This window comes from Eumetopias jubatus, unplaced genomic scaffold (assembly GCF_037043125.1).
Source record: "Eumetopias jubatus isolate StellerSeaLion01/CBP00866 unplaced genomic scaffold, mEumJub1_p1.0 scaffold_11, whole genome shotgun sequence".
Lineage (NCBI taxonomy): Eukaryota > Metazoa > Chordata > Mammalia > Carnivora > Otariidae > Eumetopias > Eumetopias jubatus.
In genome coordinates this window covers 125,728,046-126,016,403 of record NW_028274817.1, presented here as the reverse complement: position 1 = coordinate 126,016,403, position 288,358 = coordinate 125,728,046, and the positions used below count along the sequence as shown (strand labels likewise).

At 47.9% G+C, this 288,358-nt stretch overlaps 2 protein-coding genes and 1 long non-coding RNA gene across 8 annotated transcripts; all 3 read right to left on the bottom strand.

Annotated features, from left to right (window-relative positions):
* Positions 1–63,839: 63,839 nt before the first annotated feature.
* Positions 63,840–216,666, bottom strand: DHRSX (dehydrogenase/reductase X-linked). 3 transcript variants are annotated; one of them, XM_028114960.2, is made up of 8 exons: positions 216,500–216,666; positions 187,302–187,409; positions 181,110–181,178; positions 104,564–104,665; positions 93,658–93,865; positions 83,112–83,319; positions 66,633–66,880; positions 63,840–64,064 (listed from the first exon to the last, which is right to left on the bottom strand). In XM_028114960.2, exons 1-7 carry the CDS (start codon positions 216,606–216,608, stop codon positions 66,677–66,679), a joined length of 1,008 nt encoding a protein of 335 aa, XP_027970761.1. In that variant the 5' UTR covers positions 216,609–216,666; the 3' UTR covers positions 63,840–64,064; positions 66,633–66,676. The 3 variants fall into 3 exon arrangements, with proteins under 3 accessions (XP_027970761.1, XP_027970760.1, XP_027970762.1); XM_028114959.2 differs by lacking the exon at positions 63,840–64,064 and adding an exon at positions 64,271–64,422; XM_028114961.2 differs by lacking the exons at positions 63,840–64,064; positions 216,500–216,666 and adding exons at positions 214,179–214,235; positions 215,929–215,945 and having other exon boundaries at positions 66,420–66,880.
* On the bottom strand, positions 207,135–216,590 carry ZBED1 (zinc finger BED-type containing 1). 4 transcript variants are annotated; one of them, XM_028114954.2, is made up of 2 exons: positions 216,500–216,590; positions 207,135–210,528 (listed from the first exon to the last, which is right to left on the bottom strand). In XM_028114954.2, the coding sequence occupies exon 2, from the start codon at positions 210,473–210,475 to the stop codon at positions 208,385–208,387; it is 2,091 nt and encodes a 696-aa protein (XP_027970755.1). In that variant the 5' UTR covers positions 210,476–210,528; positions 216,500–216,590; the 3' UTR covers positions 207,135–208,384. The 4 variants fall into 4 exon arrangements, with proteins under 4 accessions (XP_027970755.1, XP_027970757.1, XP_027970756.1 ...); XM_028114956.2 differs by lacking the exon at positions 216,500–216,590 and adding an exon at positions 215,929–215,993; XM_028114955.2 differs by lacking the exon at positions 216,500–216,590 and adding an exon at positions 214,179–214,203.
* Positions 216,667–256,235: 39,569 nt separating the features above from the next.
* Positions 256,236–269,132, bottom strand: LOC114218115 (uncharacterized). The gene is made up of 2 exons (XR_003611122.2): positions 269,053–269,132; positions 256,236–257,475 (listed from the first exon to the last, which is right to left on the bottom strand). It is a non-coding gene; the product is annotated as an uncharacterized LOC114218115 (long non-coding RNA).
* Positions 269,133–288,358: the final 19,226 nt, after the last annotated feature.

Genomic DNA, 288,358 nt, shown 5'->3' with positions numbered 1-288,358 from the left:
ATTTCTGGGATGTCCAGATCTACGAACTGGGGTTCCCTCCCTGCTCTATAAAGGGATTTGATGGGCCCAAGGCTCAAGCAAGATTGCAGAAGTTAATTGCATTTTCATGCAATTGGATCTCTCTACTTTTTAAAAGGCACACATTAGCCTTGTTTGCAAGAGGAAGAGTTCTCAAAATATCCCCTAAAATATTGCACAAATACACATGAGGCTTAAGAAAGCACATTCCTTCCTCTGCCCCTGTCTGAGCCATCCCAGACATTTCTTGTAATCTCTGTTCATGACCATCTGCCCATCTGGCCCCTTTGTCCAGAACATTCTCTTCCAAATGAGGCCACTTATCCTTAGTTTTCCCAAGCTAAAAGAACGATAATCAATTCACTTGTCTGATGGACACATCACAAGCCTCAATTTAGCCACCACGGCTTTGCGCACTGTATGTGACTGAGTGTCTGGTGGCCATGTGACCTTGTCTCCAGCCCCTCAGCCAGACTCACAGGGGCTGGGACAGAACACGGGGTCCACTCAGGGATGCACTGTCTACGGAGGGACTGGGTTTCTACCTTCCAAGGACTAAGTGGTAAAAGAAAAACAGCCTTAGATAGTTGTATTGGGCCTCTCCGATTCCTTGTAACTGAATTAAGACATTTATAACAAAAAATTAGCCATTTTAATCATGTGGCAATATGCTGTTAGGGGCATGAAGCACGTTCACTGTTGTGCAACCATCCCCACCATCATGCCCAGAACTTTCCATCTCCCCAAACTGAAGCTCTGTCCCCATCAAACAGTAAGTCCTCAGCCCCCTTCCCGCAGCCCTTGGTCCCACCACCTACTCTCCCTCTCTGTGGATGGGACTCCTCTAGGGACCCCGTATAGGTGGAATCACACAGGATGTGTCCTTCTGTGTCTGGTTTATGTCATGCAGCACCATGTCCTTGAGGTCCATCCACATCATAGCAGGTGCAGAACATCCTTCCTTTTCAAGGCTGAGTCATATTCCACCATGCGCATGGACCCACATTTTGCTCATCCACTCATCTGTTGATAGACACTTGGGTTGCTTCCACATTCCCGTTATTGTGAATAATGCTGCTATGAACATGGGTGTGCAAATGTCTCTCCAAGACATTTGCTTTCAATTATTTCCAGTATACACCCAGAAGTGGAATTGCTGGATCACGGGATGGTTTTATTTTTAATTCTTGAGGCACCGCCATACTGTTTTCCATAGCAGTTGCGCCCTTTTACATCCCCACCGACAATGCGCAAGGGTTCCCATCTCTCTATATCCCTGATAACACTTGTTATACCCTGTTCTTTGTTGTTTGTTTGCTGTGATGGCCGCCAACCTCACGGGGGTGCCTAATTCCAGCCATCGTCCAAACCGCCTGGAATCCGCGCTGATCAAGGATCTAGATTGATACCTTCCTTGGTATCTTCACATCTACCTGACATCTACCATTGCGCCCTGTATAGCTGTTGGCCTGAAATTCCTATAGAACATCTGGACATCTCCCAGGATGAGGATAGAATTAGTATTTACGAGCTTTGTTTTGGTGTTTGGCTGCAGTCAGGGGATCTGATTTCTGAGGGTTTGGGGCAGAGACTGGTGCCCATTGACAGCTCGATCTGTTCCCCACACTTCCCAGCATGCCTCGCAGGGAAACACCACGTTGAGCTGTCCTGCCTGGTGCAATGTCGGTGTGTGTGAACACGCAGGGTGTGTGGCCCACACGTGACTCCCCGGTGTCTTTCTCAGCTCATGTTAACTAAGGAAGGTGGTGTTTTACATAGTGAAGACTTGGATCCCTGTCAGCATGTAGGGAACATGCATGTCCTGGGGACACATACACTTTTGTTGGACTAAGATCCTGGGGTTGCTATTTGAACCCTGGGATCACGACCCGAGCCAAAGGCAGACGCCCAACGACAGCCACCCAGGCACCGCCCCCCGCCCCCCCGGGGTTGCTATTAAAACTGGCCTCCCCCGACCGATTTAGGGGAAGAACACTGAGCCCTAGTTGATTTGTGCTGTGTTTTGACCCCTTTGAGGGCTAGCAAATGGTGTGTTAGCCTAATCCAACCCAGCGATGGGAGGACAATGCCTGTGGGTTCACGTTGAAATTCTCCCAAATCGAGCTCAGCCAACGTGATCTTCTCTAGCTACCGATCAAGAGTTGGAAGACCTGTTGCCTGATTTTTCAGAGGAGATTATTTTCATGCTCTTTAGAAAGCAGAATAAATTAGTGAATTCTGAGAACCAGTGGGGTAGATGGTCCTTGGAATTGTCCATTTCTGTGGCACATGCAGGTGGTCCACTTTATGCTTGTGTTTTGCCCACTATTTGTGTTCTTATTTATTTAATTCTTTAATTCTACCTAAAATGGAATATACCATTGGCATTGAAATTAGGTTGGGGTTGGCTCACTGGAGAACAGTTACAGACCCAGGATGGGATCACGGGAAATGAGAAAACCCACCCACTTCTTGCATCGGGTCCTTCCACCACCCAGGGCGGCACACCAAGTCTGAACTACTAAGATATCCTGAATAGACTCGCATTTAGGATTCTCCCAGGAACACACAGTTCATGGCATGTTTCAAGCTTTTCTACTGAGTTACAAAATCTGCTGGAGAAGTACGAAAGATCTCACAGAATTAATTCCATTTATGTCAACATCAAATCTTTAATACAGTGTGCCTGCTTTTCGTGGTGGAAACTGATTCTTTCATCTGCTGTTGTTTGTATCTTAAAAATGTATAAATTGACTTATCTTTATATACATTTCCCTACTTGTCATTGGTCCTATTTTGAGGTCCAAAAGGAGGCCAAAAATAATTGGTTTGAGAAGGGGATGACTGTAGGAAAATGCCTGACCTGACATCCGTGTCTCTCATCAAAAGGAGGCAGCATCACCAGCCTGATTTTTCCATTTGAAAATCAGAAATTGTAATGTTTCTAAGCAAACTGGAATGGATGAGCTGGGCTCTGTAGGTCAAGAACATAAAAAGTCAAAGCATTTGTTAAAGCTTGAACACAGAGTCATAATTCTGAGCATGCCTCTTCTGAGTTCAATGCACAATTTCCAATCTTTAAGCTCAATTTTTTTTTGGAAGAGTGGCCTTCTCTTTCCCAAACAATATACTACCAGTTGCACATTCATAGACTTGGCAGGAAATGCCAGGCTAGTTTGATTAATGCTAGCAACCAAAATGGAGTCTCCATTATGTATGGGAATTTTGTGCATGCATTTAATCATCTGGACATATGCTCAATCCCTGTTGTCTCTCTGTGGTGCCCAGACGGGAACGTCGGAAGAAGAGGGAGCCTTCGTCCTGCTGTGGAACCGGCGGGGTGTAGGTTTGTGTTGATGGCTGTCCAGTTTTGTTCTGGCTCTGTGCAAAGCTACAGCTGTTTGCTGCATCACCCCAGAAAAGTAAACTTTGAGTCTACCACCCTCATTTACAACCAAAACGATGCATGGGATTCCCTCCTGGACGATCTCCAAGTGTGAACTTGGTGCAGGAAGATACACGTGTTTGGAGAATTTTCAGATATTCGACGAAAAGCAAAAGAACCACTGAGAGCCCACAGATGGTTCTCAGAAACACAGAATCAGATTTGCGAGGCTCGGGGAGCCACTCGGAGAAGCTGGGAGGTTTGTGTCAAGAGTGCTGAGCATTATGCAGCCGACAAAGGATGGATGGACTTACCCATCAGGAGCACAAATGTGAAGGGTCCTCCAGAGAATCAATGAAATGCCACCAACCACCTGGAAAATCAAGAGAGTCTTCTTTATTCCCCAGGGAGACTAGAAACCACATAATACAGTAACAGTAACACGGAGTGAATCTGTTTGCATCCTTAAGACAAATTGGTGGATTTTTACAGATAAATCAGAATTAAGAACTCTTACCATAAAGCAAATACTCACAATCTATTTTGGGTAGTGGCCGGGTTTTTTTTTTTTGTTTGTTTTTTTGTTTTAAGGTGGTCTACCATATGCCCCAAATACAAGCTCTGTAGGATCAGATACGTGATTTGCAAATATTTCCTCCCGTTCTAAAGATCGTGTCTCCCTCCTGGTGATCACTCCCTTTGCTGTGTAACATTTTTCTTCAAGGCAACCGTCCTTGTCTGTTTTTGCTTTTGTTGCCTGTGCTTTCGGTGTCCCATCTGAGAAATCATTACTGAAACAAGCATCAAAAAGCCTTTCCCCTGTGTGTTCCTGAGTTTAAAGGTTTCGCATTGCAGGTTTGAGTCTTTAATGCATCCTGAGCTAATTTGTGTGTGTGTGTGGCGGGGGCGGGGGGAGGGTGGTCAGACAAGGGTCCAATTTCATTATTTCGCACGTGAATATCCAGTTTGCCCAATAGTGTGTGTTGAAGGGAACCACGCATTCCCCACTGTGCATTCATGGCTCCCTTGTTGAAAACCAGAGGACCGCATGGCACGGGATCCAAGATGGGGCGATTGCCAGATCATTCTCTGGTGGCCCAAACACATCCAGGCAAGGGAACGCCCAGATCCGCACGGTCCTGGAACCTACATCCATAACTGGAACTCATTAAGTTCTGTCCCCACACCCTCTTCCCCACCTTTCCGGGTCTGGCCCTGGGCAATTCCAGGCTAATGGTTGACTTTGAGTTAACTCCCTGCTCTTTCGAAACCCACACTCACTCATTCCCACAGTCCTGGTTTTATCTCCTTAACACCATTCTTGTCTTTCCACTGACGCTGTGCACTCCCCTAATGCAGGCTTTCCAGAGCCTATGAGTGGTCTCCCACCTAACCCCCTTTCTGCAGGACCGCCAGAGCAGTCTGCCCAGAACGCGCCCCACCCCAACTCAAGAGAGTCCCTCTCCTCGAAAAAACACACAACAACCAAAACCTATTTTTTTGAGCAATAAAACAATATTTTTAAAGCAATAAGACAAAACAAAAAATGCCCAATCTCCCTAGTGAGGGGCGCCTGGCTGGCTCAGTCCGTGGAGTATGAAACTCTTGATCTTACCGTTGTGAGTTCGAGCCCCATGTTGGGTATAGAGATTACTTAAAAACAGAACTTTAAAAAAAAAAAAAGCCTTCCCCCACCAAAGAAAACCTTTCTAGTTAGTCCAGCTTCTAAAATTGTTTGTACAATTTCCTTCATTCCATATGGATGGCTAAAGAATCAACTTTTAAATTGTGCATCAAGAGTGATGGTTTCCCTTAAAATCTTTGTGAAATGTGACGGGGATGTCACTACAAATAGACACGGAAGACATTGAGTCCCCATATCAGGAGGTCGGACCTGGATGTCCAAACCCTGAGTGCCTGCACGTTGCTGTTAATTACAGATGAAGGACTCATGCATGCAGAGCTGCAAACACTGGAGAGCCAGTGAGCAGAGCAGTGGATGGTAGAGGTGCCCGAGCCCAGAGCAGGGAGGCTGAGCCCACTGGGGTTCACGTCTCCCAGGCATCCGTGGACAGACCCAGAGGCTCAGAACCGAGGGAGTCATCCTCTGTCATCCCCCCGAAATCTACAGCCTCCTTTTTCTCTTGCACATTGATCTTGCCTGAAATATACCCCAGCCTCTCAGACCTCCTCCTCCTTCAAAACCAGGCATGGATCTGTGCGTCAGGGGACGATTATCCCCTTGGTAATGCCGTCCTCCGGGTCCCTTCCCTCAATGTTTCAAAGGTCTTTCTATTTCGGAGCGCCATGCTCCTTTGCAAAGCTAGCCAATCGGTCCAGCACTACTGACCTGAAATGAAGAAGGAATCCGGCCATTCCGTGGGGCACTCTACAGCCCAGAAATGGCCTCACCACAGTCTGTGTCTTTTGCACAGCACCTCTTGACTGAGGGGGAAGCTTCGCATGACGGTGTGTGCGTGTGCGTGTGTGTGTGTGTGCGGGATGAGAACTCTGTGTGTGGAAAGCGCAGAACAGGGGCATGCCTTTCAATCCCCAGGGTTGCAGGACCTGAGGAGAACCTAGCTCTGGTGGCCCAAAGCCACAAGACCCTCACCAGACACAGGAATCTCTAGAAACCTGACATCCGTGCTGGTCTGATGAGCTAGGAAGTCTTCCCACGGTCTTCGGTCTGTTCTGGTATTTGCTTCTGTGTTTCTCCACGTGTGCCATTAAGACAAAGAAAAGCCACCAAGAGCTTCGTGGGGGATGATCCTCAGAAGGGATTTTGGGAATGACAAGGTACGCTGGGTGACCCAGGAATAACCATGTGACCTAGAGATGAGCAGGTGTCCTGGGTGACCTGGGGAAAAGGAGGTGCCCTGGGTGACCTGGGGATGAGCACGTGCACCAGGTGACCTAGAGATGAGCAGGTGCTGGGTGACCTGGGAACCAGCAGGTGTGCTGGGTGACCTGGGGATGAGCAGGTGCACTGGGTGACCTGGGAACCAGCAGGTGTGCTAGGTGACCTGGGGATGAGCAGGTGCACTGGGTGACCTGGGGACCAGCAGGTGTGCTGGGTGACCTGGGGTTGAGCAGGTGCTGGGTGACCTGGGGACCAGAAGGTGTCCTGGGTGACCTGGAGATGAGCAGGTGGTGGGTGACCTGGGAATGAGAATGACCGTGTGTGCTGGGTGACATTACAAATCCACCAGGTTTCCTGCTCCAGGCTTCTCTCTTTCCACAAGCTAGCGGACTGTTGAGGGGGAGAGAGGCAGGAACTTAAAGATTTGGTGATGTCCTTAGCAAGCTCTTGGCAAGGGACCATGTCTCAATCACCTGTATTTTCTTAGGGCTTTTACTTTCTTATCTTATTGTGGAGAAACCATAATCCTCTTTCTAACTTATACTAAGTGTGTTCCCCTCCATTTCTCTCTGTTTCTTCTTTCTTCTACACACACACAGTGATGCACACAGACCATTGTATTTTACTGATTCCTGTTTCTTGTTTGTTTGTTTTTTTTTTTCTTCAGCCTTACATCCTTATTACCTAGAGCCTGGTATATACAAAAGGTGCTGAATAAATACCCATAGCATGGAAGGATCAGTGAATGAATGAGTAGTTGCGGTCCCGAACTTGGATTAGAATTCTTTCTCCACCATTCCCTGTGCTCGTGACCTCAAGAAAAGGGCTGGAACATCCCATGTGTCTGTTTCTTCACCTACCAAACAGTGACAATGTTACCCCATGGGACCCTTGTGCAGTACAGACAGAGAATGGAGCCTGCCCCCTCGAAAACACACCGCAGCAGGCAAACATGCCTTCTGTGGGTTCGGACGAATGTATAATGATGTGTATTCAGGATTATGGGATTGTACAGAATAGTAGGGCAGGGAAAACACTGTGTGATACAATGATGGGTACCTATCATTATATAAGTGTCTACACCTACAGAACATACACCACCAGCAGTGACCCTAAGATCAAGTATGGACATTGGTTAGTAACCATGCATCACCATTGGCTCATCCTTTGTAACAGGTGCACCAAATATCCCAAATGCACAAAATGTAAAGAGTAGAGGAAAATTGTGTGGGGGAGTAGCTGGGAAGCCTCGGTACTACATGCTCAGTTTTTCCATAAATCTAAACCTTGACTCAAGAGAAAAAGCCGGCTAATTATGAAAAAGAGTAATTAGTGAATTCTGTGAGTGCCATGAAGGGTAGGAATGGGGACCTGCTCTGAGCTGGGGTCCTGGGTGGGGGGACACGATGTGTGAAGATACAAACAGGTGTTCCCAAGGCTGGAGGTCACAGATCAATTCTCCACCATGCCCTGGGACCTGCAGAATTGAATAAAACTCAGAATAAATAGCACGAATTGCCCACCCAGGCCACCCTGGGAGCTCCACAGATAGGAAATGACAGGTGTGTGACTGTACCAGTGGGACAGAGGGAGGCTTGCGGACGGAGAAGACATTGCCTTGCCCCCAGTGGAAAATGTGCATAAAGGGGATTTGGACTTTCAGCAAAGCCGCACAGGGGAGCTCTGGCACGGGGGAAGGATCCCCTGGTCATGCAGATGTAATTACAGTGGTGGCGGCCAGATGCCAGTGCCCCGTTGCACATGATCATTCCCATTTGCCAGAATCTGGGTTCCGGTGCTGGCCCCAAAACGCTGGCGTGTGGAGAGCCCGGAGGTGGGGAATTCACAGCAATAGCTATCACCTAAGGCACACATCCCGCCCCCCTCCACGGCTCTGGGCCTCGTCATTTCTAATCTTTGAGACCCCGCCGCGAGGAGGAAATTAATACCGTTCCCTCGCCAAGACCCTGGAAGCCGGAGGATGTGCCCGGGTCCCACAGCTGGGTTCTGTCCTTCGTTGCCATCGTGAGTCTCTTAAACCCGCCCAAATTCTGTACCCAAATATTCGGCACATATTGAGAGAGCATGTGGTTTTCTCCTCCATGTTGAGAACTCTTTCCCAATTGTTGAAAGCGCTTGCCCAACTTTGCCTTCCTGGCATCAACCGAACTCGTGAGGGATGTTTAACGTTCTGTGTGCGTTCCGCGTGTTAAATTTTTATACGCTTTATAGGCAGGGGCAAATAGAAATTTGGGGGAGATATTCTGAGTCTGTGCAAACATCCTGTTTCTTCTGGCTCATCTTGACTTTCACAGGCGGGTCTGTGCCTTCACCTGCCTGGTGATTTTGTTTCTTTGTGGCGTCTTGCTTCTTTTGCAGTGATTTGTTTTCTGGGTATTTGTTTTTCCGACGAGATGCTTGACGTCTTTCTCGGTTCGGCGGTGGGCATTCTTCATGCTGGGATGAAGCCAATCCCACACTTGCCTGGGGAGGGTCTCCTATGAGCTGCCTGCATTGACATTGAGATCAGGAAACACTGATGCCCACCTTTGGCTGGTTCTCCAATGCCCTCAGGGCAACATCTAGAGACCATGTTCTTAAAACCCTTATGGGTTTTGTTTTGACTCTTCCTTGGTTTCCAGCCAACTCGGTGCTTTAGGGCAATGTCTTTACCTCTCAAGAAACCAGCCAATGACCAATGACCACCATTACTGAGGAATGCCGCCAGTTAGCCCTGAACAATCCCACAACCACGCTGGAGCTAGTCCATGAAGGCTGGCACGTTTGCAACAAGGTGGGTGGATCTCTCCTTTGTATTTACCCAAATGAGCTAACAACATCCATCTACACCATAACCTGCACACTGATGTGTATAGCAGGTTTATTGTGTCCAACGCAGGGCACACACAATGCCAACCAACCCATTGTTAGCTAGAGTCACCATGCTGGATGCTAAACCTTTGGAACTTACCATATCATTGAACGTTTGCACCTTTCGACCAGCATCTCCCCATTTCCCCCCTGCTCCCCCCAGTCCCTGGCAACAACTATTCTAGCCTCTGGTTCCATGAGTCTGGTTATTTCGGATTCCAAGTGCAAGTGATACTGTGCAATTATTTGTTCTCTGTCTGACTTATGTCACTTCACCTAACACCCTCCAGGTCCAGCCATGTTGTTGCAAATGGCGGGATTTCCTTCTTTCTCAAGAGACTGAATAATATTCCATCGTGTATACATACAGATTGGGGGTTTTGACGGACATTCGAGAGTTTAGAAGATCCCACTGGACTGAGGTCTGAGCTATAATCAAATACACACTATTTATATACAAATATACAGTATTTGTATACCAATGAGCATAAAGTCCCATTCTCTGACAAATGCTTTGTGGAATCCCATTTCATCCTGTACTTCCTATACTATTTGCCCCCAACACTTTTCAAAATTCAAACTACATCCTTAAGAAAAATGTGAAATGCACAGATGTATCATCAGGACCACGAATTTCTGGAGAAACAGGTAGAAAGTGTGGACAGAGCCACCGTATCTGCTGGCCTCCTGGTGGAGAGAACACAGCAGTATGGAAAGTGTGGCTGACAGGAACCACACACAAACCCACGTGGCTGCCTCCCCCTACCACCCCCCCCCCACACACACACACCGGCCTCAGCAACAATCCAGGGACCTGCAGTGACTTAGATTCGGAATCTGATACGGTGCCATGTTTCGTCCACTGGCAAGTGACAAATAACATCTTCTGGAAATGGGAGGGGTGATGAGTGGGTGTTTCCGATGAGGGTGTCTACGTGCCAGGGATGATGCTGGAATCATCCTCCCATCGAATGGCAAATGAAATGTGCAATAGCTCGGTCATTATCGCAGGATGAGATGGGGCCTGCTGGGCGAATGAGGCAGGGGAGGGCCTGGGGGCACAGCCAGGACAGCACAGGTCATGACAAAAGCCTGTGGTTATGATTACAGCCCTGCCATGCCAGCCCCATCCACCCTATTCTTGCATCTGTCTGCCATGTTTTCTGGCACCAGTCATCTCCACTAGGTTTCCAACACCACGTGGGTGTTTGGGGCAAATAATCCACAGTCTCTGCCCTCAAAGAATTGAAGGCTTTGGGGGATAGCAAAGGACAAGGAGACCAGGAATATGTGTATCTTCCTGCGAATGAGACAAAGTAAGATTTCAGAGCAAAAACAACTACATTTCACAAAGAAAGCACTTTGATCCTTACCCAAGATCCCTCTCTAAAACTTGACTTTGCTGAATGAATGAGTGAATGAACGAATGAATGAATGAGTCCGGATAGATGGAGCAAGGGTTTAAATAAAAGTGGTTTGCCAAGATCTGGGAAGAAAATGATACGCGAAATTTGCCATCACCAAAGCAGAACAACATGGCACCCCTGTGTGTGTAACAAGTCAGAATGGAGAGCACTGGGTGATGGATGGAAGTGTTCAATCACTAGATTGCACCCCTGAACCTAATATCACACGGGATGTTAACTATAGTGCAATTAAAATGAAAAACTTGATAAAAAAAAAAAACACATTCTAAATGGGAAAAAAAAAAAGTCAGAAAGGAAATTCAGATGAGAAATCCACATCCTGACTGGAGAGAAGAGAATATGTGTAGACAGTGCTTTGAATGTGCACGCTGAAGCTGGGAGTAAAGCGGGAGCTAACTGGGTCAGGGTGCTTATTGAAGATAAAGTGGAATTGTGTGTTGGTGTTTGAACTTCCCCTTAGAAGGATGAGCACATCTACCTGTGGTGTGAGTGGACACCTGCCGGATGTCCTTTTGAGCTGTATAAATAGCGCGCACCTGTTCATACACACATATTGAAGACATATCCTATACTACACGTTGTTCTAGGGTCTAGAGGCAGGTGTGTGAATAAAGATGATCATATCAGCCACGTCGTCAGGGAGGCCAACCTGGGAACATGCAATTTGAATGTGTTTTTAGAAAGATGCCCCTGAATGGCCTCTCAGCTGGAGGCTTAGAGGACACAGGACCAAGGAACCACCTTGGAAGGTACTGGAATGGTCCAAAGCATTGGTGGCACAGATAAAAAGGTACTCGCTGAGACAGCAGCACCCTGATGACATGCCGAAAGAGGAATGTCGACTTGAGATGCCTTTAGGATGCAGAATCTATAGTTCATGAGAAGAAATTAGTGATGCAAGGGAGACCTCCACAACCCTACATGAGGCACTTAGGGGGGCAGTAGGTTCCATTGGCTAAGATCGGAACACAAGAGGGGAACTAGATTTGGAAGGTGAGGCAGATGACCATCTCAAGGCAAACTGTAGAAATAAGCACGTATGATGTTTCCTCTGGGGCCAGGAGAAGACCCAAAAGGGTCAGTTGGTTTTGCGTGCAGTGAGTTCCAGGGATAACGTGGGCACACGGGGTTTGGGACGTAATGGCAACCACGGATGTGAGCATGTGGGCAATGAAAAGGTAACAGGACCAGACCCAGGAGCCAGGGACCAGAGTGCCAGGCGTGGAAAAATGATCAAGACAGAGCTTGCCAGCGCCGAAAACATGAAAACATAGAGTCACCTTATGACCCACCCATTCCACTCGTGAATATATACCCGCCCCCAAAACGGAATAGGTGTAGGAAATAAAACTCCCACACCCGTGTTCATAGCAGGATTATTCACGACAGCCAAAAGGTGGAGACAACTCAAATGCCCACGGATGAATGAACAGAGAAACAGAACGTGGTCTAGCCGTACCGCGGAATATTACTCAGGCGTGAAAAGGAATGACACCCTAGCCCATGCTACAGTGTGGACGGACCTTGAAAGCCTTAAGTGAAAGAAGCCAGACACAGAAGACCACACATTGCATGGCTGCATTTATACGCAAGACCTAGAATAAGGAAATCCACAGAGAGGAAAACAGTACTGGTGTCCAGGGGTCGGAGGGAGGCGGGTGGGGAAGGGTACTTGACGGGTGCAGCATTTCCGTTTGGGGTCATGCTCTGGCACAACAGGTGGTCCTTGCACAACATGGTGCACGTGCTCAACTGAACACTTTGATTTTTTTTTTTTTTTATGTTATGCACATTTCACACCAAGATAGAAAAAGAGAAGGAACAGAATGGCTGGAGTGGGTGGATGGGGATCGGCAACCATAAGAGTGACTAAGCTTTAAAGTAAGAATCACCAACATGGGGGCCCCTGGGTGGCTCAGTCAGCTGAGCCTCTGGCTCTTGGTTTTGGCTCAGGTCATGATCTCAAGGTCGTGAGATGGAGCCCCGCATCAGGCTCTGCGCTCAGCATGGAGTCGGCTTGAGGTTCCTTTTCCCTCTCCCTCTGCGCCTCCCCACCTCCCCCACAACTCACGCTCTTTCTCTAAACAAATATATAAATAAAATCTTAAAAAAAGAAAGTACCACCAACGCCACAAGGGGGTTAAGAAGATGCAGACCGGTGCTCTTTGTATTTAGGGATGGCGACATGGTTCACCTGGGTGCATGCCATGCCCTGTGGAGGCAGGAGCCGGTGTAAGAGGCACGCATGGGACAGGAGGAGCAAGGACAGTGATGGCAGGGAAAGGATGGGCTACAGGGGTGACGCGTTCATTTCAGAAAGCGCAGAACTAGACCATGTGTACAGTTAAGGAAGAGTCCTTTGGGTGACGCACCATCCAACTCTGCAGTCACTGGCCCCAGGGATGGGCATCTAGGGCCCCTCCGGGAAGATCAATGAGTACGCATCTCCACCCCACACTGCCATGATCCACCCCCAGGGAGATTTTCAGGTTTGAGTCCGTTGCTCGTACAAGTGACTTGGCTCCAGGGAACTATGATCTGAATATTGCAGGAACACACAGGAAGACACGGCCAATTGCACCAGCCATGTCAAAGAAGGCTTCATGGAGCGGTGGCATCTCTGTCGGGACATTTAGTGACTTCCCCGTGGCTGCTTGCCATCACAGGGTGCCACAGATCAGAGGGCGTAAGACAAGAGACGTGTCCTGTCCTGGTTCTGGAGGCCGGAGATGGGCCGTCCTGGTGTGGGCGGGGGTGGTTCCTCCTAGAGGCTCACGGAGGGTGTTCTATGTGTGTCTTTAGCAAGCATCTAGTGTTTGCCAGCCGTTGCTGGTGGTCCTCGGCTTGGGGACACCACACCCCATCTGTGCTTCCAGGTCCACATCACATCCCCTGTGCACCTGTGTGTTCACTCGGACTTCTCTCTGTTGGTCTCTATCTTGGTCCCTTCTCTCCATCTTATAAGGACATCAGTCATATTGGACTCGAGCCCACCCTCGTGATGTCACCTTGACGCGATCATATGCAAAGACCCTATTTCTAAATAGGGTCACATTCGCGGAGCCTGGGGTTTAGGACTTCAGGATTATTTTGGAAAGAGACAGGGACTCAATTCAACCCACAGCAGGGTGGAAGGCGTACGAAGAATCTGGACAGTAGACAAGTGGAGGAAAGGCATTTCTCCACCAAGGAACAAAGTCAGTTTGTTGTGCCAGGGGAAGAGATGCAGCGCAGCATCGGATACCTGAGGGAGAGGGACAGGAGCAAGCGAGTGCCGGACGAGTGATGTGGGAGCCATGAGAAATCTGCAGACCCCAACCTGGCTTCTTGTTTACTACTGTATGAGGAGTCCCTCCCATGGTGTAAAAGCCTGGCTCCTTCTCTACCCTGTTGCTCCCATGGATTTATTGTGGTTTTCAGCCGGCTTGCTTAACGGCCTCTGACCATCTGGTAGTGATCAACCCGCAAGGATGGAGTCGTTATTAAAGCCGGCAGGACTATTATGTGCGGCGTTGTCTTTTGAGCTCTGCTTTGTTTATAGGTGTGGGGCCCCGTAAGGGTCATACCCTGACAATCCAGAAAAGAAAATCTGGGAAATAGTCAGGTGAGCCATGGGGGGCAGAGGAGGCGTGAAGCAAACAAAGTCACGGAGGCATAGGCAGGCCCAGGCAGTGCGCTGAGGGATGCAGAGCTCACCTCTGTGTTGCCATACCTTCCCGGGTGATGAGGTGGATCTTTTCCCTCTTTCCCCTTCCTGGTCCCTGGTATATGCCAGGTTCTCAGTAGCCGGGGACTCATTGGAGGAACACTATTAGAATGGAAAGTTTCCAAGAATGAAAGTGAAGATCAGGCTTCAAGAATGCCGGTAAACACAACACTAATAGATACATCGCGAAGACCATTCACAATAACTATGGACATATCAGCTGATTAAAAGGAAAAAAATTACTGATCATCAGGGAAATAGAAATCAAAACCACAATGAGATATCTCATACCCGTCAGAATGGCTAAAATCAACCACACACGAAACAACAGGTGATGGCAAGGATGCGGAGAAAGGGGAGCCCTCCTACACTGTTGGTGGGAATGCAAGCTGGTGCAGCCACTCTGGAAAACAGCATGGAGGCTCCTCAGAAAGTTAAAAATAGATCTACCCTACAACCCAGCAATTGCACTAGTAGGCATTTACCCAAAGGATACAAACACAGTGATTTGAAGGGGTACGTGCACCCCAATGTTCATAGCAGCAATGTCCACAATAGCCAAAGTGTGGAAGGAGCCCAGATGCCCTTCCACAGAAGAATGGATCAAGAAGATGTGGTCCATAGATACAGTGGAAGATTACTCAGCCGTCAGAAAGGATGAATACCCACCATTTGCATCGACATGGATGGGACTGGAGGGGATTATGCTGGGTGAAATAAGTCAATCAGAGAAAGTCAGATACCATACGATCTCACTCATATGTGGAATTTAAAAAACAAAACAAATGAGCAAAGAGAAAAAAGAGACATACCAAGAAACGGACTCTTGACTCTGGAGAACACACTGATGGTTGCCAGAGGGGAGGTGGGTGGGGGTGATGGGGATTAAGGAGGGCACTTACCATGATGAGCATTGAGTAATATATAGAATTGTTGAACCACTATATTGTACATCTGAAACTAATACTACACTGTTGTTAACTATCTGGAATTTAAATAAAAACTTAAAAAAAAAAGAATAAAAAATATTACCTTCATCTCCTGGGTAGCCCAGAAGTCACCACCCTAACTTGTCTGATGGCTGAATTTCCATTATTGTGCAAAGAAACAGTGGGCTCGGAGGACTCTATCCACCGACAGATTTACCTAGGAGAGAGTAACGTTGGAACGGATCTTTTCACAAGCCAGAATACATCACTCTAAGATAGGGTTTATCATGTATGCAAATGTGAATTGACAGTTTTAATGTTGAGTAGAATTCTTTGCTTAAAAAAAAAGTCTCCTTTTCATAAAAGGGATTGACGATGCATTTCACAGGTGTTGACCCTCACCTGCTGACAGAGAAGGGGATGTGGCTCTATGCAGGCACATGGGCCCCGGGGGTCGGCGCAGTAACCAAGGGCGGGGGTGTTTGTAAGTGGGGCTTCCTATTCCTCATCTGGAAGTCAGAGGGCTCTGCAAATGGTCTCCAAAGCCTCCCCCATTCTTATATTTCAGGTTTCCATGAATTCTCCATGTTTTTGTGAGTTGGTGCCACCGCCCAAAGCCCAGAGTGAGTCCTCCTGGCCACCAGATGGGGCTCTGCAGACAGGATTTTCTCTCTCTCAGGCTAATTTGGGCTTATTTCCCATGTTATTCATAAATCTTTTCTTAATACCTCTAATTCATCTTTGTCTTTCCATTTTGAGTGACTGGTTCTGCTGTTCCTTCAAAGGGGTGCACCGTGGGGGTTTCGTTTTTCTTCTTTTCTCGTCCAAAAAGCCCCTCTACTCCCCAAAACATCAGCTTTCACAGGGTCTAATGGGTGCTCCAAAACATTTCCTGCACGGATTCCTTGTCTCTCTCTAACTGTTCTAGGATGTTTCTGTTAGGTGTCTTAACTTTCTCAAAATTTCATCATCCCCCAAATCAGGGTTGATATCTGTATGTGTGCCCTGGCCCCGGGGCAGCTTTAATCAAGTACCCCAAACTTGGCGCTTAAACTACGGAAGTGTATCCCCTCTGCAAGCTGTGGAGGCCAGAAGTTTGAGATCCAGGCGGGGCAGGGCTGCTGAGATCCGGGCGGGGATCCAGGCCATGCTCTTTCCTGAGGGTCCAGGGGAGGGTCCTTCCCGCCTCTTCAGTTTCTGGGGCTCCAGGTGTCCCTGGGCTTGTGGCCACTTCCCGCCCATCTCTGCCTCCATCCTCACATGGCTCCTTCTCTGTGTCTGTCCCTTACAAGGACACCTGTCATTGGCCACCCTCATCCAGGACAACCTCTTCTCAGATCTTTCACTTAATCCCATCTTCAAAGACCATATTCCTAAATAAGACCCTGTTCTCAGGTTCCTGAAGGTCAGGAGGTGGATCTGTCTTTCTGGGGGGCCACTATTCACCCCACTACAACATTAAACATATGTTGCCACTTCTTGGACATGGGCACTGGGCCCTCAGAGCGGGGTCTAGCCCTATTGCCGGAGGTAGTCTTCTGGTTTTTGGGTCTTTGTCTTTTCCTCCATTCCCTGTACCCTGTCCTCACCCTTTCTATGGGCTCACCTGTGCTGGTCCCCACTGCTCGAAGCCAGAACCGTGCCTCAGTTTCCTACCTGCTCTGTGGGACTCCTAAGACCCTCCCCTCCGAGGTTCTTTTCCTACCTGACTGACTGGGTTTTCCACTGCTTTCTAACACTTCTATTTTTGTAAACTAAGTGGTTTTGTTTTTTGTTTGTTTGTTTGTTTTTAATACGTGTGCCTTGATAAATTGCACAATGCCACCACCACCTCCTACCTCCTGCAGAGTTCCGAATCTCGGTCAATAGACAGCAATGTGAACAAAATAGAGGGATAAAAGAAGTGTTTCACTTCAGGGTCTCAAAAGCCTGCAGTGACATTTATATTCAGCAGTGGGGATAATGCAGGTCAGCCGAGGCACGGGCAGGTGATCCTATTGTCACTGTGTGAGCCAGTCTAGACTGAAGCATTGTCTGAGTAGATAAAGGTCACTCACCCCGGCCACAGAAGTGCTCGGCCTCAGTGTCAGAGTTCATTGAGAACAAAACAAAACAAAAGAGCAAAAAACAAACAATCCCCCACCTGCTATTCTGTATATTCAGATAAACGTGGTTCCTATCAGGTCATTGAGAACAAAACAAAAGAGCAAAAAAAGAAACAAACAAACACCTGGTGTTTGTATATTCAGATACCCTGGTTCCCATCAGGTCTAACCCTAAAATTTTCTTAGGGGCCAAATCGGAAAACTATATAAAAACCCAATACTTTAAAAAAAAAAAACCTTCATTGACTCCTACAACTGGGAAGAAAACACCACAGTCTGTTCATGAACTTCATCATCAGTCAGTTGTTTAACAAAAACGTATTTATCCCCTTGCACTTGACGGATATTACAAGAGACCGACAAAGATAGAAATTCTATCCCTGGTTAAAGAGGTTCACAGTCATGACAGGATCATGCAATTCCTTCTTCCATTTCAAATCAATGCGATTGAAATCGTTTAAGGTCTTTGGTTCAGATAGCTGTTCACATTCCAAGGAAGTTTGTCAACCTGTGAATTCATTACGGTCTTATTTCGCAGCGTTACACAAATACGAAATAAATACCCTCACGTGCTTTCACTTTTTGACAGTGGAATGCAATCATAATTACAAATGCAGAATAACACCAGTGACTTTTTTCCTGGCAACTGCACGTATAATGATTTGGGACCTATTAAAGGAACAATGTAGTATAGTGAGAAAAATCCTACGTCAAGGCGAAATCACATAGCACTTCTTTATATATTATGGGAAAGACTCAGAGGACTGGCAATATTCTTATACTTGATGAGATGAGAGCCTAAGCTCAAAACCGGGGTTCTGTGTTCGTTTCTACAGGGAAGGATATTTCTTCGATCCGCCGTGCTCTTAAATTGTCACTGTGGATCACTGTCTTTCCAGAATTTCTGGGTGCGGAGCATACAGCAGAGCAGAAGTCAAGCCGTATTAGCAAACATGCTCATTTTCCAGAGGGACTTTCCTGTGGGCAGATAGGGGTGAGGTGCCCTTCTCCTTATTGTGCCTGCTCATATTATTTCATTCCCGATTTTGATGCCCCCATTTGACGGTGCACGGCGGCAGGACTGACATGTCAGGCTCTACCTCACCATTAATGCTCAGCATCTGTGCTGTAGCTACCCTACAGATGTTTTCCTGATGTCTTTCCTGCCGAGAAAATACCCATGCAGCTTTGCTCCTCCAAAGGGAATTGAGAAGCAAGGGGTTGAGGCGGGCAATGCCCGAGGACTTGTCCCTTTTAAAAAAGTTGTACCTGCCCCTCCCCGCCTCCTATCTTCATGCTATGCTCATTTCCATCAAAAGCAAGCCAAGTGGAAAATGCCTTCCCCTCTGTACAGTTCACAGAGACGTGTCAAGACCTGCAACTGACTTTTCCAGCTTTACTCAAGGTTGTGAGGGAGAAAGGAACGGATGAGTCACTCCTTCCGAGGACAGCAAGCAAGCTATCAACTGGGGATCTGACCCTTTGAGACAAAGGAAGTAGGCGTTGGGCGAAACCCGCAAGATCCGATCTGAGCAAATCCAGTCCTTGTCTGAAACACGGCCAAGTGGACAGCCGCCATTAAAATAAAGCAAAAGATGATCTTGACAAGATGAACCCAGGAAACCACAGTTTATGGGATCGCCGCAGATAAGGAGAGAGGGTTAAGGTTTCTCGGAGGCATGACTTTTGTACCAAGTTGGGAAACCACAGAGCCCCACGGGGGACCACTCCTTGCAAGTCTGTCACTGAGGTGCAGAAAAGAGCTCACACTCAGATACCTTAAGTCTCTAAATTTGCATGAACGATGAGATTAAACTTGCAGGCTTTCTAACTGTGGGGAGGCGATGCTGACAGCTCAAAGTATGGGTTTTCACAGCCCCGGTGTTGTGCCTTATTTTTGCTTCTCGGGAACAAGAAATAGGCGTGCATAAATTAACCCGAAGAGATATTGCAGCCAATAATTAGCCACACTTGCAGTGAAAAGTATGGGGTTGGTAGCGTGAGTCACAGAATATACAATTTTCTCTTGATCTGGAGCAGAAAATACACTGCATTCAGATTGCTCCTGTGCCAATCATAGCAAGAACCAAATCTACCCAAAAAAAAATTTTTTTTAATGAGAAAACCCCCTCAAAAAAAAACAAAAACAAACTCAGAACCAAAACAACAGGCACCGTGTGTTGATTAGAAATCCAGATGCGTGTATGTCTTCATGGCCACCAGGGTTTGGGGTCTCTGGGTAACTAGCAATGAGACCCCTCACTTCCTGTCAGACCCTTCACTTCCTGTCTCTCTATTCATATAAATGACCCACAGTGTGCGTTTGAAATTCCTTAAATTAACCTCACTTTTTCAGGTGCACTATTCTTGTGATGTAGTGACTGATGCTATTTGCTTCACCAGTGTTCATATTCTTTTTTTTTTTTTCAGAAAAAAAATTTTTTTTAAGTAGGCTCCACATGGGGGCTTGGACTCATGACCCTGACATCAAGACCAGAGCTGAAATCAAGGGTCAGACGCTCAACCGACTGGGCCACCAAAGCACCCCTCAATGTTCATATTCTTTGCAGTGATATTTCTGTAAGTTGGAAGAACTCTTTTCCCGTGATATTTAAATAGAATTTTAAATGATTCTTTTGAAGCTCTCACAAATCATTTGGAGGCATTTCTCCTTGCCCCAAGCTCTGAATAATATCAATACCTTGAGGGATCCTTGAAGGTTTCAGAGAACTTAATTAAGCATTCTATGAGCTGGAGCATTTTTATGCAGAGGTAGATCTTTCCAAATTTCATCATTGAAACTGATTTAGGGACATTTACTTTGCTTTGCTAAATTTTGGTAGTGCGTGCTTTTCCTGGAATTGTTCCTTTAATTCTGGTTTCCAGAGGCATTTGCATAGACCATCGCAAATCAACTTGATTTTCATGATTAGTGCACCATTTCCAAGTCTGTTTTGGGTACGTGCACTTTGTCCTTCTTTTCAAATTGCTTTCCAGGGTTTATGTGAATTTTTTGTTTCCAGAAAACTAAGTCTCTGCTATATTGCACACACTTCTTTTTTTTTTTAAGACTTTATTTATTTATTTGGAGCACAGAGAGAGAGAGAGAGAGAGAGAGAGAGCACAGAGGGAGAGGGAGAAGCAGATTCCCCGCCGAGCAGGGAGCCCGATGCGGGGCTTGATCCCAGGACCCTGAGAAGGCAGATGCTTAACCAACTGAGCCACTCAGGCACCCCTACTGCACACTTCTTAAAAAATATTTATTGGGCCTCTCTTTTAGACCACACAGTGTTCTAGAAGGTGGACATAAAGCAATGGACACAATAGCATCCACTTAGTGGATACTGATAGTGATACAGATGGTGAAATGTATCGGTGGGCAAGTACCGAAAATAAACACGTGTCTGTGCATGTGTAGGAAATGCATAACATGTCCCGATGTGCACTACCAAATCTTGGTTAAACAGGTTGAAGAATTAACAGTGATAAAGAGTACATGACAAGGTAACATTTGAATGCAGGTGAGAGAGGGCAGAAGTAGCCAGTGATGCTCATCTCTGGGCATCATAAATTCTAGGGGGGAGGGGGGCCTCCAGTGCAAAGGCCCTGAGGCAGACTGCAATCCCTGCACAGCAAGGAGGTCCAAGTGTCTGAAATGGAGGGGACAAACACCTAGCTTTTGTCCATGTCACTCAGACCCCTGTAAGGCTTTGGGAACAAGTTTAGATTTTATATTCCCAGTAAATGATCTATCATTTCTGCTCTTTATCTACATACTCATGTAGTAAATTCCTCCTTTACTAATTAAAAAAATCATTTTCTTGCTTTCTTGAAACTTAGGTTTCTCTTTAAAAATTCCTCAATCTGGTGCTCCATTCATTAGATAAAAACTAAATTCATTCCAAAACAGTCAACCCCCCTTGGCGCCCAGTGAGAGTAATTTTTGCCATATCCCCCAAATTTCTGAAATGGTATTCATTTCCATTTTTTTCCCTTACCCAAAGCCCTTTAAAAGAGAGTTTTAAAATGCCAGTCCCACAGTAGCTTCGTTTGTTAATTTCTTGTGATTAAACTCTAACTTCATGACATTATGGCCAAAAATATGGTTAATCATGTTTACACTGTTTGGATTAATGATGTTTTGATTTTGAGCTAATATATGGTTTAAAAAAAACATAATGTGTATTTTAGGGATATGGATTTGATTATACAGCCATTAGATTTTCCTTCTGCTCTATAATTTAAATCCTTAATGTCTTTATTTTCTCCTTTGTCTTCTGCAATCTGTCATGCGTAAGTGTCTTAATATGAGTGAGTTTTATTTCTGGTCACAGGGAAGATGAGGTTATTTGACCCAACATGCCTACTGAAACAAATTGAATGTGCTGGATGAGCCTATCTTATTAAAAGCATCGCAGCACTGGTGGGATGGCACCGAATCATCCGCCACGGTCTCGAGGGAGGCAGGGATGCAGAGAAGTAATGGGAGCCTCGGAGCCACCTTTTCCCAGAGGGTAGTCAGCGACCTGGTCAAAATTAAACCTCATTTTTAATGTCTCCTCACATCTCCAGAAAGAGAAGACAAAGGCTTTATGTCCTTGTCAGGGTGGGAAGTCTAACGGGGGGGATTTTCCTGCCCTGAGTCACAATTCTGAGGTTCTACCCCAGCGATTCTCAAAGTGTGGTACAGGGAACCCTGGGGGGGGGTTCCTTGAGTCAAAACTATTTTCATAGTAACTTGGAGATGACATTTATCTTTTTCATTCTCTTCCAAGTGTCCAGTGGACTTTTTGGGAGAAATGTGATGGGGATAGAAAGCAGAAGCATCTATGAGTGTGCAAAGGGATTGGCAAAAGTGTAAAACAAAGCTATTTTTATCACTAATATTATCACATTACTGAGACTGTAATACACAGAACATCTATATCCTATAGTGTAAGAATACAATAGATTCATCATATAATAAGACTATATGTTTTTCATACAGTGAGAATATAATATGCTTACCATAAAGCATGCATTACTTGTGTTAACAAGTAATGGTTTTATTATCACTACTTTTATTTTTTTAAGACTTTTTTTTTATTTATTTATGAGAAAATAGAGGGAAGAGCAGAGGGAGAGGGGCAAGCAGACTCTATGCCCAGCATGGAGCCCGACGCGGGGCTCAATCTCAGGACACTGAGGTCACAACCTGAGCCGAAATCAAGAGTCAGATGCTCAACTGACTGCGCCACCAGGTGCCCCATCATTACCTTTAAATATACCAATCAACAGATGGGTAAAAATCTTCTCAATTTTTTTAAGATTTTATTTTTAAGTATCTATACACCAAATGTGGGGCTTGAACTCAACCCCGAGGTCAGGAGTCACATGCTCTACCAACTGAGCCAGTGAGGGACCCCCCAAATCTTCTCAGTTTTAATTGCTAATGCAGTAAATATGAATTGATATAAATTACACAGACAAATTTGGGGTCGTCAATCATTGAGACTGTAAAGAGGTTCTAACACTAAGGGGTTGGAGAGACACTGACTATACTCTCAATATAAGAGTGGACAAGATGCAAACTTGGGCTCCATGCTAATCTGCAGAAGAGAAACATTGGCACTAAGCTAATTAGGCAAAGGGAAGTTCCTGAGAATTTTTAAACAACCATGTACCCTCTTGCAGAGTATTAGGAGAAATTCACACCACTTAGCTAGCACTCCTCCCCCCAAAATCCCAAACTCTAAATTTAGTTTAAAATGTTCCTGAATTGATACTGTCCTATGGCACAGTGATGAAATTTGAAATATCAAAGATACAACAACTTCTACAGCAAAGGGACCTAACTATTCAGGATGAATAACATCATTAGATCATGCATTCAGGCTGAGTTTCAACCCCATAGAGACACCCAGAAGAACCAAACACATATCTTCTCTGGAGGAATGTCCCTTTCTTCTGGGCACAAGGAAAATGAGTCGTTCAAATGTAAAGCTCACTAAACCCATAAGGACTCAAGTCACTGTGAGCCAATTCCAGTGGGCATGACACAGGAACAGAGCAACAAGGATTTCAGAGGTCTGAATTATTGGCTACAAATGGTAGTGTGACCAACTCGAAGAAAGCAAAGCAAGCTTGATTTGAAAACTCACTTTTTCAAATTAAGCTCCAAGAAATGAAAAATACTAACAGTGACATTTGAAACTCACTGGATGGGGTTTAAAAGTAGATCAGACATAACCGAAGAGAGAATTAGTGAACTGGAGGGCTCAATGATCCAGAAGCCAGCACAGAGGGACATAGAAATTAAACACGTGAAAGAGATGTGAAGAATTGCTGAAGGTACAAGAAGAAGAGTTAATGAATGTCAGAAAGACAGAGAGAGAGTTGGATTCCTAAGCCAACAGGAATATTTGAAGAGATGATGGTTGAGAATCAACCAGAATTGAAAAGGCAGCAACCCACGTGAACAGGAAATAACATCAGTCTCAGGAAGACTAAAAATAAATGCACACATACACATCATATGAAACTTCAGAATACCAAAGACAAAAAAAATAGTCTATTAAAAGCAGCCAGAGAAGAACAAAAAATAACAAATTACAAAGGCTGGATGGTAAGGCTTACAACTGACGTCTACCAAGCAGTGAAAGCCAGAAATACAAGAAGACAGAAAAATAAAATAATTTAAGGGTTGAAAGAAATAGACCCCAGAGAAAATATTTCCCCCAAAATGGGGGCTGAAATCAACACAGTTGCAAAAACAATACCCTGAGAACATTTTTACGAGTGGACCATCACAGAAGGAAAGTGTAAAGACTGTGCATTAAGAAAATTGAAACTAACCCGAGTTGGAACCTGTGAGAATACAAGGGGTGAAGAAATCAGAAACACTGAATGCATAACACAGTATTACTCATGTCTTGTGAAGGTGGAACATCTGGTCATAAAATGAGGAGCCGCATCTGAAATTAGTGCTTACCAAAGAAAACTTTCCATGGAAAAAGATTAAAAGTAATTTTCAGGGTGTACAAACCTTACACAAGTGATGTCATACTTGATATTATCATTGTGTTAAGGGTTGATAAAATCGATATATCCTACCCTAGGGGTCATATAAATAGTGATCTTCTAGGACCACATAGCTCCATCTTGGTGCAGGCTCTGCTGGGATGCTTGGGAATGAAATGTGGAGGGTGTCTTAATGGATATCATCTACACTGAAACAGAAATGCCAGGAGGAGTCTTGCAGCAAGTGGGCATCCCTCAGAGCCCTGCTCAGCAGCCTTTCTGCTGCACCTGGCACGCGCGCGCGCACACACACACACACACACACACACACACACACGCAGCCTGTAGGCAGAATGTTCCACTTATTGTTGACCTAGCGATTGACTTGTTAAACCCAGCATATTTCATTTCCTTTCAGATCGGCAGCAGGCTGCCAGTCAATGCTGAAAGCCACCTGGTGGAAAGGTGATGGGGAGATGGACACAAAGGTGTATATGATAAAGCACAAATATTGGTTGCAAAGAATGGGGCTTTGGAAGTGAAGCATGGCATTCTACCTGTCACATCAGACAATTCTACACGATAGCTTCCTTCTGTTCATCTTTCTTTGTGGGAGGAAATATTCTATTCTGAGTATTCCCTCTGTTGGCTCACTCGTTGGTTTGTTTATTAAAAGAATGAATAGCAATGAGAGACCAATGTCATTGATCTGCCCTTATATATGACATGCTTATAGCTCAGTTACTTTAAAAAAAAAAAAAACTACAACGCTTTTTTTTTTTTTTTTAACTTGGGCAATACAGCCTGAAGGTCTAACCTCACTTCACAATGTCAGCTTTATTCAACTCACACTACCATCTGTACAAGGAGCACAAGAATCCCCATGTCACAACAGCAGGTGCTCAGACACATGGAACCCAGCCCCAAGTCTCAACACTTACAAGGTTCAATTTATGGGAGTTAATTTTGTACATTCCTTGAATCACTTCTGATCACCCAGGATAATCGTATCTGAAAAGATGCAAAATGTTCAACTTCCTTCTTTGAAAACCTAATTTTAAAGGACATTCAACAACTGCTGTTGAACAAAGCGTTTCTCAGCAGAAGTATCTTTCCATGGTGATTTTCACATCAATTTATACAGTCTCATTTCATACAGATGAATATCTTCCTGGTTAAATCTTTGGGGGAAAGATATGAACTGATGGAGTAATACATAAAAGTGGATGACTCCTGAATTTGATTGGCTTTCACTTCTTTGGAAAATCATAGTTAAGTCATCACCACTTTATATATTCAACCAATATTTACGGGATACTGATGCCATGTCAGCCAAGAAGAGCAGAGACAAGTAATACCTCTCTCTCTCTCACGCCCTGCCACACACATTCAATAATAGTGTTCAGTTATTGGTCTGTGGTCATCAAGGGATGCCCAGTGGCACTCAAAAAAATGTTAGCTTTTGAAACACAATTCCATTCCTCACAAAATCCATAGCCCAAACTCTGGGAGAAGCATTTCGATATTTGCCTTAAACTGTGTTTATTCAGACCAAAAGAGATCTTACATGAAAACTTAAAGCTGAAGTGTGCATGATCTATTTTTTTGATATGTGCCTCATAGCTTAGCATAAAGTGTCCTCACCACCACCACCACCACCATCATCACCATCACATGATCATCACCATCATCATTGCCATCATTATCATCACTACCATTACCAGCTGCCATTTTGGGCTTCTGGAAGAACAACCTGACCCCAAAGGACCTTCTCCCTCTCTACTTTATCCCAGGAAGAGAGTGGTCTGACTGATTTTTTCCTTCGAGCTGTGGAGCTTCCTTGGTGGCCTAGAAACAGCTCAAAGTGATGATCGAACTTCCTTGTGAGACACCGTCTAAGTGGCCTGTTGACAAATCGGTCTGGTCTGAGCATCCTAAATGATTTCCAGTGTAGTTTCTGTTCTTGTACACTCATTTGTTGCCCTGTCACTTCCCATAGTTCCTTGGGAATAAATTAATGAAAACTGAACTGAATGTTGTCTTTTTCTCTCCTTTAACTTCCCTGCAACAAGTATTTTTTTTTTCTCTGTGGGAACTCACTGTCCTGAACAAGTGTAGGCACAGAAATCCTCATTTTGTTACTTCGCCCTTCTGGGAAAAATAGCCGGAGTAAGGATGAGCCATCTCTGGTTATGGCCATCTGGATACTAAAATACTCACTTGGCTCCATCACCTAATTTTGAAACAGTGGCTTGAGATGTATGGTGTGCATCTGTGAGAGTAAACTTAGATATGTCAGAGAAGGGATCCAAAAAACCTATGCTTGGAAAATACACTAGGAAAGAATTGGAGGAGAAAAATTAAAACAATGGTATTTATTTAGATCAGATGTGGTTGTATCTGACCAGACCAAAGGCACAAGTCTTCTTATGGCCACAGCTCATGCCACACCTGAGTCCCATGGAGGAGCCACAGAAAATGAAGGGTGCCAAATTAGCTGTTTACATCTGAGCTTCTGTGGCTGACAGTTGCATTTTGGCCCCATTTAGTGAGACCTGGTAGTGTACTCTTAGCAAAGTTAGGGCTGGAGATCCAAACCTTAGTATATCTGGGAGGACAGTCCACCTAGTGCTGTGCATCAACCAGGCTTGCCTGCAACCCCACAGTTTCAAATAATTGTTCAAGCAGATGAATGGCATCAGGCTGCCAAGATGAAGTGACAAAGCATCCAGGGGGATGGAGCCTGGTGAGGGAAAGGCAGGCAGGAAAACTCTGGAAATTGAGGCAGGGAGACTTTTGTCATTGGATGAGCCATCAATCTATCCATCTACCCATCCATCCACTCATCTCTCCAATCATCCACCCAACCATCTACCCACCCATCCATCCATCTATCTATCCAGTCATCCACCTATCCAACTCTCTACCCATTTACACATCCACGTATTCATCCAGCCACCCAGCATCCAACCAGCCATCCATCCATCAATCCATCATCTGTTTCCTCATGCTTGCATTCATGCATTCATGCATCCATTTAACATGCATGCATGATATGTGAAGAACTTCTCCAGCCTTGGGGACACAAAGAAGGCATAAAGATATGGTCCAGTTAACAGAACTCCAGATTCCCAGTCAGGGTTGAGGCTCCAGGAAGAAAGAACATGGACACAGGAGGAAGGGCTCAGTATTTGGGCTCAGTAATTCGGAGGCAGCAATCTCTTACTTTAGAAGACCGATTGACTACAAAGGGCATGGTGGACGATGACGTAGGGTCCAAGTCAGCATCTAGAGATCAGCACCAAAGTGCTCCCTAATCAGGCAGCCTACTGAGAAAAGGAACATAATTCTACCCTCTCCATGAAGGTGCTGCTACAAGAAGGGCTTTCTCTGTGGTCTGCTTTAAAGCTCCCTTGCTCAGGTCCAGATTGATCTGGGAACTGACATGGAAATGAGCCTCTTAGTTGAGATACTGGGAGGGGGCAGTGAAGGACTCCCTGGATGAAGTTAGAGGCTGGAATGAGGAAAACGAAACCCATGAGAAAAAGTTAAAGAGAAGGGGCAGAGGTGAAAAGAATCTGGAGCAGCGGTTGGAAAAGAGGTAGCATTTGCCCCGGTGAAGGGCAGAAAAGAATGTCCAAGACAAGGGCACTTGGGTGGCTTAGTCAGTTAAGCATCCAACTCTTGATTTTGGCTCAGGTCATGATCTCAGGGTCCTGGATCGAGCCCCAGGTTGGGCTGTGTGCTCAATGGGGAGTCTGCTTGAGGATTCTCTCTGTCTTCCTCTACCCCTCCCTGCACTCACTCACGCATACTCTCTCTCTGTCTCAAATAAATAAATAAATCTTAAAAAAAAAAAGAATATCCAAGGCAGAGGGAATTCTGGAAGCCAGGGTGACTGTTATTTACGAGGGTCCTGTTTGCAGAACAACATGGAATCCAGGCCAGCTGCAGGACACATGGTGTGTCATGGAAGATGCATGGCTGGGGAAACTTGAGGAAGAGATGGACAGGTGGCCAAGGACTTTGGATTGTAGGCAATGAGACCCCGGTGGAGGCATGGGAAGTAGAAGGTCACTCTTCTGCATCCCCCGATTCCAGTGGGGCGAGAGTAGAAGTGGGGAAACCATTTAGGAGACCATTATAATTGGAAAGAACAGCTCACAGTAGGAGAGTGACAACAGAAAAACAAAGATGCCAAAGAGATTTTGGAAAAGTGAGCTAGGTACAGGAATGTGAAGTGCATGGAAGTTTCAAAAATCGCTCCCTCTGAAGGAGTAGTGGTGGGTGCTTATCATTTTTGTTCTCAGAAGAAACCACTGTGTTCCTAAAATAGGATAAACGGAAGATGTTTATTATGAAGATGTTTATCTTTTTGTAGAAGACGTGGGCAACGGGGGTGTGTGTCAATGGTATAATTAAAAGTACTGTGTGAACAAGAGAGGGAAGTTTTACTGAGAACATCAGGCATCCATAAAGATGCGCTCGTGGGAAATTCAGACTTTTAAAGGAAAGTGGCCCCCTCACAATTCAACTTTACAGCCTGTAATAAAATCCTGGGGTTTGGCTACAGAAAGCAGTCAACTGTTTTCGACTAGATTAGTTTTAATTTAGTTAAGGCAAATATATTTTTTGAGAGAGAGAGAGACAGACAGACAGACAGACAGAGGGGGAAAGGTAGGAGAGGGAGAGGATCTGAAGCAGACCCTGCGCTGAGAATGGAGCCTGACCGTGGGGCTCGATCCCAGGACCCTGAGATCATGACCCGAACTGAAAAAAATCAAGAGTCTGACGGTCAACTGACTTTGCCACCCAGGCGCCCCACAAATATATAATATTTTTTTTAAAGTATCTCTTTAATATAATGTCCAAAAGCGTGAGGCAAACTCAACCAGCAGACGAAGCAAGGTGTGCAAAGTAATGGAGTTAACATGCAGGGACTTCAGCACACACATAGGTTCTGACTTCTACTGGAGGAAAAGACAACTTAAATTGGGATTTCCTCTGTTAGCATGGAATCTCCATGATGGAGCACCTTCTGAATCAACAGGGTAACCAATGACAACTGTCAGCCTTGACTACCATCAGAATCAGAGTGCTGGGGACAAGGTGCCCGGCTTTCTTTGCCCATAAATCGTTAATTGGAAGGGAACGAGGAAGGCAAGTGGGTTCCTACAGATTGGTGACACTCTGGATAGGCTGAAAGAAGGAGAGAAATAGCCCCTGCAGTCTGTTCAGGATCATGTTTCAGATGGGGGCATCCGTGTGGCATCTTCCCGCTAAGAACTTGATGGTACCAGAAATAAGTCTGCCCGAGATTTAAGACTGATAAATCCACACTCACATCTTGCCAAATGGATGCGGCCAGCCATCTGTTGAATGCAAACCAAGAGCCTGTCTATAACTGTTTAACTGAAGAGTTGGGGAACACCCAACATTCCAATTAAGATGACCTGGCTCTGATCTCCTGGAGGCAGGCAGAAACGTGACTGGGATTTAATACGTGGGAATCCAGTTAATCATGTTATTCTGGGTATACAGAAAGGCTGTGTTAATTAGAAGAGAAACAATCAGCTTCCATCACGATTGCCCAGAATGTTCAGGGGAACAATGAAACTTTCATAGGATGGATGTGAATAAACTGTATATATATGACTCAATATCCTCAGAGTCTCAAGTTAGTACATATATAATATGAAATGTATTATGATAGAAAAGTACACCAGTGTAAGAATCAAATATATATATATATACATATATATATATATATATATATATATATATATATAATTTGTACCTGTATGTAGGATATATTTCTATGGCTGAGTAGGCTAAGCATATTAATGCATGGGGTTAAACAGTCAACAGGTGTCTATACTGAGGGGCATCTCACAGCTCTAATATAGTAAATGTCCACTATGAACTCCTAAGGAGAGGAAGTCCAACAAGAAATGTCTCTTCAACATTTATGGGTGGAGTCTTGTGATATCTGCTGACCTTCTCTCTGATTTAGTGTTCTGTGGAATGTATTTTGGGACCTTCTAGCATAAGACATAGAAAGATGACACCCAAGGGCTGTCCCTTGGCAGTGTTCATCCGTCCCTGACTGTGGGGTGTATATGTGGGCCAAAGGATGCCCAACTTTGTAGCAGAGCCTGTCCTGATGCCCACCTAAGTCCCTTTCCCCTCCCCTCACTGTAATGGGAGTTTTAGGTAGACACACTATTCCTAAGTCCCTTTCCCCTCCCCTCACTGTAATGGGAGTTTTAGGTAGACACACTATTCATGTGGCCAAGAAGAGGGAGAAGAACCCAAGTCTGGAGGAATCCTGGCATCTGGGAATAGAAAAGAGGAAGAACAGGAGGGAGAAATCAAGAGAACATGAGGCGGAGAAGAAGAAGGTGGTCCCAACACTGAGCAGAATCATGGAAGCCCAGAGTGGGAGCTGACAGAGGATGGGGAAGCCAATGGATAGAATGCCCAACAGAGAGGGGGCAGATACCACGAGGAAGCACATCCCGTGAGCGTTTGGACTTGCAAGCCTGTGAGTAGAAGCCATCCAGGGAAAGCTGTAAGAAATTGAGTTGAGGTTGGTGGTGACTATGAGGTTGACAAAGAAGAGGGCACTGTCTTCACTAGACAGCAGCCCTCAACTATACCTGTGGTTTGGATCTAGAGATTAAGAAGAAATTCTGACTCGTTAGAATGAACTCTGTCTCATAGCATGAATTTCCAAGGGAAGTCTTAAGTTTCATTTTCTGAGTGTTGTGTTGTTTTGAAAAAGTTAGACACTTTCTTCCAGCTGTGTCTTGAGTTTAATCCTGTGATGGAGCCACAGACTTTACCAAGAAGGCCCACGCACAGGAGCTTTTGCAAAAAAAAAAAAAAAAAAAAAAAAGAATGGCAGGTGAAATTGCTTTGAGCTGCCAAAAACCTAACAAACAGCTCATTGTCAATTACTTGTCATGGGCTACTCGGTGCTTTGCAAAGGCTTATTTTAGCTTTTGGGAAAATCTACTTATCCCAAAATAAACGCCTGCAGTGGGTTGCTGTAGGAGAAATAGAGCCATGTCGTTCAATGGAAGACTGTGCAGGGGAATGATGCTGGTGTAAGTACACCTTCTAAATTACTTTAGAAAATACCAAAGGAGCTAAGCTACTGTGACCCTTCACAATGAAGACGAGCATACAGCACTCTTGCTCTTAGAAACTGCAAAAGGAATTAGGTTCATAAACGGTGTCAGGCACAACCAAATTGGAGGGTCCTCCTTGAGTATTAGGAATTGTGCTGGACTGACAGCATATAGCCATAGATTTGTTACTCCGGCAACAGAGAGTTGCATGCAACTCTGTATGAGACATCTGTTCTTATTGTCTTTTAGTTTATTTCTTTTTTTTTTTAAAGATTTTATTTATTCATTTGAGATACAGAGAGAGAGAGCACACGTAGTAGGAGAGGCAGGGGGAGAGTTTATTTTATTTTAGTTTATTTCTTTAGTTTATTTAGTTTAGTTTATTTCTTAGAATGGCCTGTGCCATCCAGCAGAAAATGGAATCGGTGAGGTGAAAGTTTGTGACCATTGAACCTTTCCTGTTTTGGTCCAGGTTTGAGATTTTTAAGATGTAGATACAAACACTCAAATGACACCCTTGGATGTAGACATTTCATGAGATCATGTCCCAGCTAGAAATGCATATTTTATGCCAGCCGTGCCGCTAGTGATACTATTTTAAATCATTTTGGAAAAACGTCTCAAACTCTACAGTCTAATTCCCAAACTGATACATGGCCAAAAAGATCCATAGAGACCCAATGATGTGACAGATTTTTCTTCCTCATCCCATAGAATCATATAGCTGTCTACCCTTTTGGGGTGCTCTATTACATAAACATTTCTTTTCTTTTCCTGAGCATGTTGTAACTGGTTTTTCCAAGTCCTGAGGCCCCCATGAAAATGTTTATCTTTCTTCTTTCCAACTGTAAACTCTGAATCTCGTGGACACATTCCTAAAGGTGTATATCACTCCATCTCGACCAAGTTTTGTCATCGTGTCAGAAATAGATGATGAATGGCACCTGGGTGGCTCAGTCATTAAGCGTCTGCCTTCGGCTCAGGTCATGGTCCCGGGGTCCTGGGATCGAGCCCCACGTTGGGCTCCCTGCTGGGAGGGGAGTCTGCTTCTCCCTCTCCCTCTGCCCCTTCCCTGCTTGTGCTCTCTCTCTCTATCAAATAAATGAATAAAATCTTTAAAAAAAGAAGAAAAAGAAAGAAAAAAGAAATAGATGATGATACACCTGCTGGGTTCTCATTAGTCACTTGGGGAAAGAGTAATCCCATGGTGTAAGCCGATAATCTCCAAAAGCCAGCCTGGCCCATCTCTTCATTGATTTTGGTAGACTTTCAATGACTCATTCAGAGTCCAGCAAAGCAAATAAGTATGGGTGAGGACATTTCATATTCTATTTTCCAGCATCCTGACAACAGAAAAACTACAGAACATTTCTGTGGACATATGGTTGCCTCCTCTTCTCCAACACCCAAGGTATTTCTCAAGAAACAGAGAATTTAGAATGTTCTATAGTGTTCTAAATGGACACCCCAACCTGAGCCATCTGAGAGAGTCTTATAAGCTTCCTATCTAAATATAAATAGGGAGGTTTGGTGATTCATCTCTCAAATTCTGTTTTGTGTGTTTAGGTGTCTCTTCTCTCCCCCATCACTGGGTGGCAGAGCAATGCCTTCCTAGCTGGATGGAATGAAGGCTTCCCATGGCAACCAGAAAACATCGGACTCACTCACCATCATCCAATAACCTCATGAGAAGGTGATCAATATCCGTCAGCCACAGAGTTCAGCTGCTGGGGCTGTTTAAGCGACCGAAGATGTCAGTCTCCACACAGCCAAGTCCTATCAGGAACCAGGGTGGAATGCGAAGTAGGTAAACATAACCCAATCTGACAGGAAACCATTGAGGAGGTTCAAAATTAAACTTGGACCATGCACAGAAAGAATTCATTCCTGGAGACCACTCGGCTGCCATCAGTAGCAGAAATTCATCACTAGGTGGGACACATCCTGCTCTGAGCATCTGCCAATTCATTGCCTCTGTGGACATTGGGTTTATTTAGCATTTTCCAAATGTGAGGAAGGTTACGTAAAAAGTACTAAGACCTCATCCTCCTTCTCCAGGAGCTGACATGTGTGAGCGAATAATAAAGTATCTATGGAAACAGAACACATGTATGGAGCCCACAACAGAAGTGTAAGAAAGGGGGGTGGCATTTCAAGTGGCGGAGTGATTCGTGGGGGGCTCAGGAGAGTCCTTGAATGGGAAAAAGAATTGCGCTGTGAAGTTTGTCTTAGTTTTCTGAAAATCTTAAGACAAATGTCTACAAACTGGGTGCCTTCAAGCAACAGAAATGTATTCTTTCTCAGTGTGGGGGACAGAACTCCAAAATCAAGGTGTTGGCAGCATTGGTTCCTTCTGAGGGTTGGAGGGGAGAATCTGTCCCATGTTTCTCTCTCCCTGTTTCAGTGGCTGCTGGCCATCCTTGGCATTTCTGGGCTTGTAGATGCATCATTCCAATTTCCGCCTGTCTTCAGATGGACTTGTTCTCTACGTTTCTCTTCTCCTCCGTCTGCTATGGGGACATGAGTCATTGGATTTGAGTCTACCCTATTTTGGGATTCTTACATTAATAGCATCTGCAAAGACCCTTTTCTGAATTAAGGCCATTATCCCCAGGTACCAAGGGTTGGGATGCAGGACATATCTTTCGGGGGAACAATTCAACCCATTATAGACCTTGAGCAGTGTAGTGGTGTAGGAAAAGAAAAAAAGTAGCATGGAAATCCATAAAATCATGACCCCTTTTATTTGCCCAGGAAGGATTGCCCCATGACATCTCAACCATCCATAAGCTATGTGGAAGGTCAGTTTGTCAACAAGTTCACAGATTCTCATAATGGGAATTATGTCCAAGGGTTTTGAGTATGTTCATTTTTGGAGTAGAACCAAAATTTTAAAACCTGGGCCAGTTGGTGTTGACAGTATCCCCATGTGAAATGATTCATTAGAGAGGCCAGGAATGTGAGTCTTTTAGGACTATGGAAGAAAAGATTACCTAGGAAGTGCTTAGGAAAACTCGCTTCGAGGTACAGTTGAAAGATTCCAGCAAAGAGTTGGTGGGCTTTTGGACTCTTGAGTTTTTATCTGCCTGGTTTACTTTTCTCTCCTCAACTCCTCCTATGGGTCCTTCCCTGTCCTGTTTTTCTAGTTCTTTCTTCTCATTTCTGTGTACATCGGTCATAACAACTGCCTAATTAAGTGCTTAAGGATCCTTAATCCACCTTTCTCCCTTGGCTCAGAGCTTCTTGAGTGTCTCACAAAGTGGCCTGATATTATTTTTTGCTTCTCAGCTCTCAGTGAAAGCATCCCATACCTGGAAGGGGAATCTAACCATGATCGAGTAGACCCCCCATTCACAGCACACATGCAGTAATAAATGCCTGTCACGAAATTATCTCCACTTGGAGGAAATAATGTTGATCTTGAAAATGAAAGTTCTATTGAAGAGTTTCAGGCGGGAGAATATGATGGAGGTGTGAATGAGCAGGACTTGGCGGCTGCCCTGGGTGCGGACAAGTGGGAGCTCAGAGACGCCAACCTCAGAGGTGATGAATTACTTCCATCATCCTGTGGAATTTTCTGACTTCCCAAATCCAATTACCCAACACTGGGCAATCTCACTCTCTCTGTTGGCTTTGTCCCCGAGAATGAGCTGTGCTGGGTGGAGAAGCACATAGCAATGCAGGATGTTCTTGTTCCTACCTTTTCTCTCTCTGAGTTTTGGGTATTTCTTTGTTTCAGCTTGCCCGCTGGCTTCACTCCCTTCTCCTACTGCCTCCACAGTATGGTCCTTTAGGAGAAGATGGTAGACACATCTTGACGATATGTCTCGATGATCGAAGCTTGACGAAATCAGCTTTTTATGTACTCAACCAACACCTAGAGCATGAAGTCCACCCCCTTCCCTTAGTTATTGGACTGGCTCTTAACTTTTGTCCTGGAGCAAGTCAACCATGGTCATGGCCATGAAGCCACGGGGTGGGTGATCTGTGGGTGGGACATCACCACAAAATCTGCAAACTCTGCCCACGGAGGTGGTTGATGCATCTCTAGGCAAGATCCCTCATGAGTAGGGTGAGGCCCTTTTTGAGACCATCAGCTGGGAGTGGAAAAGCCTAAGCCATGCTGTTGACAAGAGTTTATATCTTACCTGCTAGCCAGAGAGAGATGATTTAAAAAAACAAAACAAAACATTGATTTACTTATAGTTTGGAGGTGATTTCTAAACAATGGGGCCACATTCCCTTCTGAGGCTCCAGGGGAGGATCCTTCCTGCCTCTTCCAGCTTCTGGGGGCTTCAGGTGTCCCTGGGCTTATGGCTGCATCCCTCCCATCTCTGCCTCCATCTTCACGTGGCTTCTCCTCTGTGTCTGTGTCTCCTCTTCTGTCTCTTCTAAGAACACTGGTCATTCACTTTAGGGCCACCATGATCCAGGATGGTCTCATCTCAGATCCTTCACTTAAGTACATCTGGAAAGTCCCTGTTCCCATTTAGGGTCACATTCATGCGTTCTAAGGATGGGAGCCTGATATTTGGAGGGCCATTATTTGGCCCACCACACCTGGTAGAGAAGGTCTCCTTGGGGCAGAACCACTCATTCCTGCCATGCAACACTGGGCAGGCTCCAGAATCTGAGCTCTGTTTCCTCTGTTGCACAGAGTCACATGCTACATAAAGGACATCATCCTTAACAACCAGAAAGCTTCACTGGAACTCTCTTTCCTAGAGAGTTCTGAGTGGAAAGGAAGCATTTCTGGGAATAAACACAGTAGAAGGGAAACTTCCATTGCTGTGCACATTTTGTGGATCTAGTCATCTTTCTCGATAGCCAGAAAGCAAGGCATGCGGGGTTGCACTTGATGCCAAGATTTACAGAAGGGAAAGGTTTCCAAAAGGCTACTTTAAAAGGTGAACACTAAATTAGGAAAGATGCCTCCCCCCACCCCCCAACCCAGAGAGTGTCAAAGACTTGGTAAGGAAACTTCCAATGTAATTTGAGGTTTTGAAAGTATTGTAAATAGGAACAAGAAGGTTGGAAATGTATCTGGTCACAATCAGGGAACGATGCAGCCAACTGTCAAGATATGCCATTTTTATGCTTTCCAGTAATTAAAAACAGGTGCTTCTACTGCACAAGTAAAGCCATATGTATACGGTGGGCTGTTTCCAAAAAGGTTGGGTGAGGCAACAGAGCTTCTCTTTCAAAGCAAAGCACAAGTCCATGTGCTTCTGGAAGACAGCAAGTTTCCACACCATGATATTTCGAGATCCCCTTCCCCTAGCTCCAAGCATCTCCTTGAATGAAAGTAGTAGGGATTGTGTAAGTGTCCTTTAACATGGGAAGGTTCCCACAATAACCAATTTCCTGGTTTCTGTATTTATGATATGTTCACATCATGGTGTTTTGCTGACCCTAAAAGGACTGGCCCCTCCCAGGGCTAGCCACTTCCTAGAGACAGCAAACAACACGCAGGGGGAAGATGCCTTTCGAATGCAAACGAATGCCTTTCGAATGCGAACGAATGCAAACGAACCAGAGCCCACGCTCCCCACCGCCTCCTTTATGGGACTCTCATATTCTGGGACACCTGCCCAAATCTCCCCAGGACCAGGTGCCACACAACTGAGACAGCCCCAGTGCCCTGGAACCTGCTGAAACTATTCACAGTGGCCAGTGGTAAGCCTGCTCACCCTTCCTTTCCCACAAAAACCACAATAAAGTTTCTTGTCCATGTTTCCCCCATTCCTTCTGCCTCCTGACCAATCCAGCTGCTGCTTCCCCACATGGCTGTGCATGGCATGGTGTGCCCCCTCCCTTGGGGACTGCCAACTGTCTCTACTCCTCCATCTCTATTGAGATAAAATTGACAAATAAAAGTTGTATATATTTAAGGTGTACATTTGACGTTTTGATATACGTATATATTGTGAAATTGCCACAAGGCAGCTGATGAACAAATATCTATCATCCCCAAGAATTACCAATTTCTTTGTTTCACAGAAAATTTCAAGTATGCAATACAGTTTTGTTCAGTATAATCACACTGCTGTAAATCTCATGTACAAACCACCTTCTTAATGGCAGCCACCTTTGGATTTGCTGCCCATCCTATACCTGAATGATAATAAAGTCTATATTTTAGAACAGTTTCCTGTCCTAAAATTTCTGGTCTGAGTGTTGTGTAGTTGTGTCTGAAGCAGACGTTATTCTGCTTATCACGGCTCCTGTCATTTGCCATCAAGATTCATCTTGGGAGCCATCTGCTCCAAGCAGCGGCAGACATCACTCATCGTCAACCATATGGAGCAACAGAACTCCTTTTGGATATATCAAAAACTTCATATAGCCCCACATGATTGCAATCTACCACAGCGTTCTTAGAATGGGGATGTACAATGTGCCAAAATAGGTACTACTCATTTTGTTGTAATTTGTGATGTATTTGTGTTTTATCTGAAAAAAAAATGTGTGTTCATAGTTGGCACATATTATTTATGAGTATTATCTGTTTATGGGCAGCTCTTGGTGTGGATATGGATCGACAATCCCATGTACTGATACATTACCCTCGGCCCTGTTCACTTCCCCTCCCTATAGATCTACAACCTTCCCACTGAGGACCCTTCCTTTGCATGTTGTTCCCCCCCCCACCTCCTCCAACTACACTAGGAATGCTATTGGCTATACCAGGTGCAGGTTTTAAAATCTGATAGCCTCAACTTTGAATGTTAGCACTGGAATACTCAGGAAACCCGTCCACGGAGGGCTGGTCTGGAAATCTGCCCTCTGTTACTGAAGGGGGCCATCGGTCCAAAGAGCTCATGAGCACCTTCCTGTGTCTACTAATTACCACCTGGCCTAGGCATTCATTTAGGTCTGTGGTCCCCCCCCCCACCCCCATGCCTTGTACGAAGGTGGGTGTTGAAATGCCTCACCAGCTACAATTCTCAGCTGGGTGCTAAAATGCCTCACCGAGTACATTCATTGAGCAACAACACATGTTTATGAGATGCCAATTAAATGCAGGATGCCGAGGGGCAAGTGAAAGAAATAAGATGTGCCTGGAAGAGTCTGGTCTCCTTGGACAGCGTCACCAAGTATCATGGGCTGAATTATGTCCCCTACAATTCCTATGTTGAAGCCCTACTCCCCAGTGCCTCAGAATGGGACTATATTCGGAGGTGGGGTCTTTAAAGAGAGGATTAAGGTAAAATGAGGTCACTAGGGTAGGCCCTGATCCAATAGGCTTGGTGTTGTTACAAGAGGAGTAGATGAGGACACACACGCACAGAGGGATGACCATGTGAGGACACAGGGACAAGACAGTGTCTACACACCAAGGAGAGAGCTCTCACAAGAAACCAGCCTCAGCCCCGCCTGGATCTCAGACTCCCAGCCTCAGTCCCGCCTGGATCCCAGACTCCCAGCTTCCAGGACTGTGAGGAATAAATGTTGTTGAAGCTGCCCCATCTGTGGTAATTTGTTGTGGCAGCTCAAGCAGACTCATACAGAAGTCAAGGACTACAAAACAAGAAGCACCATGTACCCTGGCCAAGCGGAGGCAGAAGGTGTCAGATGTGTGTCCAGGCAGAGGGAATGTCATTTGCACCATGATTAGAAACTTCCATAGTGTGGAAGCCTTAAGCCCTCCCTTCCTTATTTGCAAAAAACGGGGCTTCCAGTAGGAGCCCTAGGGCATGTCCATCCTCTGCTCCTTTGCATTTCTACAGACCCCTCCCGAGAGGGATCCCACAGTTGATTGTAATGTCAAGGATGATACATTCATTGACTGCATGGTGTGTGGTTGGGCCAGGGTCTCTTGTCCCTCTCCCTCTTGTTTGTTTGGCCTCCAGGTGGCCAGCACCCTGAGAGGGACCGCTGGGCTCCAGTCTGGGTCAGGGAGGAAGATGGTCCCTGGTGGTTTTCTGATTCAGAGAGAATTGGCAACAGAAGGGGGCCTCCCTTTGGCTCCAGGTCCCATCCAGGCCAGGCTCCCGTGTAGATCATCACAGTAGCCATCCATAGATCATTCAAACACAAAAAAGCAAAAGCCAGTGGCAGGTTGGGGACGAGGGGGAATGGGGAGTAGTCATTTAATGGGTCCTGAGTTTCAGTTTTGCAAGATGAAAATAATTTTGGAGACGGAGAGTGGGGATGGCTGCACTGCCATGTGAATGTACTTAATACCACAGAACTGTACACTTAAAAATGGTTAGGGTGGTAAATTTTGTGTTATGTTATTTTACCACAATTAAAAAAAATAATAAAAGGAACAATTAAAAAAAAAAAGTCATCGAAAGATTTGAAATCAGAATGGCCAGAGTAAGGCATTGACGGTGTCTCCAGGGCTGTCTGGAGAAACACCTGCTTTCGCCTTAGGGCTGGTATTGTTTCTTGAATCTACTGAGTATGTGTCCAGATGTCACAGAGCCAAGACAAACCATTGACACATATAGGAAACTGTGTAGAGCAAAGGTATATTATGCAAATTCCCAGTACTGGTTTCCATTGGGCGCCATATTGTAGTGTGTCTTTCCAGGGATGTATTTCACCCAGTTAATGATGAAGCCACTAGAGGACTGAGAGAATAACATGCCTGCTTGTGTTTTCTGGGTAGAAAGGCAGAGCTCATGCATACAGAATGTCTCGAAGGCTGCCTTCATTTTACATGAATTAACAGCCTTTTCCAAAGAATCCCTGCGTAGAAGTGTTGTGCTGTGCGTGGCATGCCTTTTTCTCTTTGACTTTCACTGAGGCACGATGAGGTATGTACGATCATCTCCATTTTATGTACGGCTGAGCTCCTATTCAAACTGAGGAATGTTGTTCAACTGCTCGGAAGAGCTCTGTGGCTGGGCGACAGGGACAATTAAATTGGACTTCGAGTCTAGACAATGAATGAAGGGTACATGTTCTCTGCTGCTTTCCTCAAAGTGTCTATCACCTGAGGGCTGCTTGGTGGCCTTAGGAAATGAGCTTTTGATGCACCTGTAAAGGATAGAATGCACCCTGTGGGAGGGCAGGGTAGTGTTGGGCAGAGTCTGCCCTGCTGTCCCAGTCCCTACCTCATGAATGCAGGTGTTAGACAGCACAAGCCCCAGGCAGCGGATCGAGCAGGCGCACACCTAATGTGCTGCTGTGTGCATGGAATTTCTGGACACTTTCTGGGTTTTCAGCTGCTGCCTCAGATTAAAGGCAGCACTGCTGGATGCATGAGTTTTGAATATAGAACAGGATAAAATAGTCTTACCCGATGCTTTATAGCTCATGTAGTACTGTAGCTGTTTCTACTGGGATTTTTTTCTTCTTGGGTATACCCTCCATGATGCTGAAGATCTGAGCTGGCCATGGGTAGCTTAAGATGGTAATGAGGGGGGTGACAACGATGGCTACCAATAGATTTGGATCCCTTACTACATGTCTGATTCTCACAAACCAGACTTCTGCATCCTTTACTTCATATAACTTTACCTTTCCAATAAGACTGAGCTTGGCCATCTATTTAATTATGCAAATGATACCTTACTCTAGGATGCATGATCTTTCCACTCTGATCTGTTTTTTTTTTCCTAGAATCTGATCACTTTCTCTATTTATTATTATTATGTAATAATATGTAATTATGATGCTTACTGGTCACTATCCACTCCTAGTCATAAGCAAAATGAGGGTGAGGATCTTTGGTTGTTTTGTTTCCAAGCAGCACATAATAGACGCTCAACAAACCCTTAATGACTTGAATCTTCAAGAAACTCCCATAAGGTGGTGAAATTATAGCTCCCATTTACCAGATAAGGAAATAAAAACAATAAAAAGTGGCCACAGTGAAACGTAATGTAAGAACTGGAACCCAAGCCTTCCATTATCCATGCGCTCTTGACAGTATTTTTCCCTGAAGCTTGTTGAGTATGAATCAGTGGGTATGATTACTTGGGGATGAATGCACTTTTCACGCACACATCAGGGTTACCTACATTCCAGAAGCCCCAACACTACACAGCATTCTCTAGACTCTTAAAACAGGAATGAGTGCCGACGATGACTTAGGGCAGCTCATCGGATGTGCTCCCATGGGATTTGGACACAATGGAGACCACTGCAATGTTTCTCCTGCAACCATGGAGGTGTTCTACTTTCCAGGCCAAAAAAAAAAAAAAAAAAAAGCCAGTAAGCATTCGAAAAAGTGTTCGACATCTTTAGTCATCAGGGAAACGTAGGTAAAACCCACAATGAGTCACCAGTTCACACTACAGCAGCATGGGTTTGATTAAAAAGACATATAACCACATGTATGGGTGAGGACACAAAGAAATGGGAATCTTCATATGTTGCTGGTACAAAGGTAAAACAATACAGCTACATCGGGGGGGGAAAAAAGTGTGGGAGTTTCTCCAAAAGTTAAGCATCGAATTACCATATGACTTGGCAATTCCACTCCAGGGCATATACCCCAAAGTATTGGAAACTGAAGCTGATAGTTTTCAACCAAAACCTGTACACAGATGTTTATGGCAGGACTAGATATATACTCACAATAACCAAATGGTAGAAATGGTCCAAATGTCCATCAATGGGTGAAGAGATAAACAAATATGCTATATTCACACAACAGAATATTCACATAATGTGGATGAATCTTAAAAATATTATGCTGATTGGTGGGGTGCCTGGCTGGCTCCGTTGGTGGAGGATATAACTCTTGATCTTGGGGTTGTGAGTTTGAGCCCCAAGTTGGGTATAGAGATTACTTAAAAATAAAATCTTAAAAAAATATGTTGGTTGGACATTACACTAATTGAAAAATATTATGCTAATTGGACATGATGCTAACTGAAAATATTATAAATCACATGCTAATGGCTAATCGTGATAAAAATATATATCCCATAGTAAATTTCTTCCACCTTATTCTAGCTCAAATGGACTCAGTCCTAACTTAGTGCTGGCCTGTGCACTTTTTTAATTTCTCTGTAATGTGCAGCCACAAAGGTTCAGGATTTGGACAAAATAATATCCTCAGAAAGTCTCAAACCCTATGACCAAATTTCCCTGTGAAGCCCACATTTAAAGGACATTGAACTAAGTAAATGGGAAAACATCTTACACTGTTATAAGGCTATCGATTTCATTTTTGAAATGTAAACCTATGAGTCATGCTTTATGCCGTGTTGCAAATAAAATGACAATTTCCCCCAAAGAAGATGAAATTTATTTATCTAAGGAAACCAAGAGTGGAGATAGACAATTTCAGTAAATTTTAGGGCCCTGTGAAGAGACAGAAGCAGACTACATTTCTGTTCGGAGATATCCAGTTATTTTGTTTCATCGCAGAAATGAAACCCTCTCCTTGGAAACAGTAAGACAGGCAGAAAAGTCCTCAGAGGAACCCAGAGTTGTCAGCATATATAAAACATCTCTGCTGTTCTCCCCAAAAGCAGTTTTGTTCAATGCTTTCCCAAAAGTTTCTAAACGTCTACTGGCAAAATTAGATGCTAGCTGTCTTTAAAGAGAATGTCATATGATTTTCTTGAAAATAGGTAATATTGGGTAACAATGAAAATGTAAACACAAGCAAGAAGCAAGCCTTTATTTGGAGACAGGGATGGCTTCAGGAACTGTCCTTCTAATGACAACAGTGAGCAGAAAGAGAGGTGTGTGTGTTTAAAGCAAACAAAATACCCAGTCACGCGAAACCCAAGCCCCTGAGGATATTAGGTATGTCTGGTGTCTGGTTGGAGAACATTCTTCAGTCCTGACAGCGGAAAACAAAAAAGCGTTACCAGGGCACTGCTCTGTGTTGGGATCAAGGGCAATTTAAGAAAACAGTGGCTATGAGACAAAAGTAAAGGTGAAGCAAAGGTAGATTGGAGCAGCAGGGACCATGAAGTGGGGATGATCCGAACATCTGGATGCACAGAGCTCTCTTCCGAAAGTTGCAAGATCGGGAACACAAATACCATTTCTCAAGTGTGTGAGAAGTCTGTTGAAATGAGTAAAGAGATCACCACTTTAGACATTTTACTCAACAGAGTGGCTTTGGTCGTCCCTAAGTAGCTTTGTGAACATAACATTTTTGAGTCTCCACACCTGAAAATGCCGGAATTGATGAGTATATGCCAAAGTGAATGTACCATTTTAGAAAACCATTGACCATCACCTGTTGACATCAATGACCCTTCCTTCCTTCTCTGACAGAAAGGGATAGGGGCCAAAGAGGAAAAAGCAAGATGTGTTTTCTTTTTTTTTTTTTTTTAAGATTTTATTTATTTATTTGATAGAAAGAATGAGAGAGAGCACATGAGAGGGGGGAGGGTCAGAGGGAGAAGCAGACTCCCCGCCGAGCAGGGAGCCCGATGCGGGACTCGATCCCGGGACTCCAGGATCATGACCTGAGCCGAAGGCAGTCGCCTAACTGACTGAGCCACCCAGGCGCCCGCAAGATGTGTTTTCTGAAACACGGATTTGATCCTGTCGTTCCCTTCTTTGAAAACATGTTGGTTACTTATGCTTCAGTAAAAAAAAAAATAAAAATAATAAAATATGGAAGAAAAAAATGTGTCGGTTTCTCTCCATTATCCGCAGGACGGTTTCAATTTCTTGGTCCAGTATCTAATCTGACACCCCTTCGACCTCTTCCAGTTGAACTCATTGTGGTCCTCGAAATGAATCTTTACTTCATTCAACCCTGTTAGGACCCTAGACATAGGTATTTTCCACTTTCCCGAGGGGCAACTTCCTCACGTCCACTGGGCTGGTCAATGGCAGAGCTGGGGACGCAAATCTGGGTCTGTGGGTTCCTAACCACACCAGAAGCCTCTCTTCTCCTGGAAATGCCCCACCATGAGTTACTTAAAATACTGCCTTACCCAATGTAACACACACACACAACCTACCTAATGTATATGTTACCAATGGTGGCCATAAGAAATTACCACAAACTGGGGACTCATAATCATAGGAATTACCTTCCCAGCTCTGCAGACCAGAAGACTGAGATCCAGGCGGGGCAGGGCCACTGAGATCCAGGCGGGGCAGGGCCACTGAGATCCAGGCGGGGAAGGGCGTTCCCTCCAGAGGCTCCAGGGGAGGGTCCTCCCTGTCTCTTCCAGCTTCTGGGAGCTCTAGGCATATTCCCGGGCTTATGGCTCCCATCTCTGCCTCTGTCTTCTGTGGCTTCTCCTCTATGTCTGTCTCTCCTCTTCTGTCTCTTGAAAGGAGACTTGTCCTTGGACACCTTAGGGCCCACCCTAGTACAATGGACTTCATCTCAATCCTTAACTAATTATATCTACGAAGACCCTATTTCAAAATAAGGTCATATTTACTGGTACCAGCAGTTGTAAAATGGACTTATTTTGGGGGGTATACAATTTAAATCATATATACATGACTTATGTATACCTGTGTATATGTACATATTTATGTCTATGTATATATATACACACAGTAACACATATTTACATGTGTGGATGTGTGTGACTGTTGTAAATGGAATAATAATTAGTTGCAGTGAACATACTTCAACATTTTATAGAAATTTAAGCAAATGCTTGCTAATTTGAGTTTTGCAATTTCATGTTCATATTTTGGAGGAAATAAGGTTTTTTCAAGTCTGAAGTCCCAAGCAGTCTGCAATGCAGTGCAATATTTCTTTTACCCCAGGGCACACATAGAGAGTGTGATGGTGAATTTTATGTGTCAAACTGGCTAGGTTGTGCCACCAAGATTTTTTTTAATTTTTATTTTTTGATCTAACCCTAGTCTAGATGTGGCTGTAAAGATGTTTTTTACAGGAGGTTAACATTTAAATCAGTAGACTTTCAGTAAAGCAGATGATTTTCCGTAATGTAGGTGGGCCTCCAGTTGGTGGCCTTGAGAGGAAAAGACTAAGGCCCCCAGGGAAGAAAGAATTCTGCCAGCAGATGGACTTAACTTAAGTCAAATTATAGCATCATTTCTTCCCTGGGTCTCCAGATGGCTGGTCTACCTTGCATATCTTGGATTTGCCAATTTTCACAATCATGAACCAATTCTTTAAAATAAATCTCTCTGTGTCTCTCTCAGTATCTATCTATCTATCTATCTATCTATCTATCTATATCTATCTATCTATCTATCCATCTATCATCTATCTATCTATCTATCTTTCCTATTGGTTCTGTTTCTTTGGAGACCCTAACTGATGCAGAAAGTAGTAGTAAGACACACTGGGGTAGGTAGACAAAGCTGCATCCAGCCAGAGACCATGAACTCTGGGATTCTGCCTCACCCCAGCCCAGCCCACTGACCAAGGGCTCAGAGCACCCAAATCCCAATTTCACTAGAGCCCTTGGGAGCCATGGTGGAGCCTTTGTTGAATGTATGGGTTGCAGTTTCCATGGTTCACCATGAATGACAGGAGGTGGTGATTAGTGAGGTCAGTAAGTGAGGTCTGCTTCTCTTGTTCTGCCCTTCAAACCTGCTTAAGAGAAGGCCTTCCCTGCTTCCTTCCCTCCCCTGCTTGGGGGACGGAGTGGGTAAGGGGCAGCAAGGGGATGAGCCTAACAGGGAAGCAGAACTGGGAGCAGGGACTCAGCTCACAGATTAGTACAAGGATGTCACAATCTGCTGGATGTGCCCTGGGGCCAGACCGCCTTGTAGTGAAGATCAATGGAGCAAAATCCATCTTCATTGACCTCAAATGAGCTCAGGGCCCTGGGGAGCAACACTGGCCTGGCCCATTGCCCTGACATTGCTCACCCCCTGCCTCTCATGGGCCTCCAAGCTTCCGGGGAAAATGCATTATCACTTTAAAACTTTAACCTCGCTAACAAATGGGAGAATACAAAGTCCCTATCTTGTGGTCTAGAAATAGGGAAAAAAAAAAAACAAGTTGGTAAAATCCAAAGGCAAATGCATTTTTCTCTGTGGTAGGACTTCCCTCTGAGTAGAGACTGGAAGCTCTGGGTATCTTGGTAGGATAGGGCACGGTAGTAGGGCTGCTGGGCTGGGAGCAGGGAGCCAGGCATGGCGCCAGTGAGGGGAAGCAGGCTTCCCCCACCCCACAGGAGGGGTGAGACCTCCCTTGAGGCAGATCCCTCAGGCCCGGGGAAGCTCCTGGTTTGGGGACGTTCAGCTTGGAGTCTGCAGTGGTCAGTGCTCCCAGTGGGTCAGAGAGTAAGCATTTCTATCCTATAGCAAGAGGATGGGAATTTGTGTGATGTAGTGCCACACCCACCAAAGTGGGCATCTGCAAACTGTGGTGCCTGGCCTTTTGTAAATAAAGTTTTATTGGCACACAGTCAGGCGCATAGATTGACACATTGTCCACGGCTACTTCCCTGAAAGAGTAGCACTGGTGAGTTGCAACAAAGACTTTCTCGCCTGGAAAACCCCAAATATCTCCTGTCTGGTCCTCTACACAAAGAGGTTGCTAATGTCTGACCTTTATTATCTTTAAAATCCTTCCAAAGTTATCTTTTAAGGTAAACACAAAACCCTTTGCTTCGTAATACGCCATCCGTGCTCTGTGTTTTTAAAGACTAATAAAGAAAAAAAGAAACATTTTAAGTGATAAATCATTGCATCCAAAAAAAGTCAGGCATTTTTTTGTGTGGTTGTTTTGGGGAAAAAAAAAAGCTGAAAGCTTCAACTTCACAATATGCTCAGCCCTGACTTACCATGGATGTCATCAAGTGGTGACAGAGCGATGACGCTGGGGTTCGGGACCTGTTGCAATCATGCCTGTGGGAAATGGGCTTGTGTGTTTTATGTGACATGTTGCAGCCAACACAGTGGATGGATGTAAGAACCAAACAGAAATGGCAAGCAAGACACTCAACCCTGACAGCAGTCTTGATTCATCACCACCCACCCGGAATGAACCTAGTGGCTTTCAACTCCCGGGCTGTCTACAAGCTGTATTTTAGAAAGCTGGAGAGAGGCTCCTTTTGGGGTTCCTATGTTCTGTGCAATTGTGCATTCACACTGCCTTCCTGTGCCTTCCTGCAGCTCTGTTTTCTCAATACCTACTCACACCCAGGCACACCTACTCACACACATCTGAACATAAATGCATACAGGCAGTGCACACGTGCACAAGGCACTCATATAAATGCATACATGGGGCACACGCCTGCACACACGTACATTTACTCATCTAGACATCACATGCATGCACACATGTGCATAGAAATGCATGCATGTGTTTCTCACACACACATCCACTTAATCATGCACACATTTGTGCACTCATTCATACACCCCCACACACGTGCATGCACATATATGCATATAAATGCACACATGCAGCACACACCTACACAGATACATTTACTCATCACACATATTCATGCATGCTTGTACACATGTGCATATAAATGCATGCGTGTATCATTGGCACACATACATTTAATCATGCACAGCCATTCACACACTTGTGCACACATTCATATGTGCATGTGCACATACACACTCGTGCACGCACCCATGTGAACATAAATGCACAAAGCATTTACACATGTGCAAGGCATCCGCACAGCCATGCACATTTTCACACATGCATGCATACATACAAACCCTGAAACACCTTGCGACATTTACAACATAAAACAAAGTCCAAGTGTTTACGTTTGGATGGCCCCTGCAAATGCAGTGAATCCACTACAAAATCCATCTTCTTTTTGCAAACCAGTCCCTCCCTTCCAACTTCTGCTGTCAGGGGTTACCTCTGTTTTCCTAGGGTGCCATCTGAGGCAAAGAGCCTTCTTTCAGGCTCACAGGCAGCCTTGGGATGTACTGACCCACGGCCTGCCCTGCGGGAGGCACTGACGTACGACCTGCTCTCTGGTTCTATGACTCTGCTGTCTCCGTTCCCTGTCCTGTCCCGCTAAGGAGAAAAGGCTCCACCGCAATGTGACAATGATAGTCACCGTAGTAAGCACCTGTTCCCATCATTTCTCATTACTCTGGGGCTTTAATGGTTTCTGCTTTACAGACCGAGGCACCAAGGCTCAGCCTGATTACACATCTCTCCTGGGGTTGTGGGCATAGAGGCAGGCAGTGGCGATGCCATGATGAAGTCGTGCCATTTATACGACATGCTGCTAACCATCTCTCTACCTTCATGGCTCCTGGGCCTCCTTCCAGCTCAGAAACACAAGCCTCTGGACCCACCCTCATCTCTGTGGCTTTTCCCACTGGTCACCACGAGACAGTCTTCCGAGTCAGAGCTCACTTCTGAGCCATTATGTGCATCTGCCCAGAGCTCTGCTGGGCCACCTGCTTGGGCTCCTCTGTGCAGCCCCCTCATCTTCCCGTCTGTGCTGGTCTCCCTGGAGCCCTCGGTGATGATCAGACATCCTTGCTGGGAAGACGCTGGAAGTCATCCTCCAGGTGGATGCCATGACAGGAACCCCACTGAGCCCCAAACGTGGCTTTTCGTGTCACCATCTGTCCCTGGAATCCAGACCCCCAGCAGCCATTCTCCACCAGCTTTTGCATCAAGTGCCTCTGTGTGCAAGGCACGCCCAAGAGCTTGGAGGAGTCCAGGAGGTGCCCACATGTGATCCTGGATGGCCCCATCACCACCCAATGCCCAGAGGCTCCAGCCAAGAACTGTGGCCCTGGGGAGGTTTGAAGGTGCGCTCCGCTTGTTCACTGATGGATGTGTCCATGTTCAGAACCTGCCTCCCAACCTTCCCTGCTCTCATCAGCTCAGCTCCAACCACTTCCCCACCTTTCTTCCCTTCTCCTGCGAATACCCCCTTGTCGCCCTCAATTTCCTCATGTGGGGCTACTGGAGAGAGAAATCTTTCCAACCTGAGTCATATCATTCTCCTGGACTTGCTCTCCCCACACCCCAGTGACATGAGTCTGCTTTGCTCCTGGAATCCCGAAACCATTAACCCCTGCCTCAGGGCCTTTGTGCCTCCTCATGGAGCGCTCTGCCATCCCAGATATACGTACGACCCATGCCCTCCCATCAAGGAGTTCTTTGCTGAAATATCACCCCTTCTCTGACCCTCTATCAACTCTCTCCACCTGCTTCTATGCCTTACCTGGCTTCATATTTCTCCTTGGTGTTCATTATTCTTTGTGTTCACGTGTATATCCAGATCCAGATCCATTTCTATATGTGCTTATATCTATGTATCTATCTACCCTTCCATCCATCCTTCCATCCATCCATCCATCCATCCATCCATCCACCCATCCATCCATCCATCCATCCATCCACCCTTCCATCCATCCTTCCATCCATCCATCCACCCATCCATCCATGCATCCACCCATCCATCCATCCATCCATCCATCCACCCTTCCATCCATCCTTCCATCCATCCATCCATCATCCATCCATCCACCCATCCATCCATCCATCCATCCATCCATCCATCCATCCATGCATTCATCATCCATGCATCCATCCATCCATCCATCCATCCATCCATCCATCCATCCTTCCATCCACCCATCCACCCATCCATCCACCCATCCATCCATCCATCCATCCATCCATCCATGCATCCATCATCCATCCATGCATCCATCCATCCATCCATCCATCCATGCATCCATCCATCCATGCATCCATCCATCCATCATCCATCCATGCATCCATCCATCCATCCATCCATCCATGCATCCATCCATCCATGCATCCATGCATCCATCATCCATCCATCCATCCATCCACCCATCCATCCATCCATCCATCCATCCATCCATGCATCCATCCATCCATGCATCCATGCATCCATCATCCATCCATGCATCCATCCATCCATCCATCCATCCTTCCATCCAACCAACCATCCATCCATGCATTCATCATCCATCCATCCATGCATCCATCATCCATCATCCATCCATCCATCCATCCATCCACCCATCCATCCATCCATCCATCCATCCATGCATCCATGCATCCATCATCCATCCATGCATCCATCCATCCATCCATCCTTCCATCCAACCAACCATCCATCCATGCATTCATCATCCATCCATCCATGCATCCATCATCCATCATCCATCCATCCATCCATCCACCCATCCATCCACCCATCCATCCATCCATCCATCCATCCTTCCATCCAACCAACCATCCATCCATGCATCCATCATCCATCCATCCATGCATCCATCATCCATCATCCATCCATCCATCCATCCATCCATCCATCCATCCATCCATCCTTCCATCCAACCAACCATCCATCCATCCATCCATCATCCATCCATCCATCCATCTTATCTATCCATCCACACACCCACATGCCTATCCATCTACCCATCTATCCAGCTGGCCACCCACCCACTCTTCTATCCTGTAATCTATCATCTATCTATCTATCTATCTATCTATCATCTATGATGGTGGTTAAAAACTGGGGAAGATCGTACCCCCAAGGGACACTATGCAATGCCTAGAGGTACTGTTGGTTGTCACAATGGGACAGGGGAGTGGTACTGGCATTTGTTGGTTGCAGACCAGAGATGCTGCTCAGCACCCTACAGTGCAGAGGATGCCCCGCATCTGAGAGTCATCCCGCCAGATGTCAGTAGTCCCCAGGCAAAGAAGCCCTGGTCTAGCAGATGAAGCCATCTTAAGAGACTGAATCTTTGCTGCCAAAACAGCAGGCTGGGAACACCCCCCAAAAAGCACACACTCTGGTGCAGAGTAGTCCCTGAATCAGCCTGTGTGTCTGAAAAGCTGCAGTTAGAATCACCATGTTCTCACAGTCGCTCGGGCTTCAGGGAAGGTGTTGTTCCCGGGCAAGCACGGCCATATTGCGGCATCTGATTCAGTGGCATTTCTCGCAGGACCTGACCTTTTACAGAAATCCAATATTTGAAAATTCATTTTGCAGACAGCTTCAGGATCTAAGATGTCTCTGCTCCCTGGCTTTGAGAGAGGAAGGTCAGAGAGAGATGGTTTGAGGCTCCCCCATCCCACCCAGGTTGTGCTTATATGAGAACCTCTATGCAGAATGTCAGGTGATGCACAGGGGGCGGTGGACAGGTGCTATCGATCCACAGGTGAACACCTTTATGGACAGCCGCTGCATCTAAATTGTACCATTGTATTTCATCTTTAAGGGAAGGCATTTCTTTTTTCTTGTTCTTCTTCTTTTCCTGACAGCTTACTGTCCCTGTTGGCCAATGCACAGACCCAGAGTGACTTGCAGAATTTCCGAGGGACAGAGCCCGAGTCTCTGTGTGGTCTGCAGCACAGCCGCGGGGCCCCAACTCTGACTGCATGCTCAGCGTCTGTGCCCTTGGCCGGGGACTAAGCCCCAGCGGAGCTGGGCACTTGGATGTCAGAAATGGTGTCTCTCTGTGAAAACAGCTCAGTTAACGCCCAAGGGACTGGCAGAAGTCACAGTGTGGTGAGTTTCAGACGGACGGGAGTGAGACTTGGAGAAACGCAGGGGGGGATGGAGCACGTACCGTGTGGAGAAGAGAGCACTCTATAGCAAGGGAGACAGGCGGAGAAAGGTGGGTGCCGAGACCCATTCTCGGAGACATCCCACTCTGCAAGCCCCCGTGCCACAAAAGACGCTCTGAGTGTCTCCGTTGTGACTGATTTCAATTCCTGTCCTGTGAAAGAACAGCAAAACCTCCCAGGATTGCAAAGAATGCCCAGCATCTGGAAAGGTTTGCATTCTCTGCATGCACGTGAGTGATGAGCATGCATGAGTCCCTGGAAGATGGATCAGTCCCCTGTCACTAATGACCCCAAACTCAGGGACTCAAACCAACACACAGGTGTGGTCCTGCCATTCTGGAGGCCAGAAGTCTGAAAAAATGGCTCTCACAGGGCTAAAATCAAGGCATGGCTGGGTCCTCCCAGAGGCTCCAGGAGACAATCATTTTCCCCACCTACGTGCAGCTTCTAGAGCTGCATTCTTCATATTCCTTGCTCCCTGGTTCCTTCCTGTAAAACCAGCAGGCTAGTGCCATTAAAACTCTGCTTTTGACATCATGTTGCCTTCTCTCTATCTGACCTTCCCACCTCCCTCTTAATGAGGACCATTATTCAGCTAACCATAGGCAGGAAAAAACATGTGCAGAGCAAGTGGTGTTCGGTGGATTCTGGAATAAAATGGGGGTGGTCGGATGTCCCCCCAGGACACACACACTGGCTCCCTGTCCAGTCCTTGTATGGTTTAGGTCATTAACGTATGATTTTCAGCAACTTGAAGGCACGATTCTCCTACAAACATACCATGAGCTGCACCAAGGATTTTTTTTTTTTTTTTAAGTGAGGGAGCTTCGCAAGCATTAAGACATTGATAGAGGCTCTACGGAGGCTGGAGGCGTTGGTAGATACATGGTCAGGACACTAGAATGAGATGCAAAAAAGCAGGTACAAAGCAAATAAATGTCATACAGGCAACCCCCCCCCCCCGTAACTTTAGGGTCATCTCTTCTCTCCAGCAGGCATAACAATAAACTACCCATCATCTGCAAGTTCCCACGTCAGTTGATAAGAGTTGAGCCCTAACCTATAACCAATAGTAATTCATACAAGGTTTCAATCGCTGAGGGTCCGGTTCCCCCAGATGGTTTCGTTCAACAAATGTTCATGCAGGACATGAAAAAGGGGAAAGGTATTTTTCTCTTGCCCATTTCCACAGGCTGCATGATTCTTATTGCCTCTGAGTGTCCCGTGTGCCATCTGGTTGTAGGAAAGAAGTAACAGATGCTGCGAGTAGGTCCGTATGGTTTCTGCATTGAAATGGTGCAAATGACCTTTTTGAGTGTTGGACTGCAGTGGATAAGCCCTTCTCTCGTAGACACGGGGGCCTTGGATACAGGCTATGGTGCATCTCCTGTTCAGTCCTTAAAGTCAGGTGCACACAAACACCAGTCAAGAGTCTTCGAAGGGAAAGTAAGACACGTTCCAGGTGGGTGTGGGACACGGGGGCTTCCCATGAGACGGGAAAGGTTTCCCAAACATGGGGTGTCCAGATGCTGGTTGACCTGACTGCACGCATGCGCTCATCTACACACCACCAGGTACCCCGTTCAGGATTTCACCATCCTCATGTGATTTTATTACCAAGTAGGAAAAAAAAAATCTGGTAATTGTATCCAGGTAATGTTTCATTCACAACAGGCTTCTTTCTTTTCTTTGTATCAGGTGAGAGAGAGAAAAATAGTTACTCCCACTGATATATATATATATATTTTTTTTCACATCCCATAAAAGCAACCATTTTAAAGTAAACAATTTAGTTGGATTTAAGTACATTGATCACATTGTGCAACCAGTACATGTATCTGGTTCCAGAATGTTCTCACTCCCTCAAAAGGAGAGCCCGTTCCCGTAAGCAGTCACACCCCATCCCCCTGACAACCAACGGATCCACTTTCTGTTTCTATGGATTCGCCTATTCTGGATGTTTCTTATATAAATGGAATCATATGCTATGTGCTATTTTATGTGTGGCTTCTGTCACTTACCATAATGTTGGTTTAGAATCTATATTTAAAAAAAAAACCACTGAAGAATACTCATGATAAGCCTCTAGATTCCATGAAAAGATGCACGTGAGAAGCACAAGGAGGTACCATGACACAGGTAACAGAATAGCTAAACTAAAAGTACTCATCACACCCAGGGCTGGTGAGGATGTGCTGCAGCTGGAACGCTCACACGTGGTTGGCAGGGATGCAAAACGGCAGCACGTCTCTGGGAAACGGGTTGGCGGTTTCTTATGGAGTTAAGTGTACACTTCACGTGGGATCCAGCAATCCCATTGCTAGGTATTTATCCACGAGCGGTCACAACGCACGTTCACTGAAAACCTGGATGTGAATGCTGAGAGCAGCCTTCTGCCTGACTTGCCCCAGAGGGGAAACAACCTAGAGTGGGGAATGGACGAAGCACAGTGGTGTGTGCATACAATGGGACACCACTCAGCCACAAAAGGGGAGGGACCATTGTTGAGTGCACAACCCTGTTGAGTGTCAAATGCGTATGGCTGAGTAGAGGACGATAATTTCAAAGGGCCAACGAGTGCCTGGGGTCATTTATGCCATATTATGGAAAAGGAGAGAAAACAGAGCAGTGGTTATCCATGATTCTTGCTGGACAAAATGCCAGACTGTGTTTTCAGGGGCTGGGGGAAGAGGGAATTGTCCAGGATGATGGACAAGTCCTGAATCCCACTGGGGTGCTTACATGAATCTGTACATGTGTTAAAGCTTACAGGACTGTACTCCAAGATATGGTGAATGTTGTACTGCTTGTAAAATGTTTAGAAAACCTGCAGGTGTTCAAAAAATTGAAAAGAGAATGACCGTATGATCCAGCAATTCCATGACTTGGGTATTTACCCGAAAGAAGTGAAAGCAGGGACTTACAGATTTTTTAATACCTGTGTTCACAGCAGCATGACCTACAGCGGCCAAGCGGAAGCAATCCAAGCGTCCATGGATGGAGGGATGGATGGGCAAATGGACCATGCATAGAACGGAATATGACTCAGCCTCAGAGGAAGGACATTCTGCACCTGCTGTGACGGGGATGGACCTTCAGGATGTGGTGCTCAGTGACATGAGCCAGACACAGAAGGACAAATCCTGTGTGATTCCACGTATACGGGGTCCCTAGAGGAGTCCCAACCACAGAGACAGAGAGTAGATGGTGGAGTCAGGGGCTGGGGATGGGGAGTCTCAGCATTTCATGGGGATAGAGCTTCAGTTTGGGAAGATGGAAAGTTCTGGAAATGGATGGTGGGGATGGTTGCACAACAGCGTGAATGTGCTCGATGCCACTGAGCTCTGCACTTAAAAACGGTTAAGATGGCAAATTGTATGCTGTGTGTATCTTACCACAATTTAAAATTAAAAACAATTTTTCTTTGGTTTGAAAACCCCTAGTTGAAAAAATGTCCTGCTCTAGACAGAGCATGCAAAAACACTCAGAGGGTTAGGACTGTGTGAGTTGCATATATTTTCATGCCATCCCTTTAAATTGTTTATTTGCAGTGGAATACATAACGGGTCGGTATGATGTATTCGTCCACAGACGTGCCCTGGGGCACGGGTGAAACGCTCTGCCTGCCGGGTGTGGCATTTGCCCCGAGAGCCTGCAGGAGGGACAAACACCCAGCGTCCCTCCCCAGGTCGGGCCCAGAGCTCATAACTGGGCTGAAAGCAATTCTGGGAAAGTGGCAAAGGAGGAAGGGCAAGGGTGCAGTTGTCAGTTGGCGCCACAGACACTCCTGCCTTGATCTGCTTACATTCCTAATCACGGTTCTTGGGTGGATGTCAGCCCTGCACAGATGTGGAAGCTGCCTTAGAGAGGGGCACCTGGTCAGAGAACGCATGCTCTCAGGTGCGGCTGGGATACACCCCCACTAGCCTCTCCCCAGCATCCCAGACCCTCAGCAGTCCAAGAATGTCACCCCAGGACACCTCTCCTTTGAAAAGTAAGCGGAAGTGCTCATGGGCTTCTGCGGATCTCAGGGGCTGTTTTAAAAATTTATTTCTTCATTTTTGGTCTGGAAAGAAGTCATAGCTCACTTGGAATGTTAATGGGGACTTCAGCTCTGCAATTGTAAAATCTAGTGCACACAGCTTGAAATGCTTGGACCTGCACTGTATTTGGGATGGCTCTGTGGTTCCTCAAAGGGAGCAGTTCGACTCCCCCAGGGGACACCTGCAGATGGTCACAATGGGGGCTGGCACTGGCACGTGGTAGGGTGCAGACCAGGGACGCTGCTCCACACCTCACAGTGCCCAGGATGCCCCACATCAGAGAGTCATTCAGCCCCAGATGTTAAGAGTGCTAAGGAAGAGACACCTGTCTCAGCATAACAGATTCTGAATGTCTATCTGTCCATATGTCTGTCTATCTATCTATCTATCATCTATCTATCTATCTCTCTATCTATCTATCTATCTATCTATCATCTATCCGTTCATCAGGTATGGCAGTGGTTTGCAACCAGAGACAAGTTTTTACTCCCTGGAGGATACTTGCTGATGTCTGGGGACATTTTTGATTGTCACAGTTGGGGGGCTGCTTCTGGCACCTGGTGGGTAGAGACCAACCCCCTACAGTGCCCAGGATGCCCCACCCCAGAGAAGAGACCAACTCAAAACACCCATGTTGTCCAGGTGGAGAATACCTGGTATACCTGGGGGTACCCGATAATACCCTCCCATACAAACTATGCCTATATGTGTGTGTCTGTGTATAAGTCACAAATTTGTCTCATGCATACATAATAGCTACACATATATATGCATTTGCATGTGAATATATGAATCAAATTTGTGAAAAACCCAAGGTCTGCCCATATGGTTGTGTTTCCTGTCTCTGTCCGGATCTCAGGCTGGTGATTTATAAACTGCTGTTCCTACCCAGTTTCTGCTTGGGCTCATCCATGTCTCACCAGCTATTTCTACTGGCTGGTGATGCTTTCGGTTGTTTTCGTCAGGGAATTATTTTGTGTATATAACTTCACCATGAGCCGTTTTCCCTAACACCCAAGGCATGTCCCGAAAGTAAATCCTGTGCTTTCTGACAGCATCTTGAGTTGCTTTCTCATCTGGGACTGTTTTATAACCCCTTGCAGCCATGGGATGGGCTGCATTTGGGTGGCACCTCTCAGCGTCCTCGATCCCTAGGGAACTGACCGTCATATTTCACTCCACGTTGGCGCTCGTAAAAACTGCCATGGAAAGAATTTCAAAGTTGTGCAGAAAATGATGAAACCAAACTGGACCCGTTCGTTCCCATTTTGAAGGTTGCCGGAACTCTTCAGTTCATCTGCTCCCCCTTTTCCTCCAGAGGTACGGAGCCAGCGTGTTCCAATGAAGCAGGAGTTTTGCTAGCCTTTGCCAATGATGCCCCGAGGGAAGGTCAAAGAGAAAAAAGTAAAGCTGCCTGCAGCCATTTATATTCAGACCGGGGAGGAGAGGCCAACCCAGGGGTTGAAGAAGGAGGGTCGGCTTTCAACCCTCGGCGGTTCTGAGACTAGACTGCCCAGATATTACATTTTCTAAATATGCAAGGATGGAAAACAGCATGAGAATAAGGTAGAAATGTCTTTGAAGAGAGGAGGCGTACTTTTCTTCCTGGGACCTTGATTCTACATGCAAATGGATGATTTGACACATTGCAGGATTTTATGTTTGAAAAGCAAGATGTGCCATCGCCGAGGGTATCTTGAGAGCCATATTCAAAGCACCTGGTGTCCCAACGTAGAAAGAGCACCCGTAATGGTCTGGTGGACAGAGGCTGGGGGTGGGTGGGGCGCTGCAGAACATCTTTGCCCTCTGGGTTTTTTTTTAATTTTTATTGTTATGTTAATCACCATACATTACATCATTGATTCTTGATGTAGTGTTCCATGATTCATTGTTTGTGCATAACACCCACTGCTCCACGCAGAGTGTGCCCTCTTTAATACCCATCACCAGGCTAACCCATCCCCCCACCCTCCTCCCCTCTAGAACCCTCAGTTTGTTTTTCAGAGTCCATCGTCTCTCATGGTTCGTCTCCCCCTCCGACTTACTCCCCTTCATCCTTCCCCTCCTGCTATCTTCTTCTTTTTTTTTCTTAACATATATTGCATTATTTGTTTCAGAAGTACAGATCTGTGATTCATCAGTCTTGCACAATTCACAGCGCTCACCATAGCACATACCCTCCCCAATGTCTGTCACCCAGCCACCCCATCCCTCCCACCCCCCACCACTCCAGCAACCCTCAGTTTGTTTCCTGAGATTAAGAATTCCTCATATCAGTGAGGTCATAGGATACATGTCTTTCTCTGATTGACTTATTTCACTCAGCATAACACCCTCCAGTTCCATCCACGTCGTTGCAAATGGCAAGATCTCATTCCTTTTGATGGCTGCATAATATTCCATTGTGTATATATACCACTTCTTCTTTATCCATTCATCTGTCGATGGACATCTTGGCTCTTTCCACAGTTTGGCTATTGCGGACATTGCTGCTATAAACATTGGGGTGCACGTACCCCTTCGGGTCCCTATATTTGTATCTTTGTGGTAAAAACCCAGTAGTGCAATTGCTGGATCGTATGGTAGCTCTATTTTCAACTGTTTGAGGAACCTCCATACTGTTTTCCAGAGTGGTTGCACCAGCTTGCATTCCCACCAACAGTGTAGGAGGGTTCCCCTTTCTCCGCATCCCCACCAACATCTGTCGTTTCCTGACGTGTTAATTTTAGCCATGCTGATGGGTGTGAGGTGGTATCTCACTGAGGTTTTGATTTGGATTTCCCTGATGCCGAGCGATGTGGAGCATTTTTTCATGTGTCTGTTGGCCATTTTGCCCTCTGTTTTTATCCACATTAATGTGAGGTTGGGATCACCTCATTTGCAGGTGTCACAGAGGGTAAAGGAGGTGATGCTGGAAATCTCCTGCCATGACATGTTGGCTTCCCAGCTAGAAACGACACCTCCCCTCTATGACCCAACCTTGTTTGAAAAGGAACCTAATATCCCACATGCATTATTTTTGACCAGATGGAACCAAAAATCAAATTACCTCGAGGCTTGTTGCGTCTCTATGACAAGACATAACAACCAAACAGCCCACCGGGGGGGCTGCTCCCCGCACCTATGTCAAGTTCTTAGTTTAAGCAGATGGGAGTTGGGCATAATCTCTATTCTGGGAGTTGGGTGTAATCTCTATTCTGGGAAAAACAGGACGATCTCTCTAGTTTGTGAGAATTGGTAATCATGCTAGGCCAATGCTGCCTTTTAGACATCTCCGAAAACATGGGCTTCTCACCCCATTGGAAATCATGGCTCAGAAGAGCTGCCCCAGAGGGGGTGATTCCTGAAGCATTCTGTGCATTTGGAGAAAAGAAAAGTGGATAGTCAGCAAAACTCACTCTGTTGCATCAGGCAGTTTGGTGCAATTCGAAGCAATGCATGTGGGCACCCAGTGTGTGCCCAAGAAGAAAAGCATAGTCTTCCTTTGAGGTGCTTTGCCCAAGAAGAAAAGCATAGTCTTCCTTTGAGGTGCTTTGCATGCTCTTCATAGCAAATCTTTTATTGATCTGGGATTCAATTAACCGTTTAAAATGTACATTCAGATGCATTCAGCACGTTTACCGTGTTGTGCAACCACCACCTCTACCTGGTTCCAGAACATTCTCATCCTTCAAAAAGGAGACTCTGTCCCCATTAGCAGTCAAGTTCCATCCCTCTCCTGAGCCCTTGGGAACTACTAATCTTTCTGTGTCTATGGATTTAACCATTCTGCATATTTCATAGAAATGGCATCATATACCCTGTGGTCTTTTGTTCCTGGCTTCTTTCAGTCACAGTGTTTTTGAGGCTGGTCCATGGTGTGTGTATGGGTAGTCCATTCCTTTTTCATGGTCAAATAATAATCTCTTGTAGGGATGTATGCTAATGCATTTTTTTAAGTAGGCTTCACGCCCAACCTGGGCTCAAACTCACAATCCTGAGATCAAGAGTTATATGGTCTACCAACAGAGCCAGCCAGGCACCCTGCTAATGCATTTTTAATGTGCTTCTACTATCTTAAAATGAAATCATAGATACTTACACCAATGGACAAATTAATAGTAGCCACATCATGTCCATGTAATGCAATTTATAATAAAATGATAGGCATTTGAACATGTCAGTGCTTGCAGATGATGAAGGACTAAGATGCTTGCCTCTGCATGTCAGATCCCCAAGAAGGTGCCAGCTGCAAACAGAGGCTGCCCCAGGCATGCTGCGGTTTGTAATGCAAATGCCATGAGCTGCCATCTGCACTTCTGCAAATGGTGAACAATCCAACCAAGGGCAATCTTGTATTAAGGCAGTGGCTGCTTGCCTGGAAAATTCAAATGATTGCATTTATGAGTCAACAGAATTAAGTTCTAGGCTTGGGTTCATGACATACAGGATGTTCACCTGCCTGGACACCTGGACAGACACTGAGAAGTCATGTGGGCAGGGGGACACTGTACACTGGGTAGCCCTGTCCTGTGCCTTGCAACACATCTATCATCCTGGCCTCCCCCAGTTAAATGTGAAAAGCAGCTTTTTGTTTGTTGTGTTGTGTTTTTTCTTGAGCGTGCCCTTCGCTACCTTTCCATGAACCACGGAGAGAACAACCAGCATTGAAAACCACTAGGCCATTGGGAAGGCAAGCCAACACATCAGGTACGTGTGATTTGGACCCAACTCACTATGGTGGCATTCCTCACATAGGCAAGATCTTCCGCAGCCTTAACTCCCTTCTATTGCCCCCTCTCATGAGTGTGAGGACCATAAAAAGACCCACTGAGGAGCACCTGGGTGGCTCAGTCAATTCAAGTGCCTGACTCTTGAATTCAGCCTAGGTCATGATCTCAGGGCCGTGAGATCCAGCTCTGTGTCAGGCTCCCCACTCAGCACAGAGCCTGCTTGTCCCTCTCCCTCTGCTCCTCCCCCACACTCTCTCTCTCTCTCTCTCAAATAAATAAACAAATAAAATCTTTAAAAAAAAAAAAGACCCAGTGAACACAATAGGACACTCTGTCCAAGTCATGGCCAATAGACATTTTACAGTGTAAGTGTAAATCAAAATACTGCACCCTACACATTAAATATATACATTTTTGCTAAGTTATACCTCAATAAAGTCAGAAAAATAAAATGAATATTCTCCCCCTAAAAGAATGATCCTTTTAGTTACCATGCTATGATTTTCTCTAAGATATTTTGAATGAAAACTCATTGAACCACACCTGGCACCTCTCTATCTGGGAGTTTTTAAAACGTTGGTTTGAGTAAGCCACGGGCTAAAGAGGGAAAAATGAAGAGAAGCACGGCACCGCGTATCTACGAGATGTCGACCAAGTCAGAGGGAGAAATGAGTGACACAGAAGGCTTCAACTGGACATACGGAAGTAAAAAAATAAATGGCATTCATCAAATCAGGAAGTCAGACGATATATCCCAGAACGAAGGGAAGAAATTAGGCAGCTGAGATAACCAAAAATGATAAACTAGCAACAAACGCACACGTTGGTAAAGCTCTCATCCTGAACCAGAGAACGTCCTTCCTTGAGTAGAACCTCAAACTCTTTACTAGGCGCAGACATTTGCGCACCGCCCCTTCAGGGCACATGCTGCAAAGCAGGAGGGACTTAAGGGTTTATGTTTGTGCTTTTATGGCGTTTGGTAAAAAGATGGGGATCTAGGCCCAATGACGAGGATACTGGTATCCAGAGGACAGAAAATACAACTCCAACTATAGCTGATGCTTGAACAATGCGGTGTGAATTGCACGGGTCCACTTAGATGCAGAATTTTTTCAACAAATATAGCACAGTGCTGTAGATGTATCTCCTCTTCCTATGATTTTCTTAATCACACTTTACTTTCTGTAGCTTATTTTTATTGTAAGAACTCAGTATATAATACACATATTGATAATATATATTATAATATATATAATATTATATATAATATAATATACAATACATATTAATTGGCTACGTTATTGGTCAGGCTTCTGGGCAACAGCAGGCTCCTAGTAATTAAGTTTTGGAAAGAGTCAAAAATTATACGTGGATTTTTGAGAGCCTAGAGCTGGGCACACCTAGCCTTGTGCCGTTCAAGGGTCAAGTGTAATTTTTCCACTTAAACGACAAATTAAATCCAGAGCTTGCATGCAAAACCACAGGTGCATATATTTATTCCTGAACATTCCTCAAGCACAGTGCATACATAGGTTTTGTTGTCTCAGCAAACCTGGGCGCCGACAAGGTTGTGTTAGCATCATCATTCAGTAGATGAGGCATCAGAAAGACAGAGGCCCAAAGGCTTGATGATGGTGCCCAGTGCAAGACTTCACATTCCCAAAGTTCACATCCAATGGGAAACTGGCAGGGCACGCCCTCGCTGACCTGCAGACCAACCCAAAAACTTCCCTCATCTTGCCTCCCAACCTGTGTCCCGCCTTGGAGGGAGCCCAGTGCACCTTGTATGGTTGTATTTCCAAACAGCCAAAACGAGAGGTGCCCATGCCACCTGTTCATGATACAGAAACCTTCAGCATCTAGTTGGCATCCAGAGCTTGTGTCCTACACGGACCAGCCTTTGCTGAGCTCGCTCTTCCTTGTTAGAAGTCTCTGCTATCTTACACCGTGAAACCCCCAGATTCCAGGGATTAGGACCTAACAGCCGTGGAGGCCATTATCAGTCCACCACAGACCTCAGCTCCTTTGGGACAAGAGCTAGGTCCGCTCAACTTGAGCGAGCCTCTGTTTCCTCAGAGCCTGGTTTGGTAGAAATGAATGAATGAATGAACGAATGAATGAATAGATGAATGAAGGAAGTGGTCCCGCCCATTGTTGAACCCAAACAAAACTCACTGTTGCTACACTGAAGGAACAAAAGAACAGCTTTACCGAGAAGAGAAACACATGCATCTTGAGTCCAACTACTGAATCAAGTCTTGCCCATGGATGGAAAGTCGTCACCCTGGCGTGGGCACAGAGACCCTCGTGGCTCCCCTAACGTGAGTGACAGGCTTAACCCCAGAATCCCCAGTGCCCGCGAAGCCATGGATTCAACTTTACTCACCCAGAGAGCCACACGATTTCTCCAGCTGCTGGGAAGTGTCTCCAAGCACTGAGGAATCTTACAATCACATGTCAAGGGTGCCTGCTAACTTCTCCAGAACGATGTGTTTTTGTTTGTTTGTTTGTTTTTTTCCTCTTTCTCTCTCCCAGAGAGGAAGAGCAACATAAGGGCTGTCATGTAACAAGGAGGAACAATCTGAGGCCAGGGTCCTACAAGGTTCAAATTGTTCTTGGAGTGTGTCTTCTCAGCTTGGGGAATGCGGCATCTGTCAAATCCTGGCCTGCTTGTTTTCTCAGTGATGGAGGATGTCGTTTTGGCCAGGAGCCATCCTACCACACCGTCCTGAGCCTCTACTTGGAAAGTACCTTTGTCATAATGACAACAGTCCCTGGCACTTATGTACTTCACTTCAAGTTGTAGTATGGTCTTTGATGACATATAAATGCTGCAAGGTTGGCATCTTCCAGAATTCAACGTTCCGCTTTTTGCTGCAGAGTCCTGGCTGTTCAGAAAATCAGATGAGGCACATCTTGATTATGATTCTAGTTCTAAAACACATCAGTCTGGGCTCTAGAGCTTTAGTGGAACATCTGAACAGTCCGAGGAGGTGCCAGCACTCAGGGCTGGAAGTTGCAATCTCAATATGTCTGGCTCAGGTTGGGTCTTGAACTTGGCTGAACAACAGGATGGCTTGAGAAGCTCTACAGAAATGTTGATGTCCACAGGAATTAACTCTGGAACGCTACTGAGGGTAGGGATGAGCAACAATCATTTTCACATGCTCCCCCAGTGGGCAACCAGAACCCATCAACCTAACTGGACCTTCAGGGAGATTATCAGCATTTTTATTGAGAAGATTTGTTTAGGGTTTACCACCTTGGCCAAGAAAAGACAGAGAACTCTGTCACTAACAAAGAATCTATCACAGGCATTCTCAAATATCCCAGACCAGAGCAATGACATTCCTTTGTATTTTGTTAAGTTCCCGTTAAGTCATGCTCCATTCCAGAAGGAGAGCAGAGTCTTAAATTGCTTCATGGTGCCACTGCATCCATCCTGGAACAATCAAGAGGCAATCGATAAAGCATCTGCCCCTGCATCCAGTGTGAACCCCACGCGGGAAGAGCTGTTGGCTGTGATACCAAAGCATGCAGGTGCCCAGATTTGACATCAGGTTTGGGTCCTCGGTGAGATTCTGTCAGTTGAGGGAATGGATGATCAGCTGACCAGCAGTCACTGTTCTGGAAATTCAGAGTGCAGCAACACACACTCAGTGTCCTTTCCACCGCATTTCAAGTGGCTAGTCTGTCCATGTTGGAATTGAGAACATCCTCAGAGAAAGGACTGAGCCTTCCTTGCCTGACTGGTGGGTGAGTAAGGGTGAGCCCTGAAGTCAAGGATGGTGCCCAGTAAACTGCGGGAGATATTCAGAACCATAGGGGACTGTATGAGTTTCCTGTAACAAATTCCTATCAATATGTTGGTGTCTTAAAAACCACAGGAATTCATCCTCCCCCAACTCTGAAGACCAGAAGTCTGAGATCCAGGCAGGGCAGGGCTGAGATTCAGGTGAGGCAGGGCTGCTGAGACCCAGGCGGGGCAGAGCTGTGCTCCCTCCAGAGGAAGGTCCTTCCTGCCTCTTCCCACTTCTGGGGGCTCTAGATGTCCCTGGGTTTGTGGCCACGTCCCTCCCGTCTCTGTCATGGTCACGTGACCTCTTCCTATTCTATAATCAAATCTCCCTCTACCCGTTCTGATACAGAAACTTGTGATTACATTGAGTGTAGCTAGATAAGCCAGGATGATGTCCTCATCCTAAGATCTTGATTCCATTGCCAAGATTATCTTTCCAAGTAGAATCACATGCATCGGTTCTGGGGGGTGAGCCCATGGAGGTATCTTTTGGAGGGGGTCATAATTCAACTCCTAGAGAGACCAACTGGACACAATTCCAAAGACCCTCCACCTCTCTCCGACTGCCAGTGCATGGACCACCCTACATGTTCCTGGCAGACAAGCTGCCTCTGCGCACAGATATGGGAGGAACCAGAAGAAAATGTCCAGCTCAGGTGGGCTCTGATGAACTGTGCTCAACACCCACGACTGGGCATCAAATATGTTTATGGCTACTTCAGTACCATGGTTTAACTATAAACCAGGCCCTGCAGATGTGTCTAGGAAGGATGCCAAGAGAAAAGTTCACTGACATTCTGAGTGGGGAACAACCCAGGAGAAGGTCACGTGTGAGAATGTGATGGTGAGGGAGAAACCAGGGCCCATTCCTTTACCTTTTGCCCAAAACACATAGTGAGCAAAGTCAGGAACATCTTTCCTTGTCCCACAGGATGCCGTACTGAGTGATTACAGACCCTTCTCCTCATTCCTGTCCTGGAGAACGCCCCTGGGGATCTCCATCCAGACCCCTCTCCTGGTCCCTGTCCTACAGAACTCCATGGTTGAGTGCTGACCAGACCTCTCTCCTCCTTCCTGTCCTACAGAACCCCATAGGGAGTGCTATCTAAGACGCCTCTCTTTCTCCTGTCCTACAAAAACCCAGGGTGAGTGGTTTACAGACCCCTCTCCTAGATCCCGTTCTATAGAACCCCATGGGGATTGCTGTCCAGACCCTTCCCTCCTCCCTGTCCTACAGAACTCCATGTTGAGTGTCGACCAGACCCTTCTACTCATCCCTGCCCTACAGAACCCCATGGGGAGTGCTGATCAGACGCTTTCCTCCTCCCTGTCCTACAGAACTCCATGATGAGGGCCAACCAGACCCTTCTACTCATCCCTGTCCTACAGAACTCCATGATGAGGGCCAACCAGACCCTTCTCCTCCTCCCTGTCCTACAGAACTCCATGATGAGGGCCAACCAGACCCTTCTCCTCCTCCCTGTCCTACAGAACTCCATGATGAGGGCCAACCAGACCCTTCTCCTCCTCCCTGTCCTACAGAACTCCATGGTGAGCTCCGTCCAGACCCCTCTCATCCTGTCCTGGAAAACCATACAGGGAATGCTGTCTGGGACCCTCTCCTCCCACCCGTTGTACAGAATCCCTGACACGTCTGGTTATATTCGCATGACTCACGGGCTTGAGCTCATGACAGCAGCTCTGGGGACTACAGGTAGCACCCAGGACCAGGTCACTCTCAAAGTGTGGAGTAGAATATGAGTTGTCACCGGAGCCTTAACCCAGCAGACTGAGGAAGGCTTATGTCTCTGTTTCACAGACCCAAGAGTCAAAGCTGGGTGTTCGGAATAATGGGTGAGTGGAAGAACAAAGGACACAGGAGACCCTGGACCCTCTACAGCTCCAGTGGTTCATACTCCTTGAAAGAGCTTGCCTCACCTGGAATGTGTCTCCCCAAACCTGGTCCCTGCCCTGTGCTCAACAAGGAAGACTGCACAGTTGGGTTATACGCAGCATTTAATTGTTCATGGCACTTGTAGCCATTTGGCACACAACTTAGGGCTCGGGACGACCTACTTGGGAATTACATTCAATGTTCCTTTTCGTCCTTGACTTCCTGCAAAGGCACGACAGCAGACAGGAGACCTTTGGGGACACAGCCCCAAAGGCAGGCAGCTACGAAAAACGCGGGCACAGGGACCTGTCACAGACCTGTGTTTGGTGGACTGAAGGCAAGGTCTTCCCCGATGTGGCAACTACCCCGAGAAGGTGTCCTGGGTCATGTCAGTGATGCCGGTCATCTGGCAACTCCTGGCCCACAGTTCTCTTTGAAGATCCAGATCATAGGTGATCGTGAGAGACTTGGTCTCTTTCTCATTGTAAAGGTAGCGGCCGCCAATTCCTTCCAGGTCCGGGGTGACCGCTGCATAGACGGACGTCCAGGCTCCCTCATCTGGGGTCTGTGGGGAGAAGGAAGAAGGCCAGAATGTGTCAGCTTTCAGAGCAGAGCGCATGGGATTCTCAGGACCCCCACCGATGCTGCTGGGTACACACAGCATGCTCATCACCTGGGTCGGGAAACTCAAGCAGAAAGCCACATACACAACCTAGCCAAGCTGATGGGTTAATCCATCTCCATAGGCAACAATGCATATTAAAATCCCTGATGTGGACAGTCAAGTTCTGCAACTCCCGATGTAGCCATAATGCGTATGAACTGGCTGAAAGGGCATGAATGCTGAGCCTCTGTGTTACAGCAACACTAGTTGGCAACCAGGTGAAATGTGACCACCTTGCAGAAAGGTTCTTGGTGTCGATGCAGCATGGTGAGCTTCCGGTGGGGATGGAAGAGTTCCCGGGTTATGGTCACTGCTTAGGGGGAACACAAAGTCCAAGCAGAAGCTTGAAACGTAGAGAACACGTGAGGGCTGGAACTCTGGTTCCGACGGAATGCGGCAACGTGGGAACACGACACACTCTGCATTCTGGGGTCGGAGTCCGAGTGACCAGCGGGTTAGCATGGTCAGTGGGTGCCGGCGAGCTAGGAGGAGCCCAAGAGATTGGAAATGGTGGGAACCGAGGCATCTCTGTCTGGCGCTATGATTCCAGATCCAGAAACCAACAGAATTTCCCCCTCGCTTCTTATTGTCAGGATAAAGACTTTTTCAGGAGCTTATCTTGTTTAATCTTGTGGAAATCTGCTCAATCCACCCCATCCACTCTAGAGCTTCTTATGAGTCTCTATAAGTCTACACAGCTGACCCCTGAACAAAACAGGTTTGAACTGCGCGGGTCCACTTAGATGCGGATTTTTTCGGTAAAGGTAGCACAATCCCATAAATGTGTTTTCTCTTCCTTAGGATTTTCTTAACCACGTTTTCTTTCTCCAGCTTATTCTATTGTGATAATCCAGTGCATAATACATGCAACGTACAAAATATGGGTTAATCTACTGTTTATGGCATCAGTAAGGCTTCTAGGCAATAGTAGGCTATGAGTAGTGAAGCTCTGGGGAGTCAGAAGTGATACCTGGATTTTCAGCGGCATGGGGGGTTGGCATTCCCATGCACATACATATACTTCCATGCCACATATAGATTCCCATGCACACACACTCATATGCACAAACATACTTCCATGCATTCATGCACATTCACAATCATACACATAAACTCACATGCACACATGTATTCACATGTACATGTACTCCCATGACACTCATATACTCACATGCCTCACACATATACCCACATACATGCATACAATCACATACATACATATATACTCATACACACTCATATACTCACATGCACACACATATACTCATACCCACATACATGCATTCACATACATGCATTCACATACATACATATATACTCATACACACTCATATAGTCACACGCACACACATATACTCATACCCACATATGTGCATACATTCACATACGTACATATATACTCATACACACTCACATAGTCACACGCACACACGTATGCTCATACCCACATACATGCACATTCACATACATACATATATACTCATACACACTCATATACTCACATGCACACACACATACTCATACCCACATACATGCATACGTTCACATACATACATATATACTCCTACACACACATACTCACATGCACACACATATACTCATACCCACATACATGCATATGTTCACATACATACATATATACTCATATACACATACACTCACGCACATGCATATGCTCATGTGGATGCACATATATACTCACATGCACACACATATGCTTATGCGCACACACATGGATGCACACATACACACCGACGTTACCCACACACACATTTACACATAGACATACACACTGTCACCCAAGAAGCTCTGCTGACATACAAAGGGGTAGAAAAAAAGATCTGTTTCTTGGCTATAATGCATCTTGTGGTGCATATCCACTTACCCAACTATCATGTGCTTAAATACATGATAGATGCTAGGTTTAAAAAAGCAACCGCTGATCGTTTGTAGACTATTTCAAAGCCTTGGGCTTATAATGAAGATGGAAATGAGATTTCATTTGTATTCTTTAATTCCTAAATGTTTTGACAGCTCATGAAATAGATGGTTTTATTTATTTATTTCTCATTACATCTCATATCACATCCTAATCATCACCCATCAGAGCAATTATAGGTCGTGCCCGTGCAAAAGGGAGGGTGCCATGATAAATGTTGAGATACACATGTGTGTGTATAAACATGCACACATACACATGCTCACATGCACTCACACACTCACCCACATGCACGCACATGTGCTCACACACTCACCCACATGCACACACACACATGCTCCCATGCACACATATATGCTCACACACACACACACACGCTCTCACACGCACTCACCCCCCACACACAAGCTCACATGCACACACACACACATGCTCCCATGCACACATATATGCTCACACACACACACACACGCTCTCACCCCCCAACACATAAGCTCACATGCACACACACATATTCATCCACTTGCATGCACACTAGCCCATGTGCACACACATGTGCTCACCCCCAAGCTCTCACACACAGTTGCGGACATTCGCACACGCACGACTTTAACCTTTGGGAATTTATCTGCATTCCCTGGAGGTGGAGGAGACACCCAAGAATCTCAGGACCTGGGTTCAAATTTCTGTGTCACCACCTGTTAACTGTGAGATCTTCACTACTCATCCTCCCTCTTAAGCCTATTTCCTCTCCCGGAAAACAATAACCGTAGAAATAGTTTTCCCACACAACTGTCAGGGAAAAACGCATGACATCTTACGAGGGAAAGGCTTTTGGCAAATATAAACACAATTGCAAATGATAAACAGTAAGCACGACAGGGGTGACCATATTGTGTGCTGGGCATTGTGCCCAGCACTAACACCCCTTTTACAGATGAGGACCCGAGGCTCAGAGAAGACTTGTCTTTTCCCCAGGGCACACAGCTGGTGGGTGGAGGAGCTAGGATTCAAACCCAGGGCCACCAGCTCCCCGGTCAACATCCTCACTCATAGCACGTGCTGACGTCTCCAAGAAATGACTCTAGAGGCTGGGGGATGCAGGCGGGAGAGTGGGTTTGGGGAGACTTCTGAGTCCAAGTGAGCTCTTGCAGCAGGAAATGTCTCATGCAGGGAGAGAGCCACCCTAGCCGCTTCACCAGAGGGAAGAATGTCCATGGCGCACAGCTCCTGCCTCTGTCTGGGCAGCAGGCTTCCTGCTGAGCTGGAAGGCTGAATCACATCAACATCAACAGTGCCTGAAATGAGCTGGACTATGTCCCCCCAAATCCATATGTTGAAGTCCTCACCCCCAGGACGTCAGGATGGGGCTGTATTTGGAAGTGGGGATCTTTAAAGAGGGGATTAAGGTAAAATGAGGTTGTTGGTGTGGACCCTGATCCAACAGGACCTGTGTTCTTATAAGAAGAGGGGATGAGAACACAGACAGCCACAGAGGGACGACCACGTGAGGACACAGGGAGGACACGGGGTCTCCACGCCAAGGAGAGCGGCCTCAGGAGGAACCAGCCTCAGCCCCGCCTGGGTCTCAGACTCCCAGCCTCCAGGACTGAGAGACAGTGAATGTCTGTTGTTGAAGCCACCCCGTCCATGGTACGTTGTCACGGCAGCCCAGACAGACTAATTCAATGTCCAAATGATTCCTCCTCTCCGACGGGGACTGTTAGCCTATGGAGGGCTGCAGCTGTGCGCACGCACACCTTTTCCAGGGAGCAGGTGCTTATTCCTCTGCTCCTCTGTTGCATTCAGACTCATGGGAGAGACACACTCAGGTTCTGCCAGATAGACCTAAGACCAGCAAAGACCACGACAGGCAGGAGATGCTTCTTAAACATGTCTCCAGTGAAGGCATATGTCCTATTATAGACTGAATGTGCACGCCCCTTCCCTCCCCAATTCATATGTGGAAGCCCTAACCCTCAATGGCATGGCATTAGCCAGTGGAGCCTTTGGGAGGCGATTACGGTTACATGAGGTCACGAGGGTAGGAGCCCCCATGATGGGACTGGTGTCCTCATAAGAAGAGGAGGAGACACCTCTTCCTCCTTCCATCACGTGAGGACACAGACAGATGGCCAGGCATGTCCAGCAGAGAGGTCCCAGAAAAAAGTAATGCTGGCCACGCCTGGATCTCAGATTTTCAGCCTCCAGCCTATGAGCAGTAAGTACCTGTTTTCAAACATCCCCAGTCTGTGGGATTCTGTTAAAGCCACCCAAGCTGACGAATACATGGCCCAACACCAAGATCTATATTTGAATGACGCTGTGTTCTAGGTTATGAAAAAAAAAAAACCACAAAGAAGAGACAACCACTTGTTTTTTCCTGAATCTCTCTGACCTAGAACCCTGCACACCACAGTCAGTGGGAGCATGAGAAGCACCTGCACCATATACTTGCTTTTTCTACTCCTTTTCTCTTCGCTTACTTTTCCTTTGTTTCTATTTATTTTGTGTTATCACCTGACGTCTTGCACCTGTGGCTCATGGTGCAGTGATCCACCATTGGCTGGGCACCCGGTCATAGGCTGGATGTCCCCAGGGAGCCACCATACATACACACTGACAAGGAAAACCACATGGGTTAACTGCTAAAGGGGCCGGCATAAAGCCCTGCTGCTCTCAAAGATCTTTTGCACCGTGATTCTCCCTTACTAACTCAATGCTTCATGTAGGGATGCCATGTTGGCAAAAAGGCAAGATCAAAAGGCTTCCTCTCCTATGACCTCTACAGTCCGTCCTTGCATGGTGAACATGTAGATGATATTTCATGACTAATAAGCTCAAGCTTGGGGATGTTCATTCCAAGCAAAGAGAGTTATTAATCCTTTCTTCTTCCCTGGGATCACTGCGTGGGTCATTCGGTGATGAAAGTTCACGTCCTAGAGAAGCTCACCGGAGCCCATGACCCGCCGAGAGCTCCAGGCTCATGAAACTCCAACACACTAATGATCGCCAACCAGAACGGGTTAATGAGGCAGAACCTCTAGCTTAATTTGCCAAGGAGTATCAATAGGAACACAGTTGATGAAATTCAAAACTGCTCTTGTCTAACAAGAAAATGGACATTTTGTGCTGGTTTCTATAACCACGCTCCCCTATCAGAGTTCTCTAAGCTGAGCATGAAATTCCACAACTTATTCACTATTTGTTTTTTTGTTTTGTTTAATTCATCTGTAGGAATTTTCTCCTCTAGGAAAGTACCTGGGATCCAGGTACTCAGCTGTGTTCAGAAATGTCTGGGAGGGGCGCCTGGGTAGCTCAGTCTGCCTTTGGCTCAGGTCATGATCTCAAGGTCCTGGGACTGAGCCCTGCATTGGGCTCCCTGCTCAGCAGAGAGCCTGCTTCTCCCCCTCCCTCTGCTGCTCCCCCTGCTTGTGCTCTCTCTGTCTGTCTCTCTCTGTCAAATAAATAAATAAAAAATCTTTAAAAAAAATGTCTGGGAATTCAGGTCCATGATGATAAGCATCATGGAGACAAACTGGAAAGTATCTAATTAAGATGGATATGCAGAAAGACCCAAATCAGCTCTGTTTCTCTCTCTCTCTCTCTCTCTCTCTCTCTCTCTCTCTCTCTGGCCTCAAGGAGAACCAAGGGCAGATGACCAGCATCAAATGGTGCACCTGCAGATTTACTGAACCCCCCAGCAAAATCTGATCATCTGTCCCTGTGCAGTTGTAGTTGAGATGATCTGTCTTCCAGCTCATTCACGGGATGATGAAGTATGTTTCCTGGGTGCTGGGTGCAGAAAAATCAGTCAGCTTCTGAATAGATAAGAAGGCCCTCTAAACAATGCTCCCTCTGGCATAAATAACAGACCCCATTTTATCTACAGCTTGTAAAAAAATAAAAAAAAAATCATCTTTAAAGATTTGTAAGATGTCTACAATGTGAAACCGAACCCAAGAATGGATGTGTTGCTTTTATCAGAGGCAGGAGGATCACTAAAGAACCAGATGTCCGCTGGGAGAGCAGGGAAGAGGGCTCCATGTATTTATAGTTAAAGGTTTTCTCTGCATGAAGCCACGGCTGGAGTTGGAAGCTATGCACCCCGTTTCAATTCGATTCAGCACAACAAATGTTTATTAAATGCTCACCAATGTCTTGTGGGCTCTTGGGGCAAAGAAAGGCAGTTTTGAAAATAACCCCCACCAACATGGAGCTGACAATAGGCAGGGGCTGTGGGTTGACGGTTGGGCACAAGTGCATGAAAAAAAAAATAATAAAATAAGAAGCACACTTAGTAGAAAGAGGATGGAATTTAAAATGTGCTAAATAGAGCTGCAAGCAATGTGTGGTTGGAAGGAAACATGAATGCCTTATAATTACATAATTACATAGGGCTTTACAGTTTTGGAAATGCTTTCACATATATTACGTTGGCAATTTTCACAACAATCTTATGAGATATTATTATCCAGAATTAACAAATTACCAAAGCGAGGGGCATCACAGAGGGTGGGAAGGAGAAGGAAGGGGTGGCCAGATCTTGGTTCCTCCAGAGACCTCTCCATCTTGGTCCTTAATGAGCCTCCCTATGAGCCCATCCCCCATGCCAATAGCTTCCTTTCTCATCTCTTTCCCTATCTTCACCTTGGAAATGAAAACCTGACCTCGCTCTCCTTTGAGCCATGGACACATTTATGGCAGCCCAGTTGGCATTGGAAGTAAACACCCTACTTACCCACCTCAAGGTCAAGCATCCCCAAATCGCCACCTGGGCATTTCCTACCACCCCATTTCTTGGATAGGCACCACCATTACCCTGACTTTCCTGAGTGAGAAACCCCAGAATTATCCTTGAGTCTTTATTTATTCACATCCCACAGTCAACCAGTCAAGATGTCTTAATTTTATCTCTGGACTAGGTTTTGGAATGATTTTCCTCCCTCTCCACCATGTCCAGTACCACCTCCACCACTGCAATGGTCTGAAAGCTGACCCCAGGTGCCCGCATGTCCTGCAGTCAGTCCACTGGATGCTTTGTAGGCTGGATGGGTCTGATCTTCTAACCTTCTCACTGACATTTCTCAACAGGCACCCAGCCCTAGCATCCTAAGGTGGCCATTGCTTCTAACACATGATAAGCTTCTCTCCTTGTATGCCTGAAATAGGGCCGGGGACAGCTGCTTTTGGAAGAATGGAGACGCGGGTAGTAGCTCAGATCATTTCCCAGTCTTGGGTTCAGATGGGGGACGCAGTTAAGAAAGAGGTGGTGTCAGTTTGACCACCCATCATCTTGAACTACTTTCTGCATCACCTACAGTTCCAGCATTGCTCATGGACCCTGGCCTAGCCTTCAATCCACCTTCAGAGGCTCCATCCCCAGCAAAGTCTTCTCCTCCTGCCCCCAACACTAGGGCAGACTACTGCCACCATATTTGTCCTTTTGTCATTCATGAAATGCTCAAAGTCAAACCGAGTGATAACTGGTAGAATTCCCAGAACCCAGGGTGCAACTATGGGACATGCCCACCCTGACGCCCCAGTGATCAGTCTTGATCACTCTACACCTGGAGGGGTGCATGAGATGTCATCAATGCCTGAACGAATATCAAGCACTGACGCCCTGCTCCAAGCCTCCTGTGTGAGCCCACCTGATGTGATGTAATCTTCACGATATACCTGTGAGGTGGGTCTTATGCCACCAGCTTTACAGGGGAGCAGCTGAAGCCAACACACTGGGCAAAGACACAAGAGAGCGGTCTTGACAGCTGAGATCCAAGGAAGGTGAACGTAAGAGTTTCCTTTGGCTATTCTTGGTGAATGATCAAAAACTTGGTGGCTTGATACAGCACAGATTTATCATCTTAAAATGCTACAAGGTCAGAAGTCTAAAATGAATCTCAGTGGGCTAAAACCTGGGGGATTGGCAGGGGCTGCATTCCTACTGGATGCTCCAGGTGAGAGTCTGCCTCCTTGTTCCCTGTCCTTCTCTGACTCGAACCCTCCATCCTCACTCTTATGACGATCCCTGTGATGGCACTGCGCTCCCCTGGATCATCGGGGATCTCCTACATCCCAGGGTGGAAGAGTAATGGTGGTAGGTTCCTACGGCATGAGAGAAGGTCAACTGAAGGTTGCTGTTAATTCAGTGTGCTTGAATGCTGACAGATGATAGGGAGAAGCTGATGATGCAGAGGTGGGGAGAAGGATCGCTGGACGTGTGTCCTTGAGTTGATTAATTAAACGTGCCACCTTCCTGGCACATCCATCAAAAAGCAATCAAACGACCCTGTGACTGGGGGGGTTCAAATGCATATTAAAGAGAACCAAACATCACTAGTCATATAGGTTGTTGTCACAGGGGCACGTTCTACACTGTCAATTTGATCCTTTTTAATTGGAGACTGGTGTATAAAGCGATTTCAAAGAGGCCTGGCGTTGTTTGGCAGGAGCTCTGCACAGGGGTCCCGATGCACCCAGCACTGAGAATCATGCTTTTTCGCGGTACCCGCGGATTCCCAAGGCAGTAACACAGGCACATAGGGATGACGTCCCAATGCAACGGGACCAACACCTGGGAGATGCAGGTTTTCTGCATTGGCACTGGCTTCACTGGGTCTCGCACCCTCTGAAAAGCTTCGTCTACACTCACACAGAGCCTGATAGAGCACATGCATACAGAGTGGTCTTCATTTGTGACCTCGCTAAACTTCTCGTCTTTACAAACGCCTCCTGGTTTCTCTCAAGGAACAAAGTGGCTCGCCCAGGTGAGTGGCTCTGAATTTGCAATCCAGGGCACGTTCTCCAGGGAGGCACCGACGGAGATTCACTGGTATAAAACAACGCCACTGCATGATATAAAAGAACAGAAAGACAAACGTGTCCGTATAAGTAATTCGTGCATACGCGGTGATCGTTATAAAGAGGGCATCACAGCCTCCGCTGGGCTACAGATTTTCTTCTGTTTCCTTATCCCATTTTTACTTCATTTCCATGGTAATTAATATTCTTCCATGACTTGGTCTTACAGCTTCCATAATCCTCTCTTTTCTGTACAGAGGCGCCATCATGCAGACAGCGCCCTGAGGTTATTTTCAATCCAAAAGGGCAGATGCTGCACAACGCGTTCCCGGTTCATGGCCGGCCAAGTGTGGATGCTTTCCTGGCGAAAGAAAATATTTCGAAATCCCTCTGCTTGGGGAAGTAGACACCAAATGATGTGTTGGTAGGAAGGCAAATTGAAAGGGAAGGAATATAATTAAGCCCTAAAGGGAGCTCAGGGACATGGCTGACTTCATGAGAGGTGCTCGGAGCAGGCATGGAAGGCAGACGCTGAGAAGAGGTTCAGTGACCGTCCTCATTAATCCCGAAACTTGAAGAAACGGACAATTATCGAAGGGACGAGGCTGTCAACACTGACTTGGGAAGAGGGAGGAATCCTCAAGAAAGCAATACGCATTAAAGATAATTTTGAAAGCTGAATCGGAATCATCCTTCTGAAAATTCCCAAACCCAGAGAGTTTGCAAAGGCTAGTATTTCCAGTCGGCAAATGCAGAGAGTTGTCATTATAATTACATTAGGCTGAAGCATAAGAGAGAAAAATACAGGGAAAAATGAGCTTCTTGATTGTCTCATTCTTTGGCTTTTTTTTTTTTTTTTTTAAACAAATCATCAGAACTTTCGTATCCCAACTTGACAAAAATAGCATGGAAGGGGATCTACAGTGCCAGGGTAAATATCAATACAGAAGTCATCAATGAGGTGGCTGGGGAATGGAATCCTCTGGTGTACTGGAGAATAATGCTCTATGACAGCAAGAAGCATTCCAGAAACTGGGGGCCGTTCATTCTAGAGTAAAACACTGAACCACATTATCCAAATAAGGGAGTTAAAGCAAACAAAAACATAATCATCTCTCTAGATCCGAGTGAGCAAACATTTTCTGTAAAGGGCCAGACAGGAAATATTTCTCACTTTGTGGGCCATCTGGTCTCTGTCCTAACTACTCGGCTCTGCCTTTATAACAGGGACAACACGTAAATGAAAAAGCACGTGTGTCAGTAAAACTTTATTGACAAAACCATGTGGACAGCCCGTGGCCCATAGTTTGCCTATGGAGTGAACTGTTTTGTTTTGTTTTGGTAAAGTTCAACATTCATACCTCACTCAAAGTTAAAGTCAGAATGATATGCAGCATCGTACATAACAAAGTACAATATGCAAATGCTAATAAATATAAGAAGAGACATTACATGTTTTGCCCTCAAAATGGCAAATAAGATATGAGTCACCTGCACCATCTATTATTTAACTGCCTATACCATAGGTAAGAACATTTTCAAGAGAAGCATACGTATTAGAAAGAAGGGGGAATATGATATTTACACATTAATCAATACGGCTTGAAAATTAAATTAATTAAATTAAATGGACTGAAAAATCTATTAAAAACAGGACATCAGTGATAGAATCAATAAAGACCTAAGGCCTGAGGCATTCTCAGTACTTGGAGCATGTTTTGGTAAAACTGTCCTTGAAAGCCCAACGGAATGCTCCAGAAAACGTGGACAGGAGAATCTTCTAGAACCTTCTCATGCCAGAGCCTGCCATGTTCCCTAGAGAAACTGGGACAGAAGCAGATGTGGAGATGTATGACTGATCCTTTACAGCAACACTGCTGGAAACACCAAAGAACTGGAAACACCCCAGATGTTCCTGATCCAGCAGATGGATCTAAGCCAGGTTGTACATGCATGTGGAATATACTTCACCAGGACAGAACCCAATTATCTACTTCTCTACGTGTCCATAGGGATTGATTTCAAACATTTAATATGGAGAACTGTGGGTTCAGTTGGGTGCCCCCCCAAATACAAGTTGAAGTCCTAGCCCCTTGTATGTGTGAATATGACATTATTTGGAAATAGTGTCTTTGCAGATGTGATGAAGTAAAGGATCTGACATGAGCCCATCCTGGATCGGGGTGGCCCTAAATCCAATGACAGGTGTCCTTGTAAGAGACAGAAGAGGACACACAGACATAGAGGAGAAGCCACACGAAGACAGAGGCAGAGACGGGAGGGACGCGGCCACCAGCCCAGGGCCACCCAAGCCCCAGAAGTTGGAAGAGGCAGGAAGGACCTTCCCCTGGAGCCTTAGGAGGGAACATGGCCTTGCCCCGCCTGGATCTCGGCGGCCCTGCCCCGCCTGGATCTCAGCAGCCCTGCCCCCACCTGGATCTGAGACATCTGGTCTCCAGAATTGGGGGGGGGGGATGAATCTCTGCGGTTTTAGCCATTTGGTTTGTGGTCATTTGTTACAGCTTCCCCCAGGTAGCTAATCTTATATGAGCAAAAAAAGCAAATCACAGATATTACTCTACTTACTTAAGGGTCAAGGAACGCAAAGTTAAATTTCAGAGACACACACGTGAAACATTTATAATGAGAAACAACAAAACAGCTGATGGTACGTGTGGTTTAGGGGTTACTTCTTTTGCAGGTGCATTTGGGGAAAAGGGTGGGCACATCCACATGGCGCACTCACTTATCACCGACTTTTAAGTGTTTCATGTATTTTTCTGTATTCACGGTTTGCAGTATTCTTAATAATAGGTTTTATTAAACCTATTTATTATTAAACCTATTCGCAACAGAAACAAACATCAAAAGCTCATAAAAACAATTAGGAATAAATGCAATAGGAATGGTATGGGCATTTACTGAGAATTAATAAAACACCCCAGAAAAGCATTAGGATTCTGGTCACCAATTCCAAGATATGGGGTTACCCCCCCCCACACCGCCAAGCAATTTGCAGACACCATCTGGGTGTCCTATAATCCAACTCAGTTCTGGCCTATCTACCTGTGATGGGGTTTGGGAATATATGTGAGGTTCAGTGGGGTGAGGTCCAGAGCCGACGACCAAGAAAGAATCCTTGAGACTCTCTGGTGCAAAACGGTGGTTTATTAAAGCACGGGGGCAGGACCCGTGGGCAGAAAGAGCTGCTGCCCTGCGGTTGTGAGGAGCGGCTGATTATATGCAGGGGGTTGGGGGAGGTTAGGAAACGGGGAGGTTTCAAAAGGATTTTCATATGTTAAGGAAGCCTTACAGGGTACCGGAGGTCTTGCCATTGTCAAGTTAGGGTCGTCTTCCCCTCTAGCAAGGCAGTAACAGCAAGACAGTTGGGAGATCCGTGGAGGAACGTTACCCTCTGCCCGCTTCAAGCGTCTGCCAATGGACTGCAGGTTATAAGGACCTTTAATTGTACTGACATTCCCTTCTGGAAGCTATTGCTCAGGCTTTTGTAAGTAAACCAAGGGAGACTCATGTCTTGCAGGACTGTGGTTTCTGTAAGTTACCTATTTGTTTTTTCTTTAGGGCAGCCGGGAGTGCCTGAGGAATGTCACATATATCCCACGGTGGGGGGGTGTGGGGTGTCAGCTTCTCCTTTGTCCTCAGCTTGCCTTCTGTTCCCTCATCACCTAGACATGGCGTCAGATCCCCCAGGCCTCAGCCCTACAAGACGGCCCTTCACCCCCTGGGTCAGACGCCAATCACAGATCCAGGTTGACACCTGTGGTTCTGACCCACCAAGCTACAGATCGGACGTTCCCAGGACCCCCTCCTCGGGTTCCATTAACCTGCTGCAGTGACTCACAAGAGCCCAGGGAAACATGTTACTCAGTAGATCATGGGTTTACTTTAAAAAGGCTATAACTCAGGAACGGCCAGATGAAGAGGTGTATGGGGCCAGGTGTGTGGGGGAAGGGCGTGCAGCTTCCATGGTCTGCCCAGGTGCACCTCTCTCCCCAAACCCCTATGTGTTCCCCAACGCAGAATCTCTTCGAACCCTCTGTCCTCTTCGTTTCCTAGTAAGGGAGGCGTTATTGCAGAGGCATGATTGATTAAATCATTGGCCACTAGGGATTGATTCAACCTCCAGCGCCTCTCCTCTCCCTAGAGGTCAAGGGGTGGGGCAGAAAGCGCCAAGCTTCTAACCACGTGGTTGGTTCCCCTGGCAACCGGCCGCATCCTCGGGGGCTTTCCAAAAGCCACCTCATTCCCATAACAAAAGAAACCTCTCTCACTATCCTCACCGGAAATTCCAAGGATTTTAGGGGCTCTCTGCCAGAAACAGGACTAAGACCAAACACGTATTTTTATTGTAAGTCACAAAATCGCGAGCATCGAGAAAGAAACAAGCGAAAGGAAAGACAACGTGTCCTCGGACAAAAAAGTAATCACTCTGCGAAATCTCAATGTCCCTCCCATTAGATTAAGCGAGAAATCCCGCCCAATTAAGTTTGGTTCTGCTGGTTATCGCAGGCTATTCTCTTTTATCTCATTCTATTCTTTCTTATTCTATCGTGTTGTATATTCTATTCTATTCTTCAGTCTTTTTTTCCTCTATTATTGTCTTATTCTATTCGACTCTGTTCTACTTTATTCCACCCTAACCCGAGTCTTACTCTATTCTACCCTCTTCCTTACTCTTTCTTGGCCAACGGCACCCCATCGGAGCCTACTTTACTCTCTCATTCTTTCTTTTTTTTTCACTTGATTTGTTAATTCAGTTAATTTCTTTTTTTTCCTATTTTTCCACTACGTTGATCAGCATCTCACTCTCTCTTCCCCTATCCTGCCTTATTCCATCTCGCTCCACTCTCCCCTCTTCCCCTCTGCTCTATTCTATTCCTCTCTGCTCTATTCTATTCTAAAAAGCTGGCAACAGCCTAAATGTAGAAACACACAGAGATTGGGTGAATAAACATACGTGCCCTCATCATCAAGTTGTGTTTTCTTCAAATTGCAAATCATCTAAAAGTTGATGGGGGCGGGGCGGGGGGTGAATCATCAGGGCACAGAGAGAAGGAAGCTAAGAAAACGGAGCCACGGGGGTGGGGGAGGCATCGCCAGAGCAGAAGGGTGAATTCAGAACAGAGGCGCACGTGCAGGTATTTAGAAAAAAGGAGAGCCCTTCCCCTCCAGGATCAGCAGAGAAGGATGGGCTTTTGGACAGATGGACCGGCACCAGTCCCTGCAAACACCATCCAGACTGACGACGGATCGGGTTCTAACGAGTAAAAACACCGGTGGGGCAGTTTCTCAACAGGACGTCAGCCCAGGAACCTGGGGAAGTCTCAACAACACAACAGAACGAAACTCAACCTCTTGAGAGAACTGATGACCAATTTTAATGCCTGTGACTCGATTTTGGCTCAAAGTACCCCATTGGAGACCTTAAGTACAAGAAATTCGGGGGCGGGGAGATGTGCAACACGACATACATGCTTAAATATCCCTAATTATATAGAATTTTTTTTTTTTTTTCTGAGCCAGCAGCTCCCCATGCGGGGGCGGGGGGGCGGGAAATGGGAAAAAGGAAGTGCACAAGGAATTCATTGAAAAAGTCATGTCCATAAAGAGGATTTGGATTTTAAGCAGAGCCGAAGAGGGGAGCTCTGACGTGGAGGAAGGATCCCCGGGTCATGCAGATGTCATTACATCTGGTGGCAGCCAGATGCCAGAGCCCCGTCGCACATGATCACTCCCATTTGCCAGAATCTGGGTCCTGGGGCTGGCCCCAAAATGCTGGTGCGTGGAGAGCCCAGAGGTGGGGAATTCACAGCAATCGCTGTGCATTCCACCCTCCACGACTCTGCACCGCGTCATCTCTAATCTTTGCGACCCCGCTGCAAGGAGGAAATCAATACCGTCCCCTCGCCAAGACCCTGGAAGCCAGACGATGTGCCCGGGTCCCACGGCTGGGCCAGCATTCCCCCACAGAAACAGGACAGCAGCAAATGAACAAGGAATTGTTCCAAGAAGCAGGATTCCCGCGCAGTAAATACGGGATCTCGCTGATCAATAAAAAAAAAAAAAGAAGCACAAATTTAAATGTGACTGCATATCCAAGCACGAAATATAAAAATATCAAGAGAAAAGGGTTGGGGATATGAGATTTTTAAAAGTGCATATCCTGTGGGTGAATCTCTCTTTTGGAGAAGTTATCGTAAAGAAATAATCCCAGAAACAGCAAAGTGTGCACCTCTGAAATTACAAGGGTGTCCATGCACCACGTTGGGCTACGTGGGGATTAAATGTGTGTACAAGGGCGTTTTGGGCAGCCTGTGTCTTATACTGAGATGGGCTGGACGTTAATTTGTGTTATGGTTATTGCATTTATGGGGGAAAAGGGACAACACCCTGTATTGTCGCAAAAACGAAGCTGGATACGGAAACGGAGATGCCCACATGATCATCCCTGGCCTTGACTCCACCTGGGGGAACACGGATCGGGAAGGATGAAGGTCCAATCAGAAGCACCAGGGAGCTCCAACGGGTGGGATTCGGGGTGGCTTGTAACGCCTCGTTTCCACCTCGTGCAGAATGCAAACTATCTGCGTGGGGGCAGGTGCACGTCAGGGACCCTCTGTGTCTCTGCAGGATGTACTTGCTGGCCTTGGCCCCGCGTGTCACCTGCTCATGCGCCTCTCCACAATGGGAGTGTCTCGTCTTTGAGCAAAGCCTCTGCCATCACCCCGTGGGACACCTGGGACATCTGGGAGGACCACAGGAGCCCTGCACAGAGGCTTTTGTGCGACTCCATGTTGGCAAACTAGAGGCAGCCTGCATCCTCCCGGTAGGGATGCTGAGGGGTGCGGTCAGACCAGGCTCCTTACAGACACAGGTGTGCAAAGCACGTCCAAATCCCTGAACCGGGGGGAAAGCAGAGCCAAAAACACACACGCTCTCACTCTGGGAGGCTGAGGGCAAGACGGTGCCCTTCCCACGCCCCTGAAGACAGCAAAGTTCGCTGGGACTCGAGAAGCAGAACCCAGGCAACGGGTCTTCCTTGAAGGAACTGCATTCTGACATCAACCAGACTTTGATTCAGAAACGCGTGCATGACGTGGGAGTCTCTGGTGGTGGCACAGAGCTGAGCCCTGTCCTCTGCCCCCAGATCTGTGTTTTCCTTCGCAGAAAAAAACACCAACAAATGCCTGAATACACACACGGGGAGGCCATGCTGCTGGCTTCCGACGTCAGCAACGCGGGATGCCGGGATGCTCACTCTTCGGACGGCTGGCCCCACGGCGTATTAAGTGGCTTCGAGGTGGCTGCCTGCCCGTGGGGCCGGGGACCTCAGAAGCGGGCACAGCCGAGTAGCCGCGGGAGGCTTACCTTGAAAAACCACCAGCCGAAGAGCTTCTTGATGAGACGCGTGCCCCAGAAGACGTGTTTGTAGAGGTCCGTGTTGACCACCCCGGGGTCGACCACGTTGGCGGTCACGGGGCTCCCCTGGGCGGCCAGCAGTCTCTGCAGGTGGTACATGAACAGGACGAGGGCCAGCTTGCTTTGGGCATAGGCGCCATGCGGAGAGTAGCAGCGGCTGTGGAAGCAAAGATGGACACGTGTAAGACACCAATGCTTTCCTCACCTGTCTGGGTCCCTCACCTGCCGGGGTCCTGCACCTGCCCAGGTCCCTACCTACCTGGGTCCTTCACCTGCCTGGGTCCCTCACCTGCACGGGTCTCTACCTGCTGAGCTCCCTACCTGCATGGCCTCCTACCTGTCTGGGTCCCTCACCTGCCGGGGTCCTTCACCTGTCCAGGTCCCTCACCTGCAGGGTTCCTACCTGCCTGGGTCCCTCACCTGCCAGGGTCCTGCACCTGCCTGGGTCCCTACCCACCCGGGTCCTTCACCTGCCCAGGTCCCTCACATGACCGGGTCTCTACCTGCTGAGGTCCCTACCTACATGGCTTCCTACCTGTCTGAGTCCCTCACCTGACGGGGTCCTTCACCTGTCCAGGTCCCTCACCTGCCGGGTCCTGCACCCGCCCGGGTCCTTCACCTGCCCAGGTCCCTCACCTGCACGTGTCCTTGCCTGCCCAGATCCCTATCTGTCCCGGTCTCTACCTGCCAAGGTCCCTACCTACCTGGGTCCTTCACCTGTCCGGGTCTCTACCTCCTGGGTCCCTCACCTGCCTGGGTGTCTACCTGCTGACCAAGGTCCCTACCTGCCTGGGTTCCTACCTGCCTGGGTCCCTCACCTGCTGGGGTCCTGCCCCTGCCCGGGTCTCTACTTGCCTGGGTCCCTACCTACCTGGGTCTCTACCTGCCAAGGTCCCTACCTGCCCAGGCCCCTCAGCTGCAGGGTCCCTCACTGTAGGGTCCCTCACCTGCCCAGGTCCCTCACTTGCAGGGTCCCTCACCTGCCTGGGTCCCTCACCCGTCCAGGTCCCTTATGTGCCTGGGTCCCTACCTGCCCAGGCCCCACACCTGCAGTACCCACGGCCTCCCACCTGCTGTCTGCCCCTAGGGTATCCTGAGGTTTGATTTCCACTCCCCGTGCACATGAGGGTTTTTGTAGTTTGCATGACAACCATGGGGCTTCATCACCCGGGTGTTGTGTGGGCCCCTGACAGGACACGCAGAAAAGGAACAGAACGTCAACCATTTCAGCGATCAGAAGGAGGGGCGATTCTCCCTGCCCACCTTTAACGTGAAGATGAAAACAGCGCCCAGTGATCACAAGGAGGGGCGATTCTCCCTGCCCACCTTTAACATGAAGACGAAAACAGCGCACAAGGAGGGGCGATTCTCCCTGCCCACCTTTAACGTGAAGACGAAAACAGCGCCCAGCGATCAGAAGGAGGGGAGATTCTCCCTGCCCACCTTTAACGTGAAGACGAAAACAGCGCCCAGAGCCCCGCTCAGAAAGCTTGGGAGAAATAGGACCTGCCTGCAGGTGGCTTCTAGTTTCTATTGGTTTTTCAACAGGGAAGCATGTAGTTAAGTTTCACTGTAACTATATAGACACGCACATCTGTTTCTATGTAGCTGTGTCAAAGCCCTTGAGATCCTTGCAGCTTCGTAAAGTGCTAGGATCGTAATCACAGTATTTTTAAATAGAATTTATGTTTTTAGAGCAGTTTTAGGTACACGGGCCCGTTAACAGGCAGGTGCAGATTTCCCGTGCACCCCTCCCTGCCTCTCCCCCCATCATCAGCATCCCCACCAGAGGGTGCATTTGGTGCACGTGATGAGCCCGCGGCCACACAACATCACCACCCAGATGCATAGCTTAATGTGCATTAGAGTTTATTCTTGGGGTGCACATTCTATGGATTTGGGCAAACGTACAATCATGTATGCACCATCATGGTGTCATACACTGTAGATTCACTGTCCTAAAAACGCTCCGTGCCCCACCTGCTCATCCCTCCCTCCCCCAACCCCTGGCGACACCCATCTTTGTACTGTCTTTATCTATCCACCTGCCGAAAGACAGCTCGGTTGCCTCCAAGTTTCGGCAATCAGGAATCGCACTGCTAGAAACATCCGTGGGCAGGTTTCTGTGTGGGCACGTTTGCAGCTCCTCTGGGCGAACTGCAAGGAGGATGATTTCAGGAATTGCATGATGAGGGCGTGTGCGGTTCTGTAAGAAACCGCCCAACCCTCCTCCTAACTGACCGAGCCATTTTGCATTCCCGCGGAGGAGCGGAGGAGAGCTCCTGTCTCTTCCTGCGCTTGCCCAACAGCACGCGGTGCTGCCGGTGTCCCAGACTTCAGCCACTCACAGGCGTGCCGTGGGGTCTCCCTGGTGTTTTAATTTGCGAGTTCTCCGATGACCTAGGATGTGCAAGATCTTTTCGTAAGTTGATGGTGAGATTTTCTGATCCACTGCGTGACAGACGCACAGGTGCTTGGCTGTCCACACGTGACCAGCACATCGCTGCCCTCGGGGACTCGGTCCTGCCTCATGCCATTCCCCAGGAAGCAGGTTTTCTTCCCCAGAAACTTGACCTCACAGTGTGGCCTTTGTGCATCCTCCTGTCATGGGAGCCCACGTGCAAAACCCAAGGTTTGCCCACGGGGCGTCCACTCAATTTTTGCTGCAAAACGAACCCCTGGTTCCTCTGTCTTCAGGGACTGGTGCAGGGGGGCAGGTGAGCAACTGTCACCGGACGAACTTGCCAAAGGAGCATTGCCCCAAAGAATTCCAAACATGGGTTTGTTTTTGTTTTTTTTTTTTTTTTTGGAGGGAGGGATTCAGAGAAAAATATAGGGCAGTTCAGAGTCCAAACTCCCTCCCTGACTCAAGACAAGCCGCAACCCTCCAATTATTGTCAAGAGACTTGTTTTGGGGCAAATTTCTTCTGTCTGCTTCCCGCAGGGGAGGGGAGAAGGCGCCGGAAATGGAGAGTGACTAAGTGCGGGGAATTCAATGCCCAGTTTCGTCTTGGCTTCGGGCCATGGGGACACCAGCCTTGGATGCCACATTCTCAGCATTGCTTGGTTCGGGCCCTTAACGGGCGTGAAACATCAATATGCCCATTTCTCCAGTGTAAACCGATGCGGTCTATGACTGCAGTTTTATAGGGTAGCACGGAGAAGGAAGAACCAAAGATCGTTAGGAATACTAAATGGAGAAAAAGTGAATATGTTTCTCTACGGGAGGGAGGAAAAAAGTCCAAGAAGGACGGGGGACTTCAGGAGAGGTTCCCCTGGCAGATTTACAGATAAAGAAACATCCACAGCGGAAATGGGAAGGAATCAGAGCAAATGAACAGGGGGACGTGATCCCCCCACTGAGGTTTTCTAAATAAAACCCCAAGGACTAGAAAGGCACTTGGCATGGAAAACAATGAAGATATTGAACGTTAACAGATAAAAGGGAGCAGAAACACAGAATCAAATCACTCTTCTCACTGCGTGAGAATAAACGAACTAATTCAGGAAATGGCTGCGTGGCTCGGTACTACACGGGATTTTTAGCTCGTTGATTTGTAGTAAGGGGTGTCAGAAACTAGAACCCAAAGCCACAAACATAGATCTTTATTTTCGATAAATAAAAAACTTAACGGCGTAATGACTTAAAGAATAATTTGAAGGTCGATCTGAAACAAAAGTTAGAGACGGTTAATGTGGTAGCCTTTCAGAGGGGCAGAAAAGCTTTTGTCCTATACTTTTGTGTCCTGTGCCTGACGGCTGCAAACTAAACTGAGGACTGCCACATTTACAGGGGGAAATCATGCCAATTTTATTTTTAACTTTACATGTATGGGGGTCTTCATAGAAAAGAAGTAAAAACCCCAAAGACACCATTAGACTTGGGTTTATATACTATTTAACAATGCTTGGTAAATGGGAGAGGGGTGAAGAGACAAAAGAAAGGAGGTTTGGGCTTCCAGAGGTGGTAAACTGTGAAAAGGTTAACGTGTGTGTGTGTGTGTGTGTGTGTGTGTGTGTATTTAAGTATTTGTGTATATACACATGCATTATATATATTTATTAGTATACGTATATATATGTTAGTATATATGTATATATATACCAATGGAAGTTAAAGGGTTACTTTAGTACTCTGTGATTTCTTGGAAGTTCTGCTTTTAATCAGATCTGGCAAGACCATCATACACCCGTCTACACCACATCCATCGATATACTTCCTATGTTGTTTCATGGGTTATTTAACGACGCACACAAAGAACGATTATCATCCCCCTCCGTCCTAGAAAACCACGGACCTTCCGTATTAATTTAAGTGTTCCAGAAGGAATGGGTTTCCTGAAGTCCCCCCATTATGCCAGAAATTGTGCATAGGACTATGGGATGTATCAGACAATATCTTGAGCCGTTGAAAAACACAATTTATTGAGTTTTCTTATTTCAACAGAACACACGTGTCCCTGAATTTGCATATCGTTCATGGTATTTGCAGTCCACGTTTTCAGCTCATCGTATACAACTTAATTCTCTCCTTGCAGTTGGAGATCGTGAAGTGCCAGCCGACGCTGAGTTTATTATAAGAAAGGAAGCCTTCGTTAATGATGTTGATGGATGCCGTGCCCTGTGTGTGAGTCACCGCTCAATGCCTACCATGCTGGCCTTGTGGACGGCTTCCTTTGTATATACGGATCTGCAGGGAGTATTAGCCGTCATGATCTGTCCACTGGCCTCTGATAAATGTGTGTGCAGAAGACAGCACAACCGAGGGTGTCATGCGCGCGTCATATTCATCAGCTGCATTATGTCCCTTCTGGGTCATTCATGCATAAGTGCATGGCCAATAATGATGGAACGTCTGCCTGCTACCGTGAACCCGGGTGCTCACTGGGTCCGATCACGAGCAGCCCCTCCGGGAGCAAGGATGAACGGCACCTGTTGGTAGGCAAATAATCCCTCATCTCCAGACACAAGCTTTCCCGTGGTGAGACGGACAAATGTTGCATTGCCCTGACCCCTGGTTTTCCACGTTTCATATTCCAGAGGACTATGGAAATATATGGTAGCCAGGAAGGGCTCAGGAAATATCGTGAGTGAAGAAGGGGCTCTGTGTCTCCCCAGAAACAGCCCAGGATGTTGGCGACCACGTGCAGATTCCAGCCCCGTGCAAACGTCTGGTGCAGTTGTTGACAGAACCATCGCGGGCACGTCCGTGACCTGTCATGCATCCCAGAACACCGCGTAAAATCCTTGAAAGCTTCGGGGGAAACCTGAATCAGCACAGGGGAGTTTATTCATAGCATGGGGTTTCACAAACAGTGATATAAGAGGCTGTGAATATATGCTTACAAATGGATGGATGGATTAGCTCCCCCCAAAGTTAAAAAAGTTTGGGAAACTCAAACCGAAACAGGTATTTTCCCCTGGATGCATACAGATGCCTGTAACATCCCAAGGATTATTGCTCCAAAGCGAGGTCAGCCTGGAAGAAACAGTTCCAGAAGAGATTAAGGATCTGTCACCTTGGGAACAATGCATAGGGATCCTTATGGATTGAATTGTGTCCCCCACAAGAAAGATGTGTTGGATTCCTACCCTCAGGATCGCAGAACACGACCTTGCACGGAAATAGGGTTTTTACAGAGGCAACTGAGTTAACGTGAGGTCTTTAGAATGGGGCTCTAACCCTATATGACTGGTGAACTTATAAAAAAAAGGAATATGGGCACCGAAGGCCATGGGCAGAGGGAATGTCATGTGCAGGTGCACAGGGGGAAGATGGTCCTGTGAGGATGGAGGCAGAGCTGGGGGGTATGCATGTGTAAAAATTTGCTGGCCATCACCACGACTCCAGACAGGAACCTGGAACAGATTCTCCGCCAGAGCCTCAGGAAGGGACCAGCCAGGCCCTGCCTGGATCTCAGAGGCCCAGCCTCCAGAACTGGCAGAGAATAAACTCCTGTGGTTCTAAGCCACCCAGTCTCTGGTGTCCCCAGGACACCCACACAATGAGCACAAGCTGTTGCATGAAATCAAAATTGCTTGGTATGCAGCCCGAAAATGTGCACTTTCCCGAGGATGTTAATTTGTTCCATCTTTGCAAGAAGAGGGGAAGCGAATATAGAACAAGCAAATCTACCACCTTGAACGTGAGCCGCTAGGAAACAAGCCTGTTTGTTTTTTAAGATTTCATTTATTAGAGAGAGAGAAAGAGAGAGAGAGCACAAGCAGGGGGGAACTGCAGGCAAAGGGAGAGGGAGAAGCAGGCTCCCTGCTCTGTGGGGACCCTGGGATCATGACCTGAGCCGAAGGCAGATGCCTGACGGACTGAGCCACCCAGGCGCCCCAAGAAGCAAGTGTTTTGTGGGGGAGGAGCCCATGGGGAGGATCTTTGTGGACAAGGCTCCACGATGCATGGACACCCACTTATCGGTTTTACCCACAGAGGAGCATCTTCGTTAGTGACACCTGGAGTAGCCATTTCTCGGTCCACGAGGTTCTGCTACCCTTTGCACCTGGAAGCACCCTCGTGTGTCCTGAGGACGGGAACCAGGACAGGGGCACTCGCCTGCTTTGGGACTGAGGAGGGCAGACGGCATGGCGCCATGTCCTTCCTCACCCAAGGCATCCTAGGACACAGCCATGTGTTTTAGGAGGTGAGGTTCATAAGATAATCAGGGCATGAACTGTCCTCAGCGGAGATGCAATGGGCTTCCCCAGGAGCAGTCACCCTCAGGGCATGACCAAAGCTGGGGTAGCTCAGACAAGACCCATCGAGGACCTCTTTGGTCCTTGGCGGCTGATGGCTACAGGAGGCTGAGCACTCAGACGGGTCGAGGTGCAGGGCAGGTAGCGGGTAGAGCTGAGTGCGCTATGGTGTCCAATGGCTCTGTCAGACACCAGCCTAGACACTGCCGGGAAGGTATTTTCTTAGATGGGGCTAACGCTGAAATCAGAAGATTTGGAGTAAAGCAGGTCACACTGCATAATGTGGGTGGGCCTTGTCTAATCAGTTGAAGGCCTGAAGAGGAAAGATAGAATTCTCCTCCAAAGAAGAAGGAATTTGGCCTCAAGAGTGTAGCCTGGAAATTCTGCCTGAATTATCAGTCTTTTGGCTCAAGATGGGAACACTGACTCTTAGCTGCATCTCTAGCCTGCTGGTCTACATTGCAAATCTGGGATTTGGCAATCCCTCCCATCCGTGAGCCGATTCCTTAAAGCAAATCAGCCCATCTCTCTCTCTCTCATACATACATATAAAATATCTATAAATATTTACATATGTGTTTTTAACTTAAATGATACTCTTCTCACCCTCCTCCTGCAAAATGAAACGCCTTTTTTGACAAAGCTATCCATTTCTTCGTGAGTCAATTTCAGCGATTACAAACAATTTTCAAGAGACTCTGCCCATCTTTTCCTTTGGGGAAGTATTCTAGTGGAGGAGTGTTCTGGCACAGCCTCCCTGAGCAGACAAACCTTCTCATGGCTAACAGCCCACTTGGATTCTGGAACGCTTTATCATACTGGGACTTATGCCTTTGCAAGAACATGAATTTCCAGCAAACCAGTCTTGGCAATTATCACTAATCGCCAGCGATGTTGACATCAGGTGGAAGCCGAGGACCAAGTCTTTTCATGCAGCAAAGCAGAGTGGTTGAAGCCCAAGTGGTTCTCACATTTTAACGTGCATCAGAATCTCCTAGAGTGCTTGTTAGAGGTCTGACTGCCCGGCTCCCCACCCGCAGGGTTTGGACTGAGCAGGTCTGGGGTGCGGTCTCGGCATCTGCATTTCTAGTAACTTTTCAGGGGATGCTGATGCTGCTGGCCTGGGGACCACACTCCAAAAACTGGCACCCTGAGTGGTCTCATTCTCTTTTAATTTTTTAAGATTTATTTATTTTAGAGAGACAGAGTGAGAGAGCAGGGCAGGAGGGGTAGAGAGAGAGGGACAAGCAGACCCCCGCTGAGCGCAGAACCCAATGCAGGACTCGATCCCACGACCCTGAAATCCTGACCTGCGCTGAAATCAAGAGTTGGACGCGTAACTGACTGAGCCAGCCAGGCGCCCCTCATTGTCTTTTAATAAACATTTAGCAAAGAAAGTGATGCAGCTCAGTGCCTGTTATTTGATTTTTTGTACACAAAGCTGCAAGGACATTCATACCTACACTCACACACATGCACACACATTCGTGCACAAAGCACAGAGGACTGCACAGCCACACTCACATGCATGCACACATGCGTGCCCACATGCTCACACACATGCACTTGCACCCTGGTGCACACACATACCTTCCCCGAGCTCCTTTAGGGCATCACAAAGGAGCAGCCCCTCAGCAGCACAGCTGTCCCCCAACCCCGGGCCTTTGCTTCACTCACTTCCTCTGTGCACAGGGGACACAGGCGCTTGGGCAGCCCCTTCCCCAGGCCCCTCCTCAGGGAGCCACCTGCCCCCAAGGAGCCACAGATGCATTCCCGCCCTCTCGCCCCCAAGGGGAAATCCCAGTGAGGGTTCTCCCTGACCCCACAGCTATAAGCGCAGAACCCACCCTTCCACGCAGGAGCCAGGTTGACTATCAGATGGGTGAGAACACCCTGGGAAGACCCCAGCCCTGCCTTCCTGGCAGCTGGCCCCTCGCTGTGCAGGAACACGACACCGTAAAGCACCCCTGGGGCTGCACAGCTGAGCCACCTTCCTTCCATGCGTCCGCAGGCCGGGGTGCTGAGGGTGCCCACCCCAGTGCACATCCCGGAGCTGCTCCTGGAACGCAAGCCCCGCTCGACCAAGCATCCAGGTTCTTCCAAGCGTGGTGTCTACACCATGCACAGTTAGAGCTGCACACACACAAACATAAACATGCACCCCACTCACACTCACAGACTCTTGTATCCTTAAGGAGGAGATAGTGGAAAACACAGATAAGAATGTGGTGCTTCCCACACCACCAGGGGTCACCCGGATGCACCACACAGAGTTAGCGGGTTGCACTTGCAATTACGAGCAAAGGAGAATGTGTCATTACTTCTGATACCCACTCCTTGCCCAACTTCTGTCTTTCCGTTTTTCTACCAAAAAAAAAAAAAAAAAAATCACACAGCTAAGCTGCCTGAGGATACGATGCATGTGATTTGATGATGATGGATGCTAAGTGCACTTCCTATGGTGATTATTTCAGGATACACGCAAGTAGCAAATCATTACCTTGTACACCTGACACTAACATAGTATGTAGCAATTATAACATTGTGTTATAACATATATAATGCCTGTAACAGAATGACATTATAACATATATAATGTCACATTATATAACAATTATAACATTGCAACATATACAATGTTACACTGTATAACAATGAAAACAATGAAACATTGTAATGTGTATGTTACATTATATAGCAATTATAATGTTATAACATGTTATATAATAATTACAACACTATAATGTTCTGTATGTGTGTTATATATAACAATTATAGTTACACTATAACATGTTGTATAACAATTATAATTACAGTATAACATATAATGCTATATAACATTATATATTATTATATAATTACATATAACATCACATATTATATAATTACGACACTATGTCATACATATACGTTATGTAACAATTATAGTTACATATGTATAACACGTTATGTAACAATTATAATCCCACATTATATGTTATAACATATATAATGTTACATAACAATTACAATATTGAGATACAAACATAATTTTTCAGCTATAGCAATTATACCTCAATAAAGAAATGCTATAAACAAAATATGCATTTGAGGATGCCGTAACAAAGAACACTACAAAATGTCTGCACAGAGTTTTTCAATGATTCTGCTAACAGAGCTGAGTCTAAATCAGTGGTTTTGTACTGTTGTGCTGGGATAGAATTTTGACTCTGAGTGATTGCCTAGTGATATTAAGGAAGAGATATATATATATATATGTTTATATATATATATTTTTTTAAAAAGCATATGGGGGCGCCTGGGTGGCTCAGTTGGTTAAGCGACTGCCTTCGGCTCAGGCCATGATCCTGGAGTCCCGGGATCGAGTCCCGCATCGGGCTCCCTGCTCGGCGGGGAGTCTGCTTCTCCCTCTGACCCTCTGCCCTCTCGTGCTCTCTATCTCTCATTCTCTCTCTCTCTCAAATAAATAAATAAAATCTAAAAAAAAAAAAAAACATATGCTTTGATTTCGTCATATGTAAAATGAGGATAGTAGTGTTTACTTAAAAGCATGTCTGTGCTGTATTCATGGGCGGGTACAGATAAAGTGCTTAAGTGCAAAATAGTAAATAATTAGTAGCTAATTGTCATTATGATTATTCATAAGACAGGTTTATAACAAACACTGGTCGGTGAGGTGCACCGTTTTCCTGTGATGCTGAGCACCGTGCCCCACGTGTCACCATGTCAGGCTCGCGAGGCTGACGGGCAACCTTGAGCCCCCCGGACGGTCAGTGGAGAGAGCACCCACCTGCCCTGAAGGTCATCCATGTTCAGCTCCCCAATGTAATGTGTGGCCGACGAGACGGCCAGCACCCTTGCGCTGCAACCAGGAGATCCAGACTCCTTCATGGTGTCCAGGAGGAGGTTGGTGAGCAGGAAGTGCCCCAGGTAGTTCAGCCCAAAGTGCTCCTCAAATCCGTCCCTGGTTTTCCTCTGAGGGACCATCATCACCCCGGCTGGAACAGAGGGGATTTCAGAGAGAGTTATGACATGAGATGGGGGAGCCGTTCCACAGACGGCTCCAGGGATGGGGACGCATGGCCGGGCGCCAGCCAGGAGGATGGGCTCTGGTCCTCACTGCCATGTCACCTTCCTGGGCCTCAGGTTCCTGCTGCGTACACAGCGGGAAAGGTGCCAGGACATCAAGACGGCACCTGCAATGTGGCCGTCCAGCATGTGGAAGAACGTGAGAATGTCCCGAATCACCGGAAGATGCCCCCCGGCCGGCCCCGGGAAGTTAGTTCTCCTGGACTGAACAGCTGTCTGTACAAACAAAGGCTCCCTTGTTGGAGGAGCTTCCCGGACACGCTGGGACGCTGATGTCCTGCGGTCTGCAGGGTGCAGGGGGATGGAGCCCAGAGCCGAGTTCCCCAAACTCATGTTGCCATGGCACCCTCCCCCAATTCACAGGGCATCCCAGAAATGGATTCATTCTTCAGGGTGCCCTGTGCAAAATACCGACCCAAGTATGCACGCTGGCCATCCCTGCCCCAGACCCCAGACCAGCCCTGTTATTCCACCAACACATTCATAAAAATCCACCAACACATTCATATGCTCTGTGCTTGCTTCTGGCATTCTCCCCCAAGCTCAGAACAACTCTACCCCCGTCAGGGCAAAGCTCAGCCAGTGGCCCATCCCCACATCCTTTCCATGGATGCTGGCTCCCGGATGTGCAGGAACCATGCCTGTCCCGTATCGGTCCGTGTCCTGGAGCAATCCAGCATGCTTGAATGTGCATCTGTTGGAGTACATGTATGTAATTGTGCTTACCTACTCGTATGTGTATGGATGTAGGTGTATTTCACATGTCTTCTGTGTGCATCTGTACATTTGTTGTAGACATGTTTGCATATGTCGCAGGTGCTTACATGCATTTGCACATATGTGCACACATAACCACACACAAACATATACAAACATATGTCCTTATACGTTTTCAGGCACATACATTTGTATTTATGCAAATATATCTATGTGTGTGCTTGCAGATGAAAACGGGCTGGTATTTATAAGTGTGTGAGCAAAGGTATTTGACTATGCCTCAGTGTTCACAGCTTATTTGTTTGCATATGTATTTATGTGTAATGCGTGCACACCAATATGGTCACTTGCACGGCATTCCTGCAAGTTTTTGTGTTGGTGCGTATTTTGAATTTGCAAATGAATCTGTATTTGTGTAGGATTTGCATGCACATAGGCATACCTACTTATTTGTGTGTGCATTTGTACATGCTTGTATTTCATGTGTATGCATTTCTCTGGGTGTATGTTTTGCATCTATGTATGTGTTTCTGTCTGTCTTTCATGTGCACATATAGATATATATTTGCACATGTACATGTGTATTTGGTGTGCATGCATAGGCATTTCTACATGTAATTCTCTGTGCTTTCTATACATGTAGATAGACAGTTTTCCAGCTGGATTGCAGGGTCCCTCCCTGCACACACAGGTCACAATGCACGCCCCATCACACCCGCGCCAACTCAGGATGCACTTTGTGCATTCACGACCTTACACATCTGGCCTCCATGCAGGCTTATCACTGGTGGGGTGCTCAGGGCAAAGGAAACGTCTGACCCCGGCTGTGGGTTTCACAGCACCAATATAGTGTTTTGGGTGCAGTAAGGTGGTAAGTCACATTAAAGAGGTAGAAAGGAGAGCCCATGACCTCTACCCCATACACACCTGCTATGCTAAGTGCTTTTTTCCATGTCCCTTGAATGCTCAGCCCTCTGAAAACGGTCCAGGGGATTGAAAATGTGTCTCCTGAGCTTTACTACTACAGAACATCGCTCAGGTGGATGTACAGGGCGAGGACATAAATGGGGGAAACGAAGCCACATGGGGTCTTACACATTGAATAAAAGGTATATTTAAGAACACCCATAGTCACTCAGCTGAGCTAAGAAGACATTCCCAAAGGGCACCCGGCCTCCACGGCGTCAAGCAGATGTGAAGTCTGGCATTTTGAGAACAGGTAAACACCTCCCTGGTGATGTCATTTTCTTGATTATTATATTCAGCGTGATGAAGCCAGATAAGCAGGACTCTGTCCATGCCTAGAGGATTACAGATTCCTAGTCGGGCGAGCCAGGCTCATCACGAACACTGGGCTTCTATGAGGCTGCTTGAGAGGGAAGCCAAGGTCAAGGCAGCTGGAAACGAGCCTCCAGATGGTTTTGACACCTGCTTCCTCAGGAGATGGAGTCTGTGTCCCATCCCTCGGATCTTGGTCACCGCATTAACTTTCTGCAATAAGCAGAATGTGGCAGCAGTGTGACAAGGCTTGGTCAGGGAAGACCCTGCGGCTCCCATGCCTGGTTGCTAGGCATGCTGGGGGGAACCAGTTTCATTTAAGAAGACTGGCTGGTATTTGCAACAACGTGGATGGAACTAGAGGGTATTACGCTAAGCAAAACAAGTCAGTCAGAGAAAGACAAGTGTCATATGATCTCAATGATAGGAGGAATTTGAGAAACAAGACAGAGGACCATAGGGGAAGGGAGGGAAAAATGAAACAAGACGAAACCAGAGAGGGAGACAAACCATAAGAGACTCTTAACTCTAGGGAACAAACCGAGGGTTGCTGGAGGGGAGGGGGGTGGGGGGGACGGGGTGGCTGGTGATGGACATTTGGGGAGGGTATGTGCTATGGTGAGCGCTGTGAATTGTGTAAGACTGATGAGTCACAGACCTGTACCCCTGAAACAAATAATACATTATATGTTAAAAAAAAAAAAAAAAAAGAAGAAGAAGAAGACTGGCTGGTGCCCCTGAGACCGCCATATTGGAGAGAACCCATAGGGTCATCTGGTCAACCATCCTAGCTGAGCCCAAGTGGTGGGCAGCACCAACTTCCCAGCACTGAAGCAAGCCATCTGGACATCCAGCTCCAGGTGAGCCGTCAGGTAAACAGAAGCCCGAGCTGCAACTGCACAGGACACCCAGAGCTAGAACCGCTCAAATTCCTGTGCCCCAAAATTGCAAGCAATAGAAATGTTTATTTTTGAGCCACTAGGATTGGGGGTGGTTTGGAACACAGCAGTAGCCACTGGAATATCACTGCATGCATAAATGATCAATTCCTGGAATACCAGTGCACATGTAAATTATCAATTCCTGGAATATCACTGCAAGACTAAATGATCAATTCCTGGAATACCAGTACAGGGGTAAATTATCAATTCCTGGAATATTACTGCATGCATAAATGATCAATTCCTAGAATACCAGTGCATGCATAAATGATCAACTCCTGGAATACCAGTGCATGCGTAAATTATCAATTCCTGGAATATCACTGCATGCATAAACTATCAATTCCTGGAATATTACTGCATGCCTAAATGATCAATTCCTGGAATACCAGTGCATGCATAAATTATCAATTCCTGGAATATCAATGCATGCATAAATTACCAATTCCTGGAATATCACTGCATGCATAAATTATCAGTTCCTAGAGTATCACTGCATGACTAAATTATCAATTCCTGGAATACTAGTGCATGCCCAATACCAATTCCTGACATATCAGTGCATGAGTACATTATCGATTCCTGGAACATCATAATGCATGCATAAATTATCAGCTCCTGGAGTATCACTGCATGACTAAATTATCAATTCCTGGAATACCAGTGCATACCCAATATCAATTCCTGGCATATCAGAGCATGCATAAATTACCAGTTCCTGGAATATCACTGCGTGACTAAATTATCAATTCCCGGAATACCAGTGCATGCCTAGATTATGAATTCCTTGAATATCAGTGCATGCCCATTACCAATTCTTGGAATGTCAGTGCATGCCTAAATGATCAATTCCTGGAACATCCTGGCATGCATAAATTATTAATTCCTGGAATAGTAGTGCATGCCCATTACCAATTCCTGGAATACTACTGCATGCCTCAATTATCAATTCCTGGAATATCTCTGCAGGCATGCATTATCAAGTCCACGTTACAGAGCCCCATTTTGTGCGGCAAATGACTGTCACTAAACTCAGCCTCCAAGTATCCAAATTCATTGGAAAATAGCCCACATAATGGAATAGAGGCAACTGCAGGGGATGTGAGGCTCCATAGGGATTATTCTGAATTTTGGGATATTACTCTCTAGTGAGTTCCAGTTCAATCTAGTTAGTTAAGAACAATCTGTCATAAAAGAAATAACTGTTGTGGGTTATTCCCTTCCTTGGGATGGCCTCTGAGTGCCCGGAAGTTGGTAGCAGAGAAAATGGCTAGGGGACTCTGGTCCGCCAAACCTTGGGGCAGGTACACAGACCTTGGGTTTCACCCCACCCCCAGGTCTGAAGGGCTGGACTCATTAGTTTTTTCCGGGGTGCAAATGGTCCACAGCCTCATCTCCTGAAGGCGTACAATATCGAACTCATTCCGTTTCTGTTATGGATTATCTATGATAATGTACATGACAAGCAAATGTGGGGTAACTGTTGAGCTGGGGGGGAAATGCCAGCATGGATCTTTGTTGGATGCAAGTTCTGGTGACAGATCATGGCACAAACTCACTGACCCAGGCCCTAAGAATTTCACAATAATGATGCTCTGGGCCAAGAGCGAGTTCAAGGTTACTCCAGAAATCATAACCAGTGTTTGGAGCACATTCTTGGCATTAACAGCATCACTGAGGAAAGCGTACTTTTAAAGAGCAGCGAGAACATCAGTGCCATGCATACAGTCGGTCGCCTCTTGGAAATGTCCAATCCATTCTGGGGCTCATGGAAGTGAGGTGGGGGATTCCAGCACCACGGAGGCTGCACCCAAAGCCGTCCTAATCCTAATCCTAATTCACGCTTGTGTCGCATACCGAGAATCGCCAAGTTCCTCTCTGTTCTAAAGCAAAATGTCCCAGACGCCTGCCTGTGCAGAGCATCATCGATCTCAGATGATAATACTTATTGAACATCTCACACGTGCTGAGGGAGAAACTTTAACTGCATCAGTGGAACTGGATTTGCGTTTTTGAGATATGGCCGTCACATGAGTGCATCGGAGGGTTGTCCCTTGATAGTGAGCATTGCTGAGACCTCAGAATCTCCCTTTGCCCGCTGAAAAGTGGGAAAAGGAAAATTAAAATATCTGCTCATTGATGCATGCACTGGATTGGGAAGTGGACTTGCATGCAGAACATGTTGTTCTTTAGGCAGCAAAACAATGAAACAGAAAAGGTATGTCCTAATCATGGGGGAGGAGAGAGAGTTGTGTGTCTTGCGGAAGACAGGAAAGGCAGAAAGGAGAGAGAGAAGGGGGCACTTCCCGGCTGGTGGCACGTGGCCAGATGATGGCTTCACTTCACGACATGAGGAACATTTCAGAAATGCCACCATCACTCTGGGGAATGAATGCTACCCCTACCTTTAGAGTCACTGTCCCCGCCCAAGCTTTGGATTCTGTTGACTTATGCATTAGTGACACTCACAGAAAACAAAACCAAAGACGTCTGGAAGCTGGAAACCATGGTAGTCAGGAAAGGCATACAAAAATGTAGGGGCAGGGTAACAGAACATTCTGGAATGGAGCAATGAGCATTCTGATTCTGCCGGTAAAACATGAACAGGGAAGGGGTAGTCCACGTGCCTTGGAGAAGGACGCTGGGAAAATCTATAGGTCAATGAATGCCTGTGGTTCCAGGCAAGACTGGGGTGGCAATGAACCCACAGGTGCATGGGTACTGGGGTTGATTGCTTAGGGGTTAGTGAACCCACAGTCACATGTAGGCCAGTCAAAATGTTGAACTCAAAGGCAAAATTCCATGTGTCCAAAGTAAGTCTTCAATGTGAATACAATGGGAAACACATTGGTAAGACCGTCGTGTGGATGGGTCCCCATGGCATGCCCAGGCTTCATAATTCCCATTTCCACTCTGGAATAACTTTCTCCATGTTGTCATAAAAGGCAAATGTAACGCCCACCCCACACACCGTGATGATGGTAAGGATCCAGTTGTTTACTGAGTATGTTTCTTAAATGGGCAACGAATCTTGACAGAAAGTACCATCCACTTGGATCTGCCATATGCATCATCGAGGACACCTGAGACCAGGTGCTTTACAACACACAACTCTTGGAAGAGCTTCGGGGTGACATGCTTCCGGGGCATCTGGATAATTGGAAAACCAGTGTATTTCTCATCCCACTTCCTAGAAGCTCATGAAGGGCATTTGCAAGAACAAAGGTGTTCAATGCAGGAGATGCAATGCACACCCACAGCCTCCAGCCTACTGTTCTGGCAGTTCTGGGATCATGGTAAATCACGTCAAACGGCACTGCACACGCCCACCACCAGAAGAACATCCAACTGCCTTCTGTTCTAGGAAAACCCATCACACAGCAGAAAACGGGGAGGGAGACACGTTGGAAAACAAACAGAAGGCATCGATGAGAAGTGGTCTACACACATTTGGATCCAATAATCCATTGATGCATGCATGTGTGGTGGTGATTCACTAGCTTCCGTGTTCCTGGAAGGGAGACCAGATGATGGCAGAGCCTGTTTTGCACAGGGGACGCCAAGTGCCTAAATAGGAAAACTGCTCAGGCATCTGCCCGCCAAGAAACAGGTACCATGTTAGTCCTCGCTCAACGGCTCTGCGGTCTTCTGTGGATGCAAACTCCATCAGTATGTACCTGGCCAGGCGAGAATTGTTTACTTCTCAGGGTTATTTTATTTCTTAAGGGTTACCACTGCCATATTTATTTTTAGTGATTCTTGATTTTGGGAAATTCATCCATTAGAGGTATGGGAAGAAGTCCTACAAGGATAAAACATCAATTCCATGCGGTTATTTCAAAACTATCTGTGATCAGGTGTGGGGATGAGAGACTGGATAAATAAAATTTTGATGTGAATCAACTATAAATACTATGCTGGCTCTGCAGGAGATATACTATTGATTCTTCTTGTGTTGGATAAATCCTCAGCTTGGATCCTGAGCTTCCAGAAAGAGGCAGTCTGGTTCTATTTTCATCACACTAGCAAATGCAAACACCATTTCCCTTCTGAAGTACTTAACATTTACAACATCTTGATCGCTCTTATCTTTTTTTTTTTTTAAAAAGATTTTATTTATTTGACAGAGAGAATGAGAGAGCACAAGCCGGGGGAGCAGCAGAGGGAGAGGGAGAAGCAGGCTCCCCGCGGAGCAGGGAGCCCGACGCAGGACTCGATCCCAGGACCCTGGGATCATGACCTGAGCCGAAGGCAGACGCTTAACTGACTGAGCCACCCAGGCGCCCTCATCACTCTTATCTTAAGAATAAAAAATAAGAGAGAGAGAGAGAAAATAAAAGCACAAATTCTGGCTCCCTTTGGCCCCTGGGAGTCCCCTTTGTGGAGTGCAGTCGGGGCTGTTTTCCAGGAGGTGCGACACATGTGGTTGGCTCACAGAAGCGGGTCCCGTGAACCCACATCCTTTTAACCAGGCTCATACACAAACCAAGGTGAGAGACACAGGAGAAATGTAAATCGAGGTTAAGTCTGAGCGCACTGGGCCGGAGATGCATCCACCTGCAATCTCGCCCGCACGGTCCCAGTCACCCCACTGGCCTCAGGGCCTTTGTCCCTGTGGCCTTCCCCTTATGCTGGGTTCCACGGGACGCCACTTCAGAAGCCGGGGGCTTTCCAGACAGATCACGTCCGAGATGCAGTCTTTTCTCTCATTTATATGACCGCGTTGTCATATTGCAGCTGGTACTTTCTAGGGTGAGACATGTCACAGAACAATTACTTGTTGAGTATCTCCTTCGCTAGATAATGATTTCCGTGAGGGCAAGGGTGCTTGTTTATCACCGTATTGTTCCTGCCTGCGAAATACCGAGCTCACGTATAGCGGGTGTGGTGGGCTGACTGATGACCACCCCCCCCGCCACCCACATCTTGAATCCCTGTGTGAGAGACAGAATAACGTCCCCACCGACATCCGTGTCCTGGTTCATGTGTGGTGGACGGCATCCCCAAACACATCCACGTTCCCGTCCCACTGTGGTGGACAGAATAACGTCCCCAAAGATGTCCACATCTTGGTCTCTAGAGCCCGTGAATATGTGCCCCAACATGGATAAAGTCGGACTTTGCCGACTGGATTGAGTTAGGGACCCTGTGATGGGGATGGTCCTGGAAGACCCCAGTGGTCCAAGATCACCACAGCTGCCCTCATAAGAGGGAGATGGGAGGCTCAGAGTCCGAGAAGGTGATGTGTGGACAGAAGCAGACATCACAGAGAGACAGAGTGGGGGCGGCAGACACTACCTCACTGGCTTTGAAGATGGGGGCGGGAAGCAGCCATGAGCCAAGGAAGGCCGACAGCCTCTAGAAGCTGGAAAAGCCCAGTCACTTCAAGAGAAGTCAAGGAAATTTCAAGGAAAATCAAGGAAGTTTCAAGGGAAATCAAAGGATTGTCCCTTAGGGTCCGTGCCACCTGGGGCTCAGGGATTCCACGCTGAGCGTGTTGTGTCTCCATGTGTCTGGGGCAGGGAGCAGCAATGGTAGGTCCTGAGCACAGAGGAAGGTGTGTGTGGAGGAGAGTCCGGCTGCAGTGAAGCCAACGTGGCGACAGGATTCCCTACGGAGGGAAAACGGATGCAGCATACAGAGGGTCCAGCCTCCCTCGGTCCACGTTCAAACCGTGTCCCAGTCTCGAGAGAAATGTTAGACAAGCTAGGCATGCTTGGTTTACCCTCGGCAGAGAAGAAGAACAGGGGCCATGGTAGGACCACCGGGGCCATCTTGAAAGCGAAGGGCAGAGAGTGAATCATGGAGCATCCACTGATGGATATAACAGAGTCCTGTCATGCACGTGTCCATCACAACTCACAAATTCTGGATTGGCGCAACACAGCGCTTTCGTCCTGCTGTTGACAAATTGCTCCATGATAAAGTCCTCTGGTTGCTAATTATTGAGGGTGTTACGTAGATCGAGGAGATAGGATGTCTAATTGGACGGGATCCCCCACAGTCCCACCAGTTTCTGTCTACATTGGGCAATTCATAATATTCTAATTATCAACATTTATAACACTGATAAATGCCCTGACCAAGGAAGCCCCCACCAGTGCCAAGACGGAGGAATCCCAAATAACTGATTTCTGCAAACAAATTTAAGGTGCACCCATTTCGGGAAACCTTGAAAAATATCAAGAAAGGTCACGAAGAAAGTGAAATTAAAATCATTCTGAGCCTTCCGACGAGCGTCACCAGCACTAATAACACACATGCACTGTTTGTTTCAAGGCTAAGTAGGTGGAAGTGGCGTTAGTTATAACTTTGTTCGGCACCCAAACATCATAGGTATATGTGCACACATCCGCATGCATAAATAGATCATTGGAGTCAGACCCTCCAAGTCGTAAATGCTACCTCTTTCCCTTCACTGAGAAATTTCCAATCAAACAGGTGTACTGGGCAGAAGCCTGTCTGCATCCCCTTCCTGCCCACCAACCCCACTGTTATGACAGAAAATGTTAAAACATGTTAAGACAAAGAGAAAGAAGACAAAGGGACAGCAAATCGAATCCTGGAAGCCAGAATCAGATGGACTAATGCGGTGCAACCTTAGTATGTAGACTTATGCTCCCTCTTCCCTGCAGATCATGTCCATCCATATTGTCATTCTTGCAATTTCTTACTATGGTACCTTCCATGGCAAAAGGACTTTGGAGAAGAGAGTCAATTAAGTCTCTTTAGCTGCGGAAATTCACCTAGATTATTCAAGTGGGCTCAGTGGAAGCAGAGGGGTCCCATGGCAATGTTCTCCCTGCCATCCAATAGATGAACGATTTAGCAAATGTTTTACATAATTTTGGAAAGAAGGTGTCATGTTTGACTGATGGCTACTCCTTTCACCCTATTAATATTACCATTTATCTCCCCTACACAGGACCAGCTGGTCTCCAAGTCTGAAAGCGATGAGTGACATTCTGTGGGCACGGGTGTTTTCCCACCATACTTCTGATAGTTTTGGTGTTCTACATGGATTCAGTTTGGTCATGTTAATGGCACCGCCTCCTCACTGTGGAGGGTTTGGATGAACTTGTATGACATCTCTTGAGTGTAGCAAGGGAAGAGAGGAATGTCTCAGGCACCAAGATGTGTCCATGATGCCCTTAAGAGCTGAGCATGGCTGAAAGAAAGGGTCAGGGTCAACGCTGGTTGGTGTTGAAGATGGACAGGTGGGCAGGGTGAAGGCAGGGGAAGGGGAGATGTGGACGCCACATGTCCATTTGAGGAGCGTTGGCCACAGGGAAGAAGTCAAGGGACAGTTAGGCATGAAGCCCACATACTGATGACCCCCGTGGGGACGTGCTGAGGGTTTAATACAGTAACATTTGTGAAAATGCCCAGCCTTTACACATTCATAACACACCTTACTTATTAGCTCACATGGGCCAGAGAAAATATCGACTCCATATAGTGTATTATCAGGCTTACCATCATTTCAAATTGATTATGCCAATGACAAAAGCTGAATGCATCAATGAGGTAAAGCCGCGGTGACCACAGAACATATACTCACAAATTTCCATGGAAATCCTGCTCTCCCAAAAAAGGAAAGGACTCCTCTCCCAGGGCAGCTAGCATGCATGTCTGCCTCGGAGTTAACGTCTGGATTTCCCCACGACTCACCGTTATTGACCAGGACATGGAGAGGGATTTTCTTCTTCTTGAACTTCTGGACAAATTGCCGGATGGACTGCAGAGATGCCAGATCGCAGTATAAAAACTCCACTGCAAAAGGACAGAAACACCGGATTATCTTCCAACCTACCACGGAAGCTACGATGGTTTCTCAGTAAGTTAAGTTCCTTCCCACCTGGGGAGTGACACTGGATTTTTAAGGTGAAGGTACAAAGCAGGGAACACACCCTAAGAAGACCCTCCATGAGTCATGCCCTTGATGATCCCGTCTCCTTGAGTGTGGATGGGACCTGTGACTTGCTTCTCGTCAACAGAATAAGGCAAAACATGGAATGTCAGTTCTTTGAGTAGGCTCCGTTATATGGCAAAGATGATGGGATGTCACTCCCATGACTGCATTTCCTTAGGTCAATCCCCTCTTGCTAAGGCTTGCTGGAGAGAGATTTTCCTGCTGGCTTTAACGAAGTAAGCCGCCATGTTCTGAGAGTCCATGGGTCAAGATCCTTCCAGTGGCTTTGGGCAGCTGAGAGCAGCCCCTGGCCAACAGCCAGAAGGAATGTCAGAGCCTCAGACCTATAACCTCAAGGAACTGCATTCATCAAACAAACAACCGAGTGAGTTTGGAAAGGCATTCTGAGCTGCCAGAGGGGAACTCGGAGCATACAGCCCTTCGGAGCTGACATCAGTTTCCTCGGTCATCCTGCGGCATGACGGTCTTTGTATGGTGACATCACTTTGGGTCTCTGGGACCAGCTCTTGGGAACATGCTCACTTGGACACTGGTGGCAAGACCCCAGAACAGGGGGGTACACAGCTCCCATGCCCAAGAACCAGTGCTTACTGCAGCACACAACCCAGGAGTGAGACATGTCTTCACGGTTTTGTTGTTTTGTGCTTTTTGTAAAACATTTTATTTTATTTTTTTAAAAGATTTTATTTATTTATTCATGAGAGACAGAGGAGGGGGGGGAGAGAGAGAGAGAGAGAAGCAGAGGGAGAAGCAGGCTCCCAAGGAGCAGGGAGCCCGATGTGGGACTCGATCCCAGGACCCTGGGATCATGACCTGAGCCGAAGGCAGACGCTTATCCATCTGAGCCACCCAGGCGCCCTGTAAAACATTTTAAATATCACAACATGGGGGCACCTGGGTGGCTCAGCCAGTTAAGCATCCAATTCTTGGTATCGGCTCAGGTCATGATCTCAGGGTTGTAAGCTCGAGCCCTGTGGGGCTCCGTGCTCAGCAGGGAGTCTGCTTGAGATTCTCTCTCTCCCTTTCCCTCCCCCTACTTGCTCTCTCTCTCTCTCCCCACCCCCTAAAATAAATAAATAAATCTAAAAAATATAATCACAACACAAGAGAGCCAGCCACAAGCACTAGTTTGGAAGGGTACATATTTTGGAACATATATATTTGCTTTCTCATGGAAGGGGCATTTTAAGATCATCTACAGTCCCCAGCTTCTTTGGTGTGAAGAACAAAGCCTGTACGTGCCAAGTCGCATGGCCAGTGAGGATGAGGAAGTACCCGTTTTCAATATTTTCTACAAAGAAATGCAGTGGGAGTGGGGGTAGGCATGCTTCTGGATCAAAGCCCCTCCAAGTGAGAGCTACAGATGGGTGCCTTCCTGTGAAGTGTTTGTTACCAGTCTGCCATAAGACAGCCCAACACTGAGAATAGTGTTTAGAAAATATAAAAAAAAAAAAAAATCGACAGTCATTTTACGTTTGCTGAATCCAATGACTTATAAAAAGCAAAATTGGAGGCCCCATTTTGCATGTTTTTAAATTTTATTTTTCTAGTAATTCCTGTCTGCCCCATCTACATCAGTATCAATCTGTGACAGATTTGGGAAAGGCGAGTTTTGCCACAGATGGTTTGGAAGTGCTGTTCTAGAACACAGTGCCATCTGGATAGGCATTCCTGAGACACCATTCGAATACTCCCCTAACATATTCATGAGAATATAATTTTTTTTTCAAAAAGGGGGAAAGCCTACACTACGTCCAATAACTGGAACCGATGATAACAGGGTTGGTAGACACACACGCTCAGCTTCCAGAACGAGAGCAATGTTACTGCCTCTTTGTAAAGTCAGAAGATGCTTTTTCTTCGCTCCCTGGAGGAAAGGGTTCCTAACCAGCCAGAAACATGAGAGTCACCTTTCCACTTTGAGATCGCTGCCTTGTGAGGCAGCCGAAGGGCTTGGCTCCATTTCTGCACGCTATTGCCATCAACACCTGCCTTCCTACATTAATTCAGGAACTGATCCCCCCAGGGTATCACTGGCAGGAAGGAGAAGGATTGCATGGCGGAGGGGCTGATATTGCATAGGGAATATGAGCCCGTAAATCAAGCCCTACCATCGGGGAGGACAGAGCAGTCACTGCAGACTAGAACTCATCACAGGGTCCATCCCTGACAATGGGAACATAGTAGGCAAGTTGCAGAGCGTGGGGTACCACCCCCGTTGAGCAGAAGCACCAAGACTGAGCTCAGACAAGACACAGGAAATCACATTTGCTAGGGGCTCAGTTGGCACATCCACCTAAAATCTGCATTTCCTCCCCTGCCCAAGCCCCAAAATGTGCACTGGGAAATGGGGCAAGGGTCATTGATCCAGCAGGGCACCTGGGGGTTGGAGGTGGGAGAAGGAGACAAGGGTGGCATTTTCCATTCTACCTGGAACGCCATCAATGATACCATACACTTCTATTTGGATATTTACAGAAATGGAAGTTAAAATGTTTTGAGAGACTTCAATGTACCCCTCAGGGGCAAGAAGTACCATATCTGCCAAACATGACTGGAAAATGTGAGGTATACCAGTCATCCACATAGACAAAATGGAAGACAGAGGAAAGAGGCATGAGCCCTGAACCACTGGTCCTGATTCAAAACCAATATGGTGGCCTCCCATTGAGGGTGGGGGGGAAGGTGAATTCTTCTATATTGATTATAGTTTTGAAAAGTGAGGATTAGGAATAGAAAGGCCAAAAGTTACCAAACAAACAAGCAAACACAATGGGGGAATGACCCCATTCCTACAAGGTAAGGATAACTCCAGATTAAAACGTTAATGGGACACAGAGAATTATTAGCTATGGACTCAATGCTCAATCAATATGATGCACTATGGTCATGCTGTGCCACTTCCTGCCACATCTTCTTCAGAGTAGCACAATATTGAGCTGTATTGCTCAAGAACTCTTGCATATGCAGGGAGAGACAGCGAGAATCCCAATTCTTAGGAGGCTTAGTGAGGGTCCAACTTTGAGCATTTGGCAGATCGAAAGACAAGAAAAGAAAGGACCCAGAGAAGGCTGTGATTAAGACACTTGACAAGGCTGAAGAATGCAAATTTACAAACAGGAGCGAGTCTTTGGTAACGAGGAAGATTTTATAATTATGGGTTCCTTATTCTCTCTACATTAATATGTGAAATTGGTAACAAAAAGATGAAAATTTCAGGGAGATGAATACTTTTCTGTGAAAATACTGATTATTATAGCCTAATCAAGGAAATAAGGAGTAATCAGACCAATGAATACAAGAGCAATAGAAAAATTACAAAAGAATGGCATCCAGAAAAGAAGGGAGGGTGGTGACGGTGTTTTAGCCAATTCTTTCATAGTTTCAAAGAACAGACCATTGCACCTCTACTGACTGACTCCAGACACAGGCAAAAAAATGCTGAGTTGTTTCGTTTGATGAAGTTTGCACTGTTGTGATAGAAAAATCTGCAACAAGGCAGCACCAGAAGGCGAGGAGACAAAATCTGGGAAGCACTTGACCCCACCGGTAACATCTATACACACAGATGAAAAAGTCGCAAACACAAACGTAAATGAAAAACCGTTGGGGATGAACAAAAGCAAGTGCAGCTAACAGGAGGGGAAAAAGCAGAAGATCATTTCCAGAGAGGTTATCTGTTTAAAGATGTTTCCCAGCCGCAAAAGCCTCCTAGAACTGACTCCACTCAGCTGCCCGTAACCGCTACCGCTTGCGATGGAATGGGCGTGCATTTAGGAACAACACGGCCCCCAAAAGGCGGAGAGGCATTGTTTGTGGGGAAGAGGGGTTCACCAGTAGGAAATGACAGCTCTCAGCCCTGTCCCAACAGCAAACACGTCTGTCCCCTGTGTCCAAGGTCGGCTAGTGCCAGGAAACCGTGTCCTGCTCCCCGGTGGGGAACAGAAAGTCTGTCTGCAAACAGGACATGGGGCGCGCCTGTGCCCGTGTTCGGGGGCAGCCACAGCCGTCCCGGGACCTGACACCACATTCCGGGAGCTTCCAGCTGCTGCACCCACTTCGGGCAAGCCCCAGGGCAGGGGGGCAGCTATCAGAGGAACGGGGACCCACAAAGAGCCGGGGTCTGCCCAGAAGGAGGGCGGTTTCCTTAGCACTCCCTGCCCCTCCGCGTTGCTCTGTTTCTCTGAAGAATAGAGGTGAAGCAGACGTGGGGGCCGGCTGTCTATGCACATACCGCGCTAGTCTGTTGAGACGCGTGAAATCCTGCTCTCCAGGTGTGCACCACAGGTGAGCCTGCCCCCAAGAAGTGGTTGTGACAGGGGGCGGGGGGAGTATTCTGTGTGCATGCACAAGAGATGGAGAGACCAAGGCAGAGACAGGGAGAGACAGCTCAGAGAGAGAGAGAGAGAGACAGAGAGACACAGGGACACAGAGATAGAGCAGAGAGACAGACAGAGACACAGGGAGACAGACACAGAGACACAGGGAGACAAACACAGAGATAGAGGGAGATAGAGACAGAGACAGAGGAAGAAAAAGACAAAGGGAAACAGAGAGACAAACACAGAGACAAAGGGAAACAGAGAGACAGAGACAGAGGAAGACAGAGAGAGACAGAAGGACAGACACAGAGACCCAGAGAGATAGAGAAACAGACACAGAGGCAGGGAAGCAGAGAGACAGAGAGACACAGACATAGAGGGAGACAGAGACAGAGAGAGACAGAGAGACGGGCACAGAGATAAGAATAAACAGAGACAGACAGGGAGACAGCAACAGAGAGACCATCAGAAAGAGACAGACACAGAGATACAGAGACACAGACACAAAGACAGACAGACGCACAGAGACAGAGAGATAGTCAGAGGCAGTCACAGAGACAAAGAGACAGAGAAAGGCAGACAGCCAGAGAAGCAGAGCTCCGTGGCAGGGAGGGAGCAAAGTGAAAGAAGGAAGGAGCATTTTCATCCTCCCTCTGCTGGCTCTGAGGCCATATGCTGTCAGTGCTGAATGCTGGGGCTGTATCTCCAGGCGGGGTGTGCAGGGAGGGAAGGTCCCCAGAGAAGTAGGCTGTGCTGACACCGTCCAGGCAGAGAATGGCGTCAGGCCTTGGGCATCCATCTGGAACGAGGCTCATGCACTTGTCCAGATGCCTGTCCTGGAGTCCAAGACTGTGAGGCACTGGGGTCCCACACGGCCTCTCCCAGACAGGGAGATTGGGAGACTCAGCTCCGACAGTATGCCATTCCACATGGTGCACCGCCCCCTCCCTTTCTGACACACAGGGTGCATGGTACTGTTTGAAGCCTTCTGTCTGGTCAGCCCTCCCACAAGGACCCAAGCACCACGACCCAGCCTTACGGCCAGCATCTGAGACCTGGGGCCCCGCGCTCGGTGGCCCGGGTGCTACAGCTGTCCGTCCTCACAGGGACAAGGTGGGCACAGCCAGGCAGGTGCAGCTCGTCCTCAGTCACCTGCTCAGCTTGCTGCTGGCTCACCAGCCCAGCCTTTTGTATTCAAGACGCCCATCCCTTAACCAAAAATGTACTACAAATCAGGTGTTGTCTTAGAACCAGCTTGAAAGGGCAACCTGTCACCTCTCTGTGCCCACTAGAGTGTCAGCTCGTCCTTATCAAGGGAAACTCCTCCTCACAGAATCCGCCCTACAGAGGGATACTGTCCATGCCTATGCACACACACCCACGCCACCTCCAGGGAAACCCATTTCTCCTGGTGTCTCTGACTGGTTTTCTCTCTCTAGAGATACTTGGCCCAACCATCCAGCACGGTAAGGCCCTACAGATTTGAGCCCAAGCAGCTCAAGTATAAAACGGCAACAACCGCAACCCAAAAAGGCCAACAACAACAACATAAGTCATGAGGTTTGGCATGCATTCTTGTCAAAATGCATGGAATTCTCAGATTATAGAGTATGAAGACGGCTGTGTTACCCGCATTTATTAGGAAAGTGGAAATTGACAGAATATACTTGATCAGCCCCAAGACAAACAGCAGGTGCCCCCAAAAGTGCTTTCAACATAAAGAGAAAAGAGCAGCTTGGAACCAACGCATAGACCAGCCGATTAGGAAGCACTCAGTTTGTTGCATGGAAACAGGGGTTTCTAAGGAGCTTGGAAACAATTCCTTCTCCAAGGAGGGGAACCGTCCTCCTGCAGATCTAATTTGCTTTATGCACCCACAGGGCTGCACCAGCCCTGATGCTCATGGGTTGCTCATTAATGCAGGTGCAGTGTGGATGCTGCACATGGCTTAGGTATTAGAACATCACAAGGATGTTAGCACGGGCTTCGTGCCGGCTCAGCATGGTGTCCCCCTTAAAATTTAATTCCTAAGGAGGAGTTCCCCAATTGGATCCCACACCAATGTCTACATAACCAACCATGGGGGAAACACAAATTGAAATCCAAGGGGGAGGTGACCTCGCACCTGTTAGCATGCCCAGCACAGAACATGACTCAACCTTGAAACAGAAGGTGATCCTGCCATTTGTCACAACAAGGATGGACCTCGAGGGCATGATGCTCAGTGAGAGAATTCAGACAGAGAAAGATACTGCATGATCTCACTAACGTGTGCAATCTAAAAACGTCGAACCCACAGAAACACAGAATGGAGGATGCCAGGGGTTTTAGGGACAGGGAACGGGGAGATGTTGGTCAAACGGTATGAAGTTCCAGCTCCAAGTTCTCAGCATGACGATGATAGTTAACAGCACTGAATTAGATACTGGAATTTACTGCACGGAGATCATAAGTTTGTTCACTGCACAAACAAGGTAGCAGCCACGTGAGATGATCGATGAGTTAACTGAATTGGATAGAGTGATCATTTCGAAATGTATATGTACAATAAATCATCACACCATATGCCTTTAAAAAAAATCACCTGGACAACCTAAAATACATGGGTACCTCCATAAATACCTCGGTCATAAAAAAAAAATTCAAATGCTTCAAGGGAATTGCTTGGTGCCCAGAAATGAGGGAAATGGGACCCCAATAAAACGTCCTCCTGTGCCCATGTAACCAGCATGCTGAGTGGTGATATCATGGGTGAGCCAGAGGTGCTAACAGACCAGGTAGAAAAAGGACAAGCATCAGCCACGTGGGATGCACAGTGAAACAGTGGTACATAATCAGGTTTTTAGGACATGAAGAGAATTGCTATCTACAGCATCTGACCTCCTTGGAGGCTCTCAGGCTTCCCCTCATTACTCACTGGTGAGGAGGGAGTGTGGTTTCTTGGGTATAGACAGCGGATGAACAGCTCGAACCCAGGGAGCATAGATGCACATCCACATATAGGACCGCCTCCCCTCTGGGTGGGACTGAGGGCTTGAGGAGCTAGCCGTAGGAGCTAGCTATGCTGTGTAACAACACATCCTACACGTACTGGCTTGAAATGACACCCACTTATTATGTCCCAGTTCTTTAAATGGGAAGTCTGGGTGGGGGAGCACCGGGTCCTCAGCTCAGGGTCTCAGGAGGCTGAAGCCAAGGTGTCAGACGGGGCTGGGCTCTCAGCTGTAGCTCGAGATCCTGTTCCAGTCCAGTCTCATTCAGGTTGTAGGTGAAATTCAGTTCCCTGAACTTGTAGGACTGGGGTCCGGTTCCCTTCCTTCTCCCTCCCTCCATCCTTCCTCATTCTTCCTTTCCCTCTTCCTTCCTTCCTCCCTCATTTCCCCCCTTTTCCTTCCCTCCCTCCATCCCTCCCCTTCCTTCCTTCCTTCCCTCCCTCCTTTCCTTCTTCTCTTAAACAAGCTCTCCAGAAAACATCCAGACTCTGATAATCTCTAAATGAATTGATTCCACTATTAATCAAGTTTTCAGACATAGGGGACATAATGAAACATTCTAAATATGTCAGATTTTTAAAAATTCTTTGGGCACTATGGGGAACTCCAGAATTTACCACCTCTGTCAATATCACCTCTGGCTTATCATGGGTAATACACTTCAGGAAGTTTTTTTTGGACTTACTTCCTAAAAACAGAAGTAAAGAATCCATTTCAATAACAGGTCTTAGATTTTTTTTTGTTTTATGTTACCTAAGAACAGGATATCGCTTTGTTTTGTCTTGTTTAGTTTCTTGTTTTGGGCTATCCCCTCTCCACCGACTTGCAGACAAACAAGGCATGATGGTGCCTGGTGCTCTGTGTTTACTTTATGAATATTTCATGAAGACGGTGGCGTAGAGTGAGTACTGCCTCCCCAATCATTGTCCCTGAAGCTGTTAATGCATCCCATCAAAAGGGGAAGATGAAAGCATCCCAGTATTATTTGTCCCTCTTGGAAATTACAGCACTTGTCATCCTCAGCCAGACGCTTTGCCCTGCATCTTTCAGCGGCACACCCGGGGGGCCCGATGATCAGATCTGGGAATGAGGTCCCAGCATCCGCACGGTAATGACTGTCATTTTGTTGGGGTGCCACATCGATTTTCCGCATCATTTCCCTCCCGTGCTCATAAAGCGCACATTAAGATTTGGCAGAACCTGTTCATCAACACTGTTAAACCTTCCCAAAGAGCACACGCCATCAAGACACAGAACATGTTTTGTTTTCCCTCCAAAGGACCGCAGCATTGCCCAATGGTGGACGTCTTTTGTGCAGGGGACTGTCTTTTATTTGTTTTCTTTTTCTCCCAGGAAACTGTTTCTTTCTGCATCACATGGCTGAGACGTGCCCACAGATGATGGAAAAGTCTGGCCAGGATGCTTGCACTGACGCGGGCTTGGCGGCAAGCTAATGCAAAAGGCGTTAATCGCCGTGGGAGAGCACAGAAACCGGGCTCAAATGGGTGCTGTTGCACAACACTTTGGGGTGCATGCACATCCTCAAAGCACCCTGAAAAAATGTCAGTGCTGCTTTATTATGCTCTCAGATTAATGCAGCCATAAGACCACATGTCAATTAGAATATCGGGCGATCTGAACCTTTTCTACATGTAGTGTCACAGACATCTGCCAAACCAAAAGCTATCTGCATATATTATTATATATTAAAGACAGAACTTTTTTGCTAAATTTTATTTACTTATTTGAGAGAGAGAGAGAGAGCACGTTGAGTGGGGAAAGGAGCAGAGGCGATGGGAGAGGGACAGGCAGATTCCCCACCGGGTTCATAGCCTGACATGGGGCTCAATCCCATGACCCTGAGATCATGACCTGAGCCAAAACCAAGAGTCAGATGCTCAACCGACTGAGCCACCCAGGCACGCCAAATACAGAAATTACGTCTATTTGTATATAATATTTATTGTGGTATATGTTATATTGTATGTAATATAAATATATAAATAGTATATAAATATAATATGTAATATATGATATATAGGTACCATTTAATACATAGTACATATTATATTATGTTGTATATTATGTTTATATATAATACAAATACGTAAAGTAAATAACATATAAAGGTATATATCATTTACATACTTTTAGAAATCTTCCCAATAGCAAAAAAAAAAAAAAATTATCAGCACATTCAAATAACTCCATGACTGGCCTCAAATAAACCTTTAGCTTGAGATGCCAGAAATATTGAAGTCTGGCAAAATGATCTCACATCTAGCCATCAGCCTGGAAATGATACTGTCTACAAAACTGGTAAAATCGAAAGCACATCAGCACACCACTGGGTTTGTAGGAGGTCAACTGGCATCTTTGGCTGGAAACAATGCATGTGGGTGACATACAAGCTCCCAGAAGGCACATTGCAAAACACAGACATGGCGTTCTCGGTGAAGTTAACTATGTAAATGGGTACGTCTGTCGAGTCAGGGGAGAGGAAATTTCCCCACAGATCTCTCCCGTTCCTGTATTTCCTGCCTGGGAGCCACTGACTGTCCTTTCTTTGGGGTTATCTTTTGAAGCACTCGCAAAGCAAACAATTTAGAAAGATGGATACAGCATCTTCAGACCAATGGACACACACACACACACACACACACACACACACACACACACACACAAAACGGGGGAATCGCATTGTCTTTTTCTTCTGGGTCAGATCCAAACAGTCAACATGCGCTACAGTTAAAAAAAATATTCTCTGTTACAAAAAAAAAGAAAGTCCCTGGTTATCTTTTTAGAAACTAATGTCAACTCAGTCCTTATTTTGTAAGGGTCTGCCAATGTTTTTAAGGCGCAGATTTAAAGTGTTTGCGTTTGTCATAATATTTGACTCCATCTGATCAGTTTTGTTTTATTTTCTTTTGAGATTTTTTTTTCTTTCTGCCTGCAGCCTATCTGAATTGCCTTTTTCTTGCCAATTTCAAAATGCCCAAATGGCGATGATTTTAGCAGTAATGTTCTTCAGAGAATAATGTTTGAATTTCCTGTTGTATGAGTTCACGAGGTTGGTGGTAATAGTACTGTGATCAGAGAGGCTTACACAACACATATTTATTCTCTCCTGGTCCTGGAGGCTGGGAGTCTGAGATCCAGGCAGGGCTGAGGCTGGGAGTCTGAGATCCAGGCAGGGGCTGAGGTTGGTTCCTCCGGAGGCCCCTTTCCTGGGCTTGTAGGCTCCGTGCCCTCCCCGTGTCCTCACGTGGTCATCCCTCTGTGTGTGTCTGTGTCCTCATCTCTTCTTATAAAGACTCCAGTGTTATGGGATCAGGGCCCACCCTACTGACCTCATTTTACCTTAATCCCCTCTTTAAAGGCCCTATACCCAAACAGTTCCATTCTGAGGTCCAGGTCTCCTACATATGAATTCTGGGGACACAATTTAACCCAGAATGTCTGTGGATGGTGAGATCCAGGTTAGCTGTGCTGAAGGTGTCTCCTACTTGGGTTCCTCCAACCAGGTGGTCTGGCTTGGTCATCCTTGGCACCAGTGCCCCACAGTGGGAGGATGTCTGGACAGGGTGAGCAGGGAAGCCAGCCGCCTTAGAACAAGGTGGTGTTTCTTAGACCACACATGGCTTTGCTAACACCCTGACAGAAGTGCTAAGAAAACACCATTGCCTTCACTCACCCACACAAAGTATCTGTCAAATTCCAGAGTGAGTATTTCATTCCCCACAGACCATTGCAGGCACTGGTGAAACACTTTCCCATGAGGACAGGAGGGGACAGGAATTCTCTGGGCATTTTCCGAAATGGCTACCATCCCCCTCCCACTGCAGGATGGAGTATTTCTCCAATACTCATCATTGGAACCAGGTGGCGCTCCTGCAGGGGGATCTCCCAAAAAGTGCAGCCTCCTCCACCTGGACCAGACTGAGTCCTGGGGATTCCAAATTCTCAGGCTTGTCCACACTCAGACTCGAGAAGCTCATCAATCACTCTGCAAGCGTTCCCACCTGTGCCTGGACCCGTGGGAGCTTCTGTTCCTGCTAACCCTCCATCCTCACCATCCACCTATGTGCACCTGTGTGTGTGTGTGTGTGTGTGTGTGTGTGTGCACGCGCCTCCAGTTTTCAGGACAGCAGTTGGCCCTGTGATTGCCGTTCTCTGAGGACCTAGGAAGGCCTGCTGGTTTTCAGTCTCTCGCTTTTTTCGTATGAGGACAGAGTGGCAACCGGCAAACTCTACATGGCAGAGCAGACACTGGAAGACCCCCCAATTCTGAGATTCACAACGGTCACCTAGAGGGATATGCTCTTGTCTCTCATTTATAAAGATGCATCTTCCTGGCCTAAGAGGTTCCTTATCTCCATGGCTGGAGAGACTTAAATGTTAATGGGAGAGAAAGGCCACCCGCAAGACCCTCCCCTGACTTGGTTCAAGAGCATGCCATGGAGGTTCGCAAATGCACATATTCACATTCGGGCACATGTTCCCACTTGCCTGCCTCAGTCTGATTTCACTTCCAAGGCACTTGTTGGTTGGGCAACTTTGGGTAGGTCCCTCCATCTCTTTGAGCTATGGGGTGGTATCAGTCTGGTGGGGCTGCCATAAGAAAGCACCACAGACCACATTGTTTAAAGGTGAGCAGGCCGGAGGCTGGAGGTCTGGGATGAGGCTGCCCGTGTGGTTGGTGTCTGGTGAGAGCAGTCTTCTTGGCTTGTTGATGGCCGCCATCTTGTTCTGTCCTTACATGGCGGACAGGAGCTAGAGAACAAGCTCTCTGGAGTCTTGTCTTTAAAGGACACCAGTCCCATCATGGGGGCCCCACTCTCATGACCTCCTGTAATGCTAATTACCTCCCAAAGGCCCATCTCCTAACATTTTTGGAGTTAGGTTTCCACATGTGAATTTTGGAGGCACAAACATTCACTCTAATAGCAGGGTCGTCATCTGCAGGGTGGGATAATGCCTTCCTTTTTGGGGGGGGCTCATGTGAGCTGTAAATGCAACCGTGTGCCAACCAAGAACACGGTGCAGTGTCTGCAATCTAGCAAAGGGCCCATAAGCATTAGCTGCAAGCTAAACCTGATTGTCATCACCCATAAAGCTGTCCGGCAAACCCAGTGTGGGAGCGCTGGAATCATGCCAAACACTTACTGTTGTAAGTGCTTCCACCACTGAGACACGAGGATAGACGTTGGCCTCCCCAGCTTACAGCCATGCCGCAAATACAGGACGGTGTGCATGTCGGGTCTTGTGTCTGCTCTGGCGTGTTCAGCTGACACGGCACAGAAGCTATCAAGGATGTTTTTAAATCTCTGTCTTGTCAAGGCACAGGGCTAAGTAACCTTGTGGGTGCCAAGCACTCCAAAGTGCTCCAAAGCACACATCGTATTCTTGCCTTTCTGTGTCACGGAGCTCTCTAGCAGGGAGGCCATACACCAACTTGTTGGGGCTTTGCTTCTTGCATTCATCCTATTTATCCTTAGAACCTGCTTCTGCACCTGTTTCTAATTTAAAGCTAATGATGATCCATGACGGGTCCTCACGGCGACAGACACTGACTCTGTAAGTAGATGCTGCCACATTCAGCAACACCGGGGTAGACGTTCAGGTATACTCTAGAGAAAAACAGAAGTCAGAATACACATTGCTCCATGTCTCCCAGAGTCAGGGCTCCCAGAAAATATGCTTGAATGGGTTTATAAATCACATCAAAATGGATTTTCAGGCTCAAAATCCTTAGGCGGTGTCATGAAGGACCCCAAAGGCTGCTATGTCGCCAGAAGCCTATTCTCTTTTTGTGACCTCTGGGTGGTGACTGCAGAGCATGAGTCATCTGAGAGATGGAACTCTGCACAAAGGAGGATGAGTTCCACTTAGGGATGCCAAGTGCAACACATTCTTCCCTTCCCATCCCTCACTTTCTAATAAGGAAAGAAACTAAGGATGCATGGTGTTCTTCCAACAGAGCACCTACATTTTGCCTGCGTATGGTGCCCCACATTCATACCAGGTAAATGTGTGGGGCTCACAGGTAAATGTGTGGGGCTCACACTTCATTTAAGGGATCCAGAGGTCATTTCATGAAGACGTGCCTACAGATCACAGTTTCCATGATGCTCTGGGTCTTCTGTCCAAGTGCCATGTTGGCTTTTCTCCAGGTCTCTTGTCCCAGCAGTACTGAGGCAGCTCTGAGTTTCCAAAGCTGGACCAATGGACAACAAGATGGTGGTGGGGACAGCAAAGCCAGGGAAATCCAACAAGATGGTGATGGAGACAGCTAAGCTAAGGAAGTCCAATAGGACAGTGTTGGGAACAGCTAAGCCAGGAAAGTCCACCAAGACAGCAATGGGGAAAACGAAGCCAAAGAAGCCCAACAAAATGGCAGTGGGGACAGCAAAGCCAAGGAAGTCCGCTCGAGAGCAACACCATGAGCCCCAGCTGTGGAATCTGGTTGCGGACACCCTGCGCAGCTCACCACAGTCACCAACAATGAGCAGGATGACAGGTGGATACAGATACATACTCCCCACATTTGGAATATTAATTGTGGGTGGAGAATTTACTGAAAGCTAGAATCAGCCCAGCCTGCCTTGACTGTCCCTCTTGTCTACTGATTAGATCACTTGAAATGTAAACCTAGGAAGTTGCGAACAATCCTGGGAGAGCATCATTCTTTTGTTATATAAACAGAGTAGACTGGCTCCGATTCTTGACATTCAACCCTTTTAATGACATTAATATGACTTTCAAATTGTAGACCCCCAAGGAAGCTGCCATTAGTTTTTTGTTTGGTTTGGTTTTCCTGGACGCCTTTCTTATAATCCACCAAGCAAATGGCTCATGCCCATCTTATACGAACAACATCCTTTGTAATCTGTGGACCACACAGCAGCCAGCTCTTAGTGCCTACTGTCCCAGAGAAAAGGTTCTCCCTGATACCGATGACACATCGAGCCACAACCGATACAGAAGACAGAACAATCCAAGGGCAAGAGGCGGTTCACACACAATGAGCTAAGAGGGCGCCATTTTGATTGCGGAAGTGTAGACTTGGAAGTCAACAAGAGAGAGGAAAGATGGGAAGCCTTGGGTATGAACTAGAGGGAGGAGGAAAGGACACGGTAGGGGGCATCCTAAATGGCTCTAAAATATCCAGCACATATAGAGGAGGAGGTAGAAGAGGTGCCGCCAAAGAACCCCAAGGTGATGATGGAGGGGTCCATGTGGTTAGAAGATGAGAGAAAAGGCTCAGGAACTGTCCACCCATGGGTTGGGGTCCAGGCTTCCACACTTGGAAGCTGGGCCCCTTAACTTGGTTTTCTCATGTGTGAAATGGAGCCAAGAATAGTACCCACCTCTGGGATGTTCTAGAAACAAGCTGTGCAAAGTTCCTAGCATAACGCCCAACGTATATTGAGTGCTCAGTAACTACTTCCTCCACCCTGAAATTCCTGTTTTTGTTAGTTAGAAGAATCATGGATTGTTAGGGGAGGTGACAAGCAAGATGTCACGAAAGGCAGAGAGGGAAAGGACAGACTGATGGATTGAAGGCATCCATAAAAATGAAGCCCCAGGGAGCGACCAGCTCCCAAGAAAGCAAAGGCACTGAGTAAAAATTACTCTGGAGAAATGTACCAGGAAGGAGGGAGATGGGCAAAAGCAATATAGCCTTGCAGTGGTATTTTCGGAGTGCTTTTTAAACTAGGTTGCTAATTGGACAAATTAGGCATTGGCTGCGTGACCTCGTGTGGGGATTAGCTGCCCTGTGTTAGCCAGGACTCTGGGTAAACAGATGACACCAAACACTTGGAGCCTCACACATGGGCACCAAAGAAACAACAGCACCGTGTGCATGTGAAATACAATTTATGTCTGCTAGCTGGACCCTTCTCTCTGGGACATGACCACCACTTGGTGACAGCCTATCGAGGTGCAGCCCCAAGTCACCAGAGTGTCGATTTTATGCATCAGTAGAGGCACCTGGATCTTCCTCCTTTGAAAACCAGCAAGAATATCCAACAATACGTTCTCTTCCAGGTCACCAACACGGTAGAGCGCTTCGATTTCCACGTGATTTGGCCAGGAAGGCACTTTCCTATACCAGTATCCTGGGTATTACAGTGGATTGTGGACACGTCTAATTCTCACAGCAGTGATATACGAAATGCGTGGAATACTGCCATGGAGGGAAGCTCACCTGTGTTGTGAAGCACAGGGTTTGTAACGGGCGTCAGTCACGTACACGAGGCTGACCACCTGCACCATGGACCTTTGTCTCCAGTCCCTCCAGGGATCAGGCTGATAGCACGTGGCCCTTGATGGCACAAGACCCTCGCTGTGTCACTGTTAGCATAAGCTATTGGGCATCTCCCAAGGCCCCCAGGTAAACAGAGGCAGGACTTCTCCAGAGCTTAGAGGTGACCTCTCAAGAGCCAGGGACAATGCTAGACCTTTTTTGGGCAAAGTGAATCCTTGAGTCCACACCTTTCCCAAGACCGTGCACGTACGCGCACGTGCACAGCATCCCTAACACATCCAGGACAACCAGACGTCCTGCACTGGACCAGGAACTACCATCATAAACCGCACCAAAATTTGGACTTAAGTCGACTTTTTGTAAGGAATCGTTTCCTTGACTTTAATTTTTTAACTTACTCTGGTGCCATTTGTTTAGAGAATTCGGTCCATTCATATTTAATTTTGTAATCTTATTTGTGCTTACCCCCAAAGCTCCCTAAATAGTCTCTGTTATTATCATGCTCCCATTTTTCATTTCCTTAGGTGACATCAGAAAAGGGACCCAGGGCAGGTCCCTTGAAGTAGGTGTGAGTCACAGAATGAAGTGGGTTTTTTTAAATTTTTTATTGTTATGTTAATTACCATACATAACATCATTATGTTCTTGATGTAGCGTTCCATATTCATTGTTTGTGCATAACACCCAGTGCTCCACGCAGAACGTGCCCTCTTTAATACCCATCACCAGGCTAACCCATCTCCCCACCCCCCTCCCCTCTAGAACCCTCAGTTTGTTTTTCAGAGTCCATCGTCTCTCATGGCTCATCTCCCCCTCCGACTTACTCCCCTTCATCCTTCCCCTCCTGCTATCTTCTTCTTTTTCTTTTTTCTTAACATATGTTGCATTATTTGTTTCAGAAGTACAGATCTGTGATTCAACAGTCTTGCACAATTCACAGCGCTCACCATAGCACATACCCTCCCCAATGTCTATCACCCAGCCACCCCATCCCTCCCACCCCCCCACCACTCCAGCAACCCTCAGTTTGTTCCTGAGATTAAGAATTCCTCATATCAGTGAGGTCCTATGATACATGTCTTTCTCTGATTGACTTATTTCACTCAGCATAACACCCTCCAGTTCCATCCACGTCGTTGCAAATGGCAAGATCTCATTCCTTTTGATGGCTGCATAATATTCCATTGTATATATATACCACATCTTCTTTATCCAGTCATCTGTCGATGGACATCTTGGCTCTTTCCACAGTTTGGCTATTGTGGACATTGCTGCTATAAACATCGGGGTGCACGTACCCCTTCGGATCCCTACATTTGTATCTTTGGGGTAAATACCCAGTAGTGCAATTGCTGATCGTAGGGTAGCTCTATTTTCAGCTGTTTGAGGAACCGCCATACTGTTTTCCAGAGTGGCTGCACCAGCTAGAATGCAGTGTTTTTAATACTGTGCTGAGTTCTTGGCTTTTTTTTTTTTTTTTAAGAGGAACCTTCTTGGCTGCTTTAGATGCTTATGCTGTTGCTTGGTCAGAGGGTTAATCTGGAGATACGGAGCCTTAGTCACTGTCCCCTTTCTCCACAGTCCCCTGCAGATTTTCTTGGTAAAGAGCATTTTGTTATGGATAATGCATCCTGGTTATGTCAGACATCTGCGGTAACATTTATCGGGCAACAAGGTTAATTGCTTTTCAGCAAACAAAAACAGGTTGTGTTTCCAGAGAAACACAATAAGGAATAAGGAGGGAATTCTGTTTTCTCTTGTATCCATTTTGTCACAACTGTCTGGAGCGTTCAGATCAGGTCTGTGGGGTTTCGGGGGATTAATTTATAAGGTTTCATATATGCACAGCCTTAGGATGGACCTGATACCAATGACGGTCAGTAGACATTCTGTTCTCCCTAGAGGAACACGTGTGATGGAGAATGGTGGTTTTCAAACTGTAGGGTATACTGAGTCACCTGTCGGTGCAGGGGTTGTGGAAATGCAGGTCGGGGGATTCACCTCTAGAATTTTGTGCCCCACGCAGGTCTGGGGTGGGGCCTGAGAAGTGGCATTTCTCAGACATTCCCAGTGGATGTTTGATACCACTGGTCCAGGAACCCCACACTGGGAACCACCAGATAAGACCACATCCCAAGACATGTAGCAGTCATGGCCAGCCGTGGACATGGGACACAGAGGAAGACGGGCACAGGGTCTCTGTTTCCCTGCAAATCCTCCTTGAGGACCAGCCAGTGTTCTCTATTCTGACTCTCATCTGGATCCGAGGTGACTCAGCCCTGGCTGGAAGGTTAGTCAGGAAAGAGTGGGTGGTTGTAATTCGTGGCAGATTCTTCTGCCCCGGCAATGAAATGACATGTGACAGGTATCACCAGCTCAGGGAGGCTCCTGGTGAGTTTGGAAAAAGGTTGGAGCCGGTTCTAGGAAAATGACTGGGACATGTGAAAACACAGAGGAGCTCTACGTTCCCAGGGCTGTTCTATAATCCACTTAGTCTGAATTAATACCCCTGGTGGATCACACTGTGATCCCTGGAAGGTGCCAGGAAGTCAATGCTGAAATGTGGATAGCACTTAGAATGTCACCACTCCTGTCAGAGGTAAAAGGAGCAAAATGGGACTGAATAGGATTTATGAAAATCAGGATGAACATTCACTCTGCAAGAACTCCCAGTTGCTACATCCCTCCCAATGCCCCTCCTGTTTTTTACTATTTGACCTCAGTAGTGGGTTGAATTGGGTCCCCAAAATGATATGGCCAAGTCCTAACTCCTGGAACTTGGGAAGGGGACCTTATTTGGAAATACGTCTTTGCAGATGTGATGAAGTGAAGGATCTGAGATGAGCTCATCCTGGATCAGGGTGGACCCCAATCCACTGACAGGTGTCCTTGTAAGATACAGAGGAGGAGACACAGACATAGAGGAGAAGCCACGTGAGAACAGAGGCAGCAATGGGAGGGACATGGCTACAAGCCCGACACCTGGAGCCCCAGAAGCTGGAAGAGGCAGGAAGGACCCTCCCCTGGAGGCTCTGGAGGGAGCCTGGCCCGGCCCCGCCTGGATCTCAGCTGCCCTGCCCCGCCTGGGTCTCAGGAGCCTCCTGGATCTCAAACTCTCCTCTCCAGAGCTGGGGGAGGATGAGTTCCTGTGGTTTTAAGCCCCCTGGTTTGTTGTGATTTGTTACGGCAGACATAAGAAACGAATACAGTCTTAATTAAAGACATGAACAACTGTTCAGGCTGAGGCTCACAATTCTTTTGTCCTACAGTTTAACCAACTTTCTCTGGATCTTTCCTTCCTGAACCATGAGCATCAACCTCTGCACTTCAGTCAATGCCACCTTCATCTTTCCAGCTTCTTGGAACAAAAGCCTCAGGGTCCCTTCACTGTCCTGCATTTCTGCCATGCTCCACTCAATTGGAAAATTCAAAATATATCCCAGATCCTATCGGCTTCTCATCATCTCCATAGTCTGTCCAATGTTTATTTTTTGGATTCTGATGCCTTGACAGCTAGGGTCGTGCTGACCCTGGAGGGATGGTCCCTCCCAGGACTAGCCAATTCCTAGAGAGAGCAAATGACTCTCCTTTTAAATGCAAGCCAAGCAATCCAGAGCCTACATCCCAATTCTGATCCCTACGGGGCTGCCATTCTCTGAGCTACTGTGCACCAGCCTTCCGCTCCCCAGGGCAGGTGCCAGACAGCTAGGGAATGCCCTGTGCCCCAGAGCTGATGAGACTGGCCAATCCTAAGCCTGCTCACCCTGCCTTCCCTGTTCCCTCCCACAGAAACCACAAGAAAGGCTCTTCTCCACAGTCCCCACTCTCCCTCTGCGTCCTGACCAAACTTGGTGCTTCTCCACGCGGCTCTCATGGTGTGGCATGTCCCCTCCTTTTGGGACCTGTGAGCCACAATCTTTTCAGTGACACCTGTGTCCTGACCTGGTGGCCTCACCATAATGGCAAAGTAACAAATCCTGTATCTTAAGACAACCTCACTGCAAGCCGCCATCTTTCCTGTGATTGCCATGGCGTCTTATAGAAAGGGGGCACAGATGGGAGGAATCCCTGCATCCATAACAAACTGAGGCTGTTCCTCGGTGGTTTCTCAGCCCTGACTTCAGTTTCCAACAGCCACCCCTATTGTTGGAGGACTGTCATTATGTAGAAGTATACCAACGTAATTTAAAAAATCAAAGTGCTTTTGATCATGCCTACTGACTTCATAGCACTCCTGTATTCTGTATTAATATGGTTACTTAAGTATTTCCTGCAGTATTTTAACAGAAGGTCCAGTCATTAGGGTCATATTTCAAACCACGAATATTGGAATTGATATCCCCTGAAGTGAACACCTCGTTGCTTTTCCTATGTTAAACCATGACAACAAACTTGTAATCACCTGCTTCACACCTGCATATACATCCTCGCATACAAGCAGCCTTGTTCAAATGCTTGGGCTTTTATTTCTAGGTAACGTGATTTAATTATCTTCAATTCTGTGAGTGTATAAGGAGCAAACCAAGCAATGAAATAAAGTGGTTGCTTATACAAAAAAAAAATCTAGTTTCAATTAAAAAAATACACGTATATATATTTTTACAAACCAAAACACAGAGCTGACTTTGCCAGGCTGTTAATTGATTTCTAGACAAGGAAGATATCCCGCTTTAAGAAAATTCAAAATTGAGCTTGAGACACCTGAGCATTGGGTCTTGGCACACGTGAGCCTTACAAGTAGGTGTTAAATTGGGGATGATGACACCAGATTGTGTAGAGATAAAAATGTAAGTGTCACGTGGAACTGGGCAGCGTTACTTATATGCCAATGTGTGTAATGAAGGTTTGAGGAGTATTAAAACATGGTTTTAGGGTCCTCTGTTGGAGATGCTACACCTGAGTTGTGGCAAGAAGAGCCTGCAGCCATTCTAAAGTAATAGAACCGTTCTGTGTGATGCAGGTCACAGGATGACCAAGACACAATCTCTGAATGGTGTGCATTTTACCTTGGCGTGCCCAGCTTTGTCTCCAACACCACTGATTAGTGAGTGCTCAGCCCCTCTGTTTCCAGGAGATGCGAGACCTCCCGTTCCCTGCCTGTTACTGGAGCTCAGAACTCTCAGGAAGCAGGTGCACCAGGTGGACAACAGCCCATGTAATTTGCACAACAGGATGCGGGGTAGCCCTGCAGTTGGTCACATGAGACCCGTGCCCTCTGCGTGGACATTACATCTTGTGGAGGGCTCCAGGTTAAGGCCAACAGCACAGTAGGACGCTCCCACACACAGTATTCCACCCTATGGATGCAGCTCACGTTCCTCATCTGTCCCCTCATAGATGGACACCCGCGCATGATTTGGAAGCTCGAACCTCTGGGCACGGAGGTCTAGTTAGAGCTCCAACTCTTGTCATGCACACCAAATCGATGGTGGTGTGAGCGGGGATGGCTCTTTGCAGACTCCAGGGCCAGACGATTAGTGCTGAGGAGAGAATTCCAACACTCTAGAGGAACACCATGTTGCCACTGGGTCAAAGCTCTGATCTGTGTCTTCTGTCATTGTGCCATAAGCCAACCACCCCAACATCCCAGATTCACCTTCACCAGGCTGTACGCACTCTGACACTGCACTGGCTGACCCGGGGCTGGTTCTATTTCTAGCTCCTGCACAGGAGGGTGACTGGCATCTGGCGGTCCCCATCTGGCGGGTCCCTCTCTGCCTTTGGGCCAGCTTGGCCCTTCTCCTGAGCCCCCAAGCATAAAAGCAGTCACCGGATGAACTCACCAGGTGACAAACACATGAGCTATGTGTTCCTCCTGGAATCTTAGAGATGCCTGGGCTGGCCCAAGACACAGCAGTTGGCTTCTGGCAGAAACTGGCTCCTAGTCATTCACAGCTTACGTAACTCCCAAGCTCATGGCACTGATAGTGGGCACGACCAAAGTAAGCCCCAGTCCCGTGATGCAACCCACTCCTCACATTGCCAATGGAGCCACACGGCTCTGTTCTTCTCACTTGTCCCTTGGAAGGCATATCTGGCCTCCCCCGCCATCTCATAATTCAAAAAATTCAGTGATTCCCAGGAAAGCATGCACTGGGGATATAAAAACAACATAAGGAGGCTCTTGAAAACGAGGGTCCCAGCATGCCAAATGGTGGCAACCTTCAGAAGACGCCAATGTTCACTCTTGAACCATATATTTGAAAAGATGATCCAGCCCACGACAGAGACAATGCCCCAAATGGCATCCCACGCCACAGCTCAGAAAGCAAAGATAGACCCGAAACCCACTCTGTTCAACCGTTTTTCAAACTGACTCCCGGCTCCCTGAAGCATTGTCATTCTGCAATGTCAATGGGATAGTCTGTCACCTGCCTCTGTTGCCCCCATCGTTGGGACTGTGGGCTTTCAATGTTCCTGGGTCAGGTGGAATCAGCTGACCTGTCCCGGTATGTTGATGCCCTTCACGGATTGCCCCCTCAGCCCTTCTTCCCTACTCAGCCCTCCTTCCCTCCCTGGACAGATGCTTCTGTTCTTAGGGTCTTGCCTATTGTATTCCAATACCCAACGCTCCGTCCCGGATGTGGGTGTCCCTCTTGAGCTGGAGAAGAGCATTCCTCGCCATCAAACTGTTGAAGCAAGAATCATGGAATTCATCCTGGGTACCATCTACTCCACCCTCATGTTCCCACAGCAGGGCCTACAGAGACCCTCCTCTCTCTCTGGGCCACCAATGCCTTGGCTCAGATCTGGTCCTCGTTGGCCGCCACCTTTATACTGACCTTCTTAAATCTTCTCCCTACTTCTGCCTTGATCTCTAGGATAAGCTGATAATGACTCTCAAGCTTATAGCCAAAGCCCAGGCTGGGACCCCTTTTTGTGCAAATCAGTGTATCTCGCACCCACCTGGTTTTCCCACCTGTGGCTTCCCTTCGTGCCGGCTGTCTTGATGCTGCTGTGAAGCCTCATCTCCTGATACCTCAAGCACCGACCACCACCTCTGCAACCCTCCTCTGGCTTCACCTCACCATAAATCCATCACAACTCCCAGGACCCCACATTGCTCACTCCCTTTGGTAGGGATGTAATGCCCCAAGGAGTCTTCCTGCGTCAAATGGAGTTCTACTTTCTAGAGACGAGCAGTCCACCCATGTTGCAGTATCATGTGCAAAATGGCGGTATATGTCCCCAACTAGACCGTAAGCTCCCCACCAGCTCCCATTGCTGGTGGATTTCATGGTTCTACCCACCCAAGGATTGCTCCTCCATTCCTGCTTCACCCTGGGAGCTGCTTCCCTGTATCCGCCCACTCCTGTTGTGGGCTCTGGGAAAGTTGATGATGAGGACACCCCATGCTCCCAATGCAAACCCAGGACCAGGTGTGGGACCCAAACTAGACCAATCTGAACACTACCGTGGGATGGCCCGAGTGCAAATGAGAAAAACACAGTTTCTCAGCATTGGAGGCAGAACAAAGGAAGCAGAACAGAAGAGAAGCCCATCTGGGAGAATACAGCTCATCTACAGGAAAAGTAGACATTGGAGATTGGAAACAGGTATCCTGGAGCTGCCTGAACTCCCATCCTGGTCACCAAAGGGGAAGTGAACATCAAGTGTGGTGTAGAATGGATTTAGAAGCAAAAGCACCTGTCTTGTGGGTTAGGCTGGTTGCAACTGGGGTCGGTCCTTTGCAACCATGGGCCATTCACACACTCACTCTGGCTGTATGGGTTTTACTTACTTTCTCTCTCTCTCAAAAAAAAAAAAAAATAGTAGTTCAAAGGTGTGTCACATGTAGGAAGGACTTGCCAGACAGAAGAAAGAGGTACATGCAGATAATGCATGGGAAGAAGCAGGATCAAAACACAAGTGGACGTGGAAGCTTCGTCCCACGGCCAGCTGTCGCCTACAGAAACATGTTAATGTGGAAAATAGTATAAAACGTCCTCAAAACATTAGAAATGGAACAGCTGTATCATCACATCTTGGTATTTACCCAAAGGGTGGAAATTAGGATCTCAAAGAGATGTCCAGCCCGTGTTCATTGGGGCGTTACTCACAACACCCAAGACCTAAGAACAACCTGAATGCTCACTGATGGATGGATGGAGGAAGAAAAGGCGGTGTACATGTACAGTGCAATACTACTCGGCCTTAAAAAGGAGGGAAATCATATCATATCAGCCACAGGGGTGAACGTGGAGGATGCTAAGTGAAATAAGCCATTCATGGAAGGACAAATATTGCATGATTCCACTTTCATGTTCTATATAAAATAGTCAAACCCATAGAAAGTAGAATGGTGTTGCCAGGGGCTGGGGGAGGGGGACAGGGAAGGGAGGAGATGCTGGTCAGCAGGGACAGAGTGTCAGTCATTCGGGATGAAGACGTTCTACATTATCTGCTCTACAACAGCATATCTGCAGCTAACAATATGGTATTGTGCATTAAAAATGTGTTAAGAGGGTAGATCTTCTGTTAACTGTCCTTACTACAATTAAATGCCATTTTTTAAAAAAGAAATCAAAGTTTTTATGCCCTAATACACAATTTAATTCAAAATGAGACTGATTAACTTTCCACATCTGCTCTGATGAGTAGATAAGAATACTTGTAATTCACATATTAAGTATTTGAATATAAATTACTGCTCATAAGAAATGCATTGACAGCTTTGTCTCTGGCCTTTGCCAAGCCACCTTGGGGAGACTGTGGCACCCCAGCTCCCATCCAAGATGCTACCAGTCAATGGCCTTAAGCATCCAGTGTTGAGGCTGCTCAGCGTGATCAGTTAACATGGCCAAGGTGTACTTCTGTACCTGCTTTGTCCTCTGGGCTCTGTCTCCTGGGCCATGGAGGACACCTGCTCTTAGACAAATACCTGTGCATGTGTGTCCCCTCGAAGCCCCAGTGGGAGACCATGAACCTGAGCTAAAATGAACATCAAGAGACTCTGTTCGACCTGCTTTGCCATTTGTCACCTGCAGAATGGGAAGCCTCCATCACAACTGTGAGGATCACCCGTCCCTAAATGAGGCCATGACTCTGAAGAAAAATAGATGGTGTCATGAGGCATTCAACACAAAAATGCATGGTTTCGGGAACACCAGGAAGTGAGGGAACTGGGTAATGCCTGCTTCCTCCACGGAGATCGTGGGAATGAGTCACAGAAACATGGGTGGCAAGGAAGCAGATTATGCTTAAAATAAAACTCCTATAAGACCGTCTGCAAAGACATGAGCTGTCTTGAGATGCTCCATCAACTGCGGTGTCAAAACACCTTCCTACCCGTGGGGCCATGGCCCCAGACACCGAGGGCTGACTCACCCTTCCGCAGCTGCATTGCACTCTGCAATGGATCTGTCAGATCCCTGAGTCTGTGATATGCAGGATCCACCCAGGATGCTATAAATCACCTCCCACTGCTGTGTGCTGACACCGCTCTGGAGGGCTGCTTCCAGGCTGCCTTGTGAGAACTCACCGGGGTGGGAGCCTCTCTGGGGTGAGAATCTCATATTTTGGCATCTCTGCAAGACTCAGCAGGGACCTGGTGGATTTCCCTTGGGTCACTCCAGGCACAAAGTCAATAAGAACAAGCAGAGACAGGGCCAGCACGGGGATTCAGAATAGCTCTCCAAATGGAGCCCTAACACTTCAATCCCTCCTACAAGGTATTCAGCCACCTGAACCAGCAAAATCTCAGGGAATCTCAAGCTTGACGGTCCATCTTCCACCTCCCAGAGCCAAAGGTATACCCAAAAAAGCCGCAGAAGTGTATTCAGGATCCATAGGGAACCCAAAGGGGCCGGGTGAACTCTGATGCTGGCCTCGTTGATAACCAAGCGGAGTTGCGCAGATAAAGAAAAGCCTGGGGGATTTCAGACGTGCTCATCGACCTAGTGAGACACTAAGTTCCACTTATTCACAAAGTCTGCAAAATAATTCCTAGGACAAGGATTCCCTAATAAATCATCCATCTCCTGGGGTCATACTTCAATGAGTTGCAAAATAAACACAATAATATTTCAGGGGGAGATTGGTCATCCAGTTTGTCAATTTTTTTCTTAAGAGGTCCTCCCCCCCCCCCCCCCACACATACATTCCTCAGTTTAGAAGAAAGATGTATCCAGGTGGGAGAGAGACCAGGGTAGGGACAGGAAGGAAGGCAGGAGTCCTCTTGGGAGCCCCTGTTCTGTCTTCTGTCCATGACCCCAGCAAGATGGTGCTAGCAGAAGATGAGGGAACACAGGGCCGTAGCCATACTGGGGTTGCTGACCCAGTGATGAGGATGAAGATGAATAATGTGTCCTGGAAGGCAATGCTGTGCGGTAAAAATGATCCACCATCATTGCATGGCTGTCTACTCTAGCCTGGTGCCATCATTAAACATCCACTCTGGCCTGCCACCATCAGTAGATGGCTGTCCACTCTAACCTGGTGCCATCACTAGACAGCTGTCTACTCTGGCCTTCCACCATCATTGCACAGCTGTCTACTCTAGCCTGGTGCCATCATTGGACAACTGTCTACTGTTACTTGCCACCATCATTGGATGGCCGAACCAAGCCACATCCTTCAGGGGCAAAGAGAACACATTAAAAAAAACTGCCTATATGCAGGGGGAGAAAACAATCTTGGGACCCATGAGAAAAAATGGGCAAACACCAAAAGAGGAAACAGAATGCACTATGTAAGTATGTGGTCACAACAGGTACCATGAACATACTAGTACTATGTTAGACACGGATGAGGAGCATCAATTCAAGGGGAGGTTTGCAGAAGGCGGGAGAGAACAGAACGAGCTTTTGAGGACCATTCCTTCACCATCTCAATGACACCAAGAGATGAAGGGGTAAGGTAACGGGATTGAGGGTCCTGCTGGTATTCGTGGGAGAGGTTATGGAACCGTGTTCTGGAGAACCCGGGACAGCACCAGACAGAAGAAGGATCAGAATCAAGACTGCCAAGAATTGAGGCCATGACATGGAGGGAAGGCTTAACACAGAATGCAGCAGAAAAAGGTGAAGGGATAAACCAACAGAGGGGAAAATGGAGACACAGAGACAGGAGACAGACAGTGGGGACTCGACGCAAGGGTAGTCAGTGTCTCCGAAGAAAGGAACTAAGGGAAAAAAAAAGAGAGTTTATGCAAATGTCTGTGCAAAGAAAGACTCAGATCTGCAAGGGCAAGAGTGACTGTGAGCCATGTAAATTGTTTCTAACTGCACATATGGCCAGCGACCACATCCTATAAGGTGGTTGATCTTCAATGCTGGACAATCCTAAGGGCATCCAGGGCACAAAGGGCAAAGACAACAGCAAATAAGGTTGGAATGCCTCTTTGCCAATGTTAAATTTCACTAAAGAGCAGAGAAACATCCACAGAGTCTTGAATGACAAAAGATGTCAACAACTCCTTGTAGACCCAAGAGACTAAATCCTTCAGGTGGGACAGTGAGACACTGTCCAATACTCCAGGTGTCGGGGAAATGAAAACCAGTCATTTCCTGTTTCCCATGAAATGTGCTCAGGTGCTCCTGCCAGCACTGAGTTATGCTCAAGTCAAGAACTCACCTTTGGGCAAAGATGGGCAGTGCATCGAATGAGGGATTCATGGAAATCTGGGGTTACTGAATAATCATGGACCACATCTACCTACCTGGGGGAAGGAAATGCAGGGGAAACACGATACCTCTCGAGAAAGGAACATCATTGCTAAACCAGCTGTATTTGTTAAAACTATTAGAGGCATAGAGAAGTTCTTGAAAACATGAACAAGTTTGGTGGAATTTTGCAGTTAGGGACTTCCTATGTCTTCACAGAGCAGAGCCCATAGTCATGGTTCAAGTCTTGAAAATGATCGATTGAGAAATGTAGCTTATGAGAACTTTGACTGAAGTTATGACAGTTTCAACTAATGGCACGAAAATTACCAGGCAGTTGGGGTGATGACCTATGGGGGCTCCATGGGAACAAAACACACAGCATACCATAAAAGTCAGGAAAGGAGAAAATCACATAGATACACACACACACACACACACACAATAGAAAATATTAAATAAGAGGACAGAGCACTCACAAATGCACATCTTTTGAAAGTGATTGGGAGAAACATGCCTAGTCAAGGGACTATGGACCTTATCCCATAGCCTCAAAGCAACAAGTAAATATGCAGTCTGTCAAAAAATAAATAAATAAATAAAAGAGTGATTTGTGCTGAACATAAAATGGGATTACAGGTGAATATAAACTAAAAGAAATCCAGGGTCAAAATATTATTTTCAGAGAAAAAAAAAATTCAAAGTAAAAAAAATATTGGAAATTTAATGGTGATAAAGGGCAGACTCTGCCGTGAAACTATAATGACCCTGGAATCACCATTCACCCCAGTGGTTGCTTAAGAGTTTATAAACCAGGCGGCTGAGATGGCTGGGTTCTTACTGAGTCAGGTGAGAATGTCCTAGTTGCTTACTGTCCTAAAACCCACTAGCGGATGTAGACAAATCCTTACTGCTCTTTAAATGCCAAAAACTTAATATTCTGCCCCCTCATGGCCAAAGGTAGATATTTGATGGTAGAATGACTAAAGACCAAATGAATTATCTATAGGAAATCTATATTATTATATAGAATTATCTATCTGTCTATCTATCTATCTATCTATCAGGAATACCAGGTCTCATGGCACCTTCAGGGGAAGGATGGAGTTGGAATTTGGGGGCAGGCATGAATGGGTCCCTCACATTTAGTGGGTTACGAAGACAACAACGGCCCTGCCCTGTAGCTTCTGCCACACGCTGGTTGTAGTGCTGGATTTAGTCAGAGAAAATGCAAGACTTACAAAGGGAACATTTCCTATGCACATTTTAATAGAACTTTCTAAAAGACCACTAGTAATTCTGGAGGCACCTAGGTGGCTCAGTCGCTAAGCGTCTGCCTTCGGCTCAGGTCACGATCCCAGGGTCCTAGGATCGAGCCCCGCATCAGGCTCCCCGCTCTGCGGGAAGCCTGCTTCTCCCTCTCCCACTCCCCCTGCTTGTGTTCCCTCTCTCGCTGTGTCTCTCTCTGTCAAATAAATAAAATCTTTAAAAAAAAAAAAAGACCACTAGTAATCCTAACGATGATAATTGTAGCAGCTTATGCTCTATATGCGTTATAGAATGTACTATCATTTACGATGGTTTTATAGGGATGCTAATCTGGTTTACTGAGATATTTAAAAATCCTTTCAATGTTCATGGAGTTAGAGATTGAATTTTTAATGAGGGACGAAAAATGCCCAACTACCACGAGGGGTGAACAGGGAACTGAGGTTGAGTCAATTCACCCCAGATGAGGTGCCCTCATGGGTGCACACCAAGCTCTATCCACTCTTCTTGGTGTCTTCCCATCCCATCCCTAAAAAGGACAGAGCATCATTCAAGAATGACAAAGCAGAGCTGGATAAGTACTTTTGATTGACGGGCTGATGAGAGGCACTTTCAACTGAAGAGCCAGAAAATGCAAAGTCTAATAAAAATGCTAAGAGATGTTCACCCGGTGGCAAAGCATTTAATTTTCTTTCCTTCAAAGATTAATTACAGAGGGTGGCTGCATTTTTGTGAATTCAGAGACTCTAATTCTTTCTTCAATTAGTGCTTAATTTTCTCCTCTAGGAGAAACGCCGGGTCCATAATACGTGCTTCAGTTAATGATGCTTACTGGGACCACATATCAAAAAAGATGGGATTATATGAGTGATGACAACGGACCATGCAAGCATATCCTCGACACCATTGGCAAATAGCTTAAAATAAACACTCTGATGTTTTAATGCCATCAGAAGAAATTTCAAAATTCATCCCCAAGTTCAAAGAAGGGAAGGCTGCAGGTGGGCACAAGAATCTACAGAAGGAAGAACATCAAAGACACCGTCGACATGCTGGTGCTACTGTGGCTGGTGTTGTTGTGGTTGTTGGTTTAATTTAAATATTGTTTAACTGAGTTTCCTTGGGATCACTCGTTTTCAAGGCTGTGGTTTGGAGGTGCAGATGGTACAGCTCACCTTGCTCTTATTGACTGTCCACCCACCCATCCATGGAAGGCTCCCAGGGAAGAACCTATCCATCAGCGACACTGGTGTCATTCTCTGTCTCCCGCAATAGAAGGAGGATGCGTGACTCATGGCACAGACACATCCAACCACAGGTGCTACGATCTTGGGGTCTCTCCCCTCACATCTTGATATCATGCTGCCATTTTTATCACCGTTCTATGGACAAGAACAAATCTGCACAGAGGGGGAGGGGGGCAAGGAGCCACCCATGTCCTCACTCATCCGATCAGTCTCAGATGTGCAGCTATTTCTAGGAGGGATGGGGTTGTACAGGAGAAGTCCTCACCACATGACTGGCCCAGGGCCCAAGACACAGGGGGGTTGATGTGAAGGGTAAGTGCTCAGTGGGATGGAGAGGTCCCGCCTCTAACTGGAAGTAAATTGTTGTATGTGATACCTGCAGGTGTAAATATTCCCCAGGGCACTGGCCTGGAGCCCCCTTCCCAGAGCCTCAGGGTGCGTTCAGGCCTTGGGTCCAAGCCATTCGGTTTTATGGTAGCCGTGCTCCAAAGAACTGGACTCAGTATCAGTGGTTCTCAAACGGGGGCCATCCTGCAATCCCCCTTCCCCCAAGAAACAGTTGGCAAGTCTGGAGACATTTTTGGTTGTCACAACTGGGGAAGGGAGATTGCACTAACTGACATCCATTGTGCAGAGGCCAGGATTGATGCTCAATATCCTACAATGCACAGGACAGATCCTGTGACAGATTTATCCAGCCCCAAATGTCACTAAAGCCAAGACTGAGAAATTCTGCTTTAGCATAGATATTCTGACTATATTCTTTTCCTTCCTTCCTTCCTTCCTTCCTTCCTTCCTTCCTTCCTTCCTTCCTTCCTTCCTTCCTTCCTTCCTTCCTTCCTTCCTTCCTTTCCTTCCTTCCTTCCTTCCTTCCTTCCTTCCTTCCTTCCTTCCTTCCTTCCTTCCTTCCTTCCTTCCTTCCTTTCCTTCCTTCCTTCCTTCCTTCCTTCCTTCCTTCCTTCCTTCCTTCCTTCCTTCCTTCCTTCCTTCCTTCCTTCCTTCCTTCCTTCCTTCCTTCCTTCCTTCCTTCCTTCCTTCCTTCCTTCCTTCCTTCCTTCCTTCCTTCCTTCCTTCCTTCCTTCCTTCCTTCCTTCCTTCCTTCCTTCCTTCCTTCCTTCCTTCCTTCCTTCCTTCCTTCCTTCCTTCCTTCCTTCCTTCCTTCCTTCCTTCCTTCCTTTCCTTCCTTCCTTCCTTCCTTCCTTCCTTCCTTCCTTCCTTCCTTCCTTCCTTCCTTCCTTCCTTCCTTTCCTTCCTTCCTTCCTTTCCTTCCTTCCTTCCTTCCTTCCTTCCTTCCTTCCTTCCTTCCTTCCTTCCTTCCTTCCTTCCTTCCTTCCTTCCTTCCTTCCTTTCCTTCCTTCCTTCCTTCCTTCCTTTCCTTCCTTCCTTCCTTCCTTCCTTCCTTCCCATCCATCATATTTATCCACCCATCCATCTATCCATCTATTCTTACCTCTATTTATCTATCATCCATGTATCAATCATCTATGTATCTATCCATCTATCATCTCTAACCATCCATCCATCCATCCAACTATCCATATGTCTATCTGTATCTATCTGTTAGCTATCTATCATCTATCTATCATCTATCTACCTACCCATCCATCCATCCATCCATCCATCCATCCACCCATCCATTTATCTATCCATTTGTCCATTTATATCTACCTATTATCTATCTATCTATCTGTCTATCTATATCAACCGTCTGTGTATATATGTCTGTATGTATGTCATCTATCCATCTATCATCTATCATCTCCATCCATTTGTCTGTCCATCCATCCATATGTCCATCTGTATCTGTTAACTAACTATCTATCTATCTATCTATCTATCTATCTCTCTATCTATCTGTCTATCTATATCAACCGTCTGTGTATATATGTCTGTATGTATGTCATCTATCCATCTATCATCTATCATCTCCATCCATTTGTCTGTCCATCCATCCATATGTCCATCTGTATCTGTTAACTAACTATCTATCTATCTATCTATCTATCTATCTATCTATCTATCTCACGCTGGTTCTGAAGTGGGAGAAATTTTGCCGTCCTAAGGACATGTGTCAATATCTGGACACATTTTTGTTTGTTATGTCTTGGAGGGAGGAAGTGCTCCTGGCATGAAGTGGGTGGAGACCAGAGACACTGCTCAATACCCTACAGTGCACAGGACACCCCACATTAGAGAGTCATCCAGCCCCAAATGTCAGTAGTGCTGATGTTGAGAAACACTGGTTTACAAATATTAACGTATATAAAATATTCATATTTCCAAACATGTTCTGTGGATATTACAGAATCCAGAAGTACATTTTACAAAGCAAACTATGATTTGCCGTATCTTTGGATCCAGCTTTCAGTCAGCAATAGAAATGTGCTAACCTTCCAGAGGATTCCTCTGTAGATAGGCATATGTAATACACTCTGATCATGAAGATAGCTAGTCTACAAAGGGCACTTTGAATGCCACAGAAACTTTTCAGGTCAATGTTCCCCTATGATCCTCAAAGCCACCCTGAGGGTTCACAGATGGGGAAACTGAGGGATGTGACTTGGCCCCAGTTCCTACATGAGTGAGGCTCAGATCGGGCTGTCCTCACCACAACTCAGAGCAGACTCTAGGTGTCAGAAGCCAGGAGGACATGTCCTGGAATGCAAGTGGGAGGGTGCCCAGGACTCTGGGACATCTGTCCCTTCCAGGAAGCAATCAAGGAAGGAGGAAGGGAAGAGAAAAGAAGTGGCAGGAGAGGTTTCAGGAAACCCTCCTCCACCCAACACGTGTTGCCCTCAACACATCCCACTGAAAACAGGTGTTGTTCACGGCCTTCTGGAAGCTTCTCCATTACGAGCGACCAACACCCGCCATGATGCATGGCAACTCTACCTGCAGAGTCCCTCTCACAGGAACCCAGTAACATGCCCTAATCCCTCACCTTTTATGAAGGTGCTATGTCATCCTTCATCCTGGAACATTCTACCATCTCAACTCCTGTCCCTTCATAGTCTGGCCTATTGATACCCATGGTCTGGCCATTTGGGCCCAAGGTTCACCCCTTCTGGAACATTCTACCATCTGAACTGCACGTCCATTCATGGTCTGGCCTATTGGGACCAAGCCCCATTCTTGAGGTTATGATGATAGTAATATCGGTGTGCTACGAAGCAGTTCATAGATACAGTGCCTCCTGTTTGCAGAGGAGTGGGGATGTCTCACTGGGGAGTATGAAGATGCGTGGTTCCAATCCCAGCCCAGCATTCACCACCCATTGTGAGGGCATTGTGAGCTCCTTGGTTTATCAATACCTCCATTCCTCATCTATGACATAAGGGTAATAAAAGTGTCTGCCACAAAGAGTCACTGTGGTGTGAAACTTCTCATGTTGTAAGTCGCCGGTACGCAGAAAGCTCTCAGAACTTAGCTTACTGGTTTTGTGTGCTAAAATGCACATAACGGAATATACCATTTTTAAGTAAATTCTTTAAAGTGGAAAGAATTGAAATGTCTATCCATGGATGATCGAAGAAACAAATGTGATCCACCCATGCAATGGAATACCCTACAGCCGTAAAAAGGAAGGGGGCTCGACACGGGCTACAATGTGGATGAATCTGGAAAATTATGTTAAGTGAGAAAAGCCAGTCACAAAAGGCAACAAGCTGTATAACTGCACTGCTATGAAATGTCCAGAACAGGCAAATCCACAGAGGCAGAAAGCAGATCTCCAGGTGCTAGGGAGCGGGTGGGTTAATGGGGCATTGACTGCAAATGGACATGGGGTTCCTTTTTGGGGGACATGAGTGTATTCCGAACTTAGCAAACATATTAAAAATAACTGAACTTTATAATATATAATTATATATCAGTAAAGCTGTTATTACAAAGAAAATAGTCATTTTTAAAAGCACTGTTAAATTTTAACAATGAAGTGACACTGAGCACTGAATCTATATGGAACCCAATACGTTTTCAATGCTCGTCCACATTGTAGCGTATGATGGTGCTTCGTGCCTTTTAGTGGCTGAGTAGAATACCATCATGTGTGGATGGCCCACATTCTGCTCACCCATTGCTCCGCTGATGGGCGCTTGGGCTTCTGTGCTTTGGCTGTTGTGCATCATCCTGCCACAAAAGTGTGTGTGCATGGCTTTGTTTGGACACCTGTTTTCAGCTGTCCTGTGCAAATGCCAAGGACAGGAATTGCTTCTCATATGGTGACTCACATGTCCAACATTTTTGTTAAACTCCTACCTTGATACATTCATGCACCTGTTTAACTTGTAGATGAACCAGTAGCTTTGACAAGCTCATTTAGTTTGGAGCGTGCGGACCCCTGGCATCCCTCTTCCCCCCACCCACCACATGCACCCCAAACCACACGGACACAGGATTTTTACTCCGTTTTTACCACAATACTCTTTGACTTAAATACATCCTGCTTGAGGCTCAGCAGCAACCTGTCCAGAACGCCATGGGGTAAACCCTCCTTGTCACTTTCCCCCTTAATCTCTGTCCTTACATTAAACCCCAGGAGTTATGAAGACACCCAGAATCACCACCACGGTCTACAGGGAAGTTTGCCTTTTTTATTTTTCCAAATGGCTTGGGATTTTTCTGCAAGATGGTGTCAACCCCAATGGTGTTCTTACATTTCTGTTGCAAGGGTACTCTAGAAAAAGAGGGGATGCTCCCTAAATCCTTATTACAGCATCAATTTTTGGAAGCGATAACAGTCAGGGGACAAATGTCCAGTGTCATCAGGGTGACTTACATAAATATTAGTAGGAAACACACCACATTTTCTATCTTCCTCCTGATTCCTCAGTTCTTCTTGGTGAGGACACAGAGAATCCAGGTCAATATAATCCCACATGTGTGTGGCAGGACACAGCACACATAGAGGCTTGCTTTAACTCTCTTTTCCAAGGTCACAGACAGCACCCCAAACTCAGACTAACCAACCTTATAAATGCATAACCCTGTTAAAAGAGTTGTAACCAGGGCTGGAGGCATGGGTTCTCCGGGGCAAGTACCTGGGTAAGGACATTGGGTAAGGACCTGGGTAAGGATTACGACATTGTCGTAATCATCTTCCCCTATCACCAAGAATAGCAGCCATGGTGAAGGCAGGTTCCTCTCTTTCCATGAAGAGAAAAGGTCATGCGAAGAGTCTGCGTGGTTCTCAAGTTCCAAGATCATACGACACCTGGCTGAGATGTGAGTTTCTTTCTTTCTTTCTTTCCTTTTCTTTTCTTTTCTTTCTTCCTTCCTTCCTTCCTTCCTTCCTTCCTTCCTTCCTTCCTTCCTTCCTTCCTTTCTTTCTTCCTTCTTTCTTTCTTTCTTTCTTTCTTTTCTCTTTCTTTCTTTCTTTCTTTCTTTCTTTCTTTTTCTTTCTTTCTCTCTCTCTCTCTCTCTCTCTTCCTTCCTTCCTTCCTTCCTTTCCTTCCTTCCTTCCTTCCTTCCTTCCTTCCTTCCTTCCTTCCTTCCTTCCTTCCTTCCTTCTTTCTTTCTTTCTTTCTTTCTTTCTTTCCCTCCTCCTCCTCCCCCTCCTCCCCCTCCTCCCCCTCCTCCTCCTCCTTCTTCTTAAGTTTGCAATTCACGTGCAAAGTTGAGTTGATGCAGTCCTCAGTACACAGAACTTTATCAATACTGGTTTCTGCAAAAATACTGTTGTAGAGACACCAGAATATTTTTGCCTCTGCAAAATGTCTACCCTTACAATCCATGCTACCCATATAATTTTGTGTAAAGGGGACTTCGGGGGGCACCTCAAACTGCAAAGTCTCATGGTCATCATCCCGTGACTGAGGCTCCTGCTCATCCTTAATCTTGTGTCCTCGGTATTAAAAAAAAAAAAAAAAAAAAAACCGAGAGAGCAACATCTTCTGAGGGGCAGACAGCTTCAAGTCACTCCCTTTCTTGGTTTGTTCACATCTGGTGGGGATGTACAGGCTGTATCTGTTGGCCACCTAAGTGACCTTTTCACAGGCAACATCCTTGCAAGGGTTGACTGAGTGCCATGACTAATTCTGATTCTAGAAATTTCACAACTGTCAGCATCCTAAAATATGCCCCAGGGCACCCCGGCAGCTCTGCAGTGAACGGTGCATGATGATAACAGAAAACCACAGTCAGCTTGGACCAAGCCCTTCTCATTGGGAAGCACCACCATCCTCCAGCCACTGAACCTGGGGTGCCTCCGAATTTCAGGACATTGTACAGTTTGTGGAGACTCTGCACTGGTTTCGTGCATGCATTTTGAGTCCAAGAGCAGAGCCTAACTTCTGGAAAAATGCCTGACGCTTGATGTGCATTCTGGATCCAGGTCCTCATCGGGGACATTAGTTCTGAGTGACACCTGTCAGTTCTCATTCTGAAATACTCAAGTCAATGATTTCTCTTACTCTGTGCAACTGCAGACCATGACTTTGCAAAAGCTCCAGCACACGCTGACTCAGTGGATTGGTGGCTGAGCGCAGACGGAGGCATGGCTGGGGAGCCAGGAACCAGAAAGGCCCTCCGGAGTCCCCAGTTGCCTGGGGAAATTTCAAAGAATGTGATGGGTCTCTGGTAGGTGCCTTAAGCCTGCAAGTTAAATCCCTTTTACTCTGAGACTCAGTCCAGATTATCATGTGTTATTTAGGATACATGTACTTAGGGTTTTTTTGTTTGTTTGTTTGTTTTGGGTTTTTCCGGTAAGAATTAGACAGCCAACCAAAATTTGAGAAGCTGCATATTAGGCGCACCTAAGGCGTTGAGTGGAACAAAATGCACATGGGAGGGGACATAGGAATGGTGACTACGCTTCCCAGTTGGAAGAACAGACACTAGTGGAACCTGCAGGCACATGGCCCAATAGCAATGCATTCACCCTGGATGTGGTCGTGAGTCGGTATCCACCAGCTCGATAACGTACCTGCGCAATGGTGTAGGGGGGGACGGACAGGCAGTCACAGACCAGCAAGACGAGAAACATCCTAGAAGCTACTCAGTGTAAGCAAATGCCCCAACTGGGCATACTGTCGATGGCCGAGGCATCGGGGGAGATGAAGGGCCAATGAGGTCTTTCCACCATGTAGCCCAAAGCCCAGCCATAAGACGACAGTGCAGACCAAACTCCCAGGCCATCACGGGGACACACACCACACAGCTCAGGAAAGTAAGACAAAAGCCCATTGGTGCTACAGGTGAAGGTCCCTGGAGCAAAGTCCCTAACACCAAATGTAATCCTTGGAAGCACCCAGCTTCTGGTGGTGGAAAAAAATTAAACAATGACAAGATCAGACTCAAGAAGGAAGTACTGCATCACTCAAGCCAACGTTGGGTACTTGTCCGTGGTACAACAAAGCTAATGCCAAAGGGGAAGGCCAACGCTCATGGAACCCAAGGACAAGGCGATAGCCAGAGGCAGTCGCCAGGATCGTGTCCTCCCAGGGAGCATGTCTTCCTGGTGCCCGTAAGCAGACGGGGGTGCCGATGTTTGTCCGCCATGATGACCATCGGTCATGTTGAACCAAAACGTTCTGTTCATTAGATCAGCAGTTTCTCCAAGCGGGGCCTCACGGCCTCAGGTGGAAGGTGGTGGGAGGTCCATGTGGTCTGGACTATTTTCACTGTGATACTATAAGCCCCCTCCGTATTGTTCAAGGGTCAACTGTACACATGTGTAATGTCCTCCTATGTGAGAAAACGGAAAGTATACAGAAAGCGCATCTACCATGCAGTGACACACGGTGGCTGGCAGGCTGTTTCAGTTGGAAGCTAAGCGGGCTGCTTTTCCTCAGGAAACCCCAGTTTTGCTTGGAAGAGCAACTGATAGACAAACTATGGTGATTGCGAGTTGGATATCTGGCAGACATTTTCTTGAAAACAAACACAGTGAGCTTGTCACTTCAAGGACAACAAATGACAGTATTTACCATCAGTAGCAACATTTGAGCTTTCAAGAGAAATTCAGAATTCTGGAAAACTTTGTATGTGGTACCAGGAGCGCAACAGTTTCCCAATACCTAGACTTCTCTGATAAGATCAGGGGTTATACTAACAAACGCATTTTTTTTTTATGTCATATAATGAAATGTGTCACTGTTTAAAAGCCCCTCCGTAAGTCACTGGACCAATATTTTCCAAAAGACCGATGGGCAGATGATCCATTCCAAATGATAAATAGACCGACTGATTTTAACTGAGCAGAATAAGAAAATTTCATTGATGATGATTCCGGATTCGATGTTGCAGCTTGGCCATCATAAAACAACGAGGGGGTGCATCTGAGGATGGCATCAAAGATAACCCACAATTATCTGAAGAAGCTATCAAAACAACACTCCTTCTTTTTGCAGCTACATGTCTGTGTGAGGTTGGATCTTCCTCAACAGAAACATACTGCAACACACGGAATACAGACATCCACAGGAGAATCTGGCGGTCTTCTGTTAAGCCGCACGTTTGCAGAAATGTAAGACCTTTGCAAAAAACTGTAAAGAATGCTGGTTCTCTTCCGTGGGAAAAGCCACACCCAAGGAGTCAAATGTGGAATAACTAAAAGCGTTTGCATATGGCGGCCCATGAAGCAACCTCCGTGTTGTGTCATGCTAACGGTGAGCATTTGAGGGGCATCAACGGTGCACCAGGCTGTCCGCTATGTGTGCTAGGTACATTGTGCGCATCACGTCCAAACCGCAGAGGCTCCCTCCAAAAGACAAGACAGGCAGGGGGGGCTGTTGTGCAGGTGTGGGGGCTTGGCAGAGAGATGTAGGGTCCGGGCTATGACAGGTCTGCCTGGGATGGGAGCACCGAGCCCACATCCCCTTCATAGCTGTATCCCTCCTGTGCGAACTCGGGTGCAGAGATACAGGGTCCAGGGTGGGACAGGTGTGCCTGGGATGGAGGCACCCAGCCCACGTACCCTACACAGGTGCATCCCACCTGCATAGCCTCAGCACACAGGTCATGGGGAGGGGACCCCAGGTCTGTCATGTCAGCTGGGAGCTCCAGAAGAGCAGAGACTCCAGAGCTGGCTGCTCTCTTGTACACAACGGAGGTATGTAGAGACTACTCAGTGACATCTGTGGGACCAGTCCTGAAAATGTCATCCCCTCTGCCACCTGAGGGGTTCTTAGAACTTCCTCCTTCACTATGGGAAATTACTCCTGAACAAAAGATGGGGTGACCCACCCCTGTGATCACAAACCATGGCAGGTGCCCCGGCTGCATATCACAGAAACCTCACTGTCTGCTAAAGACTCCAGATTCCATGTGGCAACTCGCCTTTACGAAACCACCCCTTGTTGGGTTTGGAGCAGCATCAGAGATCCCCCACAATGATCTGAAAATATTCCTCCCTTTCCAACCATGTATGTGGCTGAGGCTGGCCTTGTTTCAACAGGAAGAACCCATGGCAAGAGACGGGTTGCAGAGGTGGATAGCAGAAGCCAAACGTCTCCTCGGCGGCCACACATGGAACACATGACCTCTCTCTTCTGGGCGTAGACTGGGACATTCAGAATGTCTTACGTTTTTGCAGACGTGGGGCTTAAGATAAGACAGCTGGATTCTCCTATCGACGTCTGCATTCCGCCTGTTGCAATATATTGTTTGTGTTGAGCGAGATCCAACCTCACACGGATACGTAGCTGGAACGCGAAGAAGTATCTCCATAGCTTCTTCAGATAATCATGGAGCATCTTTGAGGCCATCCCCAGACCCACTGAGTGGTTTTTGTAGGATGGTCAAGCTGCAGTGTGGAATCTGGAATCATCGTCAATACAATTTTCCTACTCTGTTAAATTAAAACCTATAGGTCTATTTCACCTTTGGAATGGATTGCTTGCCCAATTACACAAAAGAGAAACAGAAGGGGTAGCAGATCATTCATGAGACTACACACTGTCCGGGACATTTTTGTTTTGTTTCAAATGCCACCTTTCTGTGATTTTTCTTTCTTTCCTATATGTTCAAAGGGTTTGTCTTGAGAGCTTGTCCCCATATCCAATCCAAAATACTCAACCTCCTGTCTTCTATCCTTGAGAGAACCCTCAGGGCCACCAAGCGATGATGAGGGATGGACCCAGGAGATCCCCCAAATTGGGATGAGATGGAGAAATCCCAACATGAATGATCCTTAACCCAGTGGGGGCTCAGGGAATCATGAGGAGTTGACTACTGCAGGTGGCCAGGCTTGGGTGGAAAGCAGGTGGGCTAAAGAGCAGACAGTATGCAAACACAAAAAAACCAAAAACCAGTGCGGATAATTCTCTCCAGTTGTATTTCAATAACCCTTAAGGAGATTACAGTTATTATCAACATATGACCGGGATGCAGGATTTAATCAAGAGATCACGGGGCTCTGTGCCTACATCCTGGATTAATTTTATTCGCCATATCCTCCATCCTGTGCATGACTCTGCAAAGTGAAGGTGGGTGCAGAGTCACACCTGGTCCCCAGAGACCTGACTCGGAGGTTTGCTGGAGATGCCCATGACCAATTTCTGGTCTGAAAATGGCCATTTTGCAAACACCCAGACACCGCGCAGCCCTCAGATCAAGGTGCCCCATCAGCAAACGGCACAGCTCACCCCAGCGAGCACCATAAATTGCTAACACCACAATCCAGGCTTTCCCAGAAGAGCATTCTTCAGCAGAGAGCCACAGAGATGCTATTCCCTTAGATAATTAATTTTAAATTGAAGCATCATTTGAGAAGTGCAAAAAAACAGGAGAACTGCATCTTTCCCTTCTATCCTGTCAATGCACAGATGAAGCATTGCTAAACGGTGCATAACAATACTGACCTAAGCTATGGAAACATTTTTCCATGGAATAACTAAATAATTGGGGAGCGATATACAAGAGGAAAATGGCATCCGAAACATCTTATTTCACACACAACTCACACACAATCTAAAACTCCTGCAGCAAAATGTGCAGATTAGGTAAAACGACACAGCAGGTACACACGTGCTCATTATATTATTCCTCTACGCCTTTCATAAGCATGAAATAATTTATAATACAAAAATTTAAGGGCACATTGAAATTCAAATCATTGCTACAAAACGAAGAAGATAATGTGTTTTGATCTAATGCTTACATGTGCTTACTGTTTAAGAATATTTTGAAAGGCACATTGACTTCTCTGTAAAGCGAAACCACGTGAGAAGCTCGCTGCTTTTCGCCGCGTCTGATTTCCTTCCGTGGAGGCAAACCCACGGCCCCCTTTGAGCGCGAGGAAATGCTCTACTTCCCAATGCGTTTATCAGTGTGCGCGCCGGCCATTAATAAACTTAGCACGCCAGTGCTGCATTTTCAGAGCTGGTCAGTAAACGGATTGGGATGTAAGAGGAATTTTGTCAGGAGGTGGGGCACACGTCCAGCAGAACCACAGGCAAAGGGCAGGGTGGTTGTGCCAACCGTTTCCAAAGAAATGAGCCAATGCGCTATCCTTCTGAGGAACGCCTGTTAATCAGACGTGTCCTGGGGAGAGGATTCTCCCCATTCGACCTACTTGCTCTCCATAGAGCCTGCAGGTGGGCAGCAGTTGGCCAAACTCCACTGGTGTGTCTGAGGGCGGGTGGGTCCCTGGGCCCCTATGACTATCTCTACCAAAGGGACATGAGAAGCAGGGCAATGGCGTTCTGCCCCGAAGGACACTCGGGGAGGCCAGCGTGGAGCTCGGGTCTTGGTGGTCCCAAGGCTACGGGGGTCACCCTGAGTGGGACGAAGTAGATGCAAGACAGCTGGTCTGTCTTGGGTTTCTCCAAGTGCCAAAATACTTCTTATACGTTGCCCATGGGAGCATAATCTCCTGACCTCATAAGGGACTCCAGAGATTGGCTGTTTTTGGCTGGGCGGCTGTAACAGGGCACCCCCAAATGCATGGCTTAAATAACAGATCATTTTTCATTGTTCTGAAGGCTGGGCATCCAAGGTGAAGGCACCTGCAGACGTCGTGTCTGATGCGGACCTGCTTCCTGGTTCATGGACAGTATCTTCTCATTGGGTCCTCATGTGATGGAGAAAGAACTCCAATTCCTTCTTCTTCTCATGAGGACGCTAATCCCATTGTGGGTTGGGGGGGTCCCACCTTCATGGCCCCGTGGAGCCCTAACGACCTCCTAAAAGCTCCACCTGCTGACAACCTCCCAATGGGGGTCAAGGCTTCCTCACATTGATTTTTGGAAGACACACACATTCAGTCCGTAACACCTGTGCTTCTGGAAGACGTTGATGGGAGAGAAAACCCCCGCCCCTTTTGTGTTCCAGGAAACATTTTCCCCCATGCCCACCTCCCTTAGACAAGACTCACGATGCCCAACCTGGCCAGACACAGACTTCCCTCTGATCCCCATTTCTAGGCTCCTGAATGAGCTGTGTGCACCCCCTGAGCCGTCTTGGGCAAGACGCTTCCTCGCCTGACTTGATCCAACTTTGGTTCAGCTTCTCTCCTTCCCCACCCCCATCCCCAGGACTTCAGGCCACCCTCCGCCTGGGTCTGAGCGGCACTAGAATGCAGAACACCCCCACCAAAAGTCAGCTGTCTGCAAAGAAAGAGATTTGCTGCTCCAACATTTCAATCATGGCACCCGTTCATCCCGCATGGTGCACCTGGTTCTTCTAGGCTCACAGGTAAATGCAAAGTCCTTTCTGCTGACCTTGAGTGGCATGCATATCTCCCAGTGGAGGCTTGCTCCTTATTACGACAGCCCCCTCCTCCTCCTCCCAACTTAATAACTGGTTTGCAAAGTCCTTCAAGCTCTACTGCTTTGCCTTATGAGCAGGAAATCTTTGGCACCCCATCTGAAACCTGACAGCTCTAAAGAGGAGCTGTCAAATTAGGTTGTGGCTGGACAGAGTCTCCATGGACATATAAACTATCAGGGGTGGCAGAAAGGGGACGAAGCTGAATCTCAAGGTGAGGTCTCCAGGGCTTGGCCACCAGGCAGTCATCGAGATGTGATCCCTTTTGAGGGGCTCCCAGGTGCCTGGCATGGCATGGATGGGGTGCGTCCTTTCAGAGTCCACAGGCCATGGGAGGATGCAGGATGCTGGACGCACGGCAGAAGTGCGCTGGAAAGGTAAATAGACATGGAAGACAGGGGCCGGATTTCATCCAGGATCCCTGGGTGACTTCATGGCGGAGGTGTCTGGTGGGAAACAGAGGTAGCATGTTGACAGGTGAGGTGGGGAGAAGCGAGTCCTAGGAGGAGGAAATGTTGAAAGCAGGGCACCCGGCCGGAAAGTGTTGGAGGAGGATGAAGACAGGGAGGAAGGGACACTGACAGAGAGAAAAAAAATCAATGGCACCTCAGCCCGAGGAGGTTTCCAACCAGCGTATGAAGCAGAGCGAGTCTGAGAGATCTGGGCAGTGAGTAGGGAAGAAAAAGACCTTCCCTGTGTCTGTGCACCTGCCCCTCCCATGCACCTGTCCAGCCCAGGTGACAGCCCACCATCCCTCCAGGTGATGAGCATTCTTGGCTCTAAAATATCCACATCTGGTTTCACTTAAAAATAAACAGAGTGTTCCAAAAATAGAGGGCAGCACCTGCATCTTCTTGAGAAGATGCTGACCCCAATGAGGACGGCTGAGTGCATGGTCGTGGAACATACTGAGCAAGTTTCAAAGGGGACCGTGTGAGTACAGGCAGTGTGCACCTCCAGGTGGGAATGTGATCTCCAGGCACTAGGCAAGCTCTCCAATCTCCAGCAGGTAATAATGCACACAATACAAAGAATAAGCTCCCAAATAGCCAAGTGGCATTGTGCCCACTATGACTCTCAAATACTTTTCTGCGCTTCAGGTATCGGGGCCCGCACCGACAAAATAATGACCTACTTCCACTGCAGAAAAGGTTGGCATTTTCCAAAATGCTCTCCTTCCTTCCTCGAGCTATTTGTATTTGGCTGGAAAGCCCTGTGTGTGTCCCCACTTTCTACCCCTGCGGCGAAAATCCTCAGGTATTGTATGATGTTGGTTTTGTGTGTTTGTTCGCTTTTTGGTTTGTTAGCCTATGTGAAGTCCAGGAAGGTCATAGCTCAGTGGGTCTTAAAAGAATCCACACTGTTTCCCCCCGGGACGTAAAATTTACCTCTCTGTGATTTTTACTAACTTGCCCATAGCCACCATTGTCATGACAATGTTTTCACCGAAACACAAATAAAAGGCGATTTTCCTGGGGCCTTGTTTCCTTACAGAAGAAAAGAGTTTCTTCCTCCTCCTTCACAGGTGCCTCTGATGCAGAGGAAAAGACGGAATTAGCTGATCACGTGACTGTGTTCTTCCCAAATTCTATAGGGTCACGGGGGCTGAATGCAGCACGTAGCTGAGGCATTGTAAGTTGCACCGGCGTGCGTGCCTGTGCGTGCGTGTGTGCGTGTGCATGTGTCTATTCCTGCCATAAACCAAAGTACAAAAGAGAATTGTCAGAAAGGAAGAACAATGCAAGCCAGCATCCTCCGCAAGGCTGCTGTTTATTATCTAAATAGGATGATGGCTTTATGACGAACGTGGCAGGCCCTGGAAATAGGCTGACTGTGCACTTGCAGGTCAAGAGCCTAATGATCTAATGTCCGCTCTGATTCCGGCTCAGGACCTGGGTGCACTGGGTTGAACTCTGGTCCCCAGGGAGATATGTCCACTCCAGACTGGGGCATGAGAATGTATTTGGGAAATGGGGTCTCTGACGGTGTACGAAGATATGATGAAGTCCTACTTGATTGGGGTGAGTCTTAAATCCAATGATTGGTGTCCTCATAGGAACAGGGACACAGACATGCAAGAGAGAGAAGGCAAAGTGGAGGCAGAGAATGGAGTGATGTGTCCACAAGACAAGCAACACCAAGCATTGCTGAGAGCCAGCAGAGGCTGGAAGAGGTAAGGAAGGACCCTCCCCCAGAGTCTTCAGAGGGAACCAACCCTGCCGCCATCCTGATTTCAGACTTCCGGTGCCCAGAACTTGGAAATAACTTTCCATTATTTTAAGTGCCCCCGTCGGGTGGATGTTGTTACAGTAGGTGTGGGAAACCAACGCAGCCATCCTAACCAATAACATGAAGGAGTGGCATCTTACCATATCTCTCACCCATCTCTAAGGATCTAGGGATCATTTCTTTGACCCTCCATGGGCAGGTGTTAGGATGAGCTTTCAGACTCCCTTTCTCAGATGGGTTCTGGAGGACCAGGGGCTGTACATTCTTCTATTGGACTTCCCTCCAGATCTGAGAGAAAGATGAATGACACAGGAGAACAACCATCTCAGAAGAGGACAATGACCATCCCAGAGCAGGACCATGGCCATCCCAAAAGAGGATGCTGACCATCCCAAAAGAGGAAGATGAGCATGCCAGAACAGGATAATGACCATCGCAGGACACGCTGATGAATAAGGCAGTGAGCATCCCGGAACAACATGATGAGCATCCCAGAACCCAGGAAACCAGACCTCCAAGAAGAGATTGCCTTTCCTCATTAAACAAGCCAGGGCAGGACATACCATCCTGGGGCCATAAGCAACATCAGGAAGCACCAAAGTGAGGAACATGTGGCCAGTTTCACTGGAAGAGCTGCAGCAAAGGTTCTCAGGAAGACTGCAGGCCAAGCACAGAGTGGCACGTGCCCAGCCTGTGCCCTTGGGGACGCTGGTGATTAAGCCACTGTGGGGAACAAAGAAAGGAAGGAACCCAGAGGGAGAAAGGGTGGCAGGGAGGGTTGGGTTGGGGTCAAGCCATCTGGGAGCCAGTGGGGCGTTTGGATGGTGGGTGAGTCTGGGTTCTTCAGAGAAACAGACCAGTAGGGCAACTATAAACACCGAGGCTGTGTGTGTGTGTGTGTGTGTGTGCACGTGGGGAGGCATTTATTATAAGGAACTGGTTCATGCAACCATAAACACCGAGCAGTCAAGATCTGCAGGCAGGCTGGAGACCCAGGAGAACCAATGTGGTGTAAATTCAAATTTGAGTCCAAAGGCAGAGAACCAGGAGCTGACAGCGTAAGTCTCGGCCCAAAGGCAGCGAGCTCGAGACCCAGGAAGAGCTGATATTGCAGATCAAGTCCGAAAACAAGAAAAAGCCAATGTCCCAGCTGGAAGGATGTCAGGCAGGAGGAATGTCTCTCCTATCAGCCTTTTTGTTCCATTCTGGCCCTCAAGTGATTAGACGAGGCCTGCCCACATCGGGGAGGACCATCCGCTTCATCAGTCCACTGAATCGAATGCTAATCTCATGCAGAAAGACCCTCAGAGACACATCCAGAATCATGCCTGGCCCAATGTCTCAGCACCCTGCAGCCCAGTCAAGCTGACACATATAATTAACCATCCCAGAACATCATCTAAAGATCAGGGCTGATGACACCTGCCACTCAAGTGGCCATGGAACATACATCGAGTAGCGAACACAGCCCCTGTCACAGCTACTGCCCACTGAGCAGTGAGTGATGGCATCAGGAGCCCGACATTCTAGAAAGGTGTGCCCTTCTCATCATGCTTCTTGCAGGTCCCCTGACAACCTATGGGATGGATCAACGCAGTGCTGCCTCTGGGAACCCCACAGTATAAAACCAAGGACAGAAGCACGATCCAGACGCTAAAAATTCTCGCACGGTGGCTGGGCATCATGTCGAAGTGACAAACGCATAATTAGTGCATAGTATGTTATATGTTAGATGTTAGAATCTTCCGGAAAACAAGTATCAAGGTGCATTTGAAAGTATGGGCACTCCCTTAACTTATTTCCAAATAAGGTCATATTCACAGGAGACACGAGTTAGGACTTCAACGTGTCTTTTGGAGGGGGTGGCAGACACAATTTAACCCCAAAGAGTGGAGTAGAATGAGTCTTAACTCTGATGGCATCCTTAAGTATTTCCAGCATAGGATGGAGGACCAGCCTAACTACTTCTTACAATCGCCTGTTTTCCTGAGACCCCATTACCTTTAGTTCTTAGTATAGCAATGAATCTCCCGGCGCCAACAGTCCTTGTCACTTAGTAGGGATGTGGTTGCGTAATTATGGGATCAACTGTCGTCTTAATGAATGAGCCTATTATTGAAAGAATGAGCTCTCAGACTGAGCAACGTGTAGACCACCATTCCTCATGCAGTGTATTTTGGGGCACTTTCTTGGAACAGGAGGCCGCGGAAGACAGTCTAGGTGTTGAAATGACAGGCTTGGCATGCGTTCAAGCCTTGTCATTCATAATATAACGCATGCTTTTAATGCCCACATGCACTTTGTAAAACATTTCTTTCTCTCGCATCTATAGAAACTCAAAATGGGGAAATGAGCTCTTGGGGGGATATAATAAACACGTGGGAGCAGAAGGAGGTTAACCTTCATAGAAAGGGCAGTATGACTTCGACATGTACGAAAATACTTATGTTCTCCAGGACATAAAATCTGGCCACAGTGCACAGATAATCCTCATTTCTGGATTTTCTTTCTCTCTCTCTCTTTTTTTTTTTAAAAAAAACATCATTGCCTCTACTTTGGAAGTAAAATTTTTCCAGATACTTTAGGAAGCAATTTTTTTCTTGGCCTGTTTCCAAAGTTCTTATGTGATACATTCAGGGAATATGTGACTGGCTTGTAAAAATGCTGAGCCTTTCTTCAGACAGGGCCAAGAACAGAGGGTGGATGCGTCCTGGGGGCGGCAGAGCCAATTGAGTGGTTTTCCCAGCTGTGCATTTGTCGGGTAAGCAAAGCTTTCCTCATTCATCACAAAGGAGGTGCCCTTGTTCCCTGTAAGACCCTAAGTTCTCAATCAGAGCATGTGTGCCCCAAGGCCACATCTGCATGGGCAGATTCATGCATAGGGGGCACCAGGGTTCTGATTCCCTACCCATTGGACCACAGGATCCACTATGAGACCTAAGTATTCGGGCCCACCCCATCAAAGGCCAACCAGCAGCTGCCATGTGACCAGAACCCACAAACTGTTGAATAATAGTTGAAGTATCCCCATAAAGATGTGTCCGTGTGTCAACACTCAGAACCCATGAATGGAATCCTATTTGCAAACAGGACCTTTGCAGATGTGACAAAGTGAAGGATCTGGAAAAGAGCTCCTCCTGGATCAGAGTGGCCCTAAATCTGGTGACAGGTGTCCTTAGGAGAGACAGAAGAAGAGACACAGACACGGAGGAGAAGCCACGTGAGGACAGAGGCAGAGGTGGGAGGGACGCGCCACCAGGCCAGGGATGACTGAGCCCTGGAAGCTGGAAGGAGGAAGGAGCCTCCCCTGGAGCCTCAGGAGGGAGCACAGCCCTGCCCCGCCTGGTTCTCAGCAGCCCTGCCCTGCCTGGATCTCAGCAGCCCTGCCCTGCCTGGATCTCAGCAGCCCTGCCCCACCTGGTTCTCAGCAGCCCTGCCCCGCCTGGATCTCAGCAGCCCTGCCCCACCTGGTTCTCAGCAGCCCTGCCCTGCCTGGATCTCAGCAGCCCTGCCCTGCCTGGATCTCAGCAGCCCTGCCCCACCTGAATCTCAGACACGTGGTCTGCCCAGCTGGGAGACAACAAATCTCTTTTGGTCTTAGCACCCAGTTTACAGTAATTTCTGACAACATTAGGAAGACTAACATACCTGGTTACAGACATTTCAATTTGCTATCAAAATTATCTCCAATGTTCCTTTAAACTTTAAAATTGTATGGTTGTCTAAAGATCTATGGTTAGGAGAGATAAAAAGTCAGTGATGGGCAATGGATAAAAAAGGATGTTGAGTGTAACTTTCAATATATGGAATGATAATAAAAGGGTGGGCAGGGATTGATGCTATTTTCATAAAAGTCAATGTTGTCATAGTTGGGAGGATGAAGAGTTTAAGACACATTTTTCGGGTGTGGTTGTAAATGTCTTAAAGCCTTAGAAAAGCATACTTTTCTAAGTGGTCCTACCCGGAGAGAAAGACTCACGGAGTAAAACATAAGTCCATACCCCTGGCTGTACCTTCGCATCAAGACTTTGGTGCCATGGATGGAAATCGTCTAATCAACTCACTTAGAATCCAGAGACATGGGGCTCTCCCAAAAAGCACTCTACAAAACAGGAAGAACATGGGCGGCAAAGACCCCCTTTAGAGAGAATGTTTAAGGAGGCAGAATCCTAGAGCACTGTTCATAATCGTAGGAAGGAAACAGAACAGAACACAGTGTGGAAACACCACAAAGTGTAGACCCTTTCTGCGTGCATCTGGATCTTCCCTCCAAGCTAGGACAGAGAAAATCTGAGGAACAGAGAAAACGTCCTCACCATTACAGTCACCCTAGGTTCTGTGCAACCATGGAGAAGCATGAGCAGAGGCAAAAAGGTCAGCGGGACCCGCGTGAAAAGGAAGGTGTTTTTCACAAGTTGGCACATTTGTTTATGATCAACTGATCACTGCGGCAGAGGAAGACGCTCCAAACAAAATCTCATGGGCACTCGGCAAGGACAGCGGCATCCAACCGGGGCGTGGGGGTCCTCTGCCAGCCCTGTTCTCCCAACCAGGTTTATCAAGGCGTCAGCGATATACAAAGAAGCGCACATGCTTGGTGTGTGCCATTTGACGAGGTGTGGATGTTCGCAAACACCCACAGCACCAGGGAAAAGACATGACCAACACATCCCAGGACGTCCTTGTGTTTCCTTGGCTTTTTTGTTTGCATCTCTGCTTGTCTTTTGGGGGTAAGAACACATGAGATCGGACGCTGTAAGTGCAGCATGCGGTAATGGTCACCAGAGGCGCCATGTTGTACAGCACATCTCCTAGAACACATCCCTCCTGTGGACCTGAAACTCTGCCCCCATTGACCCCCAGCTCCCCACGTCCCCTTCTCCCAGCCAAGGGCAACCAGCATTCCACTTGCTGTGTCTGTGCGTTCGACTTTTGTAGGCACTCACAGAAATGGAACCAGCCCTGCTTTAAACAGAGTGATTCTGTAGCTTGCAGAGACTGAGACACTTGCCCACGCCGTGCCTTCCTGTCACTCAAGGGCATGGCCAACGGTTCAACCCAACAACCTCATGGCCATCAACCTGTCATGCTTCTTGTCACTTGAACAGCGTGGGCCACAGGGTCACAGAACGTTTTCTAGAAACGTTAAATTTAGGACAGTGAGGCACGTGATCTCCGTGGAAGAAGAGTGAAGGGTGACCTCTACTAATGCGATGTCTTTTTAAGAGTTTGGGTATGTTTAGAAAAGGTAACTTTAGCAAAATTGGATGGACTTCTCTGGGTCCCTTTTGCTGCGAGGGGCTATATAAAGGTGACAGAAGATTCCCTGTGTCCACACCCATCCCTCATGCCTCCCCATGACATCACGCGAGCCCCAGAGCTCATTCTGGCTGCACAAAGTATGGCCGGCCACCCCCACCCCCCCACAGTACCACACACTGAGGGGTGGACTTCCCTACCAGCGTGGTGCACTCAGGGGTAATGTTGGACCCGAGATGCACAGACCTCCCCATCACTGCCAAAGGCTTGGAATTCTGCACCCAAGAATGGACTTTCTTCTGGTTGACTCACCGATGACCCTTTTGCACCTCATCTCCTAAGGAAATGGTGTGTTTTTCATGAATTCCATCAGTCTACCCATGTTGACTTGTTTACAGGATGGAAAGTGAAGCTCAAGACCCTCGGGGCATGTGTCCCTGGTCTTGCTACTTCTCAGAGTGCATGTGTGAGTGTGCATCTACACGTGGGAGTGCCCGAGACTTTTCAAGCAAGAACCGTACAGAAAATGCGAGTTTGTCATGCAAAGGATTCTGTGCTTCCAAGTCTAGGGGACGGAGGGATTCACAGATCTTTGTGGGGGAAGCTGTGTGCTCTCTGAAGAGAAATACCTTCCTGCAGAAAGTAGCCTGTAGCCGACCACTCACACCATGGGTCTTTGAAGTTGTTTTCACATTCCATATGCATTTCTTTCTTTCTTTTTTTTTTTTTTTTTTTTGATCACATTCCATACGGATTTCATGTCGGCAACCTCTGGTGTCAAAAATCTTGCATCAAACAAAGAAGCTGCCTCTGAAAAGTCAACCCTTTTTTTTCCTGGCCTTACCCTGCTTTGGGGACCCGCTGTTTTTTACTTGGGAGTGGACCCCCACTAGAAGCCCCAGACAACCTCTCTGCCCATCTGCTCTTCCTCCTAAACGTGTTCTGGGAGGACACAAGCCCCACCCAGCCTGCGAGTCGGGTGCGGGGAATCCAGCATTGGACCGGCTCTTGGGAAGAGCTGAATAAGAACTCTCGAATCCAGACAACAGAGACGGATTATTGCCATGATGCCAAAATCCCGTGCCATCAGTCTGTCCATATTGCCCGAGGACCCGCCAGATGCAGGCCCATTTACCACACAATAAAGGCAGCCATGACCAAGGCAGATGCCCTTGGCCTGCGTACAGGCCAGCAATAAACAGAGGAGAACCAGCCATAAGGTGGATGAGATATGTCATGTGTTAGGAAGTCCAAGTGCCAAGGGGGTGGCATGGGATGAACTGGATGTTCTCGCCACTCCACAAGAAATGGTATCTTCAAGCCCGAACCCTCAGGACCCCAGAATGGGACCTAACTTGGAACCAGAGTCATGGCAGATGGGATTATAGTGAAGATGAGGTCATCTCGCAATAGGGTGACTCCTAAATCTAGCATGACAGGTGTCCTTATAAGAAGAGAAGAAACACAGATACACAGACACACGAAAAAGGCCATGCGGAGGCGGATGCAGAGATGGGGTGATGTGTCTACAAGCCAGAGGATGATGGCCGGACACAGATTCTCCCTCTTGGAGCCTCCAGAACCTCACACCTTGGTTTCAGACTTCTGGTGTTCGCAACTTGAGAAGATTCATTTCTGTCATTAAGCATCGCAGTTTGTGATGCCTTGTGATGGCAGTCCCAGGACCCACACCCCTGGTCTGGCTCACTGCACGCCGAACCCTGCGGACCCGTGGCTCCTCGTGGCTTTGTCAGCCTGGGGACATGTCAGGGTAGCTCAGCTCTGCAGCCGTGTCTTGCATCACGCCAGCTGTTCTTGAGCAAAAGTGCCGTGGGCACAGAATCTGCTCCAGTCCCGCCAAACGGACCTAACGCTGGGCCAGTGAAGACCAAAGAGGAAGCACAGTACCTCACAATGGAGTGAGAAAACACATCACAGAGGCTGTTCACCCTCCTGTCGCATGTCACAAGTCCACGGCGGCCCTTGTCCTTCATATCACACAATGCCACGGGACCCTCGTTAATCACTGACAACCAATTACCCATACACGGCAAACAAGCACAGAGTAGATTAATCTCAGCCTGCCTGGATGATAGGTGAATTAATCTCAGCCTGCCTGGATGATAGGTGAACAGTGACCAAACTGTTTGGAAGTCATCTTCAATGGGTCAATGGAATGATCAATGACAATATGAAATACCACCGTACAGAACATCTTCATGCAGTTGGAAATCCCTAATTTCTATGAATAAAATTAGAGGTTCACGGGCTGATGCTGGAGGCCTTCTATTACACTGCTGTTTTGTAGAGTTGGCTTTGACCTTCCACGTTACTGTATCAAGGAGAGGCCCTGAAATCACCGTGTACCTTAGCAGGAATTCAAAGCAAATTAAGGCAAGACGGAGACAGAAAACCCTCTTCTGCCAAATGGAAATGATGTCTGGATGCATTAGCCTGCCTTCCTCAAATCAACTTGAGCTAAGGCATAATTGCAACACTAATGAAGCCAGAGGAATATTTGCAGGGTAAAAGCAATTAGACCAATTAGGAGGGTCATTAACTGACGGAGACAATGTCATCCCACCTAGCAGGCATGCTGGAATCTGAGACCAAAGGTCTGTCTTTTCTAATGGTTTTGGAATCTTCGGTGGTTTTCCTTCCAAAAGATGGCATTGTGAGACTGAGGGTCTTTGAGAAAAGGAATCATCACGAGTTGCGGAGACACAAGACTTGAGACAATCGGAAGTGAATTCAACTGACACACAGAAGGTGGTGTCTGCACATCATGGGAAACTCACGGCTTGGATAAGATACCTAGTTATTATGTATGGGTTTCCCATGGCTGCTGCGACCAATATCCACAAACTGAGTGGCTTAAAACAACACAGGGGCGTTCTCTTATAGCGCTGGAGGTCCAAAGTCTGATATAAGTCTCACTGAGCTAAGACCAAGGTGATGGCACAGCTGTCTTCTTTATGGGACATTCTACTTCCTTGCCCTTCCAGCTTCTAGAGGCTTCCAGCATTCCTCAGTTTGTGGCCCCTTCCTTCATCTGCAAAGCCAGCAGTGTTGTCTGGCTGTGACCCTTCCTCCATCCTTGCCTCTCCTTCTCCAACCGGTCCTTCTCCCTTCCTCTTAAAAGGACCTTGTGATTACAATAAGCCTACATCATAATCCAGGACCATCTTTCTATTTTAAGGTCTGCTACTAGCAACCTGAATTGAATCTAATCTAAACCAAACTCCCCTTGGCCGTGCAACCTAATATATTCATATGCCCTATAGATTAGGATGCAGGCATCGCCTGGAGCCTTTATGCAGCCCACTTGTGGGGCGCCTGGGTGGCTCAGTCATTAAGCGTCTGCCTTCGGCTCAGGTCACGATCCCAGGGTCCTGGGATCGAGCCCTGCATCGGGCTCCCTGCTCCGCGGGAAGCCTGCTTCTCCCTCTCCCACTCCCCCTGCTTGTGTTCCCTCTCTCGCTGTGTCTCTCTCTGTCAAATAAATAAAATCTTTAAAAAAAAAAAAAGAAAGAAAAGAAAACATTAAAAAAAAACAAAAAACAAAGAGGCACAATCATGTCTATACTTGAAATTCTTAAAATCCCATGTTAGCAGGGGTAAAGATGCTCCATGTTGGAACTCACCTATGTTCACTGGCAGATGGATACATCCTATTTAGCTTGCGTAGGAACGGGATTCTAGGACCTGCCCCCAGGTGCCCATGCATTGGTGCAGATACCTCAGATGGGTGGGACCAGTGTATAGGATGAGATACCACTCCCAATGGTAGGTTGCATTATAATGTAACATAACTTGGACTCTGCAGGTGTAATTAAGGTCTCTAACCAGTTGGCTTTGAATTATCCTGTGGTGGTCCTCACCTGCTCAGGTAAGCCCACAGAGACAAGAAGCAGCAGCAGAGTCCCCTGATGGCCAGAAGAAAGCAAACAGCACAAGTGTGAAGAGCCCAGGAGAAAGAGCCACACAGTAAAAATCCAAGGGCATTTTCTAGAAGATGAGATAAAGGAAGTGGGGACATCAGTCCCTACATGCAAAGGACTGAATTCCAACAACAGCCACATTCTCAACCTCAGATGAAAACGCCTTCCTCACCCACACCTCAATTCAGCTTTGTGGGACAAGAGGGTCCAGTAAACCTGTGCCTGGATTCCTGACTCATGCAAAATTTGGGACCATAAATGTGTGTTGTTTCAAGACCATGAGACTGGGGTACTTTGTTACCTGGCAATAGAAAACTCATGTACGGCCTGTAACAACCTGCAAACATTGTTATCGGTTATGAGGCAACACATGGTTACAATGTACCACATGGTTACAATCCACTGCATGGCCATAGTGTATCCAGCTCCTATCATGTACAACATGGTTACAATGTATCACGTTGTTGCAGTATAGAAACACATTTACAATGTATCACATGGGTTAGGTGAGCTCCCTCTTCTGAGTAGTTGACCCTCAAACAACATGGGTTTGTACTACACAAGTCCACTTAGACCCAGATTTTTTTCAAGAGATAACAGCAAAATACTGTAAATGTATTTCTTCTTCCTTATGATTTTCTTAGTCCCATTTTCTTTTCTCTAGCTTATTTAATTGTAAGAACACAGTACATAAGACATATAACATACAAAATATCTAATTGAGTGTGTATGTCATGAATACGGCTTGCAGTCAGCAGTAGGCTATCTGTAGCTAAGTTTTGTAGCTAAGTTTTGGGGGGTCAAAAGTTATACATGGATTTTCAACTGCACAAGGAGGCAGCGGGGTGAGCATCCCCAACCTCTGCACTGTTTGAGGGTCAAATGAGTCTTTAAAAGTCAGCTACTCAATGAATTCCTTGTAATAACTTTTACTTTCTATACATCCACAAAATATGGTGGGATGTCTTTAGGTGCCAAATCTCCTCAATGTGGCAAATGATTATTTCAAACACAGTTGTTATTAGTGATTTCTACAATTACTTAATACATATAATGGTCTTATATGTTGCTCCATCACCTGGAAATTTCTTTACAGGTCTTCCCGCTTATTTTTTTTAATCAGACAATACACTTCATGAATGGTATAAATGTCTTGGTCTGTGTGGGCTGTGATAACAAATTAGCACAGACTGAGAGGCTTATAAACAATAGATACGTATTTCTCTACAGTGCTGGAGGCTGCAATCCAACAGGTCTGGTGTTGTCTTCTTACCAGGACACTAATGCCATCATGGGGATCCCAGCCTCAGGACCTGATCCAACCCTCATTACCTCCCAAAGGTCCCACCCCCCAATACCATCCCATTATGGCGTAGGGCTCCCACAGATGAATTCTGGGGGGAAAGAGAAACATTCAGTCCAGAAGAGGTATGCACTCATCTTGACCCAACTTCTAACTCAGTGAGAGTACAAAAAGGTATATAAATAACAAAGTGAGGAGACAGGAAGAGAAAATTCAAACTGCGCCATTCACAAAGCCACATCTACAGCTGAAAATAACGATGTTATATGGAGAGAAGCCTTTTGCAAGTGTGCATGACTTTTACTGCAAATTAGCAACATGAATTTCTCTTGAAATTGCCTCATGTGGTTTTGCAGGACGGTGGCTGTAGATTACTTGGGGCAATGAGATGTTAGGAGGGAATTTGGCACAGGGGTGACTGTTGTGTTTTGGAGACCCATCCATGCACACAGGGGCTGTCCAGAGCAGCAGGTGGGACATCAGCAAATGTCCGCCTCAGGGGAATGATGGATGAAAACCCAGCTTTCAAAGACATCTGCCATGGAAGAACCAAGATATGCTGCAGGTAAAAGTTACTCGTCCCCGGTTGCCAGTGTTGGAACATCAAGAGTTTTAAAATCTCAAGGGTTTCATCAGACCCTGTCAGAACTTGACAGACAAATAAGAGATTCTACTAATAATCTAAGGAACATCGAAAAAGGATTGGAATGAGTTTATCAACTCATTTACTTGTTTTCACTCACAGGATGTCAGCCCAAGTCCTAACTTTTAGACACTGAGAACATAAAATGGCCCCACAACACACCCTATACTCAATAAACCCCTCATGTGCCCTAATTATTCTCAGTCTCATGTGTTGGCTCCGAAATCCCAACTAAACTTCTCCGGACAAATCTAGCAAAGCTAACTCTTCTGATATTCTGAATTACTTAAAACATCATTTTACAATAAAAAAAAAATACACAAAAGTCTCTCTCTCTCTGTATGTGTAACCATCTATCTATAAATAAACAGAAATGTATTCATTTTATAAATATCATATACACTTTTATTTATACTTAATATGTATCTATTTTTATCTCTCAAGAAATAGATAAATATAAATAAATAGATATAAACAGATAGATATACACAGATGCACCCAGACTCATACAGACACACACACTTTTTGCCTTTTTTTTTTTTTAAGTAGGTTCTATGGCCAACATGGGGCTCAAACTCATGACCCAAAGATCAAGAGTCACGTGGTCCTCCAACTGAGCCAGCCAGGCATCCCACAGACACACCCACTTTTGCTAACGTGAATGTCCAAGGTTCTCCTTGAGAACAGCTCCAAAGAAAATGAGTTCACAAGTAATGAAAATGAAGTCTGGCACTGAGAAAAAAAAATCATCGAAATCATCTGAGTGTCTCAGATTATTGCCTGAGGTAGGAGGAGGGGTTGCAAAGAGGCGAATTATGTACCTAAGGAATGGTTTCTCCCCATTGATTAAAGCAGGTGAGCAATGTTCCCTCATTTGCCTTCTAAGAGATATTGACTGTATTTGATTCAACTTTATATCCAGGCCAAATCAATGAACAGGAATCAGTGATTTATGTCATTTGGGCAGGAATCCCCCCACCGCATCTTCATTTGATCCCTTTTTCATCTTCCCATGTCTTGGTTAGAGGGCTAGCCCCCCAGAAGACAAGTTCCCTCAGAACCTCAGAATATGGCCTTCTTTAGACAGTCTTTACAGAGGTGAGTAAGTGAAGGATCTGGAAATGAGCCTATGCTGGGGACGGCCCAGAATCCAATGACAGGTGTGCGTATAAGAGACACAAGAGGAGAGATGGAGACACGGAGGAGAAACTACATGAAGACGGAGGCAGAGATGAAAGGGATGCGGCCACAGCCCAGAGATGCCTGGGGCCTCTGGAAGGAGTGCAGCCCCGCCCCGCCTGGATCCCAGCAGCCCTGCCCCGCCTGGATCCCAGACCTCTGACCTCCAGAACAGCAACAGGATGAATTCCTTTTGCTGTAAGCCACCCCAGGTGTCCTGATTCCTTTCAACAGCCCCCAGAACACTCATGCAGCTCCTAAGAAAGAGGTGTGATGACATCGGACATTCATCCATATGTTTCTGAGAGTATCTGCTGATTTCCAAACAAGGGCTATTCTGCGCTGCACCTGACACAAGGTGTGTTTTGTTTTGAAATATTTAACTTGTTTCAACCCCTAAAGTTGCGCTATTCTGCACAGGGACATAAGCAAAGAAGGCTGAAACCAGAAGCAAAGGGAAACATGAGCAGGGCATCTGGATACCACCCACAACGTGCTGCACTCAACTGCCATATACCATCATATATGGGAGACCGGGATGAAGATGATTTCTCAAGTGGGTCTCCGTGAGCACTTGAATGCCAGCTTTATGGACATCTCTTCTTCAAGCCCCTTTGGTTCTCAGAAGCTGCTCTCCAGCCATGGCCCAGGATTCATACTGACCCCAGAGGCGTTACATAAAGTACCCAACCCCAGACGAAGCCACAGAGGGAGGAGAAGCAGGTACCTACGGATGTTGCCAGCCAGCAGGAAGACAATGCATGACACGACCATACAAACGCCCACACGGGGGGCTCACCAAGGGACACAGAGACACCCCAGGCAGGCAGCCTGGTCCGGTTTTGTCCACCATGTCTGGGACAGCTTGACACACATGCCAACTCACAGAATCAGAGGGTGCCAAATTTAGAGCATCTGAAAGCCACGTGGGTGGCAAAGGACTCTAAAAACTGGAAAGGTGTAATAGGAGAAAGCAGACTTGGCATTAATGAATTTCTACAATGACAGGGTCAGTGCTGCAAGAAGAAGTTGAGTCACAAGGCATCTTTGTTAGGCCAGCAACAGGCCAGAGCATCTCAGATGCCCAGGAAGGAGCCACAGCCAAAGGGAAGCAAGCAAGACATCTGGCATAACAGGAACTCTCCTAGAAAGGAGAAGTCTCCTGGTAGGTGCATGAATTAATTCATTCAACCTGGAAGGTGCATGTTATTGATTGCGGATGTGGAGCACTGGAGTGGTGGCAGGTGGCTGGAGTGTGGCATTTTTCCCAAGCTGCTCAGCTCGACGGGGAAGCACTGTCTCTATGTCACCCATGGCTTGGATGGCCAACAGCAACGCCGTCACCTGCAGAGGGCAGAACGCCGGAGAGGTCCTATGGGCTCTCTTAGACTTGTCCGGCTCAATGAAGATATTTAGTGACACGATCTCCACTGCTTGGAGAAGTGATCTTGGAGGCCCCTCAACCACAATCCTTGCCTGTCAGTCTACTGGCATGAAGGCTGGCACGGGCTGCTCAATGCAGGTGGGGAGGGTGTCAGACCCAGCCAGCTTCCCTAGGCCCCCAAGGAGGAGGACATGGCAGGGACAGAGGCTCAGATGGACAGGTCGCAGAACAGTCTAGAGACAGCTTCCTACAGCAAGGATGTTTCTAATGAAGAGTGGACCTCATGAATCACGCAGGGAAGTGTGTGAATCACGAACCTTATGTGCCGTTACAGGAGTCCCATCCCAGCTAGGAGATGTACATACTTAAAATGTGGTTAACCGACATAGGCAAAGTTTCTGTCCCCGAAGAACACTTCCCACAGGTAGGAGACAGGGAGGTCTGATGGGAAGAATGTGCTTCTCAGAATTCACAGAATTCAGACTTGAATAAAACAGGAGGGGGCAGAATGATCCTTGCCCTTGAATCTCTTTACACCCTTCACATCGATCCTTCCCTGGACAGAATGAAGAGAAAAATCAATTCTCTTTACTTATATTTCCTTGGAAGTGTGGTGTCTCTGTGCCTTTGTCCACAGGTTAAAGTGAAATGGCATGCAACCGACTTCACTGAGTAAGGGCTTTCAGAATAAGTGTTTTTGTAAGGTGCAAATTCCAACCACCAGAAGAACAGAGAAGTCGGGTTCAGTCGCAGTTCTAATAGAACAAAGTTGGAAATGATTGAGTAGTTTTTAATGGGATGTTGCCTGGAGAGACTGTGTTTTAATCAATGCAAAGCGTATCCAGCTACCATGGTGACCGTGAGGATGTCTGACGAATGCTCTATGCAAAAGCAAGGCTGTAAAGTGACCAAGGCAATATTAAGTATGATTTCTTACCGGAAATCTCCATCCCAAGTGACAGAGGTATCAATGAAAATGAATATGAACACGAATTAATTCATCTCTGGTAGCGTCAGGGGAAAAGACTGTGCTCTCAGTTGGAGTAAAAGTTGCAAAATTTTAGCTCAGGAGAGAAAGCTGAAAATTTAAGGAAATAGAGCATCCAAGGTCAAAAAGACAATGCAGATTAGTTTCTTCCAATATTCATTCAGACAATTATCTTGAATTAAATATGATCCCAACACAGGGCATGGAGTGAAGCCACAGAATTAATGAGCCTCTTCTGTAGCACAGCAGGAAGAGCATATAGCAAGGGATAGACATGAATGTGAAATTCATTGCCAGCAGCTAGCTGGGCATCCCTGGGGAGCCCAGTAGAGCCTCTGGGCATCCCTTCCCAAATTCTGTGATGTTATATGATAATAGCTGCGCTGAGCAAGAGAGCATCAATCGTCACCATCACCTCCATCACCACCACCATCAACATCATCGTGTGACATCGTCACCACCACCATCATCACTATCACCACTACTACCCCCACCATCACCAATAACAACATATCACCATCATCACCATCACCAACATCATCACCATCACTACCACCAACACCAATACCCCCAACATATCACCATCACCACCATCACCAACATCATTACCACCATCACCGACAACCACTATCACCAACCATCACCGCCATCACAATCGCCACCATCATGACCATCACCACCACCATCACCACCACCATGGCCGTCATGATCACCATCAGCACCATCATCATCACCATCACCATCATCACCATCCTCACCATCCTCACCACCAGGACCATCAAGGTCATCATCATAGCAGTTGCCCTTCACTGAGAGCCCGCGATGTACAAGATGTTCTCCAACACTTTTATTTTTCCTGTTAGCCAGTGTTTTTCACGTGCCTCTGATGTGCCAGGGACCATGTTGTGGGACAAGGACATCAGTGACACAGCTGGACAAACCACAGTATAACGTGTGAGGTGGGTGATAAGGCAGAGGTTACAGGAGCAAGGAGTGAAGGCACCTGACTTTAGGACAGCTCCTTTAGGGTCTTCTGTGGACACTGAGAAGTCTAGGGTGAGTAGGATTTGGATAGTCAGGAAGAGAAGAACAGCCAAGAAGCAGAGACAACATGAGCACATTTGGAGCCACAGAAAGGAGGCGTGGAAGGTTCTCCGCCCATATGAGTCTGTGGAGGTAAGGCAGTAGCATGACCCTGGACTACGGGGTGGGCAGTCCCAACTGGCGAGAGCCTGGGAGCTGGGAGGCCAACGAGGAGGCTGTGTTATGGATCAAGACAGGTATGACCTGGGGTGGGGTGGTGGCAGCGACACAGAAACAGAACGGGTGTTTTTGAGAGATGCTGGCGAAGTGCTGAGTTACTGATGGAAGATAGAAAGAAAAATGGAGAGGTGGAATGCAGGTGGGGAGGGTGTCAGTTTCCCTCATCAGGGAAACTCCAGGGTCTCCCCTCCAGCTGGGAGGTGATGGCGCCATTGACTGAATGTAACAGGGAGGAGGAAGGTCAAGTTTAGTCCTGAATGTTCTGAGCAGGCAGAGAGCTCCAGCTGGTAGGACTTTCAGGGAACAATATATCTGTGCGAGCTAGCGCCATGATCCTGGACACAGCACCCAGGCGGAGGTGTGTAGCGTGAGATGCTGGGCCCAAGCGCTGAGGGATGTGGCATAAAAGGGACAGTCAAGAAAGAAGAGGCTGCACAGAAGTGAACCAACTGGTGGCTGAAAAAATCACCACCGGTGATGCAACCAAGTCTTTTAAGACAGCTGCCTAGAGAACATGGTTGTAGAGTGCTTATCATAATTCTGTTCACTCAGGTAAGTAGGCTATTCTTGCATTAACTCGCCTCTCCAGCTAGAATGTAAATTCCATGTGGGAAAGAACCCAAACACATCTGATGGTATTAAAAAAGTACTTGCCGAGTGCCCACGAAGCGTCAGCAGTGGCTACGCCTTGGGAATGCCTCCACAACCCATCCAAAGGGTCAGAGTGGTTGCTGGTGGTTGTTGATGCTTTAAATGACTAACGGTTTATTGAGCTTATGAGACAATGCACCAGAAGGGCAAGAATGTGGCATATGACCAAAATCCTTCCCCCATAGCCACAAACTAATCGATTACAGTCAGCCTTACTTCTGGACCATTCTCATCTCATCTCATCTCAGCAGGCAGAACCAACCCACCAGCCTTAGGGCTGCAAGGAAATCCATCTGTTATCCATTCAATTCACGCTTCAGATGTAGACAGAGCACCTCCTGCCTCCCAGCTGCTGCTATGAAATTAACTTCTTTAGAGGTTTACCAATGATTGGATATGGAATTATCCCGAATGCTTTATTATTACCTTCTGAAATGTAGTACTATTATAGTTTGGTGAACGAAGATGTATTTGCATCAAGGTGCATTTTTCAACCCGGACGTCTACTCAGTAGCTAACGTTCAGCTAGATACTCTGTCTCTAGGTTGGTTAGCAGGTTTGGTCTATGACTTTGCTTTGGAAATTGCCCATTTGGGAACAAAATACATAGAGTTTATTCTGTTTAACGTATTGAGTAAGCTTGGAGGCTCTAGTCACTTTGAATGGCATAAACCAAGGGCTGGCAGACTTTGGTCATGAGGGGCCAGGGAATAAATATTTTTGGCTTTGTGGGCTGAACTCTTCAACTCTTGTCCTAGAGCAGACAACCACAAATAGTAAGTAGATGAGTGGGTACAGCTGTGTATCAACAAAAATTTATTTGTAAAAACAAGTGGAGGGCCAGTTTTAGCTCAGGGTTGTAGTCTGCAGACCCTTGGTCTAGATCACCCTTGGAGGTTTGGGAAAAGGGTAAAGGAACTCCATCACAGGCAAGAAGACCTTTTGGTGGCGAGCTCTGACATTTGCTATTTCAACAGATGGCTGATCTGTTTGTGATTTCTATTTCTCTCTGCATCAACTTGGGAAAATTCCTCTTTTTTCTTTGGAATGAGACATCCTTTTCTAACTGGTAATCAAAGATATTAGCCCAGAGTCAAGAATGAATTGCTCTTCGTCCAAATTTAAATCACATTTTATTAGATGTTATTTCCTCTTTCTTGTTCCAAGGCATACTTAATTTGTTCTTGTTCCTCTTGCAGGGTGAAGGATGAACAATGCTCTGCTGAATTATTACTCTTTCATTTTTTAAAAGGAAATGATTATTAATCTTGTTTGTGGCTTCTTTGTTCCCACTTGGTGTTTTATTTCTGTACAAATACTTCCATTTCCCTATCCCTAATTTTTACTTCAGTCCCGGGGCACCCAGACACAATTCCCGCCCCCCCCCCATTTCTTACTAATTCAAGAACTTAGAGCTGTATAAATTCTCTCAATACTTTTTGGTTATATTCTTCAGATGGCAGCATGGATTAGAAAGGCCACAGATTCCATTTTTATTGTTTGTAAAATATTGTCTTACTGGCCGCGTGTTCTCTGTCTACGTGCTTTAGAAGGGCAGCTTTCAAAAATTAACATGTTTGGGCACGTGGAAATCCCAAGCTGTAATCATTAAGAGTCAACGTGAAAAGGAAGCTCCTCCCACCTTCCTGTTGACTGGGGCACCAAGGTCATGAATAAAGGGATATGAAGTGAGAGTAGAACTTCACAGAGGAAAGCCGCTGGCCATGTGGGGGCTGAGGACCTGACAGGTGAGTGAATTCTGTGGGATTATTATTGGTCCCATTCAATGGGGCCACCAGGCTGGGAGAGGGGCCCCATGGCAAGAAGCTTGTGGTAAAATGCACATTCGTCTCCAGAACTTTCCATCTTCCCGAACTGAAGCTCTGTCCCCATCCAACAGTAACTCCCCAGCCCTGTCTCTAGCCCCTGGCCCCACCATTTGCTCTCTGCTTCCATGGATGGGACTCCTCTAGGGACCCCACATACATGGAATCACCCAGGACCTGTCCTTCTGTGTCTGGCTCATGTTACTCAGCACCACGTCCTCAAGGTCCACCCAAGTCATAGCAGGTGCAGAACGTCCTTCCTTTTCAAGGCTGCGTCATATTCCATTTGATGCATGGACCACACGCCGTTTACCCGTCCATCCATCAATGCTCCCTTCTTGGGGGCCATCAGTCAGCCCAGAGGAGCATCTACAAGTAAATCGTACCTTCTCAAATGCATCTGCCACCCCACCGAGACTCTCAAACATGCCCAGACCCCACCACTGTCACCATCACTCCCTAAGAAAATGATAATAATACCTAGAAATTTCCAGCAACGGGAAATGAGGCAGTGCACGGTCTGAGACGTTGCTCTTTTGAGCAAAGCGGGTCAGCTTGCCTTAAGCAAGGAGCACCTTAATGGGGACCTTTCCTCCTTCCCGTTATGGGTGCCTCCCAGGGCATGATCCCCTGCTGGAGGTACATGGGGGCTCCAGACTGTGAGAAACAGAGCAAACAGCCCCCAATTTCTACCTTGCTGCCATTTCAGAAACTACAGCTTTATTAATGGTCCTTAATAGTTTTCAGAACTATAACAGAATACAGAGCTGTTTGCTGAATAAAGGGAGAGGCTGAAAAGAGCTGTATCTGAGAGCCTGATATACAGCAGAGGAAGGAGCAGCTGATCAAAGTCATATGGGGCGGGGGGTGTTTGCTGCAGGAGTGGGGCGTCTCTTTCTTGGCGCAGAAGGCCCTGAAGGATGGGCCCAGCATTGCTTGTCAGACGCATCCGCGACCTGAGTTCTGTGTCACAGATACCAACACACCAGAAGGCCGCCAGGATAAGGCGCGCTCGCTGAGCTGACAAAGCCACCTTGTGACTGAATGAAACTCATTATCTCTTATCTGTTAAATAGTGCATACAATAGGCACCGCGAAAACCACGGGATAATCTTCTGGGTAATTAACTTGTAAAACAACCCCGTCCTCAGTCCTGCTGACACTGAGACATGTTCCCGACAAGTCCCATTGGCGGAGATGATGATGCCAGATCAGAAACTCAGCTCCGAGCACGTGCACACGCTGCCCTGGGCGAATGAGGCTGTGGAGGGAAGGGGACGCCCTCCACCCAGGGAAGAAGGCGAGAGACAGAAATAAACTCAGAGCCCCACCCCCCCCCCAAAAAAACACAAAAAACTCAGAGCCCAGGAGGAGTTTCTGCGAATCAGGGGTGCATAGCAGATTCTCGATATTTGGATATACGGACATATATGGACATATGTCCAGATATGACGTCAGGAAGGATATGCAGTCAAATACCAGGCAGAAGTTCACCCCAACATGGGATCAGACTTTGACAGTCAAATCAGAGCACCTGCAAACCCTCACTTCTAATCTTACACTCACCAAAAACAGGCTAACCTACCTCCACTCTGACCTAAGCCTGGCTATACCCCCAACCCTGAGCCATCAGTTTATACCCCCAACCCCGAGCCTCACTTTAAGCCTAATCTGATGAAGAGCTTCAGAAAAAAATTAATTCCAAATTCAATCCCCAACATCTAAATTCTAAACATACATCAACCCTGAACCTGAACATGACCCTAGCCCTAAAATAACCCTAACCTAACACTACACACTGTTGACTGGGGCACCAAGGTTATGAATAAAGGGATATGAAGTGAGAGTAGAACTTACAGTGGAAAGGTGGGGGTCAGGCGGGTCTCCCAACTCTGCCGCCTTGTGGCAGACCCAGACCCGACCCATCACCAACCCTAATGTTAACCCTAGACCCCGATCCTAATCATGACCCTGACCCGGATCCTAACATTAACACTAACCCTAGACCATTACCTTGACCACAGCCCTGACCCTGACCATAAAGCAAACCCAAACCCTAACCCTGACCGTAACCCTGACCCTAAACCTCACTCGGACCCCGACCCTAACCATCCTTCAAGGTAACACGAGAGCTGGATTTTCAAAAAGGGCAAACACCGTGCATGCCCACTCATCTTCGTTTGTGTAACCCCCCCCCCCCCACCGCCTAGCTCTGCATGTGCTTACTCATGAGCATTCAGAATCCTGCGTAGAGGGCAGTTTGTCCTTAATAAAAATATAGATTCAGCGTGAAAACACAGGAGCTCTCAAGCCATGAAAAGATACAGAGGATTCTCCAATGCACGTTACTAAGGGAAAGAAGCCGGTCTGAAAATACTACATACTGCGTGATTCCAGCTCTAGGACATTCTGGAAAAGGCAAAACCATGAAGATCATAAAAAGATCAGTGGTCGCCAGGGGTTCAGTAAGGAGGGATGAGCAGGTACAGCACAGAAGACTTTTAGGGCAATAAAATGACTCTGTATGGCACCATAATGGTGGATCCATGTCACCGTACATTTGTCCAAATCCAATAGACTGCACAACACCAAGAGAGACCCTAATGTAAACTATGGATTTCATTAACAATAACGTGTCCATATTGGTTCATCAATTGTAGCCAATGTGCCCTAAAAATGCAAGATGTTAATAATCAGCAAAACTGGGGAGGTGGGAGGCACATGGTTGGGCATTCCCTGTATTTTGTGCTCAATCTTCTATAAGCCTGAAACTCCACAAAAAATTAAAGTCAATTTTTTTTTTTTTTTTTTTTTTTTGTAGTAACAGTAGATATTCAAACAGGTCTGGCCATAGCTGGCAGGTGAACAATTTTCATGGTGATGCCTTGTACCCGCCCCCAAGTACAAAGAAAGAATGTGTGTTACAGGTAAGAAGGCTTTTGGTAACTTGTTTCCCAAAAGGAAGTTTTAAAAATGCATTCTCACCTTTAATCTTACAAGCAGACTACGTATAGAATTTGCTCTGAGGTAGAAGTGTCGTTTGGAAAGGTGAGGTTCCTATAGACAAGTGTGCCCTGGGAAACCAGAAATAGGAAGCCGACTCTAAGATGGCAAATTCAGGAAATCCTCGCCATCCTGGGGTATCATATCAAACCTTTCACTATTTCTCCAGTATTGGACAGGTGAAAATATGACATCAATTGAATACTCAAAACAGGAACCCTCAAAGGACAAGCCAGGGCAGGTGTCTGATGGGCAAAGCCCACACCGGGGATGGTAGTTATGTAAGTGACTGAGGGACAAGCATGCCAAGCACTGAAACCCCACGGAAAGCCCGCCCCATCCACACCCAGGGCTTATCAGCGTGTTCCAGGCTGTGGAGTGACGACAAGTAAGTTAGGGAAGGAGAAAAAGGCTGAACCGACCCCATGGTGTAACGTGCCAAGTACGTGCGGGTGCGCTCCAGGTTAAGAAGGCTAGCTCAGGGTACACGGAGATGGGCAGCCAGATAACCCAGGCAGAGAGGCATCTCTACCTCGAGCTCCCAAAGCAAGGCATGGTGATATCCACATTTGGGCTCATTTCACCCTTGTCAGTCCTCTTCGGGCCCACACGGCTTCATCAAGTGGCCTAATCATCACCCAGATGAGCAGTTCAGCATGAAAACACACAGCGGGGGCCAGCGTGATTGGTGCTGGCATCCTGGAAGAGCCCCCTGCCAACATCATTCCACGACTGTTCTACTCCTCATTCTGCGTTTCAGAATACCTCTCAAGGAGAACATGAAAAAGTGTTCAATGATAAAAATCCAAGGGCGTGGAGCATACATAATAATAAAAAACGTGCATTGATAACAAATGGGGCAAATGATTTGGTGTATCTCTGCGGTGGAAGAGGAGGTAACCATAAAAATAAGGACTTCTATTTATTAACAGAGAAAGACGTCCCGCAAGACAGAACGTGGAAAAGCAAGATGTTATAGGCAGAAGGGAAAAAGCAGGATCTCATCTTGGTTGATGGATATGTACCCAGAACCCAAGCGGCAGCCGGGTCATGCTTCTTCCTCAGGTGATGTTCTGGATCTGGAGGATCCATCCCCTCGTCATGGGCTGTGAAGACCCTAGAGCCCTCCCCAGCTCTTGGGGGCATTTTCAGGGTCCTTGGGGAGCGTGTGGTTCCCTCTGCTGAGCTGCTGCTGATAGGAAGAGGTGGTCACACCACCGTGTCTTTCTTGCTGTCATTTTGCCCCACTGATGGAAGTATGGAATGCTATCTTTGTCCTCATACACACGTGCACTCATAGCACAGACTCCACCTACAAGTCGGGTGTGTGTGTAACAGGTCTTCCCGGGGCCAGAGTACACTACACCAAACCAACCAGTGCTCCTAGAAGACCCTGGCTGATGGACACTCAACCCAACTTCTGTCTGCCAGTTTCTTTCTCTTCCTCTTCCCTGCTGCTCTCCTCCTCTCCCCATCCCCAAGGATCTCACTTATTTCTGAGTTCATTCCTGGACACTGAGTTCAGGTTCCAACGTCTCCACTTACTAACTGCATGAAATTGAGCAACTTCCCTAAACTCTTTATGACCCCACTTTTTTCCTAACTTGGCAAATGCCTATAGTGATGATGCCTACTTCAAAGGACAGGAGACATGAATCCACACACATAGTGAATTTTTACAACATTCCCTGGTATATCGCAAATACCCAACATGATGTTGGCTGCTTCCCTGATTAGGACAGTTGTTAACATAAAGGACTTTAGTGGTTTCTTTGGCTCAAACTTTTCATTGTAACCTCACTAGCTTATGAGAGTATGACCACAAATCCTGGTTTGCCAAAGGCAGTTCTCATTCATCCTTCTCCCTGCCCCCCCCCCCCACCAGGATACTTCTCAGATTACAAGGTGCATTGGTGTAGAGCTCAAGCACAAAATAGTAAACAGATGAGCTGAGGAGTCAAAGGTCAGAGTTTGGGGCTGTTGGGGCAGCTAGAATTGATGGTACAATGCCAAAACTGAAAGGTGCACAGGCGTAGAGCTTGAGCAGAATATAATAAGTAGATGGGCTAAGAGGTCAGTGGTCAAAGTTTGGGGCTGTTAGGGCAGCTGGAATCGACAGGTACAATCCTAAAACTGAAAGGCCATGGGGGGTGGGGGGCAGAACACCAAAATGTGAGGAGAAACTCCTGTGGATCCCCTGGCTGAGTACTGAGTTTCAAAGGCTCCAACTTGAGACACCAAGGAGCTCAGAAGCAAACAACAGGTGGAAGGTTGAAAGGTGAGCAGAGAAATTTCAGCTGCTGCCTGGTGTTGGGGAGACAAGATGACATTTGAGTCCTGCCAAGTTGGAAGGACCTGGTGAACATCTTGGACTCACCTGAAACCTGAGATGGTCCATCTCTTCAAAGAAAGGACCGTGTCTCAAGATTAAGAGCTCCGTCCAAGGCCCAAGGGCAACAGTGAAATAGACTCATGATAACCAGACCTTCAGCCGAGCTTCCACAAGATCTAGGTATCCTGCAAGTCATATCATTGCTTGCTACAGCACTCAACATTCTTCAGAGGAAGATAACGGAATCCAAAGTCTGTATCATGGATCAGTCACAGTGTCTAATAAACCACAACAACAACAAAAAATCATTTCACATGCAAAGAAACAACAGGCAACCTGCTGTCAAGAGGGAAAAAAACCAATAGAAACAGACTCAGAGATGATGCAGATGTTAGAATTAGCAGAAAAGGACTTTAAAAGAACTAGTACATATTAAAGAGGCTACAAGAACAGATGGGCGTCAATGATGAGGATATGAAGAACATCAAAAAAGATAGGTAAACTAAAAATAACCAGCTAGAAACCCTAAACCTGAAAAATACACTTTGTTTTGCTGCAATCAAAAATCCGATCATGGGATTAAAAGTATAATAGACACAACTGAAAAAACAACTTGGTGAACTTGAGGTAGGTCAATAGAAATTATCCAAACGGAAGCACAGACCAAAATTTTTTAAAGCTGGGATAAAATAAACAGTGCTTGATGAACTAAATGCCAGAGAGCACCACAGTTTCTAATGTATGTGTAATTGTAGACTCATAAGAACAAGACGGAAAGAACAGAGCAGAAAAATCTTTTTGGAAAAAATGGCTGAAAATTATTTAAATTTTATCACATCCAACTACTCACAGATACAGAAAACCTCTTACACCCAAGCAGGATAAACGTAAGGGGGAAAAAGGAACCACACCTATGCATATTCTCAAACTTCTGAAAACAGAAAATAACAGAAAAGATGGGAACAAACACTTATCTGCATGAAATATTGATAATAATTATAGCTGACTTCTCATCCCAAATGACGAAGGTCCATGTCAGAACACCTTTAATACCCTGGGGGGGGGGGGTCAGAAGATGTTTTCAACCTGCAATTCTATATCCACGGAAAATATCTTTCAAAAACTGCAGGCGAAGTAATGACAATTTTAGACAAAGGAAAGGTACAGAAATTTGTGATGAGCAGACCCCACGGTTAAAGAAATGCTAATGGAAGCTCATCGGGCAGAAGTGCAAATGGCCCCAGATGGAAACCTGAGGGAATGGGTGGGTGGGGGGAGGGCATACAGGAAGATCGGGAGTAGAGAGGGATCACCTGATCTGCAAATAAATAATTAGGACCATGCAAATCCCAGAGCTGCTCTTTGGAGAGAGTGCAATGTGGCTCCGTGAGAAAAGCCTTTAAGATAAAACCTGCAACCCGTCAGAATGGCTAAAATTAACACGTCAGGGAACGACAGATGTTGGCGGGGATGTGGAGAAAGGGGAACCCTCCTACACTGTTGGTGGGAATGCAAGCTGGTGCAACCACTCTGGAAAACAGTATGGAGGTTCCTCAAACAGCTGAAAGTAGAGCTACCATATGATCCAGCAATTGCACTACTGGGTCTTTACCCCAAAGATACAAATGTAGGGACCCGAAGGGGTACGTGCACCCCAATGTTTATAGCAGCAATGTCCACGATAGCCAAACTGTGGAAAGAGCCAAGATGTCCATCGACAGATGAATGGATAAAGAAGAGGTGGTATATATACACAATGGAATATTATGCAGCCATCAAAAGGAATGAGATCTTGCCATTTGCAACGACGTGGATGGAACTGGAGGGTGTTATGCTGAGTGAAATAAGTCAATCAGAGAAAGACATGTATCCTATGACCTCACTGATATGAGGAATTCTTAATCTCAGGAAACAAACTGAGGGTTGCTGGAGTGGTCGGGGGTGGGAGGGATGGGGTGGCTGGGTGATAGACATTGGGGAGGGTATGTGCTATGGTGAGCACTGTGAATTGTGCAAGACTGTTGAATCACAGATCTGTACCTCTGAAACAAATAATGCAATATATGTTAAGAAAAAGAAAGAAGAAGATAGCAGGAGGGAAGAATGAAGGGGGGTAAATCGGAGGGGGAGACGAACCATGAGAGACGATGGACTCTGAAAAACAAACTGAGGTTTCTAGAGGGGAGGGGGGGCGGGGGGATGGGTTAGCCTGGTGATGGGTATTAAAGAGGGCACGTTCTGCGTGGAGCACTGGGTGTTATGCACAAACAATGAATCATGGAACACTACATCACAAACAAATGATGTAATGTATGGTGACTAACGTAACAATAAAAAATTATTAAAAAAAAGATAAAACCTGCAAATACAGGAAATATAAATACTTATCTCCAAGGCCCTACAGTACCTTACAGAGACTCTCCTAGCCATAAGGGTTTACAGCATCTGCTACAAGGGGGATCTAATGGATTTCTAACTCAATAACACGATCGGTTCTGCCTACTTAAAACTACATATCACAGAGAACGTGTGGCTATACCTCTGGATCTAACTGACATGTACGAAATATCTTCATATAACACTCCACATTTTATTTTTTTAAAAAGCCAACCCTTTCTTACAGTATGCTTCCATTCTGTAGTAACTAAAGTCTACTTCATTTCCCCCAGAGCAAAAAATATTATGGAAGTAATGTTTCTGGAATAATTTGCTGAAACTGTTACATGTGTGATGTCCCATTACTTAGCTTAGATGTACAGAGCATCTTGAGATGTGTTCAAAGGAACCATCTGAGATGTGCCCAAAGGAAAAGTGAAAATAAAACGGCCAATGACCTTGCGGGGAGTGAAAATATTCCATAAATTATTGTGTGTGGGGGGGAAGCAGAATGTGGCAGGCAATCTGAGGATGAAAATTCTTCCTTGTGGGATTTTTTTTTTTTAATCCTCTAGGTATTTATAGAGGAGCTAAGGAAACCAGGCAGACAATCGCCCTCTCTCATAGAATTCACCTTGCCAGTGTTTCAAAAGGTTAAAATTAATCGTTGCAGCCTGAGAAATGAAGAGCCTTTTAATGTAAGGAACAAGGTGAGAGCGAGCTATTATAGCCGATTAAATTTTCAGAAAGTGCTGAGCTTCTCCTTCCATGCTTTCAGTAAAGACTCAGTGACCTTCTAAACCTTCTAATTACCCACAGGAAATCAGCTGTCTGTCTGCCTGGCTGTCATCTAGCTAGGTAGCGTGGCTGTTTATTGCCTACCTCGGGACACTGAATTAAAATTGAAAAGTAAAAAAAAAAAAAAAAAGGACTCAGTTTGAAAAATTCATGTCAATAAGGGCCATTTTATATTAAGTAAGGAAAATTAAGTAGTCTTGAGTATATCCCGGACCTAACTATACATGCAGAATATTGTTCGAACTTCTCTTGGGGATTTCGTTGACTCTTGGCCAAGAAACTCCCATCAGGTGCTTCACCGTAGGTACTGGGTGTTGAGAACTCTATGTCGTAAAGAAAAAGGATACACGGTGGAGGGAACAAAGAAATCCATGCAGTCAACACTCGCTCAAGTTTTTCCAAATGGACCAAGCTCCAGAAGGATCATTCTGCAAAATCAGAGAGTCTACGAGCAGAAGAAAAACAGTAGGTGTCTATTCATCACAAGGTAGGCCTACATTCAAGATATGAATCTCTCTCCGATGACGAAGACTAGTAGATTGCGATCCAGAGACACTATTACCTATTCCCATAATGAATACTGAACTGACGTCATAGTATTTTTTGCTTCCATGACTGATTACTTTATAGTCAGTTGGATAATCCAAACATTATAGTTCAAAGATGTATTTCTAAGGTGAAACTATCTCACCAGTAAGTGCACACAACTGACTTTTCCTAGCACAGGAAAAGTTCTCTTTCCATGAAAGCAAACCGGACATAATACCTGAGCAAAAAGCCCATGAATCAAGCAGCTGGCCCTTCTTCCCAATAAAGACGGAGCAAGCTACTGCTGGCGGAACAGTGTTAGGAAAGACAGAAACCGGTCAAGAAGATATTTCCGAAGAACACAAAGCAAAGCCTTTCAGAGAAGATTGCAGACTCCATATTTCCAGTGGGATCACACTGAAGGTTCAGGATTAGGAATTAGGAATTAATAATGAGGAATCAGGAATTAATGCTATGGTTCTGTGTGAGTCTATGGCAAATGTCCAAAACAGAATTACCTTCTCTAAGTCCTTTTAAGAGTATTTAAATTCTCTATTCCGATTTGGGTTCTCTGGGACGCTGTTATGTCTTTCTGCCGTTTGTTTTTGTGGTGGTGTTGGGTTTTGTACTTTTATCTTCTATTTCATTTATTTATTTATTTATTTATTTGGGTCCTAGAAGCGAGAGTATTTGCTCCAAACAAGACAGCTTTCTTCGGCAGTTATTACTCAAGAGCAATAAAGATTTTGGCGCCACGGATACATGATGATAAGGTATTCAAACTCTTGTCCCTGGAAAATCTCTCAGCTGAGAAACGAGCCATATTGCTTCGGTGCCTGAAAACACTCATGAATTTATCCTTCCAAGAGCTCAATTAGTTGAAGGTTGGTATGTGGGCATCCTCCTACCCCAACCCAAAGTAGGCTCTCAAGTGACCATGACCTCAAAGGCAGAAAGTACCAGAAAGAAGGAAGAAGCATTCAACTAAGAACTTAGATTTTTTTTTTTTTTTTTTTTTTTACTTACATTAAGCCCAGAGAAGAGGGGAAGGTAGGCTGGAGTGAGAAATCATTGTGTTCTTGACAGGAACCTACACTAATGTTGTTAGGATACGTGTTTGCTTGCTCAAAAAAAAAAAAAAAAAAAAAAATCTAAAGACTCCACAGAGACACAATTACCCAATGCAGGAACCACAGAAGAGTCACATTCCATGAGTAAGTGTGGCTCCCATGGGCCTCAATCGAAGTTGTGCTGCTGGTGGTGCATGGGCAAGAATTTCAGAGGCTCCAGTGGGTGCAGGCTGGTCTGGAGAGAAGTGTGTCCATCTGAGCTCAGCTCTGGAGAGCATCCTGAGCTAGACTTGACTGCAAGGAGATGTGCCCAGAGGAAGGGGGCCTGCTAACGCACCTGCTGTCCCACGGCCCAAGGAGTGGCTCCGGGTTGCCTGGACCGTGTCTCTGGGGGCCCCTGAGCCTGGATGCAGGTTCCGCCAAAGCAAAACTCTGTTCAAGGACCACCGCCCCGCTGTCCCCACCCAGCCAAGTCCCCGCATCCCGCACCTAACATGCCAGGAAGGGGACCCTCCACTGACCAACTCTTCCAAAGGCTCTGGCTTCTGATAGGAAATTAATACGGTGTTGCTTTCTCATTTAATTCAATGCACCTAAGATTCACTTAAAGTGTGTGTGTGTGGGCGTGCATGCGTGTGCATGCACACATCTGGCTCAGACCTCTTTCCCCCCTGCTCATCCTACCAACCCATTCGGTCATAATGGACACAGGAAACTACCATGAATGCGGTCCCCGTCTGGAGTACCCACGCTGCACACCTCAGGGCTCGCCTGGCTCGGGTCCAGACACCTCCCTGGCCCCGCATGTCAGCTCCCAGGCCAGGCTATGCCCACAACCCAGCGGCCCCCCTCAGGGCCTCAGTCAGTCCTATTCTCAGGAGAAAGGACAAAGCAGGGCCCACCACCCCCTCCAAGGATGCACAACCATGCTTCTCGTACACACAAAGTGTCTGCCCCTTTCATAAATGGAGATGCCCAGAAACAGGGGGCCGTGAGGGGGTGCAGCACGCACTGAGATAGGCTGAGGTTCCTGGGACCACAGGTGTGCACCTGAAGGGTTATCCACCCCAGTGCCTGGATCTCCCAGAGGCTAATTCCACGTGTCTACTTGGTGGCATTTGACAGGAAGGAAGAAACAGGAGCCACCAACAGGGGGCACATCGTCAGCTCTGATGAGAGGGGCGTGCCTGCTCTCAGAAGTGAGCGCGCCATCCAGTGTGATTAGGAATCATTGCCTTCCTTGCCTTGCAGAACCCAAGACCCTTGGCAGCCTCCCCTCCAGCACAGAGGAGCTGACAAAGAGCTGTCCCCTGAACGCGCAGGCTTCGCACACCCACACCTGAATCTCAACACACAGCACAGGAGCCAGCATTAGCCGTTTGTAACATTAGAAACAGCTTCTAGAACATTCTTTCCTCTGACAAATCAGGGCTTTTGCTTACAGCTTTGTTAGAACATGATGTGAAACTCTTAAACTTTATGAACGGAACTTTACTCCCTCCTTGGGTTGTAACCTAAGCAAGTTTTGGCAAACTATTCTTTAATCTATCCTTTTTTAAAAGTTTATTCAGAATTTTTCGAAAGTCACAAAGAACACACGATTTGGCGGTTTCCCATGAGACTCCTCTTTGGGTCTGGAAATCAAGGGCTAGTGCATTCATGAGGCTTCAACCAGAGGGAAATGCAAATTCCTGGGCACCGTTGTCACAGGCTTGGGCTCCTGACGGGGCTGGGAATCTGCATTTGTAAGCTGTTCCCTGCGATGCTACAGGGCTGGAACACAACTGTGTTGGAGAATGCCACCTCCTTGAGCCACGGTAAACAGGGACAGGGACAAGGGTCATCTGTCAGGATCGTTTCTGCACAGGGCGGGGGCAGAGGGAATCGGCTCCCATCTGCAACAGATGCCTGGTGTTACTCAAAGAGCCGGATTGGCTCTGGGCTATGGGGAGGCTCCCCTCCATGTTCTGTCCCAGGATCAAAGGGAATCATGCCACAAAGGTCAGAGGCAGCTGGGACATACCCCCCGCCATGTGCACAGGGGAGGAAAGGGCAAGTTTCACGGCTGCCTTTGCACGAGCTAGGTGGGGAATAAGAGCAGCACGGGACAGATGCTAACTAGACTTGCCATCCGTGGCTTTCCTTCTCTCTCCTGGCCTATTAAGAAGAACCACCATGGGGGAGCCTGGGTGGCTCAGTCGGTTGAGCTACCAACTCTTGGTTTTGGCTCAGGTCATGGTCTCAGGGTTGTGGGATCGAGCCCCAAGTCCGGCCCCATGATCAGGGTAGAGTCTGCTTCTCCCTCTGCCTCTACTGCTCCCCCTGCTTATTCTCTCTCTCTCTCAAATAAACAAACAAAATCTTAAAAAGGAGGAGGAGGAGGAAGTAGAAGGGGAATGGGGAATAAGAAGAAGAACCATCACCATAAATTCAGACAGGAGAAGCCCCAGCACCTGGGACATGCTCAAAGCGCCATCTTGGCTGGATCCAGTCCCAGATAACTGACGTGCATCTTCTTTTCTTAAACACGAGGCCCACGGGTGCTCAGAAAGCACTCAACAGCACTTGCAACGGGGAGAGATTTTACAGACAGGTGTCCACTGCTCAGGCCAGACAAGTAGAGAGAGCAAGCACTACAGGATTTGCTACTGAGCAAGGTGGCGCCAGACACATCCGTGTTGGAATTACCTGTAGTCCAGAACCGCCAACAAGTAGAGGCACCTGCTGGCAGGTGCATCTAATCGTTCCTGCATGAAGACATGCCGCCGAGGGCCCCCAGCCCTGGAGATGGACACGTAATGGAAACAAGGTCCTACTGTCACAAGACATGCAAATCAACCGGCGCATTCGAACGCCTCCCCCAGGAGATGCCTACACAGACCGGTGCTATCACAAGGGACATGCTTGCTCCCATTCGCCACTCTCGGGGGGGGGGGGCGGACCAGAAATCCCCAAAAGAAACGCACAAGAGGGAGAGACATCCCCCACCCCCAAGTACCACCTCCACCACTCGCGCCCGCAATCCCACATCGGAGTCTGTGGCTCAGCCGCCAACACCAGCTCGGACCAAGACAAGAGCAGCGTGGCTCGCAAACACTACCTTTGTCGTTCAAAGTCTCTTCCTGTATTTGTCTCACAACTTTGTGGGCTTTGCCGGCATTATTTCCAGCTACAAGGAAAAGAAAAGATACAATCAGTGGCAAGGTCATCCAGACATTATTGAGCGCGAGAAAATGTCGTCTTGAGATGCAAAACACAACCCCGGAGGGGGCTCTTTACGGCTTGTCATCGAGCCCTGGTGTGGAATGGGGTCACCAGAGAAGTTCTTGCCAATGCAACCTATCAATTGATGAAACCTTGCCTTTACTTGGATCGGTGAGAAGGAGACTTTCCCTTTTGATGATTACTGGGGCGTGAGGCATCAAGTGGCACAAAGAACAGGGGGTGGGGGTTGGGGAGAGCCAAGGATTGCCTAAGCATAAAAATGGTGGTGGGAAGCTCAGAGCACACACAGAACTTTCTATGAAACTTTAGTGGACGCCTGCCTACCCCCACCCCACTGGTGGTGGGAGCTACAAAATGATCATGGGCCATTCCCGCTATGTACTTGGGATTTCCCATTCCCTTATCAATGACTCCATACAAATCCCACAGGTATGACTCCAGGGAAACGTGAACTTAGAAGAACGGCCACACGTGTTTCATGTGTGAGGGACGTTACCCTTAAAATACAGACTATGCAATTTGGGGTTAAGATAGTGAATGAGGTTTCTTTAGTGTCTTACTAGAGGGCAGTGCATTGATGTTTGGAGGAAGACGTCTCGATTTCCAACTGTGTCCCTGAGCACACGGTCCGAATTTTAAGGTGTGCCGAATGGGGCTGCTATTTGGGGCAGAAGCCCAGGACACCCTGTCTTCCCACACACCAGCGCTCATGATCAACTGGACCTCAGGCAGATGTTCAGCTCCTTTGTGGGGTGAGCCAACCCCGAAACTCCCTGCAGGGGTGAATCATGGGAGCACTTCCACACAAGGGGATTAGACCTGCCATCTGAGGAACACATGCATGGGCATGAAGCTCCTAGAGCCCTGAGAAGTGACAGGTGGCATGAGGACACCGGGAGAGACACCTGGTCTGGGAGGACCAGGTTCCAAGGGGCAGGGTGGCTCACATCACCCTCCCGCCTGCATCCTGCCCCCACTGGCCAGGTGTTCTCTGGGGTACAACCCTCTTGAGATCTCAAGGAAAACATATTACCAAGCAATCCATTCTGGAGGCATTTCTGCATGCTGTTTTCCTCTATTTTGTTTCATTTTTATATTTGGACTAACACGCAAGGGGCCCTGCTATGGATCCCCTGTGACTGTATCCTGCACTCATTACTCTGTGTCATTGACAAGTGCCCCCCCCCGAACAAAAACCCTGAAGAAACGCCCTTTCCAAAAGCAAAAGCGTTTACAACAAAGAGTTAAGGAAACACAGACAGCAGAAGCGGTGAACGTTGTGAAATTGAAAACGTCTTTGGCTCCAGCTGGAGATGTATCTGAGATAAATATGGCAAATTTAGGGGGTGAATTAAAGGGTTATATAACGCGCCGCCACCTTGAAGGAGTTCAAAGTTGCAGACATCAAGAAAACGCAGCTGTGAAAATATTCACACCTTCGGCTCCCTTGAAGAAAGAGAATATTACATGGTTGTTAGATTTTTGCTCAGAGAGTCTTCCTGAGTTGCGGGGTGCGCAGTCGGGCAGGATGCCAGGAAAGTTATATTCCATCTCTAAATGTTCCAGGCATCGAACACAACAAAATAAAATTCACCTTTCTTTAAGCTGGGGCCGCGTACATGCATGAGCTCATTTCGGAAATCCCATACAATTTTAAAATATTCAAGAGCCATCCACTGCCGGGCCACATGTCTGGCATTCACCATCTTGGCATCAGGAATGGGTGGCGCCGTGGAATCTTGCATGAAGTGGGAGAGATGCTCCATATTCCCCCCCAAAAATATCAATGGCCAGAGAAAGCGGAGGTCGTCAAACCAGCAGGGGAAACTGGTCACGGTAACAGCTCCCCTTGGCGGGCAGCTCACTACTCTCCCCAAGGAGTTGTAATAGAGGTATGGACACAGGCACGTTTTTTGGCAAAGGTCATCTTTATCAGCTAGCTCCCCCGAGCTGGATATGGAACCTTGACCCTATGTAATCGCTAGAGATTTCCTACATTTACTGAACAAATATTCCATGAGAGAGAGCACTGGACCAGAATGGAAGGTAGGCAGAAGCACAGTAGGTCTGCCTTCTGCTCATGCTTTCTGTGGGGGGCTAAGTTTAAAGATATTGAACCCAATCCAGGGTCAGCAAACTAGGAACCTGGGGCCATACTGGATGATCTCCCAGATGCAAAAAGAAAAAAAAAAGATTATTGGAACAACAGCCATGCCCGTAGCTTTAAATATTGACAATAGCGCTTTCCTGCTATCAAGGCAGAGCTGATCATTGAGAGACACACCCAGGCAAATATTTATTATCTGGTCCACACCAGAAAAAATTTACTGGCCCCTGGTCTCAACCTTAGATGGCTGTTCATGAAGAATTATAAAGAAAGATCCTCCACCAAAACAGTATTTTGAAACTATAAGAACTGAGATACTGTGAGATGAGAAATTTAATAATTAATGTATTTATAGCAATATTAATGTGCTTGGGTTGGATACAGGTTCCCTTTTCAATTCTTTAGCAAGTAACTGATTGTTCTTTAAACATTAATGGACGCAGGATCAGGAAATTTGAAATTGTATACACATCTCTTGGTTTTTACTTAGTATGAAATTTATATTAGAGTGTCCAATGATAGTATTTCATTAAGTGGCCTTGTATCCAGCTGTCACACAAGATGAAATATTGTTTCTCTCAGAATATGTGCAATTATGCCCTGAAAGACTCGGGGAGGAAGGAACAGTCACACTTGATTAGACTGACTGAGAGCGTCAAACTGTGACCCATGCAGACATCAAAAGCTCTGTGGGAAAGAAGATGCAGGAGGTGAGGAGTACAGGTGGTGCTTACTCTCTTTGACTCAAGAGAAGGAGAACTTTGGTGCTGGCAGGACTGTTCCCGGTCTCAACAAACATCACTTAAATGAGGAGGTAATAGGAGAGAAAGGGCTCCAGTCCTCACATGCATGAGTACCACATGCTCGCTCACATGTTTTCACTGCATTGTGTCTGCAGTACATACTCCTCACTCAAGTAGACCTCAGCATGACCTAACCCCAATCTGAGTTCCTAGTGACCTACCCAACTAGACTTCATCATGACCTATCCAACTAAACCTCATCATCCCCGAGACCTCCTCATCACCTAACCCAACTAGACCTCATCATCACCTACCCAATTAGACCCCATCATCACCTAACCCAACTAGACCCATCATCACCTAACCCAACTAGACCAATCATCACCTAACCCAACTAGACCTCCTCATGACCCACCCAACTAGAACTCATCATCACCTACCCAACGAGGCCTCAACATCACCTAACCCAACTAGACCTCATCATTACCTAACCCCGTTAGACCCCATCATCACCCACCCAACTAGACCTCATCACCTAGACCTCATCATCACCTAACTCAACTAGACCTCATCATCACCTAACCCAACTAGACCTCATCACCTAACCCAACTAGACCTCATCACAACCTACCTAACTAGACCTTGCCATCACCTAACCCAAATAGACCTCCTCATGACCTAAACCAACTAGACCCCAACATGACCTAAGCCATCTAGACTTCATCATGACCTAAACTACCACACTGAGGCAAAAAGCACAGAAATGGAACTCTTTTTTCCTTTGCATTGCAATATTGCCTAGTTTCACAAAGAATCAAGAAGATGAAGAAGACAGGTGCATTACGGAAGTCACAAGGGGCAGAGATAACCAGTACTGGACGCGAGCCCCCGTCAGATGTTCTCAGACTGGAGGGTCCCTCCCCATCCTGCTCCACCACTTTCCTTCTGCCACTAGCTCAGGACCAACGGGCCCTCAGAGGGGACCTACTGCTCCTTTTGTTCACAATTTGACGTCACTTTGTTTTTTTAGTTTTTTAAAAATTTATTCATTTGAGAGAGAGCGAGAGCACAAGCAGGGGGGCCAGCCAGAGGGAGAGGGAGAAGCAGACTCCCCGCTGAGCAGGGAGCCCATCCAGGGTTCGATCCCAGGACCCCGGGATCATGACCTGAGCCAAAGGTAGACGCTTAACCGACTGAGCCAACCAGGCGCCCCCTTGACATCATTTTTATCAAGTCATCCCAGGCGGTGGCAGAAATCCAAGACAGAGCAGGGGGCTCCCAGGGACCCAAGTCCCTCTGCTCACATGCCTTGTCTCCCTGATGCGCTCAGGTCCCAGGGAGAGGTAAACACATCACAGGGATGCTAAAATTGAAGAGGAGTTCCAGAAATGCACACTCAGATGGGTCCCCTGTCCTGCAGGACCCCCACATCTGTGAGCAGCTGCCCTTCATCTAGGGGGGTAGATATGGACATTGGTAAAGACTGTCCTTGCAAGGACTTGTCAAAAACCGTTCTATCATTTCCACATCGATTCAGACAATGGGCCCTGGACACAGCCCTGAAGAAAAAAACACTGGTGAGGTCAACCAAGAAGTCATCGTCCCCTCCCAAAGCCTGGCAAATACACACCGTTCTACAGACCAGGTTGCTCATGAGAGAAAGATGCGTACATGGGTCCATGAGGGAGGAATCACTGTAAAAAACTTCACTTTTTCAAAAGAGTGACACATGGGAAGGGCCATGCAATACAAAACTTTTAAATTGTGGAGTCATGTTTTGCAAAAGTGAAAAAAAATTCAAAGTTACCAGCATGAGTTCATTTGATTACAGGAATGAAGGGACAGGTAAGTATACCCGTGTGACCCATGCCTCCCTGAGGACAACAGAAAGGCCACACTGGCTAGACCTGGGGGTTCCCCAGCTGGGTTAAGAGCCCCCTCAGAGATCCCCTCTGCCATGGAACTCAGGGGGTCTGTGAGTTTTAACACCAACAATCAACATCATCATGGTGGCCTAGCCCCAATGGAGTGTGGACAAGACACAGAAGTATGGGCAGGGTCTATGACCTGGTCACCGACACAAACCAGAGATATTTTCAGACCCAAGTTCAGGTGTTGAAGCTGTCTCAAAATAAAGTTTAAGATCATCATAGCTTCCAGTCAGTAGGAGTTACTGAACCCGCCAGTAAGTCACATTATTTGTCCTATAAAGATTTCGTGTCTATGATCACATGGCAAGTTTGTGTTCTTATGTATTTTTATATCTGCATCTCAATATTATTTGGTTTATAATAGTACAGATTTAGTTTGTGCATTTAGGCACCACTAGACGCCAACGGGGGTCCAAGGACCAAGCTTGTCAACAGCCAGGAAGAAGTGGAACACATTCATATTCAAGTACCCAGCCCCAACTATCGCTTCTGACCCAAAATTATCCTTTAAAAAATGATGGCGGAGAAAAGTTGGAGGAAAAAAATGGGAGAAAGGAAGAAATAAATCATTAATGAGTAAGTAAAGGACCATGGGTAATGTTACATAGAAAGTCTTAAGTGAAAGCAATCCTTAACACCTAAAACCAGAGGTATAATGTGATTTCTGTAAAAACACGACACCATAAAAGGTATTATTAAATGCAAATGATGTCAATGGGGGACATAATTAGCATGAAGTGTTTTTTTTCTTTTCCAAAGGTGATGTGCACCATATTATTTTTCCCAGCGGATTAAAAATTCTACCCCCAATTCACTGGGAAAATTAACAAAAGTACAATGGGTTCATTTGAACTCTGTTCCCTTTCCCAGGCAAAGAAAATCCCTTCATTTTCAAAGAGGAGTTACAGCAGGATAAGGAACAGAGAGAGAGTTTCAAAAAGAAGAATGGACAATGTAGTGTCTAAGGGATGCAGCTGCAGAGGAAGCCAGTCTTTGAAAACCTGTTCAGAGTCTACACTGGGCTATGTTCTGTCTTCCCCAAATTCATAGGTTGAAGCCCGGACCCCACAGGTGCTCAGAATGTGACCTTATTTGGAGCGGGAGTCTTTAAAGAGGTGGTTAGGTAAAATGAGGTCAATGAGGTGGGTCCTCATTGCACTAGGACCGGAGTCCTCATAAGGACATCCTTAGGTGTTTCCCAGATCTATTTTACCTATAAGCAAATCACTGTTTCTATATAAGCGAACCACTGGGTACCTTCCATTAGCCAACAATACAATCATCACCTATGATCACATGCATGCCGAGTCTCGCCAGATGCTTCGCCGTGGAATAGCCAATTCCATCCGTGCCTCCGGTCACTATAGCAACACGGTCAGGTTGTGGGGCCAAAACTGCAGAAGAAAAAGAAAAAACAAATCAAAGTGAGTTTTAGAAGTGTAGTCCACCTATGGAAGAATTCAGCCACAGGAGAACGCCCCATGGGCCCTGGGTGTCGTGGTTCGGCATCTGTGGTTGGACTCCTCGTGGATTCCCACAGGCTCGAGACGCAGGAATGTAACAGGGTGGATTAGCCCTGAGTCATTCCAGCCTGGTCAAAGGCACCTGATAAACGCTTGCTCATCCCCAGCCAAGGGCTTGGCAGGAACCGACTGGAGTATCAGCAAAATGATTGGCAGAAAGGTCGGGAGCAAGCATGGGAGTAGCATTTACGAGCGCAGATGAGAGCCCAGGGTCAATGCTCCCAGGCAACATGGGACAGGATGTAGGTTTTACTATTACTCAGGTATGGAGAAGGACAACAGACCAGGTGATGAGTGCCTGTTGTTGCAAAGCTAGTTTTTGCACACAGTTCCCAAGATGAGGGGGCCTGCCATGCCACCATGCACCATGGAGCCACACATGGGAAGCAACAAGGTGGGTCAGGAGGCAGAGGGACACGGAAATGTGGTCAGGAGTCTTCACTGTGGGAAGAAATGGGTCAGGGAAGCAGGTTTAGCAGGTTTAGCATGGGCTGGTGTGAATCATTTCAGTAGATTCTGGGTCACAAGGGCTGTCCCTCCGTGTGTGTCCCTGGTCCTGCAATGATTTGCGTGGGTAGGGTGGACAGTGGCCAACAATGTGGTCCCAGACGTGGTGGGCAGAGGGCTGTGGATGGCCTGGTTTGCACTGGAGAAGCAGAGGGAGAGGAAGAGAAAATCTCAAGCAGACTCCACGCTGAGCACAGAGCCCAGGGAGGGTCAAGAGTCAGACCCTGAGATCTCAAGACCCTGAGATCATGACCTGAGCCAACCAAGAGTCAGACGCTTAACCGACTGAGCCACCCAGGCTCCCCAAAGATGAACTTTTTAATAAACGGTGTTGGGACACGTCAATAGACATTTGGAAAAAAGGCAAAATTAGACCCACACCTCATACAGTACACATCAAAATTAACCAAGGGGTAGAAGTTACACAATGAACCTATTAGGGGAAAAAAGCATGTACCCATCTATCTTTAACCTCAGAGTATGAAACAGCTTCCTAATTATAAGTCAAAGTTGAGAAGAATAAGTAGACAAATTTCGCTACTAAAATAATTTTGCATGAAAAAAAAAACCCACAACCAAAGCAAAGTTAGAAGTAAATGATAAATTAGAAAAAAAAAATTTGCAACCCTGATCACATGCAAAGGGCTATTTTCCTAACATGTAAAGAGTTCTTACAAATCAAGGAAAACAACACCCTATGAAGAAAAAGGGTGAACATAATTGTGTATATGAAAACATACAACATGGTCCTTACAAAGGCGTGTGAGTTTTTACCCAAAAAGAGAGATGTTCACAAAAACTCACTGAGACACCATCAGACTTGACAAGCCCAAGCATTCTGACACCATGCTTCTCTGACACAGTGCTGGTGAGCAGGTGCTTGTGTATGCCGTGGGTAGGAATGCAAGAGGGGAAAATCCCAATGTGGGTAGGGATCCTTGGGCAGTATCTAGTGCAACCTGAAACGCATTCATCCGTTGACGAAGCAAAATCACTTCCAGGAATGTGCCCTGGAAATCCACAGTGGACCCCACGTTTCTCACTGCAGCCATGTCCCTGGTGTCCACAGTCACAGAGGAAGCAGTCCTGAGTGCCCAAGCGCAGGTGAGAAATTCCACCTGCAGTCACGATGGGCCGGGAAGACATCCATAACATTGGAAAGGTGATCGTTTCGGGGTTCTCAAGCTCACGGTGGTGCTCCCGACTGGTATGTTCATGACCCCTATGATAAACCATGACGGTATTAGGGAATAATGCTCTGAAAGAGCTCATGGTTCTGTGGGATGTCATGCAAGCACTAAGACCTTGTGTGTGCTTCTAAGTGTGGTATCCACACCCATGCAGGAGGCCTCTCCACTGTTGGGAAGAATCCCCATGCAACATGGAGGCCATTCCCAGTCAAGACTTAGCCTCAGACGTATGGGCCCAGGGGTGGTCATCTGTGCTCACGGTCCCATCTAGACAGCTTTCGTCTGCCCTACGTGGGAAGAACAACCCTCTGCACCTGCACGCTTTGGCTGGCCTCCTCCCCCCTCAGCCAGTGTTGCCCGGGCGCACACACCTTGTCTCAGGTTCCCTGTTCCTCACTACCTGGCCCAACGGCAGGTGCCAGGCTGGTGTTCCATGAATGTTCATTGACTAAATTAATGAGCTAACCCATCCATTGCTGGATCAAGCAGAGATGGAAGGCCACTCCCTACCCTGAAACAGCAAAGGAAATGTGCCACGATGTAAATGTGGGTGTTTCCTCCCCTAAAATTCATATGTCGAAGGCCAACCCTCCAAGGGATGGGATTTGGAGGGTGGAGGTGGGGGTCTTTGGGAGGTGACCAGGTGATGAGGGTGGAGGTGGGGGTCTTTGGGAGGTGATCAGGTCATGAGGGTGGAGGTGGGGGTCTTTGGAAAGTGACCAGGTGATGAGGGTGGAGGTGGGGGTCTTTGGAAAGTGACTAGGTGATGAGGGTGGAGGTGGGGGTCTTTGGGAGGTGATCAGGTGATGAGGGTGGAGGTGGGGTCTTTGGGAGGTGATCAGGTGATGAGGGTGGAGGTGGGGTCTTTGGGAGGTGATCAGGTGATGAGGGTGGAGGTGGGGTGTTTGGGAGGTGATCAGGTGATGAGGGTGGAGGTGGGGGTCTTTGGGAGGTGACCAGGTGATTACGGTGGAGGTGGGGTCTTTGGGAGGTGACCAGGTGATTACGGTGGAGGTGGGGTCTTTGGGAGGTGACCAGGTGATTACGGTGGAGGTGGGGGTGTTTGGGAGGTGACCAGGTGATGAGGGTGGAGGTGGGGGTCTTTGGGAGGTGACCAGGTCATGAGGGTGGAGGTGGGGGTCTTTGGGAGGTGACCAGGTGATGAGGGTGGAGGTGGGGGTCTTTGGGAGGTGACCAGGTGATGAGGGTGGAGGTGGGGGTGTTTGGGAGGTGACCAGGTCATGAGGGTGGAGGTGGGGGTCTTTGGGAGGTGATCAGGTGATAAGGGTGGAGGTGGGGGTGTTTGGGAGGTGACCAGGTCATGAGGGTGGAGGTGGGGGTCTTTGGGAGGTGATCAGGTGATAAGGGTGGAGGTGGGGGTGTTTGGGAGGTGACCAGGTCATGAGGGTGGAGGTGGGGGTCTTTGGGAGGTGATCAGGTGATAAGGGTGCAGGTGGGGGTGTTTGGGAGGTGACCAGGTCATGAGTGCCTCCATGATGGAATCAGTGTCCTTATAAAGGAGACCCCAAGGAGGCCCCTGGCCCCTTCCACCGTGCAAGGACTCAGCCAGAAGAACACCATCTACGAATCCAATCGGCCAGCACCTTAGTCGTGGACATCCAGCCACCACCATGGTGGGAAGTAAGTGTCTGCTGGTGAAGCCCCCCGCCCATGGTGTTTTTGCTATGGCGCCCCACATGGGCTACGACAAGATGCCCTCATCCCAGGCAGATCCCTTGGCTAATGCTCAGGACACCATGAGAAACAGATGTACGGGAGGAACGGGAGTGATGACCGAGCACCATCTACACCCCCTGCCCCAGGAACGGGGTTCGGGGGGACCAAGAACCTGCAGTGACCCCTGGACCCGGTCCAACCCCTTAGCTTATAAGTGAGCAACGGGCACAGGAAGCCTGAACTCGCTCCAATGCCAAGAGCAGCAGGTGATCTTCCAGAATATGCTCTCCCGAGGACAGCATTATCTTCTTCACCAAGAATGCTCCCTGGCCTTTAGGTGCTAAGTAGGAAAGGTACTCACACGGATCAGAGACAGGGAGGTACAGAACGGAGACCCTCCTCCAGGCCGGCACCACATTTCCTGGTTGACAGAGTGAGTCCCACGAAACGTCTTTCAACGCCCGTGGTTGCTTGCTCCATACCCGGAAGGTGGTTTCCTACCCAACGTGTCTATGTCCAGCGTCACCGGGACCTTCCATTTACCCAGACTGAGGACGGCACAGATCCTCAGATCGTTTTCTCCCAACGCCACGATGTATCAAGCAAGTCTGATCGGCTTCCCGCCAAGCGCGGCTCAGCTGACTCAGGGGCCCTGAAGTTATCCCCCAGCTACAGATACCGTAATTCTGAGTCCCAAGTGCTACAAGTTGACTTGACCCTGGAAATCTAAACAGATTTTATCTCTACGTAGCTCATCATGTGTGTTTCAGGACGTTGAGCGGAAGAGCCCACAGAGCCTTGGACCACAGGTGAGAAGCAGGAGCTCCAGGTCAAAATCGAGGGTATGGATTTCTAACGGGATTACAACACCTCTCCAAGGGGGCATCTGTGGGCCATGGTGGGAATGAGCGGAAGGCTGAGCTAGCCAGGACTCCAACCGCCTGCTCAGCCCACCAATCTGTCCCATCACCTACGATACCATCGTCCCAAACACAGCCAACGGTCCAAGGACGGGTACATGGGACGAGTCTGTCCCCTCTCCCCAACCTTGGCTGGATATCCATTGAGAATCAGTGCCACCCAAACACAAACGTACTATCCTACAGTTCTGGAGGTCACAAATCCCCATCTCAAGGTCATCTGATTGGCAATCTTAATTTCCGTCTTCAACTGTTATTCTCTTTTAGCCTCGTGAGTATATGACATAGCGTTTCCAGGGCTTAAGGACACCGACATCTTTGGGGAACATGACTCCAGCCACCAAAATCGGAAACCAAAATGACTGTGTACATGACTCAGATGGAGAAGTCCAACCTTGTGTCAGCTCATTCTATTAAACGGCCCCAAAGTAACAACAGGAAGATGTGGCCTTGGAACCAGAACACCTCCTATCAGGACTCGGCACGCGGGAGATGGTTCTCCAAATGCAAAAACGCGCCCCGTGGAACCAAATCACACCAAAGACGGGCAGGGGCAAGAGCGGGGTGCTCCAAAGCCGGTAATTATGGGCCATACCCTGGAAATATATGTCCTGGTTGGTGAAGACAGGAGGGGACTGGTTTACAGGGAAAACCCGCACAGCCGTTTCCATGCTGATCCATAAATACACGGATGAATCTACACTTCACAAACAATTGTGATTTGCGAGACACAAGAATCACCAAAAGTGTGATAAATGGCATCGACTGCTCGAGGTCACGAGTGTTGTTTCTGGACATAAAAAACTTACAATGGAAAACTTAATTTTGTAAGACATCACTAAGCCTCCCCCTACTGCGTATTACTTGTCCTTTAGAAAAAGAACACTTGTATTTTCCCAGCTTAAAACTTTAAGCATACACATTCCCTGGCCGTTAAGCTTTCCAGGATTAACCCAAATAAACAGAAATGATTTAAAATTTTTAAAAAATTTCAGGTTAAATGTGGAACATGCCAAAATACAATGTTCAAAAGTTGGTTATACAATGCACATGAATAAGGGGTGGGGGCAATCAAAGAAATCCTAAAACTGAGTTCCTGAGTTAGATTTGAACCAGCCAGGAAGACTAAAAATCGTCTGCAGCTCTGCTGATCATAAGACCCCTCCCATGGACTCTGAGTGCAAATTCAGCTTTGAGCTTCCTAGCAGCCAAAGAGAAAAGGGAAACAATGTCAGAGATGGTTCTGAGCAGTTGACCCAGTGCCTCCCCCCAACACTGGCCTCAGATTGGCCTAAAACCCATGCTGTTTTATATCACAGGGCTTCAACACGGGCATCCCATCCAACAGAAATGCTCATCCATGATGGGAACCCTCCATGCTGGACCCTCGCCAGTGAGAGTGGGAACATGGCAGCCATCTGCCTCTGGATGAAACAGCTCTCACCTGTCCAAGCTCCGGGCTTGGTGCACACATGGCTGCCAAGGCATCCACGCCAGACTCGGACGCTGGCCTCCCCAGATGGCACCACAGACCGTAAGGGCCCATGCAGCACACCCATGCTGGGTCCCACCCCGTGTCCCCTCCATGGAGCTCAGTGCAGGGCTTGCAAAACCCCAGGCCAGGAGCAGAACGCAGAATGGGAGCTCCTACTGGAGACGCACTGCCAACACTTCCCAGCGCCTTCCAAGTCCTGAAAACGAGCACGCTTTCTTCTTTCTTTTCTCCCGAAACGTCCTGCATGCGCCTGTTGGGTTTCCTTACAAAGGAAGAGAAGCACGTCTGCCATTGTTCTATGAAGGCATGAGGGTTATTCTTCGTCAACTGAAGATACAGCATTGGAGGGCATTCTCGAACTAGGATGTGCACTCATGTGCATGGCGGATTACCGAGGATGCGAAGGCATGGGGCAGGTCAGAGACGCGTCTGTCCTGTGTGGATGGACAGACGGCATAAGCCCCTCCTGAATGCAGGGACTGCCCCAAAACGTGGAGGGTGCTGGGGAGGGGGCACTGAGAACATCTCCACAGGGACTTCAAAATTCCTCCTCCCAGAGAGGAGGCAGGAGGTGAGGACAGTCTGCATGCAGGCACACAGGGGTCCTGGGGAGACTCAGCTTGCTGCCAGAGGAGGGGCGCGGGGGTGAGAGCTGTGCGAGGCGGGGAAGGACCTGCAAGCATCGTGCAAAGGGGAGGTGAGGACACAAGGCCGGTGCAAGAGGAGGGAATGCTGAGGAAGCGTTTGGAAACAAGACTGAGGGCCGCTTGGCCCGATGGGCAGGAGAGACAGAGGCAGACAGGTGGTGGGCGGGGCCAGAGCTACCTGCTGTGGGCCCCCCCAAGGTGTCGGGGCTCATCCCTGCATGCCAGGGAGACCCCATCCCTGCTGACCTGCTACGTCCCCCTCCTGTAAGCCCAAATGTGTCCACCATCACCATGCACACCATGCTTTCCCGATAAATGCAGTGAACCTCTTGTTCTGCAACGTGCATCCCAATTCCTCCAGGACCAGCTCAAGAAGAATCCCCACCAGTCCGCACGTAGGATTTTTTCTTATACAAGCCCAAAGCCCTGCAGAGCCCCGCGGACAGCCAGTAACACCACTGGCCGCACCATTAGGAAACTGGTGGACGCAGACACGAAACCAAACGGCCCTCGGAAGACTGGTCTTGATCGCTCACCCTGCACATAGCTGCTGAGGCTCAGAGATGCTGAATCCTACACGTTTATACACACGTGCGCTGAAATGCACACATTACACGCGTCTCAGACGCGGGCTCCCAGTCTGCATCAGGTAAGGGCATCATGGGGAGGAAGAGAGGCTGCTCCATCCCAGATCCCGCATGAACACTGGGGTCTGCACCTGCTCCATCGGCATCCCAGAGCTTCCCATGCACACAGAAGGTTGAACAAGCCATGGCGGCTAAAACCCAAAGAGGAAAGGAGAAGGTACACCCAGTGCAAAGTGGGTGGAGAGACTCCCAGAGAAAGGCACTGGAGGGGAGGTCGAGGGACTCGGTTCTCTGGAATCCACCCATGCCAAGGGTGAGCCTACACGTCCTGATGTCTGGGGAGCACACTGGCTGTGGGCCAATCCCAGTCTCTCCCAGAGAGCTGATTTCCAAAGCAAGACGCCGACACCACCACCCCCCCCCCACCTGCCCAAGAGGGTCCAGGCGTCACACTATCAAGTCCCCAGTCCCCGGCCTTGCAGCTGCCTTTCCCTCCCGCCGAGCCCAGAACAACCATATTACAGGTGTGAACGTCACATCTTCTGGAATAGTTGATTTTATGTGTCTAGTCAGCTGGGCCACGGTGCCCAGATACGCACTCAAACATCATTCTGGGTGCTTCTGTGAAGCTGGGTCTTTTTATTTATTTATTTATTTATTTATTTTTTGGATGTGATTAACACTGAAATCGGCAGTTTGTGACTAAAGCAGATTCTCCTCTCTGGTATGGGTGGGCCTCGTCTAATCAGTTGATGGCGTTCGTAGCGCAAAGACTGATACCCCCTGAGCAAGAGTCCATTCCCCAGCAGATACCCTTCAGACTCAAATTGTAGGTCTGCCCTGGGTTTTCAGCATGCTGGTCCACCCTCCAGATTGTGGGTTTAACAAGTCTTCATAGTTGTATGAGCCAATTCCTTAAAATGATTAAAATTCAAAAAATATACATATGTGTGGGGGGGATGTATATACACCTATGTAGAGAGGTGATAGATATGTCATATATATTTGTTTATATATATATATATAAAGAGAGAGATGATCAATAAGATGGATGGATGGATAGAAGGATGGATGGATGAATAGATGATAGATGAGAGAGAGAGAGAGAGAGAGAGACTAACACTGGTTCCCCCCTGAGGACTCTCTCCTTGGCATGCAGACCCTGTGTTCTCCCTGTGTCCTTGCGTGGTTCTCCTTCTGTGCATGTCTGTGTGTTCTCATCCCCTCTTCTGATAAGGACCCCAGTCCTATGGGAGCAAGGCCCACCCTACTGACCTCATCTTAACTTGACCATCTGCAGAGACCCTATTTCCAAATAAGATCCCCTTCACAGGTACCAGGGGCTGAGACTTCAACGTATCTTTTTTGGGGAGGGCACAATTCAAACCCTAGAAATTGGTGCACATTCATGCACACAGCTGTGCAAGGACACCCCAGCCTGGCTAGCGGGGCTCCCTAGGAGCACAGGTGAGCCAGCCACTCTCCCCTCTCCTTTATCTCCCAGATGCTAGTCAGTTCCAGCCCAGATGCCTTCTATGCTTCCCCCCAAAACCCGGTTGCAAACAGAGACATGGGATCACTGTCCATCACCTTGCATGCCACCATCTGCCCTGCAGAGCAGCATCCATCACCAGCGAGTCCCACAGGCCGGCTCACCTCCGACGGGGATCAGAGGGAGCTGTGGGGAGGTGCAGCTGTAACCTGATCTGCACCACACCAGCTTGTACCGGGACAGCAGCTGCCCCAAACGCACAGTGAGGCCGCCCAGGGACAACGCTCAATGCCTGTTGCTTTCGTCCCCAAACCACCTAGTTCGGCAGCCTCACGGTCTAACGATGCACCTCCGATGTGTCTGGGGGGCAAGCCCACAACTCAGATAGCAAGGAAAGCAACCAGCACCTCCCAAGACTGCTTGGCAAAGGCAAGATGTTTGCAGGCTGTCCTGAGAAGGAGCTCCCGTCCTGAGCCCAGACTATGTTTAGAGCCCTCGTGGGTCATTTTTCTTTTTTAAGAACTCAGATGTGGAGGGTTGACCTCATGCCTCGGCGAAGGCCAACGTGTAGGGAAGCAGTAACATGACAGCTCTGTACATCCTCAGCTCACTGACCACAGCACAGGAAACAAGACACAGCCCCAGTAAAGATGTGAAATATTTAAAAACATTATTTAAATAATTTACATATTCAAACACTTGGACTATTTAAATATTGTTTAAATCATTTACAAATTCAAATATTCAGATAATTTAAATATTCAAACATCTGAAAGATTTAAAATTATTTAAATATTTGAATTATTTTTATTTTATTACTTATTCATTGATTATTTACTTAAATACTTCTATTTGAATAATTTAAATTTTCAAAGATTTGAGAGATTTTAAAATATTGTTTAAGGAATTTACAGATTGAAATCCTTGAAATATTAAGATTGTTTAAATCATTTACAGATTCAAATATTCAAATAATTAAATATTCAAATATTTGAAAGATATAAATTATCTGAATTATTTTTATTTATTATTATGTATCATTACATTTTGAACATTTGAATTATTTTTATTTATTATGTATTTATTACTTATTTAAATAATTTTATTTAAATAATTTAAGTTCTCAAATACTTGAAAGATTTAAAATATTGTTTAAATAATTTACAGATTCAAATACTTGAACTACTTAATATAGTTTTTAAATAATTTACATATTTTGCTACTTGAAAGATTTATAATATTGTTTAAATAATTTAAATACTCAGACACTTGAACTGTTTAAAATATTGCATAAATGATTTAAATATTTAAACATCTCAAATATTTAAAAATCCGATCATCAACACAGAGGGGAACGCGCTGGTGGCTGATTTTCAGTGGATGATCTCTCCACGACCATGTCTCTTCTTTTTTTTTTTTAAAGATTTTATTTATTCATTTGAGAGAGAGAGAATGAGAGAGAGAGAGCACGAGAGGGAGGAGGGTCCGAGGGAGAAGCAGACTCCCCGCCGAGCAGGGAGGCCCATGCGGGACTCGATCCCGGGACTCCAGGATCATGACCTGAGCCGAAGGCAGTCGCTTCACCGACTGAGCCACCCAGGCGCCCACGACCGTGTCTTTTCTAAGGACCATGCAGAATTCGTGCAGGGAGACGTCGGATAACGCAGAGAGCACATAAAGAAAAGGCTGCGTTCTAAAGAGTCGGACGTGCGTCAGGTAATATCAAAGGGCAAATGACAGAGTGCGGGGCGTAGAAGAAAGGGGGCATTCTTCACCCATAAAGGGTCTTGTGAAAGAACATGAACATCTACCCTCTTCCTCCCCCCAGAAGAGACAAAGAAAATGAACAAGGGACTCCTGGACAGTGAATCCAAACATTCACGTGTAAAACACTCTGCTGAAACACACTCCTTTAACGAAACACGATGGAGGTAAGGCAGGTGACTGGTGCTCATCCATCACAACAGCTGGGCCTGCCCCCACGCCCCCAGGATTGTTGGTCCCTGGGGGGAAAAAGTGCATGCTCGCACCAAAACGATTCGTTTGGCCCCAAGACTGTGTCTCTTCAGCAGAGGGGCTGCCGAGGGCCGTGCAAAGCGGGCGTGCGTGTGTGCGTGTTCTCTGCAGAGGGGCTGCCGAGGGCCGTGCAAAGCGGGCGTGCGTGTGTGCGTGTTCTCTGCAGAGGGGCTGCCGAGGGCCGTGCAAAGCGGGAGGGCGTGTGTGCGTGTTCTCTGCAGAGGGGCTGCCGAGGGCCGTGCAAAGCGGGCGGGCGTGTGTGCGTGTTCTCTGCAGAGGGGCTGCCGAGGGCCGTGCAAAGCGGGCGGGCGTGTGTGCGTGTTCTCTGCAGAGGGGCTGCCGAGGGCCGTGCAAAGCGGGCGGGCGTGTGTGCGTGTTCTCTGCAGAGGGGCTGCCGAGGGCCGTGCAAAGCGGGCGGGCGTGTGTGCGTGTTCTCTGCAGAGGGGCTGCCAAGGGCCGTGCAAAGCGGGCGTGCGTGTGTGCGTGTTCTCTGCAGAGGGGCTGCCGAGGGCCGTGCAAAGCGGGCGTGCGTGTGTGCCTATTCCCTTTGACCCGGCACCTCCGGTGCTGAGAACTGATGCCACGGACACACTCGCACGGGTACGCAAAGATGCTCGAACATAAAAGATGCAATGCCCACCTTGTTGACAAGACAAAGGTCTTCTGTGTGAATGCCGTTTTGGGCAAGAGTCTTTCCAGGTGTTCTTGCAAAAGAAAGCGTTATTGTTCTAGCAACGGGGAAGCAATTTTAAAAGGGTTGCATTGTGTGTGACTCCGTTTATGTGACATTCTTGAAATGATCGCATCATGCAAATGCAGAATGGATGAGCGGCTGGCCGTGGGTGAAGGATGGATGGAAGAAGGAAGGAGGTAGCGAAGCTATAGGAAGGGAGCATTTGGGAATCTGGTGGTGGCAAACGCACCCTGTGTTTTGACCATGAGGGGGGATTCACTACCCTCCACGTGCAAAGAGATCCCAGACTGCTCACCCCACCAACACACAGTTGGCTCCCCATGAAAACAAGAAATATGGAAAAAGAACAATGCATTGCCTCCCTGCTGACACATGCGTTGGGATCACATACTATATAGATTTGCAAGATGTTATCCCTGCGGGAAAATCAGGGAAAGGGTACACGAGATTTCTCCATATTCTTTCTCGCAACTGCACGGGAATTACAGTGATCTGCAAAAAGTCGAATGAGCTCGTGCCATATGATACAGTCTGCTTTTCAAAACACAAATTTAAAAACAAAGAAGTCTTTGCCGTCTTGGCTCCTGTCCCGTTGTGTTGGAAATGCCCGTGTGTTTTAGGGCTCCCACTGGAGCTGCTGTTAATGGCACGCCCTGGTCCTTTTCTCAAACGCTGAGGGCTGCACACACCTGCGTCCGTCTGCCGTCAAGACACAAGGTGGACGCCAGGGGCAGGTGTGGTGTGAACCCAGAGCATGGGCAGCAACACCAACTCTGTTCGGACGCTGATGGACGCTCCATGTTACCTGCCCGAGGCAGACCCGTGCGAGCCGTCTTAACTTCCTCGTGGACGCAGGAGGGTCTCACGTGCCTCCCATCCCCCGCCATTAAGTAAGATGTCCGCATTCCCCACTGGGAGCTGAGAATGGCACTCTGTAAAGCAAGCACCCGAAATGATGCTCAGCATCGTCCTCAAAAGGGAAACGCAAACTAAAGCCACAGGGAGACACTGCTTCAGGTCTGCTAGCATGGGTGTCATTTCGGGGGAAATAAGAACATCGCCGCGCAAAGGCTGACGAGCCGGGAGGCAAAATGGGACCATCCTGGGTGACCGGTGGGCATGGAAAATGCTTCGGGCACTTTCGAAGAGCAGCGGAGAAAGTACGTGGCCCGGCGATTCCACTCCTCGGCGTCCATCCATCCAGGAGACACGGAAGCAGGTGTCCACACACACACACACACACACACCTGCGGGGAGGCTCACAGCGGCATTATGCATGGGAGCCAGGGAGGTGTGAACAGCCCAGGTGCCCACCGCTGGGGTCCATCCGTGGATAGAACAGGACTCAGCTGTGAAAAGGAACAGAGCTCTAATAGCTGCTGCCCCGTGGATGGACCGCAAGGCCACGACGCTCCGGGACAGAAGCCACGCTCCCGAGCCCACAGAGGACGTGGATTCCGTTTCTGTGAAATATTCAGTACAGGAAAACAAAACAACCACCGCGTGGAGAACGTGCCCGTGAGCTTTCCGAAACTTTCTGCAAGCACCTCTGACATTAGACGTGCACAATGTCTCTCCAACTAATCTCCATAAGTGGGGCAGAAAATCCGATAATCGGTTCATACGCACTACGAGAAAGGGAATGACCTGGGGGTCAGGTCGGTCAAGCTTATATTAGAAACAGTGTTTAGGGGCACCTGCATGGTGCAGTCGGTTACGCGGCCGAGTCTTGAGTTCAACTCAGGTGGTGATCTCAGGCTCCAGGCTCAGCAGGGAATCCGCTTGAGATCCTCTCTCTCTGTCTGCCCCTCCCCACAGCTCTTTCTCCCTCAAATAAATAAATACATCTTTTAAAAAAAAAAAGCGTTTATAACGTGACAGTCAAGAAAGGGACCATCCAAACAAAGCCAGGTATTTTCTACACACATATCCTTGCATTCCAATAAACCATGAAGAAAGGATCCAAAGGAGAAAAGTAAGAGACAAACTAGTACGTAACATAGGATTGTGTTTGAAAGGTATTCATGTTAGAGGGCGCTAAATCAAAGCGTCACAGCAATATCGGGAAAAAAAAACATCCACCAGCAAAGGGGAGGTCAGACCGTTTTCTCACAAAGCCTTCAACTGATCGGACGAGGCCCACCTGCACTAGAGAGACTCATCTGCAGAATTCAAAGTGAAGGCATGGACGGTGGGCGCGGTGACCAAAGGCGATGCGTGTTTTGCATGACGTGGAGATGCTTGGCACTTGGGGCCCTACCACACGATGCAATAAAAGAGTTGCAGACATGTGCTCTCCAGCTGCGAAGGGGTCCAGCCCCATGTCCCTTACACATAAAGGATGTATGAGGGTTCTCCCAAGAAACACATCAAAAGACTATGTGGAGAGAGAGACAGAGATTTAATTTAAGGAACTGGTTCACGTAACTGCATAAATTTTAGTCTGTATTCTGCAGGGTCGACCAGCAGGCTGAGACCCAGGGACGAGCTAATGTTGCAGCAAGAGTCCAAAAGCCACCTGGAGACAGAATTTCCTCTTTGTCCGGAGAGGTCAGTCTGTTTGCTCACAAGCCTTCAAGCGATCGGACAAGGCCCACCAATCCAAGGGAAAAAGGGAAGATACAAACTAGTATGTACCGTAGGATTATGTTTGAAAGGCACTCATCTTGTAGAGCGATAAATCAAAGCGTCATAACAAGGTCAACAAAAAAATCACATCCACCAGCAAAGGGGAGGTCAATCTGTTTCTCACGAAGCTTTCAACTGATTGGACAAGGCCTACCGACCCTAGAGAGAGTCACCTGCTTTACTCAAAGACTACTGATTGCAGTGTTAACCTCATCTAGACATACTTTCCGAGCAACATCCAAACTAGTGTTTGACCACATGTGTGCACACATGGTCCAGCCAAGATGACGTAAAATTAACCATCACAACATACACATCATTCCATGCAACACAGGTGTAGACCGACAGCCATCACCCAGAAGCTTGGACCCCCTCCTACGTGAGTGAGCTCCTTCGTGAGCGAAGCCACTGCCTCGAGCAAGGACAACGGGGGGACCAGAGCGGTAATCCCCAAAAAAGCACTGGGCGGAAGCCAAGACCCAGACGCCCTGTGCACGGCAGGCTCCCTGGAAAGGGAGGACCTCCTTGTGGAGCACGCTGGTGGAGCAAAGCCTGAGGTCAGCAACAGAAATGGCAGGGACCCAGGTGGGGGACGGCCAGCTGAGCCAGAGAAGCGTGGATGATGCACCAACATGGTGCCACGGTCATGAGCGGAGGACCGGGTGTCCAGCACATACCAGCACATCTCGACACCATGATACACCAGCGCAGATGTCAGGCAAATAGGTCCTTGTGCCTTCAATGGTTGGCAGAAGAGGGAGAACTGGAGCCGGACGCTGGGCTGTCTGCCGCCCAACAAGCTTGCCTTCTGTGCTCATAAGCCTTCCGTCTCAGGGCCGCCGCCGTGAGGACCCGTGACCACCGCCTGGAGATCGACACACACCACCGTGCGGCAAAGGGAATGAGCTCACCACCCCGGCTGCATCGCAGAGGTGGTCTGAAATCAGGAGATGGGGGGGAGCGGGGCTGGAATTACTTCCCTAATGGACCAGCCCTCCCCAGACCCAGGCTCTTGGCCCAATCCCACGTGCACTGTGCAGGGACGAGCTCATGTTGCAGCGGGAACAAGCTCTGTGCTTCCTCCAAATGCTCAGTCTTGCCCCAGGAAAGCTGCTCCAGCATCCCGGGCTTGAAACGGGGCTCCCCGTGGACAGCTGACCAGAGAAACAACTCAGAGATCCAGCCAGCCCCGCACGCTGCCTCAAACAGCAGGAAGACAACACCGTCGGAAAACTGTTTTTCACACGTTCTGACCCCAAAGGGACCAGGGCATAATGTGCTCTCTTCGGAAAGATGATGCAGGTGACCTTCAGCAGGTGGATGGATGATGCGTAAGGTGCAGTCTGTTCAGGCAAGGGGAGTATTAGTCAGTGCTAAATAGAAATGATCTATCAAGCCGTGAGAAGGCACAAAGTTACCTTACGTGCATGCTGAGAAGGGAAGGGAGCCGGTCTGAAAAGGCTCCATCCTGTGTGATTCCGGCTCTAGGACATTCCAGAAAAGGCAAAACCGCGGAGACAGGAGAAAGATCAGTGGTCGGCCAGGGATGGGGGACGAGGGATGGGCAGGTGCAGCACTGAGGATTTTTAGGGAGGTGCCAGTCGTCTGCGCGACTCAATAATGATGCACACGTGTCATTGCACATGTCTGCAAACCCACAGTATGTACAACCCCAAGAAGAAGCCCTAACGTAAAGTATGCATGTGGGTGCTAATGATGTGTTTGTGCGAGTTCGTCGATTGTAGGAAACGTACCGTCTATGGGGCAGGTATGGATGCTGGGGAGGCTACGCATGTGTGTGGTCATGGGGGTACATGGGAAATTTCTGTATGTTCCCCTCAATGTTGCTACTGGACATATTTAATTGCATGCCGGATATGTTTTTATTTTAGGCTGGACCTAAAACCACTCTAAAAATAAAAAATAAAATCTATTAATTAAAAAACAAACATGATGTTGAGGAAGGGTGAACACCCACGGACACAGCCGTCTGGGGAGGGTCCCCGGTGGTGTGAGGATAAATGGGAAGAAGAAAACATGCCCCGTGTGGAAAACACAGAGGGTGTTTTCCGGGCGTGTTGTTGGTATTTCCAAGGAGCACCGTTGTGCAAGGAGGGTTTGCTCCCTACTGTGCGCTGAGAGCAAACCATGAGCACTATGGGAAAGCAGCGTGGTTCCTGGGGAGCGTGGATGGGGGATGTGACGGTTGGGACCCAGCCCAGCTGCACCCACTCAGGTACTTGTAGGAGCCAGCTCGAGTGAGGGTTCGTCACACATGGATTGAGGGAAGCTCAGAGAGCTGGTGACACATTCCTCCTGGGTGTGTCTGTCTGTGAGGGTGTTTCTGGAAGAGATGAGCATTGCATCTGGTGCAGAGTAAAGCCAAGGGCCTTCTGCACTGTGGGTGGGCCTCGTCTAATCAGTTGACGGTCTGAAAAGCATCAGAGAACGTGCAGGAAGGGGGAGAACGCGTCACACGAGCTATGGGTTCTGTTTCTCTACACATCCCTGACTCACACAGCCTGCATAACACCCTAGAAAGGAGCGGCTTTAAAACGACACACGTTTACTTCTCGAGGTCCTGGAGGCTGGAAGTGGGAGATCCAGGTGCCCGCTGGTTCAGTGTCTGGTGAAAACCCACCCCCTGGTTTGTCAACGGCCACCTTTTTGCTCTGACCTCACATGATGAAGAGACAGAGCTCCAGCATCTCTCCAGACTCCTTTCTTCCACGACCATCACTCCCTGCTCTGCCCGCCACGACCCCGACTGTGTATCTGCACCTCCTGTCCAACCACGTGTCCAGGCCTAATGCGTTCAAACTCCTTACTGGGGTGGCCAGGAAAAGACAAGGCCAGGGAGGGGCTCAGCCAGCCTGCCACCCACACCCTCGCCAGCCCCTCCAAGGGGGTGTCCTTCATGCTGGACACCAGCCAGGCAGCCTGTTTTGGCTCAGATGCCTGCACCCTGGTGTCTTTGCCCTGCCTGGACCTCCCCGTGTGTGGCCCTCTGGAGAACCCCTCTCCAGGCTCACAGCCCAGCCTGTAAGGAACAGGCTCCTCTTTGGGGAAGTCCCAAGGCAGCCAACATCCACTCTGCCCATCCCCTGCAGGGCCCTGCCTTAGTGTCCCCTGCAGGTGGCTGACATTGCAGTCTGCTGACCTGACCCTAATGTCTTATCTCCCTAGCCAAATGTGTGTGAAGGGTTGGGAGCCATGCCAGCCTAGGAGGCAGGGGACCAGGCACTGAGTGCAGATGGATGCTCTACCCACCTCCCCTGGCACAGAAGCTTGAAAGGTCCAGTCCTTGGACGTTCCCTGTGACCTGGGGAGGCTTGACTGTAGGAATCACATGGTTCCTTCCAGAATGATTTAGAAAGTGAGCAAAACTGCAAATCCGCGACACATCAATTGATGACAGCTGTCCCATAAGGAAACATCATCAACCCATTAAATGTCATGGAGGTAGAATAAAAGTCACTCAATGCACCTTCAGTTTAACCACAAAACTATAGGATGGATGGATGGATGGATGGATGGATGGATGGATGGATGGATGAGTGGATGGATGGATCAATGGATGGTTGGATTGACAAATAATAGATACATGATAGAAAACACATAGAAACATAGATAATCGATAGGCAGGTAGAATATACAATAGACCATAGACACATAGAGGACACAGACAGGAGCTATATGGCATCCATTCCACACAGGCACGGAATCACAAGGCTTACCACGTATGTAACCTGTTAGCCAGGGACAGAATCACAGTGAAATTTCAAGATGCCCACAAAGCACAGTGCTGATGTCCCCAGTACTGTGCACGAGGCACCATCTTTCCTTGCCTGCTGCACAGTCAACGGGTTCTTTCCGGGAAAACCCAGCCATGAGCTACCTAGGAAGAAAAGCCTCCTCAAGTACCATCTCCCAGAACCTCTGAGATGAGAAGCAAGGGTGCCATTCACCCCACAATAAACTCTCGGGAAGTGCCCTGCTTCAGAGACAGGTTCTAACAGAGAACAGGACAGCCCATTCCCGCCAAGAAGCCCCCCCCCCCCCAGCACAGGTCATCTGCCACCTGCGAAACGCACACCTTGTCTCATGTCTCCACGAGAATGCAGCACGTCTGGAACAATCAAGAAGCCGAACTGCCCTGGAATCAGGAGGCTGGACAAGCATCTGGAGCTTGCCTATCACCAGAGGTCTGACTGCCGAGCAGATATTCTGAGAATCCTCCCAGAATAACGAAGGCCAACATCCCCAACCAAGGGGCTGCACAGAGTCCCCCAACCTTGGAGAAACAGACTACAGGGTCCTGACATGCAGGGGCACCCAGGGAACCCAGGAATGATGCAGGTTTGGAATCACGGATCCCATGGGGGAGGCTGGGTCTGTGTTTCTGGCAAGCAGATCTGGTCTACACGGCGGCTACAGCCCATGTCCTGGGAAGCAGGATGTGGGCACAGGATTACGTCAGACGTCTGAGATGCCCATGTGCTAACAGGATGGGGCTGCTGTGCGTGCCTCGGGACCTCCGAAGGAGGATGGCAGGCTTCATGCGACCGTTGTGCTAAACCCTATACGAGTCTCATGTTTGCAAATGGCTGGAGCAACGTCGGAAGGACAGGAACATTGCGGGGAAGACGCGACACGGGGATTGGGGCCTGGAGCACGCCACCTGGCGCCCATGCCGTGCGCAGATCTACGGGACCACAGCCACACCCTGATGGGACCGCGTACTCCACAAAGCCACAAATACCTCCTTCCTCAGGGACAACGGGAGCCGGATCTGCCCTGGGTCCTGAGAGCCACCGTCACACAGACCAATGCTGAGCGGGAATGAGCCTCTACGGCGCCCAAGAACCAACTCGGGAAGGCCCCCCGGATTAACCCCCCAACAACAACAACAACAAAAACCCAGCTCAGACTTAGGGCTTTAGAGTAAGACGTGAGCATAAATCCCACACAGACGCACACCTGTGAGGAAGCTGAGTGGGGGGGGGGGGGGGTGCGGACCCAGAGAGGAGAATGCGTGCCGCCAGGGGCTGTACGTGTAGCACCCATGCTCGAGGATGGGCACAGCTGGTGCCCATTACCAGACACAGCCAAGGACGTGCTCCCCGGGGACCACCGGACATTGGCCACATTCGACGTCAGTCCCTGTGGCCGAAAGTGGCCCCATCTTAACTCCACGTGTGTGTGAAATGGAAATATTTAGTTAGCCCCAACCCAGCAACACGGCGGCCAATTCCCTGCAGGAAGAGAAGGCTGCGACGGTGCAGGTCAACGTGCCTTGTCCATTTGTCTGTCCGTGTGGTGCCTTGTTTTGTTAAGAGGAGGCAGGACAGGCTGGGCAACAGTCAACTGTACAAATGAAAGGTCCACGCTCACCACTCAGAAAGGCTGGGGCTCATAAAACCATTCGCTGAAGACAAGCCAGTGAAGGAAAATGCAAAAGGCCTGCTCCTGGGCAGCACGTCACCAAGCGGCAGGAAAATGCAAAAGGCCCCCCGCCAGACAGCCCATCACCAAGTGGTGGCTTTATTCACATAGAATTTGGGTTGCACAAATACCTAGAATGGATCAGACTCTTTGTCATTTGCAAGGACCCCAGGACAAAGCACCATGGACTCATTCTTTGTGGCCCGGAAACCTCTTTCAAGAAAGAAACAAAAGCCCCTCCCCCCCACCCCGTTACTGGAGAGCTTCTGTCACAATGAACACACATCAGACAAATAAATTAGGAGCTCATCTGTTTCTTGGGTTTATTGAACAAGAGTCAAATTTGAAAGCGTTAAATAAGAAGAAAAAAAAAAAGCATCCATCCCATGAGGAAGGCTCAAACCCAGTCGGATGCGTCAAGATACAAGTTCCTCCTCTCATCAACACCAGCGGGGGAGGGGTCACCCTCCCGAGGAAAGGGACATATCCGCCTCCTTAAACGTCCATGACGCTCTCGGAGGTGCTCAGCCACACAGAACGTCGCCAGCGTCTCGGGTTTCTGCGAACAGCCGGAACGACCCCGAAATCAAGGCCAAAATGTCCCATGGTCCGTTTTTTAAAAAAATCAGCGGGCCCCCGCGGTGCGGTGTTGAAAAGACAAAACGCAAGCGTCCGTGGCCCCGTGGAGAAATTGAAATCACCCTCGGCACACTTGGGCCCCTGGTAATTTTGGAAAGCGGGGCTCCCGAGGGCGGGGGGCCTGGTGGTCATCTTGGGGAAAGGGCCCCTTTTAAGCATGAGACACGTGCGCACACCCATGCGCACGGATAGGACCCAAGCGCCTCAGGGTCACCAGGACCATGTGCACAGAGCGAAATGCAGCGAGGCGACAAAAGGCAGAAGACACAGCGCGTCCACTACTTTGCCTGCGTTGTCCCCACGGCCCGCACCCTATTGCTCTTTTCATGCTTTGCACCAAACCCAAAGCTTGTGCGTCTCCCGCACGGGGCGCGAGGGCCGGAGAGGGGTGTCCCCGGCCGTGCCAAAGGCAAAGTGTGTGCTTCCGCTGGGCAGTAAACACGAGCTCCTGTGCGCAACAGGTCCGGGAAGGCCTAGCGAAGGCGTGTGGGCCGGGAAGGATGTGGGAGTTTGGATGTTTTTCTGGGGTTTATCGCAAACCATCCCGCGGAGAACAGGACGGCCTTGGGGGTGGAATTAATTTATGTAGGAAGCGAACGGGGCTCCCTCCCTCCGACCGTCCGTCCCTGCTGGCTGCGCGCTGCTCCCGGAGTTCGTTATCTGCAACCAGCAGCCAGCAGGTGCGCGTGGGGACTTCTAGAACTTTCTCTGTCGATTTCTGCCACTTTGCGACGATGAGACTGGGCTCCCCGAAGAAAGACGCGCACAGCAGCCCCATGTTTCCCTCCTGTGCCTTTGCTCTCCTCGGCCCGGCCACCCACGCACACGCACACGCAGGCAGTGGGTATTCACAGCGGAACATCCGCGGGGTCCAGCGCCACGGCGACCCCACCCCCACCCCGCCGGCACCTACACGAAGCCGCCGTCCCTGATGCCAAAGAAGCCGGCGTGCACGGCATCCCCTAGGGGGAACACCTGCTCGTGGTCCAGGCCCCATTCGCCCTCGTCCTCGTCCTCGGGCTCGGCCTCGGTGCCGCTGCGCGCGTTCTCGTACAGGAAGATCTGCTCGTCCACGTGCGCCGGCGCCAGTCGGTTCCTCTTGGCGCTGACCACGTTGGCGGAGGAGCCAAAGAGTCGCTCCGGGAAGACGCGCGTGGCCGCCACGCACCAGTATTTCTGCAGCACCTTGGGCAGCACGGGGAAGAGCGCCAGGCGGTCGGACCACCACTTGAGGGGGTCCTCGTTGAGGCCCAGCACCTTCTGCGACTTGAAGTTGCTCAGCTCCTCCACCACCTGCGCGTGCCACTCCTCCTGGTCCTCCACGCCCCCCGTCTGGCAGAAGATCTCGGCCAGCATGCTGTTGATGACGCTGGTGGGCGGCGGCGTGGACGCCAGCACCAGCTTTTTCACCGGGGGCTCCTCGGGCAGCGCGTACATCTTGTCCTCCGCCGTCCGGTAGCCCCCGCCAGCGTCCTTGACCTTGTCCAGCAGGCCCTTGGCCTCCTCCACCACCCTGTTCTCCACCTGCTGCCTCTCGAAGGCAGACAGGAAGGGCAGGCGCTTGTAGCGCGGGTCCAGGAAGGTGGCCACGTTGAGGAACATGTCGATCTCGGGCGCCTCCTGGTAGGTCTTGGACAGCTCCTTGGCGATGACCTCCTTGGCCATGCTGAGCTCCTTGCAGTCGGTCTCCTTGATGTTGAGCGTGGTGTTGAGCAGCATGTGCAGCAGGGGCTTCACCATGCTGATGGTGGGGTACTTGGAGGCGGAGAGCATGTCGGCCACCTGCTTGAAGGGCTGCAGCAGCTCCACCAGCCCCGCGATGGTGGCCCACTCGGCGGCCTCCAGCATCAGGTGGTGGTTGTTGCTGTCCTCTACCAGCACGCCCGCGATGACAAACTGCTGCTCCTTGAGGCGCTGCAGCATGGCCAGCGTGCTGCCCCACCAGGACACGCGGTTGCTCACCAACATGCAGTGCGCCATGTTCTGCTGCTTCTGCTTCTCATACAGCATGTACATGGCCACGGTCGACTGCTGGAAGTACTCCACCAGCTTGCGGCAGCGGGCCAACAGCCCGGCAAGCTTGGGCAGCTGCAGGGCCTGCTGGATGCCCGCGTTGAACGTGTGCCCCAGGCAGGGCATCTGCACCGAGATGTCCAGCAGGGAGCACGCCTTCACGATGTCCTTGCCACAGTCCGTGGTGGCCCCGAACACCTTGGCGCTGATGCCCCACTCGATGAAGGCCTCGTACAGGACCCTGGTGATGGACTCGGCCGTGTTGTCCTCGGGGACCTCGAAGGTCTTCAGGCAGCGGGAGCCCACGGACAGGCAGCCGGGGGCCCCACCGCCCAGGAAGTGGGCGGCCAGCGTGACATAGGCACGGTTCTGGTTCTCGCTCCTCCACATGTCCGTGGAGATGCCGCACCAGGATGCGTCGCTGAGCTCCTTGAGGACGGCCTCACGCACAGCGCCGTACTTCTCGGGGATGGCCTTGCTGCAGAGGAATTTCCTGCTGGGCAGCTCGTACCGGGGGTCGGCCGTCTTCAGCAGCACCTTGAACGTGGGCTCGTCCACGATGGACGCGGGGTACAGGCCCTCACAGATGAGGCCGATGACAGCGGCCGTGAGCTCCTGCTGCCGCTTGCTCTCGTGGCCGTGGCCAGCCTTGGCGGCCAGCGTGTCCGGTGGGGTCAGCTGCGACGCCTCGGGCTTCAGCTTGGAGAAGGCGGTGGCGAAGGCCTCACGCATCTGCTCCGTGTTGCTCTTGACGAACTCACAGAACTCGTCGGGGTGATTCTTCTCCAGGTGATAGGAGAGGTTGGAGGTGTTGCCGGAGTAGGCGATCTGGGCCATGCAGATGCGACAGTAGATCTTCTTCCACTGCAGGATGCAGCCCTCGGCGTTGGTGTCGAAGCCAAAGTACTTCCATACTTTGCTCTTGGCGCGTGGGTGGGCCACTAACTTGAGGTCTGTCTGGGACGGGTCCAGGCCTTTCGCCTCCATGGCTTCTGCGCCGCGGCCCGCCTGCGGGGCCTCCACTCATTCCTGCGCACCTGCTGAGAAGCAGCAAGACAAACACAGCGTGAGAAGGGGCCCAGGCACAGGAGGGGGGGTGCCCTGCGAGGAGCGAGCGCACGCCACACGCTGAAGCAGCTCTGTCTCCAAGCCACGGGGCAGAGGGACCCCACGGGGCCACCTTTCCGAGTGCGCGTGGCTTTGGCAAAGCGGAGGGTGCACTCTGACAGGTGAGCGCCTCTTCCCTGCAGGTCACTCCTATGCGCAGTGTGCGCAGCAACTCCACGCGTCTGAAAACGTGCGCATCTGCGCTCTTACGGGCACAAGGACTCCACGCGTCTGAAAAACGTGCGTATCTGCGCTCCTATGGGCGCAAGGACTCCACGCGCCTGAAAAACGTGCGTATCTGCGCTCCTATGTGCACATGTGCGCTCCTACGTGCACAGTGGCTGCAAACATGCGCATCTTTGAGTTTCTCGGTCCTTAGAGCACCTGGCCCATCTCGGCTGTTTACTGTTTCCTGTGCTAGGCGGTCCACCAACCCAGCACCAGCCAGGCAGGGTCACTTTTGGGGTGAACGAGCTGCTGGCTGCGTGCGGAAGCCCACGTGCCCCAGCACGGGCGCCAGCCCAGGAGGAACCACCGTCACCACCAGCACCTCTGGCCTCCTTGTCAGCAAGAATGTGAGGCACCACAGAACCCGAGGTTTGTCACGGGCATCCAAGAAGCAAAAACAGGATTTTAATTTGGACAGTCTTTAAGTTGGCTAAGAAGCATGGCTACTTTTGTTTTGTTTTTCCCCAAATTTTACGTTTTAAAATGACGCCTTTTGGAACGTGGCATGCAGTCCTTTTATCTTTGGCACATCCATCATCGGTCACCTTAGTGGGGCGGTAATGGACATCTTGATCCCTGGAGCTTCTCAAAATGCCCACCGTGGGCAATCATACCTGTACGCACAGATATACATTTGCTGTGCACGGGTTTCAGCATCACCAGGCTCTCGGAGGGGAGGCTTTGTCGACCCAGAAGCCAGCCCCGAGGGCTCCCGTTGTCCCTGATGCCCCCACGTTGGGTCCCTCGGAGCCGCCAGTCTGGGCAGAGACTCCCCAGAATGGCAGCTGAGTTCTGTTCAAAGGTGTCTGTTAACTCTGCAACTTTTCAACCCGCTGTACAGTGCTCGGGGGGTTAAATGACAAACTGCACCAACCAGGCATTTTCTGAGTATCGGGAATATGTTCAGAGCAAAGTCTCCATGTCTACAGGGGATCGCAGAGTGGCCCCCACTGGAATTCAGGTACTCCCAGAACCTGTGAATGGAACCTTATTTGAAACAGGACCCAGGTGTGTTAAGTCAAGGATCATAAGGTCATGGGAAGGATGTGGCCACAAGCCAGGAGCCCCCAGAAGCTGGTAAAAAAGGGGGAAGGACCCTTTCCTGGTGCCTCGGGAGGGATCGTGACCATGTGCCACCCGGATCTCAGCGGTCCTGCCCTGCCTGGATCTCAGACTCTGGTGTCCAGAGCTGGGAAAGGATGAATTTTTGAGCTTTTAAGCCAGTGGGTACTAGGGTAAGGCTGACCCAGGGCATTCTTTAGACTAGGGTCAAACCTTAAAAGATACTGAGTGTCAGCCTCATGCCCAAAATGCCCCCCATGTCCTCACAGACAGCCACACCCCACCACACTGGCCTTCATGAGGCTTTTCAGGAAGACATCACAATAGGCCCGATTAATGGGGCATTATGGTACCTGGGCTGGTTGGAGGACACTGTTCTGTGGGCAACTGTACGTAGGAAGGAAAGAGACGAGGCCCAGGATCTGCAGGACAGGTGGAGGGAATCCAACACAGCCATGGCTTGCGGAAAGAGGAGACCCCAAGCTGCACGTTCTGCAGTCCAGTCAGGATCGCGCACCTGGACAAGGAACGGCCGTCGAGGGACCGGGGAAGGAACCAAAGCGCTGCATGCTGGCTCTGGAGTATGAGCGGGTCCATCCTACCCCGGCAGCACAATTCGGCGGTATCAGGTCTTCCTATGGCATTATTATCACGGTTTTAATAATTATCACTAATTTAGCTGAACGAGGTCACGAGACCCTGAGCTACATGCCACACACACAAGAAACAAGGAATCCCCAACTAAACGGATTCTTATGGAGGCACCACTGGCTGGGCCTTGCTCTCCTTGGGTGCACACTTACGTCAGGATCTCTGGGGGCCCCCAGGAAAGCAGGCGACGAGCAGGGGATGTTTCCGGCGAGCCCCTGGAAGGCCCCTGGGCAGGGCTGCCTGCCGCCACCATCTGTACCGCTCGGCCCACAATGGCGTTGGTCACAGTCACCAGTAAAGGTTTCTTCAAGGCAGGCTTTCTCCGCTCATCCTTGGCAGGTGGTTCAGGCACCTCTGGGGGACAGTCTCCAAGCCCCTCCCCGGGGGTCCTGAGAGGTCCTGCCTTTTGCACGAGAAAAGCCGGTTTTCTCCCACACTGCCACCCCAACAGCGCGTCCCGGGGGTGGGGGGCAGACGCAGCAGGACGGAGAGCCAGCTGCCTTCCCCACAGCCTGGAGCTCAAGAGGCCAGCAAACACGGACCAGGGGGCCACGGCGCCCACTAGCCTACTCTGTGTCTTGGAGAATGGAGTTGTTCAGAGTCTGAAAAACCCGTATCACTGGTAGTTACAGGCAACTGGCTTGTCTTTGTTATTTTAAACACGATCTTAAACTCGTTTTTAAATTTCTGCTTTAATTCCTAGCAGGCAAAACCTGCCTAAACAAACGCTCTTTTGGGGTCCTCCTTTTATTTGGAGAGGAAAGGGACCCTAAATCATGATGTTCAAATGCCCAGGTTTCACCTCCCTGGAGCCATGGTCCGTGTCCACGTGTGCACAAAAGCAACAAGAATTCACTTTCTGTGGATAGGTGTTTTAACCCCCTGTAGTCTGGAAACTAAGAGCCCTCCCAAAATAGCTCGGTAAGTGGGCTGGTTGACATAGTTTGCAGTGGGTATGGCCTCCAAAGGTTCAGCACGTACAAGTGAGTCCACTTTCCGTACCAAGAAGCCTGCTTACTTCTAACGGAATTTTTAAGATTTTATTTATTTGAGAGCGAGAGAGAGAGCACGAGCACCAGCAGGGGCTGAGCAGGGAGCCCAACGCGGGGCTCGATCCCAGGACCCCGGGATCATGACCCGAGCCGAAGGCAGACGCTTAACGACTGAGCCACCCAGGCGCCCCCCCCAACAGAATTTTTAAGGGAAACTCTGTACAATATCAGAACTAGAAAAAAACACATCAAGTAGACCTTGTCTCCTTTTCAAAACGCACCGATGCATGGAGACATTTAATTTCCAACAGATAACCCCTTTGTTGGTCCTGCACATGTGACCACATGTCTACAGAACACAGCAACTTGGAGCAACTTTTAGGCCAGTTTTGGGGTGACATTCGGATACGAAACGCGGTTAGTTAAATCATGTATTTTAAGATGTGATGAACAGACACACCTCACCGTGTGGGCCACCTGGACAGTCTTCAGAAGACAGAGAATCTGCAAACCAGACCATCAATCCTGAGTCTGTAAATGGTCTTGCTTTTGGATAAATGTTAAGAAATTAGGACATCTTAACATTCAGGACAACTGCACTCTTATCTCTTCCTTTCTTCCTACAACCTAAGTGACCCCAGACATCATACCTGCCACATGCATTCCCCTTCCCGAAAAGGTCCAAGCCCATCTTCCTGGTCACAGTGCTCAGAGAAAAAAAAAAAAAAAAAAAAAAAAGTCAAGTTACTCCCAACCGGAAATGGGAACTGGGTCTTTGTTACTGTTTAGCTCCAGGCCCAGGGCAAAGTTCAGTGGCTCTCGTCCAAACACCCAGTGCAGCGAGGAGCTGATCAGAAAAGCTTTAAAAGGCAAAGCAGTGGGTTTGCCGCTTGGGATGTGGGCCACCAGCAGACCCAGGGCGGGGACGTGCTCCCACCAGTATATCTAAAGTCATTTCTAAGATGACAGACAGGCTGGGGCTCGTGGAGGGCCAGAAAGCAAACGTTCATCCTTCTATATAAGGATCCTCTTCTGGAACACACAGTCTGGCAGGCACGTGACTTCACAAGTACTTTGTATTTCCACAATTTTGTTTGTTTTAAATCAACAGGTAGAAAGAACAGGGCCAGCCAGCCATGTCGACACACCACAAACAAGTTTTGCAAACACGCGTTTTGGTGTGCCCGTGCAGGGACACCACCTCCAAGGCTAAATTCCTTTCCCAGATTGACCGGGGAGCTCCCGGAACGGGGCTCCTAGGCAGGTGACAAAACCCGGCTCAGAGCGACATCGCGGGGTTACGTGTAAGTGACAGTGCTCCACGGGTTTTGACTGCTTTCTCATCGTCCCTCAGTATACAAGCTAACTGAAAAGGCCACGTGTTGACTTCCCTGTCCCTAAGCCCCTCCAAGCTTGCTGGTTCTTACTCACCCGGCATTCACTTCTAATGTACATAAATATGTTAAAAAAAAACAAACAAACAAATTCCAGTGTTATCAGACAAGTTAAAGGCTTGCTCAAGTAAAACAAAGATTCATTTCCCTGGGTGGAGGCTTCTGGGGGGGGGGGCGGGGAGCTCACTGAAAAATGTGTTCTTCCTACTCAGAGCTGAGGTTCTCCAAGTGTGGCCCAAAGGGGCCCCCCCTCCCACCGTTAGTGGGTAGCCAGAGGAATTCAAAAGCACAGTTGATGCTGAAACCACGTGAGGGTTGCCACACACTGAAAAACCCGCTTATAACTTTTGACGGCCCCCAAAACATAGCTGCGAAAAGCCCACAGTTGTCCAGAAGACTTACGGGGCATTTGCCCGATATTTTGTGTATTATAAGCACTGGATGCTCTATTCTTACAATGAAGGAAGCTGGACAGGAGGAAATGTGAGGAAGAAAATTCTAAGGGCACTTATGGGATCCTGCAGTGCGTCTGCCAAAACAAACAAACAAAAAAAAGAAAGAAGAGAGACATGTAAGTGAAGGTGGGCACTTCAAACCAGTGTTGTTCAAAGGTCAACTGTATTTTGGCAAGGATAGGTGGTACGTGTGTGGCTCATCTCAGGAGAGTTTGCAGAGGCTAGCCGACCTTCCCAGCACACTCTCTAATTGCAGAAGTACAGCTGAGAGTAGGGGTCTCCTCTTAGGCCGTGCAGGAACGAGCTTAGCAGCTACAAGGGAGCACCCCACCCCAGTTCCCACTGAATACTTTGTTTTGGAAAATACTGATTTGGTACCTAAAAATAAACTGCCATTTCTGCGCCCACAGACCAGGGCTCTTGTAATTCCCTGTGCAGCCGTGCACACAGAAAGGCCTCTCGGATTCTGGCTTTGCAGCCCCGGAGCATGTGTCTACGGAGAGCCAGGGCGCGCATCCACACGAGCACGCTGGAGGTCCCGCCGTGCTTACCAGAGCTTGAGCGGGTCCTGACCCGAAGGCCCGGGGAGTGCGCGGCGGTGTTCCGGGCAGGGGGACGGAGTTGGCCCCCGGCGGGCAGCGCTCCACCGCTCGCACCGGCCGGCTCCCCAGTGCCCCGGCCGCGCGCTGGGCCCCGCGGCGCCGCGGCCAGGCCTTCCGGGAAGGCCAATGCCGCCTGATCCTGGGCTGGGGGGGAAGGAGGGGCCTCCGCGGCGTCGCGCTCCCGGCCTGCGCGCGGCCTCCGCACGACCCCCGCCGGCGTACATATAGCCGCCCGAGGTCGAGCGCGCGCGCGCGGGCCCGGCCGTGACCCGGGAGGCGGGGGTCGCGGGCTTCCGGGAGACCCCGGCCCCGGGGCAGGCACGAGCGAGCAGCCGGGGCGCGCGCGCACGAGAGGCACCCGGGGCGCGCTTGGCCTCCACAACCCCCGCCCGCGCCCCCCCGCCCCGGGTCCCGCCGAGCGGGGAGCGCGCCTCCGGCCCGGTGTCGCCAACGCCCCCGCCGCCCCCCGCCGCCTCGGCCCGCCCGCAGCCCCCCGCCCGCGCGCCCGCGCCCTGCTGACCTGGCTCCGCGAAGCCCCCGCGGCAGCGCCGCAGCAGCTGCGCCAGGACCACCGCCGCGCCCGCAGCGTAGACCCGCAGGGCCGCCCGAGCCGCAGACAAAGGCGACATGGCTGCCCGGCCGCCGCTTCCGCGCCGCCCGCCGCCGCCCGCCCCCGGGACCCGGCGCGACACCGGCCGGCGGAAACGCGCCCGCGCGGCCCGCCCTCCGCGCCCGCCCGCCCCGGGCCCGGAGCCAGGACCCCGCCCGGGGACCCCTTCCCGACCCCGCCCCGACCCCCGGACCCTCCCCGGGGACCCCTCCCCGACCCCGCCCAAACCCCCGAAACCCCTCCCCGACCCCGGGAACCTGCCCAGGGACCCTCCGCGATCCCGCCCAGACCCCCGGAAGCCCTCCCAGAACCCGGACCCCGCCCCGGGACCTCTCCCCGACCCCGCCCAGATCCCCGGAACCCCTCCCGGAACCCGGAACCCGCCCGGGGACCCCTCCCCGACCCCGCCCAGACCTTGAACCCTGCCCGAGGAACCCCAGACCCCGCCCGGACACCCGGAACCCCTCCCGAAACCGGGACCCTTCCCCGGGACCCCTCCCCGACCCCGCCCAGACCCCCGGAACCCCGCCCCGACCCCCGGTCCCTGCCTGGGGACCCCCTCCCCCACCCCGCCCAGACCCTGGAACCCCTCCCGGACCCCAGACCCCGGAACCCCTCCTGGAACCGGGGACCCCTCCCCGACCCCGCCCAGACCTTAGACCCCGCCTCGGGACCCCCCCACCCCACCCAGACCCACGGAGCCCCTCCCGTACCCCAGATCCCGCCCGAGGACCCCTCCCCGAGCCCTCCCAGATCCCAGACCCTGCCCATGGACCCCTGTCTGCCCTGCCAAGACCCCAGAACCCCTCCCGGACCCCGCCCAGGGACCCCACTCCCACCCCGACCCGGCCCCAAACTCCCGCCCCAGGACCCCCCCTTCTTCCTGCCCAGACCCCCAGACCTCTGCACATTGACCCCTCCCCTGGACCCCGACCTGATATCCGGGCCTGGGACCCCTCCCCGACCCCTCCTGACCGCAGTCTGCACTAGGAACCAAGGAGGGAACTCTAGAGAAGGGACCCCCACCCGGATCCCCCACCCCTGCCCAGGACCCACCCAGCACCCCAGCCCTGGACCCCGCACAGACCCTGGACCCCACCGCACCCCACCCCCGACCCTGCGCAGACCACCCTCATCATTGGAGTTCCACTGAGACCCACCCGCCCACCCCAGATCCCTACCCAGAACCCTCCCAGGGGACACTTAAACCTGGCCCCACAAGGACCTCAATACCTGCCAGGGCCCAAGACCCCCACTCATATTCCCCTCCATTGTAACAGCCAGTGGATTCCAGACTCGCACCCCGGCACCCACTCGCATCCCCAGCAGAGACCAGGTACCCCTGCCAAGTTGGGACACGCAGGATCCCACACTTCTCCAGAACCCTGACCCCTCCACCGGGACCCGGGATCTCCCCCCACTCGCTCCCCAGACCCAGCAGGCCTGATTGCAGGGGGCACCCTAGCCCAGCACTAGCCTTACCCGGTCGCTGTACCCCTTTCCTCAGGTCAGGGGGACTGGCTTCCCATGGGGATCCGAGACACTAGGGACCCACCCCTGCTTGGTGCCTCCCCCAGCTGGGTTAGGAAGGCTCCTCTGGCCTTTGCAACCCTCTACAGAGAAACTGAGGCCAAACAGCCATCCCGGGACCCCCTGCCAGATGAGAGCGTCATCGGTCAGCCCCGCTGGGCCAGGTGCACCCGGCAAAGAGCATCAGGGACAGTCATACTCTCCTTGGCCGCCTGTGTCCCACCCCAGAGGGTTTCCTGCATGAGCCCCTGCTGTGTGGGATGGGCAGCTCTGGCCCACTGTGTTCCTGGTGCAGGAGGGTTCCACGGGTGGGGGTCCAGGGTCTGGCAGAGGTCAGGTGGGGTCTGTGAACCGGGGTGGGGGGTTGAGATCCAGGTGGGGTTCCTGGGCAGGGGGTCCGGAGTCTGGGTGGGGTCTGAAGGGATCCGGGCGGGAGTCCCCTGACCTAGGGTCTGGGCTGGGATTCCAGCAGGAAGCAGGGAGGCTGGGAGGTCTGAGAGTCTGAAAACAGAGACAGATGGACAGCATGTTATCCATGGCCAGCCAGTGCCTGGGGGAGGCCCTGAAGACCCCTCCTCTTCTCTCGCCCCATCTCCCCCAAGTGTCTATATTCCCAGGAGGTTTCTGGAGCCATGACCTGGGGAGGGGGTGCTGATAGCTGCAGGCTTCCGTAGGCGCTTCCAGCCATGGTTTGAGGGGACCCCCTCCCTGAGTCACTCTCCTCCCGTGGAACCTGTTGCATATGGTTTTTATCACACTGGTGATAAGTCACCCCAAATGCAGCCGCTCAAACTCTACAAACTGTAGGATCTCAGCGCTCTGTGGGTGAGAAGTCCCCAGGGTGGGCTCCACTGGAGTTCTGCTCAAGGCCTTGTAGGGTCCAAGTCGGGAAGTCCGCCCACTCACGGGGGCCCCCCGGGGCCGTGGCCTGGAGGAGCCTGTGCGGGAGCTCAAGGAGGTCGTCAACAGAAGCTAGGTCCTGGTGGTTGTGGGGCTGACGGCCCCCATCTCTGGGAGGCTGGCTGTCGGCAGGGGGCAAGCCTTCAGTCCCAGGGCCTCCTTGTTGCTCCGAGCAGGTGTCCCTCCGCATCCCCGTTCTTGGAATTCCTACAATTTCCCCTCCTGCCGCATCTCCGGGACCCCCGCCGCACCCAGTTCTCTGCTTTTGAGGGCTCACGGGATTAGAATGGTCTCCCCAGGTCAATCCAGGATTACCTGCCTATTTTAAGGCGCATACCGAAACTCCACCTGTAAAGTCCCTTGTGCTGTATGGCGGTGCATACTCACGGCTGCTGGGGGGATTCGTGCCCGGATGTCTTTGGGTGGCCCACCCCTCGCTAGCCGACGCCACCATGGTTTAGGACTTCCTGTCCCTTCGAGGATGTGAGGACCATAGCAGAGGGAGGTAGATTTCACCTGCACCCCAAGAGGAAGATGAACCCCAGGGCTGACATCCGTCCTTAGAGAGAAAGGTGAAGCAGGACCTGGGAGGCCCAGCAGGGCGCTGAGAGCCGCTAGGTGTCTGCCTCCGGGCCACGAAATCCATGCAGCAACCCCTGCACAGGGCAAGGAGCTCGTGATAATCCTAAGAGCCGTGACAAAGTTTTCAGTGGTCCTTCTTTCAAAATCGGGGGTGGGGGAAAATACAATAAAGATGACTATGAATAATGCACGTCGTCTAGAAAGGGTGTGCAGCATACAGCATGGGGTATCTATTGGTTTGTCACGGGAGAGACAAAGGGGCCCACACAGAGCATTACTGGGAAGACCAGAAGCATCCTATAGTTCCTATAGGCCCCTGACAGGTGCCACACAGGGCCACGCGGGTTTGCCTATGAGGACACAGTGAACCAGCAGGTTTTTGAGTACCCAGAGCGTGAGTAGCCCTGGTCCCCGTGGCAGGACGTGATAGGCTTGTTGGAATAATCCCACAAGCCGGCAGGGACCTCAAGCCTACTGCTCAGGGGGAAGCAGGCTCCCAGCCTGGCCCCCGGGATAAGAAGGGTCATCTGGTGTGGGGACCTTATCAGTGGGAGCAGCACGGGGTGGAGAATTCGGAGTTAGGCTGGTCGAGGACTTCTGGGTTTTCTCCAGACCCCAAGGAAGCATGTGATGTTTATGATATGGGGCCCAAAGATTGGTCCTTCCACCACAGTGTGGTTGGCAGTGTGGGGTACGGAGAGGCACTGGAGGGCAGGGGGATCCCAGGGTTTCACGGATGGCCAAGGCCCGGCGGGAGCCTACAGAGACGCGGTGCGTGCATGGCTCAGGGGGTACAAGGACATTTCCCCACGAGTCTGGCGACACTGGTTAAAGCCGGTGTCCTGGAGGTACCATCCAAACTCGCCAGAATGACCAATGAAATGAAATGAAATGAAATAAATGAAATGAAATAAAATAATAAAATATAAGATAAATAAAATAAAGAGAAAATGAAGTAAATAAATAAAATAATAAAATATACGGTAAAATAAAATGAGATGAAATAAAATAAATTTAATAAATAAAATAAAATAATAAAAATAAAGTAAAATAAATACAGTGAAATAAATTAAATTAAATTAAATTATTAAATAATCCGAAGCACCTGTTAAAAATGCAGGTTGTCAGAAATCATCTCAGGCCAGCTGAGTCAGAATGTGCTGGTGAGTCCCTCGAATGGAAAAATAAAGACAAACAGAAACTGGAGAGAAGGCTGGTGTGGACTTTAAGGTGTGGTTTGGGGGGTTTGGGTTGGTTTTTTGCTCTGTTTGTGACAAGGGTGTTTCTAGGTTTGCTTTTAAATTGTTAATATGAGGGACGCCTGGGTGGCTCAGTCGGTTAACCACCTGGCTTCCACACTCAGGACACACGATGCTTCTGGGGAGGGTTGCCCAGGAGGATATCACCCCTGATAGTTCTTGACGTATACCAAGTCCTTGACCTTGCTGGTCCAAATCCGGAATGTTCTTTGCATGCCCAGGTGTGCAGTAAAGAATCCACTTTGCACAAAGTCAGCTCTGGCATGGGCCCCTTGGGTTCCGGGAGGAAGACTCTGAGCCCCGGGGCATGCAGGTGGAGCATGCTACCATGGGATTTAGGGCTGGGGGGCTTTGGGGCATGTGGTCTCCACTTGATGGAGGTCAGGTGTCCAGGGAGTCAGCCGAGCAGGTTGGCGATAGCTGGGTGTTGTCATCTGTCATGGCTGGGAGAGGTACGTGCTGCGTATGAGCTCGCTGGGAGGGGCCACTGGAGGCTCGCGCCTCGTTCCTCCTGGACCCTGCCCCCTGTACCTGTCCCCTTTGCGGGTTTTATTCTGTGTCCTTTCACATGAATAAAGCATTAGGATGAGCATAGCAGCTTGGCAGAGTTGTCTATGTAGGGAATCTGTGTACCTGGGGGTGGCCTTGGGGACACTGGAGGCTGCAGTTGGCACCGGAAATAGGGCTGATCTTGGGGTCTTTGCACCACGGATGCACAGTTGCTTTCCACCTTGGAGGGTTGTGGTGACGGACAACTCTGCAGGACTCTGCTTTACAAAATTCCACCCAATAAACCTTGCAGAAGTTTTGTGTTTCGCTTTGCTTTTTGGTTTGTGGTTTGTTGTTTTGGGTTGCTTTTGTTTTTATTTTACCTTGTGTGGTCCTTAATTGTGGACGTGGCTGCTAGCTTGCTGGTGCCTCTGTGGGCGCACACCCAATAATGGGTATATCTGAAGGGTCCTGGGGGGAAAGCAAGAGAGGGTTGTCTTTGAGATCAGTTTCCGAACCTGCGATCTGATTTTATTGTGTGCCATCGTAATGAGTGGAAGTAGAATGGGAGCAGGTGCAGCTGAAGCAGCTCTGGGTGCTGCTCTTTCTCCAAAGGGGGCTGTTCCGTGAGCCTCGGGGCAGCCTCCCTGGTCGTGAAACCCCCGAGTGAAAGCTCCCGTGCGCGTTCCCTTCGAGAGTGCTCGGAATAGCCCGCAAAGACTCTGCATTTGAATTTCGGCCTTACGGTCCTTTCCCAAAGTTCAGATGTTCGTACAATCCTGTTGACTTTGCACATGGACCCTCAGAGGCTTTGAGAAAACACGCTCAGAGAAGTCGGAGAATGGAAAACCCTTGCTCTGCATTAGGTTCTCCTGCGTTCAGCCCATATGCCATCCCGGAAAATCCTCAACTCGTGGTACTTCTTCTGCTCCAGCTGGGATTCTAAAGACAACATGAAGCCTGTCCTTCCCACATCTGACGTCTTAAATGCCATCCCTTAAATTCCTTGGCTTTAAAATGTTTGTCCTGAGTCATGACCCCCACCCTACCCCTTTCTCTTAGGGGTCTGTTTTTGACCCCCGTCTATAAAACCCGATTTCTGTTCCAGTTTCCTCTTTATTTCTATTGCGTGGAAGCAGATTCCTCCGTTACCCCGGGAGAAAAATGCCTGACTCCGTTTCCCCGGAAATCTCTTTGGCATCTTGGCTTTGCCCTTGTTTCCCAGTGGGGCAACCATTCCACAGGGACTCTTCATCCCTGGTTTTCCTTCACGTGCCTACAAACCCCCACAATCATGGGGCCCCTAGTCATTCGCTCTGAGAGAATCGTGGGAGTCATGGTGGGCATATCTGCCCAGATTTCTTGGGACCATGGTAAAGGTTTTGAGTATGACTATTAACACTGCGATTTTTCTATGAGGGCGGCAGTACTTGGGGCCAAATCGTCTTGGAGCAGAACAGAGATGCCCAAAGAAAGGCATCCAGTGCCCCAACCCCAACCTTTGGACACAGACCCATGCAGGACGGACGAATCTGGAAAACACCCCACGTCTCCCAGCCTTTGGGCGATTCCTCTTTCTACAAGATGGCACTCCAAATTCCACACCATGACAACATAGGTGTTAAGTACACAAGCCTGCCTTCCTCCTGACAAAACCAACTAGTGGCCCGTTATTTATTTTAAGTGTTGGTAGCATTGGATGGCAAAGAGCAGCATTTCCGGAATGGGATGGGCCAAGACGGATTTCAGCATCTGCGTCTTACTGCAGGGTGCCTTCCAGTACATTCCTGACATTTTTGTAATTCAGTTTCCCCCAAACTCGGTGTCTAATGTCTTCAATGTCATGTTTGCAACCGGCATGGGTCTAGTATTAGAGGTGTTTTTGATGGCAAAGTTGGCTTTGCCAACTTTGTGGTTATGACTCACGCACACTCCCCAAGTCTCCAGAGAGCTTCACATTGGATGAAAAGTGAGGACTCAGGGATAATGTAGGACACGCACCAGACGTTCAGGAAATCATGTTTCATTCAGAAATGCAATGACGTAAAAATCTAAACTGTGTTCCTTTCACCTACCCTGCCTTTGTTAAATATGTAACAAAGCACATTTTATGTATTAGAGTCCTTTCTTCGGGGTAAAACGTACATTCAGTAATAGGCACCCATCTCGAGCGCACCATTCAATGCATTTGAGAAATGCCCACAACCACTCGAAGGAACAGACTTTTTAAAAAAATATTTTATTTATTTATTTGTCAGAGAGAGTGAGCACAAGCACGAGGAGCAGCAGTGGGAGAGGGAGCAGCAGACTCCCCGCTGAGCAGGGAGCCCAATGCGGGACTCAATTCCAGGACCCTGCGATCATGAGCCGAAGGCAGATGCTCAACTGACTGAGCCACGTAGGTGCCCCAAGAAAGACTCTTAACTCTAGAAAACACACTGATGGTGACCAGAGGGGAGGTGGGTGGGGGGTTGCAGGAAACAGCTGTTGGGAATGAAGGAGTGCACCTGCTGTGACGGGCACGGGGTGATGTATGGACGTGTTGAATCAGTATATTATACACTCGCAATGAATATTGCTTTGTATGTTACCTACACTGGCATTTAAATAAAATAAAATATAAAATAAGATAAAATTAGATAAAATAAAATAAAATTAGATTAAATTAAATCAAGTTAAAATTAAGATGAAATTAAATAAATTAAAAATAAGATAAAATTAAATAAAATTAGGTAAAATTAAATAAAATTAAACTAAAATAAGATAAGAAAGGTAAAATTCGATAAAATTAAATTAAATTAAAATAAGATAATATAAAATTAAATTAAATTAAATTAGATAAAATTAAATTAAATTAAAATAAGATAATAAAATAAAATAATAAAATAAAATAAAATAAAGTTGATGTCTGCTCTTTGCACCATGGAGGTCATCTGGGGTTGGTTGATATTGATGATGCTTCTCACTTGATTTTTGATTACATCTTCCTGCTTCTTCATGTCTATCTTTATTATTTTTCGGCGTGGACGTTGTAGATGGGGTGTCTTAGACTCTGCAGAGTGCAGCCGGTGGGTAATCTGGCTGAATGTACACGGAACACCGCCTTCCCCGCTGTGGGCAGCCCTGAAATCTCTGCTCCATGCTGAAGATGGTCCCCAGGTGCCCGGAGTTTCCCTCCGCTGGCCTAGTCCAGACCCGCCAGGGAGCTGGGTGGCATTCACACCCAGATGCTGAAACACCGCCCTGCAGGTCCCCATTGTTTCTCCTTCCTCATTTCTCAGGGACCCGGGCAGTGGCCAGCTCCATGCTGCCCCTTGCAAGCTAATAAACATGTGTGCAGAGTTTCCAACGGCTCCCCAAGTCAGCTGATGGGGCATGGCGCCTGGCAGACAAGCCACTGAGAAGATGCTTATCTTGCACAATGCACAGTGCCGTTAGTTCCTCCTTGTTTCAAGACGGTTCCTCCCCTGCCCTTTCTGCCTGTGTGGGGTCATGCACCACACTCTTCAAATAATTTCATTTTTTTTTAATTTCCTTGAGAATTTATAATTATTACCTCTGGGATGTTCAGCCCAAGATGGAGCACTCTGCAAATATTAGATGTGATACTCAATCATTAAAAGCGACTCTAAGGAGTCGAGTGGCTAAGACGAGAATTTGGCTTTAGATAGGGGGGCCCAACGTGTGCTTCCATGTTGAAAACACGATGAGACTGCATAATGTGCTTCCTTTTTTTTTTTTTTTTTTTTTGGTGTGGCCTCTGAAACGAGGCGATTTGGGGAATTTTTGTGATAATTGCCATATTATTATGTGGAGGTTTGTTCTTTGTGGAAGGTGTTCGTGGTTGTTGGTGGATGTTTCCCCCCACTTTTATTATAAAGGGAAATGTATTGTCTTCCTTCTTAAATAGGGAGGTTGAATCAGAGAAATAGTTACCTTTAAAAAGCCCAGATATTAAATGTGTGCTGTACATGGTGATTTCCATCCAAACACTATGCAGAAGAGGAGGTAAAGGAGAGACCTGACAGTGGAGACACCTGTCAGACACACCTCGGCCAGGTGCTCAGGGTCGGCATCCTTGGGGATGAGTCAGGCTGAGAGCAGGTGCCCTCGATACGACGTGACCACAGAGCCGTGTCACCTCTATGCTCTTGCTCCCCGAAACCCACAACCCCAGTCAGCAGGGGAGTGGGGGCCTAGGGGAGGGACGGACAGCAGACAGGAGTGGGGGTCTTGGAGAAGAGAAGAAACACCAATATCCTGGTTGGCGGATGTTGTGTTTTCTTTCGCAACCCGAAGCCACGTGCTTTCATAGACATAGAACCACCGTTAAGGAATTGAGAAAATGGGTGGGCAGCCAACAGGGTTTGTGCTTTCCAGATTGTTCCGAGATCCACAGGCGTGGGGAAGGGGGAAGTGTCCTTGGGTCCCCTCAGAGGTCACTGGTGAAGATTAATGCCGTTAATCCTTTGTCTGCATTCCACGGAATGCAGAGGTGAGGTCTGTGAGAGCCGTTTACGCTGTGCAGATGATAAAAGGCATTTCGAGGATCCCGATGCTTGAAATCCCAAGATGCACGACGCGGATAATTATTGCCCGTTTAAAGTTTTCATTCCAGCGTTCGCTCATTCATCAGGGATGTCTGTGAGCCAGATGTGCCCGCGACGTGTGTTGAACCTCAGGACGACCGGGAAAGCAAAGCACCATTGGTATGTACCCCAGTGTCCTGTGCTTTGACTCAGATGATTTCATCATTTTTAGAAAGATTAGTTGGCATCTGTTCTCAAAGCATTGGTCCAACTGCATTTTTTTTTTTTTTTTTTTAGAAAGCAAAGCATGTTTCCTCTTGGATTACACACACACACACACACACACACACACAAAATACCTGGAAACAGATGCCAGGAATGCTTGCACAATAGAGTAAAAGTGGCTCATGTCACTGATTCAAACACTGGAAAGTGGTTAACATAGCATGTTTTACGGTATTTATATTTCTGTATAATATACAAACATACTATTAAAACACTTAAAAAATACATATTACATTTCAGTATTTCCTAGCCACGCACCCAAAAGCGCAACACAGCACAACGCAATGCATGCACACACAGACACACACGAGCCCGTGAACACCCACCCTCGAGGAGCGACGGTTCTGTCTATTTTTTGGATGTGGGTCCGCTTTTCCTCCGAGAAAGGTATTCGTATTTATGCAAATTAAGTTTGCTGTTGCCTTTTGGGGAAGAACGGTAGGGTCCAGGAGTCGCATGGTTCGGTGTGGCTGTGAAAATGCACATCGTTCTTCTCGTTATCAGACACGGGTCTAAGAAGACAAGATGTGTTTCTTGACACAGCTTACTCACAAAACGGTATTTGTTGACACGTTTATATATAGCACACGCCCTACTTCCTTCCTAAATGGTCACGGCGGCATTGGTCACTGCAAATAACGTCTACACCGTTTTTTTTTAATACACTTTTTGAGTTTTCAAAGCATACCTGCAGCCCGAGGATGTGAAGGTCCTATGGACGGGTTTGGTGAACATTCCCCAAATGATGTAGGTTTGTCGATTATGCCTCATCTGACAGCCATGCCTTGGTGCCACTTGCTGTGAGTTATTTCCAAAGCAGCGGCTTTCCTTTGCAAAAATTTCTCCCAGAAATGCAGAGACACACACTTCCCTCCAAATGAAGCCTTTTCTGAGCCAGGTTAGGTGGACCTTTGCATTGGGGGGGAGGGTTCTTTCACAAGGGATCCAGGAGCGATGGCCTGGGATTGGTCCACATCGTCAGTCATCAGGGTAAGCCTATGGAAAAGAGAGAGGAAGACCAGACCCTTCTCCAGATTAGACCAACCACCCCTGCTGAGTTGGACCAACATTTCTTTCCAGTGGTCCCATTAGTTGGGCAGAGTATCTTCTTACACACAGTGGGACCTCCCTTGGCGCTCAGTAAATCTTTGAAAACAAGTCCCTGCCGGACACTTACTATGGCAAGCCTGCCCAAGAGTCAAGAGGGAACGGTCCCCTATGGGACTACCCTCAATTTGGATTGCAAATGAGAGGTCAGAGGATCCACCAAACCATTCTCAAACTCTCAAGTTGAGGGGTCTTATGCATCCTTGCACAAGGGTGAATCTTTGGAAGGAAGCATGCAGAAATCTATTCCTTCTTTGCTGTTTTCCTGCCTCGGGGCATTGCCACCAGATGATGGCACCAGGCTGCAGAGAAGATGTTGCCTGCGCTGGTCTTGAAACAGCAAGAAGGTTCTTCCTGGAGGAATGTGAGACTGGGTGCTCCCTGCCCCAGTGATCCCGTAGACCATGAAAGGATGTGCTCACGATGTACGTCCATAAATGCAAATCATATCAGCACCGAATCCAGATGCTCTCGAGGAAATTGGCCAGCCTCAGCTTATAGCAAAGCAGACTTGAGATGACTCAGTGCTCCCCTGGGGCCATGAGCCATTGCCAGGTGGAGCCCACCTGCCATCAGGTGAGCTGGCTTCACACGTGAGAGGTGCCTGCCAATGACATCCCTGCAAGAAAGCCGCCTTCAAGATATTCTTCTTGGGCACTGAGATGACCTCTGTCGAGCAGAGCGATTATATGGGTGGGGACTCAAACTCCACCTGGTAATGACATCTCCTTCCACCTCTTACAGAAACCTTCTTCCCCGGACACGATTTTGGGGCTAGGAACGTGAGGAAAGGTAACAGGTTTTCCTTCAGCATGCAGAAGGAAATCAAGGTTCAGGTTGGACAGGACTTGAATGAACGAGCTGAGTGTTCTTTTGTTTTGGTTGATTTTTTGGTGCCAGACGTGGCTGTCCCTGAGCTTTGTTTGAGTCGAGGAGATTCATCCCAGAATCTGCTGATGTTGCCTGGTTCCCACCATTCTTCATGGTCCATGGGTTGACTCAAGGGAATCCATTGCACAATGGGTGAGGGGGGTGTTCAAATAAAGCAGTGTTTGCTGTTCTTGCAACTGGGCAGGGTCCAGGGAGGACTGGCACATGCAAATGATTTGATAAATCACATGCAAACTTTCTACAAGAGAGAAATGAATAGCATTTGCAAAATAATAGCTAGACACCTGTTACAAATAAGGTCATTATTTTAATTGTCCAGGATCTGCATTCAAAGCTCTGCATGGTCGACCCAGACTTTTTTTAAAAATCAACAGAAAAGAATATTTTAAACTCCACAAATTGCCGTGTTTTTTTTTTTCTTTGTCTTTTGGCCTCTTTTGTGTGGTTTCAAGGTCCCTGGTTGGGATACCCAAAGTTCAGCACTGTCCATGTGAAACTTGGCAGGTCATGTCCCTGTCTTGCCTGGATTTTGTTATCTGAACAGGGTGGACACTTGACCTTTGAGATTTGCCCCAACCTTCACATTCTGTCTGTGTTTGTACTAAGATGTGTCCTGATATTTTTACTTCTGTATGTGTGCCCACAGCACCTCATGGCTGCTCCTGGAAGTACTGAGTATTTGACTTGTTTAATGTCTGGTATGTGTGCATACACACACACACACACACACACACACACACACACACACACACACGGATGGAAATCCCATGAGGGCTTTGTTTATTCTGAGTTATTCTTTACCACATTCCCAGTGCCCAGAACAGAGTTTGGCATGTACTACGTGTTAATGAAACATTTGATGAATGAATAATGTGTGATGGGTTGAATTGTGTCTCCCCCAAAGATGTTTTGAAGTTCTGACCCCCAGAACCCATGAGTGTGACCTTATTTGGAAATAGAGTCTTTGAAGATATAATGAGTTTAGATAGGATGTAGTCTTATGAGATTAGAATGGGTTCTAAATCCAACAATGGATGTCCTTATAAAAAGAAGGAAATTCAGACACAGGACACACACCAAGGGGAGGTGTCCATGTGACAGCAGATGAGACGTGGGAGTGATGTGTGCATAAGCCAAGTCATGTCAAGGATTGTGGGCAACACCAGAAGCTGGGAGAGAAGCATGGAACAGATTTTTCCCCTTGGACCTCCAAATGGAACGAACCTTTCTGGCCCCTTCATCTTGACTTCTGGCCTCCAGAACTATAAGGAAATACAGTTCTGATGTTTTTATGCCACCCACTTTGAGGCCATTTGCTCTGGCAGCCCTAGCAAATTGCTAACAGGATGGTGTTATGGTTCACGGACACAGCCCAGGGTCTCAAGCTTGGCACCGTTCATATTTAGGGGCAGACAACCCTCTGTGGTGGGAGGGCCATTGGTGCATTGTAAGAGGTTAGAGCAACATCTCTGATCTCCATCCACTCAATGCCAGTAATATTTCCCACCCCTAAGTTGTGAGAACCCAAAATGCCTCCAGGCATTGCCCGGTGTTCCCTGGGTGACAGAATCACCCCGTTGAGAACCACAACCCATTAAACTCATTGAACGCCCAGCCCTCTTGGAGCCAAGGAAAAGTTCAACACAGAAAAATCGAGAACTCTACATAAGCATGAATCCCACGCAATGCTGTAATGCTCAAAATTCTCCAGGTCTGTGGGGGACAAGGAGGGTAGGGTGTCTCCCCACACATACAGCGGGGAAGATGGCCTCAAAAACAAGTTTACAATATATGGGTATACAATAAGTAGGTATACAATATAATACAATATTAATGGCGCCATCCATTGGAGAAGCACATCTCTCCAACCACGCACTCTGGCCGGGACAGACATGGGCTCCAGAAGACAACGAATTTCAAAGACGAGGTTGGGAGCTGTGCTGACACTCGGTCATGGCAGCCAGTCTTCATTTTGAAATCACTGGATCGTTGTGTGTTGACCATACTCAAATTTAAACAAAAAATGTTAAATAAAAGAATAAAACACAATCGTTGTTTTTCCATATTTGGGACAAAGGCAGCATTTGGAAGAGGCGGGGATGAGAATTTTTTTTAAGTCAATAAGTAGCTTGAAGGGACTTGTCATTCAGCCTGTAAGAAATAGGAAGCGTACTGAGAGAGACTACAGATTCCCTCTCTGGATTTTATGAGTCTGGAATTCACTCTCCTGCTTCGTGTGATATTTGACTTATCACTGTATTAATTATTTGAGCTTGGTCTCTAGGGCATGTGTGTGGAGGGCTCAATTTTTTTAATTGAATGAATAAATTATTCATCTTAGCTTATTTCCTGTTCTGAGTGTTTTTATGGAGGCAGAAGAAAGCTAATTTATATAACAGATCTGACTGCCAAATCGGTAGTCTCTGCCTTCCTGCTGAAACAGCAAGTCCAGACTCGATGGTCCCCTCTGTTTTTGCATATTTAAATCTTCTATTTTGAAAGGATATGTATATGTGGACCTGACCCCTTAAATTCCGGATGGATTTTTAGGCACGCAGAGCCCACCCCCCACCCAAATGCTAAAGAGACAACGAGTCCTCATATGTTGAGAATAAACCATGGAACTTTACCATCCAGTGTGGCACCGCACCAGATAAAAATTTTAAAAAAGGTTCTGTTGCTCACAGGGAAGCTGCAAAAATATTTTGACATCCTGAAAGCTGGTTCCTGTTCGTGTATCTCTTGCTGTTAAAGAAAAAGAAGGGAAAAAAGAAAAAGAAAATGAAAAAAAAGAAAAAGAAAAAGAAAATCAAGTCTGTCCTAAACCCACCCTTGATTTAGAAACAGAATATCTTCTGGGAGTATTATTCATCTCCTGACCATCAGATGATGTTGGTGATTCATCACATCAGATTTTTTTCTCATATTTTTATGAAAGGACATTATTGAATCTGTGCCTTTTGGGGGCATCTCCTGAGTTCCATGTGTTTGCTCTGGGTATGCATCAAGAAAACTGCACCATAGGGGTACCTGAGTGGCTCAGTCCTTAAGTGTCTGCCTTCGGCTCAGGTCATGATCCCAGGGTCCTGGGATCGAGCCCCGCATCGGGCTCCCTGCTCGGCGGGGAGCCTGCTTCTCCCTCTCCCGCTCCCCCTGCTTGTGTTCTCTCTCTCGCTGTCTCTCTCTCTCTGCCAAATAAATAAATAAAATCTTTAAAAAAAAAAAAAAGAAAAGAAAACTGCACCATGGATGCCGATGAGCCAAAAGCTCCAGGTGTGAGGGGGCAGGAGGAGTAGGTGCTGAGACACCTCAGAAACCAGGACTCACCTTGACCCATAGCAGGTGCAAGGAACAGGTGTATCTGCTCTGTGTTGAGTAGACCTTGTGCAGGAAGGAAGCAGAAGAAAGGACAGCTCCTTGATGGAGTCCCTAAGGGAAGAACTCATGCTCGGGGCTCTATGGCAGCCCAACAGGTGATAGAGGCCAGGGTGTTACCCACACTACAACTACTGGCCCCAGGATTGGGGTTGTCATCTTCTGGAAGCTCTTGGTGCTTCCTCCAAGGGACCACCATCTTCTGGCCTCCCTGGCACCAAAAGCAATGGTGGGCCTTCCAGGTGAAGGTGACACACTCAGGTCTTTAAGATATGGCAGCGTAAAGGGGAGAAGAAAATCCGGAGGGAGGAGGCTGGGGTTCATGAGGAGAATGAGTCCCCATGGTTTTCCCATTCTTTAATGGGTAAAGACCATCATGGCATTCAAAATCCAGATAATGGAACCCAGGGTAACCTCCCAGTGCACACCTGCCTTCTACCCTGTTTATGGCTTACAGAGACTCCTCCCATTTGCATGAGACCCCCATTGGGAACCCCCTGTTGTCTCTCACAGGTGCCGAGCAAGACCCTCTGGGCCCCGCAGGAGGCATCTCTTCCATCTGTCACGGTGTTGCCCCTGCTCCTCCTGGAGGCTGGCTGGTCCCTCTTCTCCACTCCCCTGATCTTAGGTCTTACCTTTCTTGAGGTACGTGTCTATTGCCCAGGTGTATGCACATACCTGGACATGTATACCCTTTACCTATGCACCTGTGCCTGTAGGGTACCTGTATCTATTCCTGTCATCTATTATCTACCTACCGATCCATCTATCAATCGTCTATCATCTATCCATCATCTGTCTATTTATCTATCATCTATCCATCTATCTATCTACCTATCCATCTATCAATCATCTATCATCTATCCATCATCTATCTATTTATCTATCATCTATCTATCTACCTATCCATCTATCAATCGTCTATCATCTATCCATCATCTATCTATTTATCTATCATCTATCCATCTACCTATCCATCTTTCAATCATCTATCATCTATCCATCATCTATCTATTTATCTATCATCTATCCATCTACCTATCTACCTATCCATCTATCAATCGTCTATCATCTATCCATCATCTATCTATTTATCTATCATCTATCCATCTACCTATCTACCTATCCATCTATCAATCGTCTATCATCTATCCATCATCTATCTATTTATCTATCATCTATCTATCTATCCATCTACCTATCCATCTATCAATCATCTATCATCTATCCATCATCTATCTATTTATCTATCATCTATCCATCTACCTATCTACCTATCCATCTATCAATCGTCTATCATCTATCCATCATCTATCTATTTATCTATCATCTATCTATCTATCCATCTACCTATCCATCTATCAATCATCTATCATCTATCTATTTATCTATCATCTATCTATCTATCCATCTACCTATCCATCTATCAATCATCTATCATCTATCCATCATCTATCTATTTATCTATCATCTATCTACCTACCTATCCATCTATCAATCGTCTATCATCTATCCATCATCTATTTATCTATCATCTATCTATCTATCTATCTACCTATCCATCTATCAATCATCTATCATCTATCCATCATCTATCTATTTATCTATCATCTATCTATCTATCCATCTACCTATCCATCTATCAATCATCTATCATCTATCTATTTATCTATCATCTATCTATCTATCCATCTACCTATCCATCTATCAATCATCTATCATCTATCCATCATCTATCTATTTATCTATCATCTATCTACCTACCTATCCATCTATCAATCGTCTATCATCTATCCATCATCTATCTATTTATCTATCATCTATCTATCTATCTATCTACCTATCCATCTATCAATCATCTATCATCTATCCATCATCTATCTATTTATCTATCATCTATCCATCTACCTATCCATCTATCAATCATCTATCATCTATCCATCATCTATCTATTTATCTATCATCTATCTATCTACCTATCCATCTATCAATCATCTATCATCTATCCATCATCTATCTATTTATCTATCATCTATCTATCTATCTATCTACCTATCCATCTATCAATCATCTATCATCTATCCATCATCTATCTATTTATCTATCATCTATCTACCTACCTATCCATCTATCAATCATCTATCATCTATCCATCATCTATCTATTTATCTATCATCTATCCATCTACCTATCTACCTATCCATCTATCAATCGTCTATCATCTATCCATCATCTATCTATTTATCTATCATCTATCTATCTATCCATCTACCTATCCATCTATCAATCATCTATCATCTATCTATTTATCTATCATCTATCTATCTATCCATCTACCTATCCATCTATCAATCATCTATCATCTATCCATCATCTATCTATTTATCTATCATCTATCTACCTACCTATCCATCTATCAATCGTCTATCATCTATCCATCATCTATCTATTTATCTATCATCTATCTACCTACCTATCCATCTATCAATCGTCTATCATCTATCCATCATCTATCTACTTATCTATCATCTATCCATCTACCTATCCATCTATCAATCATCTATCATCTATCCATCATCTATCTATTTATCTATCATCTATCTACCTACCTATCCATCTATCAATCGTCTATCATCTATCCATCATCTATCTATTTATCTATCATCTATCTATCTACCTATCCATCTATCAATCGTCTATCATCTATCCATCATCTATCTATTTATCTATCATCTATCTATCAATCTACCTACCTATCCATCTATCAATCGTCTATCATCTATCCATCATCTATCTATTTATCTATCATCTATCTATCAATCTACCTACCTATCCATCTATCAATCGTCTATCATCTATCCATCATCTATCTATTTATCTATCATCTATCTATCATCTACCTACCTATCCATCTATCAATCGTCTATCATCTATCCATCATCTATCTATTTATCTATCATCTATCCATCTACCTATCCATCTATCAATCGTCTATCATCTATCCATCATCTATCTATTTATCTATCATCTATCTATCTATCTATCTACCTATCCATCTATCAATCATCTATCATCTATCCATCATCTATCTATTTATCTATCATCTATCCATCTACCTATCCATCTATCAATCATCTACCATCTATCCATCATCTATCTATTTATCTATCTATCATCTACCTACCTATCCATCTATCAATCATCTATCATCTATCCATCATCTATCTATTTATCTATCATCTATCTATCTATCCATCTACCTATCCATCTATCAATCATCTATCATCTATCCATCATCTATCTATTTATCTATCATCTATCCATCTACCTATCCATCTATCAATCATCTATCATCTATCCATCATCTATCTATTTATCTATCATCTATCTATCTACCTATCCATCTATCAATCATCTATCATCTATCCATCATCTATCTATTTATCTATCATCTATCTATCTATCCATCTACCTATCCATCTATCAATCATCTATCATCTATCAATCATCTATCTATTTATCTATCATCTATCTATCTATCTATCTACCTATCCATCTATCAATCATCTATCATCTATCAATCATCTATCTATTTATCTATCATCTATCTATCTACCTATCCATCTATCAATCATCTATCATCTATCCATCATCTATCTATTTATCTATCATCTATCCATCTACCTATCCATCTATCAATCATCTATCATCTATCATCTATCCATCATCTATCTATTTATCTATCATCTATCTATCATCTATCTACCTATCCATCTATCAATCATCTATCATCTATCCATCATCTATCTATTTATCTATCATCTATCTACCTACCTATCCATCTATCAATCATCTATCATCTATCCATCATCTATCTATTTATCTATCATCTATCTATCTATCCATCTACCTATCCATCTATCAATCATCTATCATCTATCCATCATCTATCTATTTATCTATCATCTATCTATCTATCCATCTACCTATCCATCTATCAATCATCTATCATCTATCCATCATCTATCTATTTATCTATCATCTATCTATCATCTATCTACCTATCCATCTATCAATCGTCTATCATCTATCCATCATCTATCTATTTATCTATCATCTATCTATCTACCTATCCATCTATCAATCATCTATCATCTATCCATCATCTATCTATTTATCTATCATCTATCTATCATCTATCTACCTATCCATCTATCAATCATCTATCATCTATCCATCATCTATCTATTTATCTATCATCTATCTATCATCTATCTACCTATCCATCTATCAATCATCTATCATCTATCCATCATCTATCTATTTATCTATCATCTATCTATCTATCCATCTACCTATCCATCTATCAATCATCTATCATCTATCCATCATCTATCTATTTATCTATCATCTATCTATCATCTATCTACCTATCCATCTATCAATCATCTATCATCTATCCATCATCTATCTATTTATCTATCATCTATCTATCTATCTACCTACCTATCCATCTATCAATCATCTATCATCTATCAATCATCTATCTATTTATCTATCATCTATCTATCTATCCATCTACCTATCCATCTATCAATCATCTATCATCTATCCATCATCTATCTATTTATCTATCATCTATCTATCATCTATCTACCTATCCATCTATCAATCATCTATCATCTATCAATCATCTATCTATTTATCTATCATCTATCTATCTATCTATCTACCTATCCATCTATCAATCATCTATCATCTATCAATCATCTATCTATTTATCTATCATCTATCTATATATCTATCTATCATCTATCAATCTATCATCTATCTATCTATCTATGTATCATCTATCCATCCATCCATCCCTACATCTATCAATCATCTATCTATTATCTATCATCTATCTATTTATCTATTATCTATCTCTATCTATCTATCTATCTATCTATCCATCCATCATATCTATCTAATATCTATCATCTATATCTATCTATTATCTATCTATCTATCATCTATCTATTATTTATCTATTTATATATCTATCATCTATCAATCTATCATCCATCTATCATCTACCCATCCATCCATCTGTACATCTATTATCTATCTATCTATTTATCTATCTATCTTCTATCTATCCATCCATCCATCTAACCATCCATCCATCTATCTATCCATCCATCCATCCATCTAACCATCTATCCATCCATCCATCCATCTAACCATCTATCTATCTATCTATCCTTCATCTACATGGCTTTCCCTATGTCTATAAACCTGTGCTTATGTGTATATACGTATATGGATACTTTACGTCACATGCCTTTCTGTATACCTGTACATCCATACATCAATACCAGACCTACATCTACAGCTAGATACTTATATCGGTACTTTATCTATACCCCTGCATCTGTGTGTATACAGCTTTATCTACATGCACATCCTTTTACTTCTACACCTGTACCTACACTGTATATTCATAGTTCTGTCCTTATGTTTATATCTACACCTGTATGTTTATACTTCCGTCCCTACACTGATGCTCTGCCCATATCACACATATATGTACAGTTACACCTGTACCTCTCTAACTCCACCTTTACAGTGCACACCTGTATTGGATTTAGCTATGTTTAGCTATAGGTAAATATGCGCCTGTATGCCTCTGCCTTCCCCTCTCCCTGTCTTTTCCTCTATACCTTTACCCCACCTCTATTGACATATGTGCATGTCTGAGGCTCTGTCTGTATCTCTATATACCTTGATCTCTCTGTATTTTGCATCTCAAACACTGTTTCCACCACAGATCTATAAGCACGGTGCCTGTCTATCAGCCCATGCATGGAGTAGGATGTCAATAACCATGGGGTGTTAGAGATGGAAATGTCTTGATATTCTCCACAAGGAGGAAGGTGGAAGGAACTCAGTGGTGAGGAGATAAGCAGCTGAAAGGGGGCCCCCTGCAGTCAAGGCTCCTGCTCATCAATGACAGTGGGAACTCATGAGAAGCCCGGACCCTGGGATAGATGTGTGATCCATCTTGTAATGGAGTCATGGCACTCATCCCATTACTGAACCTTTTGTTGGCTTGTCCCACTGGACTGTGAACTCCTTAAGAGTGAAGATGCTGATCTTTCTTTGTCTTAGCAGGACTTGTCATGGTGCTGGGTAGGCACTCAATACGCATATGCTGAGTTGAAGAAATGAACAATCCTAAAGTTAAGAGTAAACTCAAAGAGGCTTGCAAATCCTAATGTACATTTGTGCAGTTGTTTGGTTAATGCTTCTCGTGCCAAGTGGACTCAAGATCCAAGGAGGCAGGAATTTCATCTCTCTTGTGTCCCTGTTGTATCCCAATGCCTAGTACCATGCCTAGCACACACCAAGGGCTCTGAAAACATAAGGGAAGGATGCAGAGAGTGGTATCATTTCAGCACCATGGGAAAGGAAGCAGAATAAGGATTTCCCTCCATCAAGGAAACATCTCCGAAGATCCAAAGACACTTGTCCGAGAAGAGGTGGATGGATAAGTCTGTCCTACTTTTTGTAAGGAAATGTTGATTTGTAAGGATTCCTTACAAATCATTGATTTGTAAGGAAATCAAGATTTCCTCCAACCAATGGAAGGATTCAGGAGTGGGTTAGAAATGGAGGTCCCCCAAATGGATGCCTTTTCTCCAAAGGGCATTGGACTTCTGGACCATGTGCCGAGAATCCGTCCCACACCTCCACCAACTGTTAAAGAACTCAAGTTGAGTGTTGACGTGGCCAACATTGAATTTCTCAAGTCCCATGCCTCCTGCATACTCCCAGCTCAAAAGGATGAGGTTGAAATTTTACCTTTCCAGCTGGCAAATGGCTTGCACAATTCCACGGGAAGGTTGTTGGCCATCATTTCTCTGGAATGGTCCTTTGTGTAAGTACTTGATCGGCACGAATTTTCTTGGGTTTTACCCTGACAAATCTTAGTCCCTTGCCTGAAACTGCAGATGTTTAACACTAACACTGTAGTTACTGTGACAACTGACATGAGACCCTATATGCAGAGTGCCTGGCACAGAGCCTAAAACGTGGGAGAAAATTCAATGAATCAAGCAGCCTTTCTCCTTTCCTGCCATTTACACATTTTTATTTTATTCCTCGCCAAGCTTTGGATCCAGAATCTTTCCTTCTTGAGCAATACTGAATTTCAAGTGGCTTCTGTCTCAATCAAGGGAGAAATTGCCTTCAATTGGTGTGTTTGCCACTGGGCTCTTGAACTTATTCAAGGGAACAGTTTTGAGACCTTTGGTAGAAACCCCAGACGTGCCTGGTCTGCTCATGGTTTGCTCATCCTTATTTATTCATTGAGGGCTTTGCTGTCCCTGAGACTAAGTGGGGGTATCCATCCGAAGTGCTTTGTTTTCTAGAACATTCACTGAGGTTGAGTTGGTAGTATTTCCCATGTGCACTCATTTAAGAGATCACTGTGCTGTGTGCATCATATTCTAAATTTTATCTTCTCCTGATTGGATATGTACAGTAGCCTTGATTATGGTTCAAATCCATGGTATCACACATCTTTCACATTTGGTTTTGTACTGCATGAATGGAAGATTGAACTGGGGGGCCCTCGTTTTGCAAGGTTAGAATCAGAAACCAGTGTTACATCTTCCACCTACTAACAAATTACCAAGTTATGTTGCTCTGAAAAGATTAGTTGACAAAACCACCCCACTGAAATTCCAATGTGGCGGCTTAGTTTTTGTTGTGATTTTGGACATGATTCCCCTGTTCAGAACATCCCATCATCATCCTGAGAACCTGTGTGGAGCCTTTGTCAGATTTACAAGAACTAGGAGAGAGATTTAAAATTACCTGACTTAGTAGACTTTTTTTTTTTTAAGAAAAATCAACTAGAAAGAGGCATTATTTGAAAAGCTAATTATAACTCATTTTATTCTACTGAATAAATCAGGTCCCTGTTGGTCTGCTATCTACTGATACTTTAATAGTGTATTACCTTTTGAATGCAATAATAATTCCATTTTTGAAACCCTTGTAATATAAAGCAATGCTTTATAAACTTGTGAATAAACTCGTGAAATTCTTTGATGTGATCTGTCCATGTCTCATCCTTCAAATAGGAGGACTTTTTGTATTTACATTTCCTATTTTTTTAATATAAAAAGTAATTTCTGCAGAGGACATGTATTATTTCAGATGTCTTGACTTCTTCCTATGGTGGCATCTTTCTTTGTCACCTACGGCATGATTTTTTTGCTTTTTCTTTGCTCTCGTCCATTTTCTCCCCCATAAGCTGTGTTTTTGTCATATTTAATTTGCCCGTCTGTTTAGGAATTTTCATTTTATTAGGATTTATCTCTTTGATGCCCTGCTGCTCGTACAGTGAATCCTTCAACCGCATCCATATCCAGCTGTGTCTGCAGCCATTGGGACGGGATTGTTTTGAGTCTTTGTGTCTTGCGAGTCGGCCCCTGACTGAGTCTTAGATCCACTCTTCTATTCCGATTCCAAGTTTTCTACCTTGCCTCTTTCTTTTCTGTTTGGGACTCTGAACACCTTGCACGCCAAGTAAACCTTGTGTTTTGTTTTTAAGAGCAGAGACTGCAGTCCGCATGGAGTCAGGAACTCCGCCGCCTCTGCTGAGTAAGTATTTGGCCGGAGTCTACACCAGATGCGGGTGTATGGTTTTCTACTTTAGTTTTACATGCATGGAATTCGCTTCTTTTTCTGCGTATGCCCCCATGAGATGTAAGAGCAGGAAACGGCTCCAAATTTAGCCTTTGTGGTGCCATCTTGGTTTGTTCCCCATGCCTTTTCCCCCTACTGTTTGAAGAGGCTGCCATGGATAAAGTCAACCGCAAGGAAAGTTAAACAATGATCATTATGGATGGCCTTAATCACAGCTGCTAAAAATTACTGAAAATTCAGGCAGGCTTACCCCTTTCTATCCCGCCATTTGTAGTCAAGAACAGTCAACAGTTGGGATAATCTCCCCCAAAGCGGTAGTTATGAAAACCTCGATATTGGAGCCATGGAGAGATTTCTAGGCAGGATCAGTAGGAGGATTTTCTGGCAGTGGGCAGCCTTTAGGAGAGTCCCTTGTGATCCCCATCTAGTAATATTCACACCATTGTATCATCCAGTCCCCATGAATATGGGGGGGGGGACACTGTGCCTTCCGTCTAACCAACACGATGTGGCAAAAGCGTTGGGACGTCACCTCCATGGTGGCGCTGCACGAGATGGTAACTTCCATCTGGCTAGCAGACTGTCCCATTGGCTAGCTCTGATGGACGCCAACTGCCCTGGAGTGAGCTGTTAATGGAGAGAGGCCCATGCCATAATGCAGGGTGACCTCCTGCTGACAGCCAGAGGGGATCTGAAGCCCTCAGTCAGCAGAGTTGCACGGGCATTTGGAAGGGACCCCTCCCACAGCCTTGGGGCGATCCCAGGCCCGGCTCCTCTGTTTGCAGCCTGAAGCATGGGACTGTGCCAGGATCCTTGACTCCCAGGAAGCTCACCAGTGCATGCTGGTGAAGCCTCTGAGCTTGAGGGTAACTTGCTACTCAGCAAGAGATCACTAATGCACACATAGAGGAGCTTGCAATGGAAATACAGGCGTTTTTGTTGTTGTTGTTTTGTTTTTAAAGATCTTATTTATTTGAGAGAAAGAGAGCATGAGCTGGGAGCAGTGGCCGAGGGTGAGGGAGAAGCAGGCTTCCCGCAGAGCAGGGAGCCTGATGCGAGGCTCGATCCTAGGACCTTGCGATCAAGAGCCCAGCTGAAGGCAGATGCTTGCAGATTCTGGAAAGAGACTCCAGGTCTCTTGTTGTGCATTTAGAAGTTAAAACGAGGACAGGTGTAGTGTTTGGAGGGGTGGGGGGGGTTGGTGCCTCATTCTAGGTTGTATGGCCCTAGACATCCCCACGTAGTGCTCTCTGCTGGATTAAATCTTCCAAAAGGAAGAAAGCTTTCCACCTGAGTGGCTTTGTTGGAGCACTAACACGCCCCACTGGCTGCCACATGTGCTCCTGAGATTTCATCAGGGGACCTTCCCATAGCTCAGAGTGGGGGCCAGGCACTCAGATCAATCACACTCTCGTGCCCTGTACGTCGGGTCTGTTTGACGCGAGTCTCATACAGTTGGGGCTCCTTCTGGATTCGGGCTATCTGTTCGCCAACAGACATCCCCAGGGGACATAGGTGTCAGTGGATGTCCCAACCCAGCCTTTGAGGAGGGAGAATTATGCCCGTGGCCGTAAGCCCATGCCAGCCCCTCTCACCTCCGTGCCCAGGAAGAAACAGATTTCTCCTGAGCAGGAAAATTCAATTTGGCATCTCATTAACACTCATGGGTGGGTTTTTTGTGTGTGTGTGGCTTTTTTTTGGTGGTTGTTAGTTTAAAAAATGCGCAGAAGAGGTGGGATGTTTTGCAAGTGGAAAAATACTGTAGACACACACACACATGCAGTGCATCAACCATAGGTGTTAAGGGATTCAGCAACCTGTCAGCTAAGCCCGCTTGAGCGCAGACAGAGGGCTCCATACTCAGGGTCGGGAGCCAGCACACCGCTGTCTATACCAGCTGCAGCCATAGGCTGGGAACTAGAGGGCAATCAGGGTTGCCTGGGGTCCCGTGAAGGCACCCTGCTTTATCAGCCACCCTTCAGCATCCTTCCGTCCACGTCTTCTCCCCGTGGGTGCCTGCAGGATGAGGCCCCGTTCCCACTGATTTGACCACAACCCACCAAACCCTGGTAGAATCCCTGCCCGGCTCACCTCCCACCCCAAGCTCACCACAAGGAAGCATTTTTCTTCCAAAGCCTTGGAATCTTCCCTCTCCTTTTGTGTGGGTGGATTGCATGTGTCGGCTTGACTGGGCCATGGGCTGCCCGGATATGTGGATAAACATGATTCTGGGTGTGTGGCCGGAAGGATGTTCCTGGGTGAGACGAGTGGTTGTATGGGTGGAGTCAGTTAAGCAGTCGGCCTTCCCCCACATGGGTGGGCCTCGTCTAATCAGGTGAGGGTTTGAAGGCAGGTTGGGAGAGGAGGAAGAAGGGGAAACTCTCTTTCTACCTGACTGTGTGAGCTGGGAAATCTGTGTTCTTCTCCTCCTGGACTGGCACTTACACCACAGACTGTCCTGGGTCTCTAGTTTGCAGAGGGCAGATTGCAGGACTTCTCAACTTCCATAATTTCATGCACCAATCCCTTATAATATCTGTCTATGTATGTATGCATGTGTCTATGTATCTATTTGCCCATTATCTATCCATCCATCCATCCATCCCTCTATCCTTATCCATCCATCCATCTGTCTTATCCATTATCCATCCATCCATCCATCCATCCTCTATCCATTGATCCATCCATTCATCCCTGTATCTACCCATTCATCCATCTTATCCATCATCTATCCATCCATCCATCCGTCTTATCCATTATCCATCCATCCATCCATCCATCCTCTATCCATTGATCCATCCATTCATCCCTGTATCTACCCATTCATCCATCTTATCCATCATCTATCCATCCATCCATCCATCTTATCCATTATCCATCCATCCATCCATCCATCCTCTATCCATTGATCCATCCATTCATCCCTGTATCTACCCATTCATCCATCTTATCCATCATCTATCCATCCATCCATCCGTCTTATCCATTATCCATCCATCCATCCATCCATCCTCTATCCATTGATCCATCCATTCATCCCTGTATCTACCCATTCATCCATCTTATCCATCATCTATCCATCCATCCATCCGTCTTATCCATTATCCATCCATCCATCCATCCATCCTCTATCCATTGATCCATCCATTCATCCCTGTATCTACCCATTCATCCATCTTATCCATCATCTATCCATCCATCCATCCGTCTTATCCATTATCCATCCATCCATCCATCCATCCTCTATCCATTGATCCATCCATTCATCCCTGTATCTACCCATTCATCCATCTTATCCGTCATCTATCCATCCGTCCATCCAACCATCCATCCATCATATCTATCCATCAACACATCTATCTATCTATCCGCTATCCGTCCATCCATCTCATTGGTCCTGTTTCCGTGGAGTCCCTGATGACCACACCTTCGCCTTCCCCAATCTGCCATGCTGCCCCTAAGCATTCCTATTCTTTACTCATTTCAAATAAAGATTCAAAACAACATCTCTCAAATATAACTTTATCTCTCTATGATATTCCATCATCTCATGCCTGAAACCCTGTCTAGCATCCCAGAGCCAATACCAACCACCTTCCTTGGCTCACCACCCAGTTTCTGTGACCGCCCCCAACATGGCACATGAAACCCCCACGTTATTCTGTCAGCACACTCCCGGCACCCTGGTGGCTCCTTCCTTTGGCGTAGGACGTGATTCCCTTCTTCCGGGTTTCTAAGGTGAATCCAGCGAGACCAGGGAGACTCAGAGTGTCCATGGATGTGCACGATGCTGGATCAAAAAAATGTTATTAAGTCATCCAGAAAAAACAAAACAAAATGAAACAAAAACCACATTTCCAATGATTTCAAGAATGGCTGGCCCGCCAGTGTGGGACTCAGCAAACTTTCCCTAAAAAAGCCAGATAGTAACTCTTTCAGCTTTTGTAGGTTAAGAAAGAGAGTGGAGGATCTCATGTGGGTTGTGCCTTACATTTAAAAAGGCACGGTTTAAACACGGGAAAAGCATTCCCTAGTTTCAAGGCGGTGCCAGGGGGCTGAAATTTCCACTCCTGTAGGAACCCCTGGGGAGGAATCCCTACCGGTGCCGACATCTCTTTTGCCCTCTGTTTGTTTGCTCAGCACGGAGCACATTGTCTGCGCCGCATCGATTTTTTTTTTTTTTTTCCGAGTTATTTTGTACCAGGCATCTGGTTATGCATGAGTCGTCCAAAGTGAGCTGCATGAGGCTGGCCCTTGTTTCCTGGATGGGGGAAGATTCAGGATGTGTGGTCCCTGAATCCTGGACGGCTAATAGCTCTACCGTGCAAGGAGGAGCGTGAGGAAGCTAAGAGCAGAGTCGGGACCGACGCTGAACGTCCAGAGCTCCACACTGAGCCCCTGAGGGGTGCTCATGCCCTTCCAGCTCTGCTCTTCCGAGAACCTGTTCACCCCGTTCAATCCGTCCCGGAACTCCGACCCCCCACACCGGCTCCTGAGGTGTAATTGGGCTTGTAGATCCCGGAGAGCGGCTCATCAGCGTTCACTCTTGGAAGCCGGGCACATTTCTTATGAGTCACAGGTTTGAATTATTTACTACGTCGCTTAATTAGAACCGAGGGATGATCCTCTGGATGGATTCAGACGTGCGCGACTTGGAGGCAATGAACCCGGGAGCTGGAGGGTATGCGTGTCGGTCTGGCGGCAGGAGCAGCCCACAGACATTTTGCCCCTCCAGCACCCTGAAGCCGTCCGCGTTGCAGCTGCGTGGAAATGCAAGCAGCCAGGGGTGTTTGGGGAGGATGACTGATTCTTTTGAATTATTTTATCGCTGAAAAAGCACTGGGAGCTGCATGCACGTTTTCTTGGGCTTTCTCTGGTTAGTTTTGAGCTGCATTCCTTAGGGTTCGTTGAAAGGTGTGCCTGGGTGCTGATGGATGTCTCATCGTGTTTTTCACGTACAATGCTCCTTTTTTTGTGGTTTTTTTTTTTTTTTTGGCTTTACTTTCTAACCTCTGCAGGAGCAATATTTTCCACGTGTCTGTGGGTTTATGCAACTGCAATAGCATTGGCAAATGACTATCCCCAAAAGGGTTTATGGATTTTTTTTTTCTCATCTGCTCCACTGAGCAACTGTAATCACCATGTATTAATTACACAACGTGCTGATGCTCCATCACAGGAACCATCAATAAAAGTTAAAACAATGGGAACACTTCAATGCATAGACGTCTGTTTTCAGCATACTTCCCTATTTTTTTAAAAAGATTTTATATTTATTTGATAGAGAGAGAGAGAGACAGCAGAGGGGGAGCACAAGCAGGGGGAGTGGGAGAGGGAGAAGCAGGCTTCCCGCGGAGCAGGGAGCCCGATGCGGGGCTCCATCCCAGGACCCCGGGATTATGACCTGAGCATAAGGAAGATGCTTAACTGACAGAGCCACCCAGGTGCCCCCATACTTCCCTATTTTAAACATTAAAAAAATAAACTACAAGCCATGTTTCTAATGGTTTTGCTTCATTTCCAACCCAACTTTTAAGACAAATTTATAATAGTTGATAAAAAATTTTATCAAGCCTAAGTACATTAGCCACATGAAGTGTGTCCATCCTTCCACCCTTGAAAAAAAATTTTGGAATCAAAATTCTACTTTTACTCCAAATGTTTATCCAAATACATTTATTTTTAGCTGGAAGATTTTTGGTGGCCCCCCAAAAAAAAAATTTTTTTTTTTTTTTTTTGGAAATAATCCAATGCTTGCAGATAGCGCAGAAGCTCTGTTTCGGCTTGATAAGGCATTCAGGTGTTTGCAAAATATTTCCATCCCTTCAGCGATGGGAAAATTGGCAATGGTACTAGCATGACATTTTTGCACACAGAAATTTTATCAGTTAAAAGCTGCATGGATGCCACCTCCAGCTTGAGATTCCTATGCATCTCCTTACAGGGCTGGGCTGGTCCTTCACAAACGCTGTGCCAAGACGTTGGGATTCTGTGCAAAGCTCTTGGTGTGTCCTACATGGTTGGGTAAGCTGCTTCTCATTTAGCGTTTTGCATATATATATATCCCTCTTTGAACAAATGTTCATTATTTTAATAAGTTTCTTTTTGCTTAAAGTCCTTCCATCACAGTGAAGCCAGTTAGATCCATGTGACCCTATGACGCTAGAGCAACATTCCCAGATCCTATAGATCCTGGAGACTCTTCCCAGTTTGCACATCTGGGGCCTCCTTCCTTTCTTTCTTTCTTTCTTTCTTTCTTTCTTTCTTTCTTTCTTTCTTTCTTTCTTTCTTTCTTTCTTTCTTTCCTTCCTTCCTTCCTTCCTTCCTTCCTTCCTTCCTTCCTTCACTGAGAATGTTTTTCTAGGCACATAGGGTCGTTGGAAGGCTGGAGCCTTTGTCTTTGCAAGCAAAGCTCTCTGCCTGTTTGAGCAGAACAGTGACACTCTAGGCATCATCTACAAACCCAGAGTCTCTCCTCTGCTCCACGTGAGCACATGCATCATGCAGGAGACTCCATTAAGTGACACCAAAGCACACACCCGTTCCGTTTGGTGCAGATCTCATGGTGGTGTGCCCCTTGCAAAGATGCATTCAGTTATCAGAAGCTTTCTGGCACCACTCATGATACACGGGGGGAACAGGACAAAGCACTTGGATTTTGCAAAAGGCTTGCCTACCAAAGCCAGATAATGCATTGATCTGATCAGGTAAAAAGCTCCTTCTTTAGATACCCATGCCTCGTAGCAGATGGAATCCTTCTCATTCATAGACACTAAGTATATTTATTCCAGAGCCACCAAGTAAGCATGGGTGTCACCCCCTCAGCTCCTATGTGACCCCCAGCATCACAGACTCCCTAGGATGCCCGTTGGGTTGAGTGAGAAGGTGCAGAATGTCATGGTTGCTTTAGGAGATGTGACCCCCAGCATCACAGACTCCCTGGGATGCCCGTTGGGTTGAGTGAGAAGCTGAGGAATGTCATGGTTGCTTTAGGAGATGTGACCCCCAGCATCACAGACTCCCTGGGATGTCTGTTGGGTTGAGTGAGAAGCTGAGCATAGCTGCATTAGGAGATGTGACCCCCTCCCCCCAGCATCACAGACTCCCTCAGATGCCCGTTGGGTTGAGTGAGAAGCTGAGGAGTGTCATGCTTGCATTAGGAGATGTGACCCCCATCATCACAGACTCCTTTGGATATCTACTTGAGTAAAGAGTTGCAGAGTGTCATGGTTGCGTTAAGAGATATGAGGGAGAAAGTGTGAACAGGACATGCTCCCTGGGCTGGACGGAGCTTCCACCTGGCACTGCACAGGGCTGCCGTCCACTGTTACCATCCCCATGCAAGCACAGGTAAATCAGTTCAGGTGTTGTGTCCAGGGGCCACCTGTGCATGCAAAATACAGTGGGAATACCAGAAGGAGGTGGACATTGCCTGGAAAGATTTCATGAGACTGAAGACGTCATGGCCCAGGAGCATCTCCAAGGAATATTTAAGAGTGTGTATGGGTAAACTGCACCAAAGTGTCACAGGACGGAGACCTGGCATGTCACTTGTGTCTGGTCTCATCATAAAGTCACAGACAAGCTTCATCCACACCTGTCACCCTGCATTGGTTTCTGGATCCCACACACTTTCTCCCTCGTAATGCTATTCTCCTTGGTGAAAAATGTGTCATTCTTAGTCTATAACCTGTATATCTGGTCAGCCAGACTAATAAGCTAATTATGTGAGAAAATTGTGTCAAGGAAGAAATTGCATTCAGCTGTAAAGAAGTAGGAAAGCTTTGTGCAAGATAAAAAAAAAAAAAGAATGACACTTATTTTGATATGGGGATTCAGTGACTCTACAAGAGTGTATAAAAATGGATTCAGTGAGTCTCCAAGATCGTATAAAAATTAATTCAGAGGTGTAAGGGTGTATCTATGGTTCTAAGAAACATGGGTCATGTGTTTTGGAAGGAGTCACACTTAAGCACACAAATGGGGTGTTTTAAAAAGAGAGGGATGTTTATTAAATATTTTCATGTATGTTTGTTTGATAGTGGCCACGTGAACCTTTTGCAAATAAAAGCACATACAGAACCTAGGGCTAAGAGTCTCGTTAGCACCAGGGTGGGTGTAGGTCAGGTAAGGTGCATGGTATACAGAAAGAAGCACATTAATGGGCACCACCAATGAGCAGTGAGTTCACACGCCTTCCAGTGTGAATTACCAGATTATCTTCTATCACTGACTTTGGTGTTTTCCAGACTCTGTTGAGCAATTCCTTCTAACACAAATCACCCGGGGAAGCTAATTGCAGGGCTAGTGGGGAATAACAAAGGCTCTATGGACCAAAATATGTAACAAATGCTGGTCTACAAGAGGTGAGCTCTTCATTTCAGCAAAAAGCCTCCTATTTTTTAAATTTATTTGCTGAAATGCAATGAAATCTTCCCCGAGGAAAGGATATTATGGTACCATTCTCAGCTTTCCCCAACATACTTGACTAGAGGTTGCTTTGCTGGCTTGGGTCATGTTATTAACATCTCAATCAGATTGGATCCCAGAGACTAAAACCATTAAAATCCTCAGCCTGTTACCTGGTAGACTAATAATACTGCTCATATAGTTGAGTAGATACTAACTGGGCAAGAGTAGAATGCCTTTCCCAAGGAAGCTGTAAGTGGTAATGTACATACACCATGTGCTCTAAAGTGAAATATAAGGTAGACACATGTATATATGCATGCATCTTAAATATATATATGAACATTTTCATATGCTAAGATCTTGTGTTATCAGAGAGTATTATTCCTGAAGTAATGGTTTTCTTTCATTCCTCCAAAAAAAGTCCCTTACATCTACAACAAAGTCTTTATGACTTTCCAGAAGTCCTGCGTATGTCCAGAATACTTGAGAAGGTGATGTGAGCTTTGCATTCCATGTTTATGTGTGTGGTGCTGAAATCCGGCAGAGCTCCAGGCCAGTCTGGACGCATAGCCTTGGCACCTTGTGACGAAAATGTGTGCTACAGGAAGTACCTATGAGAAAGAACATGGTCCTTCCTTCTGATCATTGAATTTAAAGGACAGTGAAAACAGGAGGTCGAGGAGTTTCTTTTAAATCTATGTGCAGGTCCTAGAAATTATGCATGCGATACACATGTTCCTATACCTTCCCCTTTGAACCATACTATTTCTGGAAGACATGCAGGTGACATTGGAAAACCTGTAGCACCTCTGCCTTTGGGAAAAATTAAATTTGGGAATGCGTGACACACTCTGAAAATTGTAGGCTTCAGCCCAGGAAAACGTCCAGTAATTAATTTTCAAATCGTTTTGCTTGTCAGGGCATATCTACAATTTCACTTAATAGGGAACTAGAGTTCACCCTCTCATGGTTAAATTGTCCAAGAAGCTTTGGGACAACGAGGAGCATTTTCCGGGAACTGGACAAACTCACCAGTGTCTGAGAATGAGTTTGGAGTCTACCATTGAGGTTCCCTTGACCTGCCCACCCCAAGGAACCCTGGGGGAACTGTAGGGACATTATTCTGTCTACCACTTTTTGAAGGATAAAAACCATGCTGAAAAGTAGTTTTGGCCTCAAAGTTCAAAGCGGGGTCCCTGAACCAGCAGCCCCAACATTGCCTGGGAGCTGGTTAGAAACACAGCATCTTGGTCCCATCCGGACCTGCTCAAGCTGATTCTGTGGTTAACAAGACCCCTGAGGGATTTGCATGCATGTTATGACCTGGAAAGGGGGCCTCTAGAATGATATTTGTTCTGATCTGTTAAAGTTTAAGAGAAGTGTATTAGTCTCCCCCAGTTGCTGAAACAAATGATCACCAGCTTTGTGGCTTAAATCAAAAGTTTAAAATCAGTATCACAGGACCACCACATGGGCATCAGGACATGGACGTGTTTGGGGACATTAGTCTGTTTGCCACGTGGGGGTTAAAACGTGGATGTCTTTGGGGACATGTTTCCATCTCCCACGAGGGGAACAGGACATGGATGTCTTTGGAGGCCATCCTTCCTCCTACCACATAAGGATAGAACATTGGGTTAACAACGAGGGGACAAAGGATGTCTTGCCCCTCAAAATTTAGAATAGGTATTCTGGAAATTCAGAAGTGTGTTCTGAACTCATCATGGTTGAGAATTGCCCTAGCTCGGGGCACTTGGATGGCTCAGTTGGTTAAGCGTCTGACTCCTGGTTTTGAGTCAGGTTGTGAAGTCAAGGTTGTGAGACTGAGCCCCGCGTTGGGCTCCACACTCAGCACGGAGTCTGCCCAAGATTCATTCTCTCCCCTCTCCCTCCCTCTCTGCCCCTTCCCTGGCTGTCTTTCTTAAATAAATAAATAAATAAATAAATAAATAAAATCTTAAAATAAAAAAAAAAATCCCCGTAGCTCAACCACTCACTGGTCTTGTAAGAGTTACAGACTGAGCCACAGTGCTTTCCACTGGAAATGGGGACACTTCCTTGCTTAGAAAATAAGATTAATGGGGTAATCAAATAAAGAGCCGTATGTGGGTAGCTGTGAAGTGTCAGGCAAGCATATCATGTCCCAACCTCACAAAATAACAAACACAAACTAGCCAACAAAATAAGAAACCATTTTGTGATGGAGCATCTTGCCCAAAGCCGCGTGGTGCCGAGCTGTGTTGCAACCAGGATCTTTGGAGGACTGTCCCATATTCTTTGCCTAAACTTAACAACTTTCCAGTAGAATCATTGCTCAGTCACTGAACATCACTTCTTTGCATCTGCAAGCTTCAGCAAGAAGGGCCAGCCATTTCAGAGTTCACTGGAAATTCAGGGGCAGAGAAGTTTGGTTCATTCTTGACTGGTTCCCTGGAACAAAGCCTTTATACAATATGGGTGGTTATTTGTGAAAACACAGTGCAGAAGACAAGCCAGACTGGAAATTGTAGCAGAGTGGCACCTAGGTCTGCTTAACTCCAGAGATGGGGGTGGAGCATGCAAAAGCCACTTGCCTGACCTGCAGTACGAAATGCACATGGCCAAGCAATGCATCAGAGAAGACGAGGTGAACACCCCAGATGGATCCCTCAAACATATTACTGTTTCCAGAAACCATCAACAATATGCACCTGTGCAATCTTGCCACCTTCTTCTGTGTACTTGTGTGTGGTGTATCCCTGTCATAGATCAAACTGGGGAAAAATAGTTACAAAATGGGGGTTAGTAAATAATGGAGGGAAGAGGAACTTTAAGGAAAAACAAATCAGTGCTAAGTAATCTGTTGTGTAAACAGCAAACAAAGGTACAAAGGGAATTTTTAAAATTTCATTAAATTTTAAAAACGAGTGTCGTGAAGCTGATGGTTTTTAGAACCCGTTGTGGAAAGAGGCACAGTCTGCATGGGGTGCTCCCTGTGGAGTTCTGCAGAGGATATCCAGAGCGGGATTCTGCACAGAGCAAAGTGCATTTGCCCAGAGGCCCAGAGGGCTCAGGACGTGGCTTTAAAAAGCAAAAGTCTGGAGGTGGTTGCTTGCCAATGCTAGTAGGTGATGCGGGAATTCTCCAGCATCTAAATGCTAATAGGGCCACCTTTCACTGTCTTTCTTGCAGTTGTGTGGAATAATTAATTAAATCCTGGGTACTTGGTTGTTTAAACCGATACAGCAAGCCATGGTCAAAGATGCTGTAAGGTGGAGATTCTAAAAACAAAAGATGTGATCATATAAAGATATATAAGAAATAAAAGGCATGTTACCTTCCAGGCATTGTGAAATGAGTGACGTTTCAAATAGAAAGTATCTCAGACTTGTTCAGACATTTGTCAACACTGGAGAATAAACAGGATTCTTCCGCTTTCCGAATTTCTAGGTAGGATGTGCTCAGTTGTTGGGAACTTGGCTGAGAATGTTACCCACCGTCTTATCAGTGAGTAACATTCAGTATTGCAATCCGCCGTTTCCAATTTCCTGAACCATCAGGAGAATATAATCCCTCTCTTTAGTGTTATTTATGAACCATAACTTTTGAACTAATTACACGTGGCCAGAATTTAATCTCTTGCGTATACAGTCATGGAAACTCTTTGGAATCTAATTGTCTCTGGAACACAAAGCTAAGCAGAGAGAACTGTGAAGGGATCAACACATATTGTGCAAAATATGTTTTGTGATTTCTTTCCATCATGAGCTTGGCTCTCTCTCCAGGGGAATATGATTCCCCTCAATGCAACTGGGAACACAGGTTTCTTCCAGCCAAGCAGTTCTCTTCCTTTGGGTTTATTCCTTGGTGAAAATAAAAATACACCCATAAATTGTCTGCAGAATGATCCAGACTAAGCCAATTCATTCATTCATGGGTGCATTTATTATTTAATGAGTACTGATTCCCCAGGCTACATCAGGTAGTGAAGTAGGCCTAAATATAGGGTGTAAGTGTTTGATTTCAGAAAGTAAAGGATGGATGAATAGATGGATAGATGGATGGATGGGTGGGTGGGTGGGTGGATGGATGAGTGATGATTGGAAAGATGGGTGAATGGATGGATGGATGGATTGTTGGATGGGTGGATGGATGGATAAATGGGTGGATAGATGGGTAAGTGGGTTGGTGGGTGGATGGATGAATGGATAGAAGAATAGGTGGGTGATGGATGGATGGTATGGTGGCTGGATGGATTGGTCGGTAGATGGATGAATGAATGGATGGATGATGGATGGAACAATGGATGGATACATGGATGGATGGAAGGATAGATGGGCGATGGATGGAAAGATGGATGGATGGATGGACAGATAGATGGTATGGTGGGTGGTTGGATTAGTGGGTAGATGGATGAATGGATGGATGGATGATGGATGGAAAAATGGTTGAGTTGATGAATGGATGGAAAGATAGATGAGTGATGGATGCAAAGATGGACGGTTGGATAGATTGATTGGTGGGTAGATGGATGAATGAGTGGATGGCTGGATGAATGGATAGATAGTTGGGTAAGTAGATGAGTGGGTAGATGGGTCGATGAAAGAGTCTCAACTTCATGGTTTGCTGCCCATCCCTTTCCATCCTTCAGGCTATTTGCTGGTCCCATGCAGAGGTTAGGAGTAGGTATGCTGTTTCAGGAGCCCCAGGTACAAGCTGTGTTATCTTAAGCGTGCAGTTCAACCGCTCTGCTCCTTCTCTGTCATGTCCTTAAAGCAGAGAGATCCATAGCGCCCATTTTACAGGCTTGTCCTGGAGATTTTGTGAGAAAGTCTGGGTCTAGATGGCCTAGTGAGAGCTCAGTAGATGATACCACAATGGAACGAGTAATCATTAAATGTGTCCCCTCAAATGTACTTGAGGGCAAAACTCTTGAGTGGCTCAAAAACAAGGACAGTCATTTTCCAATGGAAAACTGTAAATTCACTTAGAGTTTTAAACTGAATGATCCCAATTTTACACTTACATCTCATCCAAGATGAGACACTGGAGCCCACAGGTATCTGGAATGGTAAGACATGCCACACACACACACACACACACACACACACACACACACACACACAAAGTGTGCATGTCAATCAAAATGGGGAAGATAAATAACTGTGTGCCAAACACAAGAACAATGAGCTGTCCCCACTCAGACTGGTGAGCAAAATCAACGAAAGAGCAAGTGAGAATATCGTGGGGATTAACACATGGGTCCTGCAGTGGGACACCCAGGAATTTGAATCACACCTGCTCCTGGCTTATGCTTACCCAGGCCAAGCAACTTCCATTCATCAACTCCCCAATCTATAAAAGATCAAGAGCGTCCCTCCCTCCCTCGAAGGGGTGAGAAGGAGTCAATGAGGTTACGTCTGTCCTGGTAGCGCTATTACATTGTGCTGATGATATATTTTTTAGGTATCTTTGTCTTACCACAGAGCCTGTGCTAAGTGGAAATGCTTATGCCAGATTAATGCCTTGCTTGAGTCTCTAGAATCGATTCTGGAAACTGGATCCTTCCCCCTTTTCTCATTTGTAAAGTAAGGGAGGAAGCTGTTAGCGCGTTTTCTCTTAGCTTCTCCCAGAACACTGAGCTTTTACAAAATGTACTAATACTCTTGATTTTAAACATTTTTCTCCCAACTACCAATACGGGCAGCAGACGCTTACTAAGAATCACATTCACGGTTTGCTTTAACCTTCATCGTTTCTACAGCTTTTGGCAAGTGTAGTGAGCATACTGTAGCCAAGAGTTTCCGTGTGAATCTCAAAGATAACTGTCTTGCCATCCTATCACCTCGGCCACAGCAAACAAAACTCCAACCTCTGATCGAGTCTTTTCCACTTAGAAACATCCCTTTGCCGTTCAGATTTTTAGACAAGATCTAAGATCCTTTCTCTCTCTCTCTCTCTCTTTTTTTTTTTTTTTTTTTTTAAGGTGAGGTTTCAGAGCGGAGTGTAAATTCTTATCTTGTTCGCCAGCAGGCCTGGATAAACTTACAGCCCGTGACTTAATGAGACAACCCTGTCCTCTTGATTCAACAAGGTCAAACATCCATTTTTTCTAACTTTGTTCCCTGGTGAACTGAAAACCTTCAGAATAATGGTCGCTGGCATGTGTCGAGAATTTACATCGGGCCATAGTCCTTAAAGACCGTCTACGCATATGAACATACTTATCACAATGACTCCATGCGGTAGGCATCATATTATTATCTTCATGTTTTTTAAATTGTTTTAAAATTTAGATTCAATTAATTAACACACGGGGTATTATTTGTTTCGGAGGTAGAGTTTAGTGATGCGTCAGTTGCAGACGACACCCCGTGCTCATTCCATCATGTGTCCTCTTCAATGTCCATCGCCCAGTTACCCCATCCCCCCACCCCTCCATCTTCATGTTTTAGATTGGGCACAGCCGGGTATCCCACTGATGAGCTGCCCAAAGCTGGGTATAAGCCAGGGAAGGCTGATTCTATGCCACGCTTTTAGTTGAGACTCCCCGACCCAGGAGGTTGTCCCACCTTCTCCCACACTTGTGGAAAGGAGGGGAATCTGATTTGCATAATGCTCATGACATGTAGGGTACCACTCAGGATTCTCCATGTTCAGGCCTCCCCGGTCTTAGCACAGTGCACCCCAAAACATGGCGAAGGGGCTGGTTATGTCCAGGACTCCATCCCTCCTAAAGCTTGGGCACTAATTCCTGACAAATCCCCTACGTGACCACCAAAGCAACCACTTCTTGACCACGTTACCTGCTACCTTCAATGAGCCATCCCCCGTATCAAGATTCTGAAGCCTCTTTCCAAAGGGAACATGGTACCCCCCACCCAGCCCCTTCCAACCCTGGATCCTTTTGTTGGGAATGAATGTAGACCACAGAAATTATCCCTTAGCCCAGCTTTTCCCCCGTATTTTCCTTCTTTGGATTAATAGCAAAATAAATGTATTCTAAACACAAGAGTTACTATTTTTTCTTTCACCCAGTGGAAATTGCACTTGATAGGTGTACGTTTCCAGCTCCATTCATTAGTCCTTCCACCCTGTTCTGGGTTGAGTTGAGAGCCTACTTTGCGTCCTACAGGGCAGGGGGTGTGTTGCCTAAAGGGGCAGCTCAGAAATCAGGCACACGCCCAGTGAAAACAGAGGGCAGTGGTCCTGGGCAGCTATCCAGGGCAGGGCTGGGCGGGGGGAGGGGGGGGTTGGTTGCTTCCTGAACCCTCCAGAGATATGGAGAAACCAGTCCTCATTTAGGAAAATGACCTCAGAAGTGTTCTGGTGTTAAAACCCTAAGAAGAGCTTGCCGTTGCTTTTTCGTCGTGGTGGTTTTAATAGAAACAACACCTTTCACACCTCTCAAAAGCATTTGAGAGGTGTCTCATTCTGCAGAACACACAGAGACTAGACGATGCCAACCTCATGTGAGAAACACCTTCCTGTCCCTGCCCGTCTGCAGGGACAGTGGATTCTCTGTGCTTTCCAAGCACGACCATGCTGGTGAGCATGGCTGCCACAGCTTTGTTAACCATAACGAGACAAAGATCTGGACCGACGCCGTGCAGTTTCAAAAATATTTTATTTTCTGGAATAGCCATAACGTCTCAGCTTTGTCTTTGTTGCCTCCCTCCGTGTGAGGAGGCAGAAGCTATGATGGGACAACACGGAGGGCGCCATACATCACACCTGCGAGACAGAACGATGGTAGCATTTGAGGAGGGTGTATAAAATGCTCACCAGGGTGCATACGGACAGGATGGGGGGAGGGTGGGCGTTGCCGGGTTGCACACTGCCAAGTACATTCATGGAGACGTACACGCCCTGCGTGGCAGGGCCCCCCTGAATTGTCATCGTGTTTCCCTCAGGTTTGAAACAAAGCCGAGGACAAAGAGCTCAAAGTCCTTCGTGGTGGCTGGACTAAGGCAATGCAACTCTTACCACATGATGCCATTGAGAAAGTGCCTGATGCATTGTGGAGAGTCCAAATGTAACTAATGCTAGGTGTGTTTCTAGAATGTTCCATAACTCTCTTATTCCACGTGCACAGTCTCCCGCCTGTGTCTTATGGGGTTATTCATTTCTTCCAGAACACGGTTTCTTCTCCTTGCAACAGACTAAGAAAAATATTTGTCCACAAGGAGGATGGGGTCTTCCTTGTGTCTCTTCCTCAGAGCGTTTGCTCTGCAAACAGGAGAAGGCCAGAAAGCACTGGATTGCTTCCGAGATGACATGGGTCAGGCCCCCATTGTGCCTACCTTATCGGTGGTATAATCTGAAGCTGATTGTCCTCTGGACGTCTCTAGCCGGGAATAAGAGGTGACACTTCCGATGGTCTGCCCTACGGGCGTTGGAGTCCCTGTGAGTTACGACTAGGCACAAGGGGAAGGCTGATGAGAACTTCACGACAGAGTGGGCCAGGCGGGTGGGCAGAGATGGCTGGATGGGACCACAAGGGTGGATGGAGGTTACAGATGTCAGCACTGGTCCCGGAGGAGACACTGCCCATGAGTCCTGACCGCCTGGTAATGGCTTGGCAAGATGAGTGACAGGGGGATGGCCTTCATCCTCATTGATGATCACCCCACCCTTCACCCCCACAGTGCAGCTGGGATGGCATGCTGGCTGGCAGTCTCCAGAAAAGGGCCAAGGAGTGACCTCCAGGGATCCGCCCCTCTACATTGGAGTCCTGGCCTGCTGGTGGCCCACGATGGAGATGTTCTCATAACCTCTCGGCTCATACCTGGAGAACAGGTGAACAAAGGCTCCACAGCCACCAGAGCGCTCTGTCCCTTCAGGGGCCCTTAATAGGTAGAAAAAGAAAGAAAGAAAACATAAGTGTAAGGGGGAAAATAGTGAGCAAACAAACCTAAATGTATTCATTGCTGCTGAGAAGCCACTTCACCCAGCATCCACATCTTGGTTCCTGATACATGCTGAAATCAAAGAAACTGGGGCTCCCTGGAGAAGTAGCTAATTCTAGGACCAGGGCTTGGAAGACACAGATTGTGCCTGGAACATCTTGTAGTCCTAGAAAGCAAGGAGATGCTCAAAAGCCAAAATGTATGGGGACTTGTCAAAGGGATGCAGAAGCCAGCCTGAAAGAGATCCCAATGGCCAACACTGGACCAGTTTGAGAATAACAATGAAATGCCATTGGGTTGTAACCCAACGTGTAAAATAAATAGCCACATGAGTCCATACTGATGTAAATACATCATTGTATATACTGACAGATGAGGGAGAAGAGATCCATGGGTCCCCTGCAAAAGAATTCCAAATAATTTATGTAGGGACTCCACCCTCCGTAAACTGCTATTCCTTAAGTGTGTGCTGCACGTGGTGACATCCTTCCAAAAGGTATGGGAAGAGGGGGAGAGACTGGACCGATAGCACCTCAGCCAAATGACCACGACCAAAACCCATAGTGATAAGTCATGTGGATAGTAGGCACCTTTGATAAAAAGTGCTGAAAATGGCATTTCACCTCTGTGGCCTTCCTCTCAAAAACCCAACCACCCAATCTGTTCGTGGCAAAAACATCAGACCAGTCCCCATAAAAGACATCCTACAAAATGCCTGATCAGTCCTCCTCAAAGCTGTGAAGGTCCTCCAGAACAAGAAACCTGAGAAATTCCTTGAAGAACTGCCCGAGAAGGGTCACAGCCAAGGGGAACCTAAGGAGACATGAGAAGTAAAGAAATATTGTGTCCTGGAAGGGATTCTGGGACAGATCAAGGGCATTAGGGAAGAACTAGTGATATCCAAATAAAGTTTGGAATTTGCCTTAACAAAAATGGCAGAAGGAGGCTTGATGTGGGTCTTCATAAATAAAATTTTCCATTGGTGGATTGTTTCTATTCTGCATATGGCTGAACCAAGTAGAACCAAGATCTGGCCATCTGGGGTGTCTGAAGCTTTAGGAGACATTCCGTGCAGCGTACTGGGGCACTCCGGGTCCCTGCTATTCTCAGGTCACCCCAAAAACCAACTATCCATGAAACAAGCAGATCCTTTGGTCGTGTGTAAACCCAGTCAGGTTGTATGGGCATGTCCCCCAACCAGGAACAGTTCTGGTCAAATAATTCCACATTTAGAAAACAGCCAGATGGTTGATAATGTTCTCTGAGGACACCTGGCCAGGCGGGCAGCTACCTCCACGCTCACCCTCATGGACCACCAGCCCCTCCACTTTTAGCAGAAAGTGGCACAACGTTTTTCCCAGATGGGATGTTCTGAACATGGGGGACCAAGCCAGACCCAGTGCCTGGGGGCCCCTCCTTCTTCCAGGTGGCATTACCTTGGGGGTGATGATGAAGTCTCAGTCACTCCTGGACCTGATCTGCAGAGTACAAGCTACACTGCAGAGCTTCCTGCCCCGGGGCATGCAGTGTGTGTGTGTGTGTGTGTGTGTGTGTGTGTGTGTGTGTGTGTGTGTGTGTGTGTGTATACACTCTTTCTCTACCTGGAACGCACTCAGGAGAACTGTTCCTTTCCCTTCAGGGCTTAGTCGACGGTCATGTCCCCAGAGAAACCTCCCCGCCACTTCCTGCCTTGGTCCTACTTGGGTTCCAACGCCATGTTTCTGTAGCACAGACACTGAGCGTTCTGTCTACCAGGTGTTCCGTGGCATCCTGCCCAGACTTCTGTTCCAGCATGGATCGAAATGTACTGCTGTTATCAAATAACCTTGCCATCTCCCCAACCGGGAATTTACACTCAGAGAGTAGGAGCAACATCTGGGAAGTAGGTCCTGGAATATGGAAGGAGCTCAGAAAGGTTTAACAGACTACTATAGGGTGAATTGATTCCCCCTCAAAAATTCCCATGTTGAAGCCCTAAGCCCCAGGACCTCAGAATTGGACTGTCTCGGGATATGGGTTCTTTAAAGAGAGGATTTGGGTAATACGAGGTCACTGGGCATAGATCCTAATCCAATAGGACCGGAGTCCTTATAAGAAGAGGGGATGACCATACGGACACGCACAGAGGGATGACCACGTGAGGACACGGGGAGAACATGGCGTCTACACGCCCAGGACAGAGGCCTCAGCAGAAACCAGCCTCGGCCCCACCTGGATGGCAGACTTTCAACCTCCGGGACTAGGAACAATAAATGTTTGAGCCCCCTGGTCTGTGGTACTTTAATTATGGTATTCCTAGCAGATTCATGCAATGATTGAGTCGAATAGCATATAAAGCAAAACTCTAGCTCTGCTATCCAATCTGGTAGCCGCTAGCCATGAGACTGTTGGCATTTTAATCAATTAAAATTCAATACAATTATGAAAGCCCGGCCCTCGGTGAGTGTAGCTACCTCCAAGGGCTCGGTAGCCACATGTGGCTCCTGTATCAGACAGAGCGGGTCCAGAGTTTTCTCCCTCCTCATCCATTCTGTTCTTGGTTGGATTCCTCCTCTCTGACCCTGTAGGAAGCACCGTTTGTCTTGTCTACCTTGGCGAACCTGTGGTCCCCTCCCAGCTGTGCCCAGATGGAGGCCCTCGGACGGTTGCACCATCTTGAAGTGATGTTTGTCTTGTTCCCGCTGGGGCTGTGTAAGTGCACACTGTTGTCCATGGGTGGGAGGGAGACCACACTCATGAAGTCCCATCCATGTGTGGGCCACCACTCAGCGCTCACCCCGTCCCCCACAGGCATGGAAACCTCCGCCCCTCGGACTCTGGGAGGCGGGGACAAAGACAAAGCTATTTCTTTTCTTTCTTTTTTTTTTTTTTAAGATTTTATGTATTTGACAGAGAGAGACACAGCGAGAGAGGGAACACAAGCAGGGGGAGTGGGAGACGGAGAAGCAGGCTTCCCGCGGAGCAGGGAGCCCGATGCGCGGCTTGATCCCGGGACCCTCGGATCATGACCGGAGCTGAAGGCAGACGCCCAATAACTGAGCCACCCAGGTGCCCTGACAAAGGTATTTCTTACAACAGTCCAAGGACTCCCACTGAGGAGCCAGGGCTGATCACCACATCACTGCTAGAAGCCATTTTTCTAGGTGTTCTTCTGACTTTTGCTCATTTTTACCCACTTTGAAGTGACTATCTCGTTTCCTGGAAACTTTCCTGGTCAAGGACTGACTCTTCCAACACATCATGATTTGGAACCTGCCACTTTGCCAGAAATAGCATTGTTACAGGATTAATTTGATGGAAGTCCTCAGAATGCGGTATTACATAATGGCCCCCTAAAGACAGGAGGTCCTAATTCCTGGAACCTGTGGATGTTGCCTTACGTAGCAAAGGGGATATGCTACAGATGTAGCGAAGGATGTGAGATGGGGAGGTGATCCTGGGGTGTCTAGGTGGCCCCACTGTCCCAGCCAGGGTCCTTATCAGAGGGAAGCAAGAGCATCAGAGGAAGGAGAGCTCGTGTGGTGATGATCCAAGGAATTCAGCCACCTCCAGAGGCTGGCAGAGGCAGGGAAAGATCCTCTCTTAGAACATCCACAAAGAACCAGGGCTGCCAACAGCTTGATTTCACTGGTGTTTTAGGGTGCTACACTTGTGATAAGAGGTCACGACAACCATGGGAAGCGAACGCAGATGTGACCATATCAGAGCCAGGCCTGGAGCCTGGGGTTGCCTGCACCAGCTGGAACAGCAGAATGGCATCAGGGTGGGCCATGGGAATGACCAAATCTGGTTCATGCCTCTTTTTTATCATTCAGCTGTGTTCTGACCTCTTTGTCTCAAATGCAACATCTCAGAATTGGAGCAGTCTCTCAAATTGGTGCAATATCTTCCTCCTGAGAACATCTGCGTTGCATATGGGCAGGGAGCTCCCTCCAACCCCACCCCACCCACCTGTGGCTGTGCTGATTCCAGTCTGCAAGCCCCAGACCACAGCAGTAACGTGACATGATTTCCCACTGCCCCAAACGCTAGAGCAGGTGGCCCCACCTCCTAATTTCCAGTTCTACCATTTCCTCCCAACTGGGAGTTTCATTGATTTCTTTCCTTGACAAATTTTCTCAATGCATTTTTGCATAGGGACCCATAGTTCTCAGATAACTGTCAGACAAAACTGGATAAGAATGTTTAATGTGTGGGATGCCTGGGTGGCTCAGTCAGTTAAGCGTCTGCCATCGGCTCAGGTCACGATCCCGGGGTCCTAGGATCGAGCCCCGCATCGGGCTCCCTGCTCAGCGGAAAGTCTGCTTCTCCCTCTTGTTCTGTCCCTCCCCCCTGCTCATGCTCTCTTGCTGTCTCAAATAAATAATCTTAAAAAAAAGAATATTTAATGTGATACCCATCCTTTTGACTTACACACAAATTTTATTTTGTTTTTGTCCAAACATGGAAGCGTGCACACACACACACACACACACATGCACACACATGCACGCACACACAAAATCCCTCTGGCTGATAACGATCAGTATTCCTGCAGAGAATGAAACTTTGGTTAGAGATTGCCATCGCACATCTTACTCCTTGAGCCCACTAAATCGCCAGCCAAAAATATACCCCAGGAAATGTCCAATGGGATCAAGAGAGAAGCCATCATTCCGGAATCCAAATGATGACTAAACGGGGCACCCCAGATGATTTCTAGGTTAGTATCTGGACCTCCCTCGTTTTTGCTTTGTTCGCAGAGGCGCGGTTGGCTGAAGTTCCCTCCACTGGGGATGCCGCCAGGAGTGGGGAAATGTAGGCCCCAAAACAGGTCACCCGGCTCAGAGAGAAAGCAGCTTCTCTTTATAGCACGCTGGACTAAATAAAACCGCGAGTCCAGGAGACGCGGCCTAGGGGACTTTTTTATTCCAGGAGAAGAATAATTATTTCCTAAATATAATTCCTTTGGTATAAGACAGCCCCTCCTCATGGCTGTGCACCCTAGAAACACAAGTAAATGACAAAGAAGAGAAAGAACCGCCAGACAGAGGGAAAACCACAAACTGCTAATTCCTGTTTTTCACAATGAGACTTTAGCTTCCCTGGAGCATGAGGATCCATGGTCCTGGCCAACCTGCCTAAAGAAAAAAGCAGGAAATTAAAAGAAAATAAATAAAACCAAAGGAAAGTGTCTAGGGTCGGTCTGTTCTGCAATATGGCAATGTGTATGTTTCTTGAAATCACAGTGCTATGCAAATCTGCGATAAAAACCAAAGAGTTTACAGGGATACGGCATTAGGGTCACAACACCCGAGAAATTTGTCACCGACGTTTGGGGAAAAAGAAATAGGAATCTCAGCGAGGGGTGTCGCGGATTTGCAAGTACTCGGTGCGTAAGAGAGGAGGGAGCACTGCCATGAAGGGGGCCGTGTACCTGGATGCCGTTTGTTTGTGGGGTTGGACATCTGGAGAGTTTCAGCTTGTCACCATGAAGGGGAGGGACAGGTGGTCCAGGACGGACAAAATTTATGATGACAGACGTGGGTGCACACGTGCACATTTGGCTCAGTCCAGCTGGGTGTCGCTGTCCAGGTTCCCTCGCTATTCCTTGCCAATGAACGGCACACGAGCAAACACAAATACTCCAGCATGCTCACCGCCTCTTTCCTGACTGCTCAGAGGCAACCTTGTATGTTGGCTTGTTAGCATTCCGTTCCCCAATCTACACTCCGTACCCCATTTGAAACACTTGCTTCGGGAAGGATACATTTGTTTTGGGAAGGGTTCATTGTTGCATTTCTACCTGCCTGCCTCTACCACCTTATTCAGTCGACCCTCTTGTTTTTTCTTGTTGTTGTTGTTGTCTTGGAATTTTTTGCTGACAGGTGATGACATCTGACTTTCCTGTTGTTGTCATCCCCGCGAGACTCACTCTATGGGTGTCAAAATGGTAAATGGTGAGATATTAGGCGATGAAGTCATTTAGTTGTCACGGTGGTTGTATTCGCATGCCCCAAGCGTGGTGGTAACGTAGGAAGAGTGACATGCCTGTGCGCTGTGTGCGGACCATCACGCGTTGGGAGACGTCAACGATGGGCTTCCACTTGATGGCCTCTGTGCATTTCTTCTGATGGAGCTCCATGATTGTCTCTGGGGATGGTCTACCTATGGCGCCCATCACTGTGTTTGTGCAAACACCACCGCTCCTATGGGTGTACTTACCTGGTACAGTGGGTCCCACGGAGGCGAAGGTGGATGGAACACAAGGTTTAGTCTGCTCAGATGGTGAGTGGTGCACAATGGTGTACAAAGAAACACTGCAGACCCCTGGCAGCCTGGCCTCCAGACACCATAGGACACAGCTCCTTAACGTGGGAGGTTGGGCTGGGGTTTCACCCACGCACAGGAAAACTTGACAACTCACCCCAGGGCGTGTGTAAGAATCATGGGAAACAGGCTTCATCCCACAGGAGGTGCTCAATGCATGCCCGGTCCTTGCTCCCAGGCCCCACAACTCCTACTTGCAGGAACATGTGAATGGAGCATTTACGAAACAAGTGTACTTGACCTTTCCCTCCCGGGCCACCTGCAGATTCAAAAGAGCATTAACGTTTCACGGTATTTCTGGAACTCTTTTGGAACGGCCTCCAAGCCCTGCCTAGACCTTCCCTTACGCTCACACACATTGGAGCTTAAAAGCCACATTTATCAAATTGGCTTCCAAACTCATTCCCCTGGCCCTGGCTTGGCTCCGAAGGAGGCTTCGGTTTCTGCAGAGCTCCTGGCCTCCGCCTGCAGGGAAGCACACACGCCCGTGCATGGGGACTCACAGCAAGGCTGGCGTGGCTTGAAAGATGCCACCGCACCTTTCAGAGAGGGGAGCCACATGGTGTGGGCATGTCCCTGCTGGGGACAGAAGGCCCCCTCTCTGGAAGTCTCCTCTGGAAGAAGCCAGCAGCTCCTGGTGACGGCACGGTGTCAGAAGGTCCCATAGCTGCCTTATTACCTGCTGTTGGGTGTTGCTAGACCAAACGTGGGGTGGGGGGCTTACAGGAGCATGATCTTTTTGGAACGGGAATGACTCATGAGGCACACAAGGTGTGTGGCTCATTGCACGGGATTGTTCTGCTCCCCGGACTCTTGTTGGATTCCCATCCCCGCCTGGGGGGTTGCTGACTGGCTGGCTCTGGGGACATGGGGATGGGGAAGACAGGCAGCTGCGTGTTTCTGCACCTCACCTGCCTCCCGTGCCCTGCAGCCCCCTTCCAGGCTCAGACCCACATCCACGTTCTGTTGCACGCTCTCAAGAGCTTGACACAGAGGAGCACCTTGGAGCTGCGACACGGACTGGCTCTTCTCCCCTGCCAAGCACCTTCGAGCTCTCCGCGACCTTTCTGCCTGCCCACATTTGTTAGAGGCATCTGCAATGCAGCCCAGCTTGAACGTGAACATCTGTGACGTGGGGCTCGGCACAGGAAGACACAGGAGGATCTTGCCACAGTGAGAGGTCGCCGGGAATCATCTGACAGGGTGGCATTTCTTGCTTAAACCGAACATAGGTTTGGAAGCAAGGATCAGATTGCCTACCTATTCTTTTTCCCCCTCACTTAGCTTGAATTTTAAAACGTTCACTTCTGTCAGAGAAGCCTGCCTATCAGGGACGCGTGGTTCTCGTACGTGGACTAGTGGTCTCTTCCTCAATTACAACTTTGAGGAAGTTTGCTCTCATCCGATGGATGACCAGCCTCTTTGTAAATGTCGCCCACATCCCCCTGGTCCTGGGTTCTGGGTATTCTGCTTTCTCTCATCTGATATTTGTAAGCAGATCAAATATACTTATTTCTACTGATTATTCTTCCAAAGAAGCTGAGGATCCCAGGTCGCTGCTCTTTCCCCGTTGGAGACCCTCCAGTTTGGGAAGGATGCAGGAGAGACACATGACCCTCCAGTTTGGGGAAGGGTCCCTAAACTATACAGGATCCAAAGCCTGATTCGCTCGGGGCTCATACACATATCCTGTTTCAAATACATGAAGTATTTGTGGTTTTTTTCCTTGAACCAGAAACATGACCACCAGCTTCCAAAACACGGGCACACTCTTAAATTCATTTCCCTCCCCATTTGCATGCCGGTTATCCATATTAGTGAAGAAATAGGTCTAAAGTTGTTTATTTTTTTCCCACTGAAACCTGTGTGTGCACTACCTAGAAATATACAGTAGTTATTTCGTAATCCATAAAAAAACTTAAAAGAAATATGATTGCTAAACCCAAATGAGCAGCTGAAAATAGAAATGGACTTGAAAACTTTTTTGGAAAGGCAATGGATGTGAGATTTTATTTACACACACACACACACACACACACACACACACACTCACACACACCCCACAAGTGCGTGCGTGTGGGTCAAGAGCCCAGAGACGATCGAGGATTGATTTTCTTGTGCTCTTGGGAAAGTCATACAACCTTTCTTCTGTGGTCTCACATTTCCCCTCCGTATAATTGGGATAATAATTATATTCATGTTGCTGCAAGGACAACGAAATGCAATGTAAACCCCATCCTTTTAACCCTGTGTCTTGTACTTAGTCCCTCACTCTGAACTATGAGATATAATTGTTACTTATAGGAAACTGTGCTTTCTGGTTTTTGGTTTTCGTTTTGTTCTGTTTTTGTTTTGGCAGTGGTGCAATCCACTCAGTATCTGGTTGCCCATAGAAAATGAGGAAGGTGAGACATTGTACTGATATTTCTGTCTTGAGACACCGTTTCCGGCTTTTTTCCAGATCATCCTTCTTCTACTTTGATTCAGGGTTCATGTTACGGGACTCGAGACTGATTTTTAAGGGATGTTGAGGGTTTTGATATGGATGCACTTTCCCTGTTTTTTGTTCTTTTTTGTTTGTTTGTTTGGTTGGTTGGTTGGTTTTGTTTTAGGTGTGAGATCCCCAAATGGTCAGCATGATCTAGAGGCTCACCGGGAGAGCCGAAGGATGAGAATGTCCCCTGACGGACATGATAGGGAGCCGGGCATTCACTTAACAGAAGCAGAGAAAGGTCTTACGTGAGCAAGACATGCACCCCATCTCCAGCCCGAAGCTGCCAGTGGGAATCTGTCATTTTGACCAGGGACGACTCTGCAAGTCCCAGCTGTGTGACCTTGGGCAAGAAACCACCTCCACCTGCCTTGGTTTCTGCACCTGACATGGGGAATGTTTGCGATGCCCTGGCCTCTTCCCCGGGACAGTGACAATGATCCAGAGGGACACCATCTGGGATGGGCTTCTGCAGATCCCAAAGGGGCTCTGTGAACGTGGGTGATTCTGATGCATTTTGCCTATGGGGTTCTGGTGCTATGGTGGGCAACTTGGGGTCTGTGTATGGTGGGGATTCCTGTCCCCTAGGAAGGGTGTCCTTTACCCTGTGTGCCTTGCAGTTTGAATTCTGGAATCCTATGTGGCGTTCTCAGAACCTGTCAGTGCAGGTGGTCGTGACTATTAGGCAGGGATATTTCCCTTAATCGTCCACGGCTCCCCTATGCTTATGGCGAGCCCCTAATCGACGGGGAGGCATTCTCTGGCAAACTGAATAAACACTGCTCTGTATCACCCCGATTGAAAGCATCAACTTTAGAGCATCAGCTACTCTGTGTGTAGTAGGGTTCACATAATTAGCTGTGTGGACCGACCACCTGGCCACATGGAAAAATCCTGGCTGGTGTCAGTTATGTAATTTTCATCTATTTTAATTGTCACTGTGTTTTCATGTCCCTCCTGGTAGTGACCAACCTCCCTCCTCCCCCAACCCCCTCCACTGGCAACTTCCTCCAGGGAGGCTCACCCCAGAGCCACGCATCTGATGTTGGTGCCTGTCTCCCGTTTCCCGACTGCTGAGCCCACAGGGTATGTGTTTGGTATAATTTTGGATCCTGATTCACGTGCTGTGTGTGGGATGCAGACGTGTGGAGCTCCACTGGCCTTTCCTCCTCGGTGGGAATCATGCCAGGGCCCCACATTCTGGAATGTGGTCGCCAAGCTCCTAGGCTGTGCCTGCTAAGCTCGTTGCACCTGGTACCTGAGGCACCGTGTTGCCTCCAAAATCCATCACAGATACTCTGTCCGTTCTGGTACCTCGGGGTTGTTTGGGACTGAGCTGGTCTTTGGGAATTCGAGCTGGAGGTGTGTATGTGTCTGTGTATGGGGGGGGACCTTGGGGAGATACTGGGTTCTGGGCAGGGCCTTCTAAAGATACACACTGTATATATCACAGGAGGCTCTATCTGGTCAGCTCCGCAGAATCCCTTAGGAAAACATTTCCACCAGTGACATGGTCGGGGGGAGGTCTCTGCAAGCCTTTTTGCATTCCCTCAAATACTGTTCCTTATCTTGAAAATGGGCCTCCCATCATCTGGTCCTCCTCATCCCCACACACTGGATCCTGGAAACATGCCTTCCCCTGTTGCTAGACCCCTCGGCGTCTCCACGCCAGCATTAACTACAGGAGGAAAACCACACTGGCGCCCGCCCTAATCCCCCCCCCCACACACACACACATACCCCCTAGCCACCCCAAACACACCGTATCTGACCGTCTGGTCCCCCTTGGGCTTCCGAAGAAGGTTCCCGGGGACAAGAAGTCGCTCTGCGTTTTCCGTCTCCTTAACCCTCCAGTGGCTGGAAGTCGTGGTTAGGAAGAGACTAAGGAGAGTGCATGACACAAAGCAGGATTTGGCAAGCCCCGAGCCCCTGGGTGGGGTGGTAGGGGGACAGCTCCCATAGGAGAGCCCGGACCCACATCCCCGGCTTGCCCTGATTACCCAGGAAGACATCCCTGTCTCTGCAGACGCATAAATTGGCAGCCTGTTTTAAACTGGGTGTTTTTCCTCACAGGTTGTGTTTGCAGACCAGCCTTCAAAGGGAGGCATTTTTCTCGCTAACGAGCTATTTATTTAAGTCACAAACTTGCTCCGGCGCACTTGGTGGAGGGTAAAAGCTTCCTTTTTGTCCCATCTGTCGCTCTCCTCCCGGGCAGGGGTGCGGGGACTGGAAAGCGAGCCCCCTTCCTGAGCTTTCGACTCCCTCCCGGGCCCCCCCCCTCCGGGGCCGTGTGAGCAGGGCGCACCCACCTTCCGACCTGTTTTCAGTTTTGTTTGCAATTGCTCCTCGGAGGTGCCCCTCAGCGGCGGCGGCTGGCGATCGCGGGCCCCCCCCGAGTCTGGCCGCTCCGCGGTGCGGGGCTGCCTGGGGGTGCGGACCTGAGCGCCCGGGTCCCCGCGCCCTCGGACGAGGCCCCTGGGAGCGGGCAGCGCGCGGCACGCCCCGGGCCCCCCGCGAGCCCGCCTCCACGCGGCGCAGGTGGCGCCCCGAGGCTGGCGCGCCCAGCGTCCTCGGACCCCAAGCGCGGGCGGGACCCGCCGGGAAGGGCCCCCCGGAGCCCCGCGGGGAGTCCGGGCGCAGCGCCCACCCGGGGACGGTCCCGCGCCCGCACCCCGCGCCCTGGCGAAGTTGCGGCTCCCCGCCCGCGTGCACTCACCCGCTCTCCGCGCTCGGTCCCTGAAGGTCACGGCCCGGCGGCGGCGGCGGCGGGCGCGCGGCGGGGCCCGGGGTGGGGGGCGCGCGGCCCCCATGCTCGGCGCGGCGGCCCTCGGGGCGGGGCGCCCTCAGCGCCGCGGGGCCCGGGCGCCGCGGGGCTCAGATCCCGTGGTCGCAGTCCACATCGCGGCAGATGTACCAGAGGATCACGTACAGGATGAGCAGGATGGCGAAGATGAACAGGGCCACCAAGATCGCCTTGGTCACCGGCGAGATGAGCGACTGCATGGCCCCGGCGGGGCGCGCGGGCGGGCGGGGGGCGCGCGGGGGCGCGGGGCGCGGCGCTCACGACCCCCGAGCGCGCCCGGAGCCCCGCGCCGGCCCCGCGCCGCATCCGCAGTGCTCCGTGCCGGGGACGGGCGCCCGCGCTCGGTCGCGCTGCTGGCTCACCGGGCCCGGCGGCCGCGGGGCTGGGCGGGCGGCGCGGGGGGCGCGGGCGGCGGGCGGGCGGGGGCGGCGGCCATGGGCGAGGACGCGGACGCGGGCGGGGAGCGGGAGGCGGCGCGCCCGCCAAGTCCCCGCGAACTTGGGCGGCGGCGAGGCGGCGGGCGCGCGGTGACAGGTGCAAGCCCGGCCCCGCGGGGAGCAGCGCGCGGCCGAACGCGGGCGGCGGGGGGCGCGGGGGCGAGCGCGGAGGGGTGTGTGTGTGTGTGTGTGTGTGTGTGTGTGTGTGCGCTGCGGCTAGGGGCTCCTGCGCGCGACCCGTGCGCCCCGCGCTGCCCCGAGCCCCGGCTCCATGGCAGCCTTGAGGTGGCTCCCGGGACCCTCTCCCCGCGCCAGCCCTCCGAGGGGGCCCCTTCTTTCCTCTTTCCGGAGCCCCCTCCCCCTCGCGCCGTGGCGGGCGCGCTGTGCTTGTCATTACAGACGAATGGCGGGGTTGGGGGGGGGTGCTGGTGGCAAGGCGCACCTCTTCCTTCTCTTTCCTGGGCAGGGGGCTGTGGGGTTGCATCCCAGTAACTGCTCGCTGCCGCCCCCGGATAGGAGAGGCTGTGAGGGGCGTGGGGCCCAGGAGCAGGGGGAGTTCAGACCCAGACGCAGGGCTTACATAAGGGGAAGGGGGTTCCCTGTTCTGTGATGAATAGATGAACAGCCTGGGGGCGGGGAGGACTTCCAGCAACGGGGATCCAGGCTCCTGAGGCTCACAGGAGGCCCCCTCCCCATCCACACACACACAGGTGTTTCCCACCCTCCCGTCCTGGGCCCTGGAGATGAGAGCAGGGACCTTACCCCAGCTGTCTCTCTCTCTCTCTCTCTTTCACACACACACACACACACACACACACACACACACACACACACCTGTCCTGCGGTCTGGGCTGCATTTAGGGCTGACGCCTGGTGGGCACTGTACCAGGGCAGTGGGTAGACAGAGGCAGCTGAGGCAGCCCCTAAAAGAGGCTTATGCAGATGTCCTGGGCCAAAGAGCGGGTACCCACCCACCCAGCTGGGCAGCCGGAAGATTCTGCACCGTCTGGGATGCGGATGCGGGGAGCTGGGGATGCAGGATGCGGGGCCCCGGGGAGGAATCCATGCACACAAGCAGCAGAAGAACCCCGGTGCGGTAGGTAGGACTCGGAGTTCAGGCCCAGGGTGCTCTGAGTCCTGCACCACCTCCTGCGCCCAACCCCGGTGACCGGGGACTGGTCCTCCCTGCTTGGCAGAAGTTGTCACATGCGTCTGGTGGGCAGTGGCCAGAGAGAGCCTGCAGACATGCAGGCGCCGACCCCATCCCTGATTCCCCCGGAAGGCGGGAGGGGCCAGGGGTTGTAGCCTCTTTGTCTGAGCCCCGGACTGCCTACAGGTACCGACCGGCATCATCCCCGACCTGCAGAGCCTTGCACAAAGAGGACGTGACAGGACCCAGGGGCAAATGACACCCCCTCATACTGCAGCGGAGTGGGGATGCAGGAGAAGGTGCCCTGATACTGGGGGAGTGGGGACTGCGCTGGTGCGGCGTGCGGAGGAATACATCAGCAGTGGGCTCCACACCGGCCCTGGAGTCCGGCTCCCTATCCTGCTGGCCGATGCATGCACTCCAGCAGCTGCTCTCTGCCCAGGATGGCATAGGAAAGAGGGTGCCCCCTTCCCGTTAGGGGCAAAGAGGGAGCCCCCCACCTCCCCCATCCGCGGCTCTCAGCAGCCAGGACGGCCGAAGCAAGGTCTTCTCTTTGGCCCTGTGGTCTGTGGAGGGGGACGCAGGAAGGAACGGGTGGTGAAGGAAGGTCCTTGCAAATGTGGTGAGGCAGCAGTAAGACTTCTAGTTAAGGGGGTTTTGATACCATATATAAATATCTATAGATGCATGTCCAGGGAACTGTTGGTGTCAGCCGTGAAGTGTGGGATTCAAAGCCACACCGTGCGTTTTCCCAGAGCTCCAGCTTCTCACTCTGAAAACCACCTGCATGAGCAGCCTGTAGCTGCTCACCGGTTGAAAGAAGAAGGATCATTGAGTGTATATACTCCTTGCATTGCTCTCTTGCACACACACAGTTCCTATTGCTCAGGGGGTACGCTAAGGGAGGAGACCCTGAGTTCCTGACGTTGTGCCTGGAACTTGGTCTGCAGACTCTACAAGACACCCACCACGACGGAGCCCAGAGCGAGAAAGGACATGCGGGTGGGAAGGTGGAGACGGGTGCCCGAGGAAATGCATGGCAATTGCTTGCTCACCCAGGGCTGTGTGCTTCTTCACGTAAAAGGATGAACTCCACTCATGGACCAGATCCTGGCCCCTTAAATGCACAACGCGGGTCAGCCACCCTCGGGTCCAGCCTGCTCCGTGCCACCTTCTTCCCAATGAATTCACGCACCCAGGCCTCCTTTGGGCTCAGCCGCTGAGTTATGCTGCACTTGGATACACGCTTGCTTTTTTTCTGCGTCCGTCAGCTCCTTCCTGAACCCCGTCCTGCAGGAAGGCAGCATTTCAGGGAAATTGGCTCTCCCTGCCGTGAATTACTCTGGAATCAGATAAATGCTCCGTTCGTAAAGCAGGACTCAGGAGCCACCAGAAACTCTCTCTATGTGCGGCTTGATGGTCTTCTCTGCATGCTGCAGGCCTCCAGACGGGGACAGGGGCTCTGTTGATCCCACTCTGAGGGGTGAGGGTTTCCCCTCGTTAGCCTGAGCACCTCTTACCCCTAAGTATGTAAATCCCCCTGAAAATCCAGGGCAGACCCTGCAGGGTAACGTGAACATTGCAAAGTACGCGTAGGTGAGATGCGCGTGCTGCCATCCTGCTTTGGAAATGTTCCTGAAACTATAGGTCATGACCAATTAGGGGATTGTAGAGTCGATTCAGTCAACGCGACGAGATTTTGTTTTTTTAATCCAGTGGATTTTAAAAGAGCAAGCAGAAGGGGCTACGTGCGGCGAGCCTTCGGAAATCAGAGGTGTTTGCAGAACCCCATGTAGCAGCTGAGGCATCAAGAGGTGTAGACATTCAGGGATGGAGGGGCGGGGGAGGCAGCCATTCATTTTCCTTCGGGTGCAAGGGAACCGAGAGATGTCCTTGATCAAGCAAAGTGATCAAAGAACGTTGTGTCTTTATGTGAGAGAGGAGAGCAGGCCACAGCCGAACGGGTAGGAGTTTGTCTTACAGCACAGGTGCATTTTGAAACTCACGGGCAAGGAGATCCCTGGGTTTGGGGCGGGCAGGCTGGGGCAGGGGAGGTCCCCCAGGGTCCAAACTCTCTGGCATGACCCGGGAAGGAACGAAAGGATGTCTTCGTTTGTGACTGGCCGTGCACACACTGGCCGTGGGACCAGCCAGCGTGTGGTGCAGACCTCAGGCCAATGGCGATCTCCGCGTCACTGCGTGTGTTTTCCTGATTGTCTTACTAGTCTTGGGGTGAATCCTGGAGGAAGTTGGGTCAGGTCCAGCGTTTTATATAGCAGCTTGGACATCTTTCCCGAGCATTTTTGGACACTCTTGCTTGCCTCAATTGCCTCAAGTAATCCAATAATAATTGCTTCTCCCGGAGGCTCCCTTTGAACACGAGAAAACGTGTATTTTTTTTTCTTTTTTAATCATAGGAAACATGCCCAAATTCTGCACGATGCCAATCGCATTTTGGAGAGGGGCTGATTTGGGGGCCTTGTCTCGGGGGGTCTGCACGCCTTGTCGGCCAACGTTCAGCATCCTTGAGATTTGGGGAGGGGGTGGTTCCAGCTCTTGGCTCCACAGTTCATTTCCAAAACACAGGATTTGTAAACCACTGGTTTGTATCCTAATCTGTGGCTGGCCAGCATCTCTTTAAGTGTTATCTGAGCGTGTTGGGGTCAGGGGATGTAAGGATATTGAAATTAGGGTTATTGGGATGGCTGCGTTGTCCCCAGACACCCACTCATGATACTCAGTCCATAGGAATGGGAGTAATGACAGAGCTGTTTCCAGCTTCAAACTTCAGTGCATTTTTTGAAAAATGTTATCCCAGCAGCAATGGGTTGGCGATGTACCATAAGAACCACAGGAAAGGAAATATTTTATTTTTTTACAAAAAATAAACAGAGAGGTGGTAGGTCCACTGTGGCTTTAGGATCATGAATAAGACCCAAACAGCCGAGACCAAATGCTCCCCAAAGTGATATTTCAACAATGCTGGCCCCAAGACGCTGCTTAGGTAACCCACACTGTCTATGTGGGTCTGTCTTTATTGTAAACTCAGTTTTCATTTTCATGTAGCTCATAGCGGGGGGGGGGGGGCAGGAATCTGGAAATTGACAGAGCTGGGAAAAATGTGCAAAGCCTGGCCATGCGTCGTATTAAGATTCCAAGGTTTTGAAATTAGGCTAGCATCTCTCTCTCTCTCTCTTTTTCTTGCAATGTTTTGTTAAAGAGCCATGGGGATCTTTTTGGATGCGGCAGGTTCTTGAAATGTGCCTTGAAAATAAGTTAGTATTTGTCCATGTCTTGGATGTGAGGGGCCTTTCTGCTTTGGGAAGAATGAGTTATTCTGACCTATTTCTTTATGCCACTTTCGGAATCCACAGAACATGGTGATTGCATTAAATCTAGGGAAGATGCACCCTGACCATCGACTCATTTGTCTGAGCACCTGGTTGAGTGTGATGCTTAGACGTCAGGCATCCTAATGTGGCTGGCTGGATTTATTGTCTCCATGCTTTTTCTAAAAATTAATTTATTTGTTTCTTTGAGAGAGAGAGAGGAGGAGGAAGAGCAGAGGAAGAGGGACAGGCAGACTCCACGCCTCATGACCTGAGCTGCAATCGAGAGGTAGATGCCCAATGGGCTGAGCCAGCCAGGCGCCCCTGTCTCCATACTTAAGATGTGTATATGGTATAGGTAATAATCAATCCCATTCCATGCACCAGGATGCTGTGTGCAGAGTGGAGGGGGGATCTGTTACCGTGTGCATACAGATCGGTAGCTTCTCGATGAACATCTCCAACGCTCTCCGATTGTGACATGTCAGGAATGGGTGTTGATCCATATTTTATGGCGTTGCCCATAGGCAGATGGGGATTCTTGCTTCCCACCGAGTGGGGGGTTGGGAGACACGGACAGTCGGTTTCAGAGTCATTGCAGGAATGAGGGGAGAGAGGGCCGACCGCCATGCCTATGAGGCATCACGTTGCTTTCTGAAATGATTATGTAGGAAACTGTAATATGGCACCCATATCCATATATTGTAACAGTAATATGATTGATACTGGAAATCAGGGGAAATCCTGCAAATAGAGAGCATTATCCCACCTACTTGCCCCAGGGGTAGCTTGTATAAAAACGACACGTGCGGTAAGCAAAGTAAAAGGTGCCCACGTTTTTGCCAAGCTCCCTGCCCCCGCCCTTCCAGAGAAACCAGGGCCACCCAGGTGAGCCAAAAGGTCTACCTTGTGGTTTTGTCAATCGGGCGTTGAACAAGCAAGTTTCCATTCTCTGCAAACATCACATGCCTTGATGTAGGAATCCCCACGTGGTCAACATCCCCGAGCACCAGAAAAGATACAAGGGAAGATGGAAGGTGTGCCAATAGGCGGGAAATGAGGGTCTGGGGGATTTGGGAGTAGAAGCAGATATTATGCCTCAATCAGTTGCCCTTTCGTGGTGTTTTGTGTGTGTTAAAATATTTCCCATAAAGCTGATCCCTTTGAGGTAGGCGGTATTCTCTCCCTTCTCCAGTTAGAGAGCTTGGGTCGGGGGGGGGGGGTGTTAAGGACAAAGTCTCCTGTGGGGTTTGAACCCTGCCATCACTTGGGGGGACGATCGTAGAAGTAACTCAGGGTTACTAGATTATCATGTTCTAGTTCCCCAAAGGCGCTAGATGTGGGTCAGAAGTGTGATTTTGGAAAACTCCCCTGTCTTCGACACCAATTCTAAATTTGCACGCCGCAAGGCCGACTCTGGTGCTCGTTTGGGGGTATCTGAAAACGCACCGGTTTAAATGTTGCCTATTTCCCACGATGTCCAGGGTCATCTACTCATTCTTTAGGCATCCTTTGATGTTTTTAGGATGTCTGCCTCCTCCCCGGGGGCGTTTGTCTGGCTGCCTGGCAACACCGCCGTTTGGTTTCCTTTCGGGGACGGGATGGATCTGAAGGGAGAGCCTTCTGTAAAATCATCCGCAGGAGGGTTTGGCTCGGATGGGGGACCCTGGGGTTAAGGGTCTCCTGCAGACGCTCACGCTGATGGGACGCGTCCCCTTTGCAGGCAGGCGGCAGCGCAAGTCTCAGTTGGGTTTACGCCTGTCTGATGGCTCCACCTAGTGGTCCCGAAGGGCATGGGCTGCCTGCGTCTTCAGTTCGGTCCCTGGGTGTGGGGGGGGGGGGGGCCTGTCGGAAGCCCAGGTGGAGGAGCATGCACACCTGCCCACCATACACACCGGCCCACTTGCACTCGGATGCTGTGCCCGGAGGCCACCTGCAAAGGAGGTCGTGCCCACTGCGTTCAGGTGGGGTTTCCCGTTGGGGAGGTGGGTCGTCCCGGCAGAATGTCAGCATTTAAACTTCTAGAACAAAGTGAACCATCTGGTGAGATGTTGCGGTGGGATCTTGAGGGGATGCAGGGGTTGAGGGGCCCATGGACGTTCTTCCCCCCAACCCAAAAAGAACAGCACGGCATTGCTTTAACCTCTCTCCTACACCCGTTAGAATGAAAGGAGCTGCCGTAACCTATAAGCTTCCGTGGGGTGCACGCTAGATGTTCGCTTCTCATTTCCCGAATTGCCCAGTGCAGGGCTCCCCATTCGGTCAGGAGACTACGGTGACCGGGGCGGGGGGGGTGGCCAGCTCCCAGCGCCACGGCGGCTCTGCACCTAGGAAAGACGGCACAGGGTCTGGTGCCCAGCTGCGCGTGTCCGTGGTCCCGGGTGTCCAGGCTCGACACAGATTCCTGCATCGCCCGGACTATCAGGGGATTCAGGGAGTGGGGAGAGCAGGTGTGGGAGAGAGAAGTCCTCGCTGCAGATGGGGAAGGACCATTTTCCAAGTCACCTGAACATGCAGCTGACCCAAATGTCTAGGGGACCTTCGGGAGGCGTGGGAACCTTAAGAAGAAGCAGCAGCTTCATTCCCCAGTGTAGGGGTCAGAGCTAAATTCATTTAAACTGAAGTTAAAAGCATACAGAGATTAAACGGTCTGCCAGTTCCTCAAAAGATTAGCCATGGACCTACCATAGGACCCAACAATTTTGCTCCTAGGTGTATACCCAAGAGAAAGGAGAATACAAGTCTACCCAAAAACTCATACACGTGTATACATAATATTTACAGCAGGGCTAAAAATTGGAATCCACCCAAATGTCCACGGATGGATGACTGGGTAAACAAAATGAGGTCCGTCCATACAGAGGAATATTACCCAGCCGTGAAGAGCAGCAAAGTTCTGACACCTGCTGCCACAAAGATGGACCTCAAAAACACAAAACAAAACCGTGCTAAGTGAAGGAAGCCAGATACAACAGCCCACATATGATCCCATTTGTATGAAATGTGCAGAAAAGGTAAATCGGTCGACAGAAAGTCCACCTGTGGTTGTCGGGGGCTTGGGAAGAGATGGCTTCCCGGGGACAAGGTTTCTGTTTAGACTGTGATGGTGGCCCAGCTCTGTCAATGGACTGGAAACCAGCAGATGGAACGCTTATGATGGGTCAACGTCACGGTATTCAAATATGTCTCCATAAAGCTGTTTCCCAACACTTGCGACCCGTGACGGGCTGACTTTGTTGAGTACGTGTGCGCCCGTTACCAACAGAAAGGGTAGGAAGTGGTCAGTCACCGCGTTTCCAGAGCAGATGGCGTTCCATACACGAAAAGGCTCAGGGCCTGGTGTGTCGAAGTGAAGGAAGCTATTATCCTTGTGGGGGGTTTTTCTCATTTTTTTCCCCAGCTTGATTGACCTATAATTGCCAAATAGAAATGATATAAATTTCAGACGTACAACTTGGTATTTTGATACACATTCTGAAATGATCATAAGTGAATTAACACTTCCGTCACCATAGTTAGCATTTTCCTCCCTCCCTCCCTCCCTCCCTCCCTCCCTCCCTCCCTTCCTTCCTTCCTTCCTTCCTTCCTTCCTTCCCTCCTTTCCTTCTTCCCTCCTTTCCTTCTTCCCTCCTTCCCTCCCTTCCTTCCTTCTTTCCTGCTGTGGATGTGTCTTCTTCCATGGTGGCCACAAACCATTTCACATTGTGAATGAGAACCGTGTTCTGGAGGTGGACCATGGCCCTTGCTCTTGGCCGAGTTCTTGACCACCTGCATTCCCGTCACGCTGCCGATGACACATGGATCATCAACAAGGCAGCCCAGAGGACACCTTGTGTCCACAGCTGGACGGTGCCCAATAGGCAAAAAAAATCAAAGTTCATCTGGTCCTTTAGACATGGAAGGAGCTCTGAGAGCTCAGAGTTCATCTTTACTGTGAAGATGAGAAGCTTGACGTCTGGGAAAACCAGGTGGCTTGACTGAGGTGTCCACCTGCTTGGAGATGGTGTGGCGCCGGGGGTTTCTGATGGCTCATTGTAGTGATGGGCAAAGGAACCAGACAGTTGTCATTGCTTATCATGTACCAACTTCCAGCATAAAGAGTCTACCTCTATTATTACACTCGTAGCGAGTGAAATGGTGCCCCTAAAAAAACACCAAACGCATACCCAACCTGGTTACCGCATGGCTCCCAATGGATCCTGCACGATGGTTTCTCTTCCAGAATAATTTCTCTTCCAGAATAATCCACCACCACCAGCCCCCCCTTCCCCCCCCCCGCCCCGCCCCGCCTTCCCCCAGCTTCCGTTTCCCTTGTGCGTACCTCCTGGCAACGAAAACCAGGGTTGTTGGTGATTACAGCAAAATGGTAGAAATCATTAGCAACGTCAACATCTCAAAACTGGGTTTAGCCTGGGGGAGCGGGGAACATAAGATTTTTTCAGAGTGTTGCCGTTTTGATGAGTTTTACAGAACTGCTCATTTATTTTTCAAGAACTGTTTTCATGGGGGAAATCAACTAATTGGTGATGTTGGAAGGATCACAAACTGGGTGGGACTCGCAATGATTATTGTAATGTGGCGTTTAGACTGTAGTCATGGCGACAGCTGAAATTGATTACTGAGGGACATGATGACTATAAAGTCAGCATTGTCGTGGGCACTAAGACAACTCCAAGGGGTCAGCATTCCAGTGAGCTGTAGACGTACAGCTGGGTCCTGGGAGGCGGGCTGAGGGATCTAGGAATGGTTGACTTCATGCACTTTGGAGACAGAACCCAAATCCCATGCTGGCTCATCCTTCCTCATATCGCTGCCTATAAAATGGACAGTCTCAGTCGGCCGGGGCTGCTATAACGGGACACCACAGACTGGGGGCCTTACAAATAAGAGACATTTAGTCTTGGCAGTTCTGGAGGCTGGACATCCACCTGCACATTTGATGTGTGGTGTGAACCCCCTTCCTGGTTCACGGATAGATGTCTTCCCATTGTGTCCTGACATGGAGGAAGGGACGAGGGGGCTCTCTGGGGGTCTCTTTTATGAGAACACTAATGCCATCATGGGGCTCCATCCTCATGAGCTAAACCCCTCCCACTGGGGGTGTGCCCATGCCCCACCTCCTAATCCCATACCACTGGGGATTCAGTATCCCACATTTTGGATAGGATTTTGGAAGGACACACACATTCTGTCTACATCGTAGAGATAAAGGACCAACTTCTTAGGGCTGTAGTGAAAATAAAATAAGCTCATGGAAAAGCCTTAGTAACTTAATAACTGTTCCATAAGTGTTCCAATTGTTCCTGTTAAGATGTGTGGTTCATGTAGGAAATAAGAAAATAATGTAATAGTGGGTTTGAACCCTCCTATGTGTCGAAAGCACTTGTAGTAGGCTGAATGGCAGCTTGCTCAAAATTAGGTCCACGTCTTCATCCCTGTGACCTGTGAATATGATCTTTTATGACAAAAGATGTGGGCAAAGATGCCCTTTAGTGAAGGATCTGAGATGAGAGTGTTCCGGATCAGGCTGGCCCTAAATCCAATGACAGGTGTGTATGAAAGACAGAGGAGGAGAAACACAGAAGAGGCAGGAAGGACCCTCCCCTGGAGCCTTGGGAAGGAAGGTGGTCCTGCCCCGCCTGCATCTCAGAGACCCTGCCCCGCCTGGATCTCAGACTTCGGGTCTCCAGAGCTGGATAGACACGAGTTGTTGTCAGCTGCTGGGTTTATCATACTTTGTTATGTCTGCCCCAGGAAACTCCTATAGTGACCATAGATGTAAGATTTTTGGAAACTGGTTCAGCGGAATTCTTGTCAACTTCTGGACCATCTTCTACATAATTTCCACTTGTCCCTAAAGACGGTATCTCTGGCCGTCCCCTTCGTTTGGGGGCACTGCCTCACCGGACCCTGTCTTCACCTATTTTCAGGCCGGCATCGAAAGCAAGAGGGCCCGTCTTCTGCCCTTTGTTGAGAATGTCAGTCTGGAACAAAGGGACCCTTTCCTTAGCGGCCTTAAAAGAACTTGTAAGTCACCCTCAGTTCATCCCCATGCGTGTGACGGCTCCTGAGACCTGATTTATTTCACACCCCTCATGTCATCGGCCAAGTGCCCACCATCAGCCAAGTGCCCACCAAATGTGCGTGTCCATTCGTCCAATTGGCTCTCCTAGCTGCTACTCTCTGGCTTGAGTCATGCTGGAATTCAGACCCTGCACTCAGTGTCCACACCCCTTGGGTTCCCCGACAGTCACTTGGAATTTAGATGTCATTTGGCACATTCCCAAATGGATCAGGACTCCTGGACATTGAGGTTTCTCATGGGGTTCTGCGGTCATTGCCACCCACCTTTTCCGGCCACGGGGAGTGCTTCCTGACTCTGTGCATTTGGCCATTTGGGGGCCCCGCCCCTCCCGGTCTCCTGTGCGTACTCACGTTGCACTTTAGGGGGCGGTCAGTGCCTGCTTCGTTCCTATAGCATCCTGTGTCCTCCCTGTTTCTTATTCCGCCCCATGGCCACCACTTTGGAATGCTGCGCTTCTCGGTCCAAAGTCGGGACCTCACGTTCCTGCTCCCAGGAGGGTGGAGCTGCAGACCCGCCTTCTCCACGTGCCTCCAGATATCGCCTGTTTTCCTGGGGTGGTGCATTCCCGTGGGTTCCACTACCCAGCAAGGACGTGACTCCCTAAGGCAGGCGTTCTGTTCCTTTGGTGACAAATACACCCCATGAGTTGGACGTCAAGGAAAAATTGGGTCTTGGCCCCCGGTTTCCCTATAATCCCCACAGTCCTGAGATGTTCTGATTTGGGGAGGGGGAAGGGAACTTTTTGTCACCACACTCACTTCCCTTTTCCCTATAGGAATTAAAAGGAGTGACAATCACACTGTTGTGAGCAAATCATTCTGAGCCTTGAACAGAAAGGAGTGTGTTAACTCTATCTTCAAAAGAACAGGCATCCGTCCCATTGGGGAGAGGTAAATACCCATGCGCTGAGCTGTGGGATCACTCCGATGAGTTAAGGACATGGAAAACCCTCTCTTCCATAATTCCTGTACGCTGCATGCATCATCCGAGCTTCCATGCAGAGCCTCCGGAATAAAAATGCAAAACACTGCTTCCCTTGACTTCCCCACGGCTGTCATGTGGGGAATGGGAACAGACTCATGAGAATGGAGGGGTTGGGTTCAGGAGGGAACGGTGACTGAGCGATCCTAGCCCAGCTCCCCACTCTCCAGGCACGTGCTGGGACTGCCCAGGAGCTGCAAAGCAAGACGTGCATGGCTTTCCACGATTTCCTTTACGAGACAACTTGTAGATGTTTCCCGCAAGTGTGCAAAGTCAAGAGGGCAAGGAGCTGGGCCCTCCTTTTTTTTTTTTTTTTTCCCAGTATAGATTTCAGGGCAGACCAATGTGTCCGTTGGGGACACCCCTGGCCGGTCTGCTGAAGCTTTGCCGTGCGCTGTCCAGGTAGCGAGGTGGGCAGGGGACATGGAGGTGGAAACACATGGTTTTTACTAACCCAAGCCCATCTGCCTGGTGCAAGTGAAAGCCAGTCCCTGAGACATCAGCTTTGTAGCAAGCAAAGGGTTTATTCGAGAGGCTGCCGGATGAGGAGCTGGGCGAGCCGGCCTTGACTCCACTTCCCCGAAGGGGCAGAGGACCAGCGTTTTATGACACTGGGGTTGAGATTGCACACATCTGGATGAAAAGGGCAGGGAAATGTATCACTACTCATGAGGAAACATGGAGCACGTGCATTGGGAAAACATATATGGAACCTACACGTCGTGTTCACTGTGGGGTGGAGGCTCAACCCCACAGGGAGGCAAAATTCAGCCTCTGAGTCAGGAGGTTATCTTAGGACGAGAACGCGCCCTGGGCGTGCTCCCAGAACTGGGATAAGCCAGATGTGGTCTTGGGCTCCTTATCTCTGGTAAGGAATGTTCTTAAGCTACAACCCTATCAGTTGACCTTGAATTCAGGCTTCTGCCAGAGCCCGCCGGCGGGTTTGTTGGTGGGGCCCGAGAAGACACACTAGCTGATAAAGGAGACACAAGTCTTTGAAGAATCAGCCTTTCTGTTGTTGTTCATTTCAACCTCATTAACCCTATGGGGCATGGTTTGGAATATCCCTTCTTAGTTACGTGTCTCTGGTGCAAAGAGCCAGCCGGGAAAGGGAAAGTGTCGCCAGTACGTGTTGTGAGTCATTCTGTGCCTCTTAAAAGTGACCGCCCAGCAGAGCTTTCCAGAAGAGGGAAAGGTGCTTCTTGTTTTGCTTCTCCCACAACCCAGACCCCAAGACTAGGGCGCAGGCGCAAGGACGTTATGTGGGGGGAGCCTGTGGTCTGGGCCTTACTTGGAAACAGGGTCTTTGCAGATGTGGTTAAGGGAAGGATCTGAGATGAGCTCATCCTGGATCAGGGTGGCCCTAAATGCAATGACAGGTCTCCTCGTAAGAGACACAAGAGGAGACACGGACACAGAGGAGAAGCCACGTGAGGACGGAGGCAGAGACGGGAGGGACGTGGCCACCAGCCCGGGGACGCCTTCATCTCAGTGGTCTTGCCCCACCTGGATCTCAGACTTCTGGTCTCCAGAGCTGAGACAGGATGGATGTCTGATGTTCAACGCTACCCAGTTTTGGGTCCCTTGTTACTTAGGGCAGCCGTAGGAAATGCACACAGTTTCCTCGTTCCCCGAGTACTTAGGTCTGTGAGAAAAGAACTTCCAAGCATACCTTCTCAGTGCGTAAGTGAGCCAGCAGGTCTCTTGCGTGGAGACTTTCTCAGAGGCTCCAGGCCACGTGCTCCAAGGACAGTTTGGTTTCAGCCAAATAGAACAAGGCTTTCTGTGCCTTTCTCCTGAAGGTTTCCTGTCTGTGGGAGGTACTGGAATGTCTCCATTGTGGGTGTGTGCCAGCTTCGTCCTCCCGTGACAAAAGGAGGCCTCCTCGGTCATCCTGTTTGCTCCCGCTGTGGACCACGGCCTCTCCCCCCGTGCCACGCCAGGGAGGTCTCTGTGTGGCATCTTACGCATGGCGGGAGGGGTCTCCTCTTGTGGACATGGTCAGAGAGAGGCATGTGCACAAGCTGTAGAGGAAGGAATGAACTGGATTTTGTTTAGGGAGTAGGTGGCGGGTTTGTCCCTGGTATGTAGGATCTGCATTCTGGAATGTTCTTTGGTGGAAAGCTCCCACGCATGCAGTTCACCATGCAACCTCCCCCATGGGTTAAGTGCCCACCTACCCATCAGATCCCTGCACTTCTCATGTGTGTCAGCAGGACAAGACACAGGCAGCTCCGATTTGGGCTGTCCGTGTATTTCCAACTCTGTCTTCAGGAGGTAGAGAAGGTCCACCCTGCTAGCCAGGTGTCCTCGGGGAAGAGGGAAACATCAGTCTTTCTCTAAAAGGCTCAACCACCCAAGGCATGTGTGTTTCCTATGAAAGGGGTTTGAAGGAAGCTCAGATAAGTCATGTTTTGTTTTTTGTTTTCTTAAAAACCTGGTCTGTTGGAATAAGGAATTCCGTGTTTTCTCTGTGTTGGGGTTAATGTAGAGCACGAACTCATCCATCGTACCTGTCTTGCTAAAACGTAACGCGGAGGCCGCTGGGGGCGGGGGAAGGTTTCGGAGGAGGGCGGAGGCCTTCGGGATGCCGAGGCCCGCACGACCTCTCTGCCTAGTTGGAATGCCGCAGGGAGGTACCTTGCCCGAAGCTCTCTCAGTCCAAATAGCCACCCTGGGATCCAAGAGATGCACGCCTTGTCCCCTAAGCTATGTTTAGCAGAACTCATAGAACGCACTGATCAGCACGTTGTATCTTTCCCATAATCAGACTCTTCTGTTTTCTGTAAGACCCCTAGTCACTCCTCATGTGCTTGAGAAACAGAGTAATAAAGATTTATGATTATTATCCTGAAGCACCAATAAAGGTGAGAACAAAGAAGAGAGAAGGGTCTCCGTCTCTGAGCGTGGACCCCCTTGCCTTCTCCTCTCTTTCAAAGTCTGGAGTCAACTTTCATCCGTCGGTACAGGGAATGCTGGCCATTCCTGGCACCTCTGTGCGCGGAAGATTTGCAGGGAAGATGGCGGGAAGACGTGTTCTTGAATCTCCGCGCTGCACGTGACTCTGAGTCGGGATCTGTGGAAGTTTACGGTCCGTGTTCCGGGGAAGAATCTGTAGCATTTCAGGGTCAGCTGTCCCCTGCCTTCTGAGCCACCCAGAGGAAAACGTGGATGAGAAACGTGGTCGACAGCGAAGAACGTTGCGTCACGTTCCTGGTGGTGACTGTTGTTGGCCCCTTGGAGCCACATTTTCAAGTGTAGTCGTACTCAGCGGCCACAGCCAGCTTTTTATTGCTTCGTTTTTAAAGCCCTCGAAGGGGGCCCATCCCCTCCTCGGTGCACAGCAGATTCTACCTTGGTCACGTGCAAGAATTATGACCTGCTAAGGTGAGCTCTCCAAGGGGCCAGCTCACCGTGGGAATCCGGCGGCAAGGTGCAGTTGGATAATATCAACCCATAGGCTCGCGTGTTTTCTCACTACTGTGTAGCCAGCCGCCTCAAAGGACCCCCAACCCTAGCAAATGTCCTTCCTCCATGGATTTGTGGAAGGTGGCAACCCACCCTGCACTTTTCCCCAGTTTACGGAAACACTTAACGAAGATAAATCTCTACAGGATGACTGCTTTAAATATTTAATTAGTTCTCTGAACAAACAGGAGAATCTGAGGCTCGGAAGGAAAATAAAAAGGAAAGCTGATTCTTCATTCGGTTACTTCTCTCATAAATATTTTCTCAGGGGCAGAGAATGTTCCCTTTTATATTAAAAATATAAAGAAACTCTCGACTTCTCATTAGCCTCGAGAAATATGGTCACGATTTCCATTATATTAAAAGCACAAACTTTTGAAGAGACACGTCTGGGGGAGCGAGAGACAGAACGGTGGTTGAGCTTGCCTCTGGCCGGGATGGCTGGCTGTTGATTGAATTTTATTTTTAAAGTGTTCAAGTAATATATTAAGTGAATGGTGAAATTCATTTTCTGCACTGGCTTTGGGCAGTTGAGTGTTTGGGGTGGCTGGGTAGTCCACGTGGGAGGGACCCAGTTAAACAGAGCCCCTGTCCCAGGGGTGGCTCATACACAGGAGACTTCATAGAACATCCTCATTCCATTCCTCTGGAATAAGGTTCTGGCTATGACCCTTCAAGGATAAGCAGGAGAACATTGGACGACAAAGACCACACGCTCAGTGAAGTGACTTAAGGATCTCCTTGTGAGCCAATGTTCTTGCTGCCTCCTCGCCTTGGCCACAGGGGCTGTCTCCTGCCTTCTGGTGCTTCTGCTCTGACACGCTTTGTCCTGCCCTGTGGTCTCTCATCAGAAGAGACAAGTTCTTTCTTCCTCGTTTGTGTTTCAGACCCTGTTTCTTTTCTTCTGACAGCCACCTGCAGGGGAACAACTTGAGATTTGCTCTCAGAAAATGTGCGAGTTAATCCCACCTGTGTCATTTGTGGTCGGTATATTAATACATATCAGGAGATGTTTGGGTAGATAGAGAGATGATAGGTGATAGATGATAGATAGATGATAGAAAGAAAGGGGCGCCTGGGTGGCTCAGTTGGTTAAGTGTCTGCCTTCAGCTCAGGTCATGATCCCAGGGTCCTGGGATGGAGCCCAGCATGGGGGGGGGGATCCCCTGCTCCGCGGGGAGCCTGCTTCTCCCTCTCCCTTCCCCGCCCCCACTTGGGTGCTCTCTCTCTGTGTCTCAAATGGAAAATAAATAAAATCTTTTAAAAAAAGATAGATGGAAAGATGATAGGTAGATAGAAAGCTGATAGATAGATGATAGATAGATAATAGGATGGATAGATGATAGATGATATATATATAGGATGGATGGATAGATGCATAGATAGATGATCAATGGATGGATAGATGATAGATGGATTGATAGATGATGGGTAGATAGATGGATAGATGGATGGCTACATAGATGATAGATAAATGGATGGATGGATGGATTGATAGAAAGATGCTATATGGGTAGATAGATAGATAATGGATGAATACATGGATAGACAGACAGATGATGGATGGATGGATAGATGATAGATAGATAATAGACGAATACATAGGTAGACAGGTAGATTCAATAACGGTTAAAATTAAAGTGTAGATCACAGGTCCCAGGGGCATTAAATGGGAAGCCTTGAGAAGATACCTTTTTGGGGTACATGTCAGAAAATGTCAAGGACTGGACTAATACCCTCCACAGAAAGAGAAGGAGGAGGGCATTGGGAATATATACATTTCTCATCCCCCACTCAAGACCGTTGCCGTGGCCAAGAATTTTCAGAGTTTTGTGAGGTTTGTGACATGCCCTCTGCAAGTGAAGCAAGGTGTTGCGTCCCTCAGCATGTAAGTAGGGAGACAAATCAGGTGCAACTTCGGGACACCAGCTAATGGAACACTGCACCCAGAGAAGGGTGATGCTTGGCGTTCGTAACGAGCCATCAGAGTACCAGGCTCTTTCCACAGATTTCATAGAATCCTCCCCAAATGCACTGACATCACCATGACCATGTCCCTTGTCAGATACACGCAAAGTTCAAGAGGTTAAGCAAAGCCATTCAAAACCCTTGGTCCACTGGGAGGGGCGATTGACTGGTCAAGTCATTCAGATGCATGAAGACCCTGAGCAGACTGCTGTCCCCACTACCAACTTGTTGGGCTTCCTTGGGTTTGCTGTGCCCACCACCAACGTGTTAGACTCTGATGGCTCGTTATGAACGTTGAGTACCCCCCTTTTCTGGATGCAATGTTTCCACTTCATTAGCTGTGTGCATCTGGTGAGCAGTATGGATGCAGGCTCCTGGAGGCATGGCCCTAAAAAGGAGAGATTTCTTTGCACCCCGACATTAACCAATATTTCATCCTTATTGGCCTGCATGGTCACTAAGCCCCGACACCAGTTGGCTCAGGACACCAGTTATAATCAGAGTTTCATTTCCAAATTTCACACATCCCATCCCTGGGGACTTGGTAAAGAAGCTGCACCCAAGACCAAATACATCCACATCCCAGGGCAGGGAGTGGTCCGAGCTTTGGTGTTTTTCAAGCTCTCCAGGTGATTCTGTCAAAAGCAGGCAGGGCTGGGAGCGACCATGGCCCAAGCTGATATAAATCTGCAAAATTTCCTTGTATTATTGTAAGGCACTTTTCCCCCTCAGTTGGAGAAGGCATTCTTTTTTCTTAGCATCCTTAGCTGAAATGAATCCCCTCCCATATATTCTTTTGTAAGCATTTAAAGCAAATAATTGCATCTTTGAGTTGGTCAGACCTCAATTTCTGGAGAGATGAGAGGCCATAGCGGATACAAGGAATGCTCTGGGGGAAGCTCAGGGTGGAGGAATGGTGACCTTAACGGAGCAAACCGGGAATGCTTTCCATGACGTGGTCCCTCATGGGTGTGAGTGGAAGGGTCCCATGGCATTTACTGCATGTACTCATCTTGTCCCAATGCACCTTGATGTTGTACCTCATGTCTCTGTCTTACTTTTTTCATCAATTTAAACTTTTTTCTTCCTTCCTTCCATCTTTCTTTCTTTCTTTCTTTCTTTCTTTCTTTCTTTCTTTCTTTCTTTCTTTCTTTCTTTCTTTCTTTCTTTCTTTCTTTTTCTTTCTTTCTTTCTTTCTTTCTTTTTCTTTCTTTCTTCCTTCCTTCCTTCCTTCCTTCCTTCCTTCCTTCCTTCCTTCCTTCTTTCCTTCCTTCCTTCCTTCCTTCCTCCCTTCCTTCCTTTCCTTTCCTTTCCTTCTCTTCCTCCTTTCCTCCCTCCCTCCCTTCCATCCTTGCTTCCTTCTTTCTTTCTTGCATTTTTCAAGAAACCCACATTCCCCCTTGGAATAGCAGAAGCTGTGAGCACATTGATGTGGATCTATCATTGTGTCTCAATGATTTGAGACACATGCTTTAACTCCAACTGTGGAGGAACCATGCACCCTCCCTGCTGCTCCTTGCAGGGACTTGGAGGCTCCTGAGGTCACCTCTGGGCTCAACAGACAGGGCAGTCAATTCCTAACAGAACCAAAAAGAAAACCAAACCCTGCTTGCCCCGGGAGTCCCACCCTTTTAAAGGAGCCATCGATGCATACAGCTGGAAGTCAGCAGGTAGGATTTTGGGGCAGGGCTTAACTTTTGCCTCCTAGGTCAGGGCTGGGCTCTGTGAACTCAACTGTTATTGCAAACCCAACATAGATTCTGCCAGTTTCTGCCAGCTTGAGTCATGGTCCCTCCCAGCC

Bases quoted from the DNA above. Each gene is read 5' to 3' on its own strand.
- ZBED1 (XM_028114954.2), bottom strand. From the start codon at position 210,475: ATGGAGGCGAAAGGCCTGGACCCGTCCCAGACAGACCTCAAGTTAGTG.
- DHRSX (XM_028114960.2), bottom strand. From the start codon at position 216,608: ATGTCGCCTTTGTCTGCGGCTCGGGCGGCCCTGCGGGTCTACGCTGCG. The intron at 181,179-187,301 runs GTGATGATTGTA...TTTTCCTTGTAG, and splicing joins CGGCATGCATGTGATCATAG to CTGGAAATAATGCCGGCAAA. The intron at 104,666-181,109 runs GTAGTGTTTGCG...GTCCTTTTGCAG, and splicing joins AGAGACTTTGAACGACAAAG to TGGAGTTTTTATACTGCGAT.